Source organism: Candoia aspera, chromosome 4 (assembly GCF_035149785.1).
Source record: "Candoia aspera isolate rCanAsp1 chromosome 4, rCanAsp1.hap2, whole genome shotgun sequence".
Lineage (NCBI taxonomy): Eukaryota > Metazoa > Chordata > Lepidosauria > Squamata > Boidae > Candoia > Candoia aspera.
This window is the reverse complement of record NC_086156.1, coordinates 98,418,242-98,633,767: the sequence shown is the minus strand read 5'-3', so window position 1 is coordinate 98,633,767 and position 215,526 is coordinate 98,418,242. Positions and strand designations below refer to the sequence as shown.

At 43.0% G+C, this 215,526-nt stretch overlaps 8 protein-coding genes, 2 long non-coding RNA genes and 3 other non-coding genes across 23 annotated transcripts; 4 read left to right on the top strand and 9 right to left on the bottom strand.

Annotated features, from left to right (window-relative positions):
* Nucleotides 1–27,882: 27,882 nt before the first annotated feature.
* BCAT2 (branched chain amino acid transaminase 2) lies at nucleotides 27,883–47,136 on the bottom strand. 6 transcript variants are annotated; one of them, XM_063301160.1, is made up of 13 exons: nucleotides 46,997–47,133; nucleotides 39,398–39,469; nucleotides 37,847–37,943; nucleotides 37,668–37,736; nucleotides 37,298–37,498; nucleotides 35,941–36,051; nucleotides 35,029–35,148; nucleotides 34,082–34,245; nucleotides 32,723–32,865; nucleotides 31,392–31,477; nucleotides 30,247–30,387; nucleotides 30,072–30,146; nucleotides 27,883–28,418 (listed from the first exon to the last, which is right to left on the bottom strand). In XM_063301160.1, the coding sequence occupies exons 2-13, from the start codon at nucleotides 39,409–39,411 to the stop codon at nucleotides 28,380–28,382; spliced, it is 1,260 nt and encodes a 419-aa protein (XP_063157230.1). In that variant the 5' UTR covers nucleotides 39,412–39,469; nucleotides 46,997–47,133; the 3' UTR covers nucleotides 27,883–28,379. The 6 variants fall into 6 exon arrangements, with proteins under 6 accessions (XP_063157230.1, XP_063157231.1, XP_063157229.1 ...); XM_063301161.1 differs by lacking the exon at nucleotides 39,398–39,469 and having other exon boundaries at nucleotides 46,997–47,017; XM_063301159.1 differs by lacking the exon at nucleotides 46,997–47,133 and having other exon boundaries at nucleotides 39,398–40,118.
* On the top strand, nucleotides 40,373–44,910 carry LOC134495614 (uncharacterized). The gene is made up of 2 exons (XR_010067834.1): nucleotides 40,373–40,715; nucleotides 41,483–44,910. It is a non-coding gene; the product is annotated as an uncharacterized LOC134495614 (long non-coding RNA).
* Nucleotides 47,137–51,254: 4,118 nt separating the features above from the next.
* Nucleotides 51,255–61,250, bottom strand: HSD17B14 (hydroxysteroid 17-beta dehydrogenase 14). Of its 3 annotated transcripts, XM_063301168.1 has the most exons (9): nucleotides 61,112–61,250; nucleotides 58,718–58,762; nucleotides 57,177–57,277; nucleotides 56,152–56,218; nucleotides 55,309–55,400; nucleotides 54,257–54,361; nucleotides 53,552–53,619; nucleotides 52,476–52,572; nucleotides 51,255–51,469 (listed from the first exon to the last, which is right to left on the bottom strand). In XM_063301168.1, the coding sequence occupies exons 1-9, from the start codon at nucleotides 61,197–61,199 to the stop codon at nucleotides 51,305–51,307; spliced, it is 828 nt and encodes a 275-aa protein (XP_063157238.1). In that variant the 5' UTR covers nucleotides 61,200–61,250; the 3' UTR covers nucleotides 51,255–51,304. The 3 variants fall into 3 exon arrangements, with proteins under 3 accessions (XP_063157238.1, XP_063157239.1, XP_063157240.1); XM_063301169.1 differs by lacking the exon at nucleotides 58,718–58,762; XM_063301170.1 differs by lacking the exons at nucleotides 55,309–55,400; nucleotides 56,152–56,218.
* Nucleotides 61,251–65,740: 4,490 nt separating this feature from the next.
* Nucleotides 65,741–108,372, bottom strand: PLEKHA4 (pleckstrin homology domain containing A4). 2 transcript variants are annotated; one of them, XM_063301150.1, is made up of 22 exons: nucleotides 108,190–108,372; nucleotides 97,435–97,543; nucleotides 95,318–95,428; nucleotides 94,010–94,082; nucleotides 92,351–92,451; nucleotides 90,933–91,048; nucleotides 90,293–90,556; nucleotides 89,565–90,129; nucleotides 89,052–89,129; nucleotides 87,266–87,367; nucleotides 84,863–84,928; nucleotides 83,437–83,517; nucleotides 82,182–82,331; nucleotides 81,058–81,156; nucleotides 80,069–80,171; nucleotides 79,225–79,307; nucleotides 76,805–76,900; nucleotides 76,553–76,697; nucleotides 73,096–73,148; nucleotides 71,680–71,841; nucleotides 70,966–71,131; nucleotides 65,741–68,287 (listed from the first exon to the last, which is right to left on the bottom strand). In XM_063301150.1, the coding sequence occupies exons 2-22, from the start codon at nucleotides 97,516–97,518 to the stop codon at nucleotides 67,689–67,691; spliced, it is 3,297 nt and encodes a 1,098-aa protein (XP_063157220.1). In that variant the 5' UTR covers nucleotides 97,519–97,543; nucleotides 108,190–108,372; the 3' UTR covers nucleotides 65,741–67,688. The 2 variants fall into 2 exon arrangements, with proteins under 2 accessions (XP_063157220.1, XP_063157221.1); XM_063301151.1 differs by lacking the exon at nucleotides 108,190–108,372 and adding an exon at nucleotides 107,806–107,887.
* Nucleotides 108,373–118,967: 10,595 nt separating this feature from the next.
* On the top strand, nucleotides 118,968–127,078 carry PPP1R15A (protein phosphatase 1 regulatory subunit 15A). The gene is made up of 3 exons (XM_063301145.1): nucleotides 118,968–119,142; nucleotides 122,159–123,653; nucleotides 126,026–127,078. The coding sequence occupies exons 1-3, from the start codon at nucleotides 119,105–119,107 to the stop codon at nucleotides 126,266–126,268; spliced, it is 1,776 nt and encodes a 591-aa protein (XP_063157215.1). The 5' UTR covers nucleotides 118,968–119,104; the 3' UTR covers nucleotides 126,269–127,078.
* A 5,048-nt stretch (nucleotides 127,079–132,126) lies between these two features.
* LOC134495606 (uncharacterized) lies at nucleotides 132,127–133,623 on the bottom strand. Its single transcript, XR_010067833.1, has 2 exons — nucleotides 133,132–133,623; nucleotides 132,127–133,018 (listed from the first exon to the last, which is right to left on the bottom strand). It is a non-coding gene; the product is annotated as an uncharacterized LOC134495606 (long non-coding RNA).
* An 812-nt stretch (nucleotides 133,624–134,435) lies between these two features.
* On the bottom strand, nucleotides 134,436–152,077 carry NUCB1 (nucleobindin 1). Of its 2 annotated transcripts, none has more exons than XM_063301143.1 (13): nucleotides 152,028–152,077; nucleotides 151,366–151,514; nucleotides 149,696–149,803; nucleotides 149,098–149,230; nucleotides 148,261–148,364; nucleotides 146,786–146,971; nucleotides 146,606–146,696; nucleotides 145,620–145,678; nucleotides 144,329–144,421; nucleotides 141,569–141,658; nucleotides 139,439–139,609; nucleotides 137,005–137,116; nucleotides 134,436–134,864 (listed from the first exon to the last, which is right to left on the bottom strand). In XM_063301143.1, the coding sequence occupies exons 2-13, from the start codon at nucleotides 151,465–151,467 to the stop codon at nucleotides 134,746–134,748; spliced, it is 1,368 nt and encodes a 455-aa protein (XP_063157213.1). In that variant the 5' UTR covers nucleotides 151,468–151,514; nucleotides 152,028–152,077; the 3' UTR covers nucleotides 134,436–134,745. The 2 variants fall into 2 exon arrangements, with proteins under 2 accessions (XP_063157213.1, XP_063157212.1); XM_063301142.1 differs by lacking the exon at nucleotides 152,028–152,077 and adding an exon at nucleotides 151,874–151,999.
* An 832-nt stretch (nucleotides 152,078–152,909) lies between these two features.
* Nucleotides 152,910–182,728, top strand: TULP2 (TUB like protein 2). Of its 2 annotated transcripts, XM_063301152.1 has the most exons (18): nucleotides 152,910–153,062; nucleotides 153,200–153,285; nucleotides 153,897–154,068; nucleotides 156,728–156,768; nucleotides 160,039–160,074; nucleotides 162,154–162,205; nucleotides 163,637–163,793; nucleotides 167,920–168,045; nucleotides 170,353–170,460; nucleotides 171,753–171,947; nucleotides 172,516–172,707; nucleotides 173,183–173,325; nucleotides 173,742–173,924; nucleotides 175,683–175,795; nucleotides 179,023–179,137; nucleotides 180,233–180,331; nucleotides 180,421–180,592; nucleotides 181,974–182,728. In XM_063301152.1, exons 3-18 carry the CDS (start codon nucleotides 154,012–154,014, stop codon nucleotides 182,105–182,107), a joined length of 1,923 nt encoding a protein of 640 aa, XP_063157222.1. In that variant the 5' UTR covers nucleotides 152,910–153,062; nucleotides 153,200–153,285; nucleotides 153,897–154,011; the 3' UTR covers nucleotides 182,108–182,728. The 2 variants fall into 2 exon arrangements, with proteins under 2 accessions (XP_063157222.1, XP_063157223.1); XM_063301153.1 differs by lacking the exons at nucleotides 152,910–153,062; nucleotides 153,200–153,285; nucleotides 153,897–154,068 and adding an exon at nucleotides 156,250–156,363.
* A 3,303-nt stretch (nucleotides 182,729–186,031) lies between these two features.
* Nucleotides 186,032–197,753, top strand: DHDH (dihydrodiol dehydrogenase). The gene is made up of 7 exons (XM_063303038.1): nucleotides 186,032–186,294; nucleotides 189,263–189,374; nucleotides 190,260–190,423; nucleotides 194,390–194,642; nucleotides 194,762–194,886; nucleotides 196,320–196,470; nucleotides 197,615–197,753. The coding sequence occupies exons 1-7, from the start codon at nucleotides 186,208–186,210 to the stop codon at nucleotides 197,743–197,745; spliced, it is 1,023 nt and encodes a 340-aa protein (XP_063159108.1). The 5' UTR covers nucleotides 186,032–186,207; the 3' UTR covers nucleotides 197,746–197,753.
* Nucleotides 197,754–199,484: 1,731 nt separating this feature from the next.
* On the bottom strand, nucleotides 199,485–206,696 carry RPL13A (ribosomal protein L13a). The gene is made up of 8 exons (XM_063301141.1): nucleotides 206,562–206,696; nucleotides 205,040–205,112; nucleotides 204,142–204,207; nucleotides 202,121–202,222; nucleotides 201,515–201,600; nucleotides 201,249–201,308; nucleotides 200,000–200,122; nucleotides 199,485–199,616 (listed from the first exon to the last, which is right to left on the bottom strand). The coding sequence occupies exons 1-8, from the start codon at nucleotides 206,574–206,576 to the stop codon at nucleotides 199,530–199,532; spliced, it is 612 nt and encodes a 203-aa protein (XP_063157211.1). The 5' UTR covers nucleotides 206,577–206,696; the 3' UTR covers nucleotides 199,485–199,529.
* On the bottom strand, nucleotides 200,521–200,603 carry LOC134498135 (small nucleolar RNA Z195/SNORD33/SNORD32 family). Its single transcript, XR_010068002.1, has one exon. It is a non-coding gene; the product is annotated as a small nucleolar RNA Z195/SNORD33/SNORD32 family (small nucleolar RNA).
* LOC134498136 (small nucleolar RNA SNORD34) lies at nucleotides 201,384–201,461 on the bottom strand. Its single transcript, XR_010068003.1, has one exon. It is a non-coding gene; the product is annotated as a small nucleolar RNA SNORD34 (small nucleolar RNA).
* Nucleotides 203,079–203,162, bottom strand: LOC134498134 (small nucleolar RNA Z195/SNORD33/SNORD32 family). The gene has a single exon (XR_010068001.1). It is a non-coding gene; the product is annotated as a small nucleolar RNA Z195/SNORD33/SNORD32 family (small nucleolar RNA).
* Nucleotides 206,697–215,526: the final 8,830 nt, after the last annotated feature.

The following is a 215,526-nucleotide window of genomic DNA, read 5'->3' as shown; positions in this document are numbered from 1 at the left end:
ACCATTTATGCGCTGGACTCAAGCAATCGTCTGCTGTACCTGCAGCCATACACCTGGGCTCTTTCTCCATGTAACTCTCATAGCCCCTATCCTGCAGGGACATATCACCTGCTTCGCATGCCAAAGACCCCTGGTCCAGTTCCTGAACAGTCAGAGGTTGAGCAGAGCACAAATCCTGCTGCAGACGCTGGGAAGCCATTGTCAGTTATTGCAGACGGTGGTAGTGTCCTGACAAGCAGGAACCACGCCGAGACGAGGAATAGGTCCCTAGTGTTTTATTACTGCTACATTAGACAGAAAACCCTAACAAACTGAAGAAGCGTGAGAAAACCCATACAGATAAACCCCAAAAGTCAAGGTGGGTCTGTTCTGTGTCTCTTTGAATGGCTGCTCAACTCCTCGCTACTACGCATGCGTTTTCCCCCCTGGATAGGGCCCCCCTCCTGCTCACCATCAGTGCTCATGACAGGTAGGTAGGTCAGAATCTACTGGCAGATGTCAAGTTGCTGATCAGTTAGGGGCTCTGACACTTTGGCTGTGTCCCCACTTGAAGCTAACCATGCTACAAAAATATCCTGATGGTATCTTTTATCTGCTGTATCCCCATGACAATGTGCCCATTGCCTTCATCTTGTTCTCAGCCTGAGTGAGACAACTTAAGCCATCCTTAACCATATCATTGTTAGAATGGTATTAGACAACCCGTGTCCCATTGGGTCATTGTTTCAGAGATATTTCCTTACCAGATTCCTCAATGTCATCAACAATGACAGAGCTTTTAACGTTTTGGAAAAGTTCTTAAAAATTCAGGGAGAGATGTATCTGCCTTGAAAGTAGCCCAGGTTGAACTGTATAGCCCAGTCAAACATCAAGAACTGACCACAGGAGACATTTTATGACAATTTGTATTATGTCATAAAATGTTTTATGATAAAACATTCAACATAAGCACAGAAGAGGAGATAAGTGGAGGCCCCCATGGCAGTCTGACTTTAAAACCTTAAATGGCTCAGAGTCTGGGTATCTAGAGACTGCCTTTCCCAGACAGATTTTTTCCCACCTGGTCTGGACAGCTACCAAGTTCCTACAAGCTCCTATTATTTCTGTTCTTTGTGTTATCTATCTTCTATATACCACTAAAATTCTTGTGTCTGTTTGATATTTTGTAACCTTTAACAGGTGAAATGGTGCATAGTAGGCCAACGATTTTTGAACCAGGATACCTCAAATGGGCTTACTTACAAAATGCACCCAAAATCTGGGACCCATGACTCCTGTGGAACTGAAATTTGGCAAATGTCATAAAACAATTTATGACACAAAAATTATCCTAAAACATTTTATGACATAATGCAAAATGTCATAAAACATTTCCTGTGGTCAACACCTGATGTTTGACTGGGCTATATAGTTCAACAATGGCTACCTTCAAGGCAGACACATCTCTCCCTGAATTTCTAAGAACTTTTCCATTACATTAGAAGCTCTGCCCTTGTTGAAGGCTTTGAGGAATCTGGTAAAAAATATCTCTGAAACAATGATCCAATGGGTCATGGGTTGTCTAGTTAGTATTTATAACTCAACTATAGTCTATTTGGACTGTAGCAGTAGAAACAATGCATAAATAAATCTGCACGTTGCCTACAGTAACAACACAAAAGCATAACAGAAAAAGAAATGAGCAACAGTCGTTAGGAAAGATCGATCCTCTAAACTTTTCTAAACTCCTCTAAAGTTTTCCTCATTTGGGGAATCAACCTATTTTGCTGGGTGTTTTTTTTTTTAATTTCCTCCATCAATTCATCTGTGTTCACATGTGTGTTCTATCTGAAACTAGAGTCTATCTTCTGCCATGATGCAAGGGCATGTATTTAAAATAATTATATTTTTAAAATAATAATAAAGAGACTGCTTGATTCAATGGAACTATTTGGTTTTTCAACAAATTACTTATTTCAGGTTGCAGTCCTACTCTGTTGTACAGATCATGTGTATATATGTAACACAATCTTTGAGGATGTCCCTAACGAATCTTTGGTATTGCTATTTTCACTATAACTTTGCAAGGTCGAGCGTTTAGAGCATGAAGTAAAAACAAAATACTGAACACATAGAAGTCCTTGAGTACAAAGATTTGCCTAAAGGTTACAACAAGGAGATCTGATTACTAGAATCTTTACTACCAAAAAGAAAAAGGCAAGATGAGGAAGTGATGATGACCAAGTGCCTGGAGGCTGTGAGGATCTAGATGGGGAGGAACCAACTTCAGCTCAACCCTGGCAAGGCGGAGTGGTTCTGGGTCTTTGGGCCCCAGAAGCTAGGGATTTGTTATCTTTGACTCTGGATGGGGTGGCACTTCTTCAGAATGAGCTGGTGCACAATTTGGGGGTCCTCCTGGACTCACAGCTCCTGCTCAATGAGCAGGTGGCAGTCGTGATTAGGGGGGCCTTTGCACAGATCTGTCTTGGGCACCAATTGTGCCCTTTCCTGGACCAGGAAGCCTTGCTCACAGTCACTCACGCCTTAGTCACTTCCTGGTTGGATTACTGCAATGTGCTTTACATGGGGCTGCCCTTGAAGACAACTCGGAAGCTACAACTGGTCCAGAATGCAGTAGTGCACACAGTATTGGGTGTTCCTAGGTTCGCCCACATTACACCTCTGTTGTATGAGCTGTACTGGCTCCCAGTTTCCTTCCGGATGCAATTCTAGGTGCTGGTTATTGCCTTTAAAGCCCTAAATGGCATGGGACATGGTTATTTGTGGGACCACCTCTCCCTAAGAGTATCTGCCTGTCCCACCAGATCAGGTAGGGTAGACATGCTCTAAGTCCCTTCCCTGAAACCCTGCCACCTAATGGGATCTCAGAAGTGGGCCTTTTCCGTGGCTGCCTCTACCTTATGGAATATCCTCCCCCAGTGATTTGGCAGGCTCCCACCCTTTTAGCCTTTCAGAAGACCATCAAGACCTGACTTTTTACCGAGGCGCTGGGATAGGGTAGAACAGACAGAATGGAATGAGGATATTTGGAACTGGCTGTGGGGCATCCCAAGAAGATGATTAAGCCACCAGGTTTTGGTTTTATGGTTTTGTGGTTTTGTGGTTTTGTGGTTTTGTGGTTTTGTGGTTTTGTGGTTTTATGGTTATGATTTATACTTATTGGGTTTTATTGCTGTTGTGAGCCACCCAGTTATGATGGTTGGCTTTACAAATCTTTTTTAATTAATTAATTAATTAATTAATTAAAGTAAAGCAAAGCTTGGTTTTGCAAATTGGCTAGTGTCTAAGGGCTAAGATTAGTGAATTGTTACAGAAATAAGGTCCACTGTTCAGGATCTTCTGGTATTAGCTCGCAGATGTCCAGATGAGGTACACCAGCTATTTCTGCATAATGTCTCACATCCATATTGATGTGAAGGCACACAGCATTTTTTCTGATTGGTCATTTGTGAGCCCATAGTAATTCTGGGGTTTGGGATGGAGTGGGTGGTAGGTGGCATGAAGACTGACTTATTTTGCATCCACTGAAATTGCAGATGTTTCTCAGTTGGTGGTCCTGAAAATACCTAAGGTTGGGACAAAGAAGATGAGATGGGCAACACCTTCATCTGGAAAATAAACACTGGCATGATTGCTCTGCTTTCCCCACCCCAATTAGTTATTTTTCTCACAACTGGCAGAATAATCCTGTTTCCAGACTCCACTGGAGGATCTCTAGACTGTTAGCATCGGAAACCTATATGTCAAATAAAGACTGTTTATTTTTATGTGCAGAACCTTTGGCCTACTTATGCTGTGTACTTTCTTCAAATAAGAAAAAACTTTCCTAAGAAATACTGTATACAGTAGCTACTCCAGTGAGTTTATGCAAACTGTTAAGTGTAATGGAAACACAATTACAAAGGCCTGAAACAATTTCATAGGTAGGCTTGATATTTCCTAGGAACTGGCAAAGGTTTAGTCTTTAGTCTTAAGTGTTACTAAATCTGTAAAAGGAAAAGTATATATATATATAGTATGCACAAAATAGGAAGGAGAGATGAGAAAAATGCAGTTCTTTCTAAAGTTTATTTATAACTAGACAACCCGTGACCGGTTGGGTCTTCGTTTCAGAGATATTGCCTTACCAGATTCCTCAATGCCTTCAACAATGGCAGAGCTTCTAATTTACTGCCTTCACTGGAAAAGTTCTTAAAAACTCAGGAAGATATTCAGAGATGTATCTGCTATGAAAGTAGCCCATGCTGAACTATGTAGCCCAGTCAAACATCAGGAGTTGACCACAGGAAATGTATAATGACATTTTGCATTATGTCATAAAATGTTTTAGGATAATTTTTATGTCACAAATTGTTTTATAACATTTGCCAAATTTCAATTCCACAGGAGTCATGGGTCCCAGACTTTGAGTGCATTTTGTAAGTTAGCCCATTTGAGGTATCCTGGTTCAAAAATTGTTGCCCTATGATGCACCATTTCATCCAGTTAAAGGTTACACATTATCAAACAGACACAAGAGTTTAAGTACATATACTGTAGATTCTCTGTTGCACATCCTTAATAAAAAAAGGGGGGAAGGGTCAAGGAAATGACCCACAACTGGCCCCTCTGGAGATCCCTCTTCTGCTACTGGCATGATGCCAGCAAATGGTGCTGTCTTTATATACAGGGTACAGAATTTGTTAAGGGCAGGGATTGGTGAATTCTCCTGGTTCTGTTTTCCTCCAGTCCCATTGCCAGCTAGTGGGAAAACATCCACTAATCACTGATGAGATGTGGGCCTGAGGAAGAGGCAGGTTTTTACAAATAGCTAAATCAGTGGGCTTAGCCATCTAGTAAAACTTGCTGTAACCAGCCTGGTGTAGTGGTTAAGGCACCAGGCTAGAAACCAGGAGGCCGTGAGTTTGGGTGACCAGCTGGGTGACCTTGGGCCAGTCATTCTCTCTCAGCCCTAGGAAGAAGCAGGCAAGGGCAAACCACTTCCGTCTTCTTGCAAAGAAAACTGCAGGGACTTGTCCAGGCAGTTACCAGGAGTCAACAGTGACTCAAAGACACAGACACACACACACTAGTTTGGCATGACTATTTCATATAGATGCTTCAAAGGGAGCATCTAAGCTAAGCTGAAAGTAGAGGAGCTGAAAGTAGATCTCCTTTTGGGCTAGATGAGAGCTGCTCCTATCCCTTGGGGTGAGGCATTGGTGTTGTTATATTTCCATTATTCAGTCACAGTAGGTAGGAGGGAGGGAGGAGTGGCTGCTTTTGCACTGAAACATTTCTTTCCTTCAATGCTCAGAAAGTGGAATTACACACACCCGACACAGTATTATCTGGGAATACCACTCCCAGCAGCCAAGGTAGCCTTTTATAACACTTCCAAGAAATCGTTCTCATTTAGCATAAGATTTGCAGCCTTTAATTAATCTTTCTATAAGAATGATAACTTGGGGAGTTGGGGAGTTGGGAAATAATTATATTTGTCTTGGGAGGTGGGCAGAGAGAGGGGGTTCTCCTTTTCTGCTTCCTTTCCTCGAGAATTGTTGCTATTTCATGACAACCCAAAGGAAAATAACAAGAGAAAGTCAGGCATTGGATATCGGTACAAATACCTGGTGGCAATGAGTTGGTTCTCTTTAAAAGGCAAATAACATCAGTATCATCCTTTTTTGCCTACCCTGCATTGGATCTTCATTGACTTCACTGCCTCCATCCAATGCATGGGTGGGAGATGGTTTGCCTAGGGAAATCTATGGAATATGTGGGCAACCTATGGGCCACATACAGCCTACTCCCAGCATCCCTTTGGTGCTGCCACAGTCCTTTGGAATGGACTGAACCAAAGATTTTCTCTGGATCTTTTTTATGCATTATTTTTCTCACAATTTTTTTTTCATTTTGGATAATAAGGGAGGTGGCTGAGGGTTTTACAGAGGCACCCATTTTGTGCCCCCAAACTCCCCCCAATCCAGGTTCCTATGGTGATGTTGCAAAGCTATTCAAATATTCACAGAAAGCTTGCCATCCTTGCTTGGAAAGATGGCTGGGGAATTCTGGGAGCTGAAGGCCACAGCTCTTCAAGTTGCCACATTTGAGAAACACCAATCTAGCTAAAAGCTGAACCACAAGCCCAGCTGCTCAAGCCAGCATGGCTAAAGGTGAGCGATGCAAATCATTTTAGCTCTCCAATTCCTGAAGGGCCACAGGTCCCCCATCTCTGTTGTAAACTGTACCAGATTTTTAAGACTGATACTAAGCAGTGGAAAACTGCTGCCTTCTTAAATATTCCAAGAGCCATGCTGCCTGTGATATCCAAACAGGGTCCCCTTAGCGACCCATGCTTGAAAAGGTAATTCTGAGCTTCCTTACAGCCTAGAAATGGTATATTTCAGAGAGGGCAGAAGTTGCAAGCCTGTTAGGTGCTTATCAAAGGATCCCATTGATCTCAATGGGACATGCTTCTGAGTAAACATGCAAAGGATTGTATGCTGTTAGAAAGTTAATGATAAGCTCCCTCTTTCACTTTCTCCCAGTAATTGTCTCCTGTACAGGAATCACATGCACATTGCTATGTAGTTAGTCAGTTTCTGTTTCCCACTTTGGGTGATGATGGAGGTTTTACGTGACTTTCTCGTTTCTTTCTCTTGTTTCGTCTTTCTTTATTGTGAAATTGTGCTGTATTCAGAAGAAGCAAAAGAAGAAGAAGAGGAAGGAAATGAGTAATAGAACAGTTAAAAAAAGAATTGGCACACAGGAGCTGACAACGATGTACAAGGATCTTGGGTTGCTTCCAGATGACGAAGTAATTGTCCAATTATTCTATCTCATTCTTCCTTCTCTGTCTTCCATCTGTAATTCTCCCTGTTCTTCTGACAACATCTTCCATCATTTCACTTTCCAAAGATAATTTGTTAAGGAGGTTGAAGGGGAGAGAGATAAGATGAGCTACATGCATTCGTCCTTTTACAAGCAGTCTTCTATATGGATCGCTTGGTTGAAAAGAAGAACAAATGAAGAATGACCGTTTCAGGCTTAAATGCTCACTGTAGAAGCAGTGTTTGTGAATATAATAGAGTGCCAAAGTAAGCGGTTTAGAGCAGCCTTGCATTTAACATGTCACTTGGTAGCCAGGGGATATCACAAATTTGTGCAGGTGAATGCGTGTAATTCCATGCAAGCCAGAGATCAGGTTGGCAAAGGAAGGAGAAATTTGGCCTCCATGCTGGTCAGAGAAGGAAAACTCTGCAATTAGTGAGCAATGTTGCCCTTACACCTCTTGATCTTTTTTACACCTTAACCTGCAAAGGGGCCAGCAGCTGGCCTGTCCATGTCGAATGGGGAAAAGTTAGCTTCTCTCTTCTGCCTTCAGCAGATGTGATGAGATAATTTAAGATCTTGGAGCTGAAGGTCTTTTAGTAGTGCTTGCTTCCTAGATGGTTATCTGGATCCTCTGACTTCCTTCAAAATGTGGTCAACGCACCCTACTCATTTCAGAGGGCCCTTTTGCTCCCTAGTTGAATAGGATGGTGACAGCCTGCCCAAAGTTCTTGTCTGATAATGCCACTGGCCACCAGGAGATACAGAAGCTGGTCTTTTAGCAAGGCTAGTAAACAGGATGGTAACTCATACGACTTCAGCAAAGGATCGTTACCTTGTCGTGGTGCTGGAGCTTGAGCACCTCAATGATGCCATGAGCTAAACCGTGAAGGGCCACCCAAGACGGGAAGGTCATGACAGAGAGGTCAGACTAAATGCGATCCCTGGGGAAGGTAATGGCAACCCACCTCAGTATTCTTGCCGTGAAAACTAAATGGATCATTACAACCAGAGATATGTCGGTATACCATCGGAAGATGAGACCCCCAGGTCGGAAGATGGTCAAAATGCTACTGGGGAGGAACAGAGGATGAGCTCAACTAGCCCCAGACGTGATGACGCAGCTAGCTCAAAGCCGAAAGGACGGCTAGCGGCCAACGGTGCTGGTGGTGAACGGCGAATCCGATGTTCTAAGGATCAACACACCATCGGAACCTGGAATGTAAGATCTATGAGCCAGGGCAAATTGGATGTGGTTATTGGTGAGATGTCAAGATTAAAGATAGACATTCTGGGCGTCAGTGAACTGAAATGGACTGGAATGGGCCACTTCACATCAAATGACCACCAGATCTACTACTGCGGACAAGAGGACCACAGAAGAAATGGAGTAGCCTTCATAATTAATAGTAAAGTGGCTAAAGCAGTGCTTGGATACAACCCAAAAAACGACAGAATGATCTCAATTCGAATTCAGGGCAAGCCATCTAACATCACAGTGATCCAAATATACGCCCCAACCACAAATGCTGAAGAAGCTGAAGTAGAGCAGTTCTATGAGGATCTGCAGCACCTACTGGACAACACGCCTAAAAGAGATGTTATTTTCATCACAGGAGACTGGAATGCTAAGGTAGGCAGTCAAATGACACCTCGAATTACAGGTAAGTATGGCCTGGGAGAACAAAACGAAGCAGGACACAGGCTGATAGAATTTTGCCAAGACAATTCACTCTGCATAACAAACACTCTCTTCCAACAATCTAAGAGACGGCTTTATACATGGACTTCACCAGATGGACAACACCGAAATCAGATTGATTACATCCTTTGCAGCCAAAGGTGGCGGACATCTGTACAGTCGGTAAAAACAAGGCCTGGAGCTGACTGTAGTTCAGATCACGAACTTCTTCTTGCACGATTTAGGATCAGACTAAAGAGATTAGGGAAGACCCACAGAACAGCTAGATATGAGCTCACTAATATTCCTAAGGAATATGCAGTGGAGGTGAAGAATAGATTTAAGGGACTGGACTTAGTAGATAGGGTCCCGGAAGAACTCTGGACAGAAGTTGGCAGCATTGTTCAGGAGGCGGCAACAAAATACATCCCAAAGAAAGAGAAAACCAAGAAGGCAAAATGGCTGTCTGCTGAGACACTAGAAGTAGCCCAAGAAAGAAGGAAAGCAAAAGGCAACAGTGATAGGGGGAGATATGCTCAATTAAATGCAAAATTCCAGAGGTTAGCCAGAAGAGATAAGGAATTATTTTTAAACAAGCAATGCGTGGAAGTGGAAGAAGACAATAGAATAGGAAGGACAAGAGACCTCTTCCAGAAAATTAGAAACATTGGAGGTAAATTCCAGGCAAAAATGGGTATGATCAAAAACAAAGATGGCAAGGACCTAACAGAAGAAGAAGAGATCAAGAAAAGGTGGCAAGAATATACAGAAAACCTGTATAGGAAGGATAACAATATCGGGGATAGCTTTGACGGTGTGGTCGGTGAGCTAGAGCCAGACATCCTGAAGAGTGAGGTTGAGTGGGCCTTAAGAAGCATTGCTAATAACAAGGCAACAGGAGACGACGGCATCCCAGCTGAATTGTTCAAAATCTTGCAAGATGATGCTGTCAAGGTAATGCATGCTATATGCCAGCAAATTTGGAAAACACAGGAATGGCCATCAGACTGGAAAAAATCAACTTATATCCCCATACCAAAAAAGGGAAACACTAAAGAATGTTCAAACTATCGAACAGTGGCACTCATTTCACATGCCAGTAAGGTAATGCTCAAGATCCTGCAAGGTAGACTTCAGCAGTTCATGGAGCGAGAATTGCCAGATGTACAAGCTGGGTTTAGAAAAGGCAGAGGAACTAGAGACCAAATTGCCAATATCCGCTGGATAATGGAAAAAGCCAGGGAGTTTCAGAAAAACATCTATTTCTGTTTTATTGACTATTCTAAAGCCTTTGACTGTGTGGACCATAACAAATGGTGGCAAGTTCTTAGCGGTATGGGGATACCAAGTCATCTTGTATGCCTCCTGAAGAATCTGTATAACGACCAAGTAGCAACAGTAAGAACAGACCACGGAACAACAGACTGGTTTAAGATTGGGAAAGGAGTACGGCAGGGCTGTATCCTCTCACCCTACCTATTCAACTTGTATGCAGAACACATCATGCGACAAGCTGGCCTTGAGGAATCCAAGGCTGGAGTTAAAATCTCTGGAAGAAACATTAACAATCTCAGATATGCAGATGATACCACTTTGATGGCTGAAAGCGAAGAGGAACTGAGGAGCCTTATGATGAAGGTGAAAGAAGAAAGTGCAAAAGCTGGTTTGCAGCTAAACCTCAAAAAAACCAAGATTATGGCAACCAGCTTGATTGATAACTGGCAAATAGCGGGAGAAAACGTAGAGGCAGTGAAAGACTTTGTATTCCTAGGTGCAAAGATTACTGCAGATGCTGACTGCAGTCAGGAAATCAGAAGACGCTTAATCCTTGGAAGAAGAGCAATGACAAATCTCGATAAAATAGTTAAGAGCAGAGACATCACACTGACAACAAAGGCCCGCATAGTTAAAGCAATGGTGTTCCCTGTAGTAACATATGGCTGCGAGAGCTGGACCATAAGGAAGGCTGAGCGAAGGAAGATCGATGCTTTTGAACTGTGGTGTTGGAGGAAAATTCTGAGAGTGCCTTGGACTGCAAGAAGATCAAACCAGTCCATCCTCCAGGAAATAAAGCCAGACTGCTCACTTGAGGGAATGATATTCAAGGCAAAACTGAAATACTTTGGCCACATAATGAGAAGACAGGACACCCTGGAGAAGATGCTGATGCTAGGGAGAGTGGAAGGCAAAAGGAAGAGGGGCCGACCAAGGGCAAGATGGATGGATGATATTCTAGAGGTGACGGACTTGTCCCTGGGGGAGCTGGGGGTGTTGACGACCGACAGGAAGCTCTGGCGTGGGCTGGTCCATGAAGTCACGAAGAGTCGGAAGCGACTAAACGAATAAACAACAAACTCATACGAACAGGATTGACTTGAGATTTTGGATGTAAACATCCCAACTAGCCAATCAAAGAATGAAGAGCAATAGTAGGAAATTGAGCGGCAAACTACTGTAACAATGGAAATGCCACAATCAAAATCTTTTGCAGGTTGTTGCTGTTTGTTCTTCCATGAAACCATGTGGAGCAGCTGCTAATTTGACTGGGAGAGGAGGGGCAAGAGATATTTTAAAATACAAGATGCCCAATCTTAACTTGTTGCTCACTTAGAAGCTCTGCCTGTTTTTTAATGTGCATTGGGCCGTCATAGCCTCCATCTTGACTTAAACAGAAATTAGGTTGTGTGAAATGTCATACTAGGTTTGACTGACTGCCTGGATTCATACATGACACTAAGCTACAATGTGGCTTTGCTTGATTTTGGCCCACTATACTATATGAATGCATCCAGTGTAATTTGTAAACCATGGTTTATACTTTGGTGTGACATGAGAACCCAGTTACTCCCTGCTTCAGGGACAAGTAGGAGGGAAAAAAATAGAATGGCACCAGAAATAACCCACAAGATTCCAACTATTACAGAGAATGGAACAGCAACCTTATATGTTATTTTGAATCAGTGAATAATCTTCTAAGGCAGAAACCTCAAACTGTAGTATTGCAACCGCCTAAAATGATAAATGCATTTGCTTGACTTCCTGCCATGAATAAAAATGATTGATTCACTGGGGTCAAGGTAAGACAGGAAATCATTATTTCCCTTACTTTTAATCATTAAACCTTAATCTCTATATCATAGTGATTCTCAAACTTTGCAGTACTGTAATGCAACTGCCCAGTGAGAGCTAGTTTGGGTCTAGTGGTTAAGGCACCAGGCTAGAGACCAGGACACCGGGGGTTCTAGTCCCACCTTAGGCACAAAGCCAGTTGGGTGACCTTGGGCCAGTCACTCCTGCTCAGCCCTAGGAAGCAGGCAATGGCAAACTGCCACCGAAAAACCTTGCCAAGAAAACCCAGGGACTTCTCCAGGCAGTCACCAGGAGTCAACACTGACTCAGAGCAATAAAAACAAAACAAAACCCTGCCCATTGGGATTTGCACAGACAAATCAAAGACAACCCAGAATGATTTTGAGAGTGCTTGCACTGTGTCCATCAAGGCTGATTAGATTTAAAAGAATTGCAGCCCCCTCTGAGTGGCTCTTGACCTTCCAGGGGCTCCCAATCCATCAACTGAGCACCTGAGTTCTAAGTTTAGAGAGGAACATGTGACCTGATCCTAATTTGATCCTGCTCACCCATTTAGACAAAATTGGGAAACTGGCTGTGCTGTGAGTTCTCACCTCTTTCTCTTATGTACTCCTTAGCCACTAGACCATGCTTCCTTCAGCCCAGAGGGCTGTTTTATTTCAAAATGAACAGACGTGGCTCTCAAGAAAGAAGCTGATCTCAACTTCATGGCATTTCAGTGACTTCAGCAAAGCACCAACCACGTCATGGCACAAATTATGTTATATATGTACCTAAACAATGCACTTGAAATTAATGAGCTATGCCAGTAATACTTTTACAGGCCAGGCCAGGAATGATGGCAGTTTCTGTCAGATGATTTTAAACAAAGTGAAATGTGCCACTAGTTACCTGTAGGAAGTGCCTATGGTCTAAACATGCTTGAAAATGTATGAATTGGGAGGACATCACAAGATGGAAGCTATTTCCTTTCTGGGAAGTGCTATCACTAGTCCAGGAAAAGTGGTGTCTGTTTCCCAGGCGAAGGGAAAGGCAAAATTAAGAGAGTAAATTGTGGCTAAGAATGTGAGCTGTCATCTAGTCCTTGATCCAAATTCAGCCACAGTGCTTTGTTTTCCAAATGGCTTCAGTTACAATATTTGGGCTGCAAAAATCTAGATGATGATTAGGTAAAGGTAAAGGTTTCCCTTGACATTAAGTCCAGTCGTGTCTGACTCTAGGGGGTGGTGCTCATCTCCGTTTCAAAGCCAAAGAGCCGGCGTTTGTCCATAGACACTTCCGTGGTCAAGTGGCCGGCATGACTAAACGGAATGCCGTTACCTTCCCGCCGAAGCGGTACCTATTAATCTACTCACATTTGCATGTTTTCGAACTGCTAGGTTGGCAGGAGCTGGGACTAGCAACGGGAGCTCACCCCGTCACGCAGATTCAAACCGCCGACCTTCCGATCGGCAAGCTCAGCAGCTCAGCGGTTTAACCCGCAGCGCCACCGCATCCCTAGATGATGATTAGATGGCAGCAAAAGGTAGAATCTAATGGTTGGTAATGGTTAGGCCTACTGTATCTGAGCTGCCATCTAATGGTTATCCAATTTTTGCAGCTCAGACACAGTAGACCACTGTTTCCAGACATTCATCCATCCATCCATCCATCCATCCGTCCGTCCATCCATCCAGCTTCCGGCCCACCACAATCAAACGAACCTTGGCAGCATACATAGAAAAAAAAGACAAATTAAGACATCCACAAGCTGATTAAAGTCCATCATAATCACAACTGGAACTACAGCAGGAACCCCAAACCAGGATCCTCAAAAATAACATCAGGTAAGGATAACAAATAGAAAGTCAAGAAAGAAAAAATAGAAGATAAATGTAAGAGAATGCCCTCCAAAATAGTTCAACATTTTTCCTAAAACCAGTAAGGGGAGGAGGTTAGACTGGTCTCTATTGGGAGGCTGTTCCAAAACACTAGCACTGCCATGGAAAAGCAGATTTGTGGGACTATACTGGAAGTAGCTTCTCTGTGGATGTTCTAATCGGTGGGGCTGCTGCCAGTTGGAATAGGCAGTCCTGTAGTTATCTGGGTACCAAGCCATAAATGGCTTTGTAGGTTGAAACCAGCACCTTAAATTGTACCCAGAAACCAATCGGCAACCAATGCAGGCTCTGCAAAATTGAAGTTATAGGCACCAGAAGACAGGAAACATGTGGGTGATTGCATTCTGGACTAGCTGCAGTTTCCAGGTAGTCTTTAAGGGCAGGCCCAAGTAAAGCGCATTTCAGTAGTCTAACTGGGTTGTAATGAGGCATGAATTTTTGTAATCTATTCCTCCTGCCCCAAGTAAGGCCACAACTGGTACACCGGTTGAAACTGGGCATAGACTCAGTTGGAAAATCTCACCCAGCAGCTTCATATAGATTTTAAAGAGTAGGGGAGAGAAGAATCACCCCATATATCCAAGGTCATTGGACTGATCTCTCCTTTCACCCCACCACTGAAACCAACCCTCAAGGAAGAAGCAGAACCATGGCTCACCAGTGCCTCCAACCCCTTTCTCCTGCAGGCAGTCCGACAAGATATGGTGATGTTCTATCCCACATTATCTGCCATGCAAAAGATACATCCAAATAATTTAATATAATTTCCTATCTGGTCCAGGAATTCTCCTAGATTAGGGACAGGCAAGCTTATCGGATTTACCGTGTGTATATTTGTGTGTGTTTTAACCACCATTGGGAGCCAGATTCAAAACAGGGGTCCAGGAGATGGTGGGGAAACGTTTTTAAAACTAAGGAACAAGGATGTGTTTGAACATCTGCTCTGCTCAGGAATTAGTTTTCAGAACCTGAGCTGACCTCAAGCTACCCACACAAAATTTCACACCTGCTTTTCTGATACACAATGGGATTTATTGGAAGGCACTAAGCCATAAAACTTGCCAGAACTTTCCTTTTTGTTTTTAATGCAGGAAGGTGATGTGATATACCGTAGATTGAAGTGACTCCTTTTATATTCTACCATTTTTATAAGGAAAAGTTAGATGGTTTAGTAATATTTTTAATTCAGCTGTGGGATCTTTTCTCTTTCAAGATCTGGCTTGCCCATAGCCTAATTGGTCTGAGGCTCTAGGGCGGGTGGTGCCATTGACGTCAATGAGGAGAGGGGTTAATTAGCCAAGATGGTGGCCACAACCCATGGGAGCTAATGTGCATTTTTTTCACGGGCATGGCTTCAATCACATGGTCACAGCCATCGCCTTGACTGTTTGACCATTCCTGCAGACGCCCCTGGGTGATGTTGAAGCCAAAAGTGATGGAGGTAGATCTTCAAGGGTTCAGCCCCATTGCACTTCTCTCTTTTTTCTTTCTCTTCATCATTCTCTCTCCCCCACCAGCAGACATGGAGAAATAGCTTTTGTCAGAAATCTGCTTGTTTATTGAATCTAGGGCACAGGTCACATGAAACTAGGCTAAAGGAAGCAGATGGCCCATTCCTGGTCTGAAGCGAAAGAGAATTTAAAAGGCTCCCAACCAGGTCCTTATTAAGACTCTGGGCTGCCTGGGGACAGATGTGTTTTCTTCTCACTTCATCCAAAGCTACTGTAATTGTTTTCTTCATCGTTTTTTTAACACTGAAGTCAAAGGTCTAGTAAACAGAAGCATGTGGGGAAACCAAAAATACATGTAGTCCTCAACTTACAACCACAATCGGGACTGGAATTTCTGTCGCTAAGCGAGGCAGCCATTCACTTAGTGACTGTTTAGTAACTTAGTCACACCCGATTTTATGACCTTTTTTACCATGGCCATTAAGCCAATCACTGCAGTCGTTAATTGAATCACATGGTCATTAAGCAAATCTGGCTTCCCCTGTTGATTTTGCTTGTTGGAAGCCGGCTGGGAAGGTCACAAATGGCAATCACATGACCCTGGGACGCTGGAATTGTTGTAAATACATGCTGGGTGCCAAGAGCCCAAATTTTGATCACGTGACTACAAGGATGCTGTGACGGCCATAAGGGCGAGGACCAGTCGCAAGTCATTTTTTTCAGCACCATTGTAACTTCGAACAGTCACTAAGCGAATGGTCGTAAATCAAGGACTACCAGTATTGAAATAACTTTTGGGATTATATTTTAATCCCACTTCAGGGATTATTTTGGCCTGATAAAGCAGGGTAGATATTTCAGAAAGGAAAAAGATTCCATCAGACAGCATGTGTTATATTATGGCAGCTTTCTTAGCCTTTCAGGGGCCATGTGGTTTTGAAGAGCTTCTCTTAAGCAATGAGCAGCCTGTAAAGAGAGGTGGAATTGTTTTGTTTAAAAAAGGAAGTTCAAAAATCAGGGTTCTCTTCCCACACATTGTTTCTTCTCAACCGCAATCTCCGCTCTGTTTCGACGTTAGTCCCTGCGTCTTCTCTCACCCGGTTGCTTCAGAGTTTGGATGACCGAGGGAGACCCATCCTTTCTCTCCACGACGTCACCCAGCTGCCAAATGTTTACACCCTGAAGCCTTAAGAGAAGTGCAGTGAGTGACCCACTTCCATGTCCAGAAACTTATGGGAAATAAAAACAGAAAACATTAAAAGATTCCCTCCCCGCAAAGCAGGGGAATTTTTGGTGAGCAGAAGAGCTTCCCCAAACACAAGTATCCAATATTTGTGGGGGACTAAAAGGAACTATGGATTCCAGAGCTGTGACGGAGCCAGGAGGCTTATACATTTAATAAATTAAAAAATGTATTTGCCATAATTAATGTCATGAGTAAGGATGGCGAGCAGGGGGCTCCCATCCAGACTGTCAAGCGCATGCGTAGCACTGAGGAACTGTTCAGCCATTCAAAGAGACACAGATCGGGACCGCCTTAACCCTTGGGGGTTATATGGCTGGGTTTTTCCCACGCTTCTTCAGTTTGTTAGGATTCTTGTTAAGTACTAGTAATAAATATTAGAGACCAGTTCATTGTCTCAGTGTGTTTCCTGGTAGTTAGGACAATTAATCTGCCATATGGATTTCCCCATTGGATGTTGTTGTTGTTGTTTATTCATTCAGTCGCTTCCGACTCTTCGTGACTTCATGGACCAGCCCACGCCAGAGCTTCCTGTCGGTCGTCAACACCCCCAGCTCCCCCAGGGACGAGTCTGTCACCTCTAGAATATCATCTATCCATCTTGCCCTTGGTCAGCCCCTCTTCCTTTTGCCCTCCATTCTCCCTAGCATCAGCACCATCTCCAGGGTGTCCTGTCTTCTCATTGTGTGGCCAAAGTATTTCAGTTTTGCCTTGAATATCATTCCCTCAAGTGAGCAGTCTGGCTTTATTTCCTGGAGGATGGACTGGTTTGATCTTCTGGCAGTCCAAGGCACTCTCAGAATTTTCCTCCAACACCACAGTTCAAAAGCATCGATCTTCCTTCTCTCAGCCTTCCTTATGGTCCAGCTCTCGCAGCCATATGTTACTACGGGGAACACCATTGCTTTAACTATGCGCACCTTTGTTGTCAGTGTGATGTCTCTGCTCTTAACTATTTTATCGAGATTTGTCATTGCTCTTCTCCCAAGGATTAAGCGTCTTCTGATTTCCTGACTGCAGTCAGCATCTGCAGTAATCTTCGCACCTAGAAATACAAAGTCTTTCACTGCTTCTACATTTTCTCCCTCTATTTGCCAGTTATCGATCAAGCTGGTTGCCATAATCTTGGTTTTTTTGAGGTTTAGTTGCAAGCCAGCTTTTGCACTTTCTTCTTTCACCTTCATCATAAGGCTCCTCAGTTCCTCTTCGCTTTCAGCCATCAAAGTGGCATCATCTGCATATCTGAGATTGTTAATGTTTCTTCCAGCAATTTTAACTCCAGCCTTGGATTCCTCAAGCCCAGCATGTCGCATGATGTGTTCTGCGTACAAGTTGAATAGGTAGGGTGAGAGTATACAGCCCTGCCGTACTCCTTTCCCAATCTTAAACCAGTCCGTTGTTCCGTGGTCTGTTCTTACTGTTGCTACTTGGTCGTTATACAGATTCTTCAGGAGGCATACAAGATGACTTGGTATCCCCATACCGCTAAGAACTTGCCACCATTTGTTATGGTCCACACAGTCAAAGGCTTTAGAATAGTCAATAAAACAGAAATAGATGTTTTTCTGAAACTCCCTGGCTTTTTCCATTATCCAGCGGATATTGGCAATTTGGTCCCTAGTTCCTCTGCCTTTTCTAAACCCAGCTTGTACATCTGTCAATTCTCACTCCATGAGTTGCTGAAGTCTACCTTGCAGGACCTTGAGCATTACCTGACTGGCATGTGAAATGAGTGCCACTGTTCGATAGTTTGAACATTCTTTAGTGTTTCCCTTTTTTGGTATGGGGATGTAAGTTGATTTTTTCCAATCTGATGGCCATTCCTGTGTTTTCCAAATTTGCTGGCATATAGCATGCATTACCTTGACAGCATCATCTCGCAAGATTTTGAACAGTTCAGCTGGGATGCCGTCGTCTCCTGCTGCCTTGTTATTAGCAATGCTTCTTAAGGCCCATTCAACCTCACTCTTCAGGATGTCTGGCTCTAGCTCACTGACCACACCGTCAAAGCTATCCTCGATATTGTTATCCTTCCTATACAGACCTTCCATATATTCTTGCCACCTTTTCTTGATCTCTTCTTCTTCTGTTAGGTCCTTGCCATCTTTGTTTTTGATCATACCCATTTTTGCCTGGAATTTACCTCCAATGTTTTTAATTTTCTGGAAGAGGTCTCTTGTCCTTCCTATTCTATTGTCTTCTTCCACTTCCGCGCATTGCTTGTTTAAAAATAATTCCTTCTCTCTTCTGGCTAACCTCTGGAATTTTGCATTTAATTGGGCATATCTCCCCCTATCACTGTTGCCTTTTGCTTTCCTTCTTTCTTGGGCTACTTCTAGTGTCTCAGCAGACAGCCACTTTGCCTTCTTGGTTTTCTCTTTCTTTGGGATGTATTTTGTTGCCGCCTCCTGAACAATGTTGCGAACTTCTGTCCAGAGTTCTTCTGGGATCCTATCTACTAAGTCCAGTCCCTTAAATCAATTCTTCACCTCCACTGCATATTCCTGAGGGATATTAGTGAGCTCATATCTAGCTGATCTGTGGGTCTTCCCTAATCTCTTTAGTCTGATCCTAAATCGTGCAAGAAGAAGTTCGTGATCTGAACTACAGTCAGCTCCAGGTCTTGTTTTTACCAACTGTATAGATGACCACCACCTTTGGCTGCAAAGGATGTAGTCAATCTGATTTCGGTGTTGTCCATCTGGTGAAGTCCATGTATAAAGCCGTCTCTTAGGTTGTTGGAAGAGAGTGTTCGTTATGCAGAGTGAGTTGTCTTGGCAAAATTCTATCAGCCTATGTCCTGCTTCATTTTGTTCTCCCAGGCCATGCTTACCTGTAATTCCAGGTGTCATTTGACTGCCCACCTTAGCATTCCAGTCTCCCGTGATGAAAATAACATCTCTTTTAGGCGTGTTGTCCAGTAGGTGCTGCAGATCCTCATAGAACTGCTCTACTTCAGCTTCTTCAGCATCTGTGGTTGGGGCGTATATTTGGATCACTGTGATGTTAGATGGCTTGCCCTGAATTCGAATTGAGATCATTCTATCATTTTTTGGATTGTATCCAAGCACTGCTTTAGTCACTTTACTATTAATTATGAAGGCTACTCCATTTCTTCTGTGGTCCTCTTGTCCACAGTAGTAGATCTGGTGGTCATTTGATGTGAAGTGGCCCATTCCAGTCCATTTCAGTTCGCTGATGCCCAAAATGTCTATCTTTAATCTTGACATCTCACCAATAACCACATCCAATTTGCCCTGGCTCATAGATCATACATTCCAGGTTCCAATGGCGTGTTGATCCTTAGAACATCGGATTCGCCGTTCACCACCAGCACCGTCGGCCGCTAACCGTCCTTTCGGCTTTGAGCTAGCTGCGTCATCACGTCTGGGGCTAGTTGAACTCATCCTCTGTTCCTCCCCAGTAGCATTTTGACCATCTTCCGACCTGGGGGTCTCATCTTCCGATGGTATACCGACATATCTCTGGTTGTACTGATCCATTTAGTTTTCATGGCAAGAATACTGGGGTGGGTTGCCATTACCTTCCCCAGGGATCGCATTTAGTCTGACCTCTCTGTCATGACCTTCCCGTCTTGGGTGGCCCTTCACGGTTTCGCTCATGGCATCATTGAGGTGCTCAAGCTCCAGCACCACGACAAGGTAACGATCCTTTGCTGAAGTCCCCATTGGATATGTGGGCAAAAATCTCTGGGTTTTTTTGCCTTTACATATAAAAAGTCAGATGATGTAGTTAGAATTTTATGTCCATACTTTATTTCATCTGAATTTGTTGATTTGCTTGGTTAATCTGCAGAATTCTGTTCAGGAACCAGAATAAAGAACTAACTATATAAAATGGATTTTCTCTCTTCTTAACTGATCGTTATTCCAGCAACTCTGATCTGTGCCTTTAAATGTAGGGGTAGGAAGAAGGAATGTATTTGGTCTAGAGTACTTGTCTATTCTCAGTGTCTCAGTCTTCGATATCATTGTTTGGTGGACTGAAAATACCCAACTTCCATCAATCACTTTCTCTTTAACTCAAACCATACAATAATACAACCAGACTCAGAGCGCTCTTGAGCCAAACTCATATATGGTAAGTCATCATGTGCTTTTTTTTTTCTGTATTTGGCTTAACATCCAAGAAAACAACATGATTACTTAGCATGTGTGAGTATGAATCCAGCCCTTTGTTTCAACCATGGTTCTATAAACTGTCGCTTGGTACAATGTGTGAACAAAGACAAAGTCTTGTGGTATCTTAAACAAGTAACAAATTAATTGCATAATTGTTTGCAGGCTACATCCCACTTCATTAGCATATGCATGGTGGCACATTTTAAGGGGGCTTATAATCAGTTCATAAGGAAATGAGAAGCAGAAGAGCCAGTGATGATTACCTTATTAATAGTAGCCATTATTAAAACAATACTTGGGTGTTAACCCATTCTTCTAATAACAGATTAGCATATGGAGTGTGATTTTTAAAAAAGCACCTTTGTCCCAATTCTAACCGTAGGTGAAAAAACTGAACCTTGCTGGTGCAGAGCTATTTTGCACTAAAACCTCTTTCTGAAAACTCCTTTCTGCAAAAATGGCCATTTTAAAGTCAGTCAGAGAAGGCACTCGAACATATGATTGTTGCTTTGCCGCTCCTAGACTTAACACCCAAAGACAGGCTGGGCATTGCTCTCCACTCACAGGCACATGCATCTTGACGCAGCACATTATTTGTTTGTGAGGCCTCGACAGGAGAAAACTATGCAAGTCCTCGCTGAGGCGGAAGGATGAAACCCTGTGGGAAATATCAGCCATGTCCATCAAACTGAAAGCAACTGTGTCAGATTGAGGGAAGAAGCTGCATTCAGGAAAAGCCTCCCTGCCCCCTGCCCCACCGCACCTTCTGTTTGGACTGGCAGTCCCAAACCAGAAGAGGAGAATCGAGACTCCATAGCACAGGCAACCAGAATTTGCCCACAACATGTCACTCCCAAAAGCCAGCGGTGTTCCTGTTCAACTTAGAACCAACTTAGCTGTCATGGCCTGATGTGGCCAGAGGAAACATCTGCATCATGTTTGGTACAGCGAAACAGGTGCAAAAGATTGATCAGAGTGCTGGAGATTATGCCAGAGCTAGAAAACTGGGTCTTCCCCTTACTCTCCTTCTGCTGCTACAAGGCCCATGGTGGGCAGGGCAAGAATGCAAAGTGCATGGAGCTGCTTTATCTGGATTGAGTGAGGTGGTGGGGGTGGGGTATCCTCATTTTCTAAATGGTTAATCCCATTGTAGGACTTACCTTATGTATGTTTTGCTTTCTGGCTCAAAATGGTGGGAAACAGGAAGTAAAGATGGTGTGAGAAGTTTTTAACAGGAGGGTCAGTGGAAGCTTCAGGGCCACAAAGATCAGGAGCATCATGTAGACAAGGACTACAGGTTGCTCACCCTATCACGGAGTCAAGGAAGATGCATTTAAATCAGAGAAAGTTTTGGAATTCTGGAGTCCATCTTTGTCTTCCCTCTTTCTGGTTTGATCCTGCTTAGAGAGGTTGGCATTCCTCCCCACTTCAGTGTCCTCCAAGTGTGTTGGCCTGGAGAGATGGTGAAATACGAAGTCACATTCATTGGAAGAGTACGTATTGGAAAGGCAGTGGCTGAAACATCCTGAACAGCAGCCTGATTCCCAGCTTCGCTTGAACCACACCTCGGTTTCCAGAAAGAACTCCGTCACTTTCTTTTTCCAATCCAATAAAAAAAAAACACCTCACTCGTAAAAATGAGATCATCATGAAGTGGAAATATTTATGTTATAAATAATTTATAATCCCATCCCCAGCACTGCACAAACAGGAAGAACATAGCTGCATGGGCACAATTTAGTGGAAAAGCACAGAGGAACCCAAAGAAAGCAGGTGTGGCCATCTGGGATTGTTTACAGCAATTCTAACGAAAGGAAAGGAAAAGAGGGATCTCAAAAACTCCATCACTCCATCGGCAGAAAACTAATCATTGGATTGACTGATGGAATTGATATTGATTGATTGATCTTGATTGATTGAGGGCCATTAGGACAGATTGGCTCTTAGTGACCACATGGATCAATTCTCTCCAGAACGATTTGTCTTCAACTTGGTCTTCAAGTCTCTTACTGTCATGGGATTGGCTGCCCTCCTTGCTGATCCCTATCCTTCTGCTCTTGCTTGTCTTTCAAATTGCTGAAGACACTTGACTGCAGTTCAGTGTAAAGGATGGCAAAGCCCAAAAGTAGGTTATGCAGCTGGCCACTGTCCTGGGATGATCTCAGAGTAAAGGAGAAAACACTACAGTAACAAATGTACGGCTATTGTAGACTTAAGGCAGTCTCACTTTTGGGTGGGGGACGAGATGAGGGCTCTTGGGGACATGCAGAAACCAGGCGTTGCCAGGCATGCTTGTGCCTTTAAGGAGGTACCCAGGAGGCGGTGACCCTGAGGGCTATAGAGTGTGTCTATGACATTTCTAGCAGGGGTGTCTGCCAGAGGGGAGTCAAAAGAATCAAGATGGAGGCCATGAGCAGGTGATTGAAACCTCACCCCTTTTTGTGCCCCATGTTCCATTGAGCAGTCATGGCCACCATCTTTACTTTTTTGATTCCCTCTGCAGAAGCCCGTGCTTCCTGTGCTATTTGTTGTTCTTTTTTAACCCAGGGACTTAGCTCATATCAAACTAATGTAAGTTTACAGCTTTTCCTTTTGCACTAAAGATCCTCTCTATCTGTTCTCACCTTTTGAAAGTTGCCCTCATGTTTGTCCCCATTTTACAGATGGGAAAACTGAGGTTGTGATGCTGATATACCAAGGAGTCCCAGAGTGAAATTCTTTGAAATCTAAGGGCCTTTATTTAGCAGGCAGCATTTTTTTTCTGTTACAGGTATTCCTTGCTTAACAACCACAATTGGGACCAGATTTTGGTTGCTAAGTGAAGTGGTCGTTAAGCAAATCCAATCCAATTTTACGACCCTTTTTGCAGCAGCTATTAGGCAAATCATCATGGGCATTAAGCAAACCATGTGGTTGCTAAGTGAATCACATGGTTCCCCATTGATTTTGCCTGCCAGAAGCTGGCCAGGAAGATCAAAAATGGCAATCATGTGACCATGGGACACTGCAACAGTCATAAATGAAAACCAGTTGCAAAGCACCCAAAGCATCATTACATGATCGTGGGGATGCTGCAACTGTCATAAGTGTGAGGACCAGTTGTAAGTTGTTTTTTTCAGCACCGTCGTAAGTCCAAACCATCACTAAATGAATGGTTGTTAAGTGAGGACTACTTGCATGCCTCCACGATGATGCCTCCATTCAATCCCGGGCACACGAGAGACGCTTAAGGCTCCAGCCCAAGCTCTGTCACCAATTACTGCAACTCTTTTGACTGCAATGGCTTGAAACACAGGCAGGTGATCAGACCAAGAGAACAGAAATTTCATGCTGGTACAAAATTCTGCCTGTTCATGGAGGAATGTGAAAAGCACCACAATTGAGTTGTGGGTAAAGTTTGACCCTCAAGTTTGACCCTCTTGACCCAGCTCCAATGGTATTTGCAGAATCCCCACTGTGCAAAACAGATTTCTAAAGCTCAGTCTCCGCATTGACACAACCAAGTGATCCTTACATATTTGCAGTAAAGTAAACCAGGGATAACTTTTTCCACACACACACAGTCCCACGTAAACAAATAAGCACCAAACTAAGTGTGACGTTCGTTGCAGCATCTGCCATATCTCATTCTTCGGGAAACAGCTGTAGAAAGTAGGAGGGGGTGGAATCAGTGACACCAAGGCAACCCAGCTATCTAGTCTGGCCTCCTAGGATGATCTGGGAAAAGGACATTGGCTGAATATTAACTCTTCCTTCCTTCAGCACTGACTGGGGAAGAAGGCTCCCTGTTGCGAGGCTGTTGGAGATAAATGTGAGGCCTGGAGGAGAAGGGGATCCAAATTCCTTAGTAAAGGTTTTTCAAAGATCCCCGAAACCCAGCTGCTCTATCATGGTATGCAGTTTGCCACCCATGGCATCTTGCACCATTTGCCCCAAGTACGGCCGGGTCAATCCGTTTTGCCGCTCAACCAGCGGGATTACATTTTAAATCCCACTCTTATTGCATTCAGGAAATTATTGAAGATGTGGTTGTTCTCCCAGGCTTTGGGGATTGGGTGACTGGGAAGACCCTTTTTGTTTTGTTTTGTATTGTTTTGTTTTGTTTTGTTTTGTTTTGTTTTGTTTTGTTTTGTTTTGTTGTTTTTTCTTTTCTTTTCTTTTCTTTTCTTTTGCTTTTAATTTCTTTTCTTTTGCTTTTTTTTATGATGCTCTTCTAGTCTGTTGTATTCTTTTCATAAGCTGTTTTTTTTTAATTGCAAGCCAGACAGAGTCATTTGGCAGTTGGACAGCCTATAAATAAAATAAAATAATATTGAAAAAATAAAAATTGGACCATTCATGTCAGGTGTAGGAAGCCATCAATGCCCCTTCAGTGGCTCCCAAGGCACCTGCCCTTAGATGGGGCAGAGGGGTTGTGAGAAACTTGCTTAGATTGGCAGAGGCCAAGATAAAAATGAATCCCTGAGGCCTTGTTAATCAGTGACTATTTGTATATCATACAAGGGAATGTCTCCTTCAAGTCAAGATCACCATTATACATCCATCCATACAATTTCCTGGGAATCATCTGGCCTCAGTTGTCCTCTTAAGCAGTTCTCAAAGACCGCATTTTCTCATGCTTACGTTGTCTGTTCATCTAACAGCCACATCCAGCCAATCTTCACTAACCTCCAATCTAAGCAGAAACTGGTCATTTCATGTAAGCTCCTGAGATGAATGTGATGTGAAACACATCTAAATTTCTTCAAAAGCAAGTCGAAAGAGGCAGTTTTCTTGGGAAACGTATATGCACATGATCCATTATCAACAAATAAACTATAGACATGTCTATTCTGGGCATCTCCTCTCTCTCCAAGTTGTATCACTAGCAATAGCTACCAATTATTTACAGAATTTCTTGGAACTAATGGAAGTTTATTTCCTTGGTGATGGATGAACTTAAAATATCAGTGCCCCAACCCAATGGAGAGCTTTGTATGTACACAAGCTTTGATGATGTACTCTGAGTTGAAGATAAAGGACATAAATCAGTTATATATCCAAGCCAAGTTGCTATTTTTCTAACCCTCATAACTTTCAGATTCTATTACTGTTTTTCTACAGCAGAAAGTGAAAAGCATAGTTCTGCGGGACACATGAAACCCTTTTCCTTTGACATAATTTTGAAGTGACACTTCCATTCAAACAAAAAATAAATGTTTACTTTTCTTTAATTCTTCCAATTTTTTTATCAAGAACTCTAAATTAAGCCCTAGTCCTACTGCAGAGAGATTTTAAAACAAGTTCTTGGTCATTTTTGAATGTCTGGCAAAGAAGAGCACCACCATATTTACAACCTACACATGATGCTTCCAGATAAGGCATTCTGTTCTGAAATCACCTAACTCATTCCCAGTATTTTATAATAGGTTTAAACCAGGACTAGGCAGATGTTAATTGCAAGATATTGGCCCATCTCTGGATGGTTTGATGTAATTCAAGAAAGATACTTGATTTCTAATTAGTGTAGAACAAAATTAATCTCTTCTGCCCTAAATTACTCTGCTGAAGGAAGGAATCTTGGGGCAACATAACCAAGAATGAATTTTAATGCGGAAGGACCATGACTGCTATTTCGGTCTAGAGCTTAAAGCATATTGCTGAACCCAGAATAAATGTATTATCTTGTGCATTTCAGGATGGCAGATCATGAGCTTCTAATAATATTTAAAGAGTACTTCTTGCAAGTCAGCCCACATTTGGTCTAGGTCTCATCTCATCTTCCACGTTTGAACTCTATTTTTTTCCTATTACTCCTTTCATTGTTTTTTGCTTTCCAAAAAAATAAATAAAGCAAAGCAAAACTCCAATGAGATCAATGAGTTGGAAATATCTACCCATCTTTTTGACTGCAAATGCTAAGAACCTTCCCTCTACCTCCACCTCAGGTTTTACAGAATTCCAAAGTGCACTGAGTATGCATCGTATACTATGGGCTATGTGATTCACAACAATAGTCCTACTTTTCTCTTCCGACATAGAGCAGGATCCTTCTGGAGTTGCATTCTTAGGGGAACCATCGTGTCCACAGGTTGGGGCAAACGGCAGCTTTACTTAGAAACCTCCGATGGCATGGTCCGAAAGCTTTCTGTTTTCCAATGTTTGGGGACCAATTGTTGCATGATGTGTAAAGGCCTTCTTAAAATGTTGTACCCTCCAAATTAATCCTAAATTAAATGTCTATTTCCCACTTGAATTATTTTATTTATACTCTTAGTGTGCACTCCTTGGTCAAGAACATTTTTCAACAAAAAATCTTTGCAGATTGAAAAGCTGGATGTGAGTGATCTCTAGCCAGTGAAATCTCTCTATTAGATAACACATTTTCTTTTTGTCCTTTTTGTTTGTTTGTTTACTTGAGCAAGATCAAGGATTGACTTAGCCCAGCACATTTAGACCCATGGTCAGTAATTGTACTCAAAACCTATTCACTACGGGTAATCCTCCTTTAATGAACCTAATTGGGACTGGAATTTCCATCACTAAGCGAAGTGGTTCTCAGGTGAAACGGCATATGACTGCACCACTTAGCAACAGCAGTTCTGGCATTCCCAGTTGTGGTCATTTGGCAAAGACCATGCCATTGTTAGGCGAGGACCTCACACTTCTTCTGCCCTGCCACACTCACCCCTACCTCAACTCACACAGCCTTGCCAGCAATGGGAGGAAGAAGACAGTGAAGGTCAGCTGGGGTGGTGGGGGCAGCAGGGGCAGTGCCAGAGGGCAGGCCAGCCAAAAGGGCAGAGATGGGGGGGGAGATGAAGCACATGCTGCAGTTGTAAATGCAGGTGGGCTGCCAAGCACCCAAATTTTGATCACGCTACTGCATGGGCACTGCAATGGTCGTAACTTTGAGGACTGGTCATAACTTCCATTTGCTAAACAAATGGTTGTTAAGCGAGGACTGCCTGTATTATTACTTTTCTAAATATTGGTATTCAAATTGCTACTTGTATTACCACTTCTTTAGTTCAAAGGACCAAGTTTCAGCCACCAGCTGATTGGAGATGAATGTAGGGAGGCTGAAAACACATTAACAGTCAGACAGAGGAGACAGCCTAGCAGGCACCAAGGGAATGACCCTGGACGCCATACCGTGATCCCAGCTTTATTGGGTATATGAATTACAGCCCTAGTGATAATGGAGCTACCTTTTCTGCTAGGACCCATTTGAAGAAAGCCAGCTACAGTATGTTCAAATGATTGGCTCAAAGAATTCTGGGAAGTCATCACATGACTTAGAACTATCCCAAACTGCACTGCTTATAGACACTGCTCACTACAGCGAGCAAGAAAGTCAGAAATGGGTGGCAAGAGCTTTCTCTGAGATGCAGTTTAATTTAAAATAATTTTCCATCTTAAAAAGCCACCCGTGGCTCTCAAAATGTAGTTCAACATTAGTTCTGAACATCTGAGGCTTCTTTTACCTATCCAGCAGATTTAACACAGAAAGGGAAGAGTCATAAACATTAAACAATAATTTCACATTTCCGGAAATTTTCAGATTAAAATACATTTAAAAATGTAGCACCGACCGCCGAGATACCAAAATGAAAACTTTTATAAGAGCAATATGATTTAGATTACATTTTTTTTACACGTGTTTCTACATGAATCCAAGCAACTATTTTTTTTTTAAAAAGGCAAACATGCACATGGAGTATAAGAGCTCTGCAGACACCCCACATTCAGATTCCCTCTTTTTCTCCCACTCTCTCTCAATATTGCACATGAAAGCAAAAAGCAGCTGAGTTTTGGAGCTGAGAGAGAGAAGCAGAGGAAGCCACTTGACACTCGATGCTTCATTTCCATCACAAAGAGGTTTATCTGGTATTCTTCTGAGCCCGGGGCCTTCCCGTTGTGGAGTGTGTTTCACAGCCATAAAATGTTTTGGGAAACTGTGGTTCTCTCAAGCCAGGCAGGCAGTCCATCCAAACTCTGACAAAATGGAAGGCAAAATTGGAAAAGCTATAGAACCCTATTATAAATACAACTGTGGTAAAGAGAGAAGCCGAACAGGAGCAGGAGAAGTAGTCTTCATCAGACTGCCTGGACCCAGTCACTGGCGATGCGTCCATACTGTGAAGGACCAAAAAATATAGTCAGAGTGTTGTTACAGACTCCCAAAATACTGATGGAAGCAGCTCAGCCACCCCAGGAGTTGGTGATGTGGTGGGATGAGGTGGGTGAGTTGATAGACCAACAGACAGATAACCAGGAGCTAATCGGCTGCAGCATTCAGGTGTGAATTCACTACCTTAAATCAAGCACTACCCACTCATGTAATGCAAAGACCACCTGGGGCATCTCCAAGTCTTTTTATGCATGTACAGCCACTGAACGCAGCTTCAAGGAGCAGAAAATGAGCTGGCAAATATGCAGAAGACTGATTTCCCCTATTGATGGAAAGATCCATCCTCTTTCTTCCTAGCCAGTTTGAGACAGAGGTGCTACCCTCATCTCAAGGGCGCAGAGGCACCAATCCCTTTATTTCCCACTTTTCCAGGAGGAATAAATTTAGATTGGCAAATTATGCTTCTTTAATGCATGTTATTACTTTGGTGTAGTGGTTAAGGCATCAGGCTAGAAACTGGGAGACTGTGAGTTCTAGTACTGCTTTAGGCACAAAGCCAGCTGGGTGACCCAGGGCCAGTCACCCTCTCTCAGCTCTAGGAAGGAGGCAATGGCAAACCACTTCTGACAAACGTTGCCAAGAAAACCACAGGGCTTGTCCAGGCAGTCACCTGAAGTCAACACTGACTTGAAGGCACACAGACAAAAATTCCATCACAAAGCTATTCTGCCCTCTTGTGGCCACAGCAGGGAAAGACAGGATAGGCAGAACTGCTTTAATCTCTAAGCGGTGGCCTGAAAATTAAAACTGATCTAGGACTGTGGATCAAATTAATTGAGTAGTAATTTTAATGAGAATGAACACAATTTGCTGATTCTGAATCTGTATATTGGGATGGGTAACCCAAATTAGCCTGGGGCCCCCACTTTATTTGGTATGCACTTATATCTAAGTGCAATATAAGATCTATTTTTCTCAATAACAACCACCCTGTGAGGTTGTTTGGGATGACAGGGGTTGACTGGCCCAAAGTCTCCCAGTAAGCTTTGCTGGCTGAGAGTGAACTAGAACCTGGGTCTCCCAACTCCTAGTCTAATACAGTACTTTAATCACTACCTCACATCGTTTGCAAAGAGAAAGCAGAAGGTGACTTCAGTTGTGTAAAGTACATCAGCTATCCTCAGGGTTGTCCCAGCCAGGTGTTAGGAAACAGAACAGATGGTACACTTAAAAAAATCTAGCACCCAGGACTGGAATTTCCTCATGGTCTTTCACCTCCACACTCACCAGTCCTGATCCTGCTTTTCTGAGCCCAAAGTCAGCAAGGTGGTACCATTTGATCTACACTTCCTTTTTCTGCCCTGCTAAGGGGCCACAAGGAGCATGGCCAGAGATAGTGTGATGTCACTGGAATAGCCCATCCAACACCTCTAGGGTCAGCATTTAAATATTTGTTTTTGGCTGGGGATATGAGGAAAAACAGGCACCTTTCGCCTTGCCAAGGATGAAATGCAACAAAATGCTGAAATCTGTACTTTTTTCAAAGGCAAACTGATGCAGAAAGAGGACAGAATGAATTTAAAACTGGAAATGTAAAAACCAAGCAAAAGCCACCTGCCAGATCTGTTATATTTTCTGCCTCCCCCTGAGAGTTTTACCTGAATATCTGTCAGCTCCTTCAGAAATCGTTTTGCAATCTCAGGACCATTTTCCATTGTGGGGATATGATAATCCTGTTCCGAGAGAGACAGAAACCCAGAATGTGTCGAGAATAACAAAACAGGCACAGGAAGACCAGACAGGCCACCACCAGGAACATTCCATGACCCTCACCTTGCCCTGATAGAGAATTCTGTCCACAGGACACACAACGCAGGCTGTGCCTGAGCCAAAGACTTCCTTCACTCTCTTCTCTTCCAAGCCTTTAATCAGGTCAGACATTGTGATTACTTTCTCAGAAACCTTGAATTCCCCCTGGGTGGAAAGAGAGACAAAGATGTTTAAATCCTGCTGTCAGCTATTTTTTAAAATGCAACAGGACTGAACAGGACTGAGTCAGGTCCATCTATTTCGAGACCACTTCTTGGTTGCACCGCACAGGCACTGCATGCAAAAAATCTCAGATTCAAGCCATTCTGTCTCCAAAGAGGGCTGAGAAAGACTGTCTGAAATCTTGAGGATTCACTGCCAATCAAGGAAGACTAGGGACCAATGGCTCCTGGAGTCTCCTCATCCCACACTGCCAATTTCGGTGGCAAGCAAGTTGAAAATTCAGAGTAAAGCTTCGTATCACGTTGAAAACATTTGAAAATTATCCTGTAAGACCAATAATTAATTTAATAAATTATTATTATTGTTGCGGTGCTGCTCAACAATACAAAAAGTTAAGGAAAAAAAACCCCATCCCACTAGAGCCAGCATGCTGGCTGGGGAATTCTGGAAGTTGAAGTCCACACATCTTAACTTGGTGAGGTTGAGAAACACTGCTCTAGATGCATAACTGGGGAGGGGGGAGAGAAGGCAGCTGCAACTCTGCCATCAAAGCCTCATCCTTTTTTGCATGCTAAAAGTGGGTGGTGCTTCAATTGCACAGTTGCAGCCACTATTTTGACTTGTTTGATCCTCTGCCAGATACCTCCACATCTCACCCTTGGGTCACCCAGGAAAAATGGAAAATCCCAGCCCTACTCCCTTTGCAATATTGCTCATTACGATGGTCCTAAGTCACCCCACCCAAACGTGGAGTGTGACCGTCTCTGTAGCCTGGGATAGGACATCAACACCCTCATTCTCGGCCAGCAAGTTTTTCTCCCCCATCCCAACTCTCAGTTCATTCATGGGCGTGAGAATGAACACAAAAAGAGAAATGTTACAAAGGAAAAAGCACCGGTGTCCACAAGGGGCTTGCAAACTCCCCACCCAGACTGGGATCAGTGATGGAGCTACCCATGCTTCTGTGTACTGAACGCTCAGCTCACCCATTTGCGGGCCAAATCAAGAAGGCTTTGCCGTATCACACCAGGCAAGATGATTCCATTAAGTGGAGGGGTGACCAGCTCCGTATCTGAAAACGGACATTGCAGTTATACATATGCAGGGCTGGTTGTACACCACACTGCAGAAACATTTCTGAAATCCCAGAAGACAGAGCTAACAGAAGGGAGGGAATGTAATTATAATTAAAAGAGAAAATCATGTCTGACAGAATCTTTAGGAAGCTGGATTGTATGTAAACTTAGTCCTATTTGGAGTTTGTTTATCAAAGTAAATAGCACTAAACTCCATCAATTTCAGTGTGTCAGTTCCACACATAACTAGGCCTGGATCCAACCACTAGCCACATTTAATTAGAGATAAGCAACAAAAAATATACATGCATTATTTTCATAAATGACAATGAGATAATATTTAACATGCATTCTGTCAGACTTTCAAGAGGTTTAATTTTCTGGAACGTGTAATATGGCAACAATAATTTTAATTTTCTTTTTAAATTCCAGCAAAAGAATAAACAAACAAAGCAAGCAAGCAAGCAAGCATCTAGGGCTAAGGAACCCTATTTGACTAAGGTGACCATTTTTCTTGATTAACTGGTTCTAATCTGCATAAATTTGCCTCTGAGAAACAAATAGGACTAAAGAAAAAACTCCTACATATTCTTCCTGAAGCCTCCTGGTGCCATTACTGCCATGTTAAGAAGTGACACCCCTTTCTCTATGACACAAAAAAATAACATCGCTTGCCACTTGTCGTTTTGAATAAGCACTTGCACTGGACTTTAATTTAATGTGTTTTAAAACCCACAATCCCAGAGAGTGCTTGGCTCGGATTCCAAAGTATTTTTAAAAATTCACTGACATTGCTTCTTCTCCCTTTCCTCCCTCCTGCAATGGTGGGTGTTTGCCGGAGAGTGGTAAGTCAAAAATATGCACCACAACACAAACTTTGCCCCTTACATGCAATAGCACAATGCAAAGATAAGCTTTGGTGGTATACATCCTGGTGACAACCATTTCATCACGTTGGCATCATTCTAGTTAGGAACAGATGCCTTTGCCTGTGCACTACCCCCAAATAAATGTATCCAGGAGATGCGGAGAAGAGGCTGAACGATTTTGGATGGGAAGCTAAGACAAGGGTTGTAGGATTACTGAATTTCCTAACGCTTATCTATCTTAGGATCGAGGCACTGATGTTTAATCAATGTTCTGATTGATTCAGCCCGGCTGCAGCACCATGGTTCCATCAAAGCCAAAAGCACAAAAGGACCAACCTGGATCCAAGACCACTTGGAGATAAAATTCCTTACCTCCCTGTTGGTCCTTCCAAAACATGAAAATATTCATGGTCCCAACTTCAGTGATTTGGTGGTCATCTCCATAGAGCCACAAAACCTGCTGACAACCCAGTTTGGCGGCCTCTGCTTGCACGTAGATGGTGGGGCCATAGTTGCTAAGGATGACACAAGAGGAGGACAAGACTCCGATCAGATCAAAAGGCATCCATCCACAGGTCAAAATGGGTGCAAAGCCAGCCTGGAAGACTAGAAGGGGCCACGGATGTAGGATGAAGCACAGCTCCAGTTAAAAGAGGCAGCCAACAAAGCTTCGCTAACTGCCCTGTTGAGCACAGAGTACTCCCCCAAATTCTTCCCCTCCCCAAATCCTTTCCTCCAGTCAAGGCCTGATTACTCCATTCCTGCATATTTGGAAAAACGAACTGCCCTTTTTGGTGTTAAAGCCAGGATGGAACACCTATAACCTGCCTATGGAAATCCTCACTTTTTTTAAGGGCACCCAGGGCCCTATAAGATTGAAATCTGTTGACAAATTGGCAATTTTCAGGGATAAAAATTTCCCCCTTTTTTTTTTTAAAAAAAAGCTAAAATATATATTATGCTTCTACCAGGGTTAGGGAAACTACAGGTAGTCCTCACTTAACAACCATAATTGGGACCAGAATTTCAGTCACTAAGCAATGTGGCCATTAAGCAAATCAAACCTGATTTTATGACCATTTTTGTGGTGGCCGTTAAGTGAACCACATGGTCATTAAGTGAATCACGCGTTCCCCATTGATTTTGCTTGCTGGAAGCCAGCTGAGAAGGCTGAAAATGGCAATCGTGTGACTGTGGGACACTGCAATGGTTGTAAATGCAAACTGGTTGCCAAGCGCCCAAATTGCGATCACATGGCTGCAGGGACCCTGCAACAGTCGTATGTGTGTGGACCAGTTGTAAGTCAGGTTTTAGTGCCATCGTAAGTCCGAACCATCACTAAACAAATGGTCGTTAAGTGAGGACTACCTGTACAGTATTTTGAGTAAGATGCCAACTCAATTTTGACCCCATCCTCTCCAGTGTCATCATATCACAACTTCCCGCAATCCTCAGAGGCTTAAACAAAATTTAAAAAGAGAAAAAGTCCAACTCTTGACTGGAGGAAAATGTCCCATCCCTACAAAATAGGTTGGGCTAAAGTAGTTTGCTCTACCTATATGCCTTCCAGAACTGTGGACTTCAAATCCCAGAATTCCCCAGGCATTGCATTCCAGGAGCTGAAGGTCACCCATCGGGAAAATGTCCAGGTTAGGGACGTCTGAGTTAAACCGTCCAGCCCAAAGCAGCTTCGTTCAGCCACTTCGATTAAAACAGGAGCCCCAGACTTACCCGCCTACTTTGCAATTGCCAACGCCGCCCATCCAGGCACGGACAAATTGGGGATCAGCCAGGAGGGAAACAGGACTGAAGCTGCCAGTGGTAAAATAAGGGCCCACAGGGCCCAAGATCACAAAGAGCAGTGCATGATTGGAAATGGAGACCCCCAAAGAAGGCTGCAGAGGGAAAAAGGTGAGAACCCTGGATGAGAGGCTGACAGACAAACAAGATCAGGCTCAGCAGACCCCAGTATGAGGGGCAGCACCTGGCCAATTCTCTCTCGGCCGAGAAGCTAAGCAGAGTCCGGCCTGCTTAGCGCTTGAGTGACAGGCCCCAGGGCTACTTATGGGCCAGTCTGAGAAGTTGAAATAAATTGGGGAAGACCGCAGTGGCAAACTACTTCCATGCTGTTGCCATGAAAGCTGGGTGAACCTGACTTCGGCATCTCCAGAAACTGAGTCTGACTGAAAGGAGACTCAACTTTATTTACATTACGGTTGCATTTCCACCATACACTTAACTAGGTCAAGTAAAAACGCAGGGCCTGTATTCATACATGCTAATCTTGGTTAGTTTTAACTATGGCTAGTTTTTATGGCTTACAATGTGCACACGCAGCCCATTTGATTGGTGCACTGAGTACATGGTTAAAACCCATAAAAATCGCTCATTTGTTAACCAAATTAGTGAGTTAAATAAAACAAGTCCCAGAGAAGGAAACTGAGAAATGGGAAATGGAAAATTCAAGCCTGATGAGATTACTTCTATCACCTTGTTTTAATGAAATGGGGCTCTGCTACGCAAAAGGATCCAATTTTGGAAATTAGAAGGAACAGAAGCAAGGAAAGGGCAATGTTTAGAAATGGCATCCTGTTTAAATAATTGTTAGGGTGAGATTATGGAAATCCCTAGATTCCCTGCAGCCTAAATGGTCTCAAGTTAGGAACACCAACACCCACCTCAGTGCCAATGAAGATGGGGCGGATGTAGAGACTGGCCGTGTCGGAGTGTGGGACCCAGTCTTGGTCCACCCGGATCAGCTGCCGGATGCACTCAAGTAATTCAGACCGATCAAAGTCCTGCAAGAAGGAGAGGATAAGCAAGAACACGACGCTTCTGCCATTCGTCCTTGTACAGAGAATAAAGGACCCTGTTGGGAACCTCGAAAGAGCCCGGCTAGATCAGAGCAAAGCCCTATCTCGTCTCTAGCATCCCTTCTCCAATGGAACCAGAGAGATACAGCTGGGAATCCCAGAAGCAGGACACGGTAGCCATAGATGCCTTCTGCTCAAAGCTCCCTGCAGCCTGCATTCAGAAGCGTCTGATTCTGAAGGAAACACCTACCCGTCCTAATTGATAGCATTCCCTCCCATAAGAAGCTACCAAGAAACTATTTCTCCATCTACCTCATATTGCCAGCTCTGAACCCAAGAAGTGACTCCTCTCATCACCTGGTATGTACCCCTGTTCGCAGAAAATATCAAGGGATGTTAAAAGCATTTGAAGCTACCCCCTGCTAAGCAAACCATGGAGTCACCTTGATTCAGACTATGTCTCAGACACAACCCACCTCTCCATGTCCACATACCCTCTGCCTGGTTGGAAATTATGGCAGCTGGAGCATCCTAACTTGGGACCTATTCCCATTGGCCTTCCAGGGTGGCAAGGAGAGGACTTTCCCAGTCTTTCCTGGAATATCTTGGGAGGGGACCCAAGTCTTCTTCTATGCCTGGCTACACCCTGCCACTGAACTCAGGTTCAGGTCTTTCACTGTCCCGTAGATGGCCTCGGGAGAGGGATCATAGTTTAAGACATAGCCGAACTTGGATTTACGGCAAGAGAGAGGACAAGAGGGTGCTCCACAGACTCACAGGCAAGCAAGCTCGGCGAGAGGATCGTAACATGCGATCCATGTTCAGCATGGGACGAAAAAGCCAGATACGCTCATCAGAGCCCCGGAAAGCTTTCATTCCTTCAAAAAGCTAGATAAGAAGAGGAAGGGGAGATAAGAAAGTAAAATGAATTATGTGGCAGACATAACCTACTGATACATGAGTTGGGCTTAAGGTTTAGCGTGCTAATGAAACACAGTTGCTTTGTTCATATAACACAATACTTTAAAACCTTATTATGGCTTAATGCAGGGAGGGGCAATTTACATTTTCCCTCCGACCTATTTTGGCAGATCCCAGACTTCTCTCTGACCAAGTAGAGAATGTGCTTTTCTGCCACTTTGCTCTCACAGGAAAAAAAAACAAATTCTCAGCCCCATTTGCTTCATCATTTGCCCACTATGGCTCTCAGGTACCCCCCCCCACAATGTTAAATGCTTGGTTTAACACTCCTAGATCATCCTAAGATTATTTAGTTTTCCCATAACACTGAATCACAAACTAGGAAATCCCCCTTTAGCCTAGACCTCAGTTTTCAACCTTTTGTGGATGCTGAGAACAGGCAGCAGGCCCAGAAAACTAAATGGATAAGTCCATGAAGTCACCAGGGGTCAAGCTCATCTCCAAGATTTTACTCCTACTGATTTATGGAGTGCAATGAGACTGTCCCTGTTAAATACTTGTGTACTTCAGAATTAACATGTGCATCTATGAAAGCAGGACTCAGGTACTTCTAACAATCAACAAAGATTTCTGGGACCTGAATCTTTATTCTGAGTTATCTTATAAAGAATAACAACTTGTATCCAACAATGTAACCTAGGCTTTTCCCAATCTGGTAGTTTCCAGATGGACAGGAATGCAAAGAGTTGTGGTCCTCCTGTACCCAGATTAGGGAAGAATAACCTAACTCATCTTAATTTTCTCCCCTTTTCAAAAACTTCCTAACCACCAACCTCCTACCTTCAATATTTCTCTCTGTGACTGGTTGAACACATCATGCTAAGCTTACTCAACTGTGTGAATCCAACTTTTGTGGTTTGTAAAGCATAGTCCATGGCTTAGTGCACGTACGAACAAAACCAATCATGGTTTAATTGATAACACATGGCTTAGCACTATTTGAGGATTATCTCTAATCTGCCATACTCCCAGCTCTCCCTGTAACCTTGTGACTCTCCTCATCTGTCACTCACCTGGGCTCCATCATCTCCCTGTTGTCCATCATGATGAATGAAGGACTTGATGACTTACATAAGGACTCTCTCCAGCAAAGTAGATGGAGGAGAGAGGGCATGTATATGTATCTGTGACTCTTTAGATGGGAAACCATTACCTCCACTGAATAATGCAGGGCTGAAGAGGCTGGGTGCAAAGAGAGATTCTGGAAAGGCTTGATGTGTGGCTTTCCCCAACCTTTTTCATTATTCCACTCCACAGTGAACATATGGTCAGTGAAATTCTTCCCAAAGACCAGCTTGCTGGAATCTGGTTTGGGCTTTAGATGCTTGCTCAGTTCAATCTGGAGATCTGAGGCCTGGAAGAGATGCAGGGTTATTCACTCTACTCTTGATTGCCTTTTCCCCCTCAAGGTCAAATTAAAAATGGAAAGTTACCACAAACATGTGGGTTTAGATTCTACCCACATCTCCCCAACATGGAGTGGATTTCCAACATTGGGATGTCATGGTGTGAAATTTTCTCACCTTGAATGTGGTACTTAAAAATCTCCGAGGAACAAGAAGTAGAACATTTCCAGCTTTTCCTCTCAAAACCTAAAAGGAAAGAGGAAAAGGGCTAAGAATTTGAATGAACATCTGCCCCTGGAGCAGGAAAACAATCCTGGAGGTGTCCCTTTCTAAGTCCTGTGGCTTAGCAGTTGTACCTGAAAAATGCCTATTTTAGATGTGCAGATGTCCCTCTTGATGTGTTTGTTGATTAAGATAACTGAGGAGCTCTTCCCATTCATAGGATCCCATCCCCTAGATGGGAAAGGAGCCATCGTAAAACCAAGCACATGCTTTGCAGCATGCAAGTGATCCGCAAACTAAAACCTCCTCCCAAATATCCAGTTAAAATTATCTCAGACAGTTGGCTGGGAAAGACTGTTTTGCCCCAAAACTCTGATGAAACATAGCTAGTCAGGATGGACACAGTGAGCAGATGGTCCAATAGCTAAATTAAACCAGGACATTTAACAAAATGGCTAATCATCAATGTGTTTTCCAACCCACGAACAAGCATTTGTGCCCAGTTGTAATTTCAGAAGATGCTGATGGGTTTTAGATGGCTCCTAAAGGAAAATGCCAATGGACAGAGAATTGGTCTATGTAGTTGAAATGTGGAAAAAAAGTAATCCATTGTTTTCCTGTCCCCTGTTTGCCAGTTAACTAACATTACCCTGTACACAAAAGCTCAACCATCACTTAGACAGAAGGTAGCATTACCCACTGTGACAAGAAAGATCCCAACAGATTGCTTTATTTGGTTTTCATTGATTCTCACCATGGATACTAATGATCTGTGTTTTATTTTCAAGTTTCAGCTTCTCATGGTTTGTGATTATGAATTAATAAAGCTAATTAAATCATAGGTAGTCACATGCAGTCCCAATTCTCCTTTTTGTAGCTCTTACAGCCTTCTCTGACCAAGATTGCTGAAAACTGACCACACATTTTTCCTGCCATTTGAGATAGGAAGTATATGAAAACCATAGTGTTGGCCCTGAAACAGTCAAATCATTTAAAAACACACACACAAAAACCCTTCAAAGCTCCAGTTCCACCTACTTTCTAAAATGTTAAATGTAACCCTCGGCCACCAATATTTTCCCCACCTAGAGTCAACAGGCCACTGGTCTGACTCAGAATCTTCCTGTGTTCAGATCAACCTGATGGGCCACACCAAAGCCGGTTTACTTTGCACTGAGCTCAGTGGGGCTTCCTCCTTTGCAAGGGAACTGGATTACAACCTCTAAGAGCTTTCTTGAATTGTTACCAAGCTAAAGGAGAAATATCTCCAGACATTCCTGGGGAGGAAGGCGGTAATGACAATGTACACGCAGCAAGACCCTGATCTGCTAGGGCAGCATTTTTCAAACTCGGCAACTTTAAGATGTGTGGACTTCAACTCCCAGAATTCCCCAGCCAGGGATGGCTAGGGAATTCTGGGAGTTGAAGTCCACACATCTTAAGGTTGCCAAGTTTGAAAAACACTGTGCTAATACAACCAAATGACACAAATTGGGAAATCACCAGTTTGACTCTGAGCCTTGCCACGTGTTCATTAGATGGCTCCTACAGAATTGACCCTCAACTTGGCCCTTCCCATATTTACAATATGGAGGACACTACCCCTCTATCTTACAGGGTTGTTGTAAGGATTAGACATAGTATGCAATCCTTCAGATATCTTCAGACCTTAATAGACTACACACCTCTGATTTAACATATTCCCCGATCTCCCTTCATCCAGTCACTTCTGAGAACAATACAGCCTGGGCACAAACCTAGCAAAACATAATAAGGCAATTAAGCAGCAACATTTTGGCAACAGCTGAACAATCTAAAAGACAGCAGTGACCCTTTAATAATAAAAACTGAAGACAAACACCACTGCCTGGGCCAGAAGTGTTTCATTTTAAGATGGTGCCCAAATTATCCTCAGATTGGTGTCTGACAATCCTCACTTTGGAGCACCATCATAGATAGCACAAAGCATTCTTCTCCTAGCAAGAGCATTTGGGGAAGGGCCTCAAGTGAAGATTGAAGACATGGACACATTGGGATCAGAAGAGATGCTCCTTCAGCCCCAAGTTTTGTTCTTCAGCTTTAAAAGAGAGTCCCAATTCAGAGGTGAACAGCCAGCCAGAGTAATGCAGGAGTGATGAGCCAGTGGCCCTCCCCATACTGAAAACTGTAATTCTTAGAAGTTCTATCCAGGATGATAAAGGGTGCAGGGATGGATTCCAGCAATATCTGGAGGGCTACAGGTTCCTCACCTCTGGTGTACTGCACACTGAGCTCTTGTAAAAATCAAGCATTTACTCTTAAAAAGCACTACCACTATTACTCAATTTCCTGTATCTCCATCTAAAAAGATCACCAGAAATGGAAGAGATTTACCACCACCACCCTGTGCAAGGCATTGGGGTGGAGGGGGGTGTCAATAGAAAAATTCAGAACTGTGACACAATTACCTTCCTGCAGAATGAGTTATTCAGCTGAAATCTCTGCACTGATATAAATAAACAAGACCCAACATTCAGCTCTCCTTAAACAAACAACTTCAGTTAATGTGTAATCCGCAAAGATAACAGGAGCTGAGGAACAAGAGGCTTATGGGAGAGTGGTGGGAGACATCCCGTCCTAGTTCTGTGCGGGGAGGGGAGGGGAGGGCTTTTGTCCAGTTCTGTATTATTTTTCCTGCCTGTGCAACCAGTGGCACAGTTTTTAGAAGAGCGGCCTTTGCCAGTTTTCATCAGCAAGGCCTATGCACAAAGGGGACAACTGACAAAGGAGGCGTGGGAACGCACTTCTGCGGAGGTGAGTCTCTGCCAATCAGAGGCCGAAGCAGATCCCCCTTTCGTCCTTTCGATCTTTAAAATCTCACCAGGGTTGAACTTCAGCCCTGTTGAATCACAACTGACTGAATACAAATGACGTTAGAAGGAAGGCTGCCCTGGCGAGAATGTTCTTTTTGGAAAAATAAAACTGCAGCTCTCACTGGTGACGAAAACAGGGAAGATTAAAAAGGTAAGTCTGCATGAATCTGGGAAGCAAGATAATTATCTTTTTTTTGTCCCACCTATACCATCCCCCCTTGATTGGGAATTGCGCAATTTGTTAGATGGTGAGAAAGCAAGGAGCTGGGAGAGATTGAGTGCCTATGTGGGGAGAATGAAAAATGGTGCACTTTTAATGTATCTGCAGTGAATTCCTAACAGCAATTAGGATTAATGGGGTTGCAGGAGTTCCAAAAGCGGCTATGCTGGTTGGAAATTCTGGGAGAAAGTGTCCCGGTTCACGTAGAGGTCCTTTCATTGGAGCAGGATGTATTCAAGATTTAAAGTAAAATGGGAAAATACTCCATCCTCCGTCGTTCCAAAAGAGATGCAAAGATGGGATTCATATCTTACACTAAGCTATGCTTTAACACAGTTTCTTGAAGAAGCCACAACTCACTGAGTTCACACATCACACGATGCTCTAAATGACAAGCCACGGCTTATAGGTCCTAAGGGCCAAGTGGACACAGCACATGAAGACAACACCAAACAGTTCACATGACAGCTGAGGGTGGTATGTGAACTCAACCAAAGATTATCATGATGCATCAGTTTAAGCTGCTAAACAAAAAAAAATGTATTAATGGTATCCTGGATTTTGACTGAATGCATTTATGATTTATTATGATGGATAGGCTGAAAGCAGCTGACCAAATTTATTTACTCAGCTTCCTAGACAAGTAGGGATTTGATTCCCCATCCCCTCGTGAGTAAAGTCCAATCTTCTACCTACAGTGTGGGAGATCAAGTTGGCCTGCAGCTTTGAGTGCCAGCCAGAGGAGCCATCACTTCTCAGAATAAAGGCCACAGCCCTACCTACCTCCCAGGATTGTTGTGGAGGAAAAACGGGAGGAGGAATATATATTGCCTGAAGGAAAGGCAGGATAAACTCAAATAAACACACAAACTGACAGGCATTAAAGGCACTGAAGTGGAGCAGGAACTGCTGAGAAGTCACAATACCATTAATTATTCCATGCCACAATCGGGTCACCAATAAGGCAGTTGAACCTGAAGAACACTTCACCTGGAGCCCCCTGGAAGCTCTCTAGAGCCATTAACCTCTGGATCTACCAACTACCAGTTCAGTCCAAGATTCCAAAGGGTGGCAAACTGGTTGGTAAAGAGAGCTTGCCGTTGTTTTCTTACCTAAGTCTCTTTGACCTGGAGATGCCTTGGGACATTCCATAAGCAAAACAGGTATTATAGCCTTGAGTTTGTCATGATGGATATAGGGATGTGGTTTGAAATCAGATGGAAGAGAAGGACATGGAAACCACCACCTCTTATTTTTAATAGGTTGTGGTTCTAGGCTTTTATACTCATAGGATGCCTGGAGGACCTTTCTTCCATATTTTTCTTTCTGCTATATAAACATTATGCTACAATGGGTATCAGCAGGAAGTCTTGGAAGCAACAGAGGCCACCAGAATGGTATACATTGTACAGTCCACCTTCCCATAAGCTCTCAGAGCAGAGAGATATAGATATTATATCATGCCCCCATGTACAAGGTTTTACATGACTTCTCCCCCCTTTCCTGGGGGTGGGATTTCTCTATTTTTACACAGTGTATATATCCTGTGTGAAATGTTCAGTTATATTGACCACCAGGAGGCACCATGTTACCCATTTCATCCATGTCAGATGATTCCTAACAAGGATGAAACTGGTGTGCCTCCTAGTGGTTAATGTAATTGCAAGCAATAGAGTTTTAAGAATATTGCACCAACTCATGGCTGGCTGGGGAATTCTGGGAGTTGAAGTCCACACATCTTCACATGGCCACAGTTGAGAAACACTGCTCTAGATATCCAACAATGGATGGAAAACATTTCTCCACTGAAATGAGAGATTTTAAAGCTTTGAAAAGATTTTTAAAAATATTGCAACCTCACGTCTTGGACCTCTCAAAAAATAATGTGGGGATGGGAGATTTTGCCAGCTAGTGGCAGATTTTTTGAAAGGTTGCAGAAAACTCTTTTAACAATAGGGGGCAGCAAAAGTCAAGTGACACAGTAAATCTTCCATGCACAGGAATATAATCTACATCCCAGTAGCTTTGATGGCTTCAAAAAACCACCCTCGTCCACTTTACAGAAGGTTTAGATAGCCTGGAGAAAACTCCCTGCAGGTGATAAGGCAAATAGTTATTACCACCATGCCCAAAGTGTTTCCAGGAAGTATTTTTTTCTCTCTCTAACCCCAAGGACTAGAAAGTCAAGGTCAGTTTCAAATTCAATATCTCATATTTCACCCTAAACATTTGACTGGAATAGCAAACCTATTTACCTGTAGAATATCCTGCCCTTGGGAAAATCAATGACTGGAACAGAAGGACTGACTAAACCAGTTTCTTTCCTTCCAAATTGGTATCTGGGATCACAGCCAGCAAGCAATGACATTTCCCCATGCCTAAAATAAATGCTCAGTTTGGAAATAAACCAGGTGGATTTTCAATGAGTAGAAAGATTCTGCCTCGCCCTTCTAAGAAATTCAGAACAAGCCATTACAATGGCAACAATGTCAATGTCAAGAAGAGAACATGAGCATACAAGTAGGGACAGAGTTCCCAAAACATTCCAGGGTGGACAGTTCGAGCCTAAGGGCTCAATCCTAACCCTATCACTAGGAGTCCGCCTCAATTTGCTATCTGTAAAATGGTCTCTCAACCCTTTCAGGTTTACAATTTTGCTTGAGCCTTAGTAGCTGTTTCGCCTGTGACCTCCCCCCTTTCTCTCCCCAAATGCATACCCTGCTTTAAACTACAGAGGAGTTAGAGTTAATTACTTTGAGCTCCCAGGCAAATTCCAAATTTCTCAAGGGAAAGAGAAAGCAGAGAAATCAAATCCCCAGGAAGAACTGTGCAAGCTGCTGCCACAGCCACTGGCAGGAGGCAAACCATCTTTACCGTGAAAGTGAAATTCTATCCCTGGAGTATTCTGTCAGCCTCTAATTAAAGGGATTAGGAAGCAAACAGGAGATTATTAACAGCCTTGAGAGAGTGTGCTTAATGTCTTCTAGTAAATCAGACAGCTTGTCATCGGTCTCTTGGGGCAAAATCTACAAATCCAGGTTAGATGGGCAAGTTGCTCAGAACCAATACAGCTCAAGTTGTTCTTGCACGTATATCAGTCTACCTGGCCAGATTCTCTCTTCCCTACTTTTCCCTTCAATTTTTTTCTAAGAAAGGTTAACCAAACCCTAGAATCATACTGTTCAGCTTTCCCTACAATTGTCTTACAATTCCCGGAAGTCCTAGCCTTTCTATAGAGGTAAAGATTTGACCACTATGTAGGCTCATGGGATTGACTTCACTTTATTACTAATATCTTAAATTCCACCAACAAGAGCCAGGTACCAACGGGTCATTCAAGGTGCTAGAACCAATCTCTTAAACACCCCATGGGCTGTACAAGACACAAGGCCAGATATGAGTTGTTACAAATCCAGAATTCGAACAACCCAGTTTAGCAAACTACACTTTTGTGCTTATTCAATAAATAAGAATCAGAACCTGATAGTAGTTGGTGGGGTTTTGTTTACGACTTATCATATTTCGAAGGAATGCAAGTAGTTCAATCAAGCATTCCCCTCCCCCCCTTTCCCCCCATAACGCTCAACTTAGCATTGGGAGGCATTGAGGGAAATTTATAAAGATGATCAGACACAACTGCAACTTGGAGCATTCTTACTTCAATTATGTACAGTAAGTTTGCCAAACCCACTGACAAAGGAGAAGGCTTGCCCGGGTACTCCATTCTCCCCAGCTTGGAGACAACCCTGTGAATTACTTCTCTTCTCACACCTCATGTAAAATAACCTGAGTTTCTTCTGCACAGGATTTAGATTCCTTGTTAAAAGAATATATGCACTCCTGCAAGCAAACCACAAAGAATCGGGTTTGGTGAGCTAATACTAAGTAAAGGGGATTTCCTGATCTTGGCCCAGGAAGAGAGAAATAGAGGTAACCTCAGTAACAGTAGCTACCCTGATTTGCCTTTCAAAATTTTGGTCATATCCTTCTCTACATTCCTGACAAGTAACGACACATTGATTCTCCTCCCCTTCAGTAGAAAGAAATCTGATCATGCCTCCTCACTTAATCACCCTTATTCATCAGGAAGTTTCAGCTCTCCCAAGCTAAATGTCAAAAAGTCAAAGGCGTGGGGGAAAAAAAATAGAAGGAACATGGTGTTGCAGGTAAGAATACCATGCAAGCTTCAGTTTAAAAAAACATGACGCATACTGTTGGAAGATTGCAGTCATAAAGGGATGAAGGGAGGGCCAAGACCCCATCTGAGACAACAGGTCAGATGTTTACAAGAATGCAACAGCACAGGGAAAAGAACTATTAGTACCTCCTGCACCTTTCATCCACCCACCATGTCTAATGTTCAGGTGTTATAGGAACTGTAGTCACAAACATCTGGCGGGTATGGTACCAGGTTGACTTCAAAAATATCAAAACAGCTTCTCCAGATGTTATGGCCCTGATGTATGTCCCTTAAATAAGTCCTCCCCAACTGACACCCTGCAGCAGAGTTGGAATTGAAGCTCTCAGAGTTCCAAGCAGCATGAGCAAAGGCTTTGGGTTAACCTGTGCTTTCTGAAATTAGGTGTTATGGCATTTGCCATGAATTTTGATGGGACCTCCAGTTCGTGTTGGCTGGGAATTCTGGATCCTACTGTGCCAATACACCTGGAGGATGTGCTATTGGCATGACTCGGTGCTTGCACAGGGGACCTTTCACCTTCAATGAATCAGGACAGTAACATTTCCTAAACTGCATCTTTATGGATTAATAGTTTACCTTGAGAATAGACATGTCTCAGTTCAGCCCAAGAACTATTATTTGATCCACCCAGGCTAGCACATGTGTTGAAAGGAGGTAAAAAAATATGTTTACAGATGGAGGGTGCTTCCTTTGAGAAATCCATACAGAAAAAATATGTCCTTATCTTTTTTTTTTCTTTAGAAATCCCTCAGAATTGCCCTATACTGTAAATCAGAATTCCTCTGTAGGTCAGGTTGTTATATATCCAAAGAAATGAATAAAGAAATCATTATTTCCTCATAAACATGACTATTGTAACACTATTACGAAACCTACAGGAAGATGCATATCATTGTGACTCTTCATTGTTAGCATAAGAAACATATAACTTGAAGAAGAATGTTTGTTTTTTATGCAGAACCTTTTACCCAGCTCCAGGGAAAAACTTCCTTAATGTTAAGCAGAGAAGTGAAGCCAGGAAAAAAACTGAAGGAAATAAGTATTTTTCCATTCTCAGATCTTCACTTTAGCCCTTCTTAAGAGACTGAGAAGGAGGACTGTTTTTCAGAATTACTTAAGAGGATAAGGGTAAGAACATTTTGAAGAAAAAAAAATCTAACCTTGTCCTGGAAGAATTTTAAGCAGGATTGAGCTGAAGAGCTCGATGAATGTATTTTAAAGGATTGCTATTTTAAGGAGAGGGTGGGGAAATTCCACCGACTTAAAAAAAAATACCCGGAAAACTAACATAAAACCCATCTGTCAAATCACAAATGAAAAATCTATTTGACAGGCATATCTTTGGTGGGGAAAACTAATTCACATAATTCCAAATGATAGTCTGTCCCCATCATCTCCATCAGAGATGCAAACATATTCAGTGGTATAAGTTCTAGATCTCCTTTTCAAGACCATAAAACTTTTCCTGGGGTGGGAGACAAAGAAGGGTATTTTGTTCCCACAATCATTCAGTCTAGACGGAAGGTGCCTTTGAGAAACAGCATGGCGGGAATCAGCGCATCTGAGAGATTTCTGTTTTGCTGGGCTGAGGGGAACCGAGCTAATTAGCTCATCTGGGGGAAAGGAACCAAGGGGGGCATCGAGGGCGAGGGAAGAAGGGAGCCGCGGGGGGTTGCGAGATGACAAACCTAGCCCGGAGCTCCCCAGGGGAGGGCAAAATTGGGAGGCCTGGGGTGGCAGGACATGGGTTTCCTGCAGGATATGCAGAAAACGACCCCACAGCTGGGAGGACATGAGGAATAACTGGATGCCACTTTGGGGACTGGAGTGAGAAGAGGGGGAAAAAAAACCCAAGGAGAGCAGATGAACATTTGGGAAGGGGAAGGGCATTTTCTATCAGCAGCGTTTCCGCCCGGAGCGATTTATATCAGAACCGGAAGTGTCGCCCCTCTCCTTTAGTCGGAGCGGGGTGGAGGTCATCTCCACCGCCGTTTCCTGTACCCCAACTTACCTGCCGTAAGCACCCCGGGACTCCCATGGTAACTGCCATGCTGTTGTTGTTGGGGCTGTGTTTTAATGGGACTGGGCGGGGCCTGCAGGAGACCAGGCCCTAAAGGGTCCCGCCCCCGGTCCGCCTCCGGCCACGCCTCGGTTGGCCGCTCCGGGGGCTGCTTCCAGTTTGGGGAGTGGGGCGGTGGCTGCGTGGTTGGGGCGCGGCTTTTAGGAAGATGCTTACGTTCTAGAAGAGAGCACCGTTGAGCATGTACAGAGAGTCGCACCTTTTGGTGCCTTCAAGCCAGGGTTGACGCTGCCTGGACAAGTCCCTGCAGTTTTCTTGGCAACATTTTTTGGAAATGGTTTGCCCTTGCTGCCTTCTTGCTAGGACTGAGAGAGAGATACTGGCCCAAGGTCACCCAGCTGGCTTTGTGTCTAAGGCGGGACTGGAACTCGCGCCCTCCCAATTTGTAGCCTGGTGCCTTAACCACTAGACTAGCATGTAATTTATGCAGTGGCTCACAATGTGAGGTATTTCTGCGCCCCGCTGAGGATCTGTGCCAGGGGCTCCCGGTTAGGAATAAGCAAAAATGAATTAAAACGGCCGCCCTCCCTCCCATATCCTGGAGAGACCTAAGAGTTTGCTTTGGTGCGCCCACTTAATACAACGCCCTTGTCTGAAAGCTTGTAAGAAGAATAAATCAAAACTAGCCTCCTATTGAAAAAGAGGCATGATTTAGTGGAGCTGAAAATGGCCAGGCAGGCGGCATCTCAGATACAGGAAAAAAACAGAGAAGTGTCTATGGCTGGGAGTTGGGAAGCATCTTTGAGGAGCATGTACAAGGTAGTTTGTACAGATGGATCTGTTAATGGCTTTGTTTTGTTTACTTGCACACACATCTTTCTTGGCTCCCACATCTTCTACATAGTCAAGTTGAGGGGGGAGTCACAACCAATCATACCCAAGTCCTCCACACACGCCCTTTAACACAGCCGATAACATAGCTAGCATATACACCCTTCAAGGAGCACATGTGTTTGCTCAAACGCATGCAGAGCAAACAACAGCTGCGTTGGCACATATCCAGTAGGTGTGGCACAAGCAGATAGAGACACTATCTCGTCTGGCTGTGCATTGTTTATTTAATATAACTGCCTTTCCAAAAACTTAGGGCATGTGGAAGAGGAAATGGGAAAACATCAGGTTCCCACCTAAAATCAATGTAAGCTGGAAAATATCAAAAGGAAGCCATACTTATCACTTCTTGCTGGACTAAATACAAGCACAATATGCTGTTTTTTATTAAAATGAGCCTAGGCAGTTTTTCAGAAAAAAAAGACATCCAAGCGATCTGCCAAATTATATGCCATTGAACAGATATACGTGTGATGTCTCAAGGCTTGGTCTGGATTCTACTTAAATATTGGTTTGTTCAAAGTATAAATTATGAGTTGGAAAGCTGGTGTTTGACCAAGAACAATTGAATCTTCTACTGTCTTCCACCCCCCCGTCAAAAAAAGGGGGAGAATAATCACAACTGCACCTTCTTTAAAAGGTGGATATTCTTCAAAAAATTGAAATCATCTACAAAATGGATTTTGATCATTTACAAAACATCCTATTTAACTGCTAAGCTTTATCCACTCCGCTTACTTTGTTATGTCCTTGAACAAATCATAACAAAATCCCAGCCTCATCTGTTAAGTGGCAAAAGTTAACAATCTCACATGACTGTTATGAGATAAAACAGGAGGAAGGCTAAAGGAATCTGAAGATACTAAAAATGCTTTTGAATGATTAATGTTTTTATTTTAAAAAGGGAAGTTCTGTTTCTGAGTTCTGTTTTCATTTGTTATACATCACTGGATACTCAAGTCAAATGAAAAATTGCCATGCGGGAGGGCACCTTTAAGAGAAATGGAGGAAGTTAGGCAGGCAAAGACTATCTTTGAAAACTGCCTCATCTGGACTCTCACATGTCATCCATAGGTCCTTTACCATCATGAGCCTTGTGGGAAGAATCCCTGAAATATCCATTTAATTAATCTTTATCTTAAAGAAAAATCATTGTGTTTGTATTTAAGATTGTGGATATCACTTGGAAGTTACTTTGGCAAGGGTTGGATCCTAAAAGGTGGAATGATGACGGATTGACGGATTTGACTTATATTGCACCTTTATTTTAGAAGCTCCTGCCTACTTTTCTCCCTAACAACCTTATGAGGTAGGTTAGTCTGAGAGAAAGGAACTGGCCCAAAGTCACCCACTGAGTTTCCATGGCTGAAAGTGGACTAAAACTTGGTGCTGGTCCAACACCTTAAGCATTGTATCACACCAGCTCTTGATTATGATAATAACAGCAGCAGTTATTTGTTTTAATCAAATACAATATTGCTCAATCATAGATTACTCTTAGTGCTATATCTCAGAGCAGTTTTGCTTCCTGGAAGGGTGATAAATCCAGCTATTCCCCCCTAGCATATGAATACAGCTGCTTTTGGGTTTCTTTGGTTTCACACAGAGATACTACAGTAGACTTTTTAATGTACGGAGCTACTGTTTTTACATCTGGTCTCCCACTTGGCTCTTGCTTTCATATTTCCCAAAATCTTTTTCTGGATAAAATAAAAGCATGGCAAGAGGCTGTATGGCAGGGATCCTTGTTAATGCTAAAAACCCAGCCAAATCTGGGAACAGTCTAACACTGTGTTGGCGTATGAGGTCTACTGTTAGATCTTGATGCTTCTGGATTAACTGGGGATAACTCTTGATACACTAAGATACCATATAATTCATATTACCAGCATGTTTTTGATGCCAGTTCTTGACTAAAAAGGCTGCAAATGCAATCACTTAGGTTTCAGGGTAGGACTGTCAATCTCAAGGAAAATGTGATGCCCTCCAGACATTTTGGATAGTCACTTCCACAGACTTTGCCATTGCTCATGCTGACTGGGCTAATGGAAAATAAGGTCCAAACATCCACAGATTGCCTGTCCCTTCATTAGGCCAAGGCAATTGGGATTCAGCCCCTTCCCAAATTGAATAAGCCTGCTTTACAGGCCTGCTTGGAGGATTAAAGAGGAGGATCAAGCATAATATTTTTGGAGAAACAAAATATTGATGGCAATACTACTAATTTTTTTTGCTGAGTGCCGGCACCACAACCAGCCAAGACAAATATAGGCCCTACTTCTACATATTAATTCTGGGAAACAATGGATGATAAGGCATTTCATGGTCAGTGATCAATAGTTGCCAGTTAAACATTCTCATTCTAACAAAGGAAGCTTTTTAAAAAACAGATTTAGCCTCAAGGTTTAGTTCACCTTAGGCACAACTGTGTGCAAAATAGGTCTGTGCTGTGCTTGATTTGGAATGTTCACTGGAGCTGAACTTCAGAATCTGTTTGTATTGCCAAGGCCAGGACTTGAGCAGCCACTGTCCCCAGCCTGGCGCCCTCCTGCAGCACTGGAAATGCGGTTATCAGAATTTGAGAAGAGGGTTCCTGGAAGTTGCAGTCCTTTACCCATCAAGTTTGGGGGGGGGGGAAGACTGATGAAAAGTAACATAAAGATGGGGTTTAAACTGATCCTCTTAGCTCCATAGTTTTCAGGAGTTTAAAGTACTGATTTCCCCTCCATTGCAATGTAGCTTTGCTGGGTTACTGTTTCAGCCCTGCAAATAATTTCATGCATTCACACATGCACACTTCCTTTCCCTCCCCTCAAGCAACCGACTGCAACCTGCAGTGGAAAGTTGGTGAGCAGGAAGCAGATTTTTTGGTCTGTTGCTGTTAAGGTTTCTTGCTGGTCAGGTCATCATGCCAATCAATGGGGAAAGTGGGTGGGCCTCTTGGTTCCTGCAAATCAGGTCCTTCCTGGCTGAGGACCAGCTGTTCCACCAATGAATTACTGCTGCCTACCCCACCATGCAAGGCAGAAAGCCTTCTGGAGTGAGAAAAAGAAAAAGCCTCTTAATTTTTGTGGTGGATCAGAATTTATTAAAGCCTCAAAGGGCCACAGAGCTCCGCTGATTACAGTATTTTTACTACAACAAATCAGTGCAGCAGAGTAACTGCTCCATTTCAATTTCACAAAGCAAACAGAGTGAAACTCTAGCAGTGTTTCTCGTCCTTGGCAGCTTGAAGATGTGTGGACTTCAACTCCCAGAATTCCCCAGCCAGCCATTTGCTGGCTGGGGAATTCTGGGAGTTGAAGTCCATACACCTTCAAGCTGCCAAGGACGAGAAATGCAGCTGTGGCAGTTCTCCCAACCTCGCTTTGTAATTTGCCAAAATTGTCCCATCTCAGAAGACTCTTGCTAGCTGTCAAAACCAGGATTGGGATCTTGGTGGCTTTTCCTTCCATAGCCAAGTTCCGCTCCGCAACTGAGGAAAAGGTTGATCCCAGTGCAAAACGTAGCATCACAAGCCAGGTAGAGGGCAGCTTTTGCGCACTCTGCGGGAGTCCCCATCCGTCCCATAAGCTACACACACAAGAGAGAAGAGAAAGAGGGAAATCAGGACTCTATCCAAGGAGGTACACACGCTGCCCTGATACATTTATTTTTACCCAAGAATCTTGGGCTCCTGACTAAAAAGAAAACAAAATGCCAGCTCTTAGGGTTATAATACGAGCTTATTTTAGCTCAATGGCTGGAACAGGGGTCCCAAACATGGTATCCACAGGCTCTAATATATCCACAGATATATTTCACTTTGTACCTGCTAGAGTCTGTGTTTTAATTAAAAGTAAGTATATAAACTGGAAGCTGGCATTCTGAAAAGCCTCTAGCACAGTGTTTCTCAACCTCAGCAACTTTAAGACGGGTGGACTTCAACTCCCAGAGTTCCCCAGCCAGCATCACCTTTATTTCCAAGCATGCCAAGGCCCTGCAAGAATGTTTTAAAAAAAAAAAAGATGGGTGGCTAAGGCCTGTAATTTGGTTTGGAAGCATGTCCTCTGCCCATTACAGCCAAAAACAAAGGGGTCCAGGCAGTCCTGGGGGCCCGAGGTTCACGTTTTTGTTTCTGTTTCCCAGCATCCTTTGTGGAAGTTGGAAGAGGGCAGGCAGATCAGCCGTTGTTTCATTGTTCTACCACAGCCCAGTAGAGTTTTGTATTTTTATTTGGCTTTTGGTAAGCGGGTGTTTTCTGATTCACCATCCGAACTGAGGCCCCATCTGTGAAAGTGCTGCAAACGTGCCCCCCAAATTAGCTCCTCGGCCAAAAAAGTTTGGGGACCCTGAGCTAGAAAGTCAGGCTAAGAAAGAGTCCCACTTGGCTCACCAAAGCCTCTCCATGATAATGAGAGCAACTAAATAGCTAACGGATGCAGGTATCCTTAATTTCCACAACGCAAGAATCTTGCTGTTCTTGCTGCCAAAGCTGTGGTTGTGTTTTCGCAACATTTTTACATGGGCCTCTGTAGTATTATCTTAATCCGTAGATCTGTATCATACAACCTTACCGAGCCCGTTTTCCCACAATTACCTGAGCATCTTGGCCTTCCTTGATCATTTCCTCTGAATTGGCTGCCTGGCTTGCAAGCTTTGCCCATCCAGGAGTCCAAATATTGCTGGGTGAGATGCTGGAATTCCAATGGTTAGAGATTGTTGATGGGGAAAAGGTGGGAGATCAAGCAAATTGATCTACTTTTATGTAAAAATGCTTCACAATTCCATATTCTTATTTTTACAAATGTAAACTCATTAAATTAAATAAAAACTGCCATAAATATGCTAGCTCACGGCACTATGGGTGCCACGGCATCTATCACGTCCACAACTGCCACCTGCAAATTCTGGAAATAATTTAAAACCAACACTTTTTTAAAAAATCAAAAATAATTAAGAGGAATATCATGGGTCTGCAAAGTATCACAAAGTGCTGTGAATCTTAGATTAGAATAAGATCTCATGAGAATTCTGTGCATTTTTCTTTCAGATTTTTTTATCCCTCCTTTATTATTTTTATAAATAACTCAAGGCAGCAAACATACCTAATACTCCTTCCTCCTCCTATTTCCCCACAAAACAACCCTGTGAGGTGAGCTGGGCTGAGAGAGAGAGAGACTAGCCCAAAGTCTCCCAGCCAGCTTTCGTGCCTGAGGCGGGACTAGAACTCACAGTCTCCTGGATTCTAGCCTGGTGCCTTAGCCACTAGACCAAACTGGCAATCAATCAATCAATCAATATTTGGAAGCAAATTCTATCAAACTGGCTATACATACATACATACATACATACATACATACATACATACATACATACATACATACGTATTTGGAAGCAAATTCTACCGATTTATTCTCCAGTAGCTTTGCTGTGCCCCACTGGATTGGGGCACCTTGTTGAAAAGCTTAATTGGCATTTAGTCAGTCCTTGGAGGGGAGATAATCAGGAAATCCCTGATTGGTTGCCCATCCCAACAGGAAAAAAAAATCGGGGGTGGGGGGAATCATTTGTTGAAACCCTGGAACTGCTATTCAACCAAGATATTTATCACAAGACATTCGCAAAGGGCCATGTACGCTAACGATACAGACCAATTGACAGCAACCATATTACCTGTTGACTCTAACACCATGTTGGCTCTCATCTATAGCCATAGCTTTAGTCATCGCAACCACAGCACCCTGCAAATTGAAGGCATTAAGAAGCTATTAAAAAATCAGCAACTTGACCAAGCTACAACTTCTCTCCCACTTATCAGGCCAGCTTTTCATGTCATTATAACGATCATCGGGCTTTGCTTCCATCTGCAGCGCAAGCTCCACCGAAGCAGGATCTGATAGAAAAGTTGATAATCTCTTTCTCTCTCTCTCTCTCTCTTTTTTTTTTTGGTGACACTATTAATGATCTTTAAATAGTCTCAAGAAACCTTCACCAATTTGACACTCATTTGTTGGAAAGCTGAAAGTAAGAGCCCTTAGTTAATTAAGAGGCTCTGCTCCTTAAAATGAATTTGCAGTAGCCATTTGAATTCTAAGGCAATTTAACCTTCCTGGAATCGGAGGTTGACCTTTCGGCTATAGGACGAAAAAGGTCCCCCATCCCTCCCCAAGGAAGGCACTTCCAGCAGTTTAAACAAGATTACCAAATAATCAGAAAAATAGATCTAGCTGGTGCCCACAGTTCTCAGGAGTGCTTGATACAGAGGAACGAGCAAAGGTACTGTACCATCACTGGCAGAGATGGTATGACGTGGCAGCGCTAGATGGGGTAGAATGGGCGGATGGACCTATGAGACCAGCATCTTTTGCTCTGGATTACCTTGGTTGCCACATATGGCACAGCTAACTTTTGCCCAAAGTAACCAACGATACTTGCAATGTTAATGATGTTTCCTTTCGTTTTCCGGAGGTGGGGCAATGCAAACTGTTAGCAGCAAAATGAAGAGAAATGGAGAATTATGATAAGAAAGAGTGCCAGTGCTGGATATTTATTTAGTATTAATTCAACAAAAATCTTTTCAAATTAATTTTTTATTTTAGCCACAACAGCTCCCAAAGTGGTCGCAAAGGCTAGGAGGCACAAGGACAGGGAATGGGGAAGAGGAAGAGAGCTTGATGGTGGTGGATGGTTCAGTGGACTAGATGGATGGAAAGAGCTCCATCCATGGAGTTGAAGTTGAGCAGCAAATGGTATTCTTCTCCTGCCTCCCTCCCCTCGAGTCAAGTAGCACAGCCCCCAAGCCATTCAGGTTCCTTTGGCACACAGGAAATCCACAAATACCACTCCTCGCCCTAGTAGTAAAAGTGTGGTAATAACAAAATCAGTAACTAACAATTTTCTACTCAGTTATGATGCTCAAGATCTTCTACTCAAGGCAGGTCCTCTATCTTATGGCCCATGGTGGAAATGTAATAAACATTTTGGTCTGGTCATATTCTTTTGTTCCTTAATTGCACAGCCCCCCAAATAGGCAAATAACATTGACCCCACCCCCTCTAGAGTAAACAGAAAAACTAGGTCTCCTGAGAAGCTTCAGATGGATGAGCTCGTCCATACTTTGTTCACATGACCACACTGCCCAAAGGAAAGGGCAGGTCAGTGGAAGAGGATAGATGCTTCTTGCCACTTTCACTTGCCCATTTTCTCATCATGAAAAATGTAGGTAATTAGGTAGGTATCTAGGCAGGAAGGTCCCACCAAGAATTCTGTATGTTGCCCCTCTGCATCAGTCCTTGATCTATAACTGCAGGGTGAGAAAGGAGATGTAGACAATGCCAGTGTGGAAAAAGCAACCTTGCATGCACATGTGGGTGCTGTATGTGTATATATATCTGAAATATATATAAGAATATATATATCTGAAATGCTACCTTAGCCATTAAGAAACAGCTCACAACGTTGAGGTCCATGAGGCTACGGAACTCTTGTGCAGACACATCATCGATTCTTTGATCAGGGGGATCTGTTTGGCAGAGAAAGAGAGAAAGGATTTTGCATAGATCTATATGGACTGCCTGCCTGCCTGCAGGTGGATGTATTTTGCTTTTCTAGCACTGTAAAGGTCATTATTCCAAATTAATCCTCAGGACCGTACGTTACCTAGATCAATTTGTGCACCAAATAAAAGTCATGCTTAATCAACTTTGTCAGTGTTATCCATGCTGGTTCTCTTCCTTGTTTCTCCAAGGTGTTGGACCGGGACTGGGGAGATCCACATTCAAGCCTCCTATTGACCACAGCTCACTGGATGACTTTATACTAGTTACACTCTGTCAATCCAACTATCTCACAGGGTTGCTATGGGGATAAAATTAAAGGAGACTTTCACATATTGTGCCTTAAGCTCTCAGAGAAAAAGCAGGACACAGATACAGGAAACAAGCAAACAAACCAATTTTTTCAAGATATGCAAGATTTTAATTTCCATTATCTGTGGCAGAAGGGGTGATGGAAGTTGTAGGCTAACATATGGGGGAGTGTCAGGTTGGAAAAGGTGGTCTGTCCTACTTATAAAGATCAGCAGACACCTTCACAGAAGCTAGAGGGACTCAATGTCAGGAACTCAGTATCATTGATAAAAGCAACCTCAAACAAGTTAGAAACAATCGACAAACCATTAAAATAAATAAGGGTATTATCAGTATTACTGGGATGAGTAGCAGCATTTTTAGATGGTTAGCTAGTCAGGCCCAATCATTTTGGAAAGGACTCACGCCCGCCAGCGTTGTTCACCAGGCAATCTAGCTGTCCGTACTGTTCTATGGTCACTGACACCAACCTCTGTAGAGAAGGTACAGGGTAGAAAGAGAGAGATTTCAGGGATGTGGAAGGCGATCAAGAGGAGAATCAAGTTAATCTGGCTCTTTAAGAGTTGCAACCCTCTTGAACAGCCAAGTCTGAGCATCAGCTTTTGTCATCAGTATGAGAAATGTGGACTGTTGCAGGCTACTGTAGGAATAATAGAGGAGGGTAGATCAAAGGCAACTCTCCAAGGATGTGGCCTGAGAACCTGTGATACAACCATCTTCCCGAAGCTAAGAAGGTATGAGTCTGGTTAGTATTTGGATGGGAACCATGTGGGAGTCCTGTAGACGATAATGGTAGGTAGATAGGTAAGTAGCTAGTTAGGTATCACATGGTGGAAACACTGGTGTAGATAGTAGATACACATGGTCCTTTGAGCTGATCCTGTGCAAGGTTTACACACAGCACAAAGTCATAGTTTCTTTTAACTACAATTTGTTGGACAGGCTAGAAAAGTCTGATTTGCTCAGAATACTAAGCCAGAAGACACAGTTTACAAACCACAATGGCTGAGTTTGCATTTCACCCTAATCAAAACCAAATTAGTCCCATGCAGATTTAGTCCAATGTGTGAATCTTGCAGTTGCCTTTCAACTTCTTTCAACTCAGCATTATATCAGAAACAAATGCTGATGAAGGATCTCGGTACACTGGGGAGGTTGGAGTGGAGTGCTCTGACATTGTGAACCAGGAACGTGGGACTTCAGTGTGAGAAGCTCCACTGCAGAAGTGATAGGAGAAATGCAGTTCAAGAAAAACATAAGAAATACGCTCCAGATCTAGGAAAGAAGGCCTTCCAGGAAGAGAAATGCACAAGGTAGGAAAGTTAGAAAACAGGTAACAGTTTGGATTTCTCAAGGGAAAAGCTGATCTCAGAGATGCTATGGATGTTCCTCTGCAAAACAACCATTTTCTTCTCTCAGTTCCAGCCTACCTTCATGTCTGCTTCACAGAGGACATCACAGACCACAAAGCAACCTTCTCCAGGTCCTCCACCTTCTGCAAGCTCCCTCTCCAGAACTTTTCCTTTTTCCCCTGCAAAGAGATGCAGAGTGGGTTCGGTGCTCCAATAGGGAAATGCAAGGGAAGGATAGCCATTTTCTTCCAAGTTCTTTATACCTGGCATCTTTATCTGCCTCTCTAGTCCCAGCCATGGTCCAAGTGAGGTTAGCAGGTGTGCCACTGACACCTGAGAAACTGATTTCCACCAACCCCTGGAACAGCTGTCATAACAGGATTTGAAAACACGTGGCCCAGTAGCTTCCACTAATAAAATCTGCTTTTAGAATACAGTAAGAACATTTGTAGTTATAAAAACAACAGAGTTGATCAGAGTCAGGTGGCCAGAACAAATCTGAGCAAATAAATAAATAGTGGGAGCTGTTATTGCCATGTTGCCCAAGATTTACTCGTGAGTGGCATTCTCAAACACAACCCATTGCACTAAGACTTGTCCATTTTAATGCTTCCATTTTAATGCTCATTTACCCCTAAGTTCACACTACTGACAAGACACTTTGCCAGACCAGTAAGTGTAATTGTTGTTGTTGGTTTTAACCCAGGAAAATTCACAAACAGTTCTACCTACTGTTAGGTCTAGCACAGCATTACGGAGTTGGGAGGCCATTTAGGCTACCAAGGCTAATCGCCTACTTAATGAAGGCAGGCGTTCGAACTACAGCAAGCGGAAAAGGAAGGCTGAGAACTAACTCCATCAGTTAGTGCTAAGCCCGGATATTTCTTTTCCTCTGTTTTGTTTGCATAGCCCAGCCAATAAGCTTTCTCTGTGCATCAATGTATTGTTCGAATATGGATATGGTTTAATTCAATAACAAAATTAAATATAAGCCAACAGTTACGTTAGTGAGCCAAAGTTATGTTAGTTAGTGATGATAGGTCCGTGTGATGAATTCAGCACCATGCAGGTTTAAACTGCTGCTCAGTTACAACGGTCATAATTACATACTTTGCTATTCCTTAGGAAGGATCACACGTCCCTTTTTCCTAAATGGAAGTCATCTCCCCAGAAGAAATATTATATTGCCTTTGTAGCAAGTGGGCGTGCTAGGGATTTGGTGAGTGTTTTATTTTTCTGGCCAGACACAGAGAATCTACAGGTTTTTCTCATTCCTTCCATCTTTCTGCAAAGGTAGACCTGTTCATTTCTACGTCTAGCCGAGCCCCAAGAAGTAGACACGCTTACCTCCTTCCATCTAAAAATCAGAAAGAGTCTGATTTCAGGCTAATGGGTTTTATTCAAAGGCGTAAGCTTCCAAGAACTACACTTTACCCCATCCATGATGCATGGAGTTCATTCCTTCATCTACACACATTTTTCCCGCTTCTTCCATAACAATGTTGCATCCCCCTGCTGCCCAAAACTTTTAGTCAGTCAACCTGATTAGCTAGGTTGGGAGCAGGGTTATAAACCATCAAGTAGAACGCAAGGGTAGCGAGAGAGCTTCTATGTCTCACCTTCTGAAGCTGGTGCACAGAAGGCCACTTTGGCTCCCTGATGAACTGGAAAGGAAAGGAAACAGGGTGGAATATATGTTCACAACAAAACAGCAGTTATAATGTTGGTTCCTCTCACCCAATAACAGCTTATGAACATGGGAAACTATTACATGTTAGACCAGGGTTCCGTGGCACCCTAGGGTATTCAACCCAAAACATTTGTGATGGACTACAGTAACGCAGCAGGATCTCAGGAAGGAGGGAGCACATTCCAAGGAGAGGGATGAGACAAGAGACAACACGGTCCTGAGTTGGACCATGGGAAGAGGAAGAGATTCAGAATAGCCGCTCCCTAGAATCTCCCAGGGTATATCTGTTAGGTTAGAGTAATACAGGTTTAGTCTGGCAAACTTGATGTCAGGCCCAGCCCGAGAACGACATAGAAGCAGTCCAGCCAAAGTTCAGTTCTTTATTTGCTTACACCAGCGTTTCTCAACCATGGCAGCTTGAAGATGTGTGGACTTCAACTCCCAGAATTCCCCAGCCAACTCCCCAGAATTCTGGGAGTTGAAGTCCACACATCTTAAAGTTGCCAAGGTTGAGAAACACTGGCTTACCCCATACAGACAGAATCTTGCCAGACTAAACCTGTACTTTTTTGCACTGAAGATGTTGCCCAGTCTGGCAATGAAACATCTGCAAGGAAACAACAAGGCTCAGAGAGGACAAAGATTCCAATAATGGATATACCTGGGAGACTCTAGGGCAGCCTTTCTCAACTTTTTGGCCCTGGAGGAACCCTTGAAATATTTTTCAGGCCTTGGGGAACCCCTGCACATTCAGCCTCAAATATAGGCCAGAGGTTACAGAATTATTATATTTGTTTGATGGGTAGGCCTGTATATATGCATTAACAGTGTTCTTCAACTAAAAATAAAGAAAGAAACTTACCTCTTTAATTTGAAGTTGCCCGAATTTGAAATATTTTTTTAAATAAATCATGATCTCCCAGGGAACCTCTCGCGGAACCCTGGTTGAGAAACCCTGTCCTAGGGAGTGGCTAATCTGAATCTCTTCTTCTTCCCACAGTCCAACTCCAGGCTGTGTTGTCTCTTGTCTCGTCCCCCTCCTTGGAATGTCCTCCCCTCTTCCTGAGAACCTTCTGCGTTACCGTAGTCCGTCACAACATTATACTTAACGAGAATTTTTAATATAATAGTTTTTATGATCGTGCGTTAACTAGGAGTTGTCCATAAACCAGGACATTTTTAAACCAGGGACCTGCTGTATATTGTTTAACACTGTATATTAACACTGTATATTGTTTAACCCTGGGAAATTAAACAGCTGCTTTCTTGTCATACTTCCTAAGTTTTTAAGAACTGGCTTGGGGGGGAAATACTTACTTTTAAAGGCAGAACAGAAACTAAACAATTTTAAGTCACTTTCAGGATAAGGTGAGTTAAACTGGAAAGAAATGGCAAGGCTAATTAATTCAAATCTGTTTCTACCCTTAACATATGAAAGGGCTTGAAAATACTCCAAGACTGTCCACGTACAGAGAGAGTTTCCATCAATCCCTGAACGGAAATCCAGATTTCTGAATTTATTTTCTTCCTGATTTAGCAGCACGGACACAATCTGTGTGTGCACCTTTTAAAAGGGCAGGATGTAGCTTCAGTCTGTTTCCTGGGCTTTCTTACACCATAGGCAGACTTTGTTCCGCTAGTGCAGTGTTTCTCAACGTTGGCAACTTTAAGCTGTGTGGACTTCAACTCCCAGAATTCCCCAGCCAGCTGGAGAATTCTGGGAGTTGAAGTCCATACTGCTTAAAGTTGCTAAGGTTAAGAAACACTGCACTAGTAGTTAATCTTTGAACAGGGGCTCAAGCTAAGAAGGCTGAACTCAGTGTCACAGACACTGATATTTTAGGAAAGGTACACGTTTCAAAGTACACAGTTCACACAGAGGTTGGATTCACACAAAACACTAAACCCTCTGATTACAACACGGAGCCTTGTTTCAGCCAAAATAAGACTCCTTTCCTTTTCTTTTATAGCATCTTAAGGGCTAGGGAATTCATTATGGCAGAAACTTCTAGCTGAGTGGCAACTCTGTTCAGGTGGCCTGTAGCCCCTAACAGCGGATGCTGCTGACGATAAATGGGGTTCTCCTGAATCTCGTGGTCTTTGCAGCGCAGACAACTGTGCCTCTGAGTACGTACCGAGCTCACGTATTTCACACACACAGACACCCAGTTTCGTCTAGACCCTCTCCAGTCCAACACATTAACTTTGAGGACAAGGGTTCATGCCAGATGCTGCACTGAAGATCCGAAGAATTTCTTTTATAAACCCATCCCCGCTCCTCTCCCCACCACCCACTCCACCTCCGCGTCCTCCCTAATCTCACCAAATTCTCTCACGATGCCTTCGCCAATGCCGCTGGTACCCCCCGTTACTATGACGACCTTGCCCGGGTACCGCTGCCCACTTGCCATTCCAGCTGCAGTCGATATCACTCCCACTTATCAACCGATCCAGCTAATCTTTGGACACAAAGTATCAGCAACATGTGGTTTCAACCCTTACGCATGCTCCTTCTCCTGCGGCATGCTGGGAAGTTGAGTCTTTTTGTTCTCTGCTGTTGTGGCACAGAATTTGGCCATTTTCTGCTGCAGCCGCTATAGAAGGAGAGCCGTGTTAGTCTGTGGTGGCAAAAAATCAAGGAATCTGATAGCATCTTTCCCAACTAACACATGTTAATAAAATACTAAAATTTTGTGGAAAAGATGCTACTAGACCCCTTCTGATTTTTTGCCACTTTTCTTGAGTGCTGGTGGTTTAATAGGAAGCAGACAATTGCTTTTTTGAACCAGTCCTGATTATTATTTATTAGATTGATATCCCACTTTTATTTTGTGTCATTCTTAATGGTTGCTCTTCATATTTTCCCCACAACAATAATCCTGTGAGGTGGACTGGGCTGAGAGAGGGGGGCTGGCCCAAAGTCACCCAGTCAGCTTTGACACCTAAGGGAGAACTCAGTCTCCTAGTTCCCAGTCCAGCACTCTAATACAGTGTTTCTCAACCTTGGCAGCTTTAAGATGTGGGGACTTCAACTCCCAGAATTCTCCAGCCAGCATGCTGGCTGGGGAATTCTGGGAGTTGAAGTCCCCACATCTTAAAGCTGCCAAGGTTGAGGAAGGTTGATCCAAACTAGTTGTAATTTTACAATAGCCTTATAAAACGGGTTTGTGGGGCCACAACCACTGAAGGACTTGGGTTTCACACTTAGGCCCTTCCAGAAGGTGCTACCAAATTGGAATCCTTATTATGCCAGCCAGAGAAATCTTATTAAATAAATGGGGAACAATGTGGACTGCATTAATTCATTAATCTTAATTAATTTTGCATGAAAATAAATGAAATCTAGTTTAGTTTTTCCGTAACAATATCTGTGTTCTGGAATATAGTCTCCAGCATTCCATTCAAGGCTGAGTGCTGCCATTGGCTCCCCAAAAGTTGTGTATTCCTGCTTGCTACTTAGGATGAATACTCTTACATCAAGTATCAATGAAAGGAATAAAGCAGAGAGATCCTTCTTACCTGTACTTACATGGTACAGATATATAACATCCTTTTCCCCTGCCATAACCCTTCGCCTTCATCTCATCCCCAGCCTGTTGGGTATACATCATCCCCCGCCACCAAACTGTTTGTGGTGCAGACCAGAGGAAGGATCACCTGGTGTCTTACTTTCCATCTCCATTCTGCTGCCATTGGATACATAAAAGGCTGAAATAACCAAAGGCCATTCCCTTTGGGACTTTCCATGCTAATTACCCTCAGTATTGTTTCCAGTGGCTCAGGAAAGTTATGTGCTTAATGAGAGATGGGGTGGGGTGAGGTGGAGTGGGGTGGGGTGGTAGGTGGTTGGTTGGAATAAATTATTGCCTTTTATTTTCCTCTCTCTCCTTGCTTTCGCCTGCCGTTTGTCTCATTTTTGTTTATTGTTCTGCCAGTTATTGTTCTGATATTTGCTGGTATTTAATAAACATCAAGCTAAATCTTTTTGCTAGCTGAACTGAGTGGGCTGTGCGCTTGCTCTTATCTGGATATAGGAATTGACTGGGAGGCTGGATGCAAATTAACCTGAAACTTATCCACAGAAATTGGGATCATTTTATTTCAACACTAAGGGCAGCCCTTATTCTGGAGGAAAAACAGATTCCTGAAGTGATTGGAAAGAGAAGCAACAGATATGGATCAGTGGGGGCAGCAACTTTCATGCTAAAATTGTTTTTTGTTGATTCCAGGATGGATGGAGAACGATTCAGCTCAGCAGTGGGGATAGCCCCCAAGTGAAATCACAGCCAAAATAGGGTTCTTGAGCTGCAGTCCATAGTCTGGGATATCACCCACTCAGTGCTTATTGCTGTTTGTCTTGCCATTTGTTCTAATTTCTATAATCATCTCACTTCATTGCTTATGATTATAGATGCACTACTTTCATTACACGTGCATTGATTAGTATTAATGCAGTTTAAATGAAATGCAAATATTTTAGAGGATGAATAGAAAATTGCAGGAAGTAGAATGGACAAGAGTGAGATCATGGAACTGCAAATAAAGAAGCTGTGCGGAGAAATAGGGTCAGCTGGAAAAATGAAAATCGGGACTGTTAGAAAGACTTTGGGCTGGTAAAAAGATGAGTGGGAACCCTGGGATCTCTCACAGAATGTCTTGTTCTCTGTAAATGAATGAATTGGCTGAAAGGTCAAAGAACAGCAAGTATGTTTTGGTATGCAGACAATGCTCTGCAGCAAATAGAAGATTGTCTGATGCAATCAAGAATATGTATCTAAAAATTATGAAGACCTAGATAGTTTAGAAAATGAATGATTGCAAATTATAGATAAATGGCAAAAAACAGAGGAAGTAGAAATTTATTAAAGGTTGTTAAAGATGGGGAGATGGGAAAAAATTAAGATGTTCAAAATATGGCAGAAAACTATAGTGTGGGATCCACTGCAAGGAAGGCATGTTTGACAAGAGAAGCAAAAATGGCTGTAAGATTCACTAGAAATCAAGCTCAGCTTGAAAATTCACTTTAACTGAACAGATCCAATACAGCTAATCAAAAACAGCAAGCTAATGGGTCTGCCTAATCCTTTTCTCTACAGTTGATTCCTCTTCTGATCCTTTTAGTTAACAGGAATTCCCCACAGAACTCTGGACACAGGCAAAGGCCTACAGGATTCATTGCCCAGAGTTCCTGGTGGAAACATGTGTTTCAATATTCTCCAAGTTGCTATGCTGCAGAACATTTTGGCAAATTCATCCTATTTTCCGAGCAATTTTCTCAGAGCAGTGTTCTATCCACAAACCAGGTAACAAAAGGAGATAACTGTTGTTTGGATCTCTGTTCCTGGATTGTCACTGTCTAAACACAAAATGGTTTGTGGATGGAATGCTGCTCTGAGAAATTGGCACATGCTGGAAACCTCAAGGGAATACAATGAGTTTGCCAAAATGTGGTTCTGTTTTACTGCATTTCCTGTGAATCAAACACAGGTTCTATTCCCCTGAGATTCAATTATTCCTAATTCTTGTATTTCCTGTAAATGTATGTGTACATATACTGTATATAACAGGAAAATTGAGTGAAAAATAATCTTAGTTCTCTCTTACTTGGATGTAGCTGTTATGTGTAATGCCGAGACATTTTGTCTTAATTTGTACATTAAAAAAAAACTTTACATGCTAAAGCAATCTTTTTAAAGAACAGATACACAAAATATTTGGAGCATAAAGCAGTGAATGCTCTGAAATAATGACGCAGCTAGCTAATTTGAAAGTGGGCATGAGTCCCTTCCTTGGCATTGAAGTTACTAATTTTACTTAACTGGAACATTGAACAAGTGCATGATCCTGGTTTTGAGACCTTCCCTGCTCAGCTGCTGTCCTTGAGTCCCAATCCAAGAGCACCACTCAATGAATATGCAAAGGCTAAGAGATATATCAGGTTAAACTTTTATTGAGTATACAAATTGGAATAATTCACACATGGGAAGGCTTAGTGTTTAACCATGAGAGGAAGTTCCCGCAGCAGCTGGCACATTCTCCTTCAATACAGTAGAAACATTCTTAATGGGGAATTATAGCTCTGCATGGAAAGGAGCTGTTACAACAGGAATCCTTGACTGCTTTGCTCAGAAGACTCTTGAGCTTTTGTGCTCCAGGATTTTTTACTATTATTATTTCACATTCCAGAGTTTTGGGTGCTGTTTCTAAGCCTCTTACCAAAATCTCTGTGCAAGAATCTATTAGACAAGGACAGATTTCTTACCTAATGAAGGGGTTGCATCAGCAATGTTGGTGCTGTTGCCAGGTAGGCCTACTATATCTGGGCTGCATAAGTCCAGACAGACATGAGCTGGCAGACAAGGATTAGTTTTTTTGCTACTTTGCTAGTATCTACTGCAATGTTTCTCAACCTTGGCAGCCTGAAGATATGAGGACTTCAACTCCCAGAATTCCCCAGCCAGCATGATCTACTGGTTGCCCAGATGCTGTAGCCCAGATATCAGAGGATTAGGCTGCAGCAGCTAGGTAATAATGGACTCACTGCAACTACATTATGATAATCCTGTTTAATTCTCCAGGTAGCTTCCAAGTAAGCAAATCCCTTGTTTAGGTTCCTACATTTCAGACACCAGAAATGGAAGAAAATGTCCATCACATCAACAGTCCCTCATCACCTTTTTTTTCTTCTTCAGCTTTTCCAGCTAGCTCTTCTCCCCCTATCATTTTTTTTTCTGAGATCACTCTATTTCCATAAAAAAAAATACTCAATTTCCATTAGAGAGAATCAGTTTGGTCTAGTGCAGGGTTTCTCAGCTAGGGTTCCATGGGACCCTAGGTTTCCACAAGAGGTCAGTAGGGGTTCCCTGGGAGATCATGATTTATTTTAAAAAGTTATTTCAAATTCGGGCACCTTCACATTAAAGAGGTAAGTTTCATTCTTTATTTTTAGTTTAAGAACACTGTTAATGCACATATACAGGCCTACCCATCAAACGAATATAATAATTTTATAACTTCTGACCTATATTTGAGGCTGAATGTGCAGGGGTTCCCCAAGGCCTGGAAAATATTTCAAGGGTTCCTCCAGGGTCAAAAAGTTGAGAAAGACTGGTCTAGTGGTTTAGGCTCCAGGCTAGAAACCAGAAGACTAAGTTCTAGTCCCACCTTAGGCATGAAAGCCAGCTGGGTGACTTTGGGCCAGTCTTGCTCTCTCAGCCCACGTCAGGCTCAGGCAACAAGCCAGTCGGTCAATTCCTGTCATAACCAACAGATCAACATTGAGTTGATCCGGAAAAGCAGACCTTGCAACTGCGCAAAAAACGCTAAGAAAAAAACCCCTCTATTTTCATTAAACATATTCTCACTTTCTGCACTTTCCATCCCCTTATCCTGTTCATTCTATTACCCACTTCCCTCCGTTTGTTTGCTGCAGCTCTAGGCAAAATGGCATGTCCATTCCAGTCAATTCTATGGGATGTGTTCCTCGGCAGGCCACCAACTGTTTGTACTGGGAACAAGTCAGCCAGTTTTTAGTTGCATTCACAAAATAAATCATTACCTTTGTTTTAAGAGGCACTAACTTTTATGAGAAACATGCCTTGTGCTTGCTTGGACAGATCCAAATGGTTTTCCGACACAGCCACTGCCCAATCATTCTCCCCACACAATCAAACTATTTATACTCTTTCTCTTCCCAATTGTAGCTGTAACTCCCATTCACCCATCTGAGTGGCAGTTTCCTTGCTTTGCAATTTTTTCTTCTTCTTATGTAGGTACAGCTGCTTCTTATGTCATCTAGAAGCAGAGCTCGCATTTTGATAGGACATTCCAAGAAAATAACCCGTATGTCTGAAAGCCCATCCCTATTTACAGTTAAAAAAAGATAACCATTTACCATAACCATAACAAACCAAACTATGAAAAGGGTATCAGCAGTCATACACAAGCACATGCTGAAAAAACATCTGTGTTCCTATATTCACTGCCTGGGGTATGCTGCTCAAATACTTTCAATGCAGATTAAGACATTTTTTTTAAAAAAAAAATCTGCGATCTGGGAGTTGAATGACGTCTCAGAAAATGACACCACCACTGGAACACAGGTGCTTGCAAGCTGGAATGATAAACTGTCTCTTTGAAGCCAATAATTCCTGCAAGGTTATAAGCAAAAGTGAATTTGCAGGAAGTGTCAGTATCACCCAACTAGGATGTACAGTGTGTCTTCAGAATGGCTTAGGTGGATATGAATGAGTATCTACAGAGACCAACAGGCAGGGATATCCATCAATTCTACGTTTCTCATCAAACACTTGTGCATCTTCAAGCTTATTTTTTAGGAGTTTCCCACTATAAACAAGCATCTGTACATGGATGCCTTAGCTTTGTCCCTTAAAAAAAAAACCCACTTCCTACTGCCATTTCCTCAGACAATCTAGGTGGATTTTGCCCATCTAAAACATAAAGAAATAAGAGCATTCTGTGCCATAACTACTAAACTTCATGAATGTGCAGGGATTTGAACTTGGGGATTCCCATTTCCCAGCCCAGTATGTGAATCTATAGACTAAGGTCATGGAACTCATCATGATTTATTTCTGAGAGTGTCTGGGAATGAAAACTAAAAAGCATTTTTCATGATAAAGCACACTTCTAGACTGGGATGAATTAGTGAGGCAGTGACTGGGAAAAGGTGGTCTGGAAATGCATGTCCTTTGTTGGGGATGTTCACATGCAAGAAAATATCACACCATTTCTGACCTTACAGGCCAAGGTTTTAACCATTCTTGTTTTGAATATTTCTAGGGTTTGGCGATCTCGTTCTGAGGCAACCACTTGTAGGGGCTTCTCCCTACTTTTTTTACCATGCTGCAGGACTTCTCTTCATCCTCTACCCACTTGAGTTAAAAACTTGATTTTATCAAGGTGACTTTGACAGGCTGTGCCATTTCTCTAAAATACGCTGCCACCTGATGAGGCTCACCTCTCCAATTGACACACCTACCATTGTTTAGGCTCGGACTGCCCACTAGCTTTTGATCAGATGCCCACATCTCCAAGTCCCATAAGGGAGGCAAAACCCAATTGGCTGTTCTGCAAACACATGAGTTCCAACTGGTTGGCTGAGGCAAGGGTTCCTCCCAGTGAGGGCCGCTGAGTAGGAATGGCTCTTCTCTGGTTGAGTCAAACTGGTGTGATGTTGGCTCTGGAGTCTTCACCTTGGATGACAACCAACTTTGCTTGCAAGGACAAGGCACGGACCAATCAGAAGCTTCTGATGCACTCAACGCTGGACTGGTTGCTTGGGATGAAGCTGGCACCTGGTTTGCAACTTTAGAGCTACTGTTGCAGCTGGGATTCTGAGCAACTGTTTGATCATGTTCAGCTGTTGTATTAGTAGAGTCTGGCTTTAGGGAGGTGCCATTCCCAGGAAAACAGTGATGGTTCAAGGCATCTTGTGAGGCAAGCAAATCATCTAGGGAGGAGCGAGAGCTGGTCCTTCCTGGGGATAAAAGGACATTAAAAATATTAGGAAACCTAGTATCTACCAAGCACTCAAGTCTGTGGACAATAGGCATAATCATTGGACATACTGTATAAGATGGTCAATAGTTTCAGGAGGAGGGCAGCATTAGCATTAGCCACCCTTGATCTTGGAAGCTAAGCAGAGTCAGCTCTGGTTAGTACATGGATGGGGGGCCACCAGAGAATTCCAGGGCAGTTGGCTAGACTAATGATACTGTACTGAGGCATGCTGCCAGATGAGAAGCCCTCAGCACAGTATTATGGGCTACAATACTGCCCCATTCACATCTTCTGGCACCTAGTAGGGCCTTAACTGCAAGGCCCACAAGCACCAAAGCCAACTCTGCATGAGAGCTAGGAGGCAGCCACAAACCGTATTTTTACATTTCCAACAACACTGCACAGAAGCTCAGAGGACACCTGCGAACGAAACTGCAAAGAGGTATTGCAGAAACAGGAGCTTACAGTATAAAGCTCTCAGATATGCTAGAGTTCATGGTGTTCGATTTTTTTCCTCTTGTAAAAAAAAAGTACAAAAATAAAATAAAACAATCCAGAGATATTCATCTCACTGCCGGCATCAGAGAACTGGTGGGAGGCTATTTCTGGTTTTATTTTTAAAGTTCAGCAAATAGCTTTAATTAAAAATGTCCTGAAGACATTTATGTATTAGTCATACAGGAGAGAGCTAGAATAAGTGACAAAAAAGCAGAAAGGATGAAACCAATATCAATCAGTTGTAAACACCCCCTCGTGTTCCAGGCACGAGCCTGTGCCTTTAGTATAAGTAAGCGGTGATAGATTTTCATCTGGCATCTTGTGATGGGCTTTAGTTGCAAGTCAGCCTGGGGGTTCAACAAGCAAGCCGATGGGAAGTCCATGCAGTGCTAAGAGCTTGACGGAGCAACGGATGCAGCCTCTGTAGCCTTGGCTTGTACATACAGGGCTCCATGGCTTAAACCAGTGTTTCTCAACCTCAGCAACTTTAAGATGTCTGGACTTCAACTCCCAGAATTCCCCAGCCAGCATGAGAAGCCCTCAGCACAGTATTATGGGCTACAATACTGCCCCATTCACATCTTCTGGCACCTAGTAGGGCCTTAACTGCAAGGCCCACAAGCACCAAAGCCAACTCTGCATGAGAGCTAGGAGGCAGCCACAAATCGTATTTTTACATTTCCAACAACACTGCACAGAAGCTCAGAGGGCACCTGCGAACAAAACTGCAAAGAGGTATTGCAGAAACAGGAGTTTCTGGGTGTTGAAGTCCAGACATCTTAAAGTTGCTGAGGTTGAGAAACACTGGCTTAAACAAATAGAGTTGTATTTGCTGATGGTTTTCATTCATCTGTATTTATTCAACTAATTATACATATGCATGCTGAAAGCAGGTTACCGGCTTCTGCTTTTAAAGCACTGGGCCCAACCTAATGGATGGGGACCCCACCAATGGCATACTAGATAATACTTGGATTACAGTGAAAGGGCTACAGGCTAGACTGGGTAGTTGAAAAAAAATTTCCCAAGAAGACAGCAGCGAATCACTTCTGTGTTGTTGCCAGGAAAACTACATGGATCTGTCCAAGTAATCACCAGAAGCCGACTCAATGGAGCCTTTACTTTTTAGGTAAGAACACATAAGCGAAATAGTTATATGTGGGACTATGTCCTTGGCAGCTAACGAGGTCTGCACTACATACAGGGTTTTCAATAGGAAAATGGATTGACCATGGAAAAAGTACAGGTAGTCCTCAGTTAACAACTATTCATTCAGCAACCATTCAAAGTTACAACGGCCCTGAACAAGACTTACGGCTGGTCCTCAAAGTTGCAGCCGTTGGAGTGTCCCCATGGTCATGGGAGTGCAATTTGAGTACTTGGCAACCGGCTCACAATTATGATGGTCACAGTGTCCCACAGTCATGTGATCGCTATATGCGATCTTCACTGCCGGCTTCCAACGAGCAAAGCCAATGAGGAAGCCGGCAGGAGGTTGTAAATGGTGATCACATGATATTGCGCCTAATGACGGCACAGGATTTGCCAAAAACCACAACTGGAACTGCCGGACCTGCAGTCGTAAGTCAGTGCAGTCACATGACATTGTGCTTTACTACTGCATCACTTAGTGACAGAGTTCCCAGTCCCAATTACCAACCGAGGACTACCTGTACTTGTTTGGAAGCAGCTGGCAGGAGAAGAAAAAATACAAAAGAAAGTCATATGAAGTTTAAGGCTTTTGGGTTGTATGTAACCCAGTGATGATGTCCTGGGAATGCCTTGGAAAATCTGTGAATGAGGCACACCAGTGTCCAGAAGATGCAGCACAATACTTGTATATCACTTGACCAGTGCATGTCAGAACAAGGCATTCCCTTTTGTGCAAATAAAAGACCAAATGGGAGTGCCAAAGAGGAGATGCACAGTTACAGAGGCTGTAAGTTGTACATTTTGGATCAGGTTTTGCAAAAAGCAGAATGTAGCCTCCAGGGATGATACACTTGCCTATAAGGGATCTGAGTTGGGACTTCACCCGTTTAGGTGCATCACCACTCTAACATGGGGCTGTTTGGGAAAAAACGGGGGTAGGGGGATCAAAAGGCAGGACATACATGCTTGGGATAAATAAACAAACGCAGTGGCCTCTCCTAGTACCTGTAATGAGTTTTCCCCGCTGCGAAGCCTCTGTCGCCAGCGCATAGGAGAGCTGGATTACTCGCTGTCGCTCCCACTCAGGGGTTGGGGGGCATCGAGGAGGCTTGAGTTCCCCAATTTGCACTCCCTCCTTGGGTGATGACTCAGGGGGGGCATTGGGGAGGGGCTGAAGGAGAGATTAAATGACGGGAGGGGAGCGTGGCGTGAGCAACAGAGTCCGAGCCCCAGTTCTTGACAAAGCACCCCTCGTTACCATCTCAGCTAGAAATTAAGCACACCAATAAGCACCACCCTTTCCTTCTGGTTTTTGGTTTAAAAAGCCTGGAGGACGAGCCTAGAGAGACTTCTGGTTCACAGGGTAAAAGTGCAAAACCACAACACCCCTTGGTGGAAACCTTTCCTTTCCTCAGCCCCCACCCGCACTCCAAGAGTGGGATGCAGCCCCTTCACTCCTGCCTCAAAAGGCCCAGACACCCGGCTTTCTTCATCTGATCTCTCTTCCAGCTTCCTCTTAGCAAACTCAAGGAGCTGGTTTCCACCACATCTAGAAATCTAGCTGCCTTCCACCCAACGGCCCAATGTATTTGGGCTCCTCTCTGGGCCAAAGAACCTCTCTTCTACTTAGTGTCAAGCTGTTTCACTAGAAAATCCACCAAAGTCCCTTGCCGCTCTCCTACGCTCCAGGGCCCCCTCCCCTCAAGGCTTCACACCCACCCGGCTAGACCCACGCTTGAGAGAGTCTCGCCAGTGGCCCAGGGGAGAGGGCTGGGCAGCCTCGGATTTCCGTTTGGCTTCCTGGTGCCGCTGCATCCTGTCCAGCTGTTCCTGGGCGCTCATGCGGGACCGGCGAGTGATGGTCACTTCAGAAGAGGCCACCTGGATGTGAGGGAAGAGGGAGGGTTGGGAGAAGTCACTGCCCAGGTGCCACACTTTTACCTTAAGAGTAGTTTTTCTCAGCCTTGGCAACTTGACGTTGTGTGGACTTCAGCTCCCAGAATTCCCCAGCCAGCATGGCTGGCTCGGGAATTCTGGGAGTTGAAGTCCTTATGTCAAGTTGCCAAGGTTGAGAAATCCTGCCTTAAAGGTTATTTTCTTTCAGTCCTTTGTTGCTACAACTGCAAAGATGAATAATCTGCAGCCCAGGGCTACAGGAAGCCACCCCAGCACCTGGACTGGGCCAGATTGACTTATTTTCAATAAGGGGATGAAATTGACGGCTTAAGCTTTGCAGAAGCTGAAGACATCTGTGGCATTCCTTTAAAATCCCAAGCCAGCTCTCAAATCAGGCAAATTTTCCAGTTCTGGAGGTGGATTAAGGAACCCTACACAGCCCCCTCAAAAAACTTTGGCCCTGCCCACTCCAATGATACCCTGACGTCGTAAGCCACACCCCTCATGGCTTCCAGGCAGGAGATAAAGAAATGTGTGGCCCCTTGGCCCATTTCTGAGCCACTGCTTTGCCACACTGGCATTCTTTTACCACCATCCGTGGTCTTTGCCAGCATTTGTGGCTTGACTGCCATCTATCCATTAAGACTTCATCCCTCTCCTTCCAAGTTCCAGAAACTGTTAGAGCAAGTTTATTTCAATTATAGTTCTGCTTTATGAGCCACTGAATCTTCACGGAAAGTCGAAATGAATAAATGACTATTTAAATCCCATCTTCTCTCTTCAACTGCCATCCCTACATCAACCTTCCCCAACCAGATGATTTAGGACTACAATTCCCACAATTCCCCTGGTCACATCTGAAAAGCACTAGATGAGAGCCAGTGTGGTGTGTTGCTTAAGGAGTTGATCTAGACCAGTGTTTCTCAATCTCAGCAATGTCCAATGTGTGGACTTCAACTCCCAGAATTCCCTAGCTGCTAGCCACTGGCTGAGTTGCTGAGATTGAGAAACACTGGTTTAGCACCATGGAGATTCAGTTCAACTCCATCCTCATCCTCCCTGGGGGCCACTCACTGTCTCTCAGCCCAACCCTACCTCACAGGGTTGTTGTTTGGAAAAACAAAAGGGAATGTTGTGGATGACGCTTTGAGCTCCTGAAGGAAAAGCAGGGTAGAATCCTAACCAATAAATAAATAACGTAACGAGGAAGGCAGCAATAATTCTGTCACCCAGTCATACCTTGACAACACTGTGTTCAGGATCTTCACTTCTATGGATGCAGCCTTCATGATCTACGGAGTGGAAGGGAGGCAAGGAAAAAACCCATAACTTTCAAGATCTGCCTTTCCAGTCCCTCCTAGTTTCTGGTTCCATCCCAGAACAGACCGTTTGGGTAGGCAATCCAAGGCCAGGTCTTATAAAGGCCATCCTGTTAGTTGCAGGGCATAGAAGGATCCATCCTTCAAGGCTAGGGCAGGTGACAGCTGTGTCCTACTTCCCCCAAGGGAACACTGCCTGGCCAATGGGAAAGCAGTCTGAAGTGGGAGGGGAAAGGGGAATTGTGGGTAATTCAAGGAGAAAAGCAGGAAGAGATAAAAGGGCTAAGGGCAGAAGAAGATGACCTGGCCATCTTCTCATGTCTTAATTACACTGAAGCTACAATATTTTAATGCACTATTTAAGGAGATGCCTTTACCCAAGCCTAAAGTGACACAGTCGGCTCCATTACTTCAGGACTCTACCACTTCATTCTACTGCGTGCTGCATGAAATCCAGTCATTTGTTGTTTCAGATGGGAATTCCCATTCAATTTTTTAAAAATGTTGCATTATCATCATCATCATTATTACTATTAATAATAATAAATATTAGTTCTACTACTACTGTAGCTCCTGCTACTTTTACTGTAGGTATTTTTTTTTTGCTTAGGTACCGATTGATTCTTACAGGAGCTTTTGTCTTTATTTCTTGTTTTCTCAGCAGGCTCGTGGGACCAGATGGATGGGAAAGCAGGGTACAAATATTTCAAACAGAATCAGTTATCAGCTATCAACCATATATACCAATAGCGACACTGATTTTCCAACTGCTAGTTCCAATGTAGGCAAAACAGCATCCGTGCTGAACAGGGAGGTCTGGGACAGTTACGAAAGCTCAAGGTTTGTAGAAATATCAAACCTCTTTAGGGTAAAACACCATCACTTGAATAAGGAACATACAGGGATCTGGGGGGTAGGAGTGTTCATGTGCTGTATACACACATACGTTAGCCTCACATTATATGTTGTTAGGTATTGCTTATTTAGAATGTTTCTGAGAACAAACATAAGTCCAGCAGAAAAAATGATAAAAGTGCAAAAGGCTTTGCTAGACTGTACTTGCCAGGAGAAGAAGGGAGATTCACACGCCAAGGAAGGCAAAACAATTAGTCAGGCTTGAAAAGGGCCACGTGAAAGCTCTTGTCTGCTCTGATAAGGCTTGGCTTATACCAAGCCAGCATGTTCTGTATCGTTTCTGAATAAAAGATTTAAAAAGCTAGAACCTCTGTGGTCCTGCATACTTCCTTCAGATCTTGGAATTCAGATCTGTGAGGAGTGAGTGGATCAAATTATTATGGAATGATAACCGACCACCAGAGGGAGAAGCAGAAACCAGATTTGGGGGCGGGTGGAAATGGAATGGAGGATCTGGAACAGAAACCCTCCACCTGATAAAATAGGTTGCAGATCATAGCTGCACAAAAACTAAGGTTCAAGCTGCTGTGATGCATTATCACAATCAAGCAGGAAAGTGCAAAGCCAAAGGTTCCAAGAATGGAACCTAATCAAATAACACTGGCAGTAAATAAAAGATAAAGGTGCCCCGTCCTTCTGTGTCTCATGATGTTGTCTTTATCTCATTCCAGCCCATACCTGAGGCAGCCTGTAATGGTATGTGGGAATGACCTTGGGAGACAGGAGGAAGAGCTGCAGACTAGGCAACAGTCAGGTAAGAGGCAGCTGACCCCACAGAGGGAATGGGAGCATGGCAAACGTCTCAGAAGGGACCCTCTCATGGACTCTAAAGGCAAGCAGGGAGAGATGTACTCTCAGACTTGCAAGATTCTGTTAAAGTAAGCTTACAATAAAGACAGAGCTAGTACTTCTGGGTGTGCGTCTTGCCTGGACTACCTCGAAACCTTGAGTCATCCATAGTTCTCCCAGCTTTAAAGGTGTGATTTCTCCTTTAAGCAGGCAACCAGCCACAACGTGCTGATAGCATGGAAACCATCAGACACACTTGACTGATCATAGGATGACAGTAAGCTAAGCTCTTAACAGTGAGATCAGCCAGGACCCACTGCCACATAGAGTGCTGCAGGCACATCCCTTTCACTCTGGTCCCTCAGCAGGCTCTTCCAGACCCATTCTGGCCTAAACAGCAGGGGAGTCCCCATCTTTCAAACCTGTCTTGCCTTGTGTATTTATTTATTTATTTGATATATACAGCCACCCATCTCACATACATGACTCTGGGCAGCTTACAAAGTTAAACACACAACAGCACAGTCAATTTCACTAAACAATACAGCCACTTTAGAGTTCTCACTCTAGGCGCAAATGATCCAGCTCAAATTATCCTACTTTGGGTACATCATGCAAAGACCCAGCTCTCTGGATAAGGCTCTGATGCCAGGAAAGGTGGAAGGAAAGAGAAGAAGAGGACGACCAGCAGCAAGGTGGAGGGAGTCAGCTACAGTAGCCATGAGTGCACCATTGAAGAGCTGAAGGACCAGGTTAGGGAAAGGTTCTCATCATGGAGAAAATCTATCTATGCAGTTGCTAAAAGTTGACAACGGCTTCATAGCATGTAATCCATCAATCAACGGCCACTCTGAAGGTCCCACATCACTGCTACCAGATCCCCAGGCCAGAGGGCAAAGCCGTGTCTTCAGATCCTTCCAGAAGGCCAAAAAGGTCAGGGCCAGTCTGACCTCAGGGGAAATGATGTTCCACAGAGCAGGTGAGGCAGCAGAAAAGGGTCTCCTGGGTCCCGTCAGATGACATTCCTTCATGACGGGACCTGCAACATGCCCTTTCTGCCAGACCTGATGGTAGATGTGATTGTGAGTTCTCTGAGTTGTCCCCAAGCAGTGGAGGAGCTGAGCAGCATGGCAGGAGGGAGGCTCCCACTGCATCATGGAACCCCTCCTTCCTGCATGTCACCTTTTAATTAGACTACTTTAAAGCCCAGGTTGAAGCACAATCTCAAAAGGAACCTGAACTTGGATTAACCGCTCTTTCAAAAGAGTACTTAACCTGGGTTTAATAAAAACAGCTGCCTGGGGCTGGGTGCGGGATCTCCTCCAAGCTGTTTCTCAGGCACTGATTGGTCTTGGGGAGCTGCACAGTCATAGGCTGCTAACACTGGGTGGGAGGGGAGGGAAACAAAGCCAAGGGAATCCACTACTGGACTGAATCCTTGACTCCCCCTGCACACCACAAATAAGGACACCACCATCTGATGGCATCCTTCCTGCAGCAGAATACCAATCCAGGGTGGCGTGGAGGCGGGCAGCATATTTTATGCCAGTATAGTTTTCTGCGGGCTGAAGGATAGGTGGATAGCTCTTCAACTGAGCCATGGGGAAGAATCCTGGGTGACTCCATGCTCAAACTGTGACCCAAATATGTATATATTTCTGAATTTCATTCACCTGGTCTAGTAGAATCTGCTCCTCTCCCCAGCTTCCCTTTCTCAGACTCTGGGGGCTCAATGAAGGAACGGTGTGGGGACCCCTTGACTCTCTCCAGATGCTGAGATGCTCCCGACTGCCCTCTGCTGGAGGGAGATGGGCTTTGCTGGAAGGGAATACAAAGCTGATTGAGAGCGCTCCCCAGAGGTGAGGGGAGGGCAGAGCTGGGGTAGGAATATGAGCCCAAGTCTGATGTCCTACAAACACCCTTACCTGCCAATCTGCTGAACCAGGGCCCTGTTTGCCCTCCAGCTGGCCCCCCATTTTGCCTGGTTTTCCCGTCTCTGGTCCATAGCTGGATGTGGGTTCCTGGAAGAAAATAGTAAATTGGAGAGGGGGTTTCAGATTCCTCTGAGTGGTTTCCACAGCAAGAGAGTAATAGAAGAGAACATCTGTAGCTCAGGGTTGAACTGTGGAGTCCTTGGTGGTGCTCTCTGAGCTGGGTTGCTGCCTGCAGATGTTTCATTACCCAACTAGGTAACATCCTCAGTGCGAGGGAGTGTGGGGTTTGCTCCCTGTTTATATACAGTAGCTTGCCCTGCCAGTGTTGGTGGGGGGGTGTTTTTCTCCTGTACAACATCTTCCAACAAAATGGATACCCACGCAAATTTATCCAAAAGTGCCTGACCACTCAACCCACTACAGAACAATCAACAGAAGCTATGAAAAGGATTAACACTGCCATACATTAAAAACATCTCAGAAACAACCAACAGACTATTACAACCGCATGGCATCACCGTAGCACAGAAACCAACCAAAACCCTCCAAAACATCTTAAGTAACCCAAAGACCCAGTAGCCCAAGAAGAAAAAACAGGAGTCATCTACAACATACAGAGTAAGGACTGTAGCAGCCATATGTAGGACAGACAGGCAGAAGACTAGCCGAGTGCATCCATAAACACCAACTAGCAGTCAGGAGACATGATGAAAGCTCCCTAATCTCACAACACATGGACAGACTCATCCATACTTTCAACTGGGAAACTGAGAGCATCCTGTATCAAGCTTAATCCCAAAAAGCTAGGGAATTCCTGGAAGCTTGGCATTCAGACAAATCAGCCATCAATAGACACATAGAGATAAAGCACGTTTACACACCATTCAAAAGAGACAAGTAAAAAGCTAAGAAGAAACCAAAAAGACCAGAACACATCCTTTCCAGCAGGCAACACCCAGATAAGCAGGGATTAACACCAGACAAACAATCAAACAGTAAACAATACCCTAATTAAGGAACCACACCCCCACCAACACTGGCAGGGCAAGCTACTATATGTAAACAGGGAGCAAACCCCACACTCCTTCGCACTGAGGATGCTACCTAGGTGCATAATGAAACGTCTGCAAGCAAACAACCAAGCTCAGAGAGCGCCAAGGACTCCACAGAAAAAGCGTAATTAATGCCACATCCTTAGGTAACCTTCTGAAATACCCCAACACACAGCACACGCTTTCCAATGGACAAAATCAGAATTATATCATCATGTTATAGATAAGGTGACAGGTTAGAGGAAGTCTGCTGCTTTGGGGAAAGCAGAAAATGTACAGAGAGGATGTCAGAAAAGCACAGAACCGTATCAAATATTCACACAATCCAGTAACTGTTTTGGAGAATGACCAGCCAGCTGCTTCAATGAAGCTCAAATTCATGACTCATGTAGCAAAGGAGGAAGCTGGGACTTTTGTGCAATTTCAAGCATTTTTTTTAAAGAGCAAAAGCATTATTTGTTTATTGGTTAAACTGAAATCCAGCACCATCTCCTGGAGTATTAGAGAAATTGATATACCTTTCTTGTTATGATAAAATTGGTGGATTGGCAATTGGTGATAAAGAGTTTTCAGGTTTTACCACTTTTTATGACACAAGAAATCAGAGGAAGAATAAAACAACCAAGCAGAAGCTAAGTACTTCTTTCCCTTTAATGGAGCTTCTATTTATCTCTAAAACTAATACTTTTTGCAAAGCTATTTACTTTTCTAATGCAAAGCTAAAGAGAGTACATCATCTGCATGAAACTCTTTTGTAACAAACTGAATCTGTTTTACAAACTGAAAGTCACAAGGAAGTACCACGGAGCCCAATGAAGCTTACTCCCAGGTAACATGGTTTTGTCAACTGGCCTGGGGAATCCCATGATGGTTACATGACGGTTAACTGGAATGCACTCTCTGTATGTTTTTTCCCACCATTTTTTTCTTTTAAATTTTTTTGGTTGTATTTTAAACTAGTTTATACCTATTTGGATTGTTTTATTGCAGACGCTGCCCAGAGTCACTATGCTGGGGGGGCTATATAAATGTGATTGATTGATAAATAAATACATTAAAAAGTGTAGCAAGACTCATCCTAATAAATCAGGTATTATGCTTTAAGGAAGGCTATATATTAGTACTCTTTGGATGTCTACACTTACAGGCACATGCATGTGCACAAACATTGCCACATCTTCTGGCATGATATTCCCAAATGAAATATGTGCTCAACATCGTGGGGAGAGAATGCTCAGCCTCTAAAGAATGCTTATAAAAATAGAACAGGGCAGGGATCTAAAAGAAAGACAAAGGGGGAGAGTCCATCGTGCTCTGGAGCCAAAGCCCAGATGATGCGACTTGTACTTTCTGAAGTACCTCTGTTTCGGTGCAGGGAAGCAAAGGGTGATGATTGGCCCCCAAATGAGAATCCAGAGCTGAGGGTGAGCTTGGAGACACACCTACAGTGAAGAAAGCAAAGAGTATTACAAGGAATCCTTTTCTCCCAACTTGCTCAGGCTTACAGATTTTCAAGCGAGGTCCTTCTCTTAGACAGAACACCGCCAGGGATTCTTCTGCTGGGGATGCACAAGAGGTCCTTCTAGGTTGCTGCACCCGGTGTTTCAAGCATTCCCTCCCCCCAAAAGTCTACCTCTCTGTCACCTTCCCACCAGCAGACCAAAACATTTTTCCTTTAAGCTTTCTTAGACTTGGGCGGCTAAAGCTGATCACTGGTTGGACATGCTTGATGTTTGTCCCAGGTTATGCTTAATTTCACTTTCAGTAGTGTTTTAATTACATGGTAGTCACAGGAAATGGCAGCTTGGAAAACGTAGATGGGTTTGGAGAGTATTTGGAGGGGAGACCCCCAGGGAGTAACAGGACTGTAAGTTAGACTGGGAAGCTGGAAACCATCTCAGAAGAATGAAAAAAAATCTGCAGGTCTGGGTCCAGCTAGTAACTGAGAATCACACTGACTCAAGGGCATCTTTACCTTCTCAACCACATCGTTGATTTTATTTTTTGGGGAGTAATCAACAGTGGTTCATCTATCGGTGGACAGGTGGGGTACCATTCCCAGGAACAAATCCCAGGTATTATAACAGAATGTACCTGATAAGGAAAGAACCCCCTTGGTCGCAATGCTGACTATCCATAAGAGAGAAATATCCCACCCTGCCCCTCACACCTAGTGCAGGGCTGATCTCACTGCATGAAGCACCTGATCTTCGGTTTTCCAGGGTACGATAGTTTGCTGGGCTGTATCTCAATCCTGCCAGGATGTCATGGATTCTCCACAAATCCTGTTGAGCTGCTGCTTGGTCCTAAAGGAAGGAAATTGATTGGACACATGGAGCCAACTGACACACCTCCTACCCTTCTGCCTCTTCCCATCACCACCACCTGGATGAGAGCCGAAAGCTTTCAGCGAAAGCAGCGCTGCCATCAAACACTTCCGTTAAGTTTGTAAGGCAGATCATTTTCTTGGCAAATTGTGTCCAAAGCTGCACAGTATTTCTTCCATGGATAGGAATTTTCAGTATGTGGAATGTCGATATCAAGCATATAAACCTTGACACTTTTTTAGTTTTTTTTTCTTTCATTGTTTAAAAGCAGCTTTCTAGTCTTTAAGACAGCAGTTCACCAAAGAGAAACAGGAGTTCCTAAACATAAAGGGGGGGGTGGATGGACCCTGAGGATGGGCATCCAGGAGTCTCCTCCTTTTTGTCCTCATTTTTAAAAATTGGACTAGGAACATACCTGTGTGTGTTGTATAAACATGCCCCCTACCCCGAACACAATGCAGAATAAGCTGTATAAAATGAATGGTTTATCTTTTTTCTGGGTGTAAAATGCCAAATCAGTTGTTTATTAATTCCATGCATTCGTTTTAGTTATCAATAAGATTCAAAAGCTGGCTTATCAATGAAACTCTGCCACAGTGGCCTATGGCAACTAAAGTATATATATAGTATTTTAAATTTAACAATTAAAAAGCCAGCAAATTCTGCATTATTAAATTAATAACTGAAACCAGAAAAAACTTATATATCATGTCACCCAATAAAGTGTTAACTCAATCAAAGGCCCATGTCAGTAGGTGGCCATGGCCCACTTAGCACTGCAGCCTGGTGGGTGTCAACTGGAATAGAGTGCCATATGTTCGGGGCCACTACTAAGAAAGCTCTGTCCCTCCTATTCAGGATTTACCTGGGGATGCCCTGAAGTCCGGATATGCTCTAAGGAGCCCTTCAGCATCTGTACATCATTTTCCAAGGCCGTATAATCCTCCCACACTCGGTCACTGTCCTGGACAGAAACAATGACTCAGCTACTTAGTCAGACATTCCCTGCTGAGCATATATTCATACAATAACTGAATCGTTCGATATGGTCCAGCTTACCTGGGCTACATGGGAGAAAGCTGATGAGATATATTTGTCTTACTGAATCTGCGCTGCAAAAGATTAGGACAACCACTAGACCAGTGTTCCTCAACCCTGCCAACTTTAAGATGTGCGGACTTCAACTCCCAGAATTCCCCAGTGAGCATGGCTGGCTGGGGAATTCTGGGAGTTGAAGTCCACACATCTTAAAGTTGGCAGGGTTGAGAAACACTGTGCTAGACGGCTAACAGTCATCTAGATTTTTGCAGCCCAGATCTGGTAGGGCTACACACACACGCATGCCAGCACACAGGTAGGCACATAGGAGAGCAACTTGTCAGCATGGATTATTCCCTGATCAGCAAAGTCTCCATTCGGTGCCTCCTCCCATCTGGCTTTTCACATATTCCACCTTGTCTCCAGTCTGCCAGCATTCCACAGCCACTCCTTAGTCTGTTTTGGGTATCCATTCCCCTAAAGCATTTTTTTTTGTCCTTCTGCAAACCTCCAAATAGTGCCACATTGTTCCAAATATACTGGTGCTCTCCCTTGACAGACAGGAATGTCACAATGTGGAATGCTCCATTCCATGCCACTCCCTCTGCTTGCACTTTAATTACCGGCTCCGTGGCGGAGAATCAAAATCCCTACTTGTAAGATATTTAGCTACCAGTCCTGACTTGGTGCCTTCCAGATATGATGCACAGCCCCCTCCATAATTTCTAGCCAGTATGATGAATTATTAGAGTTGTAATTCAGTGCATTTGGATGTCTCCCAGCTGGGCAAAACAGATATACAGTATTTTTTCCCTTTTCCCATACAAGATGATGATCAAACGGTACAGCCTGGCCTGGTATACAGCTACCAATTGATCTATCTGCAGATCTAGTTAGGATGTTTGTACAAAAATATCTTCACCCAAGTTTCAGGCAACTGCAACCACTCACCAATGCAAGATCACAGAGTCGGGCACGGATATGCACCAGTTCATCTTGCAGTTGTCTTTGCTGATAGCAGATCTTCTCCACAGTGGCATCTTGGCCTTTACACTCCTCCAGCCTCAAATGTGTTAACTCCAAGGCCTTTTCAAGACGTTCCTGAAAAAATACCACATCCAGTTCAAGAACTGTCAACCCAACATAGCTTTTCTTTCACTGCAGTTTGATGAATCAACAACACAGTGTTTGTTTCAATGCCTCCTGCAGAATCACAGAAATGGACAGCATCACAGACTACTTAGTATAGGGAGGCAAACAGTCCCAAGACCTTGCAGCTGAAATTTGGCAGCAAACAACCAAATAATGATAACAGAACTTCTGATCAATTTTTGATGCATGATTAAATAAAACCACCTCCAGTAGACATAAGACTTCTCAAGGCCAATGTTATTATCACCATTCAAAGAGAATATCTGTAGTTCAGGATTGAACTGTGGAGACCGTGGTGCTCTCTGAGCCTGGTTGTTTTCTTGCAGATGTTTCATTGCCCGACTAGGCAACATCTTCAGTGCGAGAAGGGAGTAGGACTTTGTGTACTGCTTGATTGTTTATCTGGCGTAAATCCTGGTGTTAATCTTTGCATATCTGAGTGTTGACTGCTGGCAAGGAGGTGTTCTGGTCTTTTTGTTTCCTTTTTAGGTTTTTTGAATGGTATGTAAATGTTGTTTACCTCTATGTGTCTGTTGATCGACAGGCACATGGAGATAAACAACATTTACATACCACTCAAAAGAGACAACAATCAAGCAGTACACAATACTCTAATCAAGGAACTACCAACTCAGTCTATCAACCAAGCGGAACAACAGCCTAATCAAGGAACTACCAAGGGGAGAACAACACCCCCACCAACACAAGCAGAGCAAGCCACTGTATATAAACAGAGAGCAAACCCGACTCCCTTCTCACACTGAAGATGTTGCCTAGTCGGGCAATGAAACATCTGCAAGAAAACAACCAAGCTCAGAGAGCACCAAGGACTCCACATTATTATCATCTTCTGGTACGAAATAGTACATTTATAACACAGCTATCTAGCTCCCAAAGTCATGATATCAACTGAGAAGATCTGAGAAAATGCCCTGTTAAATCCCATCATAGTAAAAAGAGGGGAGATCCCAGAATGATTCACCAAACACAATATATTCAAACGTAACAGAGCTAACCAAATGGTGATTTGTTCAGTGGAAGTGGAATTAGATACCTTTTCAATACGAAGCTGCCCTGTCTCATCTTCCAGGCCTCGAAGCAGCTTGTCTTGGCCACATAATTTTGTCAAGAGTGTCTGAAAGCATAGAAGAAAAATGGACTGATCCCAATTAAAGCCCTCAGAAGGTGCTGTGGTGCACGTGCACATGCACATGATTTTTAAAGGGCTCAGCTTATAAGTCAAAACTCTTTGAAGGAACATTTTGTGGTTTCCCCAATAAGGACTGCCACTCCCAACTTTTCTGGACAGGCTGGGTGGGAATATTGGGAGTCACAGCCCCAACTCATCCAGAGAAGCTAGACTAGAGAAGTTTACTACTCATGGAAGAAATCCTTTGCTTTATGATGATACCCATGATTCCAAAGTTCAGTTGATTAGCCTCTGATATTAATTCACCAAAAAGTTCCAAATTAATCAGATACTTCTGCCAGCTGCTTGACCAACTAACACAAATGGATCTTTATGTTGTGGAAAGCTTTCTCTGCTGATCAAAGTAATAAGGCATGGACACAGGCCAGGGTTGCTCCACTCAGTCCCAATGAGCTATCCTCTATCCATACAATGCAAAGGAACCTGCTGTCTGGCCATGCGGGAAGGAAAACTGATTAGAGGAATATCAGGGATATTGTAAGAGCAGAACTTTAGGCCTGAGCCTAGAGCCCAAAGATCAAAAGGCAGATACAGGTGGCCAAATGATGCAGCAAAAGAATGCCTCTTTTACTAAGTCTATGCCCGAAGAACCTGTGTGCGTGTATGCGTGCGTACATGCATGCATGCATGCATATCCCTTCAAGTCAGTTTTGACTCCTGGTGATTGCCTGGACTACTCCCTGCAGTTTTCTTGGCAAGGTTTTTCAGAAGTGGTTTGCCATTGCCTCCTTCCTAGGGCTGAGAGAAAGTGACTGGCTCGGTCACCCAGCTGGCTTTGTTCCTAAGGTGGGACAAGCACTCATGGTCTCCTGGTTTCTAGCCTGGTGCCTAAAGCACTACACTAAGCTGGCTCTCAAAGAACCATTAGGCCCATGTAAAATTACTTAACTTAGATGAACTAAGATCATCTACTGGGGGCACCAGATTTATGCAATTTGGTCCTGGGGAAATCTGCCTAATCACCCCTCTCCCTGTTTTTAGGCCAACAGTGGAATAAATTTCTCCATTTTCATTTTACAATTAACCTCTGTGGTTTTCTTTCTTTTCTTTTTCAAATTGTGCTTTTTACTGCTGCTGCATTGGGAACAGTTTGGTTTTATTCAATCTACGTTTCAAGGCTATTTGTACCCTTCTCAAATCTCAGCTTGGTTATAAGATGCCTGGGGGAGAGGGAAGGATGACTTCTTTCAGGGGTATGTAAAGAAATAAGGGAAATTTGCAAAACAAAACAGTAAACATCGTCCATTGGTAAGAGAAGAGAAATGCATACATCGGTGTCACTTTCAAACCGCTGCCTGCCAGAATGACTGCTCCTTTCCCACAGTGGGTTTCGGCCCTAGAAAGACAACAAAGTGCATCCATGTTATCGCCCCACAAGTAGAGGGGAGAATAGGTGGCAGCTGGCGGCTATGTCCCAAAACAGGGGGCACTATGCATGGGCACAAGAACCTTCCCCAAACCTGGATCCAGCAAGGTTTCTTTGAGTACCTTTGTACAACCCTTGCACAAAGAAACCCAGCCAGTCAGGGAGAAGGCTAAGCAAAACCTTAGTCTAAGGGACTAGATTTTCACACGTGGGGAGATGTTGATATCAAGGAGGATTCTGACATATTATGACCATTCGTATCTCAGAAAAGGAACCTGACAGAAATTGTTTTAAAGCCAGATGGCGACTCTTGCTGAAAGAAACTGAGTAAAAGTGACACAGTCAAATGGGGTTTTAGCCAAAATCTTGCTAGGTTGTATTATCTCAGCAGTGGTACAAGATTAATAATATTGAGCCAGCTTGCAGGGTTGTGAGAAGAATGATCCAGATCTTGAACATCATTATTTTTAATTTAAATAATTGTTTGGGAACCGTACAGTGATGCGATAAGGGTTTAAGAACTGCCTGTGGGTCATCTGCTTTTGACAAATGCTTCATTGGTGAAAAACGTTTGAGACCATCACATAATTCGAAGATGGAGTGAAGCTAAGCTGAAAATTGTTCTCTATTCCTGTCCTCTTCCACAGGCTTATTCTAATGGGACATTCAGGAAAGATACTCCAGTGGAATTAGTACAGTGATTAGATCAGCGTTCCTTAAACTTGGCAACTTTAAGATGGGTGGACTTCAACTCCCAGAATTCCCCAGACAGCAACACTGGCTGGGGAATTCTGGGAGTTGAAGTCCGCCCACCTTAAAGTGGCCAAGTTTGAGAAACACTGGATTAGATGGAACAGAACACAGGATCAGCACAGGGGACCACGATTAAAAAAAACCATAGTTTTTTAATCCTGCTAATGACAGAATGTCAGATGGTGTCACTGATTTGTTTCCTGCTGACTCCAGCGAGAAGAAATCCCAATGAAAGAAACTGCCCCTGTAGACAATTGTCCCGCTGATATTGCCATGACTGAAGAGAGGATCAAAGCACACCGGGTTCTGTACAATTTAGATGATAGTGCCAGAGAAAGCTTTGGTCTTAGACTATGCACACTGGGCACACACCAGGGAAATACTGTAATGGCAATGAGCAATTATAGGAAAGTGTAGTGTATATACTACATCAACGGATCACTCTTTGCAAGCAGCTCCCAGAGCAGCTAAAGGAACTTACACACTACAGGCATATCTTCATACAACCATCATCCTGGCCCTATTTAAGTGAGCTCCTAAAATCTAGCTCTGTCCCCAGGTTAGAATGAGTGGTAGATCCCTTGTATGGTGCTCTGGACTATTCTAAATGAGTATTGCTGTTTTTCTGGACTTTTGATTTGGGGGGGGGGTGTTTTTATTGTATTTTTGCTATGTATTCTGTAAGCCACTCAGAGTTGTGAGAGATTGGGGTGCCCTATAAATAAAATGCATACATACATTCTCTAACTGGAACTGGAATTGCCATGTCACCTTTTGGCTCCAAACTCATCCATCCCACTCCAGCAACTGAGATGGTTTCCTATCTGTCCCCCCCCCTGCCCCCCCCCCCGCCTGCTTTGCTGGATCTGATTGGTTTTAGCTGAATCACTTTAAGACTCTTTCTGCATAACAATAGGGAAACAGGATTCCCTTCCTCCCTATCTATGCCCACAGAGAAAGCCTTCATTCCTGCTTACAGGTAAATATTCTGATCGCAAAAGCCAGGCAACCTGCACTCACCATTTTTTCTGCTTTGCAAGACCACAGCCCTCACAGCCCAGAGATGCTGCTCCCAGAGAGAGAGAGAGAGAGAAAGACTGATTCATTGCAGTCTTCCACTCTTGGTGAAATGGGGACACAGTGGGAAGTATACTTATATACCACTATTTTTTTAAAAATCCATTCAATCATGTCCAATTCTTGACTGCCTGGACAAGTCCCTGCAGTTTTCTTGGCAAGGTTTTTCAGAAGTGGTTTGCCATTGCCTCCTTCCTAGGGCTGAGAGAGTGTGGCTGGCCCAAGGTCACCCAGTTCTCCCCAATCCTTTTGCATCTGATTTTTCATGTTCCTGCCCAAATAGCTACTGTGCAACCAGAAACTAAAGGTTCCAGCTACAGGCTGATACCTATTACTCTGAACTTAGTGGTAGAAAAGAGGGATATAAATATTATATCACGATTATCTAGTTAATTATTTGAGCTAACATTGCTGGTGATGGTGATGACAGTGTTGTTGGTTGAGAACAGAGGAGGAACCAAGTACGAATCTACAGACCGTGATTCCTAAAGATGTCCTTTTCCCTGGGGTGGGCCGGTTGGCCGCAGGAGGAAGGGGTGGCAGGTGCAGGTAGCTTGATGAGGCAGAGTGGGGGCTGATCTGTAGGAAAAGGGAAGGCAGCATTAAGGAATATAGCCAAGAAAGGTTATGAGCAGGTCTGTGTTTGATTGATTGATTGATTGATTGATTGATCATATTTGTATAGCCGCCCATCTCACAAGAAAGTGACTCTGGGCGGCGTACAACACTCAGTTAAAACAACCAATAAATACATATAAAGCAATCATTAAAACCACACAAAACGGGAGAGGATGATGTTAACCGTATTAAGGGAGCCATCACAAAATCCTCCCGCAGGCCTGATCACAGAGCCAGGTCTTGAGGGACTTGCCGAATGTTAAGTGGGATGGGGCTAACCTCGCTTCGGGGGGAAGAAGATTCCACAGGGCGGATGCCACGGCAGAGAAGGCCCGCCTCCTGGCAACCGCCAAGTGTAACTCCCTGACAGGCGGGACCCACAGGATGCCTTCCCTGCCGGGCCTGATGGGAGGGGCAGATGTAATCAGGGAGAGGCGGTCCCTCAAATAACCCAGCCCCACGCCATGAAGGACTTTAAAGGTCAAAACCAGCACCGTGAATTGGACCCAGAAGCAAACTGGCGACCAATGCAGCTCACAGAACAGAGGTGTAACGTGTACCCTTCTAGGGGCACGCGTAACTGCCTGTACCACTGCGTTTTGCACCAGCTGAAGCTTCGGGATACTCTTCAAGGGCAGCCCCATGTAGAGCGCACTAGAGAAGTCCAAATGGGAGGTGACTAGGGCATGAGTGACAGTGAGCAGAGCCTCCCGATCCAGGAATGGGCGTAACCATAATTTATGCCATAATTCTGTGGGAGTGCAGAAAAACCTGAGTATGCATTATACACAATGCGTCTTTCAGAAAACTCTGAGCTTTCATTCTGGACAGGAGGCAAGTTCCTAGCTCCAATGATCACAAAGGAATTCTTGAATGCTGATGCTGAAATTTCAAAAGTGGTTAAGGACAAGATCAGCTTCTTGCAGAACAATCAAAGCCACTATTTTGCTTAATTGGCATAATTTATACCAATTATACAACTGGGCTGCAGAACTGAACTTTTGTTGGTGCAGAATTGTAATTACTTAGCCACAGAATGCCATTTAAAAAAAAATGCAGATAACCACACAGAAACCTGGACATGTTGAATGTGGAGGACACATTCTAGCTGTAAATGTGATACTCCAGGCCTAGCATATCTAGATTTTGCAGGCTAGGCCCAGGGGTGAGGGAGCACAGCCAACTGAGCAGGAAAAAGAAAAATGCTACAGGTAATCTTCACTTAATAACCATTTGTTTAGTGACAGGTCGGATTTACGACAGTGCAGGAAAAACTGGCTTGTGACCAGTCCTCACACTTAGAACCATCACAATGTCCCCACGGTCACATGATCATGATTTGGCGCTTGGCAACTGGTTCACATTTATGACCGTCACAGCATCCTGTGGTCATGTGATTGCCATTTTTGACCTTCCCAGCCAGCATCTGGCAAGCAAAATCAGTGAGTAACTGCGTGATTCACTTAACAACCATGTGGTTTGCTTAATGCCTGTGGTGATTCACTTAATGCCCACCGCAAAAAAGGTAATGAAATCGGGTCAGATTTGCTTAATGACCACTTTGCTTAGCGACCAAAATTCTGATCCCAATTGTGGTTCTTAAGCAAGGACTACCTGTACATATCTCTGCCTCTCTGATACTCACCAGTCGGCCATGAAGCCGAGACATGACCAAAGAACGGGATGGCCCAACTGATGGAGAGAGGTAACCTCGGTCTGTAAACTGGCAGAGAGAAAGATTCGTGAGAGGTCAAATTCAGATTACTGACCAAGTTCAGAGTTTGTTTGTTCGTTTGTGTATTCAGTTGTACAGGAGCCCATCTCACATAAGTGACTCTGGGCGGCTCACCTCAATTAAAACAGCATCAAAACACAAAAACAAATCAATAATAATAAACATACAAACATACTAAACCATCAGTAAGAACACATTAAAAAACAAAACGTAACCACAATCAGCAGCAGAATCCGATCAATACATCACATTCAATACAACCACTGAAGAAATTCTCCACCACCACCAGACCCCCAAGGGCAGTGGCAAAGCCACATCTTCAGAGCCTTCCTAAGGGCCAGGAGGGTCAGGGCCAGTCTAACCTCTGGAGGAGTGATGTTCCAGTGATTTGCTGGGCCTACTGAAGCCGAAACCTCCACTTACTCTGTTTTGTTGCTGTCTCCCCACTGATGGGGCTAGGCCCTCTTCACCTACAGGCCGGACTCTACTGGGATGAGGACTCTGAGCGTAGCGCCTGTCATAGGAGTCTTCAGAAGTAGGGAACACATCATACCGGTCTGCAGGGGTCAGAGTGCGGCCTTTGTTGGCCGGTGATGCAACAGCATAGGGGTTACTGGGAAGGCATTTGTTGGGGGCAATGTCTACCCTCCCCATGGGAGTGTTGGCATGCAGAAGAGTCCTTGGAGAGGTCATGACAGAGAGATCATCACAGGAGGCAGCTTGTGCAACTGCAGATCGTGGAGGGCTCCGATGGGCATGTGTGTCTGGCGAGTGAGCCTGTGGCATCTGTGGGGATTTGGCTGGGGTTACCGGGAGAGAGTAGGCACGGGAGGAACGCAGGGAAAGCAGAGGGGAAGGCTGAGATGCCCGAGATGGAGAAGAAGGAGGTGGACTCTCAGATGAAGGTGGTGGTGGGGACGGTGGCCGGGAAGAAAACTTAGTGCAAGTAATAGGAGAGGGGCATCCATGCGTCTGGGAAGACAGGGAACTGCCAAGAGAAGATGAAGGAGAAGATAAAGTTAATCACGGTGATCATTAAGCCCTGTTCCAACAGGGCTTTGGAGAGCCAAAGTCATACAGCCATCTGCTGCTATGTCCTTCCCACTCCTTACAGCGTCCACTGCAGTGAAATTGGTTCTGCTTCTCCTTACCTCAATTCTGGCTGCTCTTTCCTTTCATGGCAGTATCTTCCATTGAGCGAGCTGGATAAAGAAGTCCTCTTGAGGGAAGGAGATCCCTTCTGGTTGTCATGCAAATGGAGGCTCTCAGATGATGAGGCCTGGGCCTCCTGGGTCCCTGAGATATGGGCAATTTCCAGTGATTCGATGCTTTGGGCATAATTGTCCTGGGGGAGCCGGATGTCCTCAAAGCTGGTGTGGGTGGACACTGACTGGCTGTGGAGACCCCCTTGGTTGCTGAGGTGGAGCAGAAGGGGGAACAAATCCAAATTAGAGTTCCAGGTCTCCAGTAACATTGCCCATTATTCCCAATTCAACCAAATGCTGTCCTGTCCAACTGGATCCTTCAAGACCCTTCCCAGTTCTTCCACAAGGATAACTTACAAATCCAGTTTTCCCAGAAAATGCAAATCTTGTATTCCTTCACTGTCCTTTTTTCCTGTCCAGTTCATACTTTAATAGTATTCACTCTCTTTTCAAGGGATTCTATTTCCCAGAACTTTCTATGATACATTATGCCCCAACTCCAAACTCCTCAGACACCGGACTACATAAAATTGACAATGAACCCACCACAATGCTGTGTGTCTACCCCCCTGTCCCCAGCCCTTACTAGTTTCCACAGTCGCACTCAGCAGCAGCTGACTGGTTCATGGCCCTGATCCAGCTATTCATATCCAATTGGGTGTCTGCACTGAAATAATAAGTTCGCATGCCAGGATGTTCAGCCTATGGGGAAAAAAGAGAAGGGAAAGAAGCTCCTTGTAATGGTTGGAGCATCCTCAAGAGGGCAGAAGATACACAGACACTTGGAACACCAGCAGAAGAGGAGATAGTGGACTTGTTGGTTTTGTGTACAGCTACTGGCAAATAACATTACTCTGCTTTATAGTAAAATAATGGATCTGGGAAGTAAGGAAACACTACATCCTAATGGCTCTTAGAACATCTCTGCCAGAGGACCCAGAAATTCAGGCTTCCAAAGCCACCAGCTCAAGATGACTCACAGCCGGAGGACCTATTGTCTCCTTCTGTGTACGCAGTTCTTTGGCAGTGGCTGTGCTGTTCTTCATCTTTCTGAGGGGTGCTCCAAGGAGATGCTCTGTAGGATGGTTACATGGCTGCCTTAGCAAGGAGACATCACATGGCTATTTCACAATTCATCCCTCAGAAGACACCCTTTAGAAAAAGCTAGCCAACCATACTGGCAAAGCATTCTGGACAGTCTCATGCCTGAGATGCAGTGAAGGACAATAAGTGGGCTTGCATCTAATTTGTCCCTGTCTGCCATCCAATGTAGTTGTTTCACTGTCCTAAAGGTAGGACTGGGGCTTCTGTAAGCACTTCTAAAACCTTGCCAAGAACACTGCAAGAACTTGTCCAGGCAGTCGCCAGGAGTCAACACTAACTCAGAGGCACCAAAAAAAACAAAAGGCCCTGCATTAGATTTACATTGTCCATCTTCCACCAATTCTTGGTATTATGCCTCCATCTTCCCCTACTTCTCACGGTATTGCCATGGCCCTTTCTTATATTAACATACAATATAATCCCCAAATTAAGTAAATACTTTAGTGGAAGAGACCATTCTTTCCATACAAAAGTCCCAAAGTTTAATCCCAGGCATCTCTAGGGAAAAGGGTTAGACAGCAGAGGGGGCAACCTCTTCTCCGCTGCCTGAAAGTCCCTGCAGAGTGACTGCTGCCAGGCAGAGCAAGAAATCCTGGATGATGCAGCTTTTAAGCCAAAGCAAAGCAGGGCCTTGCTGGCAGTCAGAGGCACACACGCCCTTGAACTTCTTGATGGGAGAACAGCAGGTTCAAAGATTCTAAATCAACACATCATATTAGACAGATGAGCCAACAACACAGGCAAGTAGCCTCCCATATTCGTCACATATAGATTTTGCCGCTTAAAGCTGAGGCAAGGTGACACTCTGTGATGGTTCCAAGGGAACAGTGGCTATGGGCATTACGAGAAGTCCCATGTTCACAGGCAGGACAAAGCATAACTGAGGACCTTTCCCCTGACCTTGAATACAAAGCGGCGGTTCTTCTTCTCCTTGAAGAACGCTGTCCGAATCGCATAGCTGGGGAGGAGGATACTGCCCAAAACCATCTCTTCACGGCTGTCTGGAACACACCCCGCAAAACCCCACAGAAAGAAACTTCAGGGTGCTTCTCAATGCTCCTCCTCAGAGCCCCCGTTCCCAGTTTCATGACCTCCAAATGTCTAGGTCACAAGTCTCCATTTTCAGCCAGCATGACTGTTTGAGGGAACTGGGTCACAGAAGTGATCCTCAAAGACCCCAAGTCTTTAACCAGGCAATTCAACTTCCATTCATCTCCAGGCACACTACTTTATGGTCCACTCATTGCCTGATGTTCAGAAGGGGGAATATGAAATGGATCCTGCTTAACTCTGGATTTAGAGTACCTTCTGAAGAAAGGCTCTGAAGAAGGGTCTGTTCAGTGAAACCAAAGGCCTCTCTAGATCAGCTTCATGTTCTCATAGTGGCCAAGAAATTGCCTACAACTAGGCCTGCGAGAGTAAAGTATGTTCAACTGAACACGCTTACAGGATCGTCTTGTGTTTTCATGCCGAACCCATAAGGATCTAGAACAGCGGGCGACTTTCAGATGTGTGACGTTCAATTACAAGAATTCCCAGCAATGACCACGCTGGCCAAGGAATTTGGGGAAGCATCTGGAAGTTGCCATGGTTGTGAAGCAATGATTTAGAAAACGGCAAGAAGCATAATAGGGCTACAGTTATTTGGGTTGCAAAACTAAATGGCAGCAAAGAGATACAAGTAATTCACTTTGCTGCCATCTAGTGGCCATCTCTACTGCTGTAGCCAGAATATAGTAGCCATACTACATGGGGACAAGAGACGGACATGGATTATGTACAATTCTAGTTCCCCCAATCTAATTCCCTTGTAATCACGTACAGGGAAATGCCAGCACAGTCCTTGTGAATCTAAGAAACATAGAACTTCAGTTTTCCCAGCCTAGTCCAGATGTACTACCGGTAATCTCACTTAACAACCACTCATTTAGTGATGGTTTGGACTTACAACAGTGCTGAAAAAAAAAACTTGCAACCGGTCCTCCACTTACAACTGTCTCAACATCCCCATGGTCACGTGATCACAATTTGGGCACTTGTCAACCAGTTCGCATTTATGACTGTCGCAGCATCCCATGGCTATGTGCTCACCATTTTTTACCTTCTGGCCAGCTTCTGGCAAGCCAAATCAATGGAGAACTGGGTGATTTGCTTAACAACTACTTGGTTTGCTTAATGACCATGGTGCTTCACTTAATAACCACCTCAAAAAGGTCATAAAATTGGGTCAGATTCACTTAATGACTGCTTCACTTTGCAACCAAAATTCAGGTCCCAATTGTGGTCATTAAGCAAGGACTACCTGTAGTGGGAGGAATGTACTAGGGAGCAATTAACTCCCATAATAGCTATCAACTCATCTAGTGGACACAAGGTGAAGAATGCTGCTCCTTCTTTTTTAAGCACCTGTTCCCAGAACTCGGAGATTGTTGCTTTGATCTCTGTCTCTTGGTGCATCAACAGACCTGATCCACAAAATCGCCCTCCCTCCAAAACCACCATGGCTTCGCTTCCATCTCAGAGGCAACCCAAATAGAAACCAAGGCAAATCCAGATTACCTCGGTAGTAGAAGAGGCAGTAATTGGAAAGGACGAACCAGCGCCGTTTCCACAGTTTGAGCCCAGAGCTATCCTGAAAGAAACACAAAGGGAGGGTGGTCGGTTATTACAAAGCTGTGTCCAAGTTTTACCTACTATAATAGGATTGCTTAATTTTAACTCTTTGTAAGGACCAGGTCTACCATGGTTGTGCAATGATGTCAAGTGAATCGGGGCCATTTCACACTCATGGTCAAAATTTTACATTTTTCCTGGGGTTTTAAAAGGGAATTGTGAGGAGTTGTTTTGTTTTTAGATGATGTTAAACCCAATCTAAAACTTAGGCTACAGTTTTAGCATGTTTCCCATCTCAAGACAGAAGGAAACCAACATTTCAACAACAGTACTCAGAAGGGGCTTCAAGAGCCAGAAGAAAAGGGATTTAGGGGCCACCCCTTCATTAGAGGGCAGCAGGATCCTGATTTGAGGAGACCCTGGTCAAAATATCTTCATTTGTCCCCTCATACTTGAAGTACATTAGTACACCTACTTTCCCAGAAAGTCTTTCTGACTCCACAGAGCCCTTCAAAGAAATGATGTATCATTGTGAAAATGAAAATGTCAACAGGATTCAACCTTCTGGGGAATTATTTTTTTTTAAGGGACAACCAAGTCTATCCCCACGCCATCTTGTTGGGAACCAGTGGCCTCAGCTTTCCTTGCTTTTACTATTTCCGTCTCATCCCAAAATAAGACAATGATGCAATATGTTTCTACATGGTCTAGATCAGCATGGTGGCTGGGGAATTCTGGAAGTTGAAGTCCACACATCTTAAAGTTGCTGATGTTGAGAAACACTGGTCTAGATTTAATCATAAATTAAAAGACTGAATTAACTTTATATCATTACCTATAATTATTATATGGAACTTTCTTTTTCTTAATTAGTTTTCTTTTTTCCTTTATTTAAATCACTATAATACATCTAGATCTCCTTTCTTCACTGCATAATCACTACTGAACTTTTCCTTGGTAGGGTTCTATTGTATTTCACCATAAAAAAAACAATCCTCTAAATTATGTATGTCTCATTCCAACATCTCCCATATCCAACTCCCTTCCCATAGGTCACAGTCTAGTAGCACTTTTAAGACTAACCAATTTTGTGAAAGCTTATGCCTTAAAATAAAAATTGGTTAGTCTCAAGAGGTGCTCCCAGACTCTTTCTGGTTTTTGGCGACCCTGGATTAACACAGATTCCTTCCTATGGCTCTCCCTTAAGGTCCATCATCCCTCCAGCTAAGGAATCACTTCTCACAAATATTTTACCTGTTTATAAAGCCAGCCACGCATGACAACAGGAGAGTTAAGGTCCCTCTTGATGGAGTTTGCTCTCTTCCCAAATGTGTGCACCTTCCGGACAGGCCGGGCTGAGCGTGGCTATGGGGAAACAAATGGATGAGTGCAAAATTAACTTACTGAATTAACGCTATTACACTATTCATCTACTTAGCCCAGTATTACTGATATTAAACATAGCTTTCCAGAGTTTCAAAGTAAGTGTATTTCCAGCCTTACTAGAGAAGCTAAGAATTGAACCAAAAACCTCAGTTAAGGAAACCATATCTCTGTCTCTGACCTATAGCAGAAAACATGTGTTTTCGCTGCTCTCAAGGAATTTATAATCCCAAACTGACAGCTTGGAAATAAGAGGAAAGAGGAGTATTAAAAATAAGTCAAAGGTTGGGTGAAAAAGAAGGAATTTTACAAGAGAAAAGAAGTCACGGAAATCATTAAATCAGTGTTTCTCAACCTTGGCAACTTTAAGCTGTGTAGCTGTGCAGCCTGGCTGGCTGGGGAATTCTCGGAGTTGAAGTCCACACAGCTTAGAGTTGCCAAGGCTGAGAAACACTGCCTTAAATTCTAAAAGGAGAGCAACAACATAAGTCTTGCCTCACCTTCAAGCCAAAACTAAGTTTTAGTGTTCTGTAAAACTTTCATAGACTTCAGAATGAAGCAGACTTTAATCCAACTAATTTGTGTCACAATAAATGTGCTACAGTTGACTGAAGTCTAAAAGAATATCACAAGATACAGAAGCAGGGGATTTAAAGATGGCCTCCTTGATTTACAACAATAAAGAGGGAATTAATAATACTCTACAAATATCCATTTGTCTATACATCGGTATTGGGAAAGATGTGTACAAGTGGCCAGACATGGAATTTTCTTCCTTTTACACTACAGGTAGTCCTTGCTTAAGAACCACAATTGAGCCTGGAATTTTTGTTGCTAAGCAAAGTGGTCATTAAGCAAATATGACCACATTTTATGACCTTTTTTTGCAGTGGTTATTAAGTAAATCACCACAGTCGTTAAGCAAACCACATGGTTGTTAAGCAAATCATGCAGTTCCCCACTGATTTTGCTTGCCAGAAGCCAGCTGGGAAGGTTGAAAATGGTGATCAAGTGACCTCGGGATGCTACAACAGTCATAAATGCAAACCAGTTGCCAAGTGCCCAAATTGTGATCACATGACTGTGGGGACACTGTGTAAGGACTATAAGTGTAAGGACTGGTCATACATCGGTTTTTTCCAGCGCCATCGTAAGTCCAAACCATCACTAAATGAATAGTTGTTAAGTGAGGACTACCTGTAAACTCGTTTTGCAAAAGTGGCTCATTCTAGACATTAAAAAATGAACAGAATATTTCAAAGTCGTAGTGGATGTGTGTATACACCAACTTTCCTTGAAATTAATATTTTAAAAATAAAATAAACATCATTAAATGTACATCATGTAGTTTTGTGTATCAATGAAACCAAGTAGTTGGCTGCAAATCTGAATAAATTATACCAAATATTAGATAGATTGTATGATACCACAAAGAATTTGTATTTAAAAATTAATTTATCAAAAAACATAAGTAGCTATGCTTGTCAGGAAAATGGAGCGAACCACTGACTTCTGGAGGAAGAAATGGCGGACTGAAGACGGGTCCGTGAAAAGCAGAGCTGACAACCGCAGCAAAGAACAAAGAGCTGATAAGCAGACCTCAGTACACTAAAAATTTACCTAAGTGCATATGGGACTATTATATTGTGGCCTTATTCCTTGAAAAGCGCTTTATGTTTCTAAAGGAACAGAAGGTCACAAGCTGAGATTTTCTTTTCGAACTATCAAGATACCACAAATGGTACATGGGGACAAGAGTAAAGGTCTGAGGATTAATAATCGTTATGCACGTTTTTAGCGTTCTCCTTTCTTGGAATGGGGCTCTGTTGTTGTACTTTTAAAAAGCACAAGTTTTTGATCCATGAGGTAGCCAATTACTTTGAAGTTCTTTGAAAACGACAGCCCAGCAAGACTCAGGGGGAAAAAATTAGACACTGACTTCTCTTTATGTCTCATTCATAAGGTTCCCATCAATTCCAGGTCCTCACCTTTGTTCCCATGGAGACGGAAGAGATGGTGGCTGTACTGCTGGCTATGCTCAGGCCACTTCTAGGTCTGTCCCCTTCTGACATGGTCCCCTGTGAACCTGATGTTAATCTGAAAAAGACCAGAAGATTTATGTTATAAATGGGATGCTTTAGGGGCACTTGTGAATTCCCCTATTTGAAACAACTGGTTTTGGATAAAGATAAAACATATGTCTTCAGCTTTTCAGAAGGTATCAAATTTAACCCCAAGCAGTCAATTGATCAATTCATATTTGGTCAATTCTTTAATCTTTATCTACCTCTCCTCTTTGAAAGTTTCTCTTTCCTTCCTCGTTTCTTTTTCCAGCTCTTTGCAAAAGTGTATTTAGTCACCGTCTAATGTAACATATTGTCCTAATTCACGTTTGTCAAACAAACCACAGTGGCCTACTTCACATGCAAAAGGAAATATGAATCTCACTTCTCTTAACAGCCTTGTAAATGAAAGTTACAAATCTGCAAAAGAATTTATTGGCCAGCTGGGATCAGACGAGAAATCTGAAGCTCAGGGTTTCTTGCTGAACTTCTCCAATGAATCAGAAGTTTCTATGCTAACTTCAGACCACAAATGGAGGACAGCAACCTTTTCCCATCAGCCTGATTGTTGATCTGCCCGAAATTCTTTTGTCACCTATGGCAACCAAGATAATGCTTAAACACAAAACCGGCTTATGATATCTGTAATCAGTGCTTTGTCATCCTGAATTCCACCCAAATCCAATGCCTGACATGGAATCTGGATTCCCGAGCATATCAGCATTCTTGTTTCTATTCTATTTTTTAAAGCCACAAGCTAAATTATGTTTTTAAAGGAATGAGTAATTTTCCTAGTTCTTCTTCTTATTAGCCATTTTTCCAAAACTTCAGAGGATAAATAAATATTATGCTATCCTTCATGTTGGTGGAATTATTGTGGAAAATACACAGGCCAAATTTGCTAACGTATTTCGTTGTCAGAACATCTCATTAACGAAGCCCTTGCCAGCTCTAGTTAGGGGTAAAAAGTTCTTTAGTTCTGTTAATGGTAACACACAGAATAGGAAAAACATTGTTCCCTGATAAATCTTTACTTCCACCCCCAAACCTCTTCTTCATTCCCACCCCTCCCTCCAATTTATGTTTCTGAATCATTTTCTTCACATTTACAGCACTGCCTTCAAGAAACAAAGAACCTCATATCATCAAACTGATGTCAGATCTGTATTAACATGTTCTGTTCCTTTCCCTAATTTATGTCGGGAGCAGAATTTGAAAGAGGAGGGCACAGAATTAAAAATTCTTAGAAGCAGAAAGGGATACAAACAGTCCAACCGGCTTTAATTAAAATCTTTCAGCACATTCCTGCATCTATACATTTACAGGAGGTTTTGCATGCCCCATTTATCTTTTCTTTTTCTTTTAAATGGAGCTGAAACTCAAAATGGAGTATTGAAACTATAAAACTTGCTCCCCCATTTAGCCCCCAACCAGTAATTCCCTCTAGTTATTTTTGGATCACACCCACCTGCTTGGGTCTGGCATGTCTTTCCAGACGGTATCAACTTGGAGATGGGAAATTCCATCCCTCTCTTTGCCAGCAGGATTCTGCGGTTACTTGTCCCCTTTGTTGTTAAACACCGGAACCTCCTCATTCCTGAATATCTGAGATTTTAACTCTCGCAGGCTGGTTTTGATTCACGCTTAAGTGGCATTTTGAACTTCCTGCTCCTCAGTTACCAATGACATTTTGTCATTGTTCAGTTCCATGCATAATGCATATTTTGTCGAGTGCAACTACGATTTACTTGACACCCTGCAGGTCTACTGGGTTGTGGCTACCATAATTGTCAAACTCCATGGCTTCAGTCTATTTAACAGGAATGCTGTTGCTGCAAGTTATATATACATCTTTAAAAAAACTTTAATTATTAGTGGATCCCTAAGTGGTAAATGGAGTACAACATGTGACACACACACACACCAAATTGCTATCAAGATGTCAATTTTAATGTGGAAGAAATAGTTATTAAATACATAAGTAATCTAACTATATCAAATTAATTTATTCTTAACTACATTAACATTTAAATCAAACTTTCTGTCCTTTTCAAACTCAAAACTTTGTCCTCTCCTGCCCAATTTTTGGAGGGTGCCCCCCATCCCAGAATGCACTTAAACACCAAGGGCACCCTTTGCCACCACCACCCCAGTGTCATACCTCTGGTATAAAATATAAAATATGCTAAAAAAATCCTGTAAAAATACAGTATTTCCATACAACCAATATGAATAAATTCAGTTCAATACAGGAAGGGATGTGGTGGCGCTGCGGGTTAAGCCTCTGAGCTGCTGAGCTTGCCTATCGGAAGGTCAGCGGTTCGAATCCGCAGGAGCTGGGAGCTCCCATTGTTAGTCCCAGCTCCTGCCAACCTAGCAGTTCGAAAACATGCAAATGTTAGTAGATTAATAGGTATCGCTTCGGCGGGCAGGTAACGGCGTTCCATGTAGTCATGGCGGGCAGGTAACGGCGTTCCAAGTAGTCCACATGACCACGGAAGTGTCTATGAACAAACGCTGGCTCTTCGGCTTTGAAACGGAGATGAGCACCGCCCCCTAGAGTCGGACACGACTGGACTTAATGTCAAGGGAAACCTTTACCTTTACCTACAGGTAGCCCTCATTTAGTGACCACAATTGGGACCGGCAACTTGATCATTAAGTGAAGCAGTCACTAAGTAAAACTGTGACTGTCCTTATGATCTTACTTCAGCCTTCTTTTGCTTTACAGACCTGCAAAGGTTCAAAATGTGTGGATTAATCATAAGTTACTTTTTCATCACTGTTGTAACTGCGAACGGTAGCTAAATGAGGCAATTACTAAACGAGGACTACCTGTATCAAGATTGGGAGAAGAGACCTGAGCAAAGAGATACGAGTTTTAAAAGATCCCAAAAACAGAAGTTATTTTCTTCCAAGTAGAGACACAATTGGCACATCAGCTGAAGTTCATAAAGGGGACTCCTGGCCATTGTATCAATCTGGGAAACCAGAGTAAGATCAGATCCAGAAGCAAACCAAATGATACACTTGCTTCTGTCACTGCTTTTAGAAAAGGGGGGAGGTTTCCACCCCCCTTGAACTGTGACTTTTCACAGTGAGCATCTCTGACCTGTCTGAATTCAGAAAACCATTCTCTCAGAATCACCGTAAGTTTAATTCATTACTTCTTAAACAGCAAACAGTATCTCCATCACGCTACATGGAACAGACATGGCACAATTCAAATCTGTTTACTCCTCCTTTCTTTTGAAACCAACCCTGCAAATTTCCTTGGATAGAAAATGCCCTTCTTTGACTGATCCAGTTTTGTCTGCCAAGATGAACTAGGATTAATCTGTTTTAAAATTTAGCCCACTACAGAATAAAAGCACCCATCTAGCATCAGGAAATCTTAACACCTTTTTTGTGTGTGCCCACCTACATGCAGCGATGTTCTGTGCTCTCTGAGAAAAGCACTTTTACTTTCTTCCTTCTACCTTACAGGTGGGGCTCAAAAGATTTTGTAGACACCAGGGACATTTTGCAGAGAGAATATGATAGTATGCAGTATTGAGGGCCCATCCATTAACTATCAGTAGACCAGGGGTACAAGTCATCCACCATAACAAGGCAAAGAAAACAATGAACAGGGCATTCTGCAAAAACTTCCTTCCCAACCAGCATGGGCTGGCAACACATTTTGTCTCATGATCCCCAACCAAAGGGCACCTCCATAACTCCTGGCACACTTTGCCTTTGCATTCCATCTCTCCCTCCCACCTCTCATCCTTGCTATGACGCCAAATGGATGAATGGAGCATTGATTCAGGAAGGACCCCCTCACCCCGCCTTGATCCTGAACAGCAAGGGGAGCATTGAAGGCCCTTATTCAACCACCCACACTGAGTCTGAGGAACGTCATGTCACTGCCTTCGCCTGGAGCCATGGAGAAAGATAGCATCTTTAACATGGGGGCAGTGAGATGCAATGAGGGAACTGGAAAAGAACAGCTTGCCCTCCTCAAAACCATGAGACCAAAGAAGAATCTTCCTAACAAATGCACCATGTATTGCAAAATGCGACATGTGGATAGGTTGCTTCCAAGCTTAGTGTTTATCTGGTCCCTATGTTTAGGACTATACAGTATAGGATGAGGAAGACACTTCCTTGCAATGCAATTTAAAGTGTCGAGTGACATACAGTGGTTCTTTCTCTTCCTTTAGCTTCTAACCTGCTAATTAACACAATTCACTGCCCAGAATGACACACTGTGCTAAGGTATGATTTGTTTTAAATTTGGGGAGGAGTAAGCCTCAATGGTTGGGTTCACACTTGATATTAAGTCAAATGACTGGCTCATAGATAAACAAAAACCAATCACATTTGTGTGGAATCCAACCAGAAGCTTGTAAAGCCATCTACTTACTTCTCAGATTCAAGCATTTCAAGGTTGTCAACTGACTATACAAGAAAATGTACCAGTTAATGGTAACAAATCATACTTTTGGAGCAATTGAAAGGTGGGGAAAAAGGCAACCTTGGTGATAAAGCATTATGCCAGGTTGGAATTGGTGAACATATGACACAACTTTGAATTCATATCCATCAAGTTTAACATTACCCATCTAATGCTCTAAAACATGTCAGAACACCAATTCTCAACATTCCCAGCCAGTCAAAAACAGTCCTGGCATGTCTAGCAAGCACCCAATTGGGAAAGGCTACTCTACCTGAATGATAGTGGGCCTTCAGAATGTAGGGCCAGCCATACCACAAAGCAAAGTAAGACAGCCACATGGAATGCTCTGTGGAATGCCCTATGTCTCTTAAGCTTGCTTTCTCCCTTCATATGTTCTATTAAAGGGAGATTCAATTGCCAAATCCGTCAGACTTCGAACCTGCTTTGCAGCAGCAGAGGGCAGAAAGACAGGGGAGAGTTGCCCTATTGCTTGTTGCCGTGAAGTATCTTGAGCTAACACTGTCAAATCTCAAGAGTCTTCCTAGTCCTTCCAGAAGACACCGGAGATTGGACTCTCCTGCTTGAAATAATCTGTTCCATCATGGAGGTCCAGTCCATATTCAACATGGGAGAAAGCAAGCAGATCTCTATCATTTCGCTATGCTGTACTTAGTAAGAATTTGGTATGAGGGAGAGGGGTGCCAATTCCAGCTTCAAGGAGACAAAGAACCATCCAGTGTGCTTAGTTGGCAGCAGGTAGCATCCTCCAAGCATCCAGAATCAGGTTTCTGAGTCTACCCACCATTTTTCATACTCACAATGCACCTGATTATAATGTTATTCCCACAGAAAACCTAAGTGCTTAACTAGACTCATTACCAAGAGAATGCCAGGGGGGGAAAAAGTGTTTTTTCTTTCCCTGCAGGAAGCAGGGAATAAATACAAGTTATGAGTTCCACTGAGGATCTGGGGATCTGGCAGCTGTTCAAAGATGCCAGGGATGGATGCCTAGCTTGCAGAGGACCACCCAGGTTAAGTAATGTAGTTTCATTCTCAGCTGCCAACTATAATAAGGCAGGTTGTTGTAAACATTGTTCAAGAAACAAACACAGACTGCTTCAAATACTCTGAAATGGCTATATAAATACGTTTGGCAGTAGATAAAGAGCTGCTTAAGAGTGGGCGATTTATCAAGGCACCAGATTATAACTCCCATCATTCCCAGCCAGGGTAACTATTGACCCTACTAATTGAGTTCATAAGAGTTACTGCATGGAATCTCTCTCGAAGTTACCAATTGCAGGAATGCTGGCTGAGAACTGGAGGCGTAATGAGAGATACTGGGAAGTTTCTTTATGCATGAACATGCCATCCTTCAACAAACTGGCTTTTCCAGGGTGTAACACAACAAAATACAAATATGAAGAAAATAAAATGAAGTGTAATTGCCATTTCTTTTTTAAAAAATTGAATGGAGTAGTTAAAAGCGAGATAGCCGTTGGAATATTGAGGGGCAAGTTTATGGTGAACTATGCCATTATGCCCCCAACGCTGGCATGGTGCACTTCTCCACAGCAATGCCTCGCTTCGTTCAGGGTGTTAACTCAAATTTCTTTCCCTCTTCCTCCACCCCCAAAGAACACACAGAAGAAGTTTTGAAATGCCCTAATACCATGGCTTAGCTCTGGCACTTCACAGTTTGACCAAAGGTCAGGATGAAATTAAGTATTTACATGGTCAAATTAGTTTTTGCAGCTGTCCGGTAAGTTTAACTCTTCACCAACTGCTTCTGAAGAGAGAGAGAAAACAAGAGAAAGTACATAAATAGAGAAGGCCCCAGATAAAGAAGGAAACTCCAGAGATTATTTGCAAGAAGACACTTATTGTTCTACCCACAAAGATGTATACTCCAGTCTGCCTGGAAACCCCTCATGTTGAGTTTATAGCAGGACACTGTTCTTCAGTTAAATCCATTGTCAGAAAGAGAGGGACCCATGAAGATGACAGAACTTGCTGAGATGGCCAGATTGACCTGTTTGATTAGAGAAAAGCCAAAATCTACATTTATTGCTGACTGGAAACCCCTTATGGACTTTTTGCATAAAACAGAAAAAAACGAACTTATGATCTATGGTTTTGATGATTAGATAGGATAGGTTATAGAAAGAAGAGTCATGATGTAACCTTAGAGAAAGAAGTAAATTTATAATTGCACTTTTAACTGCTGTAAAGATTGGATATCTTTATATCTTTTTTCTTTCTCTTCTATTTTTCTTCTACCTTTTTTCCTTTTTTTTCTTTTTGCACATTAGCTTTCTCTTTCTTCCTTTTTCTTCCTTTCTTGCTCTATCTTAGTTTGATTTTTACTCTTGTTTTTAAAGCTTTCAATAAAATTACATTTTTTTAAAAAAGAAAGGAACCCCTATAAAGTGTTTCATCCCATCAAGCCAATGTATCAACTCTCACAGGGCTGAATAACTGCTTTGGAAGGGTTCAGGGGGGTTAACCCATCTATTTTAGCGCTTATTTTGCTTGTAAAAAGAATTAAACATGCCATTGGAACAGGGCAATTTGCTACAAAATTTTGGGGGTGCAATCCTGGGGGATTCAGAGCCTGGGGGCCCTATGTGACTTCTCCCACCTACCCTATAGCATTCATCTCCATACTCAAAATATTCTATTCATATTTACTTCGAATATAAGTTCCAATGAATTCAAGAATATATTACATTTAGGAAAACATATATAATTCTCCTTCCCCCCAAATTGGGCTCAAAATGTGCATCTCATCCTTCTTCTAAACATACCCTGTTTTCCAATATTCTATGCTACACATGTTTCCCCTACAGCAGAGATAGAAACCTTCTCAGGTGTTCCTGCACTTCAGTTCTCATCGGATGCAACCAGTATAGCCAACAGTCAGCGGTAACAGGAGTCCAACCAAATCTAGAGGGCCACAGGTTCATCATCCATGCCATAAAAGCTTTAGGTTAGAATAAAGGCATAGCTTTTCACTAGGTTAGTTCAGTTAGAATTGCCAACTTCCAAATAATTCCATGCACTAAACACCATTTTGCAGCAATGAGCAAGTACTTCTATTTTGTCCTATGTTGTGAAGCGCTTCAGTGACTATATCTGGCATCCAGAAATGACCCTCTCCCTCCCAAATATATCTTTACCCTTCATGCACAAATCATTTTTTAAAAATTCCTCTGCTGCTCAATTCCCTCCGACTCCCACCTCATACTGAGTGATATTTTTGATGATCTAACTCTGACTCCTTGCTTAGACTGTACCCCTAAAGTTATGTAAAGAGAGAAAATATTCAAGGCATTTTCTATTATCCAATTTCAAAGCCACAAAGTTTAACTGAAACCTGTTCAAGATTCTTTCATCGCTATCCAGCTCTGTTGCATGATCTGTTTCTTGTTTCTGGATCTTTAGAAGTTATGTTTATGTAAGAATCATGATTCTGATTTATAGGTTACCAGGCAGGAATGGGGAACTTTCAGCCCATGGGCCAACTCTGGCTATGAATGAGGCCCTTCCCCAAATCTTCTTCCTCTGACATCTCCAGAGTTCTGCTTCTAAGTACCCCAGAGAAAATACCTGCAGCCACAACTTTCTCTCATCCATCCTGTGGTTCTGAAAGGGAAAGTGCCAGGCCAAGCAGGTGACATCCCCAAAGCCACATTTACAGGTGCTGCAGCTGACCTGTCTTCAGGGGCAGTGTCTCGGCCACCCTGTAACTTCTGCAAGGAAGTCAGTCATGGAGTAGCCAAGATGGGACAGGCCACCTTGCACATTTTGTGCTGGACCATGTACAACAGCATGGCTGTGCCACACTCCACTTGCAGTTTCTCCAATGGACGGGGCAGTGAAAGCCACTTCCTGCTCAGCAAAGCAGGGATCGCCATCTCCCCACCTTGTCTATTGTTGACACCTTAACTTTTCCCCATACAGGAGGAGGAGGAGATCAATTTGTCTCATTGTGCACAGAAAAATGTATGCTGTTGGGGATGAAACACGAATGACCTTGTCCTCTGACACCATCTGGCTTGCTCAGTGTATGTATGGGAGGGGGGTAGATCCAGCCTTTAGACTAATTCCTACAACCCATTGCTCTTTTAAGCTGAAGCAGTCCTACAGGTAAGTAAATCATTGTGCATCAGCAGATCAAGAAAGTGCTTTTGATCTTTATTGCACATGCTAGTACTTCGGAACTTCTATACTGGGTTCATTATCTCTATCTGGCATCTTTGAGGTATGTTGGGCCTATGATGCTCAAAATTCCAATCCATCTTGAGGACCAGTTCAGAATTCTGGGAGTTGCAACATCACATTGGAAAGGCTACCAGCTTCCAGGTAAGAGCTGTGCCTCTATCTCTGCTCTTACACATTTCTAAATCTTAAGTGCACTACCAAACCAAAGGCATGGTTCAGTGTTTCCAGCTTCATCTGATTACTGCAGCCAATCTGGCAATGGAAACACATAAAGAGGATTACCACTAGGAGATTATGTTCTGGATCCTACAAGAAGATTGGGCTCACACATCATGCTAAGGTATGATTTGGGTTTTGGCTTAGTGTGATAAATGAGCCCAACGAACTGGGTATATTTACCCAAAGCAATTTTGGTATATTTACCAAAATGTATTGCATAAAATCACAGCTCTGTGTGATGGGTGAACCCAGAATAGCAGATTTATCAATAATTTGCATAACACCAGAATATTTAAAGCCCTTCACGTTCCTTAGCTAGTCATCATCCTTACAAATTTATACAAATAAATTTACTTCCAATAGAGTAGATGAAGAAAAGTGGAGAAACGGAAGTTTAACAAAAGTCACGGCACAGACAATAGCTGAACCCGTAATGCATTATCTCTTTTAGTCATTGTACTAGACCAGCAGTTCTCAATCATTTTGGCCTCAGGGCTCCTTTACATTCTTAAAAATGACTGAGGATCCTAAAGAGCTTTGCTTTATGTGGGTTATATCTACTGATATTTACTGTATTAGCAATTAAAACTGAGAATTTTTAAAATATTTAACTTTGTGGACCCCCAGAAAGCAGGCCCGCAACTAGGGTCTGTGTCACCTGGAGCAAACATGGATTCTGCGCCCATTTTGGTACCCCCCCAGCACTCATTTTGGTGCCCCCCCAGCACAGCGCCCAGGGCACATGCCCCACTTGCCCCCCCCTAGTTGCAGCCCTCCCTGAAAGGGCCCCAGGAACCCCAGACCACACCTTGAGAACCACTGTACTACACTACCTTCTATGAACAGGTACCATTTCAAGTGACTCATAGCTCTCTATTTGACCCTACATTTTATATATTTGTTTTTAATATTTCTAACCCAGCTTTCATCCTGAGATTCTAATGCAGCATGCAATAAGACAAAAGTATTACAGTGATAAAAGTGCAGCATCACCAAACCACTGCAGAATAAAGATGCTACCACCATATAGCAATGCATCTCAGAAGGCAACAAAAACCTCAAATTCAAATTGCCTAGGAAAATGCATACATTATAACCTGAAGCTGAAATTTTAGAAAGCCCTTTCAAATACTATTCCAAATCATGGGGCCACTGAAGACAAGGCCCTTTTCTTTGCAAACATAGCATTTAATGCAGGTGGCTTCTGCTTCTTAGGGACTTGCAATCTATGATCATTATGGAAAATTACATATAATTTCAAATTATCTTGCTAGCAGCATAGGCTGGTCTAGCAGGAAAAGCTGCCTCTGAGTTTTCATCCAATCTGAGGAAGGGAAGGGAAGAGAAGTTCGAGAGCTGAAATTCCCTTTTAGTGCCCTGGAAGCACTGCTAAGTGGTTGCAAGGCGGGCACCTGTTTCATGCTCCCCCTGGAACTGGACTATATTGGCAGCCCTGCAGATGCCCAATCCTTTCCAGATGTTTGGAACCTTGTCAGCTCCCAGCATTCACTGAAGATCCCACTTTTGCCCTTCGAGTGGAGTGGCGATGCTAAATCTTGCAACAGAATTTGCCCCGATGAACTGGTTAACGCTCAGCGTCGCGTTATAATTAAACTCGCGCGAGCCCTGGTGACAAGCTGGCTAAAATCAAACTTAACAGCCTTGGGAGGCTAGCGGCCAGCCAACGGGATGAGTTCAACAGGTCGAGTTCCACGCCCAGGAACTCACCAAACCCACAGCGAGCGGCCCCTCGAGCCTCCGATTGTCAAAGGCCCCCGTCACCTCCTCTCCCTTACTTCCAGGGCGGCTGGTTCTCTCCGAGGTGCTGCGACGTGCGCTATGAACGGGGAGCCCTGACCCACGCACAGGGTGTGCCGAAGTTATCCGAGGGCTGGGCGGGGTTGGCTTTGGAATAGCTGGCGGTCCTTTCTCAGCCGTTGGACCTCTTCATTTATTCCTCCGCTGGCATTTGAGCGCGGCAGCTGAGACAAAGGGGGCCGGGGCAGCTGGGCGCGGGGGCGAAGACGCATACTTCGCATCAGTCACAGGGGTTCGTGTGTCCGCATAACCCCGGCCCCACCCAGAAGCCAGCCACTTTAGCCCATATGGAGATGGGGGGGGGGTAAGGACCTTAGATGAGACAACTCATAGCTAGCGCTAAAGTAAACGAAGTTTTTTGTTGTTGTTGTTCCTTCACCGGCCCCGCTCCCTCCAACGCTGCTTACAAGCAGCCCAGCGCGGGAAAAGGAAGGGCCCCACCTGCTTCAGTTTCGCCTGGCTGGTGGTGAAAAAACACGAGAGAGCAGTAAACCCTTAAAAAAAAGAGTTGGCAATCGGGCGCAGAAGAGCCTGGGAGCGCGGGACGCTGCCAGTCCGAAAGAACTAAACCAAGCAGGTGCTGACTCTGGAAACACTGGTCGGGCGTAAAAAACATGATTACCCGCGGTTAACTAACCACGATTCTCTCGGGAAGGGCTGTGGTATCTGGACTGCAGAAATTGGGGGAACCGAGAGAGGGCAGCACAGACATACAGAGGACTTTCCTGCCCTCTAACGGTCCTCCGGATTTAAGGTAATCCAAATAAACTGATTTTTTTAACCATCGCAGGAACATCCCCGGAACCATGCACTAAGCATAGGGCCCGATAGAATCACCCAACACGCTAAGTTAAAGTTGTCGGAGATGGATGACCATTATTGTTAAGCTTCAGTATGAACCAGTGTTGTCAGCTGGAGGAGTTTTGCATCAGTTTTAAATCCTCCAGGCCCCTTTAGATAGCCAAAACTAGGTATGAAGCCCTCAGGAATAAACAGTGTCTCCTAATAGGAAGAGTGAACATGCATTGAATAAATGCATTTTTAAAAAATGAAGTCATGTTAGTTGCTCTTCACTCACTAGGTTACTTTCTGGTCATTTGACACCTCCAGGCTTGAATTCCTGTGCTTTGAACCGAAGTCAAGCCTCATTAAGGGTGTTGGTCTCAGCAGGACTCCACATCCTATTCCATCCTGGACCCACTAAGGCAGGAGAGGCCTCCCGAGTGCAAATAAGGAACTTTGTCCATATCCCCAGTCCTTCCCATAGGCCTGCGGTGCAAGCCACAATGACATCATGTCCTTCACTGTGTCATTTGGGTGATGATATCACCGCCCCACTTGGATGCCCATAGCCCTCTCCTTTCTGGAATACACTTACCAGCTAAAAGTGACTTGTCTTTGCAGGGTGTCCTGAGCCACAAATTAGCCAGCCACGTTTTAGTATTCTGTGTTCTGCATACCCAGCCTGTGGTTCATATGCCATTCTGTGCATAACATGAACCCTGAACATTGGATTAATGCAGGAAGCCATGGTTCAGTTAATCATGGCGAAACAGCATGGTGTAGGATCACAGCCACCACAAGGCAGAAAGATAAAGTTGCTCTTCAACTCAAAGAATTACCTTTCTGAGTGCACAGCATTTATGGAGGCTCCTGGGAACAAGAACTCTAGATTCGGAGGGCAAATTCCTCCTCCTTAAAGAAGGAGTGAAACAACTTTTCTTCTGCGGAGGTACAGTTTATTTAACTGCAAAGGGAAATAAGCACAGCTGGGGTCACTTCTCCCTAACATCTGTCCAAAAATCAAGGTGATGATCACAACCAACAATTACACGCAATGCACATAAAAAGCAGCAGAGTTTCAGTTGTATGGCCATGCCTGCCACTTCTTGACCCCCCACCCACAGATACCACTGACCTATTCTTCTAAACCCCTTTTCTTTTTTTCTGGAAATCTCAATTTCTGGGTCTGACGCCCACTTTTTTTCTTTTCCCTCCTCCCATTGCAGGAAAATATCACTTTTGTTTGCAATCTTGTTTCAAAATTTGAATTTTGAATTTAAAAACATTTGAATGGTTTGAAAATTTGAATTGTTTCAAAGAGTTGCTGAACCCAATTGCAGCCTGTAGGTCACCCAGTCCCACCTGGGAGCCTGCAAATACTAAGGGCAATATTAAGAGGAAGTGATGAATCACTGCTCTTACCTGGATTCTGGGTGGTAGCCAAATCTCTAGGTAGATAGCGGGAAGCAAGTTGGACCACCCTCCTTGGAAGCTTATTAGTCCCAGGAAACTTTCTGTCTTCCTTGGTTTCCAGAGCTGGAGTTCTTTGGCATCATTTGGTATCTGGGCATTATTTCCCCTCTGTGCCAGTCACCTCTCATCTTCCATCTCTAATGCTACCCATTCCTTTCAGCACTCCTTCTGTCTGCTCCCCCTCCTATTATCAATCTGTCTCTCCACCCACTGTAGTCCTCTTATCTATCTATTCTTCTCTGTTCTCCACCTACCCATTTCACTCCAGATCCCCCTCTGGTCTGCCTATACGAGGTTCAGCTTCCTAGCTCTTAGACATGGCAGTCTTCAACCCCCTGTTATTAATCTTCCTAACCACAGTTTTCGCTCCCTCTCTTCTTCTCGCTTTCCTCTGCAGCTTTAGGAAAAGAGAGGAGAGGAAGAATAAAGGAAAGCGATTGAATTTCAGTCCTGAGGATCTATCACTCCACCTTCCTGGGGGCTTGGCTTGGGGGAGGGTAAAACATACACAGGGAGGGAGGGAGGGAGGGAGGTTCATATAAGAGGTGATAGGCGCCAGAATTCCTGACCTTAACTCTGGGAAAGGAGTGGTCTCAAAGCTTTAGAAAAATAGAAATCTAGGAAGTTGACAGAGACATTTTTGACTGGTGAGGTGGAATGGGTTTGATGTCCCCTTAAGGTGGAAGAAGAAGACACAGCCTTTGGCACCACCTGGTGGCTGAACCCTTCCAGAAACTGGTATATAGTTGCAGCAAAGATCATCTGCTTCTTAAAATGTTTTTGATTCTTAACCCAACCATGTGGCAGGGATAGCAGAGTTGTTTCAGATTGTTTCTACATTTTAGGAGTGAGGTAGTGAAGCCAAATGGCAGCTGTAGCATGGAGAGCTATTTGAACAATCCACTTTCCTGCATCCAACCTCACCCTGCTGAAAAATGAAAAATAGGCTCAGCCTGTTTTATTTCTGAGAACCAGGAATAAGTTACATGTTTTGTAAGATGTTGATAAACACAAAGGCAGAGACCCTAAATTGGTTTTAATACAAAATGCCCAGAAGCAGCAGTGGCTAATTATGGCCAGATCAGTGTTCCTCCAAGACATGAAAAGCAAACATGCTGTTTATGGAAAGTTCAAAGTAGTCTTCCCTAATCTGCTGGCCTCCAGATGTGTTGAGATTGCAACTTTCAACATTCCAAGCCAACGTGATCATGTAGGGCTGTGAATTCTGCGAATCATAGCCCTAATATGAAAGACAAAGAATGGCTCTGACCAAGTGTGAGTAAGACCGCAGATTAGGGAAGATGTTGTAGTGATAACAGTGGCAAAATGTAGTTATTTTTCCATTGTTATTCCATTTGCAGATAGTCATCCAGTCACCTGTTCTTTCCTGAGGAAGGTTAAGGCACAAGATCATCTGCAGGGCTACTGTGAATAATAAGCATTTGGTGGATAACGTCACTCTGATTTGCTTGGAGTTGGATGTTCATTTTTAGAGAAGGTTTTTGAGAAGGTGATTGGGCTATGGCTTCAGAGGGTCCTGGAGGAAATGGATTATCAAGACCTTTTTCAGTCAGATTTCAGACTGGGAGATAGTACTCAGATACCATTGTTTGCACTTGTTGATGACCTCTGGTGCAGCCTGGATTGAGGTGGTATAACTGTCCTGGTCTTCCTTAATTTCTCAGTAGCTTTTGATAGCATCTATCACAGTATCCCTTCTGGACTGCATACTTGGATTAGGAATTGGGAGCATGGTAGTGTGGTGATCCTTTCTCTGTGGTTGGTTCCACTCAGTGTTGGCAGGAAGGCAGGAGAGAGATTGAGCCTGAAGCCCCAGATGGTGAGGTATCTCAGGGCTTGATGCTCTCACCCCTCCTGAGCCACTGGGCAAGGTCATCCATCAGTTAGGGGTCAGGTATCACCAATATACTGATGATACCCAATTGTACATCTTGATCCTAGGTCAACCAAGTGATGCCATGAGGTCTTATCCTAGTGCCTTGAAGCCTGAGAGTGGAGGAACAGGCTCAGCCCTAGTAAGGCGGAATGCATGTGGGTATTTGACCACCCAGTCCCAGATATTTTCTGTCTTAATGGGGTTGTACTTCCCTATATGGGACTGGTGTACAGTTGTTTTCCTGGACTCACAGCTCCTCACTGGGGAGCGGGGAGCAGCTATGGCCAGAAAAGCCTTTGCACAGATTCATCTTGTGTGCCCATTGCACCTATCCCTGAACCAGGTTGCCCTTCAGACACACCTTGGTCACCTTGTGTGTAGACTACTGCAGTGTGTTCTACATGGGGCTACCCTTGAAGACTACTCAAAAGCTGCAGCTGGTCCAGAATACAGTAGCACAGGTAGTTATGGGCATGCCACAGTATGCTTATATAGCTACCAATTGGCTTCTGGGTGCAATTCAAGGTGCTGGTTATCACTCTTAAAGCTCTGTATGGCATAGGGCCTGGCTATCTGAGGGAACATCTGTCTCCTGTAGTGTTTGCCCATCCTGTATGATCAGGCAGAGGTAACACACTTCGGGTCCTGTCAATTAACCCATGTCCTCTGATGAGAACCAGGAGGTGGGCCTTCTTTGTCACAGTGCCTGATCTCTGAAACAGCATTTTCCCCAGAGATCCATACAGCCCCTACCCTGATCTCATTTAACCAGGCCTTAAAAACAGCTTTTCCCCAGGCCTAGGATGTCTGGTGGGACTTTTCTGGGAGCATCTTGTGTTCAGGTTGCATGTTTTATTGCTCTCTAATTTATCGTTTTTTTCCTACCTGTTATATTGTTTCAAACTGTTTTTAATATTGCATGTCACCCAGAGTCATTATGGAGTCAGCCTTGGAAAGTTGATAAAGAAATCAGTAAACAATACATTTGGAGGACAATCGGTTAGGGAAGGCTGCTTGAAGCTGCATTACCTGGGAGTCAGTTCCATAATAATTAGTATGCCTATCCTAATAAGTAAGATAAATAACTAAAATTGAATAAATGAATTGAATAAATAGGGTAATAGGATGGATGGACGGACAGACAGACAAACAGACAGACAAACACCAAGAATTCTGTCTTGAATTCTAAAAAATCGATGTTGGAAACCTGATTTATTTTTGCTTTCACTTCCTGGTTTACTTGGGAAAGACAAGCCAGTAATCATGATTTTAAAGTTACAATAAACCATGGAAGAACTTCCATGGCTTGCAGAAGGGATCATGCAGAAGGGATCAAGCGCAATGAACTAGCAAGCTTCCCAAGGCCTGCAAATGCCCCATCACCACTTCCTTCTAGGCTAACGCAAAGTGGATTGCATAGCGAAATATGCTGCTTGTCACACTTCCTATATGCTTCCTGTTTAAATTCTAACTACTTTGGAATCCCTTCTCCTCCATCAGTCAATATCCCATGATGACTAAGCACAGTGAGTACTCTCAAAGTTGTTTGGGGGAAGTTTCTTTGAAAGTTTCTTTTGGGGGTTTATGCAAATCTCAGGTTTCCAGTTCAATTTATATTTCTCCCTTGCATGCAGATGGTGCTTTTTGGTTACGGAAGAAAGGGTTCTCGGTCTGAACTTCAGAAACTGATAATAGAATGCATGGCTTAGTACCATATCTTGGCATTTATCACACTTGGCTTTGGAACCCACACAGTTTGTCCTTGATGTGATACTTTTACAACAAGACAAAAACTTTAATCCAACACAATTAATAGAGGTTCAGAGCTAGGTTCACATTTTGTGCTAAACCATGATTTGCTCAATCATAGCCTACTGAACAATTTACACTGCTGGGTTCATACAACACAATAAACCAAAATCAAACAAACTTTGGGGGTCAATGCAGGACTATCCCAAAAGTTGGTAAAGGGATACTGATGGATCAAAGGCAGAGATTTATTCAACTTACCAAACTGAGTATCATCCAAAGGCACAGACTTCCCAAAATTCAACAGCCAGCCTGACCATTGCAGAGGATTCTAAGAGTTGAAGTCTCACTAGGAGGGTTATCAAGCTAGAAAAGTCTGGTCTGATTCCTAGCTCTGATGAATCATGAGCTAGGGCAGTGTTTCTCAAACTCAGCAACTATAAGAAGCATGGGCTTCAACTCCCAGAATTCCCCAGCCAGCAGATCAACACTGATCTAAAGTTGCCCAGGTGAGGAACACTGGACTTAAACATCCCCATAGACAAGGATACTAGAATGCATATCCTCTTCCAGAGCAGTCCATGTGATTGCTGAAATCCAATCTCTTCTACCAGCAACTCACTTAGTGATCCCTGACAAGACAATCCTGTGCATCTTTTCACAGAATTATTGTCCTACTGACTTCAGTACCTCTTTCTTCAAGCTAAGCACATACAGGGTTACAGACTGAGTTCTGCTGTTAAAAGAGACTAACAAGTTCCACTTCTGATCTGCTAGCCCTTTGTTATCCCCATAGTCTTGTTTTTTTTAAAACTCTACCCCATTCAGGTATCTCAGTTTGCAGAGACATAGATACGAATTGGTATCAGATTTAGCCAAATGTATTTATTTTTTCAATTCAGTTTAAGCACTGCCTGACTCCAAACCAACTCTGGGCAGCTTACAATATAATAAATCATAAAAACACGACACAGAACAAAAGAATATGGGATCCAGTCACTCTGAACAAAAACATAGATAAAAACACATCCAACAAGGGGATCCATTCATCTCAGCCCAAGACCTGGGGGAACAACCAGGCTTTACAGAACCCCAACAGAGTGTGGGAGCCACTTGGATTTTAGGGAGCATCTCATTCCAGAGGGCAGCACCATGGCAGAGAAGGCATGCTTCCTGGGTCCCAATAGATAGCACTGTTTAATCGAAGGAACCAGAAGTGCACCAACTCTGCCAGCATGTACCAGTCAGCCAGAAACCATGGGAAATAGGCGGTCACTCAAATAATCTGGCCGAATGTCATTTAGGGCTTTATAGGTGATGACCAGCACCTTGAATCTGGAAACAAATTGGCAACCAGCACACCTCGTGAAGCAGAGGTGACACATGGGCATACCCATCATGCCCATGCCCCTGTATTCTGGACCAGATGAAGTTTCTGAGTGCCTTTTGAGAGCAGCCCCATGTAAAGTGCATTGCAATAGGTAAGCCTTGAGACGACTAGGGTATGAGTTCTGAAGGGCTTCCTGATCCTGGAGAATTCCTCCCAGGGAAGTCTGGGAGTTGAAGTCCACACATCTTAAAGCTGCCAAGGTTGAGAAAGACTGTGCTAGCAGAAGTAACTATACATGATTACTTCTCTCTGTTCTGTCTTGGTCAGATCATGCCCAGAATATTACGTCTAGTTCTGGGCTTGCATTTTAGGAAGGACATAGACAAACCAGTATGGTAAGGAATGTGTAAGGAAAAACCTAGAAGGAAAGATTGGAGGCCTTGGGTAGGTTTAGCCAGGAGAAGGGAACACTGCAGGGCATAAGCCTCTTTACAAACCATGATGATGCTGAAATGGACACATGTGGCATGACGTAACTGACACAAAGTAGGTACTTTCCCATCATTCCGTGTCACGATGCAAGTACATTGTTCAGCTCATTTGAGTGATTGCATCACACTGCATGTTGTTGCTTGCTCCCAATATACCGAGTGCATCTAATATCCCAAAAGATGTTACAGACATCAGAACAAGTTTGGCAGATTTAGAGGACTGCAGCTGGAGGAGCAACCTTAGGGTCAGAGGTAGTTTAAAAAAAAACAAAGAATATTGATAAGGATATTTTTGTGGGGGCGAGGCTTAATTAATTATTTCCTGAGCTTCAGTTGCTTGCTAGGGATGTCAAACAAGTATCTAACATATCTTAGGTTCACAAGAATGCAGGAATGTAGGAATATGATAATCATATTTTTAATGCAATGATAACAGACAAGATTCTTTCAGAAGGAAGATAAACAAGCCAGGAGGTATTGTTCCTTTCAAGATATCAGCCAACCTATTTTGCAAAAAAAGGATCAATTTAAACCCTTCACAGGACAGTTAACTCAATCAGGAATGAGTGAGGCTCCAATTAAACTAATAAGCTTTAAGTCACCAGACAGATAATTGTTACAAATCAAGAAATGAAAAGGGCACTGATAGAGTTCAAGAAAATAGCCTGTAAAGCTAATTAAAGAAGGGACCTTGGCACATCAAAAGCTTAATCACTGCTACAAGGATGAGAGGATGGAAGAGGCAAACATGATCACATGATCATGATTTGGGTACTTGGCAACCAGTTCGCATTTATGTCTATCACAGCATCCTGTGGTCACATGATTGTCATTTTCTACCTTCCCGGCCAGCTTCTGGCAAGCAAGATCAATGGTAAACTGTGTGAGTTGCTTAACGACCATGTGGTTCGCTTAACACCTGCAGTGATTCGCTTAATGATTACCGCAAAAGCCGTAAAATCATTAAGCATGAGGTTTACAAGTGTTGGAGGTCCCAGCAAATCAGCATGCCTCATTAGCATGTGGATGAGTTTGCTCTAGGATGCAGATTCTCTCTGTACTTCTGGAGGAAGCTGTTTGTTGTCCCCCCCACATTCCTAGCTCACTTCCTCCTCCTTCACCATCCTGGAAGGGAGAATGTGGCTGCAGCTCTTTCCATCTCTGGGAGCCATGCTTGGTCCTAGAGTGAGGAGGTTCCCCCTTTCTCCACTGCTTCAGAAGCAATGAGGGCTGAGGGTCAATTCAGTTTACGGAAAGAAAGAATCATCATTTTTCTACTGAATTGGATATAACTGGACCAAATAAATCAGTAAGACTCTTTTTACTTACTTTTGAATGTACTTTGTCTAAGTGTATAATTCTTTATGCTTGGGTGGGCTAAGTGTAAGATCAATAACCTATATTTCTCTAATGTGCTCATTAATGCTATTTTAGATAATACTCTTTTTCTGTGTGCAGCTTCTCCACTGTGTTAAGCTCTGCTCCATTCAGTGGTCCTAGCTGTCCACTAATGGCTTCAACAAGAACCCAAAAAAGCAGTTACTGACAAACAATCCTGGCAAAATGAGGTCCATTGTGTCACAAAGAATCAGAAGTGACTGAACAACTTAACAGCAGTGGTAGCAACCACAACAGATTACTGATGGCATGTTGTTAATACTTTCAGAAGGAACCACCAGACATGTTGGGCTGCATCTTCCCAACACTTTTTCCCTGTGCAGAGACAGCCTTCCTTTCAGCACATACATGGATACACTAATGATTCAGCTTTTCATCTTAATTCATGTCTGTTTATCCTCAACTCCAGATGTGCTGGCTGTCAACTCTCATCATCCCTGGCTATCTGGCGGTGATAGAAATTGATATTCAACACACCCCTAAAAGACAACAAGGTGGAGAAGACTGATATATAGACTGAATTTTGGAGTGTGCTGCAAATGTAAATTAGCTCTATGAATTTCCAGAAGAGGTGACATTTAATACCAGTAATACAGTAGCACACTGCTCAAATAGGTTGTTAACATTTTTAAAGCGGAACAGCCATACTTCCTATTTTGGAAGTGAATGTAGTCGGATGTCTGTTATGCAAGAAAACCATATGAACTCCTTGTGCACTTCTCCTGTTGCACTCTACTAAGCTTTTTCCTCCTGCTACAAAATATCCGTTACCATATCAAAGGAGGGAAGACTGAGTTGTAACTGTTTTAAACTTACTTCCTTTTTTTCCCACAAGAATTGTATTAAGTTTCAAAGATTAAAAAAAAACTACAGAAAAACAAAAAACTACAAAGGAAAAAAACTAGAAAAAGTGTGAAAACACAAGAGAAATTTAAAAAAAAAAGATACAGAAAGAGGTGACTTCTGACTTTTAACAGCAAGTGTATCCAATTCCATAATCCCTTATTCTGTATTAAACTGTTTTAAACTTGCCGTAGACTGTCTATTCTAAAGCCTATTGGCTTCCTGTTTACTATTCTCCTTGATATTTTGGCATACCAAGGGTTAGGAAACAGCGAGGGAGTTGCATCCTCCCATTATGCCTGTTATCCTGCCTTCTACGGCCTCCTGATTAAATGCGGAGGCCGAAGAGAATTATGCAGCTACTGTGAATTGTTCTGAGAAAGGGCGGGACAAAATGCTGGTAAACAAAGCCACACACAGATGATAAAATGGGCTTTGTATCTTTAACCATAATAAATCTTGTAAACGGCGGCTCTTCCCTCCACAAACAAGACGTCCAATTCTCTGCGTGTTAGTGTATTAATCGCCATGGACATTTTTAAAACATGAACTTTGGATTTTCTAAGCAATGTACTTTAAACCTCATGGAAAGAAAAGCTGAAAGCAATCGGTAATTCCCCCACACGCCGGCCACAGAACATTCCCTTACGTCACCATTTCCTTTCCCCCCACTCTAGCGCCTTCACGCCTCTCACGTTCAAACTCTGGCCACGCCCCAGCCACAGACGTCACAACGCACAGACGCTATCCCTGCGAACCGTTTATATAAAGTGACTGCCGCTTTCGCCATGCTTTGAAACATTACGTCCCAATCGGTGAAGAAAAAGCAAAGGTCATTCTCGATAGGGCGAAATGGTTCCTGCTGAGAAGAGCTCCTGTTTTGGAAAGCCTACCGTCCGGTCACTTACTCGCGTCTATCCCGCAGTTACATGTTGGAGCGAGTTTATTACGGGCTAAAAATCCAGAGGTAAGGGGGGTAAGTCATTAGACCTTTCACTTCCCCGGGGGGGCGGGGGGGAGACCCAGAGACCCTGCCCCCTAATTTGTTTGCCTCTAGGTCTCCCGGACCCCTTGGCTCAGGGTTTCTCAACCTTGGCGACTTTCAGATGTGTGGACTTCAACTCCCAGAATTCCCCAGCCAGCCTTGCTGGGGAATTCTGGGAGTTGAAATCCACACATCTGGAAGTCTCCAAGGCTGAGAAACTCTGGCCTGTCGAGGTCGTTTCTGCTCAGCCGCTGGACCTCCTGCTCGTTCCCGGCAAACGTGTTTCCAAGCTTTCGCTTCGTTCTCGCTGGCTTCCCGCCCGCCCAGCCCTGGGTTTCTGTTTCTCAGAAGCTTGTGCTGCGGTCTTGAGAGTTCCCCGGCGACACGCCTGTTTTCAGAGAATCCCGGGTTTTCCGAACTCTGGCCAGGTGTCCCGGCTTGGCATTATGTTATCCTGCTACCTCCGCCCTCTCGATTTCCTTCCCAGGCGTGCATCCATCTCTCTCCCAGGCATCCACCTAGAATACCCGCCCTTTTAATTGTTGGTAATCCTCCCTCTTGCTTCGTGCGGTTCTCAGAACTGTTTTTCCTCCGTTGGCATCTTCCTACAACCGTGGTGGGCCGCCTTCCCTCAGTTCTGTGCCCCAGCCCCAAACCTTTGGAATATCTTGAAATATTCTTTGCCTCTGGCTCCCTCCTTGAGCTGTAAGATGCTATATTTTTGCTCTGATCCTTCAAGAAGGGGCTTTATGTACCATTCTTTTCTCTAAATTGTGGGTCTCTCTTTCCATGCAAGATTAATTTTTCATGTCTTTTCTGTGATTCTCCAGAGTCTAGGATGGCTTTCTCCAACTTGGTGCCCTCCAGAAGTGTTAGTTGAGATTCCTCATAGCCCCTTCTTCCTGTCCAGGCTTCCCATTTCACCAGCCCGCCCGCCCACCTCCAAATGCTACTGGTTGCTGTCTGCCAAATGCTTGTTAGGAAACTCTGATCCTCTGGACTCTCCTCTTTCAAAAGGAACCAGACATCCTCAGGAAAGGTCACCTTACAAGTCCCTTCTACTGCTTTCTTTCCATAATACTACTCTACATCCATTAGGATTTTCTCACTTCTTGTCCTGGAGAATCCAAGCTGTTTGTACTTTGGTTTGGCAATTTCCTGTGTCCCCCTTCCCCAGTAACTTCTAATCATTAAAATCTTCCAGCTGTCAAAAAGTATTTCAGTACCAATCATCTGCAATCCCTTATGTTGTTTTTTTTCTATGCATATCCTTTCTCGTACATTTAGGATTCCCTTTGTGGATATTCTCTTCCCTTCCTCCCCTCCTCTCCCCACTTCCAGATCTAACCTGTTGTGGGTCAGACGGGTTGCCTCTCTTCCTTTCTCCCCGGCAGCTGCACACTCAGCATCCAGACTGTGTGTGTGTGCGCGGTTCCCCCCTTTCTTCTTCCGGACTGGGGTGTTGTCAGTATTCCAGGGGCACTTGCTTCAACTTGTCTGGGGCGCACCCTGAGTTAATCCAGCCTACACACCTCAGCCAGTGAGACTATCCCTAGGAAAGCTTGGAGATGAACTGCAGTACAGGTAGGGGGCAGAAAGAATTTTGCTGGAAGTTGGGAGTAAGGAACTGAAGAATGCTGGATTCCAGCCTCATCCCTTCCCTGTGCCTCCGCTTGCCAGCTCTTGTTCCTATTTCTGAAAGCTTATTCCTGGTTGGCCTTTGCTGAAAAAAAATGGATTAGCAAAGGAACAGGATGCCTTTGGAGGGAATTTGCTCCACTTTGATTTCCCAAAGAATGCTTGAGTTGTGATTTTCCAAATGCCAGGACCTGTTCCCCTTCAGGTCTTCAGCTGGCTTTGAGGCTCAGTATTTGAATCTGATACCAGGGCTTGGTAAAGCACTGAATGTCTTTGTTTTCCCGCTGAATATATAAAATTATTCTTGTAGACTTTGCATTTCTCATGCATTTTTAGTAATATTAAAGATTATTGAAAGCCCTGCCAGAATGCCATTTTATTTTTCTGGACCAACTAAGGTGTTTTAACCAGAATAGCTTAAGAAAGCTGGTGGAAAACCTGTGGTCTTCCGGATGTTCTTGAACAGCAATGCCCAGAAACCCTGGCTAGTGTTGAGGGATGCTTGGAGTTATAGAGCAGAACAACTAGAATGAAATAAACTCCCCATTCATGGTTTAGAGCAGGGTTTCTCAGCCAGGGTTCTCTGGCACCGTAGGGTTCCACGAGAGGTCACTAGGGGTTCCCTGAGAGATCATGATTTTTTAAAAAAAAATATTTCAGATTCAGGCAACTTTGCATTAAAGAGGTAAATTTCATTATTTTTAGTTTAAGAACACTGTTAATGCATATATACAGGCTTACATATGAAACAATTCTGTAACCTCTGGCCTATATTTGAGCCTGAATGTGCGGGGTTTCCCCAAGGCCTGAAAAATGTTTCAAGCGTTCCTCCAGGGTCAAAAGGTAGGGAAAGGCTGGTTTGGAGCTTGACTTTCAATCACAGCATGATACCTTCATTTACTGGATTCACATAAAGGGTCTTCTTTAGGAAGGATGTCAAAATGTATCTTTTTACAAACTGGTCTGTTACATTATTTCTCTTGTTATTGGTGTTTTGATATATTTTAAAATGGCTTCATTTTCTTGTTTTTTTTTAATGGCGTCCAGCAAAAAATAGAAAATAATAATAAATAAAAGTGTTTGGTAGAAGGAACTATATGCAAATAGTAGTATATGCCCTCTGTATGTAGAAAATGCTGAGTTCAGCCCTAAGCACCTGTATTGTTAAGAAGAGGTTTAGATAGCAGATGATGGGAAACAACTCAGTATGAAACCAAGGATAGACAGTGCTAGACTTGATGCATAAAGCTGACCTCATGTAAAATAGTTTGTTATGGAAAGCAAAGAATTTTGAGTTCCAACTTCATAGAAGCCCTCCATGTTCTCATTCTAAATTCTACCATTGATTGCTTCTTTTCAGATTTAAAATGCCTCCTTGTATCATGTCCAGCCAGTTCACCTCACACTTTGAACCCCAAAATATTTTCCTCAATAGTCATTATCCTTTTGGATCTGGGATGGCAAAACTTCTGTCTTCTGAACCAGTCAGCTCTACCCCTGCTGGCAGATTTACAGTTCTTGGATATATGGCCCAGGTCACTATGGCCTTGTTGCGAAGATTTTTATACCTTTGGCAGCATTTTCCTGCAAACCTGGTGAAGATTGTCTTGCTGGGCATTGCCAGAAGAGCATTGCCCATCTTACAGAAGGTGAAATACTTAAAGAAGGCTGGAGAACTTAAAATAAATGAAAATGATACTGAGAAGGAGAAAGGGAAAGGCAGCTGTCTAGAATATCATTCTCTGAAGAATCATAAAAACTACCTTTCAGGGCAAAGTTTGGTTATCGATGGCTATTTTGGAAAAGGCATTGAACAACCTTTGATTAATTCAAGCAACATTACTGTGAATAACATGCATTTGGAAAAGGAAGGGATTTCCAAGCTGTGTTTAATAAGTCCTACCATAGTATTTGATTTGGGAAAAAATTGGGAAGGTTGTTCAGGAAAAGACATAGGATGTGTGACTATAAAAAGTGTTGGGCATGTCCTCCCTAAGTTGTTAGAAGATACTTATCCTGAAATCTTTACAAAAGGCTTGGACTTTGCTAGATATTTGGAAAAGACTTTGGACTGTTTCAACCTGAATGGAAAGTTAAATTTTGATAAGGGCCTTGGTCAAATTTTGGAAACTACCATAGTTTCCCAAAAACTGGAGAAGAACATGAAATCTAATCAGAATCCAGTCATATGTGAAGAACAAAGCTTAGCATGTTCACTTGTTTCTTCAAAGAATGAAGAACAGCCAGAAATGAACGGGAAGAGTGGGAAGAATGAACATGGATACGACATGGAATCTCCTACCATCCCCAATAGCTTCCAAAGTCCCCTGGTCCTCTCCTTATTCTATAGTCCATTGGAAGAGGAGGAGGACAACAGTGATGATAATTCAGAAGACTGGTGGAGTGAGGATGAGATGGAAGAGAGTAGTCAGGCCAAAACTTACTCTCATGGCAATAATTCAGGAAAAGTAGAGAACTGCCTGGAAGTAGAAGGTGATGACTCTGTATATCAGGGTGTTTTTGAGAATCTCTGTGGAGCTCTCTCCATGAACAATGATCCCTTCCACCCACTCTGTTCTTCCAAATCCATTCAGGCCCTCAAAGACCACGCCACTGCTTCACGGAAGCCCAAGAACCATCAAGAAAATGTAGTCTCTTCTTATCTGACAAGGACAAATTCTGAACTTGAAGAATTGTGTCATCTTCCAAAGCAGTTGTGGCTCAGAGAGGACCAAAAAGTTGCAAGTAATCAGGAGACCCACAGGTGCAACCCACCAAGTCCCAGGAAAAACATTTCTCCTGTCCCTGCAGAAATTCCACTAGTTCTGCAGCAGGAAATCCAGGTGAAAAAGAAGGTGAGTGTCTTAAAATATTTTTGTGTGTTCTTGAATGAAATTGGAATGAGGATTTTCAAAATCCACCTTTGTCTTGTTTTTTGTGGCTCCATAATTAGGAATCATGAACCCTTGTATTTCTGCTCTTTGCTGTGACTGATTTAAATTTTGACTTGCCCACCTGATTATGTTTGAGGAAATATTTATGCTTTTTTAAAAACTATTTTCACCATGGTGACGAAGAATGGAGTTATGATACATGGTACTGCTGAGTTTTTGTTTTTGAAGTAGTAGTGGGCAAAGCTGTATCAGCTGAATTTACACCTCCTTAATTTCCAGAGGAATATTTCTTGCAGAGGTTAAAAACCAATTTTGTTTGCCACTTTGATTGATTTATTTGTTTAATATGCTTCCTGACTCCCAATGACTCTGGGTGGTTTACAAAACGTTTTTTTTTTAAATTTAAAACAAAACAACGTAAAACAAAAAAGAGCAAATATGGCAAAGGTAACTGACCCAGATGGGAACAAAGAAAAGAAAAGGGGGCTTCAACCATACTTGCCAAAGGCCTGGATGAAGAGCCAGATTTCGGGGCCCTTTGAAACACCAGTAGGGTGGGGTCCATTTGGATTTTGGGGGAAACCTCATTCCAGAGGGCAGGTGCTACAACAGAGAAGGCATGCTTCTGGGGTCTCGATAGATGACATTGTTTAACTGAAGGAACCTGGTGCATGCCAGATTGGCCAGGCAGGTACTATGGGAGACAGACGGTCCCTCAGGTAACCAGGCCCTATGCCATGTGACCCATTTGATTGGAAATAAATATAGTACTTGTTAAGGTGTTCTGTATTTTATCTGTCAGAGGCATAGTGGAGGAAGAGATGAGCTGTAGTCTGGAATTGAAGGGATGTTAGAATAAAGGCTGACAGCCCAAGGGGGCAAAGGGAAGTATTTAGCATGCTCAGAATGCCTTTCCCATTCAATAATTGCAGACAATTGAGCAGACATCTGTGGGAGAGAAAATAGGGAAAAGATTTATGTGATGTGGCAGTCATGCTTATTTTTTAGTCAGTAGATCAGTGCCTGGATTAGGAAGAAATGGAGGTCTTGAGTCATGTTTTTTAAATTTTACAAGTTACACATTCACCCCCTTCCCAAAACCATCTAAAAAGAGAAGGGACCAAACAGAATTACTTCTTCCCAAGCCTCATCTTCGGCAGTATGTTATAGCCCTTAGCCTTCTGTTTTTATTCTGTCCCACCCCCAATCCACATCGACGTCACTATGGAATTGATTTTTGGTTTGTCATCTTTAGCTCTCTTCTACCCCACCCCTGAAACCTTGGCAATTCTGAAATATTTAGCCCTGTCTGTGAATCACAAGACTATTCCAAAGAAAATAAGTGATGTAAGATTTGGACGTTTCCTAGTTGAGCAGACTCATTTCCCCTCCTCCCTTTAAAAGATTGCCTAATGCAAGTTAAAAATGAAGTTCCTTAGCTTTCTGTTTTCTACTTCCTTTTGCCTCACTAGCACTTCTGCAGTCGTGTGCCAAGTCCAGAGAGATGCAAAATCTGTCCTTATTTAGCCACCTTAAGTGCACAAACTCTGTGGTGAAGAGCATGAAAAACAGAGCAAGCGCACAAGGCAGACAATTTTATTTGAACTAAGACTTGGCCTCTGTTTTAAAATCATTTTTGGAAGGTGGAGATTGTGTGGAAAATAGCATCTCTTTTATTGAGGGAAAAGTTAAAAAGTCAGTCAGCCACACTTAGATAAAGATATGGTGAGGGATCAGGCTTGGGCACTGATTGGGAATGATGGTGGTTATAGCCCATGGGGCTTCCTGGGTGTTGTGGGCCAGTGGCTACCTTTTGCCCACCTGACCTTATGGGGCTGTTAAGAGAGTGAAGTGAGAGGAAACTGGTTTGCGCTGCTCCCAGAAGAAAGATGGGATGTAGCTCTAATCTCAGATTACAGGAAGAATAAAATCAAATGAAAAGGCTTTGTACTGCTGAGAAGAAACAGTGTCAGGGCTGTTGGGAAGCCACCTAAAATGAGTAAGATGAACAAATGTCTTGTTTTATTGCCCGCTTTTCCTGTAAGAGACCAAAGGAGCATACAAAATACTCTTGCCTTTCACAACAACCCTGTGAAATAGGTTGAGTGAGCGATGATTGGCCCACTTAAGAGTTCCACTCTTAAAGGTGGTTTTGAACCTGGATCTCCCCAAGGCTCTGTCCAACCATTACACTACATTGGCTTAGACCTAAATTATATCTAAAAAAGTATGTGTGGTATAATATAATTGTCTGTATATTTGATTTATGGTAACAAACACCTTCCTAGAAACGTCGGCCTCAATATCTCGTATCTTCCTTCCTCCATTCTTAGGTCAGATTCTCCCCAGTGGTCACTGTCCACTCACTGGTGGTCTGGGATTACGCCTCTCGGGCTGCCCGTTGGGGCCCGTGGGAGGAAATGGCTCGTGATCGCTGCCGCTTCCACCGAAGAATTGCTCAAGTGGCAGCCATCTTGGAGCCTTGCCTGGCAGTGGATCACCGGGCCAAGGTCTGGAAGAGGATCCATGGAGTTCCAATGTTTCTTCTGGAGGAAGCCACTGACAATATGGTGTAGTAACACTGAGTCCAGGCCAAAACTATCAATGAAAATGCTCTGGATGAGAGACGAATCCGTGTTGGCTATGTGGAGGAATAACATGAGAGAAAATGTCATGGCTCCTGTTTTCTGAATAAGTAGGTTGCTACTACTACCTCTTTTGATTTGGAAGGTCATGAAACATGGCCATTGTAATGAGTATATGTGGGAAATAATTGCTTTTAAATACAGTATAAGTGCTACAATTGCACTTGCATTTGCATTTCACAAGCATTACTCACTGTTGAAATGGCCAAGTGAGATAGAAGGGCTCCATCCAACCTGGTGGCCTTCTGAATCTTTTGGATGACAAATCCCATGATTCCCAGCCAACCTTCCTTGTTGTGGAGCTGGGATTTGGAGTTAAACATTTTATTGGAGGGGCAGCTTGAAGGTTTTTGGGAAAAATCTATTGATAGACGAAGAGTTGGAAAGATCAGCCAAGGGCTGGCTCAGATTTCTTCACCTCTGTGGTCTGACCACATGGCTAGGCCCCTTCATATATACCAGTCAGAGGGTAAGAATCTGGATCCAAATTTTGACAACATGGACTTGTATATTTCAGCTACCCTGTTTCAACCAAGGGTTGGTTTGCTTGATTTTGTATTTGCCAAGTCTCTGGTAGCTTGTATGTATTTTTAATTGAAGGAAAATATTTTTTGAGAGATTTGTATCAATCTATATTAAATTGTCCCTTTGAACTGCCTGGTTATGTCTTGAATATATTATAACTGCTTGATTATTGAATTGTAATTTATTCAATAATAAAAAATAATATTTTTTAAAGAATGTATGTCCTCATTGTTTTCTTGATACTTCCGATAGATGGTGATTAAGAACATAAGCCATTTGGCATCAAGGTAGAAACCTAGCCAGATCTATCTTGTTATCTTCTGCAGTAGTAAGAATGATTTTGGAAAACCCACAACCAGGATATGAGCACAATATCCTGCTTATATTCTGTACCACCTGGTGTAAGATGGTACAGTCTGTAAGCACTGGCACATTCAAGCATTCACACAATAACAGAGTCCAAGCTCCTTTTACCGTTTTAATGAAGCGAAATGACCAGTACAAGAGCAAAGAGTTCCCCCGCAAACCTACATTTAAAACTACATTCACATAATTACTTTTCCCCCACATCCCATTAAAGTATGTCACCCCCCTTCCCCATCCAGGTGGCTCTCTGGTGTATCTCGTCTCTCTGGCCTTGATGTGTGAACACCATAAATCCCTAGCCATAATAATCCACTTCACACTCCAACCCAACGCCCCCTCCCATCTGGCAACACGGAGTCTCTTCCCAGTGATAAGAGACCAGAGGAAGATGCTCCAATAAGGGGTTCTGTGAACCTTTCGATCAGAGGGATCTGGCACAATCATTGATAGATGAATTCTCCAGGAATCTGGTAGATCACTCTTTAAAAGACCAATTCCCAACCTTTTCCACTGTATAAATGACATTGTTGCCATTAAAAGCTTTTGTGGATTACCATATCAGTTAAGAGTTGGTAACAGCTCTCAGCCCAACTCACCTCACGGGGTTGCTGTTGTGGGGAAAACAGGAGGAGGAAGGAGTATTGGGTATGTTTGGCGCCTTGAGTTATTTATAAAAATAATAAAGGCAGGATAAACAAAGACGTAAATAAACATGCCCCCGTAAGGATAGTGGCAGATGTGATTCTGCTAGGAGGGTCAAGGGAATCACAAATACCAAATAAGAATTAATTTTAAATGGGCAGAAGAAGATTGGCAAATATTGACAGATACTAGTTTTCTTGCTCAAGCCTCACATGTTCGAATTTTCACCACAATCTCTTACCTTCTTTTATCAAATCTAACCCCTCCCTTTCTGCACCACCCAGTTGATATTTAACATGCTTATTGGTGATTTATCCATGTGTGGTGCAACCAAAATATTTTCTTTTTCCTGACCTTAATTGCCAACTTCATTGGATAACCCCAGATCAGTGTAACAGCAGGTCTTTATATAAAGCTTCATTCATAGATCCTCCCAAACCATGGTTATTTCAAGAAAATACATTTGCCTGGATTGCAGCATGTTAAACTGTAACAGTGGTTTAACAAAACCCAATGGGTTGATGTAGTATTCTGAACCAAAACCAAACCAATCAAAACCAATCAAGACTTCTTATGGCTGATATAATGTGATGTGCAAACCAGTTTGCTGAACCATGTTGTAGCTTACTACTGTTCACACCAACTTTGGTCACTTCCAGATTTGCAAACTTCAACCTCGGATGTTCTCAGCAGTAGCTATGCTGGCTGGGGAATTCTAAGAGTTGAAGACCACATATGTGGAAGTAGCAGAGATTGGGAAATGGTGGTTACACAAGCAGCCTTCCAGGGCATGATAAGATTCTTTTCCCAGCCTACATGGAGGTGTTGGCGAGTGAAACTGGGAATTTCTCCAGGCTGTTATCAGAGCAACGATCCTCCCCCACCCATCCAGCTTCCAAAAGTGAATCACATCTGCAAATTTATTTCTAAGACTGTACTAAAATTGGTGTAAATACTAACTTGGTATATTCAGGTCTGCCAGGTGAAGAGAGGCTGCTGGAGACACTCAGCTGGTAGCTGGATTGTTATATTGTTGTTTTTCCCCCCTCAAAACTTTTAAGCTTGGATGATAGATAGATAGATAGATAGATAGATAGATAGATAGATAGATAGATAGATAGATAGATAGATAGATAGATAGATAGATAGATAGCTTTTAGGTGCTGGCTAGGTCAGTTTTTGGTCAGCTTGTGTATTGATTCTACCTATTAACTGCTCCTAGAACTAATTGGTGGGAAGAAGACGTATTACGTAATAAATAATAGCAACTAGATATGACAAGAAGGGTATTTTCCATCTTTTGCCAGCTTGCTTCTCATACGGACCCAGCTGATTTTACAGCTGTAAAATGAATATCTGGGAGAAGCAATCGGTGTAAAGAACCCTGAATCATATCCATAGAAATGACTTGTGATCATGAGCTATGGAGTCTGGACCTTTTCATGCCAGAGGAATGCAGGCTTACATACCAAGGGTGACTCACCCATCAGTGTTAAAAATAACCTAAGCCAACGCCTGCTACAAATACCTCTGAGGAACCAACCTAAAACAACTGAGGTGGGAAAATACAAGAGTGTAATTACAACTGTTATTAGATAACCACTGACATGAGATAGACATCCATCAGTGCCACAATACTAGGCCTAATTCGGGATGACAAATTGTAAAGATGGGATCTGTATTCCCCAAATTGGGAGGTTTTTCAGATGAGTTTAGTCTACAACTCACAGAATTCCCCGTATTGGATAGAATTTATGGGAACTGTAATTTAAAGTCATCTGGAAGGCTTGTGATGGGGGCAAACTAATGTATAACCACTGAAAAGAAGTGAAAAGAGCAATAAATTTGGACAAATCTACATACATACATACATACATACATACATACATATCTAAATACATACCAATCACACTAAATTCCCTTTCAGGGTAAGCGCCATTCTAACAAGTAAGGAAAAGGAGTAATAAACAGCAAGCCAGAGATATTGAAGATATGGGTTAAGAGAAAATAAAAGGAAATATAATTAAATTTAGTTTAAACCAACATCATTCACCATACCTCTCCACACATTTCTGTCCTTGCAAACATTTTAGCTTGTAGCTTTTATATTTATATGTTGGTTGGCTGTTAGTTTTTTTTTATCATCATCATCATCGTGTGTTTATGCTGTACACCACCCAGAGTCACACGGTGTGAGTTGGGCGGCCTTGTAAAAATGTAAGTAAGTAAGTAAGTAAGTAAGTAAGTAAGTAAATAAATCTCTAACTTCTACTGTGTGCATACACCAATTCATACATTGCCTCTTAAAATTTACCCCTTTCTTTTTCAAGGTCTCACCATCTCTAACCAACCCCAGCTGCATCTTCCCCTTCCTCTTAACCCACTTTCCTTTCCCTTCATAGGGTGGTTTTGTGCCTTGATCATCATTCAGTTTCTGTTTGACAAAACCACTTCACGGACTTCTTTCAACCTGCTCATTCTATTTTGTATTCAGTCCACATTCATTCAGTGCCCGTTCGTTCTTTTTTCTCCTCTTGTACTGTCACACAAACTCCTTAAAGTAACTCATTCCCACATCATTCAACTTATTTTTATGTTCTTACTCCATATAATTAAGCAGAAGCACTTAACACACAGCCAGGAGGGCTTCTTTTGGCAAAACTTTGTTCCTTGCAACAGATTTCATACAGCTTACTACCTTTCTCACAGCATTTGGGAATTCTGCCTGTTTAAATGTTCTCATTGTAAGAACTCTTCCACCCCACAATGAGAGGCACACAATAGAATTAAAAGGCTTAGACATAAAATGGCTTAATCCAGCCTTCCCTCTTCTGGGACCCTTCAAATATATCAGGCTATTAATTCCCATCAGCATTAGGCTAGAGACAATGGGGGTGCAGTATAAAATGCCAACACTTCAAGAGAACACTAGAATGGGGGAAGATTAGTTTAATGTAACTTCTAAGCATCTTTAATTCTTTACATCCCTAGTTTCCTCTCATTGTGTGAAAACTTATCGAGACAAGGGTTGATGTGATCTGGAATAACATAGTCAGGCACATCTCTGGTTAGTCCAATTATTTGATGTGAGACTTTTTTTCTTCTCCTCAGCAGCCAGCTTGAAGGAACCCTTCACCTGATTTAAATTTCCTATACAACACCACAAACAGCCACAGAGAACCAACAGGCATCCACGTTATATACATCCTGTTCATTCATTCTGTGGCTAATGCCACTCTTCAGATATTTGATCTGTGGAATTTATAAACCCAATCCAAGCTGATCCAGCAGTGACAAAACCATAATCAATGAATCAGTCTCTTGTGAAAGGATCTGTGGAATTATATAGGTTCAAAAGAATGTCGGTTCCATATTTTTTCAAAGGAGGCAAGTGGGCCTTCCTAAGTAGCTCCATTTCTTCCTTGCTCTCTTATCCATTTCCCTTACCCTCAGAGAAATCACAAGGGAAATGGATAATGTCCTTTGTCCTAACTCTTGTCACTGACTCAGAAGTGGTTATCAAATAGGCTGTGACCACAAAGAAAATGATGAGCTTCTTAGGTCATTAGTAGGTTCCCTATGGAGGTGTATCATCTCTGGTTTCCAAATATACCTTAGAAAGGTAGTCATGTGTATGTGCATGTGCACACACACACACAGACTAGGTTTTGCTCTGTGGAAGTCCAGGAAGATAATGGGTCTGACTTACTGAGTGCCCAGCTCTAAGACTTCTGGAGTTCAGAAAACTTAAGTGAAAATACTGGAAATACTGCATAAATAAGTAGTTACAGCTTGATAAGCTTCCTATGGCTCATTGTAGCCCTCTCAAACATTCATTCATAGATGTGGTTGAGCTCCTCTAACAAGTGATGTAACTATGACTGGATTGTTGAAATGACTGTTGTAAGACATCTTTCAATTAAGCAAGTATTTTGCAGGTGATGTAACATAATGTCATTATTAGGTTTGAAACAACAACAGCTGCCCTATGGGAAGATGCTGTAGAGCAGTGTTTCTCAACCTTGGCATCTTGAAGATGTGTGGACTTCAACTCCCAGAATTCCCCAGCCAGCATGTAGAGGAAGGAGGACATATCCACCTCCCAGAAAGTGGGATTCTCATGATGTCCTGGACCACTGCCACCAACTGACCTTTAGATTCTAGAAATGTCTTCACTTTGGGCTTTAAACAATATATTTATTACTGTTATTAATACACACACACACACTAATATGAAAACTTTTAAAGTTTCACAATTAAGGTTTGAATAAATTATTTGACTCTATTATTTCAATATTATTCAAGAAAGCCAAGTTCATTTATTTAAAATTTGCCATTGTTTATACTGCTTGTAAGCCCTGTTTGGATCACTGGAATCAATAAAATAAGTTACAGGGTCAGAGGTGAATCTCCTCCCACCGCTTTCAGACATTCCAGATGTTCAAAGTTTAACCAACAGGGCAAGGCAGAGAGGTTCTTTTAATCTCTCTCACACACTTGCATAATTACTTCTTCTGCATCATCTCTGCATTTTTCCACATTTCAAACCTAACATATCTGGGCTGCACAAATCAGGGCAACCGCTAGAGGTCAGCAAAGAACTCCTTTTCCTGTATCTCTTTGCTACTGACACCTAGTGGTTGTTTCAATTTGTGCAACCCACATATGGGAGACCCATTCAAAATTGTAGGGTAGGGACCATTTTCAAAGCAAGCACATACAAGCAGTGTGCTTTTCAGGGCATTAAGACAATGTAGGTGGCCTGGGAATGCTACACTCCTTGTACAAATCAAGAGAGAAGTGCATTATTTTCAGTTACTCCCACAACATTCACCTACTTCCATTGGGAGGAGCTCCCTGTGAAGGGAGAGATAATGACTTACACAATATCACAGGCTTGTGTTCATTCACAGCTGCTTCAAACTTCATCCTATGTCAGGATGTGATTGTTGGCAAGCTGCTGGCATTTTTTCCAGAGCTTGTAGGTGATTTTGGAGCACTGTACCACATACAGGTGTCTTAGCAGGTAGCAAAATGTGGTCCACTTTGTCTGGGCTTGGAAACAAAGCCCAGTTGTACCTGGTTAGTACTTCAACAGGAGACCTCCTAGGAATATGAAGGCCATTGGCTAGAGCAGTGTTTCTCAACCTTGGCAACTTGAAGGTGGGTGGACAACTCCTAGAATTCCCCAGCCAGCATGCTGGCTGGGGAATTCTGGGAGTTGAAGTCCACCCATCTTCAAGTTGCCAAGGTTGAGAAACACCGGGCTAGAGCTTGCTAGAACTTCCTGGAAGAAAGCTATGGCAAACCATTTCTGTCTTGCTGCTAAGAAAGCAACATGGATGTACCTTAAGTCGCTAGGAGCCGAGCTTATCTTGCAAGAGAAGCTTGAGCAGCAAAGCAATTTACTGACTGAAGCAGCTCCTAGCTGTTCTTCTACAAAAGCCCACTTCTTCGCGCTGGCTACGCCATTCAGACACCCAATTCCTGCTTCCTTATCCCCCAAAGCGCTTCAGTTTACCTTAAGCCTGTCCAGCTATTAGAAGCGAAGTAACAGAGAAAACATATACTGTATGTAACTGACCTCTGGGGCTAAGGCTTCATTACAAGCCCAAGTAACCACAGAAATAAATCTTTTGTCTATCGTAAAGCAGCAAGTCTTTGTGCTCTTATCCTCCCATTGAGTCTCACAAGGTACCCATTCTGATGGAAACCTATCCCAAGCCAACTTTAAACAGCAGCGGCCCCCACGCCTTCGCAGATGAACATCCATTTTCTGTGTTCACAGCAGTTTTTTTAGAAGTGGTCAAGGCTATTTTGAGGTCATACATTTCTGTGCTTCTGTTTTATCAACTGATTCTGATCTGCTGTAGATTTCCTTTTAATGTCCGTTAATAAAAACAGAAAACTTACAAAAAAAGCATGCAGGCACAGAGCCAGACGGGGGAACATACTGGATTGGTGATACTCAAGAGTTCCCAGCAGCATGACTACGTCATGACAATGGATATAAAACCATTACAGAAGCCAAGACTGGAAGAAATGGGTTCTTTCTAACTCTCCTTGTCTTCTGGACTAAAGGAAGCTGTGGCAAAACAGTACAAAGAAGAATGCCAATGGCCATTCGGCCTAAATGCTCCTTCTCATCTGGTGGAGTAGGTTTTACAGATTCAGTAGGACAACCCGCCAAATATACAGATCCTGAAACAGTGTCCCACACGAAGGGAGGATGGTGCACCAGGAGAAAAAAATGCAGAAAAGGCTTCAAGGGGTTCAATTTATTAAATTAAAGGACCCAAATTGTTTCAAAACAACATTCAGCAGCTCTCAACATATATTTTGCAAAAAGGCACAACACTGTAATTCTATCATAAGGAACCAACTGTGGATAAGGAGGAAAGAGAGCAGAGCACAACACTCTAAGAGGAATCACACACGCTCCCTTATCTTCCCTTTTATTTACCCATAAGCATTTCTGAAATTGTAGGACAAAATTACCCGTGAACGGTAGGATGGCTAAAATTACCCAAGAACATCAGGATGGCTAATCCTTGCTTCTTTCCTCTTTTGCCTGCCCCATCCTTCTAAACAGGAAAGCTATCCTTATTACCTCCCCTAATTACTTCCCTCTGCCAAGGTATCCCCAAGAGAATCACAGCCATCTGTTTGGTAAAAAAAAGTTTGCTTGCTCGGAATAAGTGGAGGAATGGGTGGAGACTGGGCTGGGGGTAGGACAACCTATAAGCCTTCTCCTTCTGTAAACAATGCCCTGCATGGTCCCTCCTCTGCTGTCCTGGGGTGGATTTTGATTCAGATGCCCCAACTATGAGAAAAGAAGAATGCGCAGACCCCTCTGTGCATGCCATAGCAGTGTTCTATTGGACGGCGGCATCTGGATGTGGTTGGTTCTGAAGAGCTTCTGCTGGGTCTTTCTGAGCATCATGCTCTGGTACTCCAGGGGATCCTGGATGGGAGTGAGGTGGAGAAGCATGATCTGGAGAAAAGAGAAGAGAGTTACATCTACTGCTATGATTCATCAGCCAACTGAAGAACCTTGCTCCTTCAAACACCTACTCAACCACAGGTTGGGGAGTGAAACCAACTCCTGGGGTAGGTATGAAGTATGTACTCCCTCTCTAGAAGCTTCTTTGTAGAGGCTAGACTGCTGGAGATGGTCAGGTGTTTGTATCCTGAACTTAGCAAATATCAGGAAACAGATGGGCTTTCAGATGTTGATAACCACAACATCCAGCAGCCCCAACTGGGGTTGCCAATGATCCAAGGAGCTGTAGGACCATAGATTTCCCATTTCAGTCGCTATGATTTTATAAATTTGGTTTACTGGAGCCTGCAGCCTGTGAGATGATGTGCAACCAGCCTTCTCATAGTCACTGGGTGACCATTAGCTAGTCACTTCATCTCAACCCAAGCAGCTTACAGGATTCTTGGATGAGTAAAAAATAGAGGTGGGCCCACCTTGAACATCTTAGAGGAAAAGTGGGTTATAATTAAATCATAACAATTGTTTAGGGGCATGGCATGGCAAAAAATCTTTTGAATATACAAGACCAGCCAGCAATCTTCAGATTACCTCTTCCCCTGGGACAGAAGGAGCAGGCTACTAGGTGCTGCATGGTTAGTGTGATGTCCTGTGCAAGAGCTATGCTCCCACCTCGTCTCAGTGCCAGAACGAGAGGCAGAGGATTCAGTTTAAGCATTAGCTGAAGCTAGAACAGTTCGTGCCTACCGAAGGGGAAGGAGGCTTTTACAGCAATGTTTGGCAGAAGAGCTCTGACTGATGGCAAAGCTTTATTCTTATTAAAGCACTTCTACCAACGGTGAGGGAACCAGCTTGCTTCCACTCTCTGGATGAAAATCCTACATTATGATTCTGATTCTCACATTCACTAAAAAATCCACCACAACCCTAGCCTTCACCAAACCAGGATTCCTCCAAATCCCTTTGGACTGTAACCCTGGTCATCCCAGCCAGCAGGACAAAGAGTCTGGGCTGATACAGGTCAAGGTCCTAAATACCCAAAGAGGTTGAGGGCAGATTCAGCTAAATTAAGCCAGAACTAGTGAGATCTGCAGTAAGACAGATCATGGGATGGGATGGAATGATCCTTTCCAGGGTACCGTTATCCTACTTTCCCTTTGCCCTGGTTTTCCATACTTTCCCATGGCCAACATGATACAGCCATACCAAATGCTTAGCCGCCTGAAGAGCTTTTCCCACCTTAAAGGGTTCTTTGACCCCCGAAGGTTTACCTGCATCTTAACAATCATTGAATGAAGCCCAGTGATATCCTCTATATGTAACAAGGAAGGTGCAAATTTTGGGCTATAGAAGAAAATGGAGCATTATTTGTATTATGAATTTTCCCTAACCTGGTGCTGCCAGATGTGCTCAGGTTAACTCCCAACCAACTCAACATATCTGCAGGCACCACGTTGTGGAAAGCTGTTATATAAGATGAATCCCCACTACACCATTCCTTCAAAAGGACTGGAAGCATTACACTGTGTTTAAAAGTACAAGAGGCAGGTACAGTAAAACAGGCCAGAGCTGATAGTAGAACCTGCTTGACCTTAGCTAATCTTGCAAAGTTAAGGAGGGTTGGACTTGGCTAGTACTCTGATGGGAGAACACCAGGAAATTCCAGGAATGTCATTTAAACTGAGAAGTTGGAAATGAAAAAGGCAATGGCAACCCACTTCAATACTGTAGCCAAAAAAAATACAAAAGTGTAAAAAAGTACAAAAACACTTCATGGAAGTGTCCATGAAGTCACCCGTTGCTTGGAACCTATAGAGGTCCACCTTATTATATGTCATGGGCCTTTTAGTTTAGAGTTCTGTTGTTTTATATGATGATGTCATATTTGATTGTACTATATTATTGTATTAATTGTTTTATTCTATGCCGAGTTGAGTTATAAACACATAAGAAATAAAATTAATATGAGTATTAGAAATCAAACTCAGCTCCAAACCTTACAATGAAACAGCTTTAGGAAGCCTTGTTCTAACCCTTTAAAGGAAGTTTGGAATCCTGCCTCCCATCTCTTTCCTCTCTCAAATGGGCCTAAACTGCCATCTGTTCCTCAAAATCCCAGCTTTCTGGCTCTTACCTGCTGGGGCTGCATGAGGTGGCTGTGCCTGGAACTTCAGTTCTCCCCCAGGACCAACCTGGGGCACTTGATCAAGTTGTTGAGATTTTCTCTGTTCCATCTGAAGTACAACCTGGGATGGGAATGTGGAAAGAATGCCATCACACACAAAGCAATCATTTTGCTTTTTAGCAGGCTAAACATTTTGGCCCCGCCTACTGTAATGGTATGTGGAAGAGACCTTGGGAGACAGGGCAAAGAGATACTGCCTAGGGAATGGTCAGATAAGAGACAGCATGGCCCACAGCTGGATCGTGGGCAGGGCAAGAGGTTCAGAAGGGACCCTCCCTAGTTTCTTGCACTGTAAAGGAGATGGCAGGAGAATTGCACTTTCAGACTTGCAAGATTCTGTTAATGTAGCTTTACAATAAAGAAGAATTAGCTTATCTGGTTGTACCAATCGAAGCAAATATTTGTAGCTCAGGGTTGAACTGTGGAGTCCTTGGTGTTCTCTGAGCCTTGTTTTCTTGCAGATGTTTCATTGCCAGACTAGGCAACATTTTCAATGCAAAGAGGGAGTGGGCCTTGCACTCAGTTTATATACTGTGGCTTGCCCTGCTTGTGTTGGTAGGGGTGTTGTTCTCTCCTTGGGAGTTCTTTGATTGGGCTGTTGTTTGCTGCTTGGTTGATTGCCTGAGTTAATAGTTCCTTGATTAGGGTGTATTGTGCTGTTTGATGGTTCATCTGGTGTTAATCCTAGTGTTGATTTTTGCATATCTGGGTGTTGATTGCTGGCACAGGAGTGTACTGGTCTTCTGGCTTTTCTATTGTCTCTTTTGAATGGTATGTAAATGTTGTTTACCTCTGTCTGTTGATGGCTGCTTTGTCTGAGTGCCAGGCTTCCAGGAATTCTCTAGTATTTTTGGATTTGGCTTGGTTTAGGATGCTCAAAGTTTCCCAGTTGAAACTATGATTGAGTCTGTCCATGTGTTGTTTGATTAGGGAGTTCTCATCGTGTCTTCTGACTGCTTGTTGGTGGATGCACTCGGCTAGTCTTCTGCCTGTCTGTCCAACCCGCCTGCCTGCCTGTCTGTCCAACCAAGCAGCAAACAACAGCCCAATCAAAGAACTCCCAAGGAGAGAACAACACCCCTACCAACACAAGCAGGGCAAGCCACAGTATATAAACTCAGAGTAAGGCCCACTCCCTCTTCGCACTGAAAATGTTGCCTAGTCTGGCAATGAAACGTCTGCAAGAAAACAACAAGGCTCAGAGAACACCAAGGACTCCACATTATCTGGTTGTGTTTCCTGTCTGGCCTACCTGGTAAGGCTGACACCTACTGATGATTCTCTGGGATCCATAAAAGAAGTGCTAGGGGGCTACCTGCAACTCAGGGGTTGCCCATTCTGATTCTAAACACTGACCACATATTGCAGCAAACAAAGAACCAGAATTGAAGAACCCACTAGAGACCTGGCATATTACAATTAGACATTAGGATTTAAGGGGAAAATTCCTCATGACCCAATTTATGAGTGGAGACCACACAATCTATTTGAGCCAAGTTCATTTGAACTGCGCTGGGGACAGAATAGATTCTGCCTACTTAAGGAGGGTTCAAACAACCTTTATAGAGGATTATAATAAATGCTGACCAGTAATGATGTCAAATGCCAATTGCCTTATTTTTGATGACACTGTTTAGAAATTCTGCTTATAGTGCGAACCCACAGTGAATAAAGCAGAAGTTGGCATGAGTCAGTTTTTGTGGTTAGTTACTTCCTAAGGTAAAGGTAAAGGTTTCCCTTGACGTAAAGTCCAGTCGTGTCCGACTCTAGGGGGCGGTGCTCATCTCCGTTTCAAAGCCTTGGAGCCGGCGTTGTCCATAGGACACTTCCGGGTCATGTGGCCAGCATGACTCACGGAACGCCGTTACTTCCTAGTTTCCAATTAAAAAATAAAAATGCTGATTTATGATAACTTGTGAGTCAGCATCTGCAAATGCCCAAACAAGCTATTAAGGAGACTTACTTAGGAGTAAAAAAGCAAGGAGTTCAGGGGCCTTGGTAGTTTGAAGGTTTTGGTTCAGGTATTTGTTTTACTCCTTCAAGATTCATAACAAACAGCTCCCTATAAAAAGACCCTAAGGAAATCTGTGGTCCTCCATATGTTACTGAACCACAACTCCCATCATTCCTTTCTACTAACCATGCTCTCGACCAGTATTTCTCAAACTTGGCAACCTGAAGATGTGTGGACTTCAACTCCCAGAATTCCCCAGCCCGCCACTGCTGTAGAGTTATTGTTCAGCAACGTCTGGAGATCACAGGATCCCATCTTGGTTTATAAAGGTTAGCCCTACATGGAAATTCTGTTCCCCATCATCAGAGGAAGGCATAGTGTTGATTTCCATGCTACACCACATATCCCTCCAATTAAAATATTCTGTACCTGTTGATACTCCTTCTTCTGAGCATCAAGTTCTACCTGCCGCTGCTGAAGCTCTTGGTGCTCCTGGTGAAGCTGTGCTGCTCGTCGGCTTAACTCCTCCTCTTGGGCCCTGAGCTCTGCCTCAAAGCGCTGGAGCTCTGCCTCCGAGTAGATCTGTGTTTCCTCCACTGTCTAGATAGGGGGAGAAATGAGAAAGACCACTGCCTTGAGAAGTACAAGGATACCAAATATGGAAGCCGCCTGATACCACATAACATAGCATACAAATATTTCTGGGCAGGGGATTCTGTGACCCTCAATGCAGGTCTTAAAAAGTACAGGTAGTCCTCACTTAACAACCATAATTGGGACCAGAATTTTGGTTGCTAAGCAAAGCAGTCATTAAGTGAATCAGACCCAATTTTACGACTTTTTGTGGCAGTTGTTAAGTGAATCACCGTGGGCGTTAAGCAAGCCAAATAGTTGTTAAACAAATCACACAGTTCCCCATTGATTTTGCTTGCTAGAAGCTGGCCGGGAAGGTTGAAAATGGCAATCACGTGACCCCAGGATGCTGCGACGGTCATAAATGCAACCAGTTGCTAAGTGCCCAAATCGTCATCATATGACCACAGGGATGCTGCGACGGTTGTAAATGTGAGGACCAGTTGTAAGTTGGTTTTTCAGCACCATTGTAAGTCTGAACCATCACTAAATGAATGCAGGACTATCTGTATTCTCCCCAGATACTGCAATTCCTATGTTGGACAGCAACCTGTCATGCTGCATTTGCTTTGGAATAATCCAAATCCATAATTTTTTCCCTTGGTCATGGTGGTTGGGACTGATGGGAGCTGCAAGTCTGAAACACCGCAAATTGTGAGATACTTTTCTACTCAGTAGTACAATCAAATGTATTTAGAATGAATTTGCCACTACCCCCATTCACCTTTAAATGTTCCTTCCACCTGAAATATTTGATTGGGATTTGCAGGTCTGGTAAATAAGTGATATCTTTGCCATAAGAATACAAGGGAAGCCTTCCTGGATTATCTATCTAGCCCAGCATCCTGTTCCTGCAGAAGCCAAATGGCCAATCAACACTGGGAAGTCTAAAATGTAGTGGGATGTGAGAATGACCTTGGGAGATAGAAGGAGCCACAGCCTAGACAATGGTCAAATAAGAGGCAGCTGAGCCCGCAGAAGGAACGGGAATGGTGAAGGCATCTCAGAAGGGACTCTCCTTAGTTCTCTGGAAAGTAAAGGCAAGGGAGGAGAGAAGGACTTTCAGATTTGCAAGATTCTCTTACTGCAACCTTACAATAAAGGTAGTACCAATTGAAGAGAGTATCTGTAGCTCAGGGTTGAACTGTGTGGAGTCCCTGGTGCTCCCTGAGCTGGGTTGTTTGCTTCCATTGCCCAACCAGGCCACGTCTTCAGGTCTAGCACCAAAGAGGTTGCCAACTTGGGCAATGAAATGTCTGCAAGCAAAGAACCCAGTTCAGAGAGCACCAAACTCTCCACAATAAAGGTAGCGTTAGGACTCATGGTTTTGGTTTCTTGGCTGGGCTACCTCGGAGGGCTGCGTAAAGCAGGGCCCAGCCACGACAACATGTTCCCATCTGTCTTCTCTGACAATCAATATTCTGAGGCCTCCTGAATTAAGACCAGCAGCCACCAAAACTGCCTCCTCCATCAGTATGCCTAATCCCTTTTCTATTTTCGGATGCAGGAAAGTCTAAGAGCTTAGACCAGTGTGTCTCAACCTCAGCAACTTTAAGATGGGTGGATTTCAACTCCCAGAATTCCCCAGCCAACCCAAATGCGTACTAGAGTATTTAAGCCATAGAACCAGAGGTTACCTCCTCTAACGATTTTTCAAAAGGCAATCTCAAGTTGCAGAGGGTGAAAGTTAGAATAGTCTACCATAGCCTAATCCAACCTAGAGTTCTTCCAGTATGCTGGAATTCAACTCGCATATTCTCCAAGGCCCTACGGGCTGGGGAATATGGGAGTCGAAGACCAAAAGACTGGTGAGGATGTACCAGCTGGAAAAATCTAACCATCCACTTGCTCCTAGCCAAGTGCTTTCTCAACCCTCCAGACCAACACTCAGGATCCCACTCCAGTTGGCAGTGTCCTTTCACACACCTCCCATCCATCAGCTTCATTAAATTCCTTCCTCTGAGTGGATTTCAGAAACTCATCCAGGGTCACCAGCCGATCCTTATTAAGATCCACCTGCAGGAGAAGAACAAGTGGAGAAATGACAACGACAATTGTTTTCTTCCTTTTGGTTTTTGTATTTTCCGTACCAAGCCTATTGGACTTCGAGAAGCCTCAAAAAATAATTAAGAACTCATCCCCACTTCCCTTCTCACTTTGGGTTGTAAAGCACATTCACTTTTTCAAAGCCCAAACCAAGGGTGGTTTATGGCAGTAAAACTGGTTGTGACAGTACTTAGAATATCTATGTTTTCTTTCTACACAAAGGATAGTAGCCAAAAATAAACAGAAAGTTATGATACACATATTATAACAGAATTATAACCGAACACTGACAGTATAGTAAGAGCCATGCTGGATTGAGCAAAATGGTACCTATCATCCTATTTTCACAGAGGTTGAACACCTAGGTATGAGGTAGCTAAGTATATATCATGCTAAGCCATGATGATGCTTGGTTAACTTTGGCTTGCATTGTGTGAGTCAAGACACTATGGTTTGGAAACCATGATTTGTACCTTAGTGCACTGTACAAACCCAGACAAATTGTCTTATCAATTAGCTGGATATATGAACCCAGTTTTTCTGAACCAGGATGTGAATTAAACTGCTTTTATCCAATGGTATTATTTATAGTTCCCCAAGTGTTTCAGTGCAATGCATACAACATGCAAGACAGGCTAAAATAGGGATGAGTAGATTTTGATTCAATGTGTTGACAAAACCCATTCATTGTCCAAACTCTCTCACTAAGCCATAATGGGCTTAGGATCATAGCAACTGCATTTTGTTAACCAGGATTTAGGGCTTAATGTACCGGGTGAACTCTGTATATATTTATGCACAGAAAGATTTAGATTAGAAAATATAATCTCCAAAAATAAATTTCCTAGAAGAAGGCATTTCATTCAAAATATACATAAATTCAAATGTTATGCAGGATTTTAAAAACTTAAATGATAAGAAATAAGCAATACAATTTTAAGTTGGGGTGGGGAGAAAGGACACCATTTCTGTTCTCCCTGAAGACTGGATGTGACCTTTTGCCAACAAAAGTCTTATACTGTCTCTGTCTATAACCATTGACTCTGAACTCCAAACCACATAGCTTGAACATCTGGGTTAATTTGGGGATTCTTTAAGATCTTGCTTGATGCAGATTTCTGGAGGATTAAGTTCTGCTCACCTTTTGTGTCATTTTGGTTGGTACTCATAAAGGTATTGGTTCAGGGGAAAATAAAAACTGGAACTGGCACAGACAAGCCCTTTTAGTTGAAAATTCACTTATTTCCAACAACCATCATTAAAGATTAGCCAGACTTTGTTCCATGGCAGCTGCAGTTAATAAATAACAGAAGCTAATGAATTCCTCTTCCAGAAGAAAAGGTGAACTGGTCTATGGGAGGATGGGGAGAGTTAGCCTTCCTTTCTTAAGGCTAAAGTATAACTTATGATTAATCTGAAGCAGACGAAGGAATTTTTGGGAAATAAATTCCCAATGACTGGTCCCCACTACCCCCACCTGCATTCAAGGTCAGTTTTCTTTCTGTACAGCTCTCAAAGGCAGCCCCATATAAGCCGATGCAGAAAAGCGGCTTCCTTTTGCCCAGGGGCTTTTCCCAAGCTTTCAAGAAAGAAGCAGGGAAAAAAAAAGACCAGCCTCTTGTTCCCTTCCCCAGCCAGTGGAGCAGGTGGCAAGAGATGTTTGGAGAAGAAGACATACCCTGTTCTGCTTATGAACTGACAATATTTTCCCTGCCCCAATATACAGGTAGTCCTTGCTTAACAACCATTTGTTTAGTGATGGTTCGGACTTACAGCAGTGCTAAAAAAAAACACTTATGACCGGAACTCACACTTACAACCGTTGCAGCGTCACCGCAGTCACCTGATCACAATCTGGGTGCTTGGCAACCAGTTCACATTTATGACCATCCCAAAATCCCATGGTCATGTGATCACCCTTTTCAACCTTCCCATCGGCTTTTTGCAAGCAAAATCAATGGGGAACTGCGTGATTCGCTTAATGACCACACTGTTCACTTAAAACTGCAGTGTTTTGCTTAATGACCGATGCAAAAAAGATTGTAAAATCGGGTTGGATTTGCTTAATGACTACTTCACTTAGCAACCAAAATTCCAGTCCCAATTGTGGTCATTAAGCAAGGTCTACCTGTACATTGGCAGAGATTTGGATTGTTCTCCATTTCTCACCTTCACACACCAAGCTGGGTGATGATGGTAGTATTGTTAGGCTTCTAGAGAGCTAGGTCTCCTTAGACATTTGAGGCTACATTATGGCTTAGCAGGTCTGAACAACCCTGTTGATCTGGTGTAAGACATGAAGCCAGCATTCTAAGCTTCTGATTCCATCATGAAAAGGCAGATTGCTACAACCTAGTCAGGACCTCTATTTTCTCTATCTGAAATAAGCTAAGAATCAGAAGCCAACAACTTATGATTTTGGGGGTGCTCCTAGGAAGAAACTAAGCCAGAGGTCCATATGCCACAACAAACAACCCAGAGCTTGTAAACCATTGATCTCATACACTGAATTGCTAGATATCACCCTTTAAGCAAGCAGAAACAGCAATGAAACCCACATAGTTCTGCTATCCCATTTCCTTTGCCTGCCCTGAGCAGAAGGAAGGGATCACATCTTCACCCCACAGCTCACACACTCACATTTTTCATGACGTGCTCCCGCATGCGCAGCCGTTCTTCCTCCATTTCTAACATATCATCCTCCTCATTCCGGGGGTCGTATACTTTCTCCAGCTACAAAAAGAAGACTCCTTAAGCTGGTGCCCTCCTAGTATGTTCGAACTGCAATTCCCTAAATATCCCCCACCCCAGGACAAAAAGTCCAGGAAGTGATGCTGTCACTTTTTGTACGCAGAACGTGCATTCTGCCACTGAGCTACGGGCCTGGAGGACCCGGCTTGCAAGACTGCTCAAAAGCATTTTAATACCCCCCCTCCCTGCCCCTCCCCATTTAAATCCCACATCACTCTAACCCAGTGTTTCTCAACCGTGGCAACTTTAAGCTGTGTGGACTTCAACTCCCAGAATCCCCCAGCCAGCATGGGGAAGAAACTCTGTTCCAGCCACTCTATGCTTATAATGAAGTGAGCTGCAGCCCACGAAAACGTATGCCTCGTAATAAAACTGCTAGCTGGAAAACATGCTTCCAGGTTCCTTCTGATTTTTTGCCACCATAAATGAACATGGCCCTCCTCCTACAATTCATGAAATCTCAATACTGTCTCTGTTGATGCAGTTCAAGACTGCACTGGCTTTTTTGGCAGCTGCAGCACACTGCTGGCTCAGGCTTAATATGAGGTGTATCAGGACACCCAGATCCTTCTCACGAACACCACTACCAAGCCAGATATTGCCTAGCTTGCACACGTGCATCTGTTTTGCCCCACGTAAGTGTAGAACCTTACATTTCGTACCATAAGTTGTTGAACCCACGTACATCAAAAGATTTCAAGCCAACTCAGAAGGTCTCAACAAACACAATGAGTTTTCATACATTCCACTTGTTAATGGATAAGGTGTTTAAACTGGCTTTTCTTAGCTGGGGAATGAACCTTAACTTCAAAGAATTAAAACCACAGGCTTATCATAAACCAGGTACGCATTAATAACTGAGACAGGGATAAGCCCCACAAGTAAAATATATCAATCAGGAAAGCTCTAAGATCTTAAACTTTGCAATAGCAATGTGCTTGAAAGAAACCTAGGAAGCCTTACCCACAATACTATGGTTGAACGTGCCCCTTGACACAAAAGAAATCTAACCACACAGAAGACAGCATATCAGGAAGAAGCATCTTTGTTATCTTCCCTACCTTTCTACATGCAGTTTTCTTTTCTTACTAGAGATCGCTGAAGCACCTAAATTGTCTAACTTGTTGTGACACAGCCCAATCACAGGACTGTCATCAGGAAGACTAAGTAAAGAACTTACCTCCTTAGTGAAAAGTGCCTCTAATTCCTGCTCATCGAGCACCCCATCACTATTGGTGTCTGGGAAAAACAGGGAAGAATGTAAGTGAAGCGCATCAAATACGAACGGATCTTTTCTCACATCCAGACCCACATGCCTGTTTGAAGGATCAAGTTGTTGCAAGCACTACTGAACTCTCTTTGAGCTGGTTCAGTATGTTAGAACATAGTATGCTAACAGCTACATTCAGATAGAAGCCAGAATTGCTAGGAATTCTGCCTTCTCAATTCAGGAGCCATGTACAGTATATGCTTAGACCGCTAGTTCCTTCTGCACAGATCCCTCCTGCCAGTAAGAAATAATCAATCCAGGAAAAAAGCTTCCTATTGAATCTGAATTCAGACTCTGAATTGGCTACTCCTCTAGTAATCAATACAGGTAGTCCTCGATTAACGACATTCTCTTAGCAACAATTTGGACTTAACGGTGCTAAAACCCAACTTGTGACTGGTCCTCGCACTTACGACTGATATAGCATTCCCCCCGCGGTCATGTGATCATGATTTGGGTGCTTACAACCAGTTCGCATTTACAATTGTCACAGCATCCTGCAGTCATGTGATCGCCATTTTCAACTTTCCCAGCCAGCTTCTGGCAAGCAAAAACAACACGGAACCAAAAATGGTTGTAAAATCAGGTCAGATTCACTTAATGACTACCACAAAAATGGTTGTAAAATCAGGTCAGATTCACTTATTGACTGCGTTGCTTAGTGACCAGAATTCTGATCCCAATTGTGGTCATAAAGTGAGGACTACCCGTATTCTGAAATCAGAGCTTAAGACTATTTTCTTTACATCTCACAGAAGCAACAGAACAAGAATTGGGCCATAATAGAAGGGGTAGTTAATTTATTTCTTGTTAGCTACTTTCACTTCACTTGTATGAGGCTTTCCCCACGCCGGTGGCCCTAGTTGTCTTAGAACTACACATACAGACTTCCCTACCATGAAGTTTGAAGAATGTCTTGGGGTTAAATTCATTGGGGTCCAAACCATCAGTCTCCTGCCAGACCTCTTTGAGCTGATCACGACTGCCCTGCATGGAGTAAGGACATAATGAAGGACTCAAGCCACAGTCAGAATTCCCCACCCAATCCCCTGGAAGCCCAAGAGAGGTTCCCTTACCGGGACATTGACTTTAGGGTGCTCCTTATGCTTTTTCTTGAGCTCTTCAAAATGTGCTTCCTCCTCACGACGCTTCTCCTCATCCAGAGATTTCAGGTATTCCCGACGCTCATGCTCCTTCATCATCTCGTAGCGTTTGAACTCCTCATGGTGAGCTGCATCATAATTCTCCAGGTCCTTGGTAGCCTAAGAGGGAAAGATAAAGACAAGCAAAAGCCGTCGTTACTGGCATGGGAGGAAATCACCTTCCTCCTGTAATCGGCCCTATCCCACGTGTTTCCAAGTAACCCTGGACAACTGCATCACTCTCACTTGCCTCTACTCTGTGCCCAAGACCCCAGCATTGTCTTAATGCAGGCCTTCCGGGTCCAGATGCTGAGCATTCTCCCATATTCTGTGGTGGCTAAGATACTGGGCTATGAACCAGGAGGTCCCTAGCTTGAGTTTATATCCAGTAGTAATCTCACTGAGTGATCTTCAGCGAGCCTCTTGCACTCAACTGTTTGCCTTCTCTACAATGTGGAAAAATTCATACTGATCCTATCTTCAAAATAAAAATATACTATTGGCCAGGGCCGTCTGTTCCAACCTAATGACTTCCAGTCTCTTTGGACCCAAACTCCCATCAACAACAGCATTCACCAAACTGGAGAATATTTTATTGCAAGCTCTCCATTGAGCTGAGGTAAGTGACACACAATCACTTTTAATCTCCAGATTAGAGCTCCTAGGATAGGAAAGGGGTGGGAGGGAAGAAGCACAGATTACTTATACGTAGTTTTTGACTTAGGACCATTCGCTTAACGACAGTTCGAAGTTACGACGGTGCTGGAAAAAGTTACTTGCAACTGGCTCTCACACTTAAGATTGCAGTGTCCCTGTGGTCACATGATCAAAATTTGGGTGCTTGGCAACCAGCGTGTATTTATTATGGTTGTGGCGTCCTGGGGTCACATGATCGCCATTTGTGACCTTCCCAGCTGGCTGCTGACAAGCAAAGTCAATAGGGGAAGCCAGATTCACTTAACAACTGCAGCAAAAAGGTCGTAAAATTGGGTGCAACTCACTTAACAACCGCATTGCTTAGTGATGGAAGTTCCAGTCCCATTTGTGGTTGTACGTTGAGGACTACCTGTAGAGCATTTCTGTATTTTGGAAGGTGTCTGGAGGCTGGGGTTCCCATTTTAGCACTGACCTAACTAGGCACCCCAAGGCCCTCAGTAGCCCAGCACCAAATGAAATTGAAAAGGATCAATCCTGCAACTGCTCTGAATCAAGTGCCAAGTACTTCTCACCACCCCTACAGTCTTTCTCTCTTCTGCCAAATCTGGGCAGAGGAGAGGAAGAGAAGGGAAAGGGAATACCCCCTGGGCTTGTACCACAATATACAGAGGTGAAGCAGGAGCCAGAGCATGCAAAGCAGATTCAGAGACTTACTGATTTGAAAGAAATTTTTTTAAAAAGTTAAAACGTACAGCTTTAATGAGCAGCTCCAAATCTCGGGCTTCAAATGTGTGCTGGTTTTGTGAGTCGAGATGTTCAAACTGCCTCAATAAGGCCAGGTGATCTACCTGGACATCTGATGGGAGGAGATAAAAAATGGAGATGAGGACTATAGTTTCAGACTTGAAGCTTAAGTGGAAACCAGACAACACGGGGGTTCACATACTGCACTATACCAAAGCTTGCCTAACTGTCGTTTATTGGATAAAACGCAGTGCTAGGTTCATACAACATGCTACAGCAAAGCTAGATAAACTGAATTATGGCTTAGCACACTTGACAAAACAGTTTAGTGGATTTCAATCAATAGAATTTTCTTATTTAAGGACACGATATCTATGATTACTAGATTTTGAGGATGGGGCTTTTGAGAATGAAGCCCCCTCCATTCCCCTTTAATATCCAAAGGCACAAGGGGAAGCCCATCGGCAGTAATAGAATATTAGAGAAAACTGACTTGAAGATAAACCAACAAGTTTTCATCATCTCAGCCAAATAACCATAAATTATTCATGTTTCCAGTATGTATTAAATCCAAAAGAGGCAGTTAAGAACTGTTATCCAGGGATTAGTTTATTTGGCAACTTATCTGGAATCTGGGGGATACAGTAACAAAATGGCTGCCACAAGAAATCTGCCTGTTTGCAAAATGATTCCACAGAGGGCATGACCAGCCACCAAACAGCTATTCATCATCTGTCTCACTAATGGCACTACAACAGCAGAACTCAAGATTTGTGGCTTCACACATTCTCTGTTCTCAGCACTTCCAGGAGCCCCACCATCAGCACCCTCCTATCTCAGCTCACCTTGTTCCATCGTGGCATCCATTTTGGCTTTCAGGAGCATCCGAAGCCGGGATACCTCCTGTCTCTTCAACTCATCTAATTTGGTGCGGACATGGTGGCTGACAAAGTCTAGCTCTTTGCTGAGTTTTCCACTCTGAAAGGAACAACAAGAAAGCAGATACACATCTTATTTTACTTTTATCCTAGCCTTGCATTAAGGAATTCATTGTATATGTGGTCCCTCCTTTTATCTCACAGCAAACTTGAAAGGTACCCTATTTATTTATAATTTATGTCTACAATTTCAATTTATAAGGCTGCTCCAACTCCCAGATTGGGCTGTGCTTGACCCAAAATGATTTAGATAAATGCTGGGATTTGAATGTTATGTATACATCATTGCCTTGTATTTCACTTTACGTCACCGAAAAATAGGATCACCTTCCCTTCTTCAGGTGAAAAGCACTATAGTGGTGCTTTTGTGATGTGTATCCATTGTTGATCTCAAAATACAAGTCCAAGTTTACCAAACTGAACTTCCCACAATGGTGGTAAAAAAGAGGACTCAGCCCTTGTTAGTTCACAACAGCCGCCCTGTCCTTTGCATATCCCAATTCACCTTGATGTCCTCGGCATTGGCTGCTTGCAGTTTCTCCCGAAAATGCCCATCGGTTTCCAGCACATTGATGACTTCTTGGAGGTAGCGGTGGTAATACAAGCCTGTGTCCTGCAGAAAAACAAAAGTCGGGAGTAAGATCAACCAGATGTTGCACTTCTGCAAATGATGCTTACTGAAACTTCTCTTCTGGCTAGAGATACAGTAGTGCTATTCAGGTTGTATTAGCACCAGCATTCCCAACTGAACCTCAGAAATAAAGGGAGTAATATCGCAGTAATAAAATGCATAATATATTACTAAGCATAAGAACGCAAAGGTTATGCCTGGAGGACTTACAATCTAAAACTGAAAATAAGAGGAGGGAAGAGAAAATAACTAGTGTGGCTAAAAGTAAAGAGAATGCATTTATATCAGTGATGTGCATTTAAGCTTAGTTGGAGAATAGCAGCCTTCCCCAGTTTGAGCTGATCACAACCACAAGTATGCTAGCTGGGGAATTCTGGGAACTGAAGTCCACATCTAGAGGACCCTCTGGTTGGGGAAGGATGAAGTAGAGGATAAGAGCCAAGTGCTTTTGCCAAAATGTGCACTGAAAAAAAATTAACCTTGAAGAAACTTAATCACTATGTAATATCACCCAGGGACAAGGAAACAATTTGAGAGAGGAGGATAATTTCCGGTGTCCAAGGATAGTTCACTATGTGCTTAGAGCAGTGTTTCTCAACCTTGGCAACTTTAAGATGGGTGGACTTCAACTCCCAGAATTCCCCAGCCAGCATGGCTGGCAAATTCTGAGAGTTGAAGTCCACCCATCTTAAAGTTGCCAAGGTTGAGAAACACTGGTTTAGAGCCTAATGCCTTGGGATGAACTCACATAATTTAAACCTTTACTATCAGACATAGCATGTTTCTCAGGACTAGTTATGGGAACACAAGTTTGGGAAGGGATAGTATTATTGCCCTTGTACGTTATGTAGGGCTTTGCTTTGGCCCCTCTTGGAAACTGTGGGGCAGCAAAATACTCTAATTTGGTCCAACACAGTTTTCCCCTTTATGATGTAACAGCTTTACCAGTGTATCTATAAAGTCTCTATCTGTTGATAGTTCAGGCAACTAGAATAAGATGATCTCTGGCCAGTTTGTCACTTGGGAACCTTCCTTCCAAATGATAGTTAATATAATACAGTTCATGAACTGAACAAAACAACCCAGTTCAGTCATACCATTTTAGTCACATACTTCTTCTATAGATGCTCACCATGATGCCAAGTTCCAAATGTTGCCTCGCTTCCTTCCCTTCTCTTTATCCTCCCACCCTGCATTAAATCTTTGACCCCAATTAGTACTGTTAGAATGTGGTGACAGGGAAGCCATTCCTGGTGGAGTCGTGCTGGGATTAAAGGAACAGATTCCATTTCAGCATCAGAATCCCACAACCCCAGATTCTAGTCTAAGCTGGCTTCCCTGGCAGGCAGTGTGTTGTTCATAAAGCACTTCTATAAAGGCCTCTGCAGTTTGCAGAAATGGCTAAATGGACTTGTTTGCTTTCTTTACCTTTTCTTTTGTTTCTGTAGCTTTTTAAACCTAAGTAAAATCCTCTTATAATAAAAATTAAACACACACAGGCCTCTACCAAGCAGAGGATGAAGGACAATCATCAGAGCACTTACCGGTGGTTCTGGGGCAGCCTCTTGTTTTTCCTGGGGCCGCTCAATGGGCACACAGATAGCCAACCCCAAAAGGGTGGTGCCTATAAACCACAGTAGATGCATCTTTCTGAGTCCCTGAAATCCCAACCCACATAAAGCAGGTCAGCAACCTAAGAAAGGAGAACAAGCTGCTTTAATGGGGCTCAACTTGGAACAGGGGACTCCAGCAGAGGAGGGGGACCTAGAAAATCTAAAATGGAAATCTTCTGGAAACTGCTCTGGTCAGACAGGAGCAAGCAACGAATAAACTCCTGGGTCACCTTCCTCCATTTCCCCGAAAAGAGTGAAGGTACCAACGTGGGTAAGTTTTTCAATGTAGATCCAGCCCCAACCCAACGTCTAGCCCTATAAAATCGCGTTGCTCAGACGCACAGAAAGAAACTTGATCCTTTCTTTGCTCTTCGACGTGCCTAAAATCAGCTTCCGGATCAACGAATGCACCGTTCCACGCAGCCGGGGCCGTACTTACGATCGAGAACGGGACTTTCCTGACCCACAGATCCTGACCCTGAACCGCCAGAGTTGGAGAGGGAAATGTGAATAAAACGCGCTCTGTACATGCACAGACGAACCCCTGGGACCCAAAGCGCGCCTGTGCCGGGACTGCCGGCCGCACGACCCACCTCTCAGCTCGCGAACGTTCCACCAGCTACTAGCTTCCTCTAAACCACGCCCCTACTTCTACCTACCTAGCCCCGCCTCTTTGCCGCTGGTTTCGGATACGCCACTTTCCACTGTGTCACGTCCGGCGCTCCATTTGCGTCATGCCCTGTATTTCAGACTTTTTTGCATAGAAGGCCACGCCTTCTCTTCCTTTCTCTTCTCCTTATTTGCAGGGGCCTATGAGAATCCGCCCCCTTTTTCCGGGAGGGACGACCCTCCCTTTTTCCTTTCTAGAGCTTTCTTGTAGGGACCAAAACAAATAAGGGGAAAAAAATAATAAAAACCAAGGACAGGGTCTCTAAATAAAGTGTGCTGGGATACGATCTGCGGCAGGGTTTGCCTACACATTTATTTTGAATTCAAGAAATCAGTTGAAGCCAGGGGTGAAAAAACAACAACCAAGCGTGCTCCTGAGTATATTCAGAGTGCATGAAAATAGGACTACCCAATCTGGGCTACAAAAGTCCGGGCGATCGCTATTTCACTATTAGTAGTTAGTATTTCACTATTAGTTAGTAGAAACTATTTGCTTGCCATCTAATGGTGCTCTCCACTATTTTGCCACCCAGATGGGGTAGCCCTAATTAAAAGCGGCAGAGGATTTTTTTTTTTTTTACAAAATTCAAATTTTTCTGTGTTGGCCACAGGAAAATCTCAAAATGAATTCTTACAAAGTGGGCAACTGAAGATTTGGACTTTTTCAGAACTCTACCTTAGGTTACGTAGTTAGAAAGCAAACATCAGGAGGGGCAGGGTTGATGTTTAAACTAATGTTTCTTAACCTTGGTGGCTTTAAGATGTGTGGACTATGCTGGCTGGGGAATTCTGGGTGCTGAAGTCTACACATCTTAAAGCCGCCAAGGTTGAGAAACATTGGTTTAAGCCATGGGGTCCAATCTTAAAATGGAATCTGGGGATTAGACTTTAGGATCTGACTGTTTCTGCTTCTGCAATCCCAGGCAGGCCTCTAAGTGGGTTGCTGTTCAGAAGTTCTGGTGGGTCATTATGTTGTGCAGGGGGATTGTGTGGGCAGAAATATTAAAAGGATAGAAAAGTACAGTATAATGTTTTGAAAAATTGCATCAGCATTCTATTTTGTTTTATACCTGCAAATAATCCATTGAAAAAGCAGACAGCAAAAAGCAGCCAAGAAGCACATGATGGAAGAGAGGAATGTAGGGATCAGCCACAGCTATGAGAAGGTGATTAAAAAGATTGGTAAGCGCTGGCCTGGATACCCAGCTAAGAGCAGTTTGATTCAGAGGTGTCAGGAACAAAAGGGAAGGAACAAAAATGAGATAGAAGTAAATTGATGGAAAATGTTTGGACAAATGATATAAACAAACAAAATCAAGGCACATAAGAGCCATAGAAATCAGGTCACGCTATGCCAAAGTTGGTTTTCTAGAGTAGTCTTCTTCAAGCTGGTGCCAATGACCGTACTGGCCAGGACTGATGGAAACTGCAAACCAGTTTACCTGGAGAGTACTGTACCAGGGTGTGGGAGGGTAACAGTTGTGGGAGGCTGCCTTAGGGGAATTGTGAAAATCATTGTCTATACATTCTGGAATTCATCATTCCAGAACGGAACACCATTTTTAATCCTTTGTGGCTGGCTGGCACTGTCATGGTTACCCATTGTTCAATAAGAAAACAGTAACCTGTTTGGCAACCCTAGCCTTTAACATTAGATGTACAAGTGCTTAAAGCAGCAGCAGTGAGTTGTAGAAATAAAAATATTAATTAGCAGGGAGAAAGACAAGTGAAGTAGCAACTTTTGAACTCAAGCTGATCTATTCCCTAAGGGTTTTTTTTTTTTAAACCAGCAGTAATGCAACCAAAGTACATTTGGTATCTTCGTGGAGTCTAAAAAGGCTGCTTTGCAAAATATATTGGCAAGTACATTTTTAAGATTCCTACAGAGGATAAAAAAGTGCACTGGCCATGCTCCACTGGGAAGATGATATTAACATGTCAAAAAGGCTGAAATCTCCAGATAAGGTAAGTTAATGAAAGAAAACGAAATTCATTTTGCTATTTAAAGTTCAAGTACATTTGGGGCACTCTTCATGTAAAAGACTTATGTAGAAACATGACCACTGTGTTTACATAGTGTACTAAGACATGCTTTTTTAAAAAAACCATCATTTCTTGAATAAGCCTAGCAGTTGGATCCACATAACACCAAGTCATAAGCCCTGGTTTACAAACCATCATGGCTTCACACACTACACTAAGACAAAAAAACAAGACACATTATGCTAAGACATAATGTGAACCCAACTGATAACAATTTATAATGTTACAAATATGGTTGAGCAAGTAATTAGATAACATTCTTTTTCCTTATTCATTTCTAGAATTTGGAGTTTCCTAATCAAACAGATCAGCAGTGGGGCTAACGAAAAATATGTACTTTACATAACACACAGTGAAACTCAGAAAATCTAAGTGTAGAATCTAAGTAATTAGTAGTTACCATGGATTTTTTAAAGGATTAAATAAATGAATTGAAACTACGTTGATCAATACATCTTAGTCAGGATAGCCAAGGGGAAATTCACATATTCAACGATGGCATGCTTCTGAATACCAGACTCTAGAGGTCAGCAACAAGAAAAAGCAGTCACTTTAAATCTCTGCTTCTGAGCCCCTTGGAGATAGTGATTGGGACAGAATTATGGGGTTGTGGTCCAATCCAGCAAAATAGCTGTAATGTAGGTGGGTGAAGGATATGTCTGTCTTGATGAAATACAGTTGGATAAGTAGGCAGAGTACTTGCTGATGATAACAAGATACAAAAATATAGATGACTAGAGACTTTAGTATTAAAGTCTCCTTTTAGACAAACTTGGCTCCTTGTAAGATCATAGAACTATATTTTGTGGCAATGAAATGTGTTGGCATTGTCTTCTTCTGAGATGATTTTTCAGCTTCTTAGTAGAGTGTGCAACCCTGGGATTTCAAGGTCCAAGCACTAATCAGCCTGATGCTATGAAGATCTTCGAGATCGGCCAGGTTTGGCTAGGGGCTACCATCTGTGCTGGCTGCGGAATTCTGGGAGTTGAACTCCACACATCTTCAAGTTGCCAGGCTTGAGAAACCATGGCTTAAAGCCTGAAGCCTAAGACAGTCTTTCCTAGCCCGATGCTCTGCAACAATAAAATTCTTGCTGAATTGGGATTATGGGAATTAAAGTGCAAAGGAAAGCAGATGTAAAAAAATTCACATGGACATTTCCTGGACATTTAATATTGGGTGTAAACATGCATGCACCTGGTCTGGTACAGAGTTCCTCATCTCTCCATGACAGTCAGTCATACATAGAATATCAGGAGAGCCCTGAATGAGGTTGGCTGCAGAGTTGAGAAAAAATGTCTGAAATTTGTACAGAAACACTTTGTAGGAGCAGAATCCAGCTCACAGAAGATGCCTCTACTGTTTTTTCAGGGATTGCTCCCTTCTGTCACAGCCAGTGGGATTCCTTGATATAGCATGTCGTGTTTTCCTGAGTCTGCAGAAGTTTCTATGGGAAGAAAAAAGTGGGCTATTGATTTGTACCCGCCTGGTTGCATGAAAATTGAATCTGAATCAAAGCCACTGAATTGCCAATTATATATGTGCATCATGATGCTTAACAAATCTATGATGCCTGTGTTCACACATTCTCATCTGCACATAATTTCTGCATCTGCTTTTGTGGGCAAATTTACATACCTCTCCTTTTTTGGGCCTCAATACTCTTATACACCTTCACAGTGAAAGGCAATTAGTATGCTCACATGTAGGTCACTGAACACACTCCCGCAATTGTCCATTCCCATTTCTTGCATATCTAAGATCTTATGCACAGCCAGATACAAGTGCACGTGTACCCACATGGATTTCTGAAGCTAATCACTCATATACCCACTTTCTCTCTCACTTTTAAGTACACACAAACATGGTGTAGGGAAACATGTGCTGACTGGCATAGCCTGCAGGCCTTTATATACTAAACTGCAAAAGTCTCCATAAAGAAGACTCTGACTCTAAGCCAGCTGCAGGACCTGGAGACTTAAGACAGACAAAGCTGATTAAGCAAGAGAGAATGTGATGCCGTTTTTTGGTGGGAGAGGAGGAGGGACCATCAACTGCCCTCCCACTGAGCCAGCTGCAGTTTGAAGGCAACGTCAGAACTGGAGAGAGAGAGAGAGAGAAGGAGGGAGAGAAAGAGAGAGAATGGGAGGGAGGGCAGGATCCAACTTGGATATCTGAGATTTGAGGACTGGGATTCCTGGATACTGTAGAAAGAGGGTAAGTAAAAAAAGAGCCAACTTCTTTTGGTGTTGAATGTCATTCTGTTGTATTGATCAGTTAGCTTTGTTTGCTTTCCATAGCAAATGGTAGGATACAAGTATTGAAAACATGTTTTTAGTGTGCATCAAAAGTGGCTGAGCACACAGGACAGCAGTGGATTCTGGAGCTTTGTAATGCAGGCAAAAGGAGGAGGAGGAGGCAAGGACTCCTTGCTTTAAAGAGAAGTGAGTTAGTCTACAGTAGTGATTTAGACAGACACGCTTTCGGAGTCAGAGCTAAAACTGCTGAGTTGTTCGCAAAGGCACAGAAAAACTATTTTGCAAGATGTGTCTAAAGATCTGTTTCTTTTTCCCACTTCCAGTTGGATCCTATTTCAGTGCAGTCATCCCCAAGACACAAGATGTAAGTTATGGAGAGCATTCCCTGTATGCGTGTGTGTGCGTGCCTGTGGGGTTTTATTCATGTTAATCTCTAATGAGACTCTGTCCTGTCCATCTTGGGATAACAACAGATGCCTAAAATGGACAGCCTTGCTATTACCTTCGTAATCCGCACTCTTAGTCTCCCGAGGTCATCTTTTTTAAAGACCTCTGCCGGGAGCTGTTTGAAGTCTGTCCTCTAAGAAAGAAATGGGCAGAGTTCAGGTGTGTGGAATCTGCTGAGCTTTTTACTCAGATCCTGAAATCTACCAAGTGGAATCAGATACAAAAACTGTGGCTCACGCAGAGAGACTCACAGAAGAGGGCACTTTGGAGCATTTGCAAAATTTCAGTCCAGTCTTTATAGTTAGGTTATTTTTTCTCAGCAACTTCATTTGGAGGGGGGGAACCCATTTTATTGCTGTTATTTTTAGACACTGGGGATTAAAAACTTTTGATAATCTTCTGGAAATTATCCAAGGAATGTAGTAATAGGTTCCCAACTGCTTTCTAACCACTCATGCCCTCAGAATAAATGTAACTGTAGTAATGTCCTACACCAGAGAATGTATGTAAACAAGGGAATGTAGATAAACGAGAGTTAGGCTGTGGGCTCTTCAAGCTTCAGTATGATCTTTACTGCCTTGGTAGAGATTCTCCAAACTTCAGATAATTGATTGAAGATGTGTTCAGATACAATCTTAGGTTTTTCCAGGTAGGGCTAGATGGGACCATTGTCCGAGATATTGTTGAGTTCTTGATAAGACTTGGTCTGCTGTGAGGTGAAATACTCCTCCCCAATCCTTGATGTAGTGGGAAACTGTTCCATCATGTAATCAGCTGATTCCATGGCCAATCCTTATAATTTCTCTATTGCCTTTATTGTCAAGGCTGGCTGGGGAATTCTGGGAGTTGAAGTCCACACCTCTTAAAATTGCCAAGGTTGAGAAACACTGCTCTAGAAGGATGCCCTTGGATGGTGCCAGAATTAGAGGGAAAATCTGATGCTGTACAACCAAGGACGATTTGAGGCATTGGGGGAGAGAAGATGAAGGAAGTGTCAAGGGTCACAGCAGCAACAGCAGCAACAAAAAATGTTGCCACGGCATGTTTGTGCTGCAGCTGGATTCATGTGGGGGAAGGCCCATACACAGCGTTAACAGTACCAAGCTTGATAACCAAGTCTGACACAGCATAATGCAGCTTTGTATATCTTTCTAACATCTACATCAGTGTTTCTCAAGCTTAGCAACTTTAAGACATGTGGACTTCAACTCCCGGAACTTGTACTGTGATGGCTGAGGGTAAAAACTAGGGCTTTGGGCTTGACTGCTAAGTTAGAAAGAGCACTGGAGCAGAAAATAATTGCCTCTTCCTCTGCTTTCCCACACCAACTCACCGTTTACCCACCCCAGGAAAGAAATATCAGAGTCTTGTGCTTTTCTCCATCCTGAGTTCTTTACTGATCATGGGAAGGTCTCATAAAGCTTCAGCCCTAGCTTCCAATTTCCTGCAGCTGTTGATCCTGAATTGAGTAGAAATAGCCTGAAATCTTAAACTACTAAGTTCTCTTTCTTTCTTTCTTTCTTTCTTTTTCTTTCTTTCTTTCTTTCTTTCTTTCTTTCTTTCTTTCTCTTTCTTTCTTTTTCTTTTTCTTTTTCTTTTTCTTTTTCTTTTTCTTTTTCTTTTTCTTCTTTCTCTTTCTTTCTTTCTTTTTTAAAGTCAGCTGAGTTCCTTGTGTGTTTTTAAGAAAATGATGACTACTGTATTGGCAATCCCATTGTCTCTCCAAAATATTTGAAAGTACATTCTTTCAAGCCAACCCATGTGCGAGATGGGACTGACTAATGATTTCTGGCTTTGCAGTTGGGCTGGATTTTGGTTTTTGTGGGCTTTTTGCTATGTATTTCAAACCTGTTTAGGTGACCATGTTTGTTAGTTAGAAGAAATACTAATAATAATTAATAATTATACAATACACATTAGAATTGTTATCTCTGGGATCCAGCATTTCAGAGTCCCTGCAAACTTTTTATATTGAAATTATAATAAAAAAGAAGGATCTAGAGCTGTTTTGCAGAACCCTTATCTTGTAATTTATAATAGCAAACATGGTGGAGAAATGGAAATTGTAATTTTATTTTCACTTGCTAAACGGCAAGTCCCATCAAACTAAATACAATTTTTAAATAAGATGATGTGAGGCAGGAAAGTGTCAGAGCTGCTTATAATGTTCTAGATTGGGAGGAGATCTTCCCCTATCTTACAATTTATGCTAACTCTTTAAACAAAGCTTAAGGAAGAGGAGTCCAATAAATTATCCAAAATAAGTGAGTACAGGGCAAGGATAGGCAACCTTGTAGAAGTTTTTGGATTCCAGTTCTCACAATCCCCTGATAATTGCCATACTTGCTGGGGTTGATGGGAGTTGAAGTCTTCACTTACACTGTTTGTATTGGAATCCAGCTGTAGCCTCAGCCATTTTCCGGAACAGCTGCTAAAATCAGTGTTGTGTGAAAGCTTTTGGCTGAAATTTCCTCCCTGAGATTCTTTTCTAAATGATCATTTTAATTCATTCTCCCTCCCTCACAAAACCCCTCATCCATATTGGCTCTCTACAACAAATGGGCTGCAAAAAATGCAGCCTTGATGGCAAAGCAGAGTTAAAAGACTTTCCCGCATCTTGTCAAGCTCTTGTCAGCCACTTCTACAGAAAGTAAGATCCTTCCAGGTTGTCTTTTCACACTATGCATTAAAAGAGAGTAAGATAAAGTTACCAAAGTCTCAGCAATTGGAATACTTTCACTTTTAGAAGCCATTTTCTCTCTCGACTTATTAAAGAAAGCAGAAACTTTTTCAACCTTTTACTGATGGCCTCTGGATGAACTGGCAAGGAGGCTGTTCTCTTAAACGATAAGCAGAGGCAGCTCGGGGGCGGGGGTGTCAAAAAGGTCAAGGTCACAACCACAGGGTCTAAGCCTCACCCTTTTTACGTGCATGAAATGAATCTCTCAGGCTCTGAATATAACATTACAGATCACTTTGCAGCCCAAATGCTTAATACCTATGCTTAGACTAGAATGGCTTACAGCTCTATATGTGTGGTCTGCTTGAAATAGGAGCACTGAATATTTGTGATAAACCCAGAAATGTCTAGTCATTAATTTTAGTGTATGATTAGGACCTGAGTTAGCTGCAGAAAGCCTTTTTAATGTTAGTGATTTGATTGTTCTGTACTGATTTTTTCCCCCAGCATCATGGAATCCTCAAATACATCCGCTCCTGGAAGGTAAGGAAGGTGACAACAATAACATGTAATGGGAATGGACATTTAAATCTGTTCATGGTGGTGACCAGAGTCTAGTCCTATCATATGCTGGATACACAGACAACCACTAATAGGCAGCAAAGAGCTGGGATTTTCTATATCCCTTTGGTATTATTTAGTGGTCGTCCAGATTTTTGTAGGCTAAATATGGTACGCCTACCCAGGCCTATGTGGTACAGGTGGTCTTTGTTTAATGACCACTCATTCAGTGACCATTCGAATTTACAATGGCACTGAATGAGTAGTACTTACAACCAGTCCTCAAAGTTCTGGCCACAGTCATGTGATTGCAATCTGGGCATTTGGCAACCGGCTTGGATTTCTGACTGTCACAGTGTTCCGCAATCACGTGATCACAATTTGCGACCTTCCTTGCCATCTTCCCGCAAGCAAAGCCAATGGGCAAGCCAGCAGAAAATTAGATGTTGTGATCATGTGAGGTCCTTGCTTAACGACCCATGGTGATTCACTTAACGATAGTAACCAGGGACTGCCAGAATGGCTATCGCTAAGCGGTGCCGTCACGTGACATTACACTTTACAACTGCATTGCTTAGCGACAGAAATTCTGGTCCCAATTATTGTTGTTAAGCAAGGACTACCTTTACTTAGTGTTTTGAGAGTGGCTGTGGAAATTAGGGAAGGAATGCAGAAGGGGGGGGCATGTGACACGTGAGCAAGGCTGAGATTTTCCATTGGAAGATTCTTTGGAGGATTCAGTCTTTTATTTTTAAACAGTTACTCTTTTTTTAGCATCAGAGTTTTCATTTCCCCCCATCACATTGAAAGGGAGTAACACCTATCTGCTTTTTCAAAGAACAAGGCTGTGCATAGCTCTGATTGGCTGGCCCTTGTATCAATCATGAAGGTACTACCCATTCGGAACAGGTTTCAAATAGTAATAATGTGCCACTTAAAAATGTTTATATGGTTTTTTTCTTTACTTTTTAATTATAAACTGTCTGGAGTTGTTGGGAGTCAGGCAGCCTATAGACCAGTGATTCTCAATCTTAGCAACTTTGTGCGGACTTCAACTCCCAGAATTCCCCAGCCAGCCAGCCACACATCTTAAAGTTGCTAAGGCTGAGAAACACTGCTATGGACTGTATAAATAAACAGATTGTTGCCCCCACCTGAAATAATTGCACTTCGCCATCTACAGTACTTCAGTAAATATTGTGGCATTAGAAGTTCACATTAACTTATTTTACTTCTAATCTAAACAATCAGACAACCTGGCCTAGCCTTCTTGTTCAGTGAAGTTTTAGGATGGGACATCTCCTTGTTTTTGTTCTTTCTAGGTTAGTGGCCCTTCTTATGCTTTGGGGGCTTCTCAAGGCTTTGTATGCATTTTGATTTTATACTAGTTTTACTGTCAAAAGGACCTTGAGCCCTGAACTTTTGTCGGGGTTCTAGATGTCCCTGGGGAAGAGAGAATGGCAGCTTAAATATGCAGTATCGAACAGGTTGACTGTCTTTTAAGTCAACATCCCTGGAAAGGATGGTCCCCCAAAGCTCATTCATCAAACGTAAGATTTAGTGGTTTAAACCTGCTTAAACAGGGTTAAAAACATGATGCGTTGAACCAGCCTTTGCTGATCTTGCCTCTAAAGATGTGCAGGACCACAGCTCCTTTATCCCCCATCCATCCTGGGTAATCATGCTGACTGGATGTGATTGGGACTGCAGCCTCAGATGTCTGAAGGACACCAGGTTGGAGACGAGAGTGGAGAATAGTGCTCAGCTACTGAGCTTTGGGTGGGGTCAGCATTGGGGGGGAGGGATGCCCGGGTCAAGCCCTTTTCCCAGCCCAGACATGGATGTCTTTTGAGACTTTTGTGAAGTCACAAAGTCCCTGCAACGCCATGGCATTCAGAATCTTTGGGAAGCAGGTAATCCTGGGGGCTGACCTGTCAGCGGGTGGGGCTGCCCTGGAGCTGGCAGAGTGATGCCACATCTCAAAATGTACCAGAATCTGTATCGCCGCCTTCGTGCCTTCCCCAATTCACCTCTTAACACTGGAACCTCTTTTCCTTCTAGCAATGGCAGTGGTGAGGCAGCATTGATCCGGAAGCAGAAATTGGAATTCCAGGTATCTTGGTGGGAAAAGGACTTTTCTGAGGCAGATTCTGTGGTGGTATTGGGATGAGAAGAGACAGCTCTTGAGGTGGAGAAACGTCGGGCACAATGAGAGGAGAGGTGGGTAGGCTAAAAGCAATGTGGAGCAATGGACACATAAGGGACATCATGTTGTCCAAAGGAAAACTGCTGGTAAGATGCAGAACACTAAATCTCTTTGTCCTTCCATTGTGTTGCTTGGCGTGGTGTCTGAAAAACACAAGCCAGTCCTCCTCTTTGCGTGAAGAAGCTTGTTGCATGGTGTTTTGGCTCCCGCCTTCTAGAAATGAGCCTACTCAAAGATTCTGGGTTCTTTCAAGAGGAAAGGTGATATATAAATAACATGGTTAGTATGAGCAACAACAGCATAATAAAAATAATAATATCACATCTTAGTATTTCAGCAAGGAATATCAGTTTGGGACTAGAGGTGAGAGAGACTCATGGGGCATCTTCTCAACCAGATGGACTGAGATACACCGCTGGAAAATTTAGAAGAGCCCCTTGTGAATGCTCAGCTTTTATTTTATTTTAAAACAAAATCTACATCGTATTTACTTGTGGCAATACCAAAAAAAAAGGAAAGGAAAGGAAAGAAAAGAAAATTATGCAAGCTAAGCTTCGTATACAATTGCTCCCTGGCTAAACAGTTCTACCCGCGTCTGCTCAGAATTCAGTCCTATCGAGTTCAGAGTGGCTTGCTGTAGGTATGTGTGTACAGTATAGCTCTGCAACTAAGATGCAACTCAATTAAAACATTTTAAATCTCTTATTTAAATTTCTTATTTATTTAATGGGGTGCCTATATTTTATATTTTGCACGATTTTCTTTTCTTCTTTGCAGTAAAATTTATTTCTGTTGACCAAATGGTAATTTCCTATGGGATAGATAGGCTGCCTGGGAATGCTGATCTGTCACTGAATGGCAGAATAGACATTTAAAAAATGAATTATGTGTGCATATTGGTAGGTAAGTAGGTACAGATAGTCCTCGCTTAGCAGCCACAATTGGGACCGGAATTTTGGTTGCTAAGCGAAGTGGTCGTTAAGTGAATCTGCCCCAATTTTACAGCCTTTTTTTGCAGCAGCCGTTAAATGAATAATCGCGGTCATTAAGCAAACCATGTGGTTCCCCACTGATTTTGCCAGCAGGGAAGCTCGAAAATGGCAGTCATGTGACTGCAGAATGCTGTGATAGTTGTACATGCAAACTGGTTGCCAAGCGCCCAAATTGTGATCACATGACTGTGGGGATGCTGCAATGGTTATAAGTATGAGAACTAGTCATAAGTTGGTTTTTTCAGCACTGTCCTAAGTCCAAACCATCACTAAACCAATGGTTGTTAAGCAAGGACTACCTGTAGTACTTTCTCCTTATTTGCAATCTCCCTGAACACCTTTTCAGCGCCGTATCATTGAAAAGAAGCAACGCCGAAAGCGCCAGGAGCCACTTATGGTTCAAGCCAATACAGACACCAAAGTGAAGGGGTGCCGGGGAAGGCAGAAGCCCGAGGAACGCATCCCACTCATGGAGTCTTGCAGTGAACACAGCCTGGGCAATAGTGAGTATCCTTGTTCTTTCCAGCCTTACGTCCTCTGCTTACAGAGCTGCTAACTTCTCCTCCGTTGGGCAGGGCTTGGGGAGCACAAATTTACTCATACCTGCTGATTTGGAGCTAGGTCACAGAGGAACATTACTTTGCCCTTGCCAAATAATAATGTCACTGTTACTTGTTTGTCACTCCCAATTGGCGTATGTATAATTTGTATCACAAATTAGCCATAGCCTTACTCTTTTGCCACTTAAGGTGATTGTTTTGACAAGAAGAGCTAAATGGTTGGCAGAACTGATGAATTTCAAGGATACAGAATAAAAGAAAAGGTGGAGAAGGAACAACAACTATTCAGGAAAATACATGCTATGAAATAGTGATTATTTTGAAGACTAGTCTTAAAGAGTTTGGAATTGACATCCTTTGAATATTTTGTTTTAATCAAGAATCAAGTATCTTTGCTCATTTGCTACTTTTGGTTTCCTCCTCTTATCTTCTCCCAGATAATGATTTGTGGTTATTATTTGTGATGGTGGCACCAGCCTAATCAAACTGAATTACAAACAGTGGGCATTGTCGTATCTTTAATTAATAGTCTCCATTTTGTTATTTGCTTTTAAAATGACTGCTAAATTGTTGCCTCTTCATTTAATCATGGACACACTTTCCTGAACTCCATTTAATTCGTTTTTCATTTTGGAGTCCTTTTCTTTATCATGAAGTTTTGCAATTCAGAAAATTGGCTCAGAGACACGTGTCAGTGGATTTATTTTTGTCTGAGAACCTGCCATAAGTAACCGTATTACAATTACTTGTATTCTAGACATTCAATTCTTATTCCAATCATTTGTAGGAAAACATTGGCTCAATAACAGTAAGCAGATTTCATAAGTGTGTGCATGGGGTATATAAACTATATTGCTAAGGTGAGAAATTGCTGAAATACAGGGGGCTGTTACCATCTATGATTTCTCATGAACCTTCTTAATTACTAATTGAGAAGGCTGCAGAGGCCCATCAAGACTCAATTGACAAAAGACACAATGTGTGATAGAGGTCAATAACTATTGGCCCATCTAGTGATCATGGCATATAGAAAATTGTTACTTAGAATATGAGAAGACTAAATAGTGAAGAGCATGAATTAACAAATGAAATGAAAGAAAGAAAAATAGACATGCTGTGCATTTTTAAAAATAAGAGGAAGGAGGAGATAATAGATCTGAATGAAGACGGCCTGATCTTGTGGAGTGGATTTGATGAATACATGTAGAGAGCCAGTGGTCTAGGTTTAGCTATGAATGAAGGGCCTTTTATATAAGTCCGAGAATGTGAATTGGGGTCATCTCAGTCATTGTGGGGACATATGAAAATAGGAATCCATAGGCTGATGATAGTTGCATGTTATGCCCTAGTGAATGGTAATAATAGACACATGAATTTTGGGGAAAAAATGTGCAATATTCTGAATCATAGTGATCCAGAGGAAAAACTATCCTGCTGGGTGATATAAATGGATGTGTGAGAATGAGATGGGAGTGCAGAGAAAGTGATGGGGTCATTCAGTGTCCCCAAAATGGTGACTATTTGGTGAGCATCTCCTTGGAAAAAAGGTATATTTGTTTCAAATAAGTGGTTTAAGGATAAGCCAAAGGAATTATTATAAATTTAAAAGCGTGACTGATTTGATTGTTTCGCTTGAGAAGTTGTGAAGGATACAAGGATAATAAGAGGTTCTGAATGTGGGATACATCATTTTTGGTAGTATCAAGAATGGACCTTGGGAAAAAACAGACATGGAAAATTGGGAAAGAACTGAAAGAAGCTAGAATGAAAATTCAAGGACTGCAGGAAGAGAAAGTATAAATTGTGAACAAAATGTATTAGAAGATGGAGTGATTCCCCAAGAAAATGAATTTGAGGAAAGAGGATGCAGAAGCTGTTTAAGAACAGAGTAATAAGAATTATGTTACAGAACATCACAGAAGGGTGTAGAATTATGCTAATGGGAAGTTTAAAGATACTTGGTGGAGTGGTGAAATGAAGGAGGTTGAGGATGAGGAAAAAAATACATATAAGAGAATGATCACTGCAAAACATAAAGACAACAGATTTTGTATAATATATCTAGAGAGAGGGAAAAGATAGTTGTAAAGAATGCAGTCACAGAGAAAGGAATTTTTACAGTTCAGAGAAATTGCTGAGCTATTTCAATAGCAATTAAAAATGTTTTGGAAGTTAGCAAAAATGGCTGAACAAGGAGTCTCTAGCAGAGTGAAAGGCATTTAAAATAAATGTGATGAAATAATTTAGGATAAAACTGAAATGAGAGAATAATGGTAGCAATATTTTGGAGATTTGAAGGGCGTGGAAGGGAAGCCATAAATGCTGTATGAATGTTGAACAATGATAAGGCTGCAGGTATAGACAGTATAAACTGGAGACGTTTTTAAAAAATTGATTTACTTGCAGAGTGGCTGTTCAGCTTATTTTTTTACATGTGTTTGAAGATGCATCTGTGCATGAGGATTGGAAGACTGCCTTTACCTTACTGGTACATGTTATCCTATCCTATCCTATCCTATCTGGGGAATTCTGGGAGTTGAAGTTCACACATCTTAAAGTTGCTGAGGTTGAGAAACACTGTCCTATACAAAGGGAAAAGCAGACATTGTAGCAGGAGAGCAGCGTTCGTCTATAGTAGCCAAAAATCAGGAGGGATTGGGTAGCACCTTTTCTGACTAACACATTTTATTAAAAGGCACAAGTGAGCTGCAGTTTTGTGAGCTGCAATTCACTTCATCAGATGCGCAGAGCACTTAACTGATGTAGGGCTAAAACTGGGATTTCCTCCCATCCCCTCATCCCAAATTAAATCCTACATCGGTACAACCATTCAGTGCATCTGACGACATGAACAGCAGCTCATGAAAGCTTATGCCTTTTAATAAAATTTGTTAGCCAGAAAAAGTGCTACCAGACTCCTCCTGGTTTTCAAAGGAAAAAGTAGTAAGAGTGAATGCAAAATCTACAGGGAGGCCTGTTGGTTAAATGTGCTTCGCAAGTAGTTCTGCAGATATCTGATTAAAAGGGTACAAAAAGTTACAGCGTGCAGCTTTATGCCAGGCAAAGGCTACGCGGACCAGACTTTCGCTTTTCAGTGGATACTTGAGAAGTGAAAAATGTGAATGAATGTGAAAAAAGAGATTATTATACCATTGTTGATTTAAAGGAAGTATGGGACAAAATTATTAAGTTTGAATTTATGAGATGTTTTACACAAATATAGGGTTGAAGGTTAGTTCCTGAATGCAACAAGTGTGGTATACGAATGGAAGGAGTGCATACGTGAAAATAAATGGAATGCTTGCAAATGGTCCAACACTGAGCAGAGCACAAGACAAAGATACGTGACGTCTCCTTGGTTGTGGAGACATTAGAAGTGTGTTGGTGGGGATGTGAATTGGCAAGTATTTTTGTAGGCAACCACAGCTGTGTAGCTAGCTGAGAACCCCAATGGCCTGCAGTGAAAGTGAGATTGTATGATGCACTGTGGAGTATAGATCTGAACACTGATTTATCAAAGACTGAAGTAGTTGTATTTGACAGGGAAAGTGGAACAAACAATTAAGTTATATCTAAATGGCAAAAATGCAAGAGCAAGTAGAGTTTGTTCCTGCATACTGAGTGGCAACTGAACTTTTCCATTAGGGTTACCATGTCCTCACTGTAAAAATCTGGACCACCTCTAGATAGCAGCCAAGAGATACAAAAACGGTAACTCTTTGCTGCTATCTCACGGTCATCTGGAATTCTGCGGCCCAGATAGGGTAGCCCTGCCCTTCTTCCAGGTTCCACCATTTCCCTGAGGAATGGAAAGCCATAAAGGGACAGGCCCCTGCTCTGGAGCCCAGCAGCCCATCATTACTTCAACAGGGCTACCTGGGCAAGTTGCCAATGTTATTGGGACAGTCTGGTCTATGGGTCCCATCTCTCAGAACCATATCCAAAGCCCCTTGGTAGTGGAGCAATTTTTCTCAGTTAAATAGAAGAGGGGATGGAAAAATGAGACTAGGGATCAGACTGGAATTTTTAGAGAGAGAGAATTGATGTCTAACTGTTTGTCTCTCTAAAGGTACAAACAACCCTTTTCTTGTGGAGTCTGTTCCAGAGGCTCACCTTGGTGTCCATATGTGGGGTAGCTCCATCCAGATGAGCCGATCGCACAGTGGCCAAGGGGAAAGCCAAGCGGTTGGTCCAGGTAACCCAAAATTCTGAGCCACCAACTCCAAATGTTCTACAGTGACCTTCCCTAACTTGAGACCATCCAGTTGCAGCTGCCAAAGTTTCCAGCAAGCCAAAACTATTAATTAATTAATTAATTAATTTTCTATCCTGCCTTTATTATTTTTATAAATAACTCAGGGTGGCGAACATACCTACTACTCCTTCCTCCTACTATTTTCCCCACAACAACCCTGTGAGATGGGTTGGGCTGAGAGAGAGTGACCGACCCAAAGTCACCCAGCCGGCTTTCATGCCTAAGGCGGGACTAGAACTCTCATACCATGCCTGACTGGCTCTTAGGCTGAGAGGTAGTGACTGGCCCAAGGTCACCCAGCTGGCTTTCATGCCTAAGGCGGGACTAGAATTCTCCTACTACGCCTGATTGGCTCTTGGGCTGAGAGAGAAGGACTGGCCCAGGTCAACCAACTGGCTTTCACACCTAAGGCGGGACTAGAACTCTCCTACTATGTCGGATTGGCTCTTGGGCTGAGAGAGAGGGACTGGCCCAAGGTCACCCAGCCGGCTTTCATGCCTAAGGCGGGACTAGAACTCTCCTACTATGCCTGACTGGCTCTTGGGCTGAGAGAGAGGGACTGGCCCAAGGTCACCCAACTGGCTTTCATGCCTAAGGCGGGACTAGAACTCTCAGTCTCCTGGTTTCTAGCCCGTTGCCTTAACCACTAGACCAAACTATCTTAAATTATTCATTTTATTTCTACTTTCCACTTCTTCTCTGTGCCACCCTTCATTAAAAAAAAAAGCTTCTCGGGGCAGGTGAGACCAGGATAAAATTATAGGGAGATCAGCTTGTATATATGTGTGAATAAATCTGGTATCACAGAAGCCCACAAGCCTTCTGTGGCTTCCTTTGAAAGAGAATGAATTGTGGGTATGTGCCGTCATCCCTGAAATATCTCCTTGCTTGGAAAGGCCCTAGCACATACCAGTATGTTCTTCTGAGTTAAGCTCCATCCTGTAGTTTTTGATTTGGGCTTGGAATATGTGCCTTGTGGGAAGCTTCAGCAAGTTCAGCAAGTAGATAAACTTCTAAAGTAGAGCATGGGCTTCTGAGCACCTCAACTATACACATCTTTTGTGGAGCCAAGAGGTGCACTGTGCAAAGAACCATAAAAAGGTTCTAAAAGTGTATAGAGGGTAAAAATTAAATTTAAACGTCATTACTTTTAATTTAATTACTAGACTTTAATTTTAATCCACACATCCACACCATTTCCCTACATCTGATTTGATTCTTAGGTTTAAAATAAATTATGTACATGAACGAGAGAGAGAGAGAGAGAGTCATACAATTTGACTGGCTTCACACAACATGGTAGACTAAGCTGAAATTAAGCTGGGTAATTTGTGGGTCAGTGTCAGATCTTGCCAGGCAGGAAAATACATCCCAACTCTCCAGCAACTCAACCCCCTAATTTTGTAACTAGCTAACAGCAGAAGTTTCACAGATTCAGCATGGCTACTTTAGTTGCTATATTGCAGACAAGAAAAAAGATATATGCAGATCACAGGAATTGAGCCTTATATAAATGTCAGTCCCGAGGTTTAAATCCTAGGCTTTTTCTTCCCACCCTTTCATGTCAACAGACTTTAGCTGTTCTTTTCCCAGCCTTGAGAATTAGAGACTCCTCTTCCATGTTAACATAATGGCTCTGTCTGGCCTGAGACAGAGTTCCTGCCTCACCAGCTTCAGTCCTTAGAGTAAGCATGTTAGGGGAACCATATAAATCAAATCAATCAATCAAAAATAAAAAAATCCAACTGTTTAAGGATGTTGTGTGAACCAGATTGGTATGTCAAGCCTATCATAACATGGTTTATTTAGGTCTGGCATGCTATGAGAATATTGTATCTCTCTCTCTCTTTCTCTCTCACGCGTGCGCGCACACACACACACACACACACACACACACACACACACCTACCTCATCCAAAGAGGAGGTGACAGAGAGAAGCAGAGATGTGGTGGCTGTTAATAGGCAACAGAATCTGGGAGAGCATGGGTAGCAATCCTGACAAGCTACAAATAACATCTGGGCCACAGGTGGTGTATATATGATGGGGAAGGTTCATTTTGATCCCCACAGGGTAAAATAGGATGTTCTCAAGATGTATTGGATTATAATCCAGCCCATCTGAAAGGTGTTGAGGAAGTTACCAAGTGTAGTCTGCCCTGTGCCTTTTCGGAAATGACTATGGATCCCCACACCATTTATTTGTGTGCTTCTCAGTACCTGTCCTTCTTTTCACCCCACTTGAGCAGATTTTTCTGATGAGACAGAGCTGGAGGTGGCCATTTTGGAAGAAACCCAGCCTATCAACAAGAATGAATCCATTCCGAAGAATGGCTGGCAGGCCAAACAAAGAGAAGGTGAGGCCAGGGAAGGGAAGGGAAGGGAAGGGAAGGGAAGGGAAGGGAAGGGAAGGGAAGGGAAGGGGAGGAGTTGCTGAGTAGTTGGCGCTGCGATGCCATTTTCTGTTGCTAAGCTACTGCCTTTGGAGTGAAGCACTTGGTTGCCAGGCAACAAAGCTGGGACAACAAGTCAAGCTTGTTTGCACCCAACAAGAAATGAATTCCTCCATCATGAACCAGGGAGACCAAAAATGGAAGCAATGTAACAGATATCATGCTAAGCACGACGGTACCAATGGACCTCTATCTCAGTGTTCCTCAGCTGGATTTCCAAGTTTTTCTAGGCACTATAGAGGTTTTCTGGAGCTATTGTGCCTTTTGTTAAAAGCTTCTTCCTTCTGCCCACTTTAGTTCTTCCTTTTTTAGCAGGGATTGGGGAGGAAGGCTAGTGATGAACTGCCCCTGAAATAGCCAACTTCAAAGACATCAGCTCCAGGATTGAATTGCTAATTTTCTCCTTTTCTGCTCCAGCAAGCCTGCTGGAGGCTTGCTCCAGATTTAATGTAGAACAGGCTCATAATCAGCAGGAGTTAAATTAATCATGACTAAGTCTGTTTTCAGGTAGACAATCCCTAGCTACGATAAGGACGGTCCCTCTGGACAGCTCTTAATACTACCCATCAGAAGATAATGTATAGGTATTCTGTCTTTCTCTCCATACATTTGATTCTGTTACATGAAAAAAAGATGGAAGAAGTGGCAGGAAAATGTAGGTTGAATTACAAAAGGAAGGTAATGATATCTGGACACTCTTGCCCTCTCCAAAGTGCCCTTTGTATCAGTGTTTTAAATATTACTGTTGCAGCTTTTCATAGTTTGTTGAATATCTATCTATTCAGTAGCAGAACGTGGGTGGGCGAATACATAATGACATTATGGATGGAACTCTTTCCAGACATTGCCATGTTAGTGACTTGTTTAATGGAGGTGAGTGGAAAAATATTTTTGCATTATTATTTTTTAAAATCAATATTATAGCCCTATAATTGTATTTTTTTTTAAATGATTTTAAAAAATCATATAAACAAGGCCTTTCCAAATACTACCATTAACGTTGCTGAAAAAGTTCCAGCCATAGGTAGGATGAAGCCACATCCAGTTTACATCTTCATCAGCTGAAAAGTATGGGTGGCTTCTGACCACCGAAATGTTGGTGGTCTTGTTTCTGTATCTCCCTCCAATCTTGTTTCTGTATCTGAGACTTGATACATTTCTCCCCTGGATATGACACCATCTTTGATCACCTACAGGACGACCAAATACTCAACGGCATGGCCAGACTTCCAGATCGAAGAGGGAAGGTTTATCCCCAAGACATGACATTCCATCTCCCATTGTGGGTATGGAAGGTGAGGTTCCTGAGCATGTATCCCAGGCAACCAAATCAAAAAAGGAAAGGTTAACCCCAATACAGAAGGTTCCATCGATCATCATGGATATGGAAGGTGAGATTTCTGAGATCCAGGGGAATTGGGGGAAAGGAACTATACTTGTATGAAATGGAATGAGAATGCATATTGGTAGCCCATGCTCCCTGTTGCAAATAAGTGCGTGTGGAAAATGTGCCTTCTTTGAAACAAATTATCTTAAATTGTAGGAAGACATATTGAGATTAAATGCTAGGAAGAACAGTTAAACAGCGGGGCCAGTTACATGATGGGACATGATGGGATTCTCTTTGTTGATGCATCAAAACAAATGGATAGTCTTTTTTGGAGATACTGTAATTTGTTGCCTGCACTAAGTAGTTGGTTGAATTCACTAGGTAGTTGGATTCAATGACCTAATCTTAGCATCTCCCAATGCTAAGATTCTATAATATCATGTTCATTTGGACTATTGACTCCGGGCATTGGAAATGCAACAGTGGATTTCATGGATTCTGTAATTGTAGTGGGGAAAGATGATGTTTATTTATAGCTATACGCTTATGAGGGGTAAAGTAACAGACTCTGAGGCATCAGAATAATCCAGAACCAGGCAGAAGGAGAAGTGATGGATTTCACATCTTAGCTCATTTAGTTTTGAAGAATGATCTTCCCAAAGAGGACCCAAAGTCTACAGAGTCCAAGAAGGCCACTGGGGAGATGCGTAACATCGATATGCTCCACAGCAACTCTGAAAGTGAGGGGGAGTACTCCCAGGAGCTGACCATACCCCCTTCGCCTATGAAGAAGCCTCGTGACTGGATGCTTATGCACAGAGGTGAGTGGTCTTTCCAAGACTGTGTGGTTGGGAGTAATGGTTGGAAAGGGCTGATCTAGGCACTGATCAAGCATGGCCCTACTTTGCTTTGGAAGTTTATTGCATCATGTGACTTTGGAACTTGAGCCCTGTTCCATGTGATTTCATAAAATAAGTCCTGCTCTATTTTTTGCAATTGTTTTTCTTGCCCTGGTTTTAATGTCTCAATTTATTGTGATTTTATGGTTTTAAACTCTGGGCTATAATCCACTTAGAAATTATGCTGGTAATGAAAAGCATTTAATGAACTATAAATAAATAATCAAAATTTGGGAGCCTGGATTCATATGTTCTCTGACAGGAAAGCAGGCATCAGGAGTCAGGGCTCCTAGCTTCTTATTAAGAAGCTCATAGTCTATTGGGGTGGAAGAAAAAATGAGAAAGGGGATGATTCATTTCCTCCTCCATCTTTTGCAATTCTCCTTGATTTTCCCAGGGTCTCTCACCAACGGAAGGAGGAGTTTGAGTGAGGAAGAGGAAGAAAATGATGAAGATGATGAAGATGAAGATTTCAAGGATGATGATCAAGACATTCTCAGGAGTGTCATGTACATTCAAGAAGAAATTGACTTGCCTGCGGTAAGGGGGCTAAAACAAAAACTGGATGTGTTTTAAAGACCCCTTGGGAAACCTTCACCATTTCATCTGATGCACCTTTACTATTATTTAGTAGAAAGGGATTTTTTTCTGATTATTTTTCTTCCTTGAAGACATTTCTCCCCGTCACCACCCACTGTATCTCCCTCTTGCTGTTCCTCTGCCTTTGCATGCATTTTTACCAACAGGGCAAGTGTTAACACTTTCAGTAGAAAGCAGAAAATGAGTGCCTTATGAAACTGAGAAGGCAGTCTTTTACTACCATTTAGTCCCTAGAGAGCAGGGAGGGTTCCCATAGACTTGCACAGCCAGCATTCTATGGGTGGAAAAGCAAATGGGCTGGAGTGTAAACCTGTTTTCAGATTTTATTACAGCTTACCCCTTCTTCTCCCCGGCAGTCTCCAAATGGGGAACAAAGTGCTCCCTTGTCTCTCAAAGTGGATGACATTGAAGCATTTGTTTTGCAACCTGCCCCTCAGGGCAACACAATCCAGTGTCGCATCACACGAGACCGGAAAGGGATGGACAAGGGCATCTTCCCCTTCTACTACTTGCACCTTGAGATGGAAAATGGGAAGAAGGTATCAGAAAGCAAACAGTAATGCTGTGCTTTAAACACACTCACACACACAGTCGAAAATAAGTGATTGTGGATTATTTATTTGAATTTGCGTCCCACTGTATCCCAGAAAGAGCAAAGTTTCTGCTAATTACTCTTTGGAGGTGCAGTCCTAAAAGAAACCAATTGAAAGGAAGCCCAGTATTGTGATCTCCTTCAGAAGAAGCATGCATTCCATTCCATTGTACAGGTGGTCCTCGGTTAACAACCACTCATTCAGCAACCATTCAAACTTATGATGGAGCTGAAAGAGTAGTACTTATAACTGGTCCTTGAAGTTCCAGCCATCGCAGCGTCCCTGTGGTCATGTGATCATGATTCCGGCACTTGGCAACTGGCCCAGATTTCTGACCATCGCAGTGTCCCATGGTCACGTGATCATGATTTGTGACGACCCCTGCCAGCTTCCCACAAGCAAAGTCAATAAGGAAGCCGGCAGGAAGTCAGAAGTCACGATCATGTGAGGTTCTCGCTTAATAACCCATGATGATTCACTTAACAGCAGTGTGATTTTATTGTAAACCCCCCAGAGTCCCTCTTTTGGGGGAGATGGGCGGTAATTAAATTTGAATAAATAAATAAATAAATAAATAATAAAGTGGGGACAGCTGGAACTGCTGTTGCTGAGCAGCATGGTCACGACATTGCGCTTTATGACCACACCACTTAGCGATGGAAATTCCGATCCCAATTGCTGTTGTTAAGTGAGGACTACCTGTATAAATTTAACAGATTATGCTGTTTTAAAAATATTCTCCACCAGATGCTCTGTAAATTAGGATTTGGCTTGTAAACAAGTGCTAGATCTATCAGAAATAACTAAATAACAAAACAGTAAGTCTTCCAAGGTACCCACCACACTTGTTTGGTTTACAATTCCTTAAAGACTCACGTCTTGAAGTGACAATGTATTTACCTAAAGCTCACAACACCAGCAAGAATGCTGTCATACTTACTAATAATGCTGAATTAATTAACTCTTGCGATGATTCCCGGTCACAGGAGGTGGCAGCACCTGGCCATCCTTGGCTGATTTTGAAAAAGCTAAGTAGGATAGGACCTGTTTAGTACATGACTGGAAGAGCTAACCTGGGAAGTTGAAAAACATGAAGGAGGTAGCAGAATCCTTCTATTTTATTAATTTTAAAAAGTACATGAATATGTCCTTGTGGTCACTTATTCTAGGGAGCTTTTACCTTTAATAACTTTTGTTTACCTGTCCAGGCTGATAAATCAAATATCTTGATTCATTTTAATTCATGCTGTAATCTCCCTTGAACTTACTTTCAGGAAGGTGGCGGGTTGTCTGAAACCAGACAATAAACAGAAGGGAACTTTTGTTCCTCCTGAAACATACTTAGGGTGAACTTCAGCTCCCAGAATTGTCATTGATGGCCATTTTGGTTGACGGACTCTGGAAATTAGAGTCCGTATGTTTGGAGGGCACCCTGATCGGGGAAGGCTGCCATGGACAAACTGGATTAGCTGCGTTCACACAACAAACTAAGTCAAAGCTGAGCAAATTGTGTTTTAGTATGATGTATGAACCCAACCCGAGCAAAAGGTAGTTCTACAAAGGTGAATTTGCTACTATCACAATTTGCATCTTTGACATTTTAATCTGACAGTACACCCATTCGTTAACATTGAGACAGCAATGAAGACAAGGAAAAAGGCAGATAGGAATGAATCTCACTGACAGCTGGGTGTTCTCTTTCAGCGGTTCCTCATGTCTGGGAGGAAGAGGAAAAAAAGCAAGACTTCAAATTACCTTATTTCCTTAGATCCCATTGATCTGTCACGAGGTGGCGAAAACTTCATTGGAAAAGTCAGGTGTGTCTGTTTTCAGGCCTAATGAAAGCAGGTGTGAGTAGTAGATAGACCTACATCCAGTAGTACAACCTTCTCCAACCTGATATCCTCCAGAAGTCTTGAATGAACTCCCAGAATTCCTAGCCAGAATGACCAGGTTGGGGATTGTGGGAGTTGAATCTAATGCTCTACCCCTCTGCTAAGCATTAGAATCTCTGTGATCTTTGGTAACGCAGGTGCATGTTACCCTAGTGTTTTACTTATGGGGTAATATACACAATTGTCTCCATCTTCTGAAGCAGGGATAGGTAGACCATTGGCATCAGTGAACACATTTAGATATTTGAGAACGTGCTGGGGATGCTCCTACAAAATGGTTTCCATGGTGGCAAGAGCTTTTTTAAGTAGGGTCACTGACATTGAAATGGGGGGGTGACTAGGCTATTGAAATGTGATGCACCTTAAAAAGGGGGCAGGGCTTCATTCACCCAGCTGCACCCACCATTTTGACATCATTGATGCCCTTGCATGTTAGCCATGCCAGGCACAAAACATGCATTTCCCAGAAGACAAACTGGTGACATTGCTCCCCAATATAGGTAGACCTTGCTTAGCGACAGTCTTGGGCAGCCATTGTTCAACGTTACAAAGGTGATGAAAAAGTAACTTTGCAACCAATGCCTGCATTTCTGACCTTTGCAGCATCTCTCTCTTAGTCATGTTTGCCATAATAGTCAGCATGTGTTGTCCTGTGCCTGACTCAACTTTTTTTCTCCCCCACCCTGCAGAGCAGAGAGATTGCCAAAAGAAGCAATCTCCTCCCCAAGTTGCTTTTCTCGGCAGTCCCTCCCTAAAAAGTGCTAACTACAAGTTAACAAGCTCGTGCTGTGACCTTAATTAGCTGGCTGGCAGCTGCTGCCTGTAACTTCTGTGGGGCTTGGAACCACAGCGCTCTAGGCAAACAGCTGGCACCAGCACATTACTTTCAGTGTGTATTCCCCATTGTGTGCCTGCTTACTCTCTTGTGATCCCTTCTGTCCAGCAAATGTAAATACAAACATTACTTCCCTTCTTGCTAATTATCCCAGAGCTGGGGAGTTGCCAGTCCAAATTGTGGTCCCTAAATGAGGACTACTTGTAAGCCCTCTAGCTCCCTATCCCAGGATGCTTTTCACTAGCTCAGCTTTTTTTTTTTAAAGTCAAGTAGACTGGCTTCTAAATGAAGTTCCTCAGCTGTAGCTACTAGTCATTGTTCTAAGACTGCCAATGCTCTGTCACACAAAGAGACAGTCTGGGAAGTTACATTGATGCTGGATGCTGGCATTTGGCTTTTCGGCATGCCAGATTCCCATTTTAGTTTTTATTTAAAGAACCAAAAGGGGGGAAAAAAAGTATCCCTGATAAGAAGGGAAGGTTTTGTGGATTTATGGATGACTGCAGACTCCACGTTGCTTGAGGCATCGTTTTGTATCTATCTTTTGCCCACACTAGATTAGGGAGGAAATGCTGTTTATTGCCAGGAGATAGGGAACTTGATTAGAGAGGGTGCTAGTTTACATGTTCTGCTTGTGGGCCTCTCATATTTCTTAAATTAACAGAATGGAGGATTAGCTGAGCTTTCACTGATCTAGCAGAGCTCTGGCCGTGCTTGCTGCAGTCATAGGATATGTATTTAACACGCAATGTTGCCCAGGTCTAATCTTGTCCACTTCCCATTGCTCAGTTGATTTCAAAAGTATCTGAGATCCTTCAGATCCACTGTTGGTCAAAACTACTTTAGACAGTAAAGAACAAGATGGATAAATCTGACCCCCAAAGAAGGCAACTTCCAGCATTCTAGATGAGGTAACCATCTAGGGTTCTCAGAAGAAAACAAAAGAAAAACCCTAAACCAGGGAGGTCATCTTTTTACTGGAGCAACTAACACTGACAATCATGGAAAGAGCCTTGTGGATTACATAGTAATCAAAGACAGAAATTCCAGTAAAGGCTTGCTGAGGCTTTTTGTTGCCTTGCTATCAAAGAAGGATGTGAAACCTGATCTCTCATCAGCCAGCAAGGACCAACAATTTATAGGAACACTCCCTATTGATTTTATCTCCTATATCTTTGAGAAGCCAAGAATGCAAATGTCAGAACAGGAACAGTAAGGCAGCCACTCAGACTGGCATTAAGAAGCACTAGAAGACTTCTTCATAAATCATAAAAAGACAGTCCTTACGAGACTGAAAGTGCCCTCCTTTTCCCTATCTGTATCTTTACTACTGCAATGGAGCTAAAGGTTGCTGGGCCATGCAGTTTCCAGCAGAAAATTGGTATGGTGGAAGTCAGTACAATTCTTCCCCTGTACTTGGTGTTCTCAAGGTGGCAACATTCTGTATATATCAGGCATGGAAATACATATATCTGTGAAGTTCATTTGATTAACATTTGGTCCTTTTCATTCTCTTTGGTCTCACAAGCTCAGAGGATTTGACTGAAAGAGGGAGAATGGCCAAGGACTGTTTGCTTCCTAGCTGAAGGAGGGTGTTCTCCCACAAGGAGAATTCTAGGTTTCCCATTTGCGAGTTTAGCATTAAACTACAGTACCTCTACGCAGGGGTGAGGGACCTTTGAGGTTCCCTTTGAGTATATTTGCTGAAAACTACATTTTTTGTGATGTTGAGGTGAGAAGCACATGAAGACCCTAGGGCAGTGTTTCTCAACCTTGGCCAGTTGAAGATGGGTGGACTTCAACTCCTTGCTGGCTAGGGAATTCTGGGAGTTGAAGTCCACCCATTTTCAACAGGCCAAGGTTGAGGAACACTGCCCTAGGGTTGCCTTAGAAGAGGTAGGTCACAATGTAAAAAGCAACGAACCACCTCTGAAAACTCCCTGTCCTAGCTCTGTGGGTGGCGCAACCCTATTTGAGGGGACACCCAACCATAAAGGACTGTCTTTTGTTCGCAGAGTGCCCTGTCCACCACTAGGTACATTTTCATTATCAAGCCTTCCACCATAGTTAACGCAGGTTTGTTTGTTGGAGACTTTTGCTCAGAACAGCCCGACAGTTTCTAGGATCTCTTGGTGTACTTGATTTGCTTTTTATGTTCTTTGCGGGTGCTGCTCTGTAATTTTCATACTGGCCTTTGGTCCTTATTTAATTAGCTTGGGGGATAGGTGGGAGGGATGACCGAAGAAAATGAGGTGGGATGCAAGATGCTTAAAGGAGGTAAGCATGGTAAGCATCCTTTCTGCTTGCTTTCTAGATCTAACATGCTTGGGACCAAGTTCACTGTATTTGACAACGGAATCAATCCAGACAAGAAACCTTTTGTTCCAGAAACAGCCCACCTGCGGCAGGAGTTAGTTGCCATTTGCTATGTAAGTATCACGGGATTAGCAGAGGAGAGCAACTGATCTGCTGCAACATACCAGGAAAGTCCCAAGTGCCAAGAGATACTCGGCCCAAAGGGAGAGGGCTAAGCCAGAGAGCCCAGTAGCTTGATTCAATAACGCCGATTTTTGTTTTTCTTTTATTATTACCAGAGAGTTTTTAGTGATTCATTTTCAAACAAACACAGAATAACGCAAAATAAAAACGAACAGTTTTCCATACGGAAAAACAAAAGGGAAAAAAATTACGTAACAAGAAAATACATAAAAAGAACAAACACAGCTGTGATTACAGCCATATCCTAAGTGATCTTAGGTGCTCTTGTAAATCTTTTTTTAAAAAAAGTCTTCAGTGTTGGCCAAGCCTGTCCAAGAATTTTTTTTTTCCAAAGAGAATGAAAATGTGACATTTTCTGATGAGCCAAATATATAATTTTCTCAAAAATTGCTAAATCACAGATCTCTGAAATTGGTCTTTGTGTAGTCACATGGTTTCCTCCTCCCTCCTTTTGGCCATTATTAGAATATCTGGCATTTTTCTGACTTTGATATGAATCCATGTTTATCCTTACAGGGCAGCAAAATTGTTAGATCCTTTGACAATTGGCCTGACACACTTTGGGACTGAAATACCTACAAGGCATTTCATCTTGTTAAATCAGGTGGCTGATTTTTTAATGTGATCAGGGGAAGTTCTTCTCCAGCTAAAATAAAACGGTATGCTGACGTATAATAGATTATCTTTTGCAGAGGTTTCCATTCTAATCAGGAAAAAAAAGACATTCCAAATGCTGCACCTTTTAAAACCACCTTCCTCAAATTGGCACCATCAGGTGTGTTGGGATTGTAAATTCCAGACTTCCCCAGCCAGACTGAGCACCAGGGTGGGAGGTCAGTCTTGCTTTATTTGGAATGATGGACTATTTTAAAATCTGTGTGGAGACACTATCCAGTACAAAAATGTATGGCTGAACAGGAATGCTTCCAATTTGTAACAAATATTAACATTTCTCAACAAACCAATGGCAGAATTAAAAGCTGAAGTTAATAGATTTCCTACCTCCTGCCCCTGTTCCCTCGCAGGAGACCAATGTTTTAGGTTTCAGAGGTCCACGGAAAATGACAGTGATAATTCCTGGCATGAATTCAGAGAATGAAAGGATCTGCATCCAACCCAAAAATGTGAGTGGTTCCCCCTGATGACTTATTGCTGCTATTTTTGGAGAGAAACTGCAAGGAAATCCATAAGGTTTGTACTTTTCTGCCTACAGGAACATGAAACCTTACTGACACGCTACCAGAACAGGAACATGCAGAACCTAATCAAGCTGCAGAACAAGATGCCTGCTTGGAACGAGGAGACCCAGTCATACGTACTCAACTTCCATGGGCGTGTCACGCAGGCTTCGGTCAAGAACTTCCAAATCATCTCAGAAGATGACCGTGAGTAGTGGGCAGTATTCAGGAGAATGCAGAAGGTTTTGCAGACTGGTACAATTTATGCAGAAGTCCCATTTAGTGAGACTAACTTCTAGGTAAATAAAATGTGGCCAATTTTGCTGACAAATATGATATTATTTAATGTGATTAGAATAAAGAGGGACACCAGAAGATTCTCTCCCAGTTGGGAGAGAATGAGCATCAGCATAAGAAAGTGTAATGTGTAGTTTTGTACAGTGGAGCAAATTCCCTGTAGATTTACAGATATGTGAATCAGATTGGAGTTGGCCAAGAAAGCGATCATAGGGTGATGGCGTAGAGTTTAGTGAACGCTTTGATTCAGTATACAGTAGTTACAAAAAAGGCAAATTCCTTCTTGGGGATCAATAGGAAATAGTACCCCGACTATTGTAAAAGCTTTATGAACAGCCCATCTTGCAATCTCATTTAGAATACTGGAAATAGTGGTGATAGCTACCTCTCTCCATCACTAAAAGGCATTTTTGTAGAGCTGGAAAACAGGCAAAAAAGGGGCGAGTAAAATAACCAAAGGATTAAGCAGCTTCCTCACTAGGAAGGTTATAAACCTTTCGATGTTTATAGCTTAGAAGAAAGACAAAGTCAAGGAGCATGAAGCGATACATAAAATTATCCATTATATACATGAAGAAAATAGATTAGACGATTGTTTTTCCCTCTCATATAATTCTGGAAACTGTGGTCATTCTATGAAATCTAACGGTGGATGATTCAGGGCAATTATTTTCACGTGGCACATACTTAAAACTGTAGAATTTGCTTCCACAGAACATAGCAGTGGCCACCAATTTAGAAGGCTGTAGGAGAGAATTAGATGTTCATGGAGTGTAAAGTTGTTAATGGCAGCTGGCCATGATTGCTATCTTCTACCACAAATGTCAGAGATTCCTAGAGATGGAGAATATGAACAGGAGAGCACTAGCCTCCTTTCCGGTACTAGCTCTCCCACTGGGCATCTGTTGGCTACTTTGGTCTGATCTAGAACATTTTTCTTCCTCAATATGCACTGGGCAAATTATTTTCTAGTAGCCCTGATCCAAACTCAGGTAAGCGTTCTGATGCAGACATTTCATCTCAGTGCGAACAGGTGCTGCAAACATAACCCCAATCCTGTGTGAGGATTTCCATATTGCCCTTCATCAAACTCCAGGAGCAGAGGGAAAGGCAGACAACTCAGGATAAGACTGGGGAACAGTTGGATCTGCTCAATAATCAGAGAGGGAAACCCCTGGGGAAATTTTTTGAGGTTGCTTGGTGAGATAGGCAGGCATATGGGGTGAAGAAACAGAGTTTTTGGTGGATCCTCTCCTTTGCCTCAGTGGTCTTTTCTCTCCTCGGCTTGCAGCTGACTACATCGTGCTACAGTTTGGCCGGGTGGCCTCTGATGTCTTCACCATGGATTATCGATTCCCCCTCTGTGCTGTTCAGGCCTTTGCCATCTGTCTGTCCAGTTTTGATGGGAAGCTTGCCTGCGAGTAGAAAAGACCAGCTCAACCAGATTTTTTACTCCCAAACCCTGCGGCTTTGCTCCAGATTGCTTCCTGCTGCCTTGCAAAATCAGACACAGTTCCTTACATTGCCAGTATTGCTCCTCTTTGTCCTTCCCATTTTTTGTTAGGCTGGATTTGCATATGGTCTGTTGTCAAACTGGCACACACTTTCCCATTGCTCTTTCCTCTTTGCATTCCAACTAATCCTTCCCTGCCAAACTGTCTTCATCATCCTAGAACCTTTGATTTCTCTTCCATTTTCCATTTTGATTTGCCAACCTGTTTCCTCTTATACTGCATCCCCTTTGAACATTGCTACTCTCGTTCAGGCTTGTCCCGCCCTTTCCTGCCCTCTCTTCCCCTCTAAAACAAATTCAGGAACACCGACGGAAAACAAACCATCTCACAAGATGTGGAAGATAGCTCCATTATTGAATGAACACCCACTGAGGAAACACCAGTTCTGCCAGCTGAATCAATTCAGATCAAGGGGAGGGGCAGCCAAGCAGATGGGAAGGAGCAGCTACATTGAAACAGTGGACTGAAGCTGCCACCCCACACATCTTCCCTTCTTTATCAAATTGCAAATAAAACTTACTCAGAGACCAAACACCCTGTTGACTTCTTTCTGGGAAGGGGTAGAATTATTTCCAGGACCATTTCTGAAAGGGATTGCTTAGATTAGCTGCAGATTAAACAAAAGGGAAAATACTCAAAATTGCCTCTAGGTTTTTAGGGCTCACATTATAATTAGGCGTGGGTAAGTCTCACTGAAAGAAGTAGTAGGTATTCATCACAACAAACTTGCCCCATTGTTTTCAGTGGGGCATGCAGCTGGGTCCTACCCATGAGTGATTGTGCTGCATTTCCTGGAACTTACTCCCACGTGTGGATCCACAGCACACCATTAGCCCTCTTGAGAAAAATAAGAATGATGGTTGGATGCAACCCAGAAATTGGTTTGGACACCTTCCCACTTGTCAAGAAAAAAGATTAAGGTAAATTAGGATGAAAGAGGCTGATAATTCTTGAAAGAGACCCATCAACATCAATGGCTATCTTTTCTATTGATGTTGGTAAGGATCCTTTAAGTATGATTGGCCTGGCTTGAAGAAGGCTGATTTGATTTTGGCTTAGTTTGTTGTATGAAATCAGCCATTATGAACTATAGTTTATGACAGCTGGATGTGTGAACCAGGGCAGTTGTGATTTCTGAAACTATAGTGTGAACCCAACCATTGTTTGAAAAACTAGGTTAGGGCTTAAAGTTATATGGGTTCCTTCTGACCAATTTGGTTCACACAACACACTAATCCAGTGTTTCTCAACCCTGGCAACTTTAAGACGTGTAGACTTCAACACCCAGAATTCCCCAGCCAGCATGGTGGGCTGGGGAATTCTGGGAGTTGAAGTCCACACATCTTAAAGTTGCCAAGGTTGGCAAACATCGCACTAAGTCATTCTGTGCTTTGTTTGGTTTTGGCTTAGCAATGTGGTATGAATCCAGACATTGTGGGTTTTTTATTTTGTTTTTTGGCTTAGCAAATACAGCTAATTGTTTTTTTAAAAAAATAGAAATCATTATTATTAAACTATAGCTTAACCCAATTTGTGAATTAGGTCACTGAATCTGGATTGCACTGAATAATTTAAGGACTGTCTATGTTTATTTCCTGCCTTTTGCTAATCTTTAGCCCAGTGAGCTTTACTAATTTCACTGGGTTGCCTTGATAATAGGAAAGGTTACTGCCTAAACTTGTTTGTGGCCCTGGGACATATGCACAGCTCCAGACAGAAACATTTTAAAATATTCAACAAAATGGTCAGATTTTTTTCAGCCTTGTTGCTTTTATGGAAAAACAAACCTCCTTGAGGTTTTTAGTGACACTGGTTTTAAAGCAAAGAGTTCTGCCAGAAAAAGAAATGGCATTCCATGTTTTTTTTTAAATTCAAAATGAGAAGGTGGCAAAAATAACAAGGGAGGGGAAACAGTACTTATCATTGAACCAACTTGCCATGGCATTTATTTATTTAATTCATTTGGATGCCAGTTGATAGCATGGATGGGAAGGAACAAAAAACCAAAACAAATTGTTGCTGTTCAGTAAGGCATTTATTTTACAGCCAGATTAATCCTTTAAACAAGGGTAACAGCAGCTGCACTCATCCATCCTGCTAAACCATGGCTGCTTGTTTTAATCATGGCTTTAACTCACAACCACTGAGTTTACACAAAACATCAAGTTCAAAGCAAGCAAACCATTCTGTATTTTACTATATTTTGAAATAAAGTTTAGAACACAAGAAAAAAAAAGGTTTCTACCCAGCAGTAGTGTTTTATGCAGGATAATTCCCTGAAAGGGAGAATAAGAATCCATAACATCTGGGCAACATTTGGTTGAAGAAGGATAAAGAAAGCATTTCCACTTTTTAGTTTGGAGGGGAACAGTAATGTCTGAAAAGAGATTTATAATAAATCCAATGTTATAGGAGAAGTGGATGGATAGGCTCTCTCTCCCACCTTCTATTGTATTGCTGACCAGAGTTCATGGGCTTCCACAGGAAAACTGGGTGGCATTTGACTCATGAGAACATTTTAAAAAGATTCAGGATGTAATGTATGGAATGCGTAGGTGCAATATGCAGTGGTCTGCATCTATTAAATCAGTGTCTCTCAACCTTGGCAACTAAGATGTGTGGACTTCAACTCCCAGTATTTCCCAGGCAGCATATGGAAGTCCACACGGCTTAAAGTTGCCAAGATTGAGAAATGATTCTTAACGCGTATTAAATGCACAAATCCTATTTCAAGTAACAATAAAAGAAACTGAGCCTAGGAATTCTTATTCTCATTTCCACATCTCTAAATCGTTCAATTCCTCCCTCCACCCTCTCCTTAGGCTTCTTGAGTCAACCCTAAAATATTTTTTGAGAACACATGAAGTAATCAGGAGGAACTTTCCTCAGGGCATATTCAGCATGCCCAGTCTTCCCACATCCTTGTCCTCCCTACCCTTGGATTTCAGAATACTGGCTTCCAGGATAGAGGTTAGACAAACCCTGCCTTTCTTTAATATTTATGTTATCTTCTGGGACACTAGATCCATGCACACACTGCTTTAAAGCATAACCCAGCAACATTTACATCTCTGCCCTACAGCATAACACACTGAAAATACAGAGGAACAGGTGGAGGGAACTTACCACTACTCTTGTTGAATGAGGTTGAATGGGGTGAAATTTGGTGGATTATTTTGGAAGGATCCTTTTTCCAACAAGAATGTCTTCAATTATATCAAGGTCTTACTCTTCTACCATGTTCAAAAGAAGCCTTTGCTCTCTGTATCATAGTTTGTGGAATGCTGGTTGGTTGTGATGGGAACATGGATCTTTTCTGTTGTGGCTCCTGTCTGCTAAATAACCTCTCTAAGTGGCAGCAAAGAGATACCAAAAAAAAAATATCCCAAAATCTATGCTGACATCTAGTGGCCTCATGAATTTTTCTTTAATATACCCAAAAAAATCCAAACCAGAGACAGAGACAGAACAAGGAAAAAAACAGGAAAAAGAAAACAACAGAAACGTAATATATTGTACACAGAAAATAATTCATCCTGATGTTTAAACTTTGGCCACATAAAATATTATTGACCAATCTTTCCATTATATCAACAGCCAGCCAGAAAGTGGACACTTATCATTAATGGAAAATGAGATGGGACTGTAAATGATCCAGGACTGTAAATTTAGGCTTGCACATTCTAAAGTGGAAAAGCATTCTTTAAGGCCACCCCCTCTATCCATCTCTTAGCCAAATGGGCTATGAGTTTAATTCACTCAAGTTAGTAGGGGCTTCTGTCTTTGCCTCGCACACATTCTCCCTGCAAAATCAGGTTTAGTACTCCACCCCAAAGCGCAGAGAGAACCAGCCACGCAGGGCCTCTCCCAGCCCTGCAGCTACCCTGCCCCTTTATCAAGCCCCAGTTTCCTATATGTAGGCAGCTGCGATCCAGATTCTTCATAGGGACAGAAACAGGCAGAAGAGAAGCATCTCGCCTTTGCCAGCCACCAGAACCCCCCAAATCTTCCATGACTCTCCGCTGGGGAATCTGCTCTGCTGGGAAGGTTTCCCATGATTTCATTGTGGCCTTGAAAACCCTACCAGCGGATCACAAGGTTGGATCACATGCTAAGAATGTATGAGTGTATGAGAGTGAGTTGGCATGGGGAGAATGATGGGTTTTCTCCTTACAGAGCGGATGCGCCTTGAAAAATTGCCTGCTGCTAGAAACTTTTCCTAGCACTACAAGTCAGGGCTGGAAGGGGGATTTTTTAAAAAGGCTGTAGCTCTGCCATGGAGGATCTGTTTTTCATAAACAAGGACTTAGGATCAATTGCTGGCACTGCCAATTAAAAGGGTCAGGTAGCAGGAGATATGGAGGACCTTTCATTGCTCGAAGTACTGCACAAAGAGCCTCTGTCAGTTAAAGTGGACTGCTCTGAACTGGATGGATAGCTTAACTTCGTACTGTATAAAGAGCTTGCTGAGGGAAAGGGGTGTCCAGGACTTCTGTAGCAGAACATGTACTTTCCATGCAAAAGGTCCCAGATTCAGTCTCTGGTCTCTAGAAGCAAGCCCAAGAGGAGCCTTGCCAGAAACCTGGGATTGCAGCTGCCAGCCAGGGTTGACGGTGCTACATAAATAAGCTCCGTGTGCTGATTCTATGTAAGGCAGCCTTGCACATTCCCACTTTTCCTTGCTGCATTCCTGCTTCCCAAACAGAATCAACAACCAGGAATCAACAGCCAGTGGACTCTCTCCTGAATTGCTCTCAAGGGCTGTCACTGGCCACTTACACTGCTCTACCACCTACTTGTATATTTGCAGTTTTCTGTGATTCCTTAAGGGGCTCATTTATATGTGTGTGTAGAGCAGTGTTTTTCAACTTAGCCACTTTAAGCTGTGTGGACTTCAACTCCCAGTATTCCCTGCCAGCTATGGCTGAGGAATTCTGGGAGTTGAAGTCCACACAGCTTAAAGTGGCTAAGGTTGAGAAACACTGGTATGGCGTATGATACACCTAGAATAGGCTTGATGTTTTGTCCTGATTCAGTACACTAAGACAATGGCTGGGTTTCCCCAACACTGAAGCTCAAACTATCCAACAAACCAGTGGTCCAGCTAGAAGCACAGTTGCTGCTGTTGGTATCGCCCAAATGTAACCATCGATCCAGGAATCCTCTTGAGGTTTCTAGAAATACATACATTATTGAGAGAACGAATTTAAAAAATCTATAAGGTTGGGCTGTTGCTCCCTTCCCCCCAGACCAAATCTGTCCAAACTCAGCATTCTTGGGGATTACAGACTGATTTATCTATTCGTGTCAGAAGCAACACAATTAAAATAAGGCATACTGTAAAACATAGAGTTTAAAATATAAAAGTTAAAATATATATAAGTTAAACAGATCTTGCCCAGAAACTGGTGACATTAATTGCGTTCTGTCGCACTGTCATGAAGTCCTTAAATGTGCATTGATCAGGGCACAAAGGACAAGTGTACATACAGTATGTATTGTTGTCTGCATGTCTCCACAGTCACAAAGGGCAGAGGTCACCGGATAGCCCCATTTGTTCAGAGTACCTCTGGATCTTGTTATGCCCATGCGCAGATTACAGACTGATGGAAAAACCTTCCTTGAAGGAGGATGGAGTAGAACAGCTGATGGTTTTCCTATCTCCACTGTAGCACCATGTTGCCTCCCGGCTTTTCATTACTTTGAATTGAACTGAAGCAGCACTTAACTGAGACAAATTCCACTGGCAAGCAATAAGACAGCATTCCTAGATTACACCCCAGGTTATGCTAACATCAGTTAAACTTTCTCATTCTAATACTTTCATTCAGTCTCTCTTTCTGAGATTAGCTAGCAGGAAATATGCTTGTCCCTTTCAGGTTCAGATAAGGATCTCATTAAAATAAATAATAATAATAAAAACAATGATCTGAAACAGTGCTAATTATCAAGACACCACTCCTATCTCAGGGCTTCTATTAAGAACAGATTGATTCACCATCCTAGATTCTTTTCCTGGCATCTCCAGGGATAAAAATTAGCTAACTAACTTAGCTGGAACAAGTTCCTTGACTATCTTCTATGTAATTTGGACCACTTCTCATTAACTCTGAAGAGCAAATGGCTGGTATTGTTGGGATTGTAGGATAAAGCATCTGTAGAGCCCCAGTCTTAATAATAGGACACAAACAGCTGCTGTGTTGATTTGGGAGAACTTATTGATGGCATGTGACAGCACCTAGCCTACTTTGCTTGATTTTACAAAGCTAGTACTGGGAAGAGAAGCTACCAGAAAATCTCACAGGGTTGTCTGTATGGAAGGGGGTCAAAAAAGTCAAAATGGCAACCACAACCATGCCATCGAAGTCCTGTCCCTTTTTAACGTACATCCCAGTCTATTTCTGTCTTGAATGCAGGCGAGCTAGATTTGTGTTCTAACACAATGGCACCTTGGAGTCCACGTGATTCTTGTTTTTAGTAAAGAAGAACTTAATATTATTACAGCTCTGCAAATAATTTCTGTCTTCTAAGTGTGGCTATGCACTATTCCATACAATGAATCCAATACAACATAAGCCCAACAGGTCCTATAGCACAGCGTCTGATAAGAAGCCATTGTTTGCTTGATCCTAAGAAATCATTCCAGGTGGGTCCTGGGAAGAGGCGTATTGTTCGAGCTATGCCCTGGCGAAGCAATATTGCGGGCAATGGCCAGAATTCCACTAACCAACAACAACATGAATACTGAAACCAAAGATAAAATCAGGAATACCATCACCTGATACACGCATTTGTGTGCTTCCAAAGAACAGGTGTACCTACATGGTTGTTCCTGCTGATCCTATCCATAATGCGCAAGTACATGATTCCTCTTTTGCATATTGCCTTTTGATCAAGCACAAGGATGAATGGAAAATTCCTCAACCTTTAACCCCTCCCTTTCAGCACAAGGAGGGTCAACTTTGTAAGAAAAAATATCCAACTACATTTAATTTGTGGGGGAAGTGGTTGCAGGCATTTTGTCTTTCAGGAGTCTTGTCTCATTGGCTGTTCTTTCTTTTTCCAGATAGTTGCTATCGCTTCTAGCAGTCTCAAGCGTGCCCAGGACTATGCCAAACATCATGGCATTGGCAGGGCCTATGGCTCTTATGATCAACTGGCGCGGGATCCTGACATAGGTGAGCTGAAGGGGCAGAAGGTCGGTTCCAAAATGGGCATGGCAGGGTGGGGTTGTGGAAGAGAGCAACTGAAATGCTCTCTCCCAAGGGGATCTCCTAGACCTCAAACTAGGAGGGATCAGCTTAGGAAGAAATATGCCAGAAGTTTGTCTAACCCCGTGTTTTTCAACCTTGGCAACTTTAAGATGTGTTGACTTCAACTCCCAGAATTCCCCAGTCAGCCATCTTAAAGTTGCCAAGGTTGAAAAACACTGATCTAACCTGCCTCATAGAGTTATGCAAGGGATAAACTGGTAGGTGAATGAGAACATGGAGGACTGTTGCTCTGAGCGCCTCAGAGAAAGTCTGAATCTGTCCTGACTTCTGACAACTTCATGGAGGGGTCCAGCCAGTTTTCTTGGCAGCAGAACAGAAGGGGTTTACCACTGCCTTCCTTCTGTTTTGACTTCCCGGTCTAGCCTTAAGCCCTAGGAGGTCCTGGTAGTCTTCCATCCAAATACTAACCAGGCCTGACTTTAACCTCTGGGCCCAGGCACGGTGAGCCAGGCCCTGCTACCCACTGAGGCATATTCAGAGAGAAGGTGGGATTTAAAGACAAAACAAAAAGCATACAAGGAAGGAAAGAAGGAAGGAAGGAGAGAGGAGGGCATCCCTGGAGGCTCAAAAAATCAAGTGGGTGGTTTTGATTGCATGGCCCCCATCTTTTGACTTTTTTGACCCCCTCCCTGTGGAGGCCCCTGGAAGGAAGGAAGGAAGGAAGGAAGGAAGGAGCATCTCCAGCCTATAAGAAGATTCTCAGGCTCCCATGAAGTCCTGATCTCCCCCTTCACTTCTCTCCTGTTATCTGTTCATTTGCTGCAATGCCTGCTGCTAACCCCCCTCCAGATGTGGTCTATGTGGGTTCTATCAACACCCAGCACCTTGCTCAAACCCTCCTCTTCCTCCGGGCTAAGAAGAATGTTCTCTGTGAAAAACCCATGGGCATGAATGCAAGAGAAGTGCACGACATGGTACAAACAGCTCGGGATAATAATGTCTTCCTCATGGAGGTAGGAAATGTGACATTTTAGGAATCAAGCTATAGTTGGGTTCACACATTGTGCTAAGCTCATATGGGGTTTCTTTGAATTTGATTTTTAGCATGTGATGTAAACTCACCCACTGTGGTTTACCGACCAAACTACAGCTTAGAAGCCATAATATGTGCACAAAGAGAGTCAGACTGTTTTTGAGGCATGTATTCAAGTACTGTACTATTTTTGCCTCTTTATGGCTGTAGAAAAACTATGCTTTTTTAAAACTCTAAGTCACTGGCTATAAATTGGAAGTCATATTATATTTAGGTTGAGTTCAATGGGGGGGGGTTGTCACAGTTGTGATAACTGGTGAGATTTTATGCATTTGTGTTAGCACCAAGAAACCATTCAGTTTATTTTATACACCTAACTGTGCATTATGTACTGGTATACTGAAAATACACCTGTAAAATATATGAATCATGGTGGCAAAGGAGGACTGGTTATTCTTGCTTTTCTACTGGAGATGCAAGCTGGAACATTAAACATATGATTTGGTCTTGTCCTGTTATTCTCATATTTTGGACCAGTATCGGCAGGATTGTCATTATGATTATGATTAACACACAGTTACAAATGCATAGGTTCTTCTTGGCTATATCCATGATAGTTAGGATCAAGATATCAAGAACTGTGGATTTTACAGGCACGGGTTGGCTTAAATGATTCTCCATATAATGCTAGAATGAAAATCTACATCCACCCATCTACAGCAGTGGATTGTTACTATATGTTGTTTGTCAACTTTTGATTTTTTTTTTCCAAAGGAGCAAGCAATACATTTTTCATGCAATCCAAGTCTATGTTTTGGGAGTTGTTCCCCTCCCAGTGTAATTTTCAGACTCTTTTTCTCCCTTTTAAAAATTAGGATTATTAGTTTTGAAGTTATATTCTTTCATTAATACCACTGTGTACGCTTATGGTTTTCTTTTTTTAATAAGCTTAGCACTATGTAGATGCATGGTTAAGTAGAAATTATCTCTTTCTTCCTTCAACACTAGTGTAATTTAGGGGTGGGCTGTCATGTATAAAATCAGTGGGCAATATCAGATTGAAAAAGCAGATATCAGATTGATAATCAGATATCAGATTGCAAAAATCTAGTGGTTAAGGTGCTGGGCTAGAAACCAGGAGTCTGTGAGTTCTAGTCCCGCCTCAGGCACGAAAGCCGGCTGGGTGACCTTGGGCCGCTCCCTCTCTCTCAGCCCAACTCACCTCACAGGGTGGCTGTTGTGGGGAAAATAGGAGGAGGAAGGAGTATTAGGTATGTTTGCCGCCTTGAGTTATTTATAAAAATGATAAAGGCGGGATAAAAATTAATTAAATAAAGCTAACTAATTCAGTGATGAAAAACAGAAGGTTAGAACATGGATGCGTCTAACGAGCAGATAGTCTCAAGATGGCTCAGGAAGGGAGGACGGAATCAGAAAAAGTGTGCCTACAGTCTGTACCTATAGCCTATTTCAGTACCATTACTTCAAAGAAATTCAAATACTTCCTTAAGGAGCATGCACTCCATCTGGTAGCATAGCAGGAAAGGACCTGATTTGAACTGCAGAAGGTTCCACATTCAAATGTCTACCTCTCCAGTTAAAAGGAACAGGCAGTGGGCATTAGGAAAGATTTCTACAGGCTCAGATGAGCTGGACAAATAGCCTCATAAAAATGCTGTCTTAAAGCTTCCTGGTCTCTAATACACTATTGCTTTAGTAATACAGATAGTCCTCATTTAGCAACTGCCTCATTTAGCAACTGTTCACCGTTACAATGATGATGGAGAAGTAACTTTACAGCCAATCCTCACATTTGCTTTACCACTTTCGGAGGTCTGTAAAGCAAAGGAAAGCTGAAGTAAGATTGTAAGCACAGTTGTGGTTTCACTTAGTGACCGCTTTGCTTAATGACCAAGTTGCCAGTCCCAATTGTGGTTGCTAAACTAGAACTACCAGTATAAGAGTTTGGTTTTCTAGCTTACCAGGAAATCAAGGTGGCCCACATAGAAGGGTCTCTAATTTTTTCTCCCATGACAACCCACCTGGAGGTAGGTTGCGCTGAGAAAGAAACTGGCCCATTGTTTCTATGGTGGAAGGCAGGCTCAAGCCTGCATCTCCCTGCTCCTAGTCCAACACCTTAACCACTACCCCACACAGTCTGGTTTTCTCCAGCTACTCACAAAGGGCAGTTTACAAAGGAAACTGTCCTAACCCAGGTAAGAACTGAATCAGCATCTGTCCTTTTCTTCCTGCCTTGGCCAAAAGCTCCCATGATCAGCAATCAGGCAGCGTTAGATCTTTTTCTCTCTTTTTCTGACTTAGAGGAGGGGAAAAGTTTCACCTTAATTTGATCACCCCCAGCTTGTATACAGACCCAGGAATCCTAACCTAGCTGGCAGGAAATTGGCAAACCTCTGAAAAAAAACAAGTAGATGCTTGAAGTTTGCCAAGTACAGGCAATGTGCAATCCAACAGGTTTTCCAGCTGACTTTCAGGGCAGTAGCAATGCCTGCTTACCAGTCTGGGCTGCAATTCTCCAATCCCATGCTGCTAACACCCCCGCTTTTTTTTAGGGTTGATGGTTTTGTATCCCATTCTCTGGGCCAGGGTTTCTCAACTTCGGCCACTTAAGATGTGTGGACTTCAACTCCCAAAATTCCCAAGCTAGCCATGCTGGCTGGGGAATTCTGGAAATCGAAGTCCATGGGTTTTAAAGTTACCAAGGTTGAGAAACACTGTATTATGCTAATCTGGTTTCTGCACACCCAAATCAGTCTCTCTCCTCATTCCCACCTTCCCTCCTCCCCATGCTATGCCTTAGAATCCCACTTCCTGAGATAAAAATCCAAGTTCCTAACCTTCATATCTGAAAATATAGAGCAGTGTTTATATTTGGCTGGCTGGGGAATTCTGGGAGTTGAAGTCCCCACATCTTAAAGTTGCCAGGTTTGAGAAACACTGCTCTAAAGCATCTACAACCTGGTTAAATAATGCAAATGAACATGAATCAAGTCTGTAATAGGCTGGTTCATTTGATTTGAATTACTGAGGATTTTTTTTCCTACATTCCCTGGAGATTATGAAGGGAGAGTGAAGGAATTTGGCTTTGAGAAAAGACGACTGAGGAGGGAATATAACAACACTCAAATACCTACCAGGATGTCAGACAAGATGGGGAACATCTTCTCTATAGCCTAGAGCAGGATTTCTTAACCTTGGCCACTTTGAGATGTGTGGACTTCAACCCCCAGAATTCCCCAGCCAGCATGGCTAGCTGGGGAATTCTGGGAGTTGAAGTCCACACATCTTAAAGTGGCCAAGGTTGAGAAACCCTGGCCCAGAGAGTGGGATACAAAATAATAGTCTTAAGTTACCAGATGGCAGATTCTTACTGTACATTAGGAAAACTTCCTGATGTAGAGCATGTAAGGGTGGAAACAGACTCTTCTTTCCTGGATGTACACAAACAGTGGTTAGATAGCCATCTAGGAAATTCTATGACAATCCCCATCTTCTTTTATCCTTTTAACAACCCTGCAGGGTAGTTAGGCTGAGAAATGCATGAAGATCAAGCAAGGATTTTAATGTGGATCCCGGCCCTATGATAGGGTACCCTGGCTTTTTAATTTGGTGTTTCTTAGAATGCAATCCACTGGTTGGCATTTTTCTTTCATGCTTTAAAAATATTAAAAGGCTTAGCACATTGATTGCCTTTTAAATAGAAGTTGATCCCCTTTACTTTGCAGAGAAGAGCTTTACAGATCACTGGGAATTTGCTTCCTGAAGGGATCAAGGTTCTGCTCAGCCTTAGCACTGCCCCAAGGACTAGAAACTTGGTTTATTTAAAGTAAAAATATATAGACAGCAAAAAAGAGGTCTGTATGCAGTGCTACTTTCCTTGAAGTACAAGATGCACTCCAATCTAACAGGCCTTGGTCTTTTTAAGGGCTTCTGGACCAGATTCTTCCCTGTGTCTGAACAAATCCGTACTGCACTGTGCCAGAAAACTCTTGGGAATGTAAAAGTGCTCCGAGCTCAGATGGGCATTCGGATGGACAACATTCCAAGGCTGGTGGATAAGAAATTAGGCGGAGGTGTCATCCTGGATTTGGGGTGCTACTGCATCCAGTTTGCCTCTATGGTTTTTGGGCCTGAAATGCCCAAATCAATTGTGGCCTCAGGATTGCTGTATGAAACAGGTAAACTTTGGAGCTGCTTCTGCCAGAAATAAGTTAAACGTGGCTTGGTGCGTTCTTAAGGTCATCCTCATGGCTTGAGGGAGATGGTTTAGGCAGGTAACATTTGCTGTGCCTTTCAGGAGTGGACGAGACCGTTTCCATCATCCTCAACTATTCAGGGAACTGTCAGGCTGTGCTTAATGTCACCATAATGATCGATCTGCCAGGAGAGGCAACGATTGGAGGAACTGAAGGCATCATCAAGGTATTGGCTGAGGGGCAGAACAAAGGCAGACTGCCCAGGCTATATGAGGCTGTATCAGAAAGCGCTTAACTCAGTTTAAAAGACAGCTCAAAGCAGAAAATCAGAGGCCTGCATTGCCACCGCCACCCTCGCCCCTAAGTAGCAAATGGCTGCCCAGCTCTGCTCTAAATGCTTGAGGCAAGGAAGCCCCCTTGCTGCTATTGAAGAATCAGGGGGCTTCCCGACAGAACCGTTTCTGCCTTCCACATGCTTCCCACGTGGGCTCACTGTGGATTTAGACACGGTTCCTCAACCTTGGCAACTCTAAGCTGTGTGGACTTCAACTCCCAGAATTCCCCAGCCAGCTTTGCTGCCCAGGCTATATGAGTCTGTATCAGAAAGCCTTAAGTAGCTTAACTCAATTTAAAAGACAGCTTAAAGCAGAAAATCAGAGGCTTGCATTGCCACCGCCATCCTTGCCCCTGAGTAGCAAATGGCTGCCCAGCTGTTCTAAATGCTTGAGGCAAGGAAGCTTTGCTGGCTGGGGAATTCTGGGAGTTGGAAGTCCGCACAGCTTAGAGTTGCCAAGGTTGATGAACACTGGATTTAGAAACTGAGTTGCATTGGGGTTGGAGTATGCTATTATTTAAAAGGTCCTATTATTTATTCTCTTTCCTGCTTAAGAACGCCAAGTGAATTTTATAACCAAGTGAGGAATTTGCTGTGGAATTTCTGAGAGCGCAGAAGAATCCAGGGAGATTTTAGGTGTGAGCAAGAGGAGCTGTACCATAACGCAGGACGTCTTTAGCCCATATGCTGCAATGCTGTGGTCATATTCATTTAGATGACCTTAGCAAGCTACCCATTCTCAATTAGCAGGTTCACACATTTTATTACAATATGCTCTTCGCTTGCCTGAACTTACTGAGTTTGGGGAACATAACCAACTTTAGCTTGTCAAAACAATTATGACTTAGTTTGATATACGGACCGACAGTTTTAATCCCATGATGTAGATTAAAATACAGTTAAGAGAAAAATCCTGCAAGATCTGGATTCCTTGAGCAGCTGAGACACCAGTGTCACATCCTGAATCTCAGCAGCCCAGTCACCAACAACTGGCCTGTCTACTTCTCACAGTAACCAGCAAATTAATCAGTAGATAAGTTGAACACATTAATTTAGTGCGGTTGTATTTTTGCAATATAGCTTAATAAATTAACTAGATCATTTGTTGGATGTGCATAGATTACTGGTTTGTTTTTGTATACAGTGTTCTTTGTAGGCGTTTCAAATTGCAATAAAAACGCAATGGATATTAGTCAACAAATAACATGTGGTTGGTGTAGGCTGAGTTATAAACATGTTACTGTCTGCCACTGGCAGATTTCCAGAGCAGAGAGAACACGATTTCAATTCTGCCATTGGAAAGAGCATCCTGCTTTTCTTCCTAGGTTCCTGACCACATGAACAGCCCTACAACTATGTTTCTGAAAGGGAACCGGTGGGAATGGCCCTTGCCACCTTCTCCTGAACCCCTCTACTTTGAGCATGATATTGGGTTGCGGTATGAAGCTGAACACGTCCGAGAGTGTCTGCAAAAGGGTAATGTAGCAGCAGCAGCAGCGGTGGTCTTGACCCCTCCTGGATCAGACTGAAGGCCCATTTAACCCAGCAGTTCTTTGGCTGGTTCACAACCCATTCCCTTTTTTTTTTTTTTAACCACCCTCTCTCTAAGCATCTGGCTTATTTTACTCTCAGCTGTCTGTCCCCTATAAAAGCTGACCTTCCTGGTGAAATTGTAGGTGTCAACAAATCCCTCAGTCAAGATGGTACAGAGATAAACCTATCTTCCTGCAAACTTGGGTGCGTGCTATTCATGTGTAATTGCTTATGGATTCAAAATAAGTTGTTTAGATGCCCTTTTGGCCAATATTTTGTAACATCTCCTTTGGCACAAGTTAACAGCTTCCAAGTATTTCTTGTAACCAGCTGTGTCTTTCTCTTGTTAATTTTTCCCACTTTCCCTTGCAGAAATCTTATTTGGGAATTTCCTTGCATTCCAGAGGTTTTCAATAATACTCAAGTCTGGGAACCATGAAGGACAATTCAACACCTTTATCTTTCTCTAAGTACTTGACAGCTATTGACAGCTGTTTTGCTGAAATATCCATCCTCTTTTCAGCTTCAATTTCTTTGCAGAATATATACCCTGAAGAGGTTCTCTTCTGTTCACTGAGGGATTCATTGAAACTTACAATTTGATCAGGAGCACCTCAACTTTTCTTTCCGTATCTCTCTTTCCCCATTTGGATTACTTCCTTTTCTGTCTCGACTATCTTTGCGCTAAATAGTTAGGTCTTTCCCTCAATGGAAGTACTGCCACAGAATGCTACATCTGTTGAATTTCTGCCTAATTAAGTTGCTCCTAAAAACCTGCCATAAAAGTGATTCCTACTTCAGAAGACAATTTCAAGTTATTTCTCAGGCTGACACTGAGATCTAATGATTACGTGACCAATAAAGTTATTAAGCTGTTCCTGTTTGAGGCAAAGGATAAAGCTTTTGTTCTTCACACCCAGATTAGACTCTAGGAAAGGGATACATATACCACATGAACATATACCTCCTATGCCAAATTGAGGCTGAGGAGAGTCAGGAGTCCAGCAATAAGGGGGAAGCCATACGTTCCTCTATCATGCAGGGCCCAACTTGCTTATTGCTAATTCAGGTTCTGTCTTGCATGCAGGTTTGAAGGAAAGTCCTATCATGCCTTTACGAGAGAGCGAAACGATTGCCCACATCATGGATGAAGCACGAAAGCAGGTGGGAGTAAGCTACGAACAAGACCGCAGGCGTGATGGTGCTATGATTGCCTAATAAATGTTTCAATTCTACCAAAAGTCTAGTCTCAAGGCAATGGTTGCATACATCTATTTAAAACTGTTTGGTTCAGAATAGGTGAGACTGGTTGGCCTGGAAAAGCATGAACTCTGTGAAAATATTGGCAGAATGTGCACAATCTAGCTCAGAACTTCAAACGACTTGCTTTAAAAAGACTGCTTTTAGAGAGTGCCAATCTGATATGCAGACTAGGAGTGGGGAACTCAGGTTCTAGGCCTCCCTTAGGCATGGAAGCTGGCTGGCTGAGTCGCTCTCTCCCAGCCCTGGGTGAGGAAGTAAAAAAACCCTATCTACCAACCTACACTGGGCCTGCATGGTAACGATGGTCCACAACTGTAGGCAAAGAGGCTTCCTCCTGCAGTGGCTTGATCTGGGATGATGATGAAATACCCAGAGCTGGCAATATTTCTACATCAACTCTTGAAGGATTTGAGGTAAGAATGTAAATTCTTACTGGCTCATACAAGATTCCAGCCTTCGCCCAAAACAGAAGATCTTGTGAGATGTGATTGCTGACATCTTGAGTGACTGTGGCCATTTTTTAGAACAAGTATTTTGGGGTGCTGGGGACTGGAAAAGCTTGCCAACTTCCAAAGCAACGTCTGAAGATGCAAAAGTACAACCTTCAATTCCAAGCATAAACTCTCAGTACTGCTTTCACAGCGCTAGCCTGCTGCTCCAGGTGCTGGCCACCAGATCAGCAGAATGTGAATGGGTTAGGTAAACAGCATAAGGTGGTATACAGGTAGTCCTTGCTTAATGACCAAAATTGGGACCAGAATTTCAGTTGCTAAGCGAAGCAGTCATTAAGCAAATCCAACCCAATTTTATGACCTTTTTGTGGCAGTCATTAAGCAAGCCACATACTTAAGCGAACCATGCATTTCCCCATTGATTTTGCTTGCCAGAAGCCAGCCAGGAAGGTCAAAAATGGCAATCACGTGACCATGGGACACTGCGATGGTCATAAATGCAAACTGGTTGCCAAGTGCCCAAATCGTGATTACAGAGATACCATGATGGTCGTAAGTGTGAGGACTGGTCATAAGTCAATTTTTACAGCATCGTCATAAGTCTGAACCATCACTAAACAAATGGTTGTTAAGTGAGGACTGTAGAACCTACAATGCACTAAGCAAGAAGGAAAACCAGACGAAGCTTCCATCAAGCTGTCTAAACTAATAACTAAGAAATAACATACTAAACTGCTGCTGGCAACAGACAGTTTTAACAGATAGCTAACTTCATGGGGTTATCCACCTATCAAAACTCACTTGGGGCTTTGCTTCTGGTTTATTTATTTATTTTTCTATCCCACCTTTATTATTTCTATGCTAAATAACTCAAGGCAGCGAACATAACTAAAACTCCTTCCTCCTCCTATTTTCCCCACAACCACCACCCTGTGAGGTGAGTTGGGCTGAGAGAGAGGGACTGGCCCAAAGTCACCCAGCCGGCTTTCATGCCTATGCACACAAAATGAAAGCACCATCAGAATTCATTCTGTAGATTGCAAAAGAATTGTGATTTTACTCTGAAAATCCCTGGATTACAGAATGGACACCCACTACTGTTTGCCTCCTTAAAAATGAATCTACATCATCTAGCTCTTAGAAAATCTAATATTCATTCCCATCAACTGGAGCCACTGTTAAGAGAAAAACTATCTGAAAAACTCCTTTAAAGAATAATAAAACTTAAACATAAAACCACAAGACTGTAAACTATATTCTTTATTGTAACTGAACCTAGACCTTGATCTAAACCAAGATACCATACTGCTTCAGGACATCTGTGTATTTAGCAATTTTGCTCTCCACGTTTTTCTCTGCTTGCTTTCGGAGTTTCTAAAAAGAAGAAAGAGAAAGAACAACAACTCAGTCCAGCAACAGGATCTTAACAGGCACGTAAACCCTAAATGGCAGAAGTCCAATGCTGGGAAATCACACAACCTGCTTAGTCAAACTGTCAGGGAATCAGTCACGGAATTCAGATTCCCTTTATAATTTCTTCTTTAGAAGCTACTGGACAATTAATAGATTTCCCTAATCTAAAGTTATTGCCCTTCCCCTTCATTTTAATTTACCTGTTCTGGGACTTTCAAGCATGAACCTTTCTCCACTCAGCCTTTGATACGTGAGATTTGGGATGGGGAAGAGAGACAGCCATCTCTTTGCTAACACTAGTCTAGAACACCCTTCACAACAATTGTAAGCTGAGGTTAACTCACCATAAGTTTCTTCTTCTTTGTATAATGAAGCTTGGCCTTCTCTTTGCGCTTCTCTTCCAGAGTGGCCGTGATGGCCTGGTACTTCCACCCAACCTCATGGGCAAGGCGGCCCAAATAAGCAAACTGAGTGGAAGAAAAATGCAGCACTTTATGACCAGTGCCAGCACTGCACATTTCCATTATACCAGACCTTCTATTCTTGCTCACTAAACTTCATTTTCCCAGAGATTCCTATTAATGCTATTCCTAGTACTCCATACCCACCCAAACTGCACAGACAACTCAGCCCTTTAGCGCAGCCCTGTTCTTCCTTTAGCAGAGTCTTTCCCAACCTGTCTTCCAGCTGTGCTGGATCTCAATTGGCTGGATCTCCAACCTGCATGGCTGCAAGTGACCAGGCTGGAAAGACTTCCTCGGCAGCATCAGAATTCTTGTCCTCAACCACCCAGACCCACTGCTAACCCAGAAGGGCTATTATACCCCCAACTCCCTCAAAATCTCACAGAGCGTATCATGAAGGGCAGGTCTCAGATGGTAGTGCATGAAATGTTGTCTCACGGTCTTGAAACTCGAACTATGGTGGAATGTCATCATCACAGACCTACCCAAATCAATAGGTAAAGGTAAAGGTTTCCCTTGACATTAAGTCCAGTCGTGTCCGACTCTAGGGGGCAGTGCTCATCTCCGTTTCAAAGCCGAAGAGCCGGCGTTTGTCCGTAGACACTTCCATGGTCATGTGGCCAGCATGACTACACGGAATGCCGTTACCTGCCCGCCGAAGCGGTACCTATTAATCTACTCACATTTGCATGTTTTTGAACTGCTAGGTTGGCAGGAACCCAAATCAATACACTGAACTAAATTAGCAGACAGGTTGTCCAACAGCCAGCTAGTAAGGCCAACGTTCCCAAACCCAACAGGCACCAATCAAATAGTGACACTGCAGGATAAAATACCATGATTGATTATAAGAGCCCCTACTACATTTTCAGATACCATACAGAGGCTGGAAACTGATCTGGACAGACATCCACTAATGTCAATCTTTTTGCTTGATACTATCTGAACAACTGTGGGTCTCCAACGCCTCATATCGCTTTTCCTTATTTCAGTTCTTTTAGCCAGAGAAAAAGACCTCCTGAAAACATACCTTAAGGGGTCCTCCTTAATTTACAGTTTTATGGCAACAGATTGCAGCCAAGATTGTACTAAATCCCTACTGGCAACTCCTAACAGTAACAAACATTACCTTGCGTGTGGGTTTGAGCCGGACCACTTTCAGGGCAGCTGGGACCACCATCCTCTTGCGCTGCAGGAAAAAACATGCCTCGTTAGCAATACCTGCACAATGAAGGTAGCTCTGAGCACTACTACGGAGGCTCAGATCTGCCTCAGTGTTGGGCTTTTTCTCACATCTCAAGTCAAACAATGTAGGTAAAAAAGAAGAACATCATGGACAGAACAGGAAGCCAAGGAGCCAAGGAATTTTCTCTTGCACGTCAGGGAGGAAGTTACCTTATCATAAGGTGGGGGGATGCCATCAAAAACCTTCAGCCTCTCTAAGGCAGCCTGACCACGCTTGGTTTTGTGAGGGAGCATTCCTAGTGGAGGGGAGGGGAAAGGAATGGGCAAAACGTAGAGGGTTAGCAGAGACCCCAAAATGCACAAAGGAATAGGTCAAATCTCTTAAAAAAACACGCTGACATTTGCAACATATAAACAAATGTAAACAGCTCCCTCCCAATTGATGAGCAGACTGAAAGAACATCTGCAGTGCTGAGCAGAATTAACCTGGACTAGATGAGGTTACTGAGCAAACCTATGTGAAAGCAACCTGGATCCAAAGCGCTTTAATGCACCCCACATTCAGCACAGTCTTTGCTAATCTGGACCTTTTGAGATGCTTTGGACGACAACTGTTCTAACCGCCAGACTACCTGGTCAATGATCATAATCTGGAAGGAACGAGTTAAGGAAAGCGAACCTTGTTCAAAACACAAGAATGAATGCCAGTGTGGATTCCCACAGAGTACCAAATTACATATTCCCCAAATGCGTGCACATATTTTGAAAAAGTAGATTTATTCTTTCCTTCTGTTTTCAATGGGAAAACACACTCACCTCGAACTGTTCTCCAGAAGATTCGACTGGGAGCACGGAAGTGATATGGGCCACGGGATGGGTTGGTGTTCATACGCTTGCGAAGGAAAGCAAGGTATTTCACTGTGAGAACAGGGAAAAGAGAGAAGGGCTAAGATCAGGTCAGAAAGATTATCACCATGACTCGAACTCCATAAACCACAGAGTTCATTCATATGCTTTGTTTCTAAATGGGGGGAATCCAATGCCTATCCAGACATACAAAATCATCTACTACAACTCTGAAGAACTACCTTCAGAATACAAGCACCCCCAGGCATAAGAAAACCTTCAGGGTCTTGTGTAGGCAACAGATGTACAGACTTTGGAATCCGTGCCTTATTCTTATTCCCCTTATTGTTCACCTTGTTAAAATGAGTACGGGTGCACCCAGGTAACACCTCTGCAAGCTGCACTGGTCGCCAATTGGCCTCCAGATAGAATTCAAGGTGTTGTGTTGGTCACCTCTGATAAAGCCTTTCATGGCCCAGAATTATCTGTGGGACAGCTTCTCTCCAGTTATATCTGCTCATCCTCTTAGGTCTAGTACAGTGGGAATGTTCCAAGTCCCATTGTTAAAATTACGTCATTTTGTGGGGCCTCAGAAATATGCCTCTCCTGTCACTGTACCTGCACTGTAGGGTTGTATTCCCCCACCACTTCTCCTAAAGTCTGCATGGCTCTAAGCCTGTTGCCATTTAGAAAAACCCTTAAAACATGGCTTTTTCACTAGGCCCTGGGTGAGATCATTTATATAAATGGAATAAATGAATATTATCCCAACATCGTGCTCCTCACCCCAGGCAACTGGGTGCTGCAGTGCCTTAAATTCAACATGGAAAAGAGAAGTGAAGTCATGCAGGAAGTCCTCCTGCTCCTTCAGAGCCTCTGCATATCATATGGATAGTTCCAGGATAAAAAAGGCTGTAGGAAGAGACTGGTGGTCTCAGATGGTAGTGCATGTACAGTCGTCTCATGGCCATGACACTCGAATTAAAGGTGGTAAGACATCATCACAGACCACTTCCCGCACAGACACTAGCCTTCATATTTAGTGCATCATGCATTCTTACTTTGTGCCTTCCACACTTATCTAGTCCTTTCTTTAGTGCGGAATGGGGAAATTATTTGAAAGCATCCAAAATCTATGATGCAACATACACACACTAAACTGACATGTCAGCCCAAGCTCCCGAGGATGAAGAGTTAACTCCAGCACTAAAGGTTTCTACCCTGCCCACCCATTCATTAGACTATGCCTACATTTTTCTAAAGCTTTTCTGCAGTGAAAAAGATGTAAGAAAGCAGCAACATTTTAGGATTCAAATGCCAGCTTATACAGCTCAACTGTGCAAAATGTATAGAATTCTAGCTCTAAAGTTTTTAAGATGAGCTACTGGCACAACCCTTCCATGTGCTGCCCCCTAGCTGTGTTACCAAACATTAATCAAAATGCAGTTTTCCTGGGAAGGAAGGAAAAGCAGCAAATCTCCATATGCAATGCTTGTCAATATGATTATATTGCATTTTCTGGAAGAACGAATGGCCAATAACAATCTGCCCTTTCCCAGCAGCTTATTCATTCCTTCAGTTGACTCTTTTTTTCCCATGGGGCCTCAGGGCCTTTAAATATTTTGCTCCAAGCCTTTGAAACCACCACTACTAGGTCTCTGTATAGTCTTGCCACTTTTAATGCAAAGCAGAATTACCTTTAAGGAAAACAGATTGTTCTAGACCAGGGTTTCTCAACCTTGGCAACTCTAAGATATGTGGATTTCAACTCCCCTTGCTGGCTGGGGAATTCTGGGAGATGAAGCCTAAACGTCTTAGAGTTGTCAATGCTGAGAAACCCTGGGTCACTGATTTAAGAAAACACACGCCTTTAAGATTAGAACTGGCCATAATTGCCAAAACTAATTATTTGCTTTACTAGTTATTGGGTAGCTTGAAAAATGTCTTCCCCAAATCATTTTGACAGGTTTAGAAGCCTTAGCTTTACTCACATTTGTTGCGGTAGAAGTTGCCAGATATGTTAATCCCTTCACATCGCACGACCACAACTTTGCGCCCTGAAGGAAAAGGGAAGTGCAAGCTTAGAGCATGTCCTCTGCCACGGTATACAGCTTGGATAGAGAAGTTTCAGAGTGAAGCCTAGTATCTGTTACAAATTGTAAGCTTGCATCCCCAGGAGCCTAGCACTGTATATCACACTTCCACTGCTTTCTTTAATGCACAGGTGAATAAATTAGTTCATGTAGCAGAGTGGTTGGGAGAACCTGGCCAAGCTTAAAGACTGAACTGGACTCAACAGGTTAGTACTCTGCATAACAGACCACCAGAAAATCCCAGGTCTGTAAGCCAGACTGGAAAACTTGAAAGGCACCCAGGAAGAAAATAATTACAAATTTCTTCCATACAGTTGCCAAGAAATTCAATGGACAATTCCACAAAGTTTCTGGGAACTGACCTTGACTTTAGGGATACTTTAAGTTCCAGTAAGACTGCCAGGTAGTGCAGAAAACTGCATATATTTTGACTAGCTGGTGAGCTTTACAGACTAAGATCTGTCAATACAAAAAATTGTAATATGCTTCAAAATGCAACCTATGTTAAGACGAAAGACTTTAAGGAAGGAGAATTCTACAGACCCTGAGTAGGCAGATGTATACATCCAAATTATGAACTTTTCTAGATGTAGACTTAATAGCAGCATTAAGTTACATTCCTTTAACTTTAAATGTACAAGTTGTCTCAGAATTTGCTCCAGTATTTGCAAGATTCAAATACCAAAAAGCATCTCCATACATTGTTATGCATCCTCAGCCTTGCCAAGATACAATACAGCCTCCACACGTTGAGATGAGAGTGACAGAATTCCCACACGCACAGATCAAACCTTACCCAGCAGGACTTGCTTAGCCACAATGGCTGCAAGGCGGCCCAGCAAATGGCCACGTCCATCAATCACCAATACCTGAAACAGAGAAGTTTTTAAATGGAGCTTGTTGACAGTTATGAAGGAATATTCCTAGGATGAAACAAAACAAATGTTCTTCTCAAACCAGTGATTTAAGTATACTAGCAATCATGAAAATGAGGGGACAAAAATAATTGTATAGGCCCTAGATATGATAGGGGTGAACTGTAAGAGTTTCCCTAATCTATAAAGCACCACAGCTTCTGTTTAGCAAGGCTAACATCATCCATTCAAGCAAGCATTATTCCCGATTCACAGCACAGGAGTTTTGCTTACTAAATGTGTATCTTTCACAGCCCTATCACTTATTTCCTACAACACTAAGCCTCTGGTTATAACTTTTTTTTTTTGCAGTTTTCTCTCATCTATTCCACATCCAACTCTTTTCCTCTCGTTCATATTGTCTTTTCATCTAGCTATCACAACTGACCAATTCTGTAATAGTCTCAAGTATGTACAATCACCCGCTCAGTATGAAATAAAGCCACAGCTGGACAGAAAGAACTGGTCAGTTGGTTTTCAGGACCAAGAATATATTCATCAGCCACACAATTTTAAGCCTCAATTTAAAACAGAAAACCAGGGAGGGGAGGAATGAAGGAAAGCAGTTTTCCTGCTCCTAATACCCATCCTGTTGTGTTCAACTAAAACTATTGTATTTCCCCAGGCTTTGCCCATGTTGGTGGGTGGTGATGGCACTTGTAAGGCACCAATTTGGGATAACGCTGGTGTGGAGCATCTTGGCCGGCTGGCTGATGCACTGAAATGCACCTTTAATGCAAGTCTCCCTTGTCTTCTTCAGAATGAAGCTACAAATGCCAACATTAAGAAGCACCTAAAACAGTCTGGTCTAGTGGTTAAGGCAACGGGCTAGAAACGAGGAGACTGTGAGTTCTAGTCCTGCTTTAGGCACGAAAGCCGGCTGGGTGACCTTGGGCCAGTCCCTCCCTCTCAGCCCAACTCACCTCACAGGGTTGCTGTTGTGGGGAAAATAGGAGGAAGGAGTATTAGGTATGCTCCCCGCCTTGACTAAAATTATTATTTATTTTTATTATAAAAATAATAAAGGCGGGATCTAAATCTTAAAAAACCCCAAGGTCCTCTAACTTTAAGCCTTCTTTAAATACTACACCAGACTAAAGCGGAAAAAATGGTTCATAAACAAACACCATTACACATTTACAACCTACAATGAAGGAAAGCCACCCAGCAGGTGCTCTGGAGTTAGAGCCGAATTCATCCACAGACACGCTAATTCCAATTCATTCCCCCTCCCCCTCCTGGCCCAGATCATCTCCACGTGACCCCCTGCCTTCTCTCCCGACAACGGCCACGCTCCGGAAAACCGGCCAGGCGCTGAAAAGGGACGCCGTTCAAGCCCTGCCGCCCGCCCACCTCCGCCCTACCCCGCGAACGAAACGAGAAAGGCGATCAAGACCCGCACACCTTCGGCTCCGTCATGGCTGCTTCTCAGCGGCCACAGGGAAAAAGACTCCGCCCAGCGAACGCCACGGGGTTACCCTTCCCGGCCGGTTTAAGAAATATTAAAAAAGCACAGGGGCGGATATGACGTTATCACCTCTACCAAAGTTGAGAGGTGCGAAGCCAGTACTTCCGATAAAAGCGGCAGTCTTCTTCCGTCAAGAGTCTGGAAATGGTGCCGCTCTGTAATTTTTCTTCTCTATGGTGGAAGTCCTGTCTCCTAGGCAGTTGAAAGTCCCCGTTGGAAAACAAAGTTCAAAACTTGACGGGAAGTAGTAATAGGGTAGGGCTCTTCAGGAGCAGTAGGAGTGACCGGAAGAGAACTCAAACTCAGGGCGGAAGTAACGCGTGATGCCTCCTCTGTAGCTGCGATGTTGGGAAATGCCTTTCAATTATTTGTTACATTTATCTTCCGCTTTTCCTTTAGGAGTTCAAGCTGAGCTACATAGTTTTGTAGATAGTACAAATTTTCCATTTCTCTCCACAATGACTACTGGTGAGATAGGTTAGGCTGAGGGACAGTAATTCGCCAAAAAGCATCTAACCCAGGTTGATTTGAACCTGAGTCTCTATGATCCAAGACTAGATCCAACACTTGAATTGTGTCACGCTCACCGTTCCAATGTTACCGTTACATCGTAACGTTTCGCGTGTCATTTGGCTGATGCGTGTTTCGTCTGGGAGGGGAGGAGGATTCCATCTCGTGGGATTGTTATATGTTAGCTGGATTGGAATGTGTTTGGGTTATCTCGTGTGTTCAAGGTTCCTTTCCCAGGACATCAGCAGAAACAGTTACCAGCGCCTGGGGGGGGGGAGTTTGCAACGGCAGGGCGAGGGGAGGGATTACGTTTGAGCCGAGGGTTTTTAGTTTGTATTTGGTGCGCTTTTGCTCATTCTCAGCTTTCTCTGTATTTGCATACTATTCTTTAATAAATCAGATATCATTAAGTTCCTGCTTGTGAGTCTGAGTCTATTAGGGTAGGCAATCCTTACAAATTGATGCTTACCTTTTCCATAAAAAATATTTTTTCGATCACTCGTGTTATTTTAATTGTCAGTGTACATTGCCTTTCTAGTTTTAAGTTGCAATCCATTTCATATTTACCAAGGTGTAAATACTATGGAGCCATGTAAGATTAAACCCAGTATAGGATTGTTCTTTTGATGGCCTGGCCTGCTCCATCTGCTGGAAAGATGCTTGTAGTTGTAATAAATAGATTAACTGGGAAATCCCTACTCTTGAGTCTGGGGGGTGGGGGGGACTGACCAACAAATGGCAGCTTTTCTTCATTTAATAGCAATTGCTGGGCCAAGAGACTACAAAGCCAATAGATAGCTCCTTGAAGCCTAGTTATATATTGCAAAGCTTGCAATCAGTACTTTAAAACAGCTTTATTGATTTTTCCCATAATCATAGGATTCAATTTTCAGAGTTCAGATTTATCTCTCAAATACAGAAAAGTTGCAACAACTAAGTGTGGAATGGCTTACATATAATCCTAAGAATAGGACACCTCCAGCTACTACTGACTTCGCCCAGGCCAATATAATAGCTGTGTTGGTCAGGGATGTGGGGACCGTAGTTGGCCACTTCTGGGGGGCCAGGTTGGAGAAGGCTGTCCTAGGCTTCATTTTATTTCTGACATGTTACACATTTGTCTGACCCAGAAGTCTTTCCCTCTTGTTACCACCTTTCCCTCAATTATGAAAGTTGAGAAACTCTTGGGTTTTAAGTACTATTTTATGTAATCCAACAAAAAAAAAGCAGTGGAGCAAATATTTCTCACTTAGACACCACAATTCTCCAAAGCATTTTATGGTTTTCTCTGATCATTTTATCCTCACAAGAACCCAGAAGAGTAGATTAAGATGAGAGGTTAGCCAGCCAGCTGATAGCTGCTGGGTAATGACAAACGGTTCTGCCTTTCTAAGTGTGTTCTAGTATTGAAAACAGTACAGTGTTTGCATAAATCAAGACCCAGGGAGGAGACAAGACCAGTTTTATGGAGATTGAGGGCAAATTTACGCTTGTCAGGTCATTCTAGTGAGTTCATGAAGAAAAGCTCTGAAGTCTGTTCCTCGTGTTCTGCTTTTGGTGGCACAAGACACGTTACTAACCTTTTTTAGGAGCACATCTCACGACATCATCTCCATCTAATCTCCAGCCCACTGCTTTAGCTATTACAATTTGGAAATGGTGTTCCACCTTTCCATGTGGATAATCTAGGATGCTTTGGAGAAGAGCCCAGCATGCCATGGTCAAGGACAGTGATCTGCTCAGCTCCAGTTGAACTGACAAGTCTGTGGCAGAAATGCCCCTTCTCTGTGTGGTCTGTGGGCACTGCACTTCCACAACCATTTTCACAGAGACCCCAAATACCTGATCTTCTCCTCTGTACACTGGAATATCAAATGCCCAAAAGATCAATAAATCTGTCAGCCAGAAACCCTGCTCTTTATGTGGGGTGTGTGTGCTGGGAAGATCTGTAAAGTAGGGAAGACACACAAGATACACACACATAGACACAGATGTAGAATGGGGGTGGGAGAGAAAAGAGGCTCTTTGCCCCACAAATATGATTGGCAGGAGAAATTGACTTCAGGAGGCAGAATTGCACTGAGAGCTTTCTGGTTTGGGCTTCTCTGCTTGGTATTTCAAGTCAGCTCTTCCAATCACTCAGGCAGACTTTGGGGGATGGTGGTTTGGCACAGGTATATCAGTCTTCTATTTCTCTGACAGGACTATCAGTCTCGTGGGAGATCAACATTCCTGTCAGATGAAAGAAGCAGTAAACAACTATTAAGACTAAATAAATAGCAAAAATTAAGTCTTGAACCCCCACTGTTACAAGTTCAGGAGAGAAATTGTGGCTCTGGCAGGTGATGCTGGGAGGGAGGGGGAACAATGATGGGAAATCTACCACTCACTGCCCTGAAGCTACCTCTCATTAAATTGTGTGAAGGCCACCACAGTGCCCAGCCTCATTGCTAAAGTGTGATAAGGGGCATGCTTTTTATATGGGCATACTTTCCTGCCAGCACAAAACCTGGAGGAAGGAACGTTAATGTAGCTGTGAGAAAAGGCCCTGAAAGTCTGGCCTTCAATGAACTAAGACATAAGAGACGAGAAAAAAAGAGAACAATCTAGCATTCCAGTTTTGCAAAAGCTCAAATTGAAAGGTGGTGAAAGAGGAAATAATGAACATACTGTTGTCCCAAAAACTCTGGGTTCGTAGCCTGGCATGCAGTTTTGCCCAATAAAATGCACCAAGGGTGGAGATAATAAAATATTTATTCTGCGCAGAAGGTGCAAGGGGAATAATTTCCCAAAGCCAAGCACAAAGGCTCTCAGATTAGCAAACTTTTTATACATTTCTGCAATGAGATACAAAGTAAAATTCTGGCAACAACATATGAAGTGAAAAGCAGCTTTTCAGCCTTGAAGCGATTAACTACACAAACTGTGGAATTCTCAGTCTAGGATATGCCAGCGTTGCTTTACTATCTAAGCATGTTTGTGTTTTGCGAATATCTATGCATACCATCCTTATCGGTTACTTACTGTAGCTACTAATTTGCATCATCTAACTCCTGATTCTTGCTCATGCGCATTGTTACTTTTTGCACATGTTGCTTATGCGTGTTGTTAACTTTTTGCACATGTCCCTACTATGCACTCCTTACTGAAGCTAATTACAGTGTTGAGTCTCCACCTAGGGGTGTTGCAAACTCTTGAACTTTAGTGAACTCTTACAGATGTGTCCCTACTATGCACCTGTCAGAAGTTTTTTTCTTCTTTTTCTGCTTACTGCCTCAGCAATACTAACGCAGAATGCTCTGTTTAATTACATCCAACGGAGAGCTTCAACATTTGCAATCCATACTGACAATGTTGCCAAATTTAAAAACTGGCGCTTCTTGTTTCTCTCTTTTGCTTTCCACATGAGGGATGGGTCATGCATAATCCTGAGAATAGGAGACCCCCATTTGCCTACAGACTTCATCCAAGATGGAGTGGATCAGCTTGCTGTCTGCAAGCAACATAATAGGGCTCTCCTTCAGCCCTGAGAAAATGAGATGGGTGAAAAGGAAAAGAAGATCAGGATGAACATTTGCCTATGAGCTAATGAGGCATACTATCAGCATGCCTCATTAGCATGTGGATGAGTTCCTTTTTGGATGCAAATTCGCCATGTGCGAGGAAGCTGTTTGTTGTCCATCCCATATTCCTTTGTCCTCACTTCCTCTTCCTCCTTCTTCCTCCTTCTGCTGTCCGAGGAGGCAGCATGCTTTTGCAGCTCCTTCCATCTTGGCCACATGCATGGGCCTAGGAAGGATTTTTCCCCTTTTCTCCATGCAGCCTTCAGATATTCTTTTACTTACTTTTGAACCCACTTTGTCTAAGTGCGTAATTCTTTATGCTTGGGTGGGCTAAGTGTGTAAGATCAATAACCTATATTTCTCTAACATAATAGCTATTTTAGATAACACTCTTTTTCTGTGCGCAGCTTCTCCACTGTATTAAGCTCTGCTCCATTCAGTGATCCTAGCTGTCCACTAACGGCTTCATTTCTAACAGTCTTGAAAGATCCCTCCTGTATGCCTGGCCTTTATTCTGTTTCTGTGCCATTAAAGTCGATGTGGGGTTCTTTTTTTCTTTCAAAAGTTCCCAAGGTTTCCATTAAGGTTTCTCACCAACATCTGGATCCTGAGCCAATTCTTCATAGCAACCATAGGCTTTGGGGATGCCATGGATCTTGGCGTACTCTTGAGATCAGCTCAGGTCTCGAGAAGCAATGGCCACCACCTTACCAGAAAGAAGAGGAAGGGTTAAGTTCAATAGATCCCCTGCTTTAATTTCTCAGAATTGCTACAATGAATTATTTCCCTCCCAATGCCACATACCCTACATTTCTCAGACCTTCATACCCCTTACAAAAACTCTGTTGGGTTCACTCTCTGTGCAGCATGAAATGAGTAGAAATGAGATGAAGTGAGATGGAGACATATGCACAGAGTGAGGTCAGGGTAATGTTTTCCCTTTTCTCATGCTGCTCTGATACCAGCTCGTAATGCAGTCAGCATCTGTCATCAGACCTAAACCTCTGTTTCTTCTCTAGAAGATCTGGCATTGTGACTTCCAGCCTTCCCACCTCTAGATTTCCACACACTGTCTCCTTCTTCCCAATATTAAGGTATTTTGGCTACCCAATATTTTGGAGACCTTCTTCTTAGCTTGCCTGAGCTCTATGGGAATTCTCTCATCTATTGGTCTCTTTTCATGTGTTTTGAGTACCGTCAGGCTCTGCCTGCTACCCAATAAAACGCAGACGCTAATGTAGGCTTTAGGATCTGGCTTTAATCGAGTATAGAATGCATGCCTTAGGAAAAGCTGAGAGTGAGTGGACCGCGCCGGAACAGGATTTAAATAGCTCGCGCCGGTCAGTGCTCCACCCCTCCTTACTGCGGGTGTGCCCCAAGCCCCGATTGTCCCGTTGCCGGTGGGTGAGGGGTCGTGGAGCCCTCTCCTGTGCCTCGGGTGGTTTCTTGATCGGTTTCCCTGGCCAGTGATGGGTCATTGCCCAGCTTGGGCGTGCCTTGTGGTCGGGTGTTGTCAATTACCTTCTTTGCAACATTGTATCTCTTCCTTCTGCATCTCTGGCTAGAGTCGTTACTTCGTTGCCAGCACCTGTTGCTCTCTTTTGTTAACCAGTTGCCTTTTCCCTTAATCCCCCGGCACCCATTTCCCTGCATTGTTATGTGAGTCGTTGCGCTGTCACAAGCATCGCAACGGTTGATCGTCTGTTGGCAGAGTCTTCAGAGCTACGATAAGTGGCTGATCATTCCAGCAGAGTGGATCCCCCAGCGTGTGGTCCCCATGGTGGAGAGGAACAGAGAACAGATCAAGGGAGCAAATGAAAGCGGGAATGTCTACATTTGTCAAGAAAGTAAATGCTGGGTGGGAGGAAAGTTGAACTTTGGCATACACCAGCTATACACCAGTTGACTTTGGCATACACCAGCTATACACCAGTTGACTTTGGCATACACCAGCTATACACCAGTTGACTTTGGCATACACCAGCTATACACCAGTTGACTTTGGCATACACCAGCTATACACCAGTTGACTTTGGCATACACCAGCTATACACCAGTTGACTTTGGCATACACCAGCTATACACCAGTTGACTTTGGCATACACCAGCTATACACCAGTTGACTTTGGCATACACCAGCTATACACCAGTTGACTTTGGCATACACCAGCTATACACCAGTTGACTTTTGGCATACACCAGCTATACACCAGTTGACTTTGGCATACACCAGCTATACACCAGTTGACTTTGGCATACACCAGCTATACACCAGTTGACTTTGGCATACACCAGCTATACACCAGTTGAACTTTGGCATACACCAGCTATACACCAGTTGACTTTGGCATACACCAGCTATACACCAGTTGACTTTGGCATACACCAGCTATACACCAGTTGACTTTGGCATACACCAGCTATACACCAGTTGACTTTGGCATACACCAGCTATACACCAGTTGAATTTTGGCATACACCAGCTATACACCAGTTGACTTTGGCATACACCAGCTATACACCAGTTGACTTTGGCATACACCAGCTATACACCAGTTGACTTTGGCATACACCAGCTATACACCAGTTGACTTTGGCATACACCAGCTATACACCAGTTGACTTTGGCATACACCAGCTATACACCAGTTGGACTTTGGCATACACCAGCTATACACCAGTTGACTTTGGCATACACCAGCTATACACCAGTTGACTTTGGCATACACCAGCTATACACCAGTTGACTTTGGCATACACCAGCTATACACCAGTTGAACTTTGGCATACACCAGCTATACACCAGTTGAACTTTGGCATACACCAGCTATACACCAGTTGAACTTTGGCATACACCAGCTATACACCAGTTGACTTTGGCATACACCAGCTATACACCAGTTGACTTTGGCATACACCAGCTATACACCAGTTGACTTTGGCATACACCAGCTATACACCAGTTGAACTTTGGCATACACCAGCTATACACCAGTTGACTTTTGCATACACCAGCTATACACCAGTTGGACTTTGGCATACACCAGCTATACACCAGTTGACTTTGGCATACACCAGCTATACACCAGTTGACTTTGGCATACACCAGCTATACACCAGTTGACTTTGGCATACACCAGCTATGGCAAATGCAAATCAATAGGCAGCAGCAAAGCCCCAGAATGGGAGAGGAGAAGCATTCTTTTAAGTATGGCACAGGAGGTCAGGTAGCAAAATGTCATCTATATGCTATTAGTTCCAAGTTTTGAAGTCCTCCTCTGCAGTATGGTTCTCACAGCAAGCCTCAGCTGTGGAGATCACTTTGGAATTTCACCCTTTCTTTTATTTTCCCTAACGGTATGGTTGTCAACTGACAGGAAAGAACACCTCACTAGACCATCTTAATGCTTTCAAACAATGATCACATTCTTCAAAATACCTGAATACCTGTAGACTAAGCTGCTGACAGGACAATGTTTAGGAATGGAGGCTCCTAAAATTTTGCATTTAATTGGGCATATCTCCCCCTATCACTGTTGCCTTTTGCTTTCCTTCTTTCTTGGGCTACTTCTAGTGTCTCAGCAGACAGCCATTTTGCCTTCTTGGTTTTCTCTTTCTTCGGGATGTATTTTGTTGCCGCCTCCTGAACAATGCTGCCAACTTCTGTCCAGAGTTCTTCCGGGACCCTATCTACTAAGTCCAGTCCTTTAAATCTATTCTTCACCTCCACTGCATATTCCTTAGGAATATTAGTGAGCTCATATCTAGCTGATCTGTGGGTCTTCCCTAATCTCTTTAGTCTGATCCTAAATTGTGCAAGAAGAAGTTCGTGATCTGAACTACAGTCAGCTCCAGGCCTTGTTTTTACCGACTGTATAGATGTCCGCCACCTTTGGCTGCAAAGGATGTAATCAATCTGATTTCGGTGTTGTCCATCTGGTGAAGTCCATGTATAAAGCCGTCTCTTAGGTTGCTGGAAGAGGGTGTTTGTTATGCAGAGTGAGTTGTCTTGGCAAAATTCTATCAGCCTATGTCCTGCTTCGTTTTGTTCTCCCAGGCCATGCTTACCTGTAATTCCAGGTGTCATTTGACTGCCCACCTTAGCATTCCAGTCTCCTGTGAATCCACACCTGGTATGCTATAAATGTGAAGCATGTGCTTCAGCTTGTGGAATGACAAATTGAAATGATAAAGAAGTGACTCCCAGTATATTTCAAGTAGATCGTGGAAGAAAAAAAGAATGAGAGAATTGCTTTATTAGGAGCATTTTCTATCATTTTGCAGGAAATGTGGGAAACGTGGCCTTGTCTTCCCTAAATCACCTTTCTCTTCCTGACAGTGTAACTGGGAAAACACTCCCCTATCCCTTTTGTAGTTTTCAGTGAAAGCATCTTTCCAATATCTAGGTCAGAACTGAGAAAGCTATGACTCTTCAGATATTGCTGGATTACAACTTGCAGCAGCCCCAGCCAGAATGGCCAATGATGAGGGACCTCAGAACCCGAAGTTCCATCCACTTAGAATAATTTGTGATTGGAGCAACATATGAGTTTATGTAACCGCATTTAAGTTCAGCAACATCTGCAGGCCGTGGGGTTCTGGTCTAGATTTTATATGAACCATCTTTATATGAACCATAGCTTGTACAGGTAGTCCTCACTTAACAACCACAATTGGGACCAGAATTTCAGTTGCTAAGCGATGCAGTCATTAAGTGAGGCATCATGTGACCAGACCTATTTTACGACCATTTTTACCATGGTGGTTAAGCAAATCACCATGATCATTAAGCAAATCATGTGGTTGTTAAGAGAATCACAGTGCTCAT

Excerpts from the sequence above, each read along its gene's own strand:
- TULP2 (XM_063301152.1), top strand. The coding sequence starts at position 154,012 with ATGCTCCACTGGGAAGATGATATTAACATGTCAAAAAGGCTGAAATCT. Across the intron at positions 156,769-160,038 it reads TCATCCCCAAGACACAAGAT|CATCATGGAATCCTCAAATA; the intron begins GTAAGTTATGGA and ends TTTTTCCCCCAG. Across the intron at positions 173,326-173,741 it reads AAGAAATTGACTTGCCTGCG|TCTCCAAATGGGGAACAAAG; the intron begins GTAAGGGGGCTA and ends TCTCCCCGGCAG.
- RPL13A (XM_063301141.1), bottom strand. Across the intron at positions 201,309-201,514 it reads TCCCCCCACCTTATGATAAG|CGCAAGAGGATGGTGGTCCC; the intron begins GTAACTTCCTCC and ends TTTTTCCTGCAG. Across the intron at positions 199,617-199,999 it reads CAAAGAAGAAGAAACTTATG|AAACTCCGAAAGCAAGCAGA; the intron begins GTGAGTTAACCT and ends TCTTCTTTTTAG.
- PPP1R15A (XM_063301145.1), top strand. The coding sequence starts at position 119,105 with ATGTTGGAGCGAGTTTATTACGGGCTAAAAATCCAGAG. Across the intron at positions 119,143-122,158 it reads TACGGGCTAAAAATCCAGAG|ATTTAAAATGCCTCCTTGTA; the intron begins GTAAGGGGGGTA and ends GCTTCTTTTCAG. Across the intron at positions 123,654-126,025 it reads AAATCCAGGTGAAAAAGAAG|GTCAGATTCTCCCCAGTGGT; the intron begins GTGAGTGTCTTA and ends CTCCATTCTTAG.
- BCAT2 (XM_063301160.1), bottom strand. Across the intron at positions 36,052-37,297 it reads CCCTGCATTATTCAGTGGAG|CTTTTTGAAGGAATGAAAGC; the intron begins GTAATGGTTTCC and ends CTTCTTATCTAG. Across the intron at positions 35,149-35,940 it reads CTCGCCGAGCTTGCTTGCCT|GACTTTGATCGGTCTGAATT; the intron begins GTGAGTCTGTGG and ends TCCTTCTTGCAG.
- NUCB1 (XM_063301143.1), bottom strand. The coding sequence starts at position 151,467 with ATGCATCTACTGTGGTTTATAGGCACCACCCTTTTGGGGTTGGCTATC. Across the intron at positions 146,972-148,260 it reads TGGAGCTGCTCATTAAAGCT|GCTACCAAGGACCTGGAGAA; the intron begins GTACGTTTTAAC and ends TTTCCCTCTTAG. Across the intron at positions 146,697-146,785 it reads ACCCTAAAGTCAATGTCCCG|GGCAGTCGTGATCAGCTCAA; the intron begins GTAAGGGAACCT and ends TACTCCATGCAG.
- PLEKHA4 (XM_063301150.1), bottom strand. The coding sequence starts at position 97,518 with ATGTCAGAAGGGGACAGACCTAGAAGTGGCCTGAGCATAGCCAGCAGT. Across the intron at positions 95,429-97,434 it reads CCGTCTCCATGGGAACAAAG|CCACGCTCAGCCCGGCCTGT; the intron begins GTGAGGACCTGG and ends GTTTCCCCATAG. Across the intron at positions 82,332-83,436 it reads GGCAGCTTCGTATTGAAAAG|GAACGTCTTGAAAAGGCCTT; the intron begins GTATCTAATTCC and ends GTATTTTTTCAG.
- DHDH (XM_063303038.1), top strand. The coding sequence starts at position 186,208 with ATGACTCTCCGCTGGGGAATCTGCTCTGCTGGGAAGGTTTCCCATGAT. Across the intron at positions 194,887-196,319 it reads GAACTGAAGGCATCATCAAG|GTTCCTGACCACATGAACAG; the intron begins GTATTGGCTGAG and ends TTTTCTTCCTAG. Across the intron at positions 196,471-197,614 it reads CCGAGAGTGTCTGCAAAAGG|GTTTGAAGGAAAGTCCTATC; the intron begins GTAATGTAGCAG and ends TCTTGCATGCAG.
- HSD17B14 (XM_063301168.1), bottom strand. The coding sequence starts at position 61,199 with ATGGCAAGTGGGCAGCGGTACCCGGGCAAGGTCGTCATAGTAACGGGG. Across the intron at positions 54,362-55,308 it reads GCTGTTTCTTAATGGCTAAG|TTTGCATTGCCCCACCTCCG; the intron begins GTAGCATTTCAG and ends TGCTGCTAACAG. Across the intron at positions 51,470-52,475 it reads AGGAAGGCCAAGATGCTCAG|CTTATGGGACGGATGGGGAC; the intron begins GTAATTGTGGGA and ends TTGTGTGTGTAG.